At 35.2% G+C, this 274,370-nt stretch overlaps 38 protein-coding genes, 6 long non-coding RNA genes, 3 other non-coding genes and 10 pseudogenes across 139 annotated transcripts; 27 read left to right on the forward strand and 30 right to left on the reverse strand.

The window, feature by feature from the left end:
- Positions 1-422: 422 nt before the first annotated feature.
- On the reverse strand, positions 423-2,298 carry LOC104761215 (uncharacterized). Of its 4 annotated transcripts, none has more exons than XR_763109.3 (6): positions 1,778-2,298; positions 1,600-1,692; positions 1,345-1,496; positions 981-1,230; positions 749-849; positions 423-645 (listed from the first exon to the last, which is right to left on the reverse strand). It is a non-coding gene; the product is annotated as an uncharacterized LOC104761215 (long non-coding RNA). The 4 variants fall into 4 exon arrangements; XR_015588239.1 differs by having other exon boundaries at positions 423-635; positions 1,321-1,496; positions 1,778-2,268; XR_002036457.2 differs by having other exon boundaries at positions 423-635; positions 1,778-2,262.
- A 7,053-nt stretch (positions 2,299-9,351) lies between these two features.
- On the forward strand, positions 9,352-11,494 carry LOC109130486 (uncharacterized). Its single transcript, XM_019240073.2, has 7 exons — positions 9,352-9,446; positions 9,938-10,007; positions 10,101-10,339; positions 10,509-10,619; positions 10,769-10,811; positions 10,924-11,188; positions 11,271-11,494. Exons 3-6 carry the CDS (start codon positions 10,157-10,159, stop codon positions 11,172-11,174), a joined length of 588 nt encoding a protein of 195 aa, XP_019095618.2. The 5' UTR covers positions 9,352-9,446; positions 9,938-10,007; positions 10,101-10,156; the 3' UTR covers positions 11,175-11,188; positions 11,271-11,494.
- An 11,028-nt stretch (positions 11,495-22,522) lies between these two features.
- LOC104763392 (uncharacterized) lies at positions 22,523-24,545 on the reverse strand (annotated as a pseudogene).
- A 1,326-nt stretch (positions 24,546-25,871) lies between these two features.
- Positions 25,872-26,609, forward strand: LOC109130572 (uncharacterized). The gene is made up of 3 exons (XR_015588463.1): positions 25,872-26,043; positions 26,143-26,255; positions 26,585-26,609. It is a non-coding gene; the product is annotated as an uncharacterized LOC109130572 (long non-coding RNA).
- Positions 26,610-29,920: 3,311 nt separating this feature from the next.
- LOC104761216 (protein COFACTOR ASSEMBLY OF COMPLEX C SUBUNIT B CCB2, chloroplastic-like) lies at positions 29,921-33,995 on the reverse strand. Of its 14 annotated transcripts, none has more exons than XR_015588810.1 (10): positions 33,745-33,995; positions 33,538-33,650; positions 33,375-33,446; positions 33,145-33,285; positions 32,887-33,040; positions 32,580-32,762; positions 31,934-32,085; positions 31,400-31,471; positions 30,808-31,076; positions 29,921-30,158 (listed from the first exon to the last, which is right to left on the reverse strand). XR_015588810.1 is itself a non-coding variant. In XM_010484256.3 (6 exons), the coding sequence occupies exons 1-6, from the start codon at positions 33,896-33,898 to the stop codon at positions 32,575-32,577; spliced, it is 822 nt and encodes a 273-aa protein (XP_010482558.1). In that variant the 5' UTR covers positions 33,899-33,995; the 3' UTR covers positions 32,332-32,574. The 14 variants fall into 14 exon arrangements, 1 of the variants encoding a protein (XP_010482558.1); XR_015588808.1 differs by having other exon boundaries at positions 30,808-31,108; XR_015588809.1 differs by having other exon boundaries at positions 30,808-31,108; positions 31,589-32,085.
- LOC104761217 (dihydrodipicolinate reductase-like protein CRR1, chloroplastic) lies at positions 29,937-32,309 on the forward strand. 4 transcript variants are annotated; one of them, XM_010484257.3, is made up of 10 exons: positions 29,937-30,178; positions 30,250-30,372; positions 30,455-30,529; positions 30,617-30,682; positions 30,771-30,866; positions 31,003-31,119; positions 31,413-31,505; positions 31,622-31,723; positions 31,802-31,888; positions 31,975-32,309. In XM_010484257.3, the coding sequence occupies exons 1-10, from the start codon at positions 30,074-30,076 to the stop codon at positions 32,005-32,007; spliced, it is 897 nt and encodes a 298-aa protein (XP_010482559.2). In that variant the 5' UTR covers positions 29,937-30,073; the 3' UTR covers positions 32,008-32,309. The 4 variants fall into 4 exon arrangements, 1 of the variants encoding a protein (XP_010482559.2); XR_015588804.1 differs by having other exon boundaries at positions 30,047-30,178; positions 30,771-30,877; positions 31,361-31,505; XR_015588803.1 differs by having other exon boundaries at positions 30,047-30,178; positions 30,771-30,877.
- A 3,945-nt stretch (positions 33,996-37,940) lies between the features above and the next one.
- Positions 37,941-38,444, reverse strand: LOC104761218 (uncharacterized). Its single transcript, XR_763111.3, has 2 exons — positions 38,312-38,444; positions 37,941-38,206 (listed from the first exon to the last, which is right to left on the reverse strand). It is a non-coding gene; the product is annotated as an uncharacterized LOC104761218 (long non-coding RNA).
- A 179-nt stretch (positions 38,445-38,623) lies between these two features.
- LOC104761219 (F-box protein PP2-A14) lies at positions 38,624-41,992 on the reverse strand. Its single transcript, XM_010484258.3, has 3 exons — positions 41,328-41,992; positions 40,407-40,525; positions 38,624-39,224 (listed from the first exon to the last, which is right to left on the reverse strand). Exons 1-3 carry the CDS (start codon positions 41,658-41,660, stop codon positions 38,801-38,803), a joined length of 876 nt encoding a protein of 291 aa, XP_010482560.2. The 5' UTR covers positions 41,661-41,992; the 3' UTR covers positions 38,624-38,800.
- Positions 41,993-43,317: 1,325 nt separating this feature from the next.
- On the reverse strand, positions 43,318-45,241 carry LOC104761220 (uncharacterized). Its single transcript, XM_019240304.2, has 8 exons — positions 45,116-45,241; positions 44,841-44,873; positions 44,691-44,753; positions 44,454-44,522; positions 44,254-44,375; positions 44,051-44,178; positions 43,772-43,880; positions 43,318-43,631 (listed from the first exon to the last, which is right to left on the reverse strand). The coding sequence occupies exons 1-8, from the start codon at positions 45,183-45,185 to the stop codon at positions 43,599-43,601; spliced, it is 627 nt and encodes a 208-aa protein (XP_019095849.2). The 5' UTR covers positions 45,186-45,241; the 3' UTR covers positions 43,318-43,598.
- Positions 45,242-48,020: 2,779 nt separating this feature from the next.
- Positions 48,021-50,835, reverse strand: LOC104763393 (uncharacterized). The gene is made up of 9 exons (XM_087500189.1): positions 50,496-50,835; positions 50,153-50,218; positions 49,671-49,736; positions 49,509-49,565; positions 49,222-49,259; positions 48,869-49,003; positions 48,606-48,754; positions 48,384-48,492; positions 48,021-48,235 (listed from the first exon to the last, which is right to left on the reverse strand). Exons 1-9 carry the CDS (start codon positions 50,671-50,673, stop codon positions 48,200-48,202), a joined length of 834 nt encoding a protein of 277 aa, XP_087356315.1. The 5' UTR covers positions 50,674-50,835; the 3' UTR covers positions 48,021-48,199.
- A 16,125-nt stretch (positions 50,836-66,960) lies between these two features.
- LOC104761221 (uncharacterized) lies at positions 66,961-68,643 on the reverse strand. Of its 2 annotated transcripts, XM_010484260.3 has the most exons (6): positions 68,347-68,643; positions 68,096-68,188; positions 67,884-67,921; positions 67,582-67,775; positions 67,266-67,374; positions 66,961-67,172 (listed from the first exon to the last, which is right to left on the reverse strand). In XM_010484260.3, exons 1-6 carry the CDS (start codon positions 68,462-68,464, stop codon positions 67,137-67,139), a joined length of 588 nt encoding a protein of 195 aa, XP_010482562.2. In that variant the 5' UTR covers positions 68,465-68,643; the 3' UTR covers positions 66,961-67,136. The 2 variants fall into 2 exon arrangements, with proteins under 2 accessions (XP_010482562.2, XP_087356151.1); XM_087500025.1 differs by lacking the exon at positions 66,961-67,172 and having other exon boundaries at positions 67,260-67,374; positions 68,347-68,583.
- A 283-nt stretch (positions 68,644-68,926) lies between these two features.
- Positions 68,927-71,262, forward strand: LOC147922935 (uncharacterized). The gene is made up of 2 exons (XR_015589478.1): positions 68,927-70,047; positions 70,772-71,262. It is a non-coding gene; the product is annotated as an uncharacterized LOC147922935 (long non-coding RNA).
- A 14,499-nt stretch (positions 71,263-85,761) lies between these two features.
- On the forward strand, positions 85,762-86,449 carry LOC104761222 (stamen-specific protein FIL1 pseudogene; annotated as a pseudogene). The gene is made up of 2 exons (XR_015589526.1): positions 85,762-86,154; positions 86,282-86,449. The product of XR_015589526.1 is annotated as a stamen-specific protein FIL1 pseudogene (transcript).
- Positions 86,450-86,765: 316 nt separating this feature from the next.
- LOC147922936 (uncharacterized) lies at positions 86,766-89,669 on the forward strand. Its single transcript, XM_087497847.1, has 5 exons — positions 86,766-87,921; positions 87,999-88,267; positions 88,369-88,763; positions 88,872-89,586; positions 89,652-89,669. Exons 1-5 carry the CDS (start codon positions 86,766-86,768, stop codon positions 89,667-89,669), a joined length of 2,553 nt encoding a protein of 850 aa, XP_087353973.1.
- A 4,339-nt stretch (positions 89,670-94,008) lies between these two features.
- Positions 94,009-95,575, forward strand: LOC104718112 (uncharacterized). Of its 2 annotated transcripts, none has more exons than XR_015588471.1 (7): positions 94,009-94,102; positions 94,183-94,271; positions 94,354-94,452; positions 94,545-94,687; positions 94,925-94,993; positions 95,080-95,170; positions 95,379-95,575. It is a non-coding gene; the product is annotated as an uncharacterized LOC104718112 (long non-coding RNA). The 2 variants fall into 2 exon arrangements; XR_015588472.1 differs by having other exon boundaries at positions 94,646-94,687.
- Positions 95,576-96,532: 957 nt separating this feature from the next.
- Positions 96,533-99,626, forward strand: LOC104761224 (homeobox-leucine zipper protein HDG7). Its single transcript, XM_019239842.2, has 8 exons — positions 96,533-96,762; positions 96,850-96,967; positions 97,061-97,555; positions 97,652-97,753; positions 97,832-98,044; positions 98,462-98,624; positions 98,708-99,063; positions 99,168-99,626. Exons 1-8 carry the CDS (start codon positions 96,533-96,535, stop codon positions 99,546-99,548), a joined length of 2,058 nt encoding a protein of 685 aa, XP_019095387.2. The 3' UTR covers positions 99,549-99,626.
- A 37-nt stretch (positions 99,627-99,663) lies between these two features.
- LOC104761223 (uncharacterized) lies at positions 99,664-101,219 on the reverse strand. The gene has a single exon (XM_010484261.3). It carries the CDS (start codon positions 101,116-101,118, stop codon positions 99,766-99,768), a length of 1,353 nt encoding a protein of 450 aa, XP_010482563.2. The 5' UTR covers positions 101,119-101,219; the 3' UTR covers positions 99,664-99,765.
- A 1,636-nt stretch (positions 101,220-102,855) lies between these two features.
- On the reverse strand, positions 102,856-103,573 carry LOC104761225 (uncharacterized). Its single transcript, XM_010484264.2, has one exon. It carries the CDS (start codon positions 103,571-103,573, stop codon positions 102,950-102,952), a length of 624 nt encoding a protein of 207 aa, XP_010482566.1. The 3' UTR covers positions 102,856-102,949.
- Positions 103,574-103,745: 172 nt separating this feature from the next.
- On the reverse strand, positions 103,746-105,893 carry LOC104761227 (protein phosphatase inhibitor 2). The gene is made up of 4 exons (XM_010484265.2): positions 105,774-105,893; positions 104,876-104,988; positions 104,300-104,488; positions 103,746-104,201 (listed from the first exon to the last, which is right to left on the reverse strand). Exons 1-4 carry the CDS (start codon positions 105,788-105,790, stop codon positions 103,951-103,953), a joined length of 570 nt encoding a protein of 189 aa, XP_010482567.2. The 5' UTR covers positions 105,791-105,893; the 3' UTR covers positions 103,746-103,950.
- A 48-nt stretch (positions 105,894-105,941) lies between these two features.
- On the forward strand, positions 105,942-108,320 carry LOC104761228 (uncharacterized). Of its 2 annotated transcripts, none has more exons than XM_010484266.3 (7): positions 105,942-106,135; positions 106,610-106,753; positions 106,846-106,986; positions 107,399-107,507; positions 107,583-107,644; positions 107,733-107,836; positions 107,935-108,320. In XM_010484266.3, the coding sequence occupies exons 2-7, from the start codon at positions 106,661-106,663 to the stop codon at positions 108,041-108,043; spliced, it is 618 nt and encodes a 205-aa protein (XP_010482568.2). In that variant the 5' UTR covers positions 105,942-106,135; positions 106,610-106,660; the 3' UTR covers positions 108,044-108,320. The 2 variants fall into 2 exon arrangements, with proteins under 2 accessions (XP_010482568.2, XP_010482569.2); XM_010484267.3 differs by having other exon boundaries at positions 106,060-106,180.
- Positions 108,288-108,978, reverse strand: LOC104761229 (uncharacterized). Its single transcript, XM_010484269.2, has 3 exons — positions 108,801-108,978; positions 108,511-108,700; positions 108,288-108,416 (listed from the first exon to the last, which is right to left on the reverse strand). The coding sequence occupies exons 1-3, from the start codon at positions 108,951-108,953 to the stop codon at positions 108,406-108,408; spliced, it is 354 nt and encodes a 117-aa protein (XP_010482571.1). The 5' UTR covers positions 108,954-108,978; the 3' UTR covers positions 108,288-108,405.
- Positions 108,979-109,174: 196 nt separating this feature from the next.
- LOC104725733 (methyl-CpG-binding domain-containing protein 13-like) lies at positions 109,175-113,729 on the reverse strand. Of its 7 annotated transcripts, none has more exons than XM_087498158.1 (6): positions 112,622-113,729; positions 111,765-111,863; positions 111,476-111,622; positions 111,238-111,364; positions 110,945-111,145; positions 109,175-110,843 (listed from the first exon to the last, which is right to left on the reverse strand). In XM_087498158.1, exons 1-6 carry the CDS (start codon positions 112,691-112,693, stop codon positions 109,402-109,404), a joined length of 2,088 nt encoding a protein of 695 aa, XP_087354284.1. In that variant the 5' UTR covers positions 112,694-113,729; the 3' UTR covers positions 109,175-109,401. The 7 variants fall into 7 exon arrangements, with proteins under 7 accessions (XP_087354284.1, XP_087354285.1, XP_087354287.1 ...); XM_087498159.1 differs by having other exon boundaries at positions 111,238-111,352; positions 112,622-113,147; XM_087498161.1 differs by having other exon boundaries at positions 111,238-111,352; positions 111,765-111,871; positions 112,622-113,127.
- LOC104761231 (membrane steroid-binding protein 1) lies at positions 113,322-115,644 on the forward strand. Its single transcript, XM_010484273.3, has 2 exons — positions 113,322-114,200; positions 115,132-115,644. Exons 1-2 carry the CDS (start codon positions 113,878-113,880, stop codon positions 115,469-115,471), a joined length of 663 nt encoding a protein of 220 aa, XP_010482575.1. The 5' UTR covers positions 113,322-113,877; the 3' UTR covers positions 115,472-115,644.
- A 1,300-nt stretch (positions 115,645-116,944) lies between these two features.
- Positions 116,945-118,407, forward strand: LOC104761232 (WD repeat-containing protein RUP1). The gene has a single exon (XM_010484274.3). It carries the CDS (start codon positions 117,081-117,083, stop codon positions 118,227-118,229), a length of 1,149 nt encoding a protein of 382 aa, XP_010482576.2. The 5' UTR covers positions 116,945-117,080; the 3' UTR covers positions 118,230-118,407.
- Positions 118,408-128,131: 9,724 nt separating this feature from the next.
- Positions 128,132-129,721, forward strand: LOC104761233 (transcription factor LAF1-like). The gene is made up of 3 exons (XM_010484275.2): positions 128,132-128,461; positions 128,567-128,696; positions 128,876-129,721. Exons 1-3 carry the CDS (start codon positions 128,326-128,328, stop codon positions 129,426-129,428), a joined length of 819 nt encoding a protein of 272 aa, XP_010482577.1. The 5' UTR covers positions 128,132-128,325; the 3' UTR covers positions 129,429-129,721.
- Positions 129,722-129,740: 19 nt separating this feature from the next.
- On the reverse strand, positions 129,741-130,907 carry LOC104763396 (25.3 kDa vesicle transport protein SEC22-1-like; annotated as a pseudogene). Its single transcript, XR_015588490.1, has 4 exons — positions 130,707-130,907; positions 130,254-130,543; positions 130,093-130,163; positions 129,741-129,965 (listed from the first exon to the last, which is right to left on the reverse strand). The product of XR_015588490.1 is annotated as a 25.3 kDa vesicle transport protein SEC22-1-like (transcript).
- Positions 130,908-131,270: 363 nt separating this feature from the next.
- On the reverse strand, positions 131,271-132,413 carry LOC104761234 (transmembrane ascorbate ferrireductase 1-like; annotated as a pseudogene).
- Positions 132,414-132,686: 273 nt separating this feature from the next.
- LOC104763397 (protein SHORTAGE IN CHIASMATA 1) lies at positions 132,687-146,948 on the reverse strand. Of its 3 annotated transcripts, XR_015589287.1 has the most exons (11): positions 146,133-146,948; positions 145,854-145,937; positions 145,686-145,760; positions 143,558-145,479; positions 143,048-143,252; positions 142,249-142,728; positions 140,303-141,988; positions 140,106-140,233; positions 137,194-137,441; positions 136,991-137,111; positions 132,687-133,239 (listed from the first exon to the last, which is right to left on the reverse strand). XR_015589287.1 is itself a non-coding variant. In XM_087499996.1 (8 exons), the coding sequence occupies exons 1-8, from the start codon at positions 146,430-146,432 to the stop codon at positions 140,177-140,179; spliced, it is 4,809 nt and encodes a 1,602-aa protein (XP_087356122.1). In that variant the 5' UTR covers positions 146,433-146,948; the 3' UTR covers positions 139,956-140,176. The 3 variants fall into 3 exon arrangements, 1 of the variants encoding a protein (XP_087356122.1); XR_015589286.1 differs by having other exon boundaries at positions 132,837-133,239; positions 136,991-137,441; XM_087499996.1 differs by lacking the exons at positions 132,687-133,239; positions 136,991-137,111; positions 137,194-137,441 and having other exon boundaries at positions 139,956-140,233.
- LOC104761236 (uncharacterized) lies at positions 136,177-140,085 on the forward strand. The gene is made up of 7 exons (XM_087499997.1): positions 136,177-136,807; positions 137,011-137,211; positions 137,292-137,414; positions 137,500-137,537; positions 137,624-137,717; positions 137,811-139,624; positions 139,708-140,085. Exons 1-7 carry the CDS (start codon positions 136,736-136,738, stop codon positions 139,928-139,930), a joined length of 2,565 nt encoding a protein of 854 aa, XP_087356123.1. The 5' UTR covers positions 136,177-136,735; the 3' UTR covers positions 139,931-140,085.
- On the forward strand, positions 146,924-149,326 carry LOC104761238 (low-temperature-induced 65 kDa protein-like). The gene is made up of 4 exons (XM_010484278.3): positions 146,924-147,135; positions 147,219-147,920; positions 148,014-149,003; positions 149,103-149,326. The coding sequence occupies exons 1-4, from the start codon at positions 147,066-147,068 to the stop codon at positions 149,186-149,188; spliced, it is 1,848 nt and encodes a 615-aa protein (XP_010482580.1). The 5' UTR covers positions 146,924-147,065; the 3' UTR covers positions 149,189-149,326.
- A 5,755-nt stretch (positions 149,327-155,081) lies between these two features.
- Positions 155,082-158,005, forward strand: LOC104761239 (low-temperature-induced 78 kDa protein). Its single transcript, XM_010484279.3, has 5 exons — positions 155,082-155,283; positions 155,399-155,581; positions 155,674-156,246; positions 156,336-157,667; positions 157,767-158,005. The coding sequence occupies exons 1-5, from the start codon at positions 155,238-155,240 to the stop codon at positions 157,853-157,855; spliced, it is 2,223 nt and encodes a 740-aa protein (XP_010482581.1). The 5' UTR covers positions 155,082-155,237; the 3' UTR covers positions 157,856-158,005.
- Positions 158,006-159,903: 1,898 nt separating this feature from the next.
- On the reverse strand, positions 159,904-163,951 carry LOC104761240 (transportin MOS14). 27 transcript variants are annotated; one of them, XR_015589304.1, is made up of 13 exons: positions 163,813-163,951; positions 163,285-163,495; positions 162,962-163,015; positions 162,704-162,851; positions 162,569-162,624; positions 162,135-162,218; positions 161,675-161,715; positions 161,289-161,381; positions 161,051-161,178; positions 160,868-160,908; positions 160,701-160,776; positions 160,438-160,565; positions 159,904-160,294 (listed from the first exon to the last, which is right to left on the reverse strand). XR_015589304.1 is itself a non-coding variant. In XM_087500006.1 (12 exons), the coding sequence occupies exons 7-12, from the start codon at positions 161,676-161,678 to the stop codon at positions 160,142-160,144; spliced, it is 582 nt and encodes a 193-aa protein (XP_087356132.1). In that variant the 5' UTR covers positions 161,679-161,715; positions 162,063-162,218; positions 162,569-162,624; positions 162,704-162,851; positions 162,962-163,015; positions 163,285-163,495; positions 163,813-163,951; the 3' UTR covers positions 159,904-160,141. The 27 variants fall into 27 exon arrangements, 10 of the variants coding, with proteins under 10 accessions (XP_087356132.1, XP_087356127.1, XP_087356131.1 ...); XR_015589299.1 differs by lacking the exon at positions 162,569-162,624; XR_015589302.1 differs by having other exon boundaries at positions 160,868-161,178.
- Positions 163,841-165,513, forward strand: LOC147922937 (uncharacterized). Its single transcript, XR_015589305.1, has 4 exons — positions 163,841-164,215; positions 164,552-164,617; positions 164,974-165,092; positions 165,184-165,513. It is a non-coding gene; the product is annotated as an uncharacterized LOC147922937 (long non-coding RNA).
- A 2,525-nt stretch (positions 165,514-168,038) lies between these two features.
- Positions 168,039-169,845, reverse strand: LOC104761242 (alkane hydroxylase MAH1 pseudogene; annotated as a pseudogene). The gene has a single exon (XR_015588083.1). The product of XR_015588083.1 is annotated as an alkane hydroxylase MAH1 pseudogene (transcript).
- A 3,656-nt stretch (positions 169,846-173,501) lies between these two features.
- On the forward strand, positions 173,502-176,497 carry LOC104763398 (uncharacterized). The gene is made up of 6 exons (XM_010486775.2): positions 173,502-173,670; positions 174,164-174,325; positions 174,467-175,043; positions 175,133-175,560; positions 175,992-176,141; positions 176,245-176,497. Exons 1-6 carry the CDS (start codon positions 173,605-173,607, stop codon positions 176,395-176,397), a joined length of 1,536 nt encoding a protein of 511 aa, XP_010485077.2. The 5' UTR covers positions 173,502-173,604; the 3' UTR covers positions 176,398-176,497.
- Positions 176,498-176,529: 32 nt separating this feature from the next.
- Positions 176,530-180,193, reverse strand: LOC104761243 (TNF receptor-associated factor homolog 1b-like). 6 transcript variants are annotated; one of them, XM_010484290.3, is made up of 10 exons: positions 179,972-180,193; positions 178,856-178,910; positions 178,640-178,751; positions 178,440-178,528; positions 178,278-178,346; positions 178,067-178,199; positions 177,774-177,932; positions 177,230-177,575; positions 176,989-177,104; positions 176,530-176,885 (listed from the first exon to the last, which is right to left on the reverse strand). In XM_010484290.3, the coding sequence occupies exons 2-10, from the start codon at positions 178,887-178,889 to the stop codon at positions 176,738-176,740; spliced, it is 1,206 nt and encodes a 401-aa protein (XP_010482592.2). In that variant the 5' UTR covers positions 178,890-178,910; positions 179,972-180,193; the 3' UTR covers positions 176,530-176,737. The 6 variants fall into 6 exon arrangements, with proteins under 6 accessions (XP_010482592.2, XP_010482594.2, XP_010482593.2 ...); XM_010484292.3 differs by lacking the exon at positions 179,972-180,193 and adding an exon at positions 179,381-179,485; XM_010484291.3 differs by lacking the exon at positions 179,972-180,193 and adding an exon at positions 179,294-179,449.
- A 2,017-nt stretch (positions 180,194-182,210) lies between these two features.
- On the forward strand, positions 182,211-186,105 carry LOC104725746 (exocyst complex component EXO70A1-like). Its single transcript, XM_010444459.3, has 11 exons — positions 182,211-182,629; positions 182,788-182,883; positions 183,542-183,747; positions 183,864-184,097; positions 184,196-184,334; positions 184,423-184,635; positions 184,703-184,908; positions 184,986-185,183; positions 185,263-185,362; positions 185,442-185,671; positions 185,767-186,105. Exons 1-11 carry the CDS (start codon positions 182,471-182,473, stop codon positions 185,882-185,884), a joined length of 1,899 nt encoding a protein of 632 aa, XP_010442761.2. The 5' UTR covers positions 182,211-182,470; the 3' UTR covers positions 185,885-186,105.
- A 729-nt stretch (positions 186,106-186,834) lies between these two features.
- On the forward strand, positions 186,835-190,836 carry LOC104761245 (exocyst complex component EXO70A3-like). The gene is made up of 9 exons (XM_010484294.2): positions 186,835-187,062; positions 187,202-187,402; positions 188,976-189,114; positions 189,220-189,429; positions 189,510-189,715; positions 189,796-189,996; positions 190,099-190,201; positions 190,296-190,525; positions 190,631-190,836. Exons 1-9 carry the CDS (start codon positions 186,851-186,853, stop codon positions 190,734-190,736), a joined length of 1,608 nt encoding a protein of 535 aa, XP_010482596.1. The 5' UTR covers positions 186,835-186,850; the 3' UTR covers positions 190,737-190,836.
- A 1,209-nt stretch (positions 190,837-192,045) lies between these two features.
- Positions 192,046-192,127, reverse strand: TRNAS-UGA (transfer RNA serine (anticodon UGA)). Its single transcript has one exon. It is a non-coding gene; the product is annotated as a tRNA-Ser (tRNA).
- Positions 192,128-192,133: 6 nt separating this feature from the next.
- Positions 192,134-193,592, reverse strand: LOC104725749 (actin-depolymerizing factor 12). The gene is made up of 3 exons (XM_087500012.1): positions 193,320-193,592; positions 192,665-192,924; positions 192,134-192,580 (listed from the first exon to the last, which is right to left on the reverse strand). The coding sequence occupies exons 1-3, from the start codon at positions 193,320-193,322 to the stop codon at positions 192,430-192,432; spliced, it is 414 nt and encodes a 137-aa protein (XP_087356138.1). The 5' UTR covers positions 193,323-193,592; the 3' UTR covers positions 192,134-192,429.
- Positions 193,593-193,743: 151 nt separating this feature from the next.
- Positions 193,744-195,632, reverse strand: LOC104761247 (uncharacterized). Its single transcript, XM_010484296.2, has 5 exons — positions 195,089-195,632; positions 194,704-194,845; positions 194,424-194,515; positions 194,252-194,348; positions 193,744-194,075 (listed from the first exon to the last, which is right to left on the reverse strand). Exons 1-5 carry the CDS (start codon positions 195,383-195,385, stop codon positions 193,915-193,917), a joined length of 789 nt encoding a protein of 262 aa, XP_010482598.1. The 5' UTR covers positions 195,386-195,632; the 3' UTR covers positions 193,744-193,914.
- A 491-nt stretch (positions 195,633-196,123) lies between these two features.
- LOC104761248 (uncharacterized) lies at positions 196,124-197,353 on the reverse strand. Its single transcript, XM_010484297.3, has 3 exons — positions 197,146-197,353; positions 196,630-196,959; positions 196,124-196,542 (listed from the first exon to the last, which is right to left on the reverse strand). Exons 1-3 carry the CDS (start codon positions 197,210-197,212, stop codon positions 196,352-196,354), a joined length of 588 nt encoding a protein of 195 aa, XP_010482599.1. The 5' UTR covers positions 197,213-197,353; the 3' UTR covers positions 196,124-196,351.
- Positions 197,354-214,061: 16,708 nt separating this feature from the next.
- Positions 214,062-217,060, forward strand: LOC104763399 (cytokinin hydroxylase-like). The gene is made up of 4 exons (XM_010486776.2): positions 214,062-214,610; positions 214,743-214,972; positions 215,265-215,864; positions 216,440-217,060. The coding sequence occupies exons 1-4, from the start codon at positions 214,307-214,309 to the stop codon at positions 216,863-216,865; spliced, it is 1,560 nt and encodes a 519-aa protein (XP_010485078.2). The 5' UTR covers positions 214,062-214,306; the 3' UTR covers positions 216,866-217,060.
- A 610-nt stretch (positions 217,061-217,670) lies between these two features.
- Positions 217,671-221,279, forward strand: LOC104761250 (uncharacterized). 3 transcript variants are annotated; one of them, XM_087500013.1, is made up of 11 exons: positions 217,671-218,014; positions 218,100-218,183; positions 218,278-218,394; positions 218,513-218,814; positions 218,901-218,989; positions 219,056-219,159; positions 219,257-219,347; positions 219,432-219,507; positions 219,595-219,709; positions 219,798-220,329; positions 220,579-221,279. In XM_087500013.1, the coding sequence occupies exons 1-11, from the start codon at positions 217,777-217,779 to the stop codon at positions 221,072-221,074; spliced, it is 2,244 nt and encodes a 747-aa protein (XP_087356139.1). In that variant the 5' UTR covers positions 217,671-217,776; the 3' UTR covers positions 221,075-221,279. The 3 variants fall into 3 exon arrangements, 2 of the variants coding, with proteins under 2 accessions (XP_087356139.1, XP_087356140.1); XR_015589306.1 differs by having other exon boundaries at positions 217,681-218,014; positions 219,808-220,329; XM_087500014.1 differs by lacking the exons at positions 217,671-218,014; positions 218,100-218,183; positions 218,278-218,394; positions 218,513-218,814; positions 218,901-218,989 and having other exon boundaries at positions 219,252-219,347.
- Positions 221,280-221,695: 416 nt separating this feature from the next.
- Positions 221,696-223,969, reverse strand: LOC104761251 (binding partner of ACD11 1). 24 transcript variants are annotated; one of them, XR_763123.3, is made up of 9 exons: positions 223,691-223,921; positions 223,431-223,562; positions 223,265-223,340; positions 223,055-223,168; positions 222,680-222,924; positions 222,284-222,497; positions 222,172-222,219; positions 222,025-222,038; positions 221,696-221,933 (listed from the first exon to the last, which is right to left on the reverse strand). XR_763123.3 is itself a non-coding variant. In XM_010484301.3 (6 exons), exons 2-6 carry the CDS (start codon positions 223,547-223,549, stop codon positions 222,404-222,406), a joined length of 648 nt encoding a protein of 215 aa, XP_010482603.1. In that variant the 5' UTR covers positions 223,550-223,562; positions 223,702-223,969; the 3' UTR covers positions 221,696-222,403. The 24 variants fall into 24 exon arrangements, 2 of the variants coding, with proteins under 2 accessions (XP_010482603.1, XP_010482602.1); XR_015589317.1 differs by lacking the exon at positions 222,025-222,038 and having other exon boundaries at positions 223,702-223,969; XR_015589316.1 differs by having other exon boundaries at positions 221,696-222,038; positions 223,702-223,969.
- Positions 223,970-224,435: 466 nt separating this feature from the next.
- On the forward strand, positions 224,436-226,578 carry LOC147922939 (uncharacterized; annotated as a pseudogene).
- Positions 226,579-231,315: 4,737 nt separating this feature from the next.
- Positions 231,316-232,274, forward strand: LOC104761252 (uncharacterized). The gene has a single exon (XM_010484302.3). The coding sequence runs from the start codon at positions 231,316-231,318 to the stop codon at positions 232,033-232,035; it is 720 nt and encodes a 239-aa protein (XP_010482604.2). The 3' UTR covers positions 232,036-232,274.
- Positions 232,275-232,371: 97 nt separating this feature from the next.
- Positions 232,372-234,925, reverse strand: LOC104761253 (uncharacterized). Its single transcript, XM_010484303.3, has 2 exons — positions 234,570-234,925; positions 232,372-233,870 (listed from the first exon to the last, which is right to left on the reverse strand). Exons 1-2 carry the CDS (start codon positions 234,663-234,665, stop codon positions 232,638-232,640), a joined length of 1,329 nt encoding a protein of 442 aa, XP_010482605.1. The 5' UTR covers positions 234,666-234,925; the 3' UTR covers positions 232,372-232,637.
- Positions 234,926-238,514: 3,589 nt separating this feature from the next.
- On the forward strand, positions 238,515-240,883 carry LOC104761254 (sec-independent protein translocase protein TATB, chloroplastic). Its single transcript, XM_010484304.2, has 6 exons — positions 238,515-239,261; positions 239,346-239,470; positions 239,825-239,884; positions 239,970-240,138; positions 240,343-240,516; positions 240,620-240,883. The coding sequence occupies exons 1-6, from the start codon at positions 239,024-239,026 to the stop codon at positions 240,664-240,666; spliced, it is 813 nt and encodes a 270-aa protein (XP_010482606.1). The 5' UTR covers positions 238,515-239,023; the 3' UTR covers positions 240,667-240,883.
- Positions 240,884-240,935: 52 nt separating this feature from the next.
- Positions 240,936-243,895, reverse strand: LOC104761255 (protein DETOXIFICATION 16). 2 transcript variants are annotated; one of them, XR_015589327.1, is made up of 8 exons: positions 243,512-243,887; positions 242,295-242,834; positions 242,113-242,218; positions 241,972-242,028; positions 241,654-241,892; positions 241,424-241,542; positions 241,234-241,320; positions 240,936-241,136 (listed from the first exon to the last, which is right to left on the reverse strand). XR_015589327.1 is itself a non-coding variant. In XM_087500015.1 (8 exons), exons 1-8 carry the CDS (start codon positions 243,752-243,754, stop codon positions 241,053-241,055), a joined length of 1,461 nt encoding a protein of 486 aa, XP_087356141.1. In that variant the 5' UTR covers positions 243,755-243,895; the 3' UTR covers positions 240,936-241,052. The 2 variants fall into 2 exon arrangements, 1 of the variants encoding a protein (XP_087356141.1); XM_087500015.1 differs by having other exon boundaries at positions 242,113-242,199; positions 242,290-242,834; positions 243,512-243,895.
- A 336-nt stretch (positions 243,896-244,231) lies between these two features.
- LOC104763401 (putative F-box/FBD/LRR-repeat protein At5g52460) lies at positions 244,232-246,600 on the reverse strand (annotated as a pseudogene).
- Positions 246,601-246,863: 263 nt separating this feature from the next.
- LOC104761256 (rRNA 2'-O-methyltransferase fibrillarin 1) lies at positions 246,864-249,386 on the forward strand. 2 transcript variants are annotated; one of them, XM_010484306.3, is made up of 7 exons: positions 246,864-247,033; positions 247,267-247,586; positions 247,700-247,795; positions 247,883-247,960; positions 248,067-248,243; positions 248,840-248,908; positions 249,005-249,386. In XM_010484306.3, the coding sequence occupies exons 1-7, from the start codon at positions 247,015-247,017 to the stop codon at positions 249,182-249,184; spliced, it is 939 nt and encodes a 312-aa protein (XP_010482608.2). In that variant the 5' UTR covers positions 246,864-247,014; the 3' UTR covers positions 249,185-249,386. The 2 variants fall into 2 exon arrangements, with proteins under 2 accessions (XP_010482608.2, XP_010482609.1); XM_010484307.3 differs by having other exon boundaries at positions 246,880-247,033; positions 248,845-248,908.
- Positions 248,356-248,427, forward strand: LOC147922940 (small nucleolar RNA snoR60). The gene has a single exon (XR_015589950.1). It is a non-coding gene; the product is annotated as a small nucleolar RNA snoR60 (small nucleolar RNA).
- A 1,641-nt stretch (positions 249,387-251,027) lies between the features above and the next one.
- LOC104763403 (F-box/FBD/LRR-repeat protein At1g51370-like) lies at positions 251,028-252,707 on the forward strand (annotated as a pseudogene).
- A 7,936-nt stretch (positions 252,708-260,643) lies between these two features.
- LOC104763404 (putative F-box/LRR-repeat protein 9 pseudogene) lies at positions 260,644-261,866 on the reverse strand (annotated as a pseudogene).
- Positions 261,867-263,592: 1,726 nt separating this feature from the next.
- LOC147922941 (uncharacterized) lies at positions 263,593-268,763 on the reverse strand (annotated as a pseudogene). The gene is made up of 6 exons (XR_015589122.1): positions 268,344-268,763; positions 267,295-268,247; positions 266,605-267,208; positions 265,842-266,551; positions 264,759-265,732; positions 263,593-264,654 (listed from the first exon to the last, which is right to left on the reverse strand). The product of XR_015589122.1 is annotated as an uncharacterized LOC147922941 (transcript).
- A 2,376-nt stretch (positions 268,764-271,139) lies between these two features.
- LOC104761257 (replication protein A 70 kDa DNA-binding subunit B) lies at positions 271,140-273,611 on the reverse strand. The gene is made up of 9 exons (XR_015588276.1): positions 273,486-273,611; positions 273,152-273,329; positions 272,954-273,050; positions 272,744-272,868; positions 272,565-272,649; positions 272,348-272,477; positions 272,066-272,259; positions 271,875-271,998; positions 271,140-271,797 (listed from the first exon to the last, which is right to left on the reverse strand). It is a non-coding gene; the product is annotated as a replication protein A 70 kDa DNA-binding subunit B (transcript).
- Between the last annotated feature and the right edge of the window lie 759 nt (positions 273,612-274,370).

Consider the following 274,370-nt stretch of genomic DNA (forward strand, 5'->3'; position numbering starts at 1 on the left):
ATTAGAACTATTTCTTTTGATCAAAGACAACTTATGTATTTTACTCTTCTTACACAACTCATTATTTATAGTGTACTACAAAAGACATGGGTCACACACTTATTCACTTGGTAATGACAAGTGGTAAGTTATGTAATACTACACATGTTGACACATGTTTTCTGATCGATTAATCACAATTATATTTTATAATAAATTTTTAGTTTTTGGTGTTTTGTTGTATACGTTGCAATTTTGGTCCATGGAGCAATCTGATCAATTGACCTTATCCAAAAAGTTATAAAGTTTTATTCGATGCAATCAGTCACTTATATTCTACACTTCATTCGAAATGTTATAGTTGGTATGTTAACAATGTTGTATAGTGTGGTTAACTTTCCTCTATAATAACGTCACAGGTGATAAGTGTAAAGGTGAGAGAATCAAAAGCAACACATGCGATAAATTTCTAGCTCAAGTCCAATGTTATTATTGTCATAGAAGTCCCCTGTTTTATAAATCTCACTAACGCTCATTTTGAAAAACTAAAAACAAACATTGCGACAAACCAAAAGAGAAGAAAATGAAGATGCAGAGTGCTTGGAACGTTTTCAAGGGCTCAGGTGCTCATTGCCTCCATCTTTTGATGATTCCTTCTGCAAATTCCTACCAATATAAGATTTGGTTATCATCATAACAATCCCACAATCTACTTTCATCTTCTTATAATCATATGATCAAACCATTTGGATTAATAAGAGATATTTACAGTTAATTGTGCAAACATGTTTCCATAAAACTTGGCTTCTTTTTTGTTGAACTCTTTCATATCTCCTTCAACCTTCTCTATTCCGGCTTCACTTAGCTTCCCTGTCATGTGAAAATAAATTAGCAAATACAATGTTGACTTTAGTGTATGAGAAGACATTGCAAAAAACTATCCACCTACTCAAAGCTAAATTGGATATAGATAAGAGGGGTATAAGACGAAGAGACAGAACCTGTTGTTGGGATCGATTTCAAGGGCCTTCTTGACATCAAACTCAGCCAAGTCTAAATCAGCCAACTCCATGTACGCTTGCGCTCTCCTGTAAACCTCACATATCAACGGCAGTTCATATTATTATATACCTTCTCGTATCTCTTGGACGCCATGGCATATTTGCCTGCTTTAAACTTGGAGTTTCCTTCTTCCTTCTTAGAATCAGCTTCTATTTTTTCTTCAGTGTTCATGTCCCACGATTCCCTTGCCTACAAACCCAATAACAACCAAGTGTTGGACTCTTATACTTCCTTACTAGCTGAATTGTGAACAACATAAGCATCTAAAACTACACTAACATTGTCATAAGTCACAAGATCAACCTCAAAGTACACAGTTGAGATTGGCAGCACCACAAACAATTCCTGTTTTGACTCATTAGAACCAAAGGCATACTCAAGTTCTACTGTCACCAATGCCACTTCACCCTTTTTCATCTTCATTACAGCTCTATCAAGTCCATCGACCACTTGCTCTGTTTAGGCACCCAGCAAATAAGTTACAATGACTAAGTAAACCAGGGAATTCTAGCGCATCCAAGTGGACATTTTTAAGAAAGTTTGGAAGAGTGTAGTTACCTTCATCTGTTTTGAACTCAAACAGTTCATCATTCTCACCATGACCTTTCTTCAGGAATACTGTTTCATCTTGAAGTTTCCCAATCAATTTAACTACAAGAAAGAAACAAATAAAAACCTTTTAAGAAACCATTATGCCAGGTTAAAACATCAGTGTGATAAAATCTGAAATGCAAACCTTTCACAACTGGCCCATCGTTAGGACGCTCATATCATTCCCATTCCTTTAAGATTGTCTTCAAATCAACCCACCACCCGTTGGTGAAGGCGGCCAGGTTTCAGCTCTGCAAAAGAAACGTAAGGAGTTCCCATGGTCCTCGCAATGTTTTTTTGGTCAGATTTGGAATTAGAGAATTGCGTTAGTGATATGGTAAATTATATAGGGATGTCAGAATTTATACAATAAGAATATTGTAGTAGTGGGGAAATAGTTTAATAAGAGGGAATCGAAACGAAATCATACCGTTCAGAATCCACGCCGTTACAATTACGTTGGAATCGTTGAGAACTCTTACAAAGCTGAAGATGGAGAAGTGTAGCGATTGGAATAGCACTTAATGCATCAAAAGGTGAGATGAAAAAACACAATGAAAATGAAGATTAAAAGCTAGAGAAGAGAAGAGGGAATCGAGCCATCATGTGATACGACGGAGAAGTCTAGACTTCGTCAATGATTTTTTATTTACATTAATATTTGTTAAATTAATAATTTTTATAAATTAATAAATTTATTCGGTTCCAAATTAGGACTAGTGTAATTTTGGACATAATTCAATAATATAATAAACTAATATTTTTTTTTTAAAATCCTTTATAAATAATTTATAGAAAATCTTCTATAAATTAATACTTGTTAAATTAATAATGAAAAAATTACTTAAATATTATCCAAAAGTTGGTTTATTCCTCGTATGTAACAATTTTCTAAAAATTGCTTAAATATTTATTGCCTTGGGTGTAATTACAATTTATCTCTTGGGTTTAGTTTTTTTATTTTGGTCAAAAAAAAAATACACATCAGATATGATTTAACATGTCATTAAACCGTTTTTTTTCAGATCAACAGTTATTTTTTGGGAAATTGGGCTGTATAACACAAAAAATTCTATAATTTAAAGACTAACTATAGTAACCATATATCTGTTATATACTCCATATAATATGTATTAATGACACCTTCTACCCCTCCACCTAACCTCCATCGACCACTAACACCACCTCCGACCACCTCCAACTTCAGCCACCTCCTCTGCCGCCAACCTCCGGCCACCTACTCCGGCCGCTGACCTTCGGCCAACTCCTCCGCGACCTTCGGCCAACTCCTCCGCGACCTTCGGCCAACTCCTCCGTCGACCTTCGGCCAACTCCTCCGTCGACCTTCGGCCAACTCCTCCGCCGATCTCCGACCACCGACCTCCGCCGCCGACCTCCGCCGCCGACCTCCAGCCACCGACCTCTTCCGCCGACCTCCGGCCACCGACCTCTAGCCACCGTCCTCCGCCGTCGATTTCCGGCCACCAACCTCCGCCACCGACCTCCGCCGTCGACCTCCGGCCACTGACCTCCGTCCACCGACCTCCGTCGCAGACCTCCGGCCGCCGGCCACCGCTTCCGACCAACAGCCACCACTCCCTCTACCACAAAAAATCCTAAAATGGTAATTTTGCTCTATCCCTATCTTGATTCCCTAATTTTTTTGAATATAGTGTTATTTTCTTCTATATTTCCAGAGAAAAAAGATGATGATATGGAATGCTGGAATGGATGATGCGTCCGACATGGCAAGTCAGCCATTAAAGAAATAATAACTCAACCTTAATATAACCCAGCCATGAAATAAATTATAACTCAGTCACAACATGAATAATGTAACATTACAGTAATTAAAAAACAGAAAAATGGCTGCTAAATTCAGCCGTTGCGTCATCTGAATAAAAATGTAACTCAGCCGTATCGTTTCATAAGTCAGCCGTAACTGAATAACATTCTAGTAATTAATCTTTTGCTTCTAAGTCACCCGTCAAATGGCCGAGTTGTACGATAAGTCAGCCTTTCACGGATGAGTTATAGTTTTTAACTATAACTCAGCCATAACTACATCTCATAAGTCAGCCGTTTTTCATAACTCAGATAGCCGAAAATACGATAACTCAGCCGTGTCTTATTGATAACTCAACCAAAATTTTGACAACTCAACCATGAGATAATAACTCAGCCATAAAGATGACTGAGTTATGCTCTAACTCAGCCAAACTTTTGACAACTCAACCATCCGGTGAAAACTCAGTCGTAACGTGCGACTGAGTTATGCTCTAAGTCAGCCGTCCGATCTTACTCAAATGTTTTTTCCTTAAATCAGCCGCAACATACCTATAACTCAGCCGCCATTACCTCTATTACGCTTTATGGCTGAGTTATTTAATACACGTCAGCAATTTCTGCCGTGGCAATGACATTTTTGTAATAACGTTTTTTTTCCGGTAACATAAAACAAGGATATGCTGGGTATTTTGAAAATACCCGAAATATTCTAGTAATAAAATCTTTTTTTGTAGATTCTGGTGATATTACCTAAAATGTATATCATTTGAGTAAATGTCCTTTTAATAATTATATAAAATTGTCTAGATATATGTATATATATATACATTAATTTTTATTAGAGTTTATTTTTAATATTTTTACTTTATAAAAATATCTGAGTACTATCTTCAAAACATGATAATTGCTATTTTCATTTTAATTGGATTTATAAAAATATTAATTATAAGATTAAATTTTATTTTTAAACTTTTTTACCAAGTTAGGAAAATCTCTTTATAAATTAATAATTATTAATTTATCGAGAAATTAAAATCTCTATAAATTAATAGAATTTCATGGTCCCAACATTATTAATTTATATAGGTTTTACTGTACATATCAAAATATAAGGGTTTATGTACTCTCAAATTTTTGAAGCCCATTTGTATATCTGTATATGATTAATTAGAAACTGCTTAGTGGGTAAGTGTTTAAGAATAGACCTGTAAATTAAATAAGGAGCTGCTGACGTGGCAGCACCATGAGTGAGTAAATATAACTTTTTTTTTTGCTATGGAGTAAAGGTAACTTTATATATATGTAGATGAATATTTAAAATATTTTAATTGTGTTTGGTGATAAGGATAATAGAAAAGTTAACTAAAGTTGTTGTTTGGATATAAATTTAAATAATTAATGGTATCCAATGCTAATAGTTTCCAAAATAAATTTAATTTTCAAATAGACTCTACAGAAAAACTAGTTTATATATATATATATATATATATATATATATATATATATTAATTAAGGGTGTAAAACTTAGTCCTAAACAAAACCATATCTAATATTGAAGCTGCAAGATATACAATCGTTGATCTTGACTCCAAAAACCATATCTAATATTGAAGCTACATACATATACAAATATAACCATGTCACGTACTTATCTCCCGACAATCTCATGTGACAATCATCGGATCTTCCAAAACATTCTCACCCAAATGACCAAATCCATCTGTTGTATTTCGTCTTCTATACAAACTTGTACAAAGAGTTCATTAAACCATATAGTTGTGTCTTCTCAAGTTCCACAAAAAAAAATTGTTTATCAAACAAAGTCCCACAAGAACTCAAAGATAGATGACACAATATACCCTAACACAAACCCATTATGTCAACTGTCCAAAGACATTGTTAATGGTCGAGGCCCGAGGGGTAGCATTGATGTGTCTTTTGTCTATCGAAGAATCTCTTTCTAACATCAATATATACCCCTTACAATTGACAAGCTAAACACAGGCTAAAGCTGATGACTTTAGCTTGAATAAGCTTAAACCAAGGATTTAAAGAACTTAACTAAGGTTGTTTCTGAATCAAACACTCAACGAACTCAAAACACAACATAACCAAAATGAAACAGAACAAACCAGAGCACACCGAACAAATGCTTCCGTTAACGAGAAGCTACGTCGAGGCCGGGACTGTCTCCCAGAATCCACTAATCACAAATTTTACTACAAAGAGATCTCTCACCCACTAAGCCCCTTACAAGCTCACTCCTCAATCTCTCTTGTCTCTCTTTGTTTCCTCAAGAACACAAAACACAAGTTGACTCTTTATTTTTGTTCTCTTTTCTTAACCTACTACTCTCTCTCATACATACACTTTCTTTAAATAGATGCTTGCTCAGTAACCCTAGTTCCCTTCTAGCAGCTTCTACCAAGTTACCTTCTTCTTGGCGTTATAGTAGTGGCATGGGTTTCCTTTGCAGGAAGCAAATAAGACGAATTTCCCTTTTGGTTTTGCTTTTACAGGTTCAACGGCAAAAACTGGTAGCTGCATTTTGTGGTCCTGAACATGAGTCATCACCTGAACTGGCACTACTTTTCCTTCACGCTTCTTTGAATTTTGTCTTGTTCTTTGTTCACTAATGCCTAACAGCAACAAATCTTGGTTTGTGCCACAACTTTGAAATGAAAATTGATAGAAGTTTACGTAAAATATCCATTCAAAAATAGGTCCAACCATTCCAAGCCATCCAACAGGTATCGTCGTATATAACTTACACAGGTGCTTCACACGATAATCTTACGAGAAAGTTCAAATGAGTAATTGCTAGTAATGTGTTGACATCTTTCCTTGTCCTATATTTAGAACCGTCCTATATGGCGACTTAAGAAAGGCAAAATTGTAGTTTTCGTGGATAATCACGGTACATTTCGCCATGCATATTTGACGAATACTTTGCTTTCAATATAATTGCTAGGTTTTCTACAAAATCTCTGACTGAAGGAGAGAGAATGAAAGTAGTAGGCAAAGATTCGGATTTCTCCATGGCATCACTCAAACCATATATCAATTGTGGTTTCCGGAAACCGGCATATTTGCCGATGGGCGAAGCAGGGCAATTTGGGGTAACCACGACCCATCAAAAATTGCCCACCACCGATCGGTATCCTCCTCGAACACCTTAACCATCTTTGATGACTGGGCCAAGTCGTTGTATTATTTTAATACATCACTTCTGTGTCGAAGAAAAACTAGTAGAAAGAACACTTTACTAGATCTCGTCTTATCCTACATTCATGTTCTTGCTTGGATACGTCTAATGAACAGACAAACCATCTAATCCTTAGGTCACTGCCATCGACCAGATACGTTTCACGGTTTCTCAAAATTTTGATCCGAATCGTCTTTTCGCTATTAGGTCTTCTTTTCGGCAAATCATGCCCAACAATAATTATGTTTGATCTGCTTTCACAATCTTAACAAAATAATTATGTTGATAATTTGATAATGAATGGGTAGATTTTGCGTTAGTTTTCTTTTGGGGCCGTAGGGATATTGGATCCAGCCCAATATATGATAGAATTAATACTATAACGTGGCAGTTTCAATGCACACGTGTCGAAATTAGGTAACATAGTTTTTTTTTTTTGTTTTGGCTGAAAAATGGTTTAAAAAAAAATTCTTTTCTCCTCAAATTTTCCACTGTTTTTTCAATGGGATGGGTTTTGAACCCGTAAATTATCTTTAAACTCAGATTCAAAGATAAATTATTAGTATAAAACTTTGTTTTAATATATATTGATCAATAATTAATAATATATTAGATCAAAGTTTTATACTAGCAATTTTATCTTAGATGATGAAGCTTATTTTAAAATTTAAAAAAAATAAGCTTGTTTAAATTTTTTTTGGACACAATTTGATTAACATCAAATTATTTTTTCTCGGTCTGCTTGTAGATCTATTTGGTAGATCTGTTTGTAATTACAAGTTTTGGTTACAATATTAAATCATTGTAATGGGGTGAGATGGTTAACATATTAAGTCATTGTAGTGAGGTGAGATGATTAACATATTACCTCATTGTAGTGGAGGTGAGGTTGTCTAGTTTGCAAGACTAATCATCCTTAAAATAGAACAGACTTAATTTACAAACAGATGAATTTGCAGCCATGATGACCACCTTTGCCTTACTACTATTGACATTTTCTAGATAGTAATTTCCACAATCTTTTATATTATTCATTCTACTTCTGCAAAATAAATTTGTTTTGAACAAATTTAAATGGTATGAGAGATTCTTATTCTATCCAACTTAATTCATAGTACAATTTCAACTATGTGCAGCTCTTATACTGGTAAAAATGACTCAAGTCAATTTACCATTCCAAGTTGATCAAATTGTTGAAGTGAAATCCTTTATCGAGGAATACCGCGGGGCTTGGTTTCGCTGTAAGGTAATGGGGCTATCAAAAGTTAAATGTAACTCTAGTTTAGCATAAGGGCAGGTTCAAGAATTATTTGAAGTTCACATTGTGAACTAACAAGATTTTCACTAGTCTACTTCTTACTTCAGGTGTCGGCTTAAACATATATTACAGGTTTTGAGCAACAAAAAAAAAGACTTTTAATCTATTAAAAAACTTATTGATTTTTTTGGGTCTCTTTGGTTTATATAATTTTTTTTGTGCCCCTTTAACTTTTACAATTTTTGTTTTGTGCTCCTTTAACTTACAATTTTTTTTTGTGCTCTTTTTCTTATACGTATATACCTCTTTAATCTATATACCCGGGGCGGTCGCACAGCCTGCTCCCTTTGTTAAGCCGGCTTACTTCTTCATAAAAATCCTCATCTTTATTTTGCTACTTTTGATTCTATATGGATGTCTTAAAAAGATCTATTTAACATCTTTAGGATATGTTTTTTTTTATTGTGATGTGAACATGCATCAATTTGAGTCATGTCAACATTGCTATCCAACAAAATCTAAATCCAAACCAAATCTTCTAAGATGTGCTAGATCATGTTTGGATAAATCCAAACATGATCTTTAGCCGAGAATCCTTACCAGGAATAACGTGGTATATACATCTTATGTCTATAACCAATGGTTTATCTTTCTATATCTTGAAGACTAATTATAAGAACTACATCCTAGTCACTGTTAATGCAATGTTTGTTGATTCCACATAGTTCTTATGAAAGTCTTTTTTCATCTTCTACTACATCCAATTTCTAGTGGCATTTGTATCCACTTGTATTTGAATTGTTTTTTCCTTCAGCTAGTTTATCTTTGTTTTTTTCTTTTTCTTCTAGCTACCTTTGTGGTTTTCTCTTTGTCTTTTGTTGACATCATGTTCCTTCCAAAACATTTAAATTCAAAAGAACCAATCTTTTCACCTTTTTGGGGTAGTCTTACACGCCACTGGGCTGTCGTATTGTCACAATTAAAACGTAGGGGTGTTATTAGATTCTAATTTATAAAGAATTTTGAAGATTTTAATAAATCATCAAAAATGAATAAGTGAAAGATTTTTAAGGATTGCTTGCGAGTATTCTATAGTTTTGTTGATTAGTTTTCTTAAATCTTGTAAAATGTTCCAAACAATCTTTGTATTTTTGTGATATTTTCCTTGAATTTATTTTGTGAATAAAATTTATAAAATCATGAACTAATAACATAATAATTGAATTTATCAACAATCTTAAATTATTTTGTTTTAATTGAATAACGACTTTATAAAAGTCTGAATCAAATAAACCAAATTTGTTAAAATTTTAAATAACCTTTTACAAATCACAAATTAATATCACTGAACTTTAGCAGAGTTTAACAAAATCTTGATCATTTAAGTCTTTGAAACTCTATTCAAATCTCAAACCAATAATCCCGGCTTAGTGATATTATTAGCAACCCAGAGGTCTTTTATGTTTTAGGAGAACTTAGGTGTCTTTTGGGGTTTTGGATAGAAAGATGTTTTGGCATGCCATGTCCATCTACCTAGAAGAACAGTCTTGATGAACATTTGATGTAAATACAACTATCATATTTGCTTCTTTGAAATCGCTTGATAAAACATAACCAAATATTTTTTCCATGTTTTGGCATGCCATGCCCATGTGGTAAACTAGATTGTTGGATCCTCGATGGTAGTTCTGTAAATTAAATTGTTTTAGCTATTATTCATCTTTTGATGTTAGCCATTGCATCAATTACAAAATTACATCTCTTGTGAGCTTTAACATAGCTCTTTAGACATGGTTCTTCTAGTTGCAATTCAGATCCTGAACTCTTTATCTAAATCTGTATCAGCACCTACATCTGTATTTCCAGTGTCTAGTCATCTCTGTTTTGTTTTCCAGATCTTTGTAGCTTTTATTCTCTTGAATGCATACACTCACAAGTTTATATTAACGTTTGAGATGCTTTTTCTGTTATTACTAATGTAATATTTCAACATCTTTCTTTATAAAAAAAAAAAAAAAAAATTCAACATCTTTTGTTTTTTAATGGTCTAATAGATAACGGATATAACCAATGAAAGTGGAGAACTTAGATATAAGCTAAAGTATCTTGACTATCCAGACGAAGGTGAGTTTAAATCCTCCATTGTATATTTTTAATTAACTCTTATCAATATTTATTTAGCTTAACAATTTCTTGTACATTATATATATGTTTCAGCGATAGATAATGCGCTAGTGTTTGAAACGCCTGAAGGTGGGACGGAAAGTCAACTAATGGTTCGTCCCACGTATCCACCACATTATCATGAAAGTGAATACCTTAATCTCAAGGGTGAGACAGAACCTCTTGTCGTCGTTCATGATACTTGGAAAGTTGGAGATTTAGTTGATTGGTATAGAGATAAATGTTACTGGTCTGGCGAAATTGTGGGTATCCAGGGTAAGCAATTATGTCAGGTATGTATGAAACAGCTTGCTACTGTTCTTCAATCTACGCTTTTACTATTTCTCTCTAGGGTTTTTTAATTTTATTTTGTGTAAAAGAATTCTAAAATATATAAAGAAAGGAGTGTGATGTAACGTACAAAGACTATATGAAACTGCGAATAATTTTTTTTTTTTGCAGATTGAGTTGCTTCCTAAACCAGAGGGTGAAGGAAAGATTTATCGAGGCAAGAGTTTGCGTCCACGGTTGGATTGGTCTGTTGAAGATGGTTGGAAAGTGCCTAGTACTGTGGTTAGTTTTCATTTCTTATATGTGATCTTGTATTTGTTTTCGAGATTTATCTATGGAGCAACACCTCACTTCATGTTCTTGAATATGAATAATTTTAAAAGTACTGTTTCTGACTTTGGTATCCTCATTATAACATGTTAATTTTGTAGGATGGGGTAAAGTGTGCTAAGTTTGTGAAACCTAAGAATCAAGGTTAGATTTTCTATCTAAACGAACGATTTGTCTCGAATGGTTACTTGTTTACTGAATTTATTTGGTTTTCTTGAACATATGGAAGCATTTGTTTGACTTGTTTTTATATTAGATGAAGAAATGGAAGATGTTCCCGAAACCGGAGAAGAGCAAACAAAGGAAGACACACAGCAAGTGCAAGGCGTTGAAGGTCTTAGACTAAACATCATGGAATCAGATTCCATTGAAGCTGCTGTTTTGAACATAGAAGAGCTTATTGCTCGACTTGGGTGGCTAAAAGCCAAACTGGATCCTGATCTTCGAGAAGGTGCAAAATCTTATTGGAAGTATGAAGATCACCGCCCATCTTCCTCGGGAAAGTGAATTCACAATCGTCGGTATGTATTATTTAATCCGAGTTTGTTATATATGAACACTTGCGAAGTATGTTGTAATCTCACCTTTGTTTTATTTATTCAGAAGAAACTGAAGTTGTTTATGAAGAATGGAGTAAAATGGGAGAAGAGACGTACGTGAGTAAGAGAAAGCCAAGTATATGAGTAGGTTGTTTCTATCTTTTCCAAAAACCTAGAATGTTTAAAAACTAGTTTCAAGTTTTGTACATATGTTTTAGATTTTGTTGGAATCGAATGTGTGCTTGGTAGACATTTGTAGCTGCTTGAGGCAATATGTCTTTTTAGAGTGAATTCTTCTTTTCCATAGATAATCTCAGCAACCTGCTTGGTTCTCTCTTTAATGGTAGTTGCGCCTAACCTAGATAGTTTATTGGTTCTCCAACCCATTCTATATTTGTCTCTATATATAGAGACAAATATAGAAATCTCTATTTTAAATGCAAATTTGCTCCAACCCATTTCTATTATTATCTCTAAAATAGAGATTGCTATATTTTCCTCTATTTATAGAGAAAAAAAATAGAGTTTTGCAAACTCTATTTTAGATGTGAGAATAAAGTTGGGTTGAGTTAAAACTTACCTCTATTATAGAGTTTTTCTGTTATAGAGAAAAAATAGGAAAAACCATTATAGATAGTCTAAGGCCCTATTCGTTTTTAAGTCGTTGGATTAGTGACAGGGACAAAAAAATAAACTAAAATAGAATGTAAAAGTCGCTGTTGTAGTGAATAAGAATCGTTGAGAGTTGATGTATTGCTGAAATAAGTTGTGGCAGCAGTCCTTAGAAATTTGGGCGACTCTTCTCTCTTCCCAACTGATAGACTCTTGGATGAGGATCTCAAACAAGTAAAAAGAAAGTTTTTAATTAAAATGTTTGATGGTTTGCAAAAGAAAAATACATGGAGATTATATAGAAGAGGAGGACGAAATGAGAAGAGGGGAGAGAGGAGAGATATGCAAGAGCATGCACAAGGTCAAACTCATGAAAGAATATGCACAAGTCTCACACTTATGCAAGCTCATGCAAAAATGTCTAGGAAATTACAAAAGCATTAAATGTAAAGTTTGAACAAGAGAGAAAGAAAATCGGCCAAGGCAAAGAGATGGGCCTTGGACCACGAAATGAGGTGACAAAGGGGCCTAGAAAGAGTCACTTAAGCCTCATTAAAAACCTTGTCAAGAAAACCCAATGGGACAAAACTTGACAAGGGGAAAAGAGTGCATAAGCAACATTTAACCCTTCATCGAACACCCTGAGCTATGAGGATTGTTCAAATGGTTTGAACCACGTCTTCTTGCTTCTTGTCCAGCTTTTTGATTAGTCCATTGATAACTTGGTTGAACCTCCTAGATTTTGATCTTGTAAGAGGACCCGCCGGAACGATCTCCAATGCTTCCGCTGGTACAAGCTGCTCCTCCAATGCTTCATATGGTTTAAGCTGCTCCTCATGTATATGTTCTTTGGTTGAGCTGTCCATGGTCTCATCACCAACAACACTTTTTCATACTCAACAGAAACATACGCATTGTTGTCTTTCCTTTGCCGTTGTCATTTTGATTTGTAATTGCTGTCGTCAATGTCGTTTTAGTTGGTTGCAATCGCTTGATGAGTGACTTTAAAAAGAACAGGGCCTAAGTTCAGGGTCAAGCTTTCTCATAAGATGTTAAGAGCTTATCAACTATCGTTTTCCGGTTTAAACCTCTACTTGACTACTTGGGAGGCCATTTTTCGGCCAAAAAAATTAAGATTGGGCCTTTATCCATGTCCTATAATTGAGTTGGGGTTAAAATTTGGCTTTCTCATAAGATGTTAAGATCTTATCAACTATTGTTGTCCGGTTTGAACTTCTACTTGAATACTTGGGAGGCCATTTTTCGGCCAAAAAAATTAAGATTGGGTCTTTCTCCATGTCCTATAATTGAGTTGGGGTTCAGATGGACGGTTCACTCTATCGTCCTCAACTGTAACAAGGTATTATGCTCGGATGGTTAACTTTCAGCCAACATAATAAAACTAAGTAAGAGAGATTAGAAAACTTCGTCAAAATCAGTCCAGCTGGTTCTCCCTTGGAACAGCTTGTTTTCGCATGAACAAGAATAAGTTGTTGAAAAAGTTGCCATAAGAGAAAAACGTCACTCACCTCGCGTTGATACCAAAAATATCAAACACGGTTGCAACCACCTCTACAAACTCCTCTCCAAGATTATTACACATCAATTAATTGTTTTTACCAAAAATCCAACTGTTTTTGTCAAAAGGAGATTGTAACACCCTAGTTTCAGGATATACGGTGGTGCATGCGAGAAAGTTTAAAAGAGTTGATTTAGCCACATATATCACTAGATTGCACTAATCTTTTGGGTCAACTATCTTGAGAGAACTCCATAGTTAAGCGTTCTTCAGCTAGAGGAATATAAGGATGAGTGATCTATGTGGAAGTAATTGTTGAAACCGTTCGAGTGAGGACAAAACACGGAAAAGATCACGTGGTGATTTGTAAAGTTGGTAAAACATGTATTTAAAGTCTGCCAAACGTAACGTACGTCGGATAGGAATAAACTCAAGGAACTAAAGAGGACGTGGGGCCCACTAAGATGTCACATTTGTGGCATTACATTTGTCATCATAACCGAACCTAAACGAGTGTACAGTCAAGACGAACACTGTCGCGGTGACAACCTTGGTATGCAACAAATATGTTGTAATCTGTTAGTGGGGTGAATTGTAACAACTCGATTTTAAGATATATGGTGGTGCATGCAGAAAGGTTTAAAAGAATTGATTTGACAACTTATGTTACTAAAGTGAACTTATATTTTCGGTCAACCATCCTAAGACAATTTCACAGTTAGGCGTGTTTATGCTAGAACAATTTTAGGAAAGGTGACTTTTAGGGAAGTGATTGTCGGAATCGTATGAGTGAGGAGAAAACATGGGGAAAGATCACGTGGTGATTTTTAAGATCTGTAAAACAACTCTTTAAAATCTTTCGTACGTAACATACGAAACATGGGATGAGGATTTGCTTACGGTCCTAGAGATGACGTGGGGCCACTAAGAGATAGCGCTCATGGTGTTATTGAGAATACTTCTAAAAAAGCTCAATATCACCACAAAGACTACATAACATCTCGCTTCACCACAAAGTTCGATGTCCCAAAGGCATTTGACAACACTCAATGGTCATTTACTCGAGAGCTTATCACTCTGCTCCACAACTAAGTGAAATAAGCTACAAGCTTATTACAAAAGTATAAGCGAAAAGTAGAAAAGTATAAGCGAAAAGACAGAAATAATTTTGTATAATCAGTCTTGAAATTTACAAGGACATCAAAATATGTAGAGAATGAAGATAAACTAGCTATTACAAAAAAGGTTGCGTGAAGGAGAGAGAATGAGTCCATCGAGTAGAGAGAATTAGTCCATCCTGCATCGAGTAGAAAGAAACCACATTTATGATTGCGAGTAGATAGCTATATTTTAACATTCCCTCTCAAGGTTGGCGGGGTAATTTCAATCAAGCTACAGTTTACGTGAATGAAGTTACACACCTTTGAATTTCCAGCTTGTGAAGATGTGAACATGCTAATCGACTTATTGTGTAAGTAGGAATTGTGATGTTAAGCTTGAATTTCTAATGGATATGATGATAATCTACTTTAATATGCTTGGTAAGTTCACTAAAGACCAAATTGAAAGCAATGTGTATGTGAATTGCAGCCACGTTGTCACAATTCACAATGATCATTTTACGACAACAAAAAAGTGCATTCATAGCACTATACCATAGCGCAGATTTCACAATTGCTATTAAAGATGGTACCCATGATTTTGTAACTATATCATAGCATTTGATAAACACTAAGACAAATGATAGCAAAATGGGAAGCTAAAATCACTCTGTACCGTCAACACTTAGTGAAATTTTATAAGACCGCGAACACAAAAAACAAAAAAATTTGGTTTCCTCTTTTGCCTCAAACGACAACACTCTCCTTCTTGGCGAATCCCGACACCACTAGTGAGAATCTCGACAACCATCGACATTGATTTCATTCTGGGCTGGGTGTCTCGACTTAGATCTCATCCGGAGCTGGGTTTTTTTTGTCTGTTTTCTCGAGTTCTTGTTTTGGATCTCATTATGTTCTATTTCATAAAAAACATGGTTACCCACTTCGATTGATTTCTCATTCAAGCTGCTCTCATTTCAGTCACCGTAACCCTAATTTAATTCTCTTATTGTGAGGTTTCAAGCTCTCTTGATAACGAAGAGGATCTATAAGCAAGAGAAGCAAGGTAAACATCATCAATGAATCTGTAAGTAATCTCTGTTAGTTTTTTCCTTAATGTTTAGCTTGAAATCTTAAATTTCAAGTTTCCATTCTGCTTATTGCTGGTTTCTCTTATCTGTGATAGATTTTTTGTTAATGTTTAGCTTAGAATCTCATTTCAGTTTTCTAAAATCAAGAATGTTTGTGTTTTGTGGTAAAATTTCATTTTGTTTTCTAAAATCACATTTTAGTTTTATAAATTCATTTCAAATCAACTGTCTTTTGATATGCATGTCTTTCCTTATGTGTTTGAATTGTATTGCTTATGGTTGAATAAAGGTTAGAACATATACAGATGGACAAGGCATGGTCATCTTTGCAGGTATGGAAATAAATTATATATACAGTTTTGTTTAAGTAGGGGAGTAGAGATTTTATGATTTGTTTGTTTCTATTTTCTCTTCATTCAAATGCATTGAAGAGTTGCTGCTTACGAGAGGGGTGCGTAGAAGATTCGAGTAGTGACAGATGCTTTAGGAGACAATGACATGATAATATGTCCTTGTATTGACTGTCAAAATGTAGATCGACATACGAGTAGTGTTGTTGTTGATCACCTAGTAACAAGAGGAATGGATGAGGCTTACAAACTCTGTAAGGATTGGTATCATCATGGAGAAGTGAACTTGGGGACTGATTTTGAGAAAGTAAACCAGTGGAACGAGGAGATGTGTTGGTTATATCAAACTGCTGAGTATTTAGATGAAGAGTTGGTAAAGAAATGTGAAATTGCTGAGGGTGAAGACAAGCTAGACGATGAGTTCCTTGCAAAGTTAGTTGATTCAGAAACACCATTATATCCAAGTTGTGTTTCTCATAGCAAGCTATCAACCACTGAATCATTGTTTATGATTAAGAAACAGAATGGTTAGTCAGAAAAAAGCTTCAATTATCTCCTCGAGACGTTGCCTGCGATGTTACCGGTAGATAATGTACTTCACACGTCATTATATGATGTGAAGAAATTTCTAAAGTTTTTTGATATGGGTTATCAAAAGATTCATGTTTGCATAAATGACTACCGTCTTTTGAGAAAGAAGTGCAATAAGCTTGACAACTGTTCGAAATGCAAGGTTTCAATATGGAAGAGTAACATGCGAACACAGGAAGTAAAGAAGGGTGTTCCACAGAAAGTACTACAATAATTTCCGAGAATCCCACGTCTGAAGAGGATGTATACGTCTGAGGAAATGTCTAAGGACTTAAGGTGACATTTCAGCGAAAAGAGCACTGATGGAAAAATTCGTCACCCTGTAGATTCTGCCACATGGGATCAAATGAATGACCAATATCCGTCATTTGCAGCTGAACAAAGAAACATCCGGCTTGGACTTTCCATTAATGGATTCAATCTATTTAACATGAATAATACAATATATAATATGCCTCCTGACCTATGTATGAAGAAGGAGAACATCATGCTCAATAATTGGAGATTTATTTCCACCATATTCCAATGATGAACAGTTGGAGATTGCATGTGTTGATTGACCTGATGAACAGTTGGAGATTTCATTGATTGAGAATGAGAAATTTTGCCTGAAACGACGTCGTTTTGCATTTGTCCCAAAACTCTCTCTTTCTCAATTCGTGTCTCTTTCTCGCTAAAGAAGAAACCCTAGAATTTGGGGTTTTGCTGATTTCCGGTTAATCGGAAAAGCTTATTGTGTCTGAAGTTAATAGCGATGAACCTCAATGTTGACGTTGAGATGGGAGTCGAAGAGCCAATTCCTAGAAGTTAAATATTAGATTAACCTTTCTATTTTTTTTTTTCATTTTTCATCTGTTCTTGCGTTTTTATGGTAAATGTTGATAGATAGTTTGAGCATTTAGTATTTGTGGCAGAATATTTGCATAGCATGATAGATAATTAGTGGGTCTCTTTATGTAATTTCAGTTTGTGTTGGGGAGTAAAAAAATCCTTGTTCTATTGTCAAATTCTGAAATTCACACAATTTTCTTTTGTTTTTCAGCTCTAATGATGCTACTCTCCAGATCTACCATGGTAGAAAGTTTTTTATTGGAGAAGGTAATGTGATTACATATCAAGGAGGTGAGACTCACACTTTTGAATACAAGCCGAAAGCAGTTTTTTCAAACATGGTGGAGTTTGTTGGGTATCTTTGTTTGGGCATAGGATCTGATACAAACTTCCATATGAGATGTTTACAGAGTTGAAGCTGCTGTATAATGGATCAGAAAATTCCAAAAGAATGTGTCTAAGCTGCGATATTGAATAAATCAGTTGAGCGCTATGTGGAAAAGGATGAGATTTCTGAAGCAGGTAATGATGATAGAGCTCTTGAAGCAGATAATGAGCATATATCTGCTGAAGCAAGCAATGATTGTAATGGTTAAGAAGAAAACAATGATGATAGAGCAGGTTATGTTAGAGGCGATGATGATGATGTCAGAGGTGGTGATGATGAAGATGCTGTTTGTGATTCAGAGCCATCTCCTCAAAATTCAGATGATGGCCAAAAATATATTAGGTAAAAAAAGGCAGTGGTGAGATGAGATTGGGGCAAGTATTTGACAGCATACCTCTATTCAAGGAAGTTGTGGTTGATTATGCTCTTAAGTCATAATCTAATGTGAAATACACAAGATGGGATTCCGAGAAAATCTGAAGTGAGATGCGCTCTTGGTGGTGGTTGCAACTTCTATATCTACTGTTCTTTTCAAAAAGTAAACAACATGTATCCCAAATAATTTCATGTCATAGGATGATGAGTTCATGTTTCCAAATAAGTTTAGCAAAGTAATTATTGAAGGATGAAGGATGAAGTCATTGCTAAATTATTATTGAAGGATGAAGTCATTGCTAAGTTATTATTGAAGGACATTAAGAGAAATCATAATGACAAGTCGAAGGCACTGCAAGATAGGACTGTTACAACTTGGTCAACCATACAAGTTGAACTTGATGAAAAATTTGCTAGACTAATGGACTACCGTCTAGAACTCATTAAGTAAGTTCATCTCCTATTTATAACTTTTCTTCTTGTTACATTTTGATTGTTTACTATTAACTTTGATTCTTGTTTTTGATAGTTCTAATCCCAGATCAATTGTGGAGGTGGGGACAATGAGAACTGATGATGGTATTGAAAAGTTTGACAGATTCTACGTCTGCTTGGCATGACTCCGGAAGACATTTAATGCTTATTGTTGACCAATAATTGGGATAGATGGTTGCTTCTTGAAGAACAATGTCAAAGATCAATTATTGGCAGCTATAGGAAGAGATGGAAATAACTAGTTCTATCTTGTTGCATGGGGTATTGTGCCAATTGAAAATACGGATAGTTGGATTTGATTTATAAAACTTCTAAAAACATACTTGAATCTTGAAGATGGAGAGGGGTTTAGTATCATCTTAGACAAGCAGAAGGTAAGTTAACTTCATCTAATTGTAATGATAATATATAATATGAGTTTAAGATCAAATTCTAATGCTAATATGTAACTTTGTTATGATAGAGTTTGCTTATTGTTGTGGAACAAGAGTTGCCCAAAGTATAACATCGAATGTGTGCTCGCCACATATATGGGAATCTTTGGAGAACGCCTATTTTGGAATCTTTCAAAAAGTTTCAATGATGCAGACTATAACAAAGCCATTGTAGAACTGAACAAGTTTGATCAAGGTGTTTATGAGGTAGTGATGATGATGAATCCTCACAATTGTAGTCGTGTTTTCGTCAACTGCACATCACTGTGTGAAGATTTGTCGAACAACTTCTCAGAGTTGTACAACAGTACTATCAATAAAGCAAGAGAGATGCAATTGGTAGCAATGTTAGAGACCATAAGAAGACAATGCTTGATCCGGAATTATATGAGAAGAAAGAAAACTGAAAAGCATAAGGGAAAATTCACTTTGAAAGTGACCAAAAAAATAAAAAAAGAGCAGAAACACATGAAGTATTGTCAGGTAATCCCATTTGGCAATGGTCATTATGAAGTGGGTGAACATGTTCATCATGGTTTCAAGGCTGATATGAATGCAAAAACATGTGCATGTAGAAGGTGGAATATGACAGAGATTCATTGTCATCATGTTTTGAGAATAATTGGAATGAAGAAAAATCAGAAGCTTGAAGATTTTGTTAACTCTGACTGGTTATTGACATTAAGATGGGTTACTCAATACAATGAGCCACATATGGGAGTTAATGATATGTACTTTTAGAATAAATCTGGTGAAACAAGACCTTCAACCACCACCTATAGAGAAAACTAAAGGTTAAAGAAGCAAAAACGAATCAAAAACGAATCAAAGGCAAGAATGAGTCTCCAAAAAAAAAAAGCAAGGAAATGAAGTATAAGAGGGTGAAACTACTAGTGAAGAAATCATTTGATGGTTTGGATTTCATTTCTGTAGCTCTTGGATACTACCTTACATGTGTGTGTCTCCATTGCTAGACTCTCCATCTCAAGTTCCACATCATGTAAGTATTTATCTAAGCTTCCCACATCTACTTTTATCTTCCCAACAACACTCTCAACCCCTTTCTTTTCTTCCACCATAGATATATCGGTCCATTTAAACAAATGTCCATTATTCTCCTTTGAGTCATAAGGACAACAATGATTCTTCAATGTTTTTGAAGTCTTGATTACAACTGCTTCACCACATCTACATTTTTTAGGTATTCCTATTTCTGGTCCACGACGTGTGAAACTCGATCCTAAGACTCTCTGATACAGCACAAGCTCTATGCCTTGATGACTCGCTCAAAATGAGATATGAACAAACGTTTACTAAGTACGGAAATCCACCTAACTTAGATAAACAAAAACAAATCCTAAGCTTCAAAGTGAGAAAACTCTCTCTTTTATTTTCCAAAAAACCTTCTATATCTTTACAACGAAACACATGAGCTTTTTTATAGCTCTTAAATGGTATAATTAACATTAATTACAATTATGTGTTAAATTAATTACAAATCAATCACCATTATGGAGAAATCAAAATCAATGGTGATGATGATGAATAAATTGTGGATCTTGGATTTTTAGCAAGATATCTGTTTTGGCAATCAATATTTCCTTGTTTCTCTCATTAGAGAGTAGTTCAAGAAGTCCATCAGGAAATCCGTCTTAAAGTAGTTCAGCTACTTGTTCAACACATGTGATGACTGCATCTAAGAAAGAGTCCCTATATATATATATATAAAAGGACAATTCTTGGGTTCAACCTAGGGGTGAACCTTTCTTATTCACCCCCTCTTAGTTAAGGAAACAAATTATTGATTAAGGAAATGAATTCTGTATATTATAGTTTTAAATTATAACATCTAAACTCAAATCACTCTTTTTATAAACCCAAATTAAAATACAATTTTCTAATTGTAAAATCTAAACCCTAACCACTATTTTATAAACCCAATTCGACATATAATTTTGTTTAATTGTAAAATCTAAACCCTAAGCACTCTTTTGTAAACCCAAACCGACATATAATTTTGTTTAATTGTAAAATCTAAACTCTAAACTCTAGCCACTCTTTTGTAATCCCAAACTGACATATAACTTCATTTAATTGTAAAATCTAAACCCTAAACTCTAACCACTCTTTTGTAAACCCAAACCGACATATGATTTCATTTAATTGTAAAATCTAAACTCTAATCTTTATTTTATAAACCTAAACCAACATAATTTTCTTATAAAAAATCTACAGAATTGGTTTCCTTAACTTGTTTTGTCTTTTTTATTTTAGTTTTGATTTATTTTATAAATATGACATAACATGACAGTTTGTTGTGTTTTGATTGGTTAATAATGAGGGGGTGAATGAGAGTGGTTCACCCCTAGGGATGAACATAAGAATTTTTCTATATAAAAATTGAGTTCGAATTAATTGGTTGAAAAAAAAATCACATATAAGGATAAGATTTTCTCACCAAAAGTCAAAATTCACGGATTACATTATTTAAGCATAATGTGACAATTAATTATTAAAGAAAAAAGTGACAAACACACATTATTAAAGCATAATGAGACAGTACAAATTATTAAAGAAGAAAATGACAAACAAAAATTATTGAAGGAGTAAGTGACAAGCACACATTACTAAAGGAGAAAATGACAACACACATATTATTGAAATATGAAGTGACAAAACACATATAAGTACTTGACAATAATTTGTTTCAAAATAAATAGTGGTTCAACTTCTGCAACAGCTCTTTGCCCTTGTCGTCGAGATGCTCATTTTTAGTTAGCTTGAGATACATCTTCATCTTCTTAGCCAGCGTCTGTTCCTTAATCAATTGGTTTGTCTCCTTTTGCAACATGGTTATCCAGTTCTTGCGTCTTTAATTTTTTAATTCCTTCCATTCTTCGTTGACCACTTCCAAGACTGCACCTTTACCTTTTCTTATTAGCCTTTTCCTTAGCAGTATCCCTCCCAATTGGACGAACACTAGATCCTACAGAATTGGAGTCGCTAGCATCACTCTCTTGAGATCCATTCCTTCCAGAGCCAGTATTTACTCATACTTGACTATCATAATGTGGTTGATCACGGATTGCGAGCCACTTTTTTATATATTTGAAATTTCCATTACTTGAATTTGAATAAAATTCATGCGCTTTTGCCAATACATAAAATTCATGCGCTGTTGCATATGTTTAGCGTTATTGTAAGCGCCAACCCATTTTCCAAAGCTTTTGTTAATGTAGTTGCAGTGATTTCTACATGAAACTCCATCACACGGAGTATCAAATGAGTCCTGCTCATTACGGTACTCAGCAATTTTAACCCAATATGAATCACCTTTTTGGTTTCTGCCAATTAATGATGCTATTTGTTCCATATTTAATCCACCCACTTAGTAACACCAAATTTTGCCCAACGATCTATTTGGAGTTTCTCTGACGAACAGGAGTTGAATCATCTTCATTTGGATTGGCTTCATGAACAATGCTCATACCACCAAGAGCCATTTGTGGAACATTTGGAGGTGTGATCCATTATGGATGAGCATTTGGTGGTGTGCCCCATTGTAGATAACCATGACCCCAACAACTAAGTGGATTTTTCCCTTCTAATTATTACCCACAGATGATGGACTACCAGATGATAGACCTCCTAAATGCGGACTCCCAAATGAATGACCTAAGCTTAACTGTTTGGACACATCTTGGTTGTTCCATGAAACACCAGTCATATCTTCTAACAATTGTAGTTACCCAATAAACTTTTGTGTACTTGGGTAGATCTAGCGCAACAAATATTGCTTATGCTTTTTAAAATTCGTCATAATTATCTTGGTCAAAACAATCGGGACAAAGTTGTTGAAAACTTTGTCGTTGAAATTCTCTGAGCAATGGTGTCTTGTATAGTTGTTTCAAATGATTGTCGCATATGATTTCCTTGTGAACCACTTCCAATAGAAACTCAGGAGCTTCGCCCAGATATTTGTAAGCTACTCCCACATCTAGCAGTTGACTGCATATTTAGTCTACTTCATTGTTCGCTTCTAGAAGCACAATACACTTCTTCTTTTTCTTCTTCTTGCGTCTCAGACACTTGTGTTTCTCTTTCGTCATCACTATCAGCTTCTGAGTCATAATGATCATCATCACCATCTCCATGCTCGTTAAGCAATTCTTCTCTTATTTTACGAGTCGGGTGTTGAGATTGTGATTGAACATCATGTAATGCGAGACATCGTTTCATCACATCCCAAAACTCAGTCGGTTTTCGGTTTAAGCTTTTTGTTAATTTGCAGCCCTAAAATTAAAGTGGATTAGGTTTATAACTAAATTTTGATACATAAATTGATATGTACGAAGATAATGTGTACTTACAAACTCTTGGTCCGTCCACCATGATTCAGATGCATATATCATAGATGTATCATAATCAACCGTTATCCCACTTTTTGATTTTTTTTTGAATTCATCAAGCTTGTTTTTGAAGAAATCATAAGTTATATCCATGTTGAACACTCGATTGAACTTTCTAACCATATACTCTCTACTGATCGCAGCAGGATTGTTAAGAGTGTAATTAGATATGGTAATTGCTTCGTCAAATAATTGAATTAATGTTTTTTCTTGAATGTGTGACCATTTGTACTTGTCTTTGTTTTACATATATCGTTTACACAATCTTAATTATTATATAAAATTATATAATATTTTTGAAAAAGGCAAAACATATATTTACCTGAACTATTGTCTATGTTGGAGGAGTTAAAATGTTTTTGGATTATTAGAAGTTCCTCGACTTGAAGGGTTTGTGTTTCGTCAACGATTAGATGAAATAACTATGTTAAATATAATAAAACAATTACGATATATCCAATATAATTTAAAAAATTACTATGAAAATAATAACAGTAGTAAACATTACTATGAGAGCAAATATAAATATATATAATAATTAACAAGAGTACAATTTGCATGAGCAAATTTGTAATTATTTTTGTTAATATTACTAAACTAATTTTTTGAACATTTTTAAACTTAAATTTTACAAATAGAATTAAAATAAAATTCTCAAAATAACTAAGTTGAATTTGTACATAGAACTACTATATTTGAAATTAAATATTTAATAAACACTATTTGTAGTAAATATATGTATCTATTTAAAAATTAATGAAATATATAACCTACTACTACTATAACAAAATTTTAAATTACAAAAAATAAATTAATAAACAGTGAATCATATGTTTAATTGTTATGAGTTTAAACTAAAAATATATATATATTTAATAGATTTAATAAGAGTGTTAATGTAACGTCCCGACCACCACCTTTTAGTGGGACCCATGTCCACTCTCAGTCTATGGGCACACTTTCCTTAATGGGCCTTACGTCCTCTCACTATGTCTGTGAGCCTATCTATATCCGACAGTCAGTTTGCTACTTCGGGAGGCTTTAAAGACTTGTTTATCGTCTCTACAAATCACCACATGATCTTTCCATTTGTTTTGTCCTCACTCGCACACTTCCGACAATCAGTTCCCGCAATGTCACCCATTCTGAGACTACTCCAACTCAAGCACGATTAACTCTAGAGTTCTCTTAGGATCCTTTACCGAAATGATAAGTGAATATTGGTGACATAGGTGGCCAAATCAATTCTTTTAAACCTCTCCGCAAACCGGAGTATCACAGTTAATAGATTATCTATAAGCTTATTCTAATTAAGATATTAATACAAAAAAAATTAATTAAACTATTATTATTTGAACAAAAGATTATTTGAACAAGACAGATAATAATAAAGAGAAATAAAAAACATTAACCTCACCTTAAAAAATGCTAGAAGCCTAGAAAGAAATGAGACAAATTTTTTTTTGGTTCAATGTGGGTTTTTTTGGAGAAAGAGTAAAAATAGAGTTGTTGTGATTCTTGAGATACGCTCCATAGCTACATCTGTATATATATAGAGCTTACTTTTTTCTTATGTTATTGATTAAACTTGGAAGGATACATTATGAAATACATCTGAAGCCAGCGGAAAACAGAAATATCTCTGGATTTTAAAGCCCATAAAAGGGAGCCTAAACCGACTGACAGAAACAACTTGAAATACTTAATAGAGAAGTTGAAAGCCTAAAACAAAATAGAACGAACCCAACAACTAAGAACAGAGGCAAACTAACAATAATATCGAAGAAAAATACGAGGTCTAAACAAACAAATCGATCTCATCTTCTGAAGTTTCAGCGAATGAGTTGTACCAATGTTTCCCACGGCCAAAACATCAACAACTGCCTCCTCCTATCTCAATGAGAGATGATCTCTCCAAACCAAGAACCAGACTTCATAACCTGACAAGCAAATGTCCAATTCAGAACCTCAATACACTTTCAGATGCAGCGATTGAAGCGTCAATGAGCACCTAGATAGAAACCATAATAAAGTAATTTGACATCCTCCATGTTCGTACACGTAGAGACAATGAGCAAAACAAAACCACTTCGATGAGCTTCAAATTAAGGAACCGAAACGGCACTCATCTACAGAGCTTACCATCACCAGCAACTTCCACCTAAAAGCAAATGGATATGAAGCAGAGAGCCAAGCATAAACTTCACAATAAAAAAACCTCTTCTTAGAAAAGAGACGAACTAAAAGGGAACCTATTAAGTAACACGAGGTAGAAGAATGAGCGAGAAAAAACATGGTCCGACTGTGTTGATGATCCTAGCCATGGCTCTCTCTACCAATCTGAGCAGATCCGACGATGATGTTAGCCCCGTCGATGGTCGATCGCTTGTGGTGGATTTCTTCTTCTTCGATCCACCAGAATATGTTCATCAGATCCGACGATGATGGGTTTCTTCTTCTACTACTTTTCGTTCCCAGGTAACATAATTTTATTCTTTATGTCTCTTAATTTTGGGGAGTAAGGAAGATTTGTAGGCTGTGAATTTTAGATTGTATTGATGTGTTTGAATCTAGAAATTGGAGGAGATCCGAAGGAGAAAAAGATGAGTGCTCCGGTGAAAGAGGAGAGTTATTTTTGTGTGGTAAAAAGCTGTGTAACATTTGTAATTTTAGAGATGATAAGGTAATATGTAGAGAACATAATTTGTATTTGATTTTGTGTGTCACATTTTGTTTTCAAGGAACTGAGTGTATTTTAACCGAGTTGTATCGGCTAAGATGACATCACATTAGACCAGTGGCCGAGTTTCAAGTCCTACATCTTAGGAGACGCAACACAGAATGTGTTCCTTATGTAATTTTTCTTCTCGCAGTGGTTCCATCTCTAGGTTTATTATGATTATCAAATTAGTATTAGTTGGTGAAGTTACTTTCGTGTTGTGGACAAGTCAGGCCTTTAGATAGATTTCGCCAGAGTTTTGTATTAGACGTTATGTTGATGCAGTTAGTATCTTATAATGTATATTATGCTCCTAAATATTTTTGTAATCATGAACTGGCTAGGAGAAGTTGTTTTCTCCAGTAATTAAGTATTGCATATGAACTTGCAAACCGATTATGTTACATGTCTAAAGCAAGCTACGGCTGCGAGTCTCTCAGATTCTACATTCTGTTTCGTATCAGAACCTCTCTTTGAACCTGTAAAGAGTCTCAATTGATCTGACGGTGTGAGCTTGCAACTGATGTCAACTTAAATTATATCTTCTACTTGGTTGAGTTTTATATACATATGATATTTGTTTATAGTTTGAATTCAAGTTTGGATCGCTTAGCAAAGGAACCGATTATGCTTCATACAAACTTTGTATCTTATTTCTATGTCCTGCTTTCAATGTAAACATTCTCCATACATTGATCACTTAGCTTATCCCATTAATCATTGTAAGCAATTAAAAAATAAAGAGGTGCAAGATAACTTTCATTTTGTAAGCTAAGAAATAGAGTTTTATTGTAGAATTAAAAATGCAATTTTAATTTCATTACTTTCAAATATATATCTAATTTTGGTTTAATGAAAACCGAAAATTTTGGATTAACTATATTAACATCCAAAATATTCAGTATTATTTTAGTAAGAGAAGAATATAATTTTCAAGTCAAAGAAACAAAAATTTATTTTTTAACATAAAAAAAAAATTAAAATATATGTAAACTAAATTTATGAAATAAAAAACTCAAGTATCATATGAAAATAAAAATAATACTAAAATACTAAATAATCATTGAATTATCAAAAATTTATGAAATTTGATATCAAAGAACATATATATTACATCATGAAATCAGAAAAAAAAAATAAAAAAAAAAATAAATCAATCTCGCGGCGTAGCGCGGGTTTAACCTAGTGATTATTAATGGTTTCATGGCCTAAGGATTCGACTTTTATATTGGTGGTATAATGAAACATATCTTTTTGTGTGTTGAGATGAATGAATGAATGATGGTAGAGATGATGAATGAATGAACAGGTGGATGCAAGGTGTTTCAATTACCCTTATGTTTTTGTAGCATAAAGGATGTCAATCCATAATGGGTGTGATGCAAGCAATCAGGATATGAATACTTATCTAAGTCAAACCAAATATGATGAATGTGTTTATCTAACAACCTAATGATGATAATAGTATGCAGAATGTAAAGCTACTAAGACAAGAAACTAAATGCAAGATAAACAGTGAAACAAACAGTAATGATGATAAACAAGAACATAATCTAGACTAATGCAAGACAAGTAATGAAACAGGATTAAACATGAACTTAATGAATGCAACAGGAATGGAACAGGAAATGAAACAAGTAAATGCAGAACATAAACAAGAACACTGGATAGTGCTCAATCAACAATGAGTTATCTCTAGACAATGATCTTCTAATACATGTTAATCCATTCTCATGACAATAGCAATCAAGCTTAAATACTTCTTAGACCTAGTTCTCACTAGCTATTACATATAAAAGCATGCATTAAACTACCAGATCATCAATGTCAAAAACCATTTAAAACATCTAATCTCTTAGCATGCTTCATGATAATTTCTATTATTAGCCTTATCTAGCAACTTAGACATTGGTGTGATGCTAAGAAGCTTAAGATCTATTCTTACCTTCTCATTATAAGAACAACATAGAGCATATCTAATCTAGAAGAGATGTATAACAATAAAGCTTGATCAATCTAAAAACCCATAACCTTTACCCAGCCTAATCCTTAAGATCCTAAGCCACTACTCACAAGCACTAAACATGATGAACAAAGTTATAAACCCGGAAATCAATGAAACTTGCATGATTAGATAGATGAGATAAAGATCTACAATATTGAAGAAGAAATCAAACCAAAATTCTTAATACTTAGAAAGTTGTGGAACCAACAAGTATTAAAGATCTTTTGGTTTATGAAACAAAAGTGGCTAATGATCTAAGAAAAAGATAGGAAAAACTAGATAATGTCCAAAAGGGTAAAAACTAGGTTTAGATATTATTTTCCTAAAAAGTGTTCTCTCTTGCGGCCATGAGGTACAAGGTCTTTATATAGAGAGAGGGGAAGCCCTAAAATGGCTAGAAGACAAAATAGGCAGGCGGCTCGGTCAACTCGATCAGGTGCTCGGTCGAGTGCTTGGTCGAGTGACCTCTTCTTCTACTTCTTCCAACCGATCGAGTCCCTCTCCGCACACGGTCGAGTGTCTGGTCTAGTGTGGTGGTCGAGTGGACTCGCGGACTTGGTTCCTTCTGCTCTAACTCCTTGATTTTCTTCACTTGATAGCTCAAATCCTTCTCAGCATCCTTCCATGCTCCTTAGGATCCAAAATCACCTGTTTATGCAAGGAACTATGTAAATGCAATGCAAATCTACTCTAATGCATAAACAGTCCTAAAGCTATTCAATAATGGCCAAACTAGATAGTAAAACATGCAAAAGATGTGAATATACCAAGGTGAAATAGGGTAAAATATATGAACATCATGTAATCAAACCAAAAACATCATATCGTAAGCATATCAGAGTTCGTAAACTCAAGTCCATTATCCAACTACAAGACTATAAACCTAATCACCAAGTACAAGACTATAATGCAAACACTTATTTAAGAACATGTAAACTCTGAGAATGTAAGATCATATCAATAATACCTGGTAGGAGTAGAATGAAGCCAAAAGATGAGACTTTTTGGTCGAGCAGAGCAAGAAAAGGAGCAGAAATCTACAATGTATTCCGTTTCAGTATTATATTTGTTGGTCTGTTCCAACAAGTTGTTCTGGGGTTTAAAATCTTTTCCTCCCATGAAATCACTTCTCCTTTCCTAATTCGTATAAACCACCCAATGTGAGTTAAGGCATCAAGTAAACAAGGTAGAGACTAGATAGCTTTATGTAATAACCATAAAACGATGGAGGACTCACCGGAACTCCGTATATTTCATTACGATTTTCGGGAAAGTTAGAGATGGGATTTTAGGAACTGGTTCGGGATGTTCACCTCCTGTCGCTTCATCCGATCGTTAGAGATCGAGAACTCTGACCTCCTAAAACGGAGAATCTGATTCTAGACTTAGGAAAGTTTCGAGATTCGGCCCTAAAATTGAAACCCTAGTTTTTTTTGTTTATGTTTTCGCAAGAGTAAACCCTAAAACCCCCAAACTCTGTTTCGTATCTGTCTTTAAACCCTAAAACCCCCAAACTCTGTTTCGTATCTGTCTTTCTTGGAAAACAATTCTTTTATGTACCATCTTACCTTTTTTTCTGTGGTCAACATTGATCCTCGTATTTTTTTCATAAAAAAATTGATCTCTTTTGTTTATTTTTTCAACGGTTTAGGATAAATCATATGAAACTAACAAACATTTTGGTTTTTCAAAAGAAAAATTTACTGGAAATGATATTGTAAATCTTTTTGTTGAAGGAAAAAAATAAAAAATCGTTGGCAATTTTTAGAAATTATCTTGAAGAAGAAAAAACAAAGAGCCAAAGTAACCTTATCCATTCATACGCCTCAAACAAAACTGACATCGTTTCAAGTAGAGGACACGACAGTGCAGAATCTCTTATCAACATGAGGAAACTATAAGCAACAAAAGTAAACAAAAGGCAAAAGCTATCTCCGAGGTTAGAGCAATGGCAGCTGTGAACTGCCACTTCTTCAAGCTATCACGACATCTCAAGCCCTCAAGGCCTTCCTTTACCTGCTCCACTTCTCAACCTTCACAAAACAACATAAAGGTAACCACATCAAAATCAACATCCTAGAGTTGCCATACAATGCAGCTTTGATATGATAATGCTACTATCAGGTTATCATAAATGGAGCTGCAAAGGAAATAGGAAGAGCGGCTGTGGTTGCTGTGACTAAGGCCAGGGGAATGGAGTTAGCTGGTGCTGTCGATAACCATTTTCTTGGCGAGGATATTGGCTTGGTGGCTTAACTTATATAACCCATCTGTACATATTATTTCAACTTGTTGATTTTGACTCCCTAACTCTAATGTTCTTGACTAGCTGTGTGACATGGAGGAGCCTTTAGAGATACCCGTAGTTAGTGATCTAACAATGGTTTTAGGCTCAATATCTCAGGTTCCCATTCTTTCCAAACCCCCCCTCTCTCTGTTTCCACCAGATTTAATTTCTACAGGACAACCTAAACAAAAATATCGTTGGTAGGGAAAAGAAGTCGGAGTTGTGATCGACTTTACAGACCCATCAACAGTGTATGAGAATGTAAAACAGGTAAGAAATTTATCAAACTCCATATATCCACTACTATGGAAAAATCAGAAAACTATCAACAGTGCTAATGATTTGTGAATATATCAAGGCAACTGCATTTGGGATGAAGAGTGTGGTGTATGTACCTCGGATTAAGCCAGAGACAGTATCTGCGTTATCTGCACTATGTGACAAGGCCACCATGGTGAGCACAGGGTGAGATACTCGCAGATAATTCATTAAGTTTCCTTTCTTTGTGAGGTTGAGTGTGTCCTGAAGCAGCAATTGTTAGACGAGAGATGGCCCAGTTTCATCTAATTTCATCCCTGCTTGCGTTATAGGGATGCCTTGTAGCACCAACTCTATCCATAGGATCTATACTACTTCAACAGGCTGTGATCATGGCCTCCTTCCACTACAACAATGTAGAACTCGTGGAGTCAAGGCCTAATGCAGCGGTATGACAAAAAAACCAATTTAGATTTCCTTGAATTTGAAACTTTTGGAATGTTAATCAAGACTAGTTAGGCATATAAGACTTCAAATAGGCTAGTTATGAACGACCCATATAGAGCTTTTGCATATAGAGCATTTGTCAAGGTATATATATACATAGACCTTTCGCATATCATACATATCATTTGCATGAACCAAGGTATATATAATGCTATAATCATCTATACAAAAACTTAAATGCAGCTTTTGACATTGATTCACAAGAAGTGACTCAAAGGATACCTATGAAATGCAGGATCTTCCTTCTCCAGAAGCTATCCAAATTGCAAACAACATATCAAATCTTGGTCAGATCTACAACAGAGAGGATAGTTCAACAGATGTTAAGGTAAAGCATGAACAACATTGCAGAAAACAAATCTCAGAAAGGCTAGCAAAGATAGACCAGTAAGGATTCTGTACATATTATACATAATAGAGCTGAGTTTTCCCTCATATTTCCAGGCAAGAGGTCAAGTAATTGGAGAAGACGGGGTTCGTGTTCACAGTATGGTCCTACCGGGACTACCATCTAGTACACAAGTCTACTTCTCAAGTCCAGGAGATGTAATTATCAATACTGCAATCTATTTCAAAAATTTAAACCGAATATTGGATTCTCAATCCACAAACTACTATACACAGGTTTACACGGTTAAACACGACATAATTGACGTAAGGTCCCTAATGCCTGGCCTACTCCTAGCTATCAGAAAGGTGGTACGCCTCAAGGTAACAAGGAAACAGGCAAGAATTCTCCATCCAATGACGTCTTACTGTTATCTAATTACTTGCGGTATTCTCTTCTGGTTTTACAGAATCTGGTTTATGGCCTTGAGAAATTCCTATAGGGAACTAAAGTGTCTCTCGCCAGTCATCAATCAAGACATGAGTCAAAGACTAAATTACCATGAATACCTTATGTCATCCTGCAAGTCATATGAAGGAAAAAACATTACACATAAGTTTAGAAATAGACTGATATTTTCTTTCATGATGACAAGAGATTTCACATTTTAAGGTGAGAACACTAACTACGTCAGACTGAGAAAAGCATTATTTGCTACATTTCTAGCTTCACTCACAGCCTGGAAAATAAGATTTCAATGCTTTTGTTTATGTAATCAATATATTTTTTAAGTTTCAGTTCAAACGTAGTCTACCCACAAGGATCATGATATTATAAAGTTTTATAAATAAATTAGTAAGAGGAACTAGATTCCTGGCTCTCGTCCAGTTAACGTTCTATCAAAACATGCAAAGTCCTCCCATTTCCAGATAGAACAGCAAAGAAGCATATATACAGTGATGAAAGTCTGTCATATATATGACTGCACAATGACAACTTTACCAAAACCCACAGCAAAAGAAAAACTGGAAGCAAGGAGTCCTATTTCGTTTTGATCCACGGGAACAATCTAACCTCTGAATTTTTCAGCCATAGCTCCAATCCAGGCTCTATCTTTATCGCTATATGCATATCCAGCAGTAGAAGCTACCAGCAAAAACCCATTCATTTTCTGCTGTTCATTAATATCTTGTACGAAAGGTTGTACAAAAAGAGAACGCGTCCCATTGGGAAGAATATCCCAAGATGCTGAAGAACCTAAAATAAAACTGAAAGTTATGATATTTCATCACCAAAAGACAGTTGTCTTTCTGCAGACCAAATGAGTAGATCAACACTTCTGAACGAATTTAAGATTGTGCGACTAAAGAAAACGCAATACCTTCATATTGAGGGAAATAGAGGGTCTCCTTCACATCAGCCAAGCCAATTTCATCCACTTTTTTCTTGAACCAGTCATGTAACTGAGCTTTTGACATCTGATCAGGACAATTCCAGTACCCACGAACACAAAGCTCACCTTGAATTGATACCAACTGAACAAAAAAAAGCAGGCATTTTTAAGTAGAACAGAGAAGTAAGAACACAACAAAGCACCAAACAAGATCAAAAACCTCATCCAAAACGAAAAACACCATACCACAGCTATAGTACTTGTATTCCTCAACAAAACATACGTCGCCCATGCTAAATCCTCCTTCAAAGAATCTCCAATATTTGATGATATAACAAAAACTTGCTCTCCCTCTTCAGGTAGAGTTCTCTGCTCTACTACAGAACCCTAAGAACCACGACCCATCAACAACAGTGCTATAAAACAAACATCAACGTTCCACTTCACTTACAAGCAGACAATATAAATCAGATTACCTTGAGAAATTTTCCAATATAAGGTAAAGCTATTGAGAATGCAGCAAGTGATAATCCCAAAGCTTCTGATCTCTACAACCAAGAATTCACAAAAATGCTAAATTTCACAGCTTTATAGCAAAAAAAAAACACTATTAAGCCATTACCATTTACTGCTAATTACCAGCTGAGGTTCATTGATTGGAACAGAAGCTGAGAAGTGGTTAAGAAGAAGAAGTGATCCAAACCCGTACCCGAGCCATCTCGGTAGATAAGATTCATCTAGTCCAGGAATCCCTAACAAGTGCAGACACAATCCGATTCTGAACTTATCTCACAAATGCTTGTAATAAAAATCTGAGCTTTCAAGTGGAGAAAGAAGAGATTTTACCGAACGTGAAGCGAAGAACAGAGAGATTGAGTTGTTGTTGAGTATCGTTCTCCGTACGAGCGAAGACTCGTGTAGACCTTCTTGAGGAGATACGAGCACGAGGTTGCGGCGCGAAGCTTGAATTGAACGGGAGATTACAAATTCGAATACTCATCTCTCTCTCTCGTCTCAGGTGTCTTCGAGTATCATAGCTTCTGTATCCGCCATTGATGACTTCTCCAAGAACCTCTGCGTAGTGGGATAGGCCCACTACGATAAGGCCCAATAGGTAATAGGATAGGGCCACTAATACCAGGCCCAATCATTGAAGGTTGGAATGAGAGTATGGGAGCTTAAGAGAGTGAAATTAATTTACTAATCAACTCCTAAAAATGCCAAAACTCATCACATATATTATTACACTAGAATCGGATTCGCGCTACAGCACGGGAGAATATTCATTTATGTAAATATGATTAGTAGTGAAACTTGAAATATACATAAAATTTTATAGAAGATTGCATTTGTAAAAATACACACTCATAACGTAAGCTTTGACGGACCAATCCGTAAAAGATTGTATTCGTATAAAATATATATATATATATACTACGCATTGAAATTTTATATTTGACAAACCAATACATAAAAAATTACATTTGTAAAAATTACACAATCATAATGTACTTTTTTATGGATCAACCCGTAAAATATTGCATTTGTAAAAATATATTTGTAAGAAATACACACTCACAATGTATATTTTAATGGACCAACCCACTAAAAGATTGTATTCATAAAAATATTCATTTGCAAAAAATACACAGCCACAATATATTTTGACGGACTAATCCATAAAAGATTGTATTCATAAAACTATCAATCCTAACTCGCTCTACCATATGATTGTGAGTTTTGCAAACCAACGCATGCACTTTTATAAAAGAGAATCCTAAATCCTATATGTATATATTTGATTGTTAAATTTGATTAACTTTCAAAAAATATGTTGTTAAGAAGTAAATTTTTAGGATATTATAGATTTTATAAATCCTTATAATATAGGATTATAATACAGCAGAATTTTCAATTCAAAAAATATATCAACTTATATTTTTGGATCATTTTTAATAATGTAGTGTTATTACATATATTTGGTCATTGTTTGTTCATAAAGTAATATTACAAAGCCTATATATTATGTAATCCAAACGAGGTAACTTTTTACTTTTAATGGTAACTTTTTACTTTTAATGATTCCATAAACCGTATAGTTTTCAAATTTTAATACAAATAATAAAATATGTTATGATTAATAAGTGATTGTCATTGGAATACTGATTTTTTTACAAATTTAAAAATATCTTAGTGAGCAGGTCATATTTATTATATTTATTATCATTGGCTATATTTAAGAAACAAATTAAATTAGAATATATGTGTAATATTATGTATTAATTGTTTAAATTAAGTGTTTTCCCATATGTAGTAATTCGAATTTATAAGCATAATTTGTTTTAAGAAAATTTTAAAAATCTGAAATAAATGATGATTTGGTAATAGAAAATTTGATTATCGTTTCCATAAATATCTCAAATAATATAACCAAATTAAATATGTTTATATTATATACTACAATTTCAAATTTAATAGCTTGATTTTTATGGTAATAACTTTAAACGGTTTCCATTAATATTAGCTAATTATTATTTTCAAAAACTTAATTCATTTTTTTAAAATTAATTACTGTTTTTGATTTTTGGGTTTTTATTCATTGCCAATAAATTATCCGTTTGTTTTTGTTTAGAATTAATTATTGTTTTGTTCTCCTTTAACTGTTGCCAAATATGTTTATTAGTTCAGAAATATATGGAATATGTTAGTTTAGGATAATAATTAATTAGTTTCTTTGTTTGGGAATAAATTATGGTCGCCAAATTCAGTTCCTCAAATTTAGGATCAGTTTGGTAAGGAAAATATTTTGAAATATATTTGATATTTACGATTGTAACAATCCGTCCTGTGGACCCCACTAGCCCCCCGCTAGCTGCCCCAACAGACCGTCCGTGGACCCTGCTAACCCCCCGCTAGCCGTCCAAACGGACCCCAAGCTGGCCCTGCAGGGCATCGATCCTAACCCATCATTGTGGATTTGGATGAGTAGTTCTATTTGTCACGGTGAGGGGTTATGATCGATACCCTGCGGAGCCAGCTTTGGGCTTGTGGGGGCAAGCTAGCAATGAGGTTAGTGGGGTCTACGGGGCGGGTTGTTACAACGATCATAATTGATTTACCTAAATATTTTCAGTGGATCACGCGGAAGATTAGTTTGATATGATAAAGGAAATATTCGAGATCATCACCGTTTATACTTTATAGGATATCAATCACGCGGGAGGTTGTTTATATTGAAAAGTTTACCTTTATTTGTTTTTTCGTAATTAAAACCGGATGATTACTTTGTTTTGGGTTTATGTCTTAATTTCGAGTTTTTTTTTGCAACTAACCCGACCCAAAATCGATTTTGTACTCTTATACTTATATAGGAATAAACGAGGTTGCATAAGTTTTATTATAGTTAGATATATATATATATATATATTATACATATTTATGATGTATATATGTCGTAGATACAATAAATTGAGCTGGTATAAATGTTGGCATACAAATGACATAAGTAATCGTTCATACACAAAAGTCGAAACCAAGTAGCAAGGTTTATAGTAAAGCTTATGAGTTACACAAAAATCAAAAACAAAGCTTATAGTTACGCCATGTATCATGTAACTCTTAGGACTGAGGAGTCACCAAGATAGATTAAGTTCACTATTTATACAATTTTTCTCTAAACCATTTTCCTGCAATGTAAATCATAATAAAAACGGTACTCCACTTGTGTTGGAAAGATCTAGTGATTCACCATGTAACGTCCGTGCCCCGAAAAATATGAAATATGAAAGTTTATATCGAGAATTGGAGTGAAGTCGGTTTAATTTTGTGGTTGGTTTACTAAGCTGGTCGATTTATTAATTAAATCAAAGGATGGTTTAATTAATTCTGGTTTAAATAAATCTTGGTTTAATCTAATTAAATCATGGTTTATTATAATTAAACCAGAAACCCTTTTTGTTAATAAGAGGGCGCCTCCTTCCTGTTATGACTGAAAGAAACCAAAGAGCAGAAGTGCTCATTCATGTGTGAGAAGAGGAGAAGGGAAAGTAAACTAGATTTTTGGTGTTCAAAGCAAAAGGAACAGAATCGTCAGGGTTTGGAAGAAGGAGGATCCGACTACACAAATCGTTTCGAAATGTATTGATTTTTGGTAGGGATTTTCGTACACTCTCCTTTTTACAGAAGTGAATTTGAGTTATTATTCTAGGAGATATCAGCAGTTTCGTGGGGTGTTTCTTCTCAGTCGCGGATTGAGACCAGCGGATATTTCGGGATCGATTGCGGTTTCATCTGAGATCTTATCGTGCTGAAATTTTGTGGGAATCTTTGTGACGTCTAGGGCTAGCTTTTCACCGGAGGGATTTGATAGTTAACGGTTGGTTTTTATTTTAGGGTTTCGTCTTCATCTTTGAGAATGTTCATTTCTGATGTTTCTGTCCAGTTTTGCTATAAGTCGTTTTTGGTTGTGTGGCTTGTTGCAGGGCGTTGCTGGGTTGTTTCAGACGTTAGGAGAGTCTCAACTGGTTGTATTCGTTGTTATAATCAGTTTGATAAGGTGAGTACGTAACCATGAGCTTATCTGAGCGATTGGATTGTATGACTTGTTTTGTGTGATGATATGTAGGTGTGGTGAATGTGATATTGGGTGACATGTTCAATAACTGGTTTGTTATGTTTTATTTGTGACTGTAATCTTGATTTGCTTGTGTGTATAGCTTGTAGATGGGAGGATCGCCTCACTGGATATTTCTGGTAATACTCACGCATCTCATTATGGCGATGAAGAGGAGAATGATCCAGGGTCTCAGTTTTGTGATGTTTGTTTTTAGTGTTTGTGTTGTTGGAACCTGATTTAGAAACATATTAGGTTGCTGGTTTATATAAGTTATGATTGGTATTGTATTTAAATTGAATTGGAGTTGGTTTAGTTTGTCTTCTCTTGTCCATGTTGATTTTGTTATTGGTTGATTGTTGTAATTAAATATTATGGAATATTTAATTATTATTATTATTATTAAAAAAAACTGGATCCGGAAGAAGACTTGGCGACAACCAATACTAAATTCGAATCAAGCGATATACATGGAAGTGTTACCGAGAACTACAAATGAATAATATCGCAGCTAGATCTGAAGAAGAAACATAAGGGAGAAACGGAACAAAAAAGACACGATCGACCTCTTCCCCATTCTTAGATTGTAGCGTCTCCAATCTCTAAAAAAAACACATGTAAGATCGCTAGCAAAAACCTAAAAATTGAATAATGGTAAAACTCAGGACACTTCTGGTCTGAAAAATCTTCGACATCCTAAAAGACAAAAACAGATTAATTAGATCCGGTAATTCATCAGGACAGATAGACCAGATGAAATCTAAAGAAATTAAAGAGAGAACTTAGTTGAGAAATCACTACTCCTAATTTCGACGGCGGCCTGTACAAAAGAGAGGCTGCAAATTTTTCGCAACCAAAGAGGAGAGAAGATAGAGATGAAACCCTAAATAAACTGGTGATTTAAATAAGATCTGAGAAAAGGGAGACCCATCTTAAAAACTGACCCGACCTTTAGTTTTATTTCTAATATTTTCGGACTATCCAAAACGCTAAACGGATAAACACGTAGATCTAAAATTAAACCGACCCGATTTCGATTTTAGCCGATCCAATTGCTTTTAAATGTCACATTTAACCTTTACGCAGTTGTTCTGATAGTTGGCGTCAGGGGCATTTTCGTCTAAAAAAAAGTTGTACTTCTCTTTTATTAATATATAAGAAGACATGCATATCTTTACATTCGCAATTTTGAATTATACGTCTGCTTAATACAAAAATTTGCACAAGTATATTACTTTACATATACTGACAAAAAATATCCTAAAAACTGATACAACAAATCAAAGATTTTTAATCGAAAAATGTATATATCCCTCTATACTCAAATGGACATATGATCACACAATCTAAACATAACCCACCTTTGGTATGTGTACAATCTATCTGTAGCATAGAGAATTTGACCCAAACTGGTGCGTTCTCATTCTCTACGACGAAGTCACCCACGTGGTGATAAACCCACCTCCCTGATTCCTCCAAATGTCGTTCGGACATAGCGCACTGGCCGTCGGACGTGGACAGTTGAAACCTGACCGGTTTGATTCCCCAACCATGAACTTGGTCCAAATTACATGTTTTCCTCCCACATTTTCTAATAGGTTTGCCTAGTTGTATCTTGAAAAGTATGCTATATTTTCCAGGTGCAAATTCGAATTTGATATTTCCAACTGCTTCTAACCACCATATTTGCCGGAGATAAGATATCGAACCAAATCTGTTGGAACAAAATGAGATTCATCGTAAGAACTTAATGATATATAAATCATAATGTGAGAGAGTTGGTCCAAGTAGATACATTGTTGATGAGCTCTACAACTTTTTGGAATAGGTCCCTTGATATATCACAAGTGGATCATGAAATATTCGATCTCATCTAATAGACTTATAAATAAGTACGTATTTTCTTTATTTAGTCTTACCTTTAAGCAACACTAATGAAATAAATTATTAGTTTCATAATTTGGTTGATAAATACCTATATTAAAGTGGTGTAGTGGAGTTAATGGTTATGTATATATTATATACTTGTTCCTATTTTTGGTGAAAATATATGAATTATGTGGATAGAACCTGGATAAAGTTTCCAATTGTATTTCTTTAAAAAATGATATGATATGAGAAATAATAAATAATAAGTGTGGGGGAAAAATAATTTTTATTTTAAAAACGATTGTTGAAAGAAAGCCATCCAATTATTGATATGATCGAGCAAATTTGGGATAAGAGAAAAGGACATATTCGTCGACGACCTAAAACTTTCCCTATTCACTAAACAAACCAGCTTTGTTGAGCTTATCTAAAGATTCTATATGTACATTTTACCTGTCAATTTACGAATATATATGATGTATACGTCATTATACATTTCGTATACGTGTTGATTAATATCTTCTAAGATTTTTAGTAACAAAAGCCAAAATATATCTAACATCACTTGAACATTATTTTAATTTTAATTTGTAGTTCTCTTATTTATGTTAGCAAATTAGTTATTTATTGTCAAACAGAAACTTCATATATACATTATGAATTTATGATGTATATTCTTAAAAACTCGTTTTAAACTAAACGCAAGTACAGAAATAGACTTTAGAGTTTTGAGTTTTCGACGTACATAGAAGAGTGTGTGAATACAAAATGTGTAATCATCAACTTTGACCGAGGTCATGGCACGTTTCTATGATTTATAACCAATAATAAAACATTGTCATTTTTGTTTATATTATCAAATGATTAGCTTCGAAAGAGAAACAAATATATGTTGACAAAGTCACAATTGTATAATCAAATCAGCGAGAGTTTATAATCAATTATTTTTAATGAAGTTATGAATTATCAACCAAAAATACGAAAATTTAAAAAGATAATGAAAGAGAAAGATTCAAAGAAAGAGAACCTGGATTCGCCGGAAGAAAGATGTTCCCAATATCGGCGATCATCGATGCCGGTTATGTTCATTGCCTTTGGTGATATCGCCAAACACACTTTCCCACTTCTCTTGTCCAACCATGCTTCCTTTTCAATATTACAATCCAAATATTTACTTTTCTATTAATATTAAGTTATGTGAATAATTAAATCGCAACCAACTTTACAAGATTTTCATTTTCTTAACAAGATAGGAATGATCTTTTTCTTTTGTTTCTTATTTCGTACACATATGCATGACACACCCCGAGTTTTAAAATTAGCCTTTTTTATTTGATTTTTCTTTTGGCAGCATTAAGCCTTTTTATTTGATTTGCAAGTCAAATCCAAACATACCGGAACCACCTATATAAACTGAACCATAATTTTTATTCATGCTTTCCGGTTTTAATTTTCTCCGCATACAAATAATATGTAACGAACCCAAATTAGACCACAGAGAAAAAATATCGAGTCACAAGAAATGTCTTTCAAATTATTGATGCATTTTAGCCAATAGTTCCTTTTTCTATTCAACTTAGATATCAATCGACCAATAAAAATAAGAAAAGGTTAGGGGTATATATATAGATTTTTTTTTTCTAACTCTAGTTAATCTATAAGGTTACCTAAGACGTAAGAAAAGTGTGTTTAATTTTTGTTTTGTAAGAAAAAGGAAAAGTGTGTAAAATAATAATATAGCTTTTTTAAGAAAAGTTTGTTTAATTCTACTGTTTCTAGAATCTTTTTCAAACTTATTATTTTGGTCATAAAGTGGGATCGGAATAATAGGCTAAATTAAACATATTGAAAAAAATCCTCCAGAGAATATATATTTTTACATCAAATAAATCATAAGATTCATAAAAAAAAAAAGAAAAACATAAATATTGATAAAAGAAGATAGAACCTTTGTGCCGGCGTCGAAGAGGTTTGGTCGACAAAGCCTTGCATAGATCTCTTTCTTGCGTCTAATAAGTTTGTCTTTTTCTCCTACTTGTTGTTGATCTTCAAGAATTCTTCTGACCAGAAACTTGTAGTTACAAGGAAGCTTGTGTTCCCACACCGCATCTGATCTTGACGCCCTATGAAAAGACTTGTTTACACTAGCCAGTAGGCAGATCTCTGGTGGCTCCATGTACATGAACATTGCCGTTATACAGTTCTCAGGCACGTCTTCGAGACCGCATAACTTTCTGCCAAAAGGTTCGGATCCAGAGATGCTTGATGAAGCCGCCCCCATAGATGGAAAGATCAGATGATGTATATAGTATATGATTCCTCTTTGGTCTTTCCTTTTCTTGGATCTGGTGTATGTATTCAAGATATGGGTTTGATGTGGTGGAGAAGTAGAAAATATATGGATGAAAGAGATGGGTTTGACATATTTACGATTCTTTTGTTCTTTGTCTAATGGGAGAAGTTAGTGGCTTTCTTGGTTTTAAAGGAGAGAGAAAGGGTTGTACATGGGATTGGGGAAATGAAATTAATGTGAACAGAAACTATTTAATAATTTCATTTGTTTTCTTAGTAAGAATATTAGTGATTTGGTGCAGTTATAGATGTCGCCAATCTATACAAGAAGAACAAGTTCCATTTCTCTTAGACTATTTGATGTAAATTAGATGGTTTTTTTTTTCTTTTTTAACTCGATAATTTATTATTCTGTCTGAATTTTAACTTTTAAGTTGTGTTGTTTGTAGGATTTGAAATTTTGTTTTAAAATAAAAATTGTTTTAGGTTTCCAATGTAAATGTTTGATAAAAATTTCAGTTTTATTCCTACAGTTTTAATGTCTGACCAATGAATTATTATATAATATCATATATAGTTGTAACGTTTTTGATAAAAGAAAAACTTTACTCTCAGTTTTTAGTTTTTTGCATAATTTTCATAGACTATTTTCTTATATAGTTTTGCCTTATTTTATAAAAGTTTACTATTCCAACTTACTGCTAAAACTTGTACAACTTTGTAATCAATTAGAATAATTAGTAAAGGAACCGTTACTAAATGGAAGGGGAAAAAGTGGAACTTACAAAGCATATTAAAAGAAAAAGAGAAAAGCATGTTGCAAGGATTTTATTTGGAATATATTCAATTTCATGTGACAAGCTAATCCCATGGAAGATGCTTATCATATCACAATCCTTGTTACCACAGTAGAGGAAATTAAATATAATAAAATTTTATATATCTATTAAGCTACACATGGTTAGTAATTTTCTATAATATATAAAAAAGTGTCCATGATGTTAAATAAAAAATAAAAGGATTATTATTTGATTTTAGTATGACAGAGGGGAGTGATTTGATCTTCGTTCTGAAAATATTTGGACCTCATAAAATAAGTTTTAGTTCAAATTAAAAAATTTCGACTATGAGTTATTTTTGGCCATTAAACCATACAATGTCTTTCTATCGAGATCTAGTGGGTGCAAGAAATTTAGAAATAGTCTATGGGCGCTTGTGGCCATCGCATTCTGACCAATAGGATGGCGAATTCGACTTTAAATTTGTAATCATTTGTAAAAAAATAATAAATCAGGCTAAAATGTTTGAAACTTCATTCACGTACAAAGCGTGAAGCTCCCTCGTCAAGTGGGTTATATCTCTTATTCACGGATGTTAAATAAATGTAACCACTCACAAAAATATGTATATAGTGGACCATTAATTTCATTTCAATATCCAATGTAACTTATACGAGTAGCTATAGGTTTCTTTTGCATAAAAGATTGATACGCGTCCTCGGTCCTTCACAATTCTTTAGGCTAAATAGACTAATAGTAATGCTAGTATAATATAGATTATTTAATACTACTATATAACCTTACAACGATGATTGGAGCGGACACCTTACATGTCAAAGTAGTTAAAAGTTAATTTAGTAACGTGTATCACGTGAATCACGTCTAAGCTAGTATGATGATAATAATTATAGAAAGAAAGTAAAATGTCAAATCTTAGTAAGCTGGCTTTCAAACCACTGGCCTACATATACCAATAGAAGAAACATAGAAACGAGGATTTATAATAATAGAGATTGTGACTCGCCCAAGAATATTGTCCGAGGAATTTAGAAATTTTATTTCTTGAAATCATATAACTTATGTTTTATTAGAGAGTTACATATCAAATTCGAAAAACTTTTATTTAATCAACGCATTAGCATTATCGTCTAGTTAAACTCCCTTGTGCAAACACAGCAAGTCTGCATATATAAAACAATAACATCTAAATATTATATTTTTATTTATGTTATAACATTGTTAATTTAAGTATGCATTTTTCAGCACATAACATAAAAAAAAAAATATAGTTGACTTTGATTAAATTTAATTATGTTCATACCTTGTTATCCTGTAACCAAAGTGTAATGCATTCCTTATGATAAATATGATCACATGGCAAAGTCGATAGCGTATCTTTTTCCTTGAATCCGATAAAACATATTGGACACCTTCAATATTCCACAAACCGATTAAAATTACCAACTTAAACCAGAACTTTTTATATATGACATCGAACAAAAATAGAAAAAAGCAATACTGTAGAGAGTGACAATATTGATTGTAAACTATTCATACAATATAGCAACAATAAAAAGAATTAGATCAAAATAAATCTTACTCAGTTTTTTCGGATACAAGAGTTTTCATTCTGGATTTGCTGATTTTAGGTGCTAATAATTGGCCAATCCTCCTCTCCGATAATCCTTTGTTGACCGATCCAATCGACTCTCCTAATTGGTTCAGTTCCTGTATCATTCAAACAAAGGTTAATTAAGTCTATCATAAAAATCGATAAATGTCGAAATCTATCTGCATATACACCTCATAGCTCATGGAATCAGTATCGATGTCACCATCAGAAGGAAGAGCATGAATACTGTGAGATGAAGCATTTGAGGAACTGCCAGCATGATCTTGCTGATGTTGGGATGTCGAACCGTTCACTACATGATTAAAACTTAAAAGTGAAATATCTATATAAAACAAGATTTATATATGATGTTGAGAATTTTATTTCATACCTCCTATGTCTTGGAACTGATAGGTAAGTTGGTCAATATCGTCCGTTAACGCAACATCATTCGCATTATCTAGATATGTGGATCAATTTCGACATGCAGTATTATACATTTAACCAAAACGCATGTTACATACCGCATTTACAACTGAGATATGAAATTAGGATACCTCAAACAAAAAATATATATATATATATATATATATATATATATATATATTGCACAAAAAAATATACTTACATTCTTGTTCTTGTAACGCTTTAGCCATCTGTTCGTCATCGCTTAGAGAGAATTTAGAATATTCTACATGTAGCAAAATTTTGTGATGAGTTATCTGAGTAATTTTTTAGGTGTACAATACACTTAATTTCGTAAGCGTAACAAAATTACCTTCCATATTTTGCCACTCTCTTGCCATCGCTTCTATATAAGAGAACAAAAAAAGGATTATAAGTAATCATCAACAATTTGGAGGATATAGATAAAAAGTTCAACATAACTTAGTAAGCAATGATTTGTTATATAAGGCTAAAAAAATATGTGTTTATGTTATCGTAGATTGGTCGGAGGATTAAATATAAGGCAAAACGAAAACGGGACTAGACCGAACTGGTTCAGATAATGGTCTACATTATGACAAACCCTATATATGAACAATAATTTACCTTCTTCTTCTTGTTGCAAAAACGCCGCCAAGGCTTCATCATTTTGCACCTGGCTCGATCGCATCCTCATTTGTATTTGATGAAGAGGAAAAAAGACTTGACTTATTAATGTTTTGGCAAAAGGATTCACGTAGTTATCCTTCTCATCACTCAAACCATTTTATAACAAAAAAAAATTATTAGTGACTTTAAGAGTTAGATTTGGTAGTTGTTGACATTGATGATAAGATTACAACTCACATTGATTAGATCAATTAAAAGGTTATAAGCACGCCAAATAAATGTGTTTCCTATGTGTGTGATTAAGGCATCTTTTGATCATGCATGTATAATCTCAGTTAATGTCCACTCATATTTCTGGTTTCATATACTGTATTAATTATATATATATATATATATATATATTTTTTTTTTTTTTTTGGTGGGAATATACTGTATTAATTATATTGTGGCAATACATATTGGATGTAAATTTAGAAGTAGAACTATACTAAATAAGTTAAACTTCGATATATTTAATCAGTGGTGAATTATCTAAACAAATGAGAATGTTGTTGTCTCTAAATTTTATTTTGAATGTTTAATATATTTAAATTTTTTGAAAATGCTATATACAAATATCGACCTTGTTTTGTCACTTTTATGACTCAGTAATTATGATCAAACATAACTATTATATATCACTAGGTAATATCCCGCGCATATGCGCGGGTTTTTGTATTAGTTATGTAAATTCATTTTAGGTTATAATAGTTATAAAATTATGAGAATTTTCTGAGAATATTATTTTAATAAAAAAATTTCAAATGCTATTTCTGAAAAGTGGTATTCAAAAAGATGTATTTTTGAAATATTTCCTAAAAATACATATATAACAAACAAATTTCATAAATGTCAATAATACACTTTATTTATTCAAATCATACAATATCAATATATACCAGCTATTTAAAAAATACTGTTCATGATAAAAATAGAAATTTTCTATGATATTCAAAATTTACCTAAAAAAATTTAATAATTAAATTGCATAATTATTTTTTAAAGTATCAATTAAATATATTTCCTATAAAATTATATGAAATGCAATAAAAATCCCAAAGATTAATTTAACTTTTAATATCTTTTTAATTTAAGCTATATTGCTAGGTTAAATTCTAATAATTTTCTCTTTGTAGTAAAATTTTGAAAATAGAATATCAAATTTTTTTATATATAGAAAATCATTAAATTACAAAATTATGAATTAAATAAACATTATAATGATCTTTACATAAGTATATTTTGGGTCACAAAAATTAAATATAATGATGAGTATACAAAAAAAATGTACTACAAATTTTTTTAGAGGTAAAAGAGAGTTAAAAAATTTGATTTAATAATTCTATTATAATAGTTTATTATAACAATTTTTTTTTTTGAGATATAGTGGAAGAGGATGAGAGAATGAAAGAATGAGAGAATAAGAGAATGAGTATTTATATGAAGAGAAATGATGAAAAATTATATTTAGAAAAATGAGAGTTACAATTCTAATTTATTATTTGTTTTAATACAATTGAGTGGAGAAATATATAGTTAATGCATAATTTATATGATTTCAATGTTATATTAATATGTGAGTTAAATGTCAAGATTAAATGTTTTTAAATTTGTGATTTAATATAAATAAATATTTTAATTTGTTTTGACTTAAGGAAAAGGAATACCAAGGGGCTTAAAATTTTAACTTACACATGATTTGGTTGTTTTGTTGATATAAACTCAACAATCACACATAATTTTTCAAATTGAAAATATTACTTTTGAAGTGACAAACTAAATTAGTTTTCCTTATAAAATTGTATGAACTTCAATCCAAAGATTTTTTAAAACCCCAAGGAGAACTTCTATCTTTTTGGTTATGTTTTTTGTTTTTCACTCATTAATTTAATTTATAGTGCTAGATTTCATATTATTGGTTTCATCTTTGGAGGATTTAGTTAAATGGTATTAAATTATATTATTTTTCTATATTTCATTTCCAGTTAAATATGATTTCTTTTTCAGATCTTTTTTTCATTTTTCTTAAATCACAAAGACCAAATTTTTTTTTAATTGAAGTTCTTTTTGTTTTCAAAAACCTCAAATTTTAAATAAAATAAATATCATATTGATCTTTACATATTTATCTATTGGATCACAAAACAAAATAGACTTTATAAATAGAGTTTATAGACTTTATAAATAGATAATTGTATTGATCTTTAAATATTATTATATTGATTTTCATAACTTATTAAAAATGATACATGAATATGTGAGATAATCATTAGAGTACAGAATAGAGAATTAGAGATGAATCTTTTCAACTTCATGACTTATTGTGTGGTGAATATTGTAGAAGAGTATGAAAAATAATAACTTATTAGATGTTAATCTAATATAGGCAATGGAGATAAACCTTTTAAAACATTAAAGAAAACAATGTAAGATATACATATCATACAAACTCAATGATATTTGAATTGATTTTTTTTAACTCATACAACAACAATAACAAAAAACACACAAAAAAAAAGATATATAGTGGAAAAGGATGAGAGAATAAAAGAATGATAAACTAAGAGAATAAGAAAATAAGTATTTATAGGCAGAGAAGTGATAGAAAATTACATTTAGAACAATAGGAGTTACAATTCTCATTTATTATTTGTTTAAATACAATTGAGTGGAGAAATAAAGTTAATGCATAATTTATGTGACTTCAGTTTTGTATAAAAATGTGAGTAAAATGTGAAGATTAAATGTTTTTTAATTTGTGATTTAATATATTTTTTTTTGTTAAAGTTGAATTGTCAAGTGGACCAATAATGAAAGAGTGAAACTTTACTTTTATGTATATGATAATTTCATACCAACTATATAAAATGAAAAAGAAGTTTTGAAATTAATAAAATCCCAACACATGTTTGAAATATATAAATTTAGGAGAATAACTTTTGTTTTTGTTTTGCTGAATATGTAAATAGGAATAACTTTTAAAGTCTAAACCGAACATTGCAGATTGTTAAACATTATTGTCCGACGAAAATTAGTATTATATTATGGAGAAACCTCGGCTTTGCAAACACAGCATACCTGCATATATTAAAGAAAATATATACATTAGATTGATTAGAATACTAAAATGAGAATGTGTTTTGTACATATTATTAAATGCATGATAAAATATATGCAGTTTTTTTTCAAAACAAACATTTACACTGAATTTTATGTTCGTATCTACCTTGTTTTTTTTCAGCCACTGTGAAATGCAGTCCTTATGGTAGATATGATTACATGGCAAAGTTGTAATCTTATCTCCGTTCTCATAGTCCACCAGGCATATCGAACACCTACGATGTTATCCAAACCAAAAATTAGATTCATTATCTATTTGAAAGCAATTGTACATTCATTAATTTGGTTCAGAGTAACGAAGATGAAAGATATAGTGATATTATCTTACTGAGAATCATCGGCAACAAACTTCTTTTTCCTAAACCAACACCCAGTTTTGGTTTTAGTACCATACTTATGAGTCCGCAGTCGGGAGATCTTCTCTTGGGACAATCCTCTATTGAAATCTCCAATAGCTTCTTGTAATTCATTTATTTCCTGTTCACCCAAATCAAAGAAAACAACATTGATATATATATATATATATATATTTTATTTTCTTGATCAAAGACCATATATATATATAAATTGTTGAGTTGGCACGGTACGTACCTCATACGTCATATTTGCGGTATCAATGTCCTCATTAGCGGGAGTATTGTGGGAGATATTTGAAGGACTAAGAGTATGCGTATGATGATCCAAGAAGTTCTCATCATTTTCATAGTGAGAAAGTGCTATACTAGTCTAAAAATTTATGCAAAGCAAAGATTTGTGTCAATTCGTAGGGTTTCCGGGGGTAATCATAGATATATAAAGTTTATGAAAATAAAAACATGCGAGTTAATTTATCTATATATATATATATATATTTATCTATAAGCCTATAACCTATTTTAAAAACTATACAAGCTTTTCTAAGTAATTAAAATTTCAAGTATTGAGAAAAGAATAGCCACGCGTACCGAGGGAGCATCACGTTGAGGTATGTATGAACGATTCACTGCAGATTGAATGAAACATGAAAAGCTTCGATCAGCGTAATAAAACGAAGTATGACGAACTATATATACGTGTCAATCTTTTCTTTTTTTTTTGGGCAAACGATACGAGTCAACCATGCATCTATTTCACTTTATTTTTATTAAAAATAGTAAATTGAATATTACGTACTTTTGAAGAAGAATAAAAGTTGAAGCTTATAATCCCATCTAGCTTACTTGGAGTTTTTATGTAAGTTATATGAATGTACCTCGCATGGGTTGGTATTGATGGGTTTCTTGGATACATACGTCCGTATTATCTGCCGCTATATGTATGCAATTTCAATCGGTAAGTGGCGAAATTATTCATCAAGTAAATGAAATATATATGTTTAATTATGCTTAAGATTAAAAAAATATTATAAACTTACATTCATCTTGTTCTTGCAAATATCTAGCAAGTTTCTCATCATCACTTAGAGAGCTCTGCAGATTACCTGTAAAAACAAATAAAATTGGAAGTACCATAAAACGATTCATAAGTCTCTTTTTCCTGGTTTTGGAATATGTTTGTTTTTTTAGTTTTTACAAAAACATAAAATATATAATAATAATAATTAATATAAGCATTATGGTTATGAATCAATTATTTTTTGCCTAACTATGCTAATCAAAGGTATATTAGTTTTTTTTCATCATCCGGAGAACAATAGAATTTAAACATCTAGACCTTGTCCTGAAACGAAAAAATTTGCACCCAAAAAAAAAAGTACTAAAACAAAAAATAAACCTCAAGGTTATTACGTTATACTAAAGATGACATACTCTTTGATGTGACTAATAAGACTACTAATAAGACTTCCAATTTTATATAATCATATAAACAAAGTATACGGAAGCATAATAAGACTACCTTCCAATTCTTGCAACGTTCTTGCCAATCCTTCATCATCATGTACACAAGACTGCACACAAGCTTCTGTAAAATTTCAATGCACAAAAATCTCTTTAACCATAAAAGAAATTATATGATTATATGATTATATAGGATCATTGTATATAGGATCATTTCTTTGTAAGTCAAATCATTATATGATTTCAGACAAAATATGGTTTAAGTACGTAGGATCATTGCTTTGTAAGTCAAAAGAGATATATTGATGTTTATATATAAGAGAATTTGAAACTAGTTACAAACGAAATCATAAAAGTATTTTGCTATTGAAAACTGAAATATACGTATAAGATTAATATACCTTCTTCTTGCAGAATCTCCAAAGCAATAGCTGCATCGTTACACATCAATTCATTTTGATATTGTTGTTCAACTACCCGAGCAATAACATCATCACTAAGCGTCTGTTCTGATAACCCATATTGTAAACATCTTGCAATATTTTCGTCAACAGACGACTGGTTTACAAATCGAGACATGGCAAATTTGTTGAGTTTCTTAACAAAGGAGGTGATGCGTTCGACGATGATTGATCTCTATGTTTTCTCTTAATCATCAAGAAAAGAGATTTGTACCATAATTTATGTCATCTCTCAAACCCTTTAATACGCACTTGAAGAAAGTTTTATCTTTGGAGATATGAGGCTAATTAGTGACGGCAATAGAATATTATATTGACTAAAATTTAAAAGCTTCTTTCCCCATTATTTGACATTTGTGTGATTTAAATATATTTGAATTTTATTTTTGGCTCCACAGATTCACTCTTTTCTTTTAAGTGTTTAAATGGTAAACTGTTACGGCCCCTTTTCACCACGTTGACTTTTATTTATTGCTACAAATATACTATACATACGAAATTGGGTTACTTTTTCCATAATGTGATATGCATCTTTTAGAGTTGTTAACATGTCATTTTGAATAAAAAACCATTGACCACTGAATAATTTATAAATAGTAAAAAATCTTCTTGAATTGATTATGCTTTTACAAGCAAACATTTTTAAATTCATTGACTTTAAATATATATATATATATCTTATTATATAAAATTGGGTTTTGAAAGTTAGTCATTAACGAGATTCTGACATGTGTAAATGTTTATATTTAATAGGAAGAATTTGATTACAACAAAAATAAAATATTTTGTTTTAAAATATTAATAATGTAAAAAATAATTATCAAAAATTACAGAATTTATAAAAAAGTACAAAGTTTATTTAAATAATTATAAGGAGATTTTATATATATATTTCATAAAATTCGAAATTATAATATTATTTACTTATTTTTAATTTTGAGTTATTAATTATACAAAATAATATTAAAAAGGGATTAAGAAAAATATACAGTTAATTATTAATTCTAAATTTATAAATACTCACTTCTATATAAATATAGATCGTCTCATATTTAAATAATTTATTCAAAAACACTGGTTTCAACTTTGTTTAATTGAATTTTTTTTTTAATAAGAAGTTACTTTCTCCTTTTTCAGTTGGAAATATGTAAGATTAATATGTTGACCTAAAAAAAGATTAATATTGCGTCTTCTTTTCCTAATACTGTATTTTAAAATTTATTGTAGTATTTTTAGATTGTGTTATTTGATTTATATTTTCATCTTTGAATTATTTGGGATTCATATATTACCAGGCTTATAATTTTCTTTAGTTTCTTTAATTATGCCAACTTAATTTTCTTCTAATTTTTTAATCTTGATTGGTTGGTCATAAACCTTTTTTTTTTTTTGCAAACATAATTGTTACCATTATTCATTCAATCCCAAAGGACGATAACGAGTAGAAGCTCATCAACCTAATGAATGGATAAAATAGGCTAATCAAACACAAGCGTACAACAAACATAGATATATAGATTGGAATAAAATAAATCGTTGTTGATAGATCCATAGGAGCTCAAAGACTCTGACACCCTGGTTTGTGGAAAAGTTTAAAAGAATTGATTTGACCACATACGTCACCAAAATGAACTTATTTTTTCAGTCAAGGGTCCTGAGAGAACTTCATGATGGGTGAACTTCCTGGAAGTGATTGTCGAAACTGTGCGAGTGAGGACAAAACACAAGAAAAAATCATTTGTTGATTTGTAAGGTCGGTAAACAAGTTTTCAAAGCCTCCCAAATGTAACAAACCGGCCATCGAATATGGGTGGGTCCACGAGCCGGAAATAGATGTAGGGCTCATTTAGGAAGGTGTGCCCATGGACTGAGAGTGGACATGGGCTCACTAAGCAAGGTGTCTGTTGAGGCGTTACAGAGACAGAGGCTATATCATGGTGTGACAAAGACACTTCCACGAATACATTGAGAAATTTAACATTAGTCACTATCAAAAGATTTTGTGACGTTAGAAAAAAGTTTTTAGTTTAATTGGCTGTCGGAGCAAGCCATTTTGAGATAGCAAAAAGACGTGAACATTTTCTCTCCACACCGGAGGAGGGCAGAGCCGAGGTTCTCTCTATGGTGAACACTACAAGAAAACAGGTGAACGAATACTGTAGAATTAGTCGTAACATAGTCGTTAAATAGTTTTCTACGACAATTTAGCGAGTAAACTATGTAGTAGCTTAAACTTTGTTGCCAAACCAAATAGTTGGTAAATATTCGTTATTTAGCGACTATATTGTGATTAATTGTCATTGTCGTGCCATTGTCGGGGTGTAGTCGTTAAATAGTTACTAAAGTTGGTGACTCATTAACGACTATTTTATGATTATTTAAGCAATAGTCGTTTAATCATCGTAAAATGTAATGACTAATAACCTACTATTTTACGACTGATTAGTCATTTATTATCTGTGACTATCTTCCGTCACTATCATCGTAATATATTGTTTTTTTTTTCCTATCCTCATTTTAATTGTTTTATGAAATGGAGAACAAAGTACAAACCGATATATACACAATTAGAAAATAAAATGAAACTGACATTATAAACAAGTCCACCATCGAATTGAAACAAGATTTTAAACAAATCCACCATCGAACTAAAATCACAATATACAGAATTCCAAAATAGAATTCAAACCAAAAGCAAAGAAAGAAAGAGTTGATCTTGGAGCTGTTGATGGAAGATTGTTTGAGAGAGGATCCTCCTCAGATATTTCAGCTGTTTCAGAGGCCATCAAATCCATGAAGGCTGGATTAGTCTTGCGCAAAAACTTAGCCATCAAGGACAAGTGTTTGATCTCGTTCTTTTTCTCAGCCACAAGGAGAGCAATCTCTTTTTCTCGAGAAGCACCTTCAGCATTGAGAGTAGCATGAACTTCGATTTGACGTTGGGCTTCCTGCAGTTGCTCTTGCAATGTAAAAAACGCCTCAATTTGGGATGGTTGCTTGCCCTTGCGAAGAGTATCTTTGAGGCTTCCAAGTTGATACAAGACTCGGTGGTGAGTCTTATACCGGGATAGAGATGATGGCTTCACAAGCTGGCGGTCGCTTCTCTCTTTTGAAGGAAAGATGGTCGATGATGTAGATCTGACATGATGGCGGTCGCTTCTCTCGTGTGGGATCGGTAAAGGGGGAAGTGCTGGCGGATTGAAGTACACCACAGAGATGTGATTGGTCTCTGATACAATACACGAACTTAGCCTTGTGGAATCTCACACACAAGACAAAGAACAAACTTATTCTCTCAAGAACACTTAAAGAGAAAAAGTAAGAAAATTCAGTATTTCATTGATAATCAAAGGTGGAAAATCGTACAAATGCTGCAGGGGGACTTTATAAGAGTACTTCAGCTAGCCCTAAGGCCGAAAATAAATGCAAAATAATGCAACAAAGGAAAGCAAATAAAATCAAACACAAAACCATTGTTTTTGGAAAGTAAATAAACTAATAAAAGAAAATGCTAAAGTAGACTTGATCTCTCTTGATGAGCAAGTCTTCTAGCCGTTGTTGGGGTTGGTGGGACTTGGAAGGATCGAAAATATTGAATAAGACTTACCTGGATGCGATCTAGGTCCAATAGACGTTCCTTGAACCACTTCTTGTACTACTCAATGAACTACTTCAAGGTTCTTGTCTTGTATTGGCTTGTTGGTTTGTTTAATGAAGTAGGGGTCTTCCTGGAGTTCCTCTAGAGTATCTTGATCAGCCTCTTGATGCTCGTTCATGTCCTCTATGTTTTGGTCTTGATCTTCACTATATTGATCGGAGGTGTAGCTTGTATCACACGTCTCTTGCAGATCCAATGTCTTCTCTTGGATTCTTGAGGTTCCTTGACCTGCCAAAAGAGGTTTCATACTTGGGGAACTGGTCTGATCAAGGCTCATTTGGGTGAAGGCTTCAGCAAGCTCTTCCTCGGTAATGTGATCATGTCCATTATGGTGGCATGATGGTGGTACAGACCAGTTGACGTCCTTTAGATCTAGGGAGCTTACAATGTCTTGAACGGCTAGGTTAAACCTTGTCCTTAGCTGTTTAGCCTTTGATCTTGTCTTAGGGCCTTTTCGTACTTCTGGTACAGGATGTGGTACAGGATCTGGTTCAACGGTTTGGTTTGTAGGATCGATGTCCGCATCATTCCCTCCCTCTTCAGAAGGTTTTGTCCTCAAAACTGAATCTCCTGAATCATAAGCAGACAAGTCAGCTACATTAAAAGTGTGAGAAATTTTTACCTCATTTGGTAGCTCCAAATGGTAGGCATTGTCATTGATCTTCTCAAGAACTTGAAATAGACCGTCACCTCTTGGTGATAACTTAGAAGCTCGTTGTGTTGGAAATCTCTCGGGCCTCATATGCAACCAGACCCAATCTCCCAGTTTAAACATCTCCTTTCTTCCCCGATCAGCCTTGCGTTTGTTGTCGGCATTCTTCTTTTCCAAATTTGCTTTGGCTTTGTCATGCAACTTCTTGATGATTTCTCCTATTCTTAGCCCATCTTGGCAAACCTGTTCTATCTGAGGCAATGGTGCTAAATCTAATGGAGACAAAGGGTTAATTCCATAGACTATCTCAAAAGGAGATAGTTTTGTAGCCGAATGGACAGCAAGATTATAAGCAAAGTAGAGAGAGTTCGGTTTACCACTTCAGTTTGTCCATCCATTTGGGGATGACAAGTTGTAGAGAATAGAAGCTTGGTACCTAACTTTCTCCAAAGTGTCTTCCAAAAGTGACTCAAGAACTTGGTGTCACGACCAGAGACTATTGTCCTTGGAATTCCATGGAGGCGCACCACTTCCTTGAAGAACAAATTTGTGGTTTGAGTCGCATCATTGGTCTTGTCACACGGGATGAAGTGTGCCATCTTGGAGAACCAGTCCACAACAACAAAGATTGAATCCTTGTGTTTAATCTTTGGCAATCCTAAGACAAAGTCCATAGAAATATCTACCCAAGGGGCGTTAGGAATAGGTAATGGTAAGTAAAGACCAAGAGGATGTAACCTGGATTTTTCTTTGTGACAAACAATGCATCGAGCACAAAATCTCTCAATGTCTTTCTTGAGATGGGGCCAAAAGAAGTGTTCCATTACCACGGCCAAGGTTTTGTCGACACCAAAGTGACCCATCAAACCTCCACCATGTGCTTCAGTGAGGATCAAGTCTCGCATGGAACCTTGAGGAATACACAACCGCTTGTCTCTAAATAGAAACCCATCCTGCAAGTAGAATACTTTGTATGCTCCTTTGCCACACTCCTTGTAGCACTCTCCAAATTCTGGGTCATCTTTGTACAACTCTTTGATATGCTCAAATCCCATTACTTTAGCCTCCATAGTAGCTATGAGAGCATATCTTCTTGACAAAGCATCAGCAACCACATTCTCTTTGCCCTTCTTATACTTTATCACATATGGGAACGTCTCAATGAACTCCAACCACTTTGCATGTCTCCTCTTAAGTGAAGTCTGACCCTTGAAATGCTTGAGGGTTTCATGATCGGTGTGAATGATGAATTTCTTGGATAACAAGTAATGTTGCCACGTTTCTAGTGCTCGAACTAAGGCATAAAGCTCCTTGTCGTAGGTCGGATAGTTCAACGTAGCTCCACTCAACTTCTCACTGAAGAAAGCCACGGGTCTTTTTCTCTGATGTAGTACAGCTCCAATTCCCAAGCATGATGCATCACACTCTACTTCAAACATAACTTCAAAATCTGGGAGGGCTAAGACCGGTGCTTCTGTGAGCCTCTCTTTTAATGTGTTGAAGGACTTTTCTTGAGCTTCTCCCCATGACAAAGGCACATTTTTCTTGATCACTGGTCATTGGTGCAGCCACTGTACTAAAATCCCTGACAAACCTCCTGTAGAAGCTTGCGAGACCATGAAAGCTGTGAACGTGTCTAATCGAAGTTGGAGTAGGCCATTCTCTTATTGCCTTAATCATCTCCTCATCCACCTGTAGGCCGTGTTTACTCACTACAAAACCTAAGAACACACACTTATCAGTACAAAAGGAGCACTTCTTTAGGTTAGCATAAAGGCCTTCCTTCCGAAGTGTTTTCAAAATTAACCCTAGATGTTTAATGTGATCAGAATGGCACTTACTGTAAATAAGTATGTCATCAAAATAAACAACAACAAATTTACCAATAAATGGCCTTAGAACCTGGTTCATTAGTCGAATGAAGGTGCTTGGGGCGTTGGTTAACCCAAATGGCATGACAAGCCACTCATAGAGACCTTGCTTGGTTTTAAACGTGGTTTTCCACTCGTCTCCTTCCCTTATTCGGACCATGTGATAGCCGCTCCTCAAGTCAATTTTGGAGAAGACGGTTGCACCACTTAACTCGTCCAACATGTCGTCTAGTCTTGGAATGGGGTGTCAATACTTGATGGTGGTATTGTTGATTGCTCGACAGTCTACACACATCCTCCATGTACCATCCTTCTTTGGAACTAAGAGAACTAGTACCGCACACGGGCTGAGGCTCTCTCTGATGTACCCTTTATCCATTAGGTCACGCACTTGCTTCTCTAACTCCTTAGACTCCTCCGGATTCATTCGGTAAGCTGGTTTGTTTGGGAGCAGAACCGGGTACAAGATCAGTATGATGTTCAATGCCACATATAGGGGGTAATCCTGGTGGTATCTCCTCCGGAAACACGTCTTTGTATTGATCTAGTACAGCTTGTATTTCAGCGGGTAGTTCAAGCTCACTTTTACCTGTACTTAAACATTCTTTGAACAACATTAGTAGCACGGTGCCCTTGGCACTCATGGTTTTACAAACCTCATTGGATCTCAAATAAAGGTTAGAAGTCCTTACCTCAACCTCTTTGTTCATGTGTTTTTGCAACTCATGAACTTTAGAAGGACTTAAAGGGGCAAGGTTGAACTTACGGTCATTGTGCGTGAAAGTGTAATGGTTTGTTCGACCGTCGTGAGTTGTAGCTCGGTCAAACTGCCATGGTCTTCCAAGAAGAAGATGTCCGGCTCTCATTGGAACTACATCGCAAATGACTTGATCTTGGTATTTCCCAACGATGAATGATACAGTAACTTGTTCAGCAATTTTCAGCTCGGTGTCATCGTTCAGCCACCTAAGTTTGTATGGCCTCGGGTGCTAACCTGTCAACCATATACTTGCTAGCAATATTAGTACAAGAACCTCCATCAATAATCAAGTTACATACCTTGTTCTTGATTGTGCATCGAGTGTGGAAAATATTTTCCCTTTGAACTTTCTCCTCGGGGTTGACAAGTACACTCAACATACGTCGGATCACAAGAAGTTCTCCTGTGTCGGGATACTCCACGTCATTCTCCGGATCAGTACGGTACTCATCTTGCTCGTCTTGAGACTCATAGTCTCCACTAGGTGTGACAATCATCACCCTTTGGTTCGGACATTCTCTCGCCATGTGTCCCCTGCCTTGACATTTAAAACAAGTAATGTCACGGGTACGAGACTGACTAGTGTTAGGGAACTTACCTGGTTCGGGTTTAGAGGTTTTAGGTGCCTCATTAGTCTTGTTCTTAAACCTAGAGTCATTTTCCACGGTTTTGCTTTTGTCCATGCTCCGGCTGTTGCTTGCATTCCAAGGCGTGTTGTTTCTAGTATGGTTCATTAAAGACATCTTACGCTGGATTTGCTTCTCTACTTGTACAGCCTTGTGAAGTAGTTCATGTAGGGTGCTGTAGTTCGATGTACCCACCTTTCGGGCTATACGCTCTTGCAAGCTGTCAATGAATTGAGCCATTAGGGACTCACTCGATTCTTCCAGCTCCAATGAGTTCATGAGCTTCTCAAACTCCTCAAAATACTCATCCACAATCCTTGTTCCCTGAGATAATTTTCTAAAACGTTTTTGTAAGTCTCGTTGATAATGATCAGGTACATACCTCAACCTCAAGAGGTACTTCATGTCGCCCCAACTGCTGATGGTAGCAAACCGCTGCCTCCTTCTATCGGTTACCGTCCTATCCCACCATGACAAGGCATTGTTAGTGAGCTGCGCCGATGCAAGGGCTACCTTTCGGGCTTCTCCATAGCCATAACATTGAAATATGTATTCCTTACGTCTCTCCCAGTCCATGTAAACCTCCGGATTAGACTTTCCTGCAAAAGTAGGAGGTATTAGTTTAACATCTCGATTTTTTTCTCGTGGTTCTACCTCTCTAGCACGGTTCCGCATCAAAGGATCTTCTCTCCGCTGATGTTGACGCCTTAATGGATCTGGTGGTGGATCATCATCATCATCCATGTCAATGGATTCGTCTTCCTCGTCGCGGACATTCCTTTGTTCTGGATCTGGTCCAACGTCAACCCTCGCTTGAGGTTGCTCCAAACGGCCTATCCTATCGCCGAGTCCTCTCAACTGCTCTGTGAGGGTTCTCATCATTTGCATCATGGCGTCTTGGGGTATATCTATGTTTTCTCCCATAGTGAGTGTCTAGAACGGATTTTTGCTTAGACAAAAACAACAAAGGATCAACGTACCACAGAAGTTGAAAAGGGAAATGTCAAAGAAAATAAAGGAAACTTTTTTTTTTTTTTTGAAATTTTAAGAATGACAAGCAATATTAGACAATAAAAGCAATGAAACAAAAGCTGAAAATATATATATATATATATATTTTTAAATGCGAGATGAACTAGTACGACAACTAATACAGAGAGTGAAACAGACGACTTGAGGAAACAAATTGAAAATATATATATATTTTTTTAAAGTTTGTAAATTAAAGCTTAAACAAACTAGAGATAAGGCTGTGAAATAAAAGAAACTAGGATTTTTTTTTTAATAAAATAAAACAAAAGCTATAAATCAAATGAAAGTAAATGGAAAAGATAATCCTGGCAAGGAAACAGCGTGAACTGTGCTCTGATACCAGATGATACAAGACTCGGTGGTGAGTCTTATACCGGGATAGAGATGTTGGCTTCACAAGCTGGCGGTCGCTTCTCTCTTGTGAAGGAAAGATGGTCGATGATGTAGATCTGACACGATGGCGGTCGCTTCTCTCGTGTGGGATCGGTAAAAGGGGAAGTGCTGGCGGATTGAAGTACACTACAGAGATGTGATTGGTCTCTGATACAGTACACAAACTTAGCCTTGTGGAATCTCACACACAAGACAAAGAACAAGCTTATTCTCTCAAGAACACTTAAAGAGAAAAAGTAAGAAAATTCAGTATTTTATTGATAATCAAAGTTGAAAAATCGTACAAATGCTGCAGGGGGACTTTATAAGTCCTTCAGCTAGCCCTAAGGCCGAAAATAAATGCAAAATAATGCAACAAAGGAAAGCAAATAAAATCAAACACAAAACCATTGTTTTTGGAAAGTAAATAAACTAATAAAAGAAACTGCTAAAGTAGACTTGATCTCTCTTGATGAGCAAGTCTTCTAGCCGTTGTTGGGGTTGGTGGGACTTGGAAGGATCGAAATTATTGAATAAGACTTACCTGGATGCGATCTAGGTCCAATAGACGTTCCTTGAACCACTTCTTGTACTACTCGATGAACTACTTCAGGGTTCTTGTCTTGTATTGGCTTGTTGGTTTGTTTACTGAAGTAGGGGTCTTCCTGGAGTTCCTCTAGAGTATCTTGATCAGCCTCTTGATGCTCGTTCATGTCCTCTATGTCTTGGTCTTGATCTTCACTATATTGATCGGAGGTGTAGCTTTTATCACACGTCTCATGCAGATCCAATGTCTTCTCTTGGATTCTTGAGGTTCCTTGACCTGCCAAAAGAGGTTTCATACTTGGGGAACTGGTCTGATCAAGGCTCATTTGGGTGAAGGCTTCAGCAAGCTCTTCCTCGGTAATGTGATCATGTCCATTATGGTGGCATGATGGTGGTACAGACCAGTTGACGTCCTTCAGCTCTAGGGAGCTTACAATGTCTTGAACGGCTAGGTTAAACCTTGTCCTTAGCTGTTTAGCCTTTGATCGTGTCATAGGGCCTTTTCGTACTTCTGGTACAGGATGTGGTACATGATCTGGTTCAACGGTTTGGTTTGTAGGATCGATGTCCGCATCACAAGTCCATAAGGAGTTCCTCGTGAATCCCTCTCAGTGCACTGTGAAAAGAAAGAAAAAAATAGTAAATAAAGAGCATAACAAATGCATGATTGACTATTAATCTGTATATTTTCGAAATGTTACTTTACCTCAAGAAAGATGGCAGTATATACATCACTGGTGAGCTCCCGAGGGTGTGAAGTACCATCTGAAAGATATGAATCTTTCTCGAGCTCAGGCAACTTCTTTTCCACCTTCTTCTGATACGCTTTGTGGATTTTCTCTGCCTTCCCATCAACATAAGAACAATCCGGCTTTGTATGTGTTTTGTAAAAAGCTTCACCCATACTGACCTCCCTTCCCAATTCCTCTTCCTGCAGTGTTACAAATTAAAGAATGGTTATGATAGTGTTTTAAGTTAGAAATGAGATAAATGTATTACAAAAATTAGAAATGACTTAGTACCAGATCGTCTTGGATTTCTCTATATGACTTAGGGCCTGCTAAGTGGATGTGAGGACCGAGACCATTATGGTCAGACTTATGACAATTGGAGTAGGTGACACTCCTTTGCTGTTGTTCTTTAGTATCCCAGTTATCAACCATATCTTGCCAGAGAGTATCGCTAATCCATGTAGGTTTAACTCGACTAGTCCTTGCATAGCTAACCATGCCCTTCATCCGCCGTTTACAGATGGTTTTGAAATGTTCTTGAACAGTTCCTGTTATCAAAGGATCCTAGGTGTGAGTTTTCTACAAAACAAAGAGAGAAGGAATTATGTTAGTGAAAACTCCATGAAGGAAAGAAAACATGTAGAAAACAAGTTTATTACACCATTCTTACCGCAAACTCCATGAAGTACCTATCTTTTCTATCGGGAGGCACACAAGTCCAAGTATAATATGGACCATCGAATTTATTTATAAAAATCTTGGTAATCTTCCGAACAAGTGAGGCTTTTTTGTCCCGATCAAACCTCCACACAATTGGTAAACAATGATAGTAAGCATAGAGGCAACAAATCAGACAATTAAATTTATTAACTGAGACAATCAACAAATCAGACAATCAATGAAGAAGACTTAGACAATCATATAGTCATACAATAACTCAGACAATCAAATACTAATTGTTTGTCAGATCAGTTAGAAAGCAAACTAAAAAATCAATCAATCCGAGTATGCGAAAGAGATTATGTGGCATCTTTCATGATCAAACAAAGTCTTAGTACCAATTGCAATAAGAACCAAATCTAAGTTTTAATTAACCGAATCAAACAATCTAATTCCACACTATTCAAAGGAAATTATCTAAGAAATCCTTAGATAAAAAATTGACTTAATTAACCGAAGTCTAATTGATAAAAAATCCTTTGTACCAATTACAATATCAATCGAAGTCTAAAAAGAAGGAATACATATTAAGAACAAGATTGCATCGTGCTAGACTAAAATAATTACACATCAATCAAAAAATTATACAAAGACATGAAACTTACCAAGTCGTGTTGGGCAACCGTTTGGGAGAGAGAACGGTCGTAAACTTCTCACGGCCACAAATAGTAAGCAGGGCAGTTAGAGACTGTATTGTGTCATCCTGGAGTTGAGGTTGAGGCTCTTAGTTGTTACCTTGAGAAGACAGTTGATTATGACCATGAGAGTGAGGTGGAGCCAGCGGATGATCCTCCAGTTGATCCGGTGGATTGTTCTGAACTTCAGGTGTCGAAAAATGCGGTTGGGGAAGTCGATTGACGGAGTTCTGGAAAAGCATCTGTGGCAGTGGGAAGTTTCGGAAATGGGGGGCTGTCTGTTGAGGGTTAACACGTTGTTGCTCTTGGGGCGTGTGCGTCGGAGGAATTGGAGCCGCCGGCGTGAAATTGTACTGAGGAGGAAGAGGGTTGGTTCTTCTTACGGTTGTGGATGAGTTAGAGGGTCCAACTCTCTGAGAAAGGTTGGGTGCAACCTTTCTCTTTTTCAACTTCTTAGCCGCAGTATTCGAAGACATCGAATGATTATGAGAAAGAAGATGAATCAAATTTTAGGTTAGGAAGATTGAAGAAGGAGATGGGTTAGAGGGCGTTTAGGTTTAGGTTTAGATCGAGATCGAAGAATGAAGATGGGTGAGAAATAAGATTTAGGGTTAGAAGGAGGAAGAAATCGGAGATGTGTGAAGGAGGAAGAAATCAGAGATGGGTGAGTGTGAGTGGCGTTTAGGTTTAGAAGTAGGTTTAGGATGAAAGAAGAAAGAATATGGGTAAGAAAGAAGATGATTCGATGAAGAAGGTTTTGGGCCGTAATGGTTTTAGGCCAAAATTTCTTTTGGCCTAATAATATTTTCGGTTTTACACCATATAATTTAAACGTTTTGGTACTAATCTCAAAAGAGAAAGTGGCTGAGATGGTTAATGTAGTCAGATTAGAGTCTTGAGACTTGGGTTTGAGTAACCTCAGTGTTAAATGTTTTTTTTTTCTTTCTTCAACAAAAAAAAAGGTTTTGTAAACAGGTGTGAAACCAAATATATTGAAAAACAGCTAATAATTTAATATAGTTTGTGATTTCACATTACATATAAATGAAAGTACATAATTTCTATTACATATATAGCTTAAAGCACCAATATGAAAATTAGATACCTTTAAATGTGTAATAATATCCAAAACCTTATATAAAAATTTACCCTTTATATTTATATTGCACTAAATAATATAACTGAGTTTTAGTGATCATATTGGAAGAAAAAACTTATGTTTTATTGGGCATTATAAAAATACAATATGTTATGGGTTTTTCCAAAAACTCATATGATCTTGACATGTCTCAAATCTTTCTAAAACAAAATTAGAAATATACAACAAATTTAAAATTCTAAGTTAGTAACTCATATAATCAACTATATTTGCTAAATTCTAAATTAGTAACTAAAGTATTTACTACTATATTCAGCGACTATTTGGGGACAATATTTTCATCTTCTTAGTTTCATCGCTATTTAGTCGCCATTTACCGACAAATTTAGGGACTATGTTATTTTGTCGCAATTTAACGACTAATAACCGACTACTTTCTTTTTGTCACTAAACAGTCGCCACGCAGTAGCTCCATAGTCGCTAAATTTAGTGACCACTGGTTTAGTCGTCAAATGTAGTTGGAAATACCCTGTTTTCTTGTAGTGGAAGAAGGTTGGACACAAGGTTATCTATCCAAGGGAGGAAGGCAGAGGAGGTTGGACGCAAGGTTACTCCAAGGGAGGAAGGCGGAGCTAAGGTTCTCTCCATCGTGGAGGAGGTTAGACGCAAGGTTCTCTCTATAAGGGATGAGGGCGGAGCTGAGTTTTTTTCCATGGTGGTCATACATTATTGTGATGATACATCATCGATTAGTATATTATGTAATATATTTTTTATTCAAAATGGTTTTTTGAGCCAACAATTTTAGTAATTAAAGAACTATGCAGAAGTGAAAGTAAAATAGTTGGCTTAATGTGTTTATATAGACATTTTCTTGGTGGTGATAAAAAATATATTTGTAACATAGAGTATATTTATAGGTAAAAAATACACTTTTAATAGTAACATACATAAAATATTTGTAAATGGATATAAATCAGTGTATTATAACAAAAATAAAATTTATAAATAACATACAACAAATTTTAATATATTTTTGTTAAATTTAATTTAATTTATAAAACTTTTAACCCATACATCGGACGTGTCCTCATCTAGTAATATATACTTATGAGTTTGAAGAAAAGAAGACACATGTCAAGTAGATAGAGTGTCACTTATCAACTCCTCAAAGCATGAATTTGAGATAACCTTACTTTATTATATTGAATTTAATATGTAATGATATAATCAAATTTAATGAAAAAGGTGTATTTGGTTTTGATATTTTTTTAATATAAGATAATATAACTAAATTAGAAGAAAATATAATATACACTTATGATTTTGAAAAAAGAAGACACATGCCAAATAGACAGAGGGCCACTTGTCAACTCCTCAAAGCATAAATTTGAGAGAACCTTACTTTATTATATACTAGAAGTTATCCCGTGCGTAGCACGGATTTAACTTACATTGTTGTTCAATTTTAGTAATTTGAAGTTTATTAGTTTTTATTTGTTTACTCAGTAATGATTATTTTTGTGATTTTAAAATATACTGATCATATTAATTTTTCTGGGTTCATTTGTTTGATGTTATTTGAGTTTTCATTTTATATATAGTATTAGAGTATTTCAACACATGGAGATACTTTTGATTACATATTAGAGTGTTTATGGTTTTTTTCACTTTAGTTTTTTCATACATATTAGAGCATGTGTATTGCATATAATATTATTTTTTTATGTTGAGAAATTTTGGAACATCTTTCTAATATGTAAATTTGTTAGAAATATCATTTTTGAGATACATTTTTTCAAAAATAACTTTCTTCGAACATTTTCATTTTTGCCCTCTTTTACACAAATTACAGTACGTTAAATTAATTTGAAGAATTTTTTTTTAAGGTCTGGGTTCTCTATTTTACATTTAGGATATATTTTTGATGGGTAGTGTTTAGTATTTGGAGTCTACAATTTAGAATTTAGTCTTTTTATACATAGAAAATGAGTATTTTTGAAAATGAACAACATCAAAAGGTATTATTGAAAAGTGACATAGGAAAATTGGTATTTTTGAAAATGCGGTATTTGATACTAAGATTCCTAAAAATATATGATACCAATATACAATTAGCATATACTACTCACTATAGATGTCAAATTAATCAGATATAGTATAGAAATTTGCAACTCATATCGTACCATGAGATAAAAAGACATTACAAGCTTAACAACATAGTTTTTAAAGCATATGATAGTAACATACAATTTTCCTTTTTTATAATAGTTTAAAATACATTTTTTTTTTCTTAAATATGAAGAATAATGAGAAACTAAATTTACAATGGAAAGACTCATATGCATCGTCCAATAATAAGAAGTTGCTTTACCACATGAATGCCCAAAAGGAAAAAAAAAATAGAGATTCTAAAATATAAGAAATGAACAAAACCTAACATGTTGAACTTATTAAATCATGATAGTTCATTTTTTTCATGATATAGTAATATTAACACAACCAACAACCACGACAACCTGAAGTAAAAATAAAACATGGTTCAAAGCCCGACCCAAAGGCCAAGCAAGTGAAGCCAAGGATTAAGAAGTCAATTTTTCTGGGGCATATTTTAGACCAAAAGTTTTAGGTCTTATGTAGGAAAAAAATTTATAAGTTCAGTTATTATTAGATTTTTTTATAAGTTCGCAAAAATTTAGAAGTTCAAGTTTTATATAAGAAAACAAAATATTATTCATGTAGATATATCCAATTTACAGATGAAATTTTATTAGGTTTATGTAAAAACCTATTTCATCTTTTGAATTGTTGGTGAATGAACATTAGATTAATGTTAATTAAACTTGTTGTTACTGATACATAAAGTAAACTTCAATTTCGGAAAAAAATTATGTAAGTCTAATAAAAAAAATTCCATATTCGAAAAGTTCTAAAACAATAATGAGTTATTAGGTAATATGATATTTATTTTCGTAGAAAGGTTTAAACGAACATAATAACATAGAAAAAACAAAGAAAAATGTGAGTAAACAAAGCGAACTAAAATATTGAAATAATTTTTTATATTACTATTTTTATAATTTTATTTACAAAGGGTTTTTAGAAAAACATTCCGTATGACATCTAAAATTGCGGGACCGGTCTATGGAGAGTAGGAAAAACATACATAAACACTCTAGTGAATAAATTAATTTGTCAAAAATTTTCAGATAATTTTTTTCCGTAGTACTAATGCGAACAACAAACATGATAACATGGAAAAAAACAAATGTTGAAATTTTTTTTATGGGCCAGTAGTTACTTAGATCTAAATTACAAATGAATTTAGTTAATTAAGTCCAAATAACAAAATAAGATAGGTGTTAGATAAATAACATGCCATGTGTCAACTTCTTACCAAAAGTTGAGAAAAATCTTCTCATATTATATAAGATAAGATACTTTTAATGCAGTGGCAGAAGTTAAATCTATTTGTAGAAGGCACTACGACAAGATATAATGTTCTAGCATAGGAAAGTTATGTTTGTGTTTATCTTAAAATCAACTCTCCAAAATAAGAATGTGTATATAGGTATGATATATATAAATAATCAGATTGACTTTGTAAAGTTCTCCATTTTCAGATTGTTGTTAATCTCGATTATTCTGAAAATATTGTATTTTCACAAATGTCCCTTTATTATTTGATCCGGCTATTATGATATTTTGAGAACATTTTTAAATTTAATATTATTTAGATAAAATAATATATATATATATTTTAGTTACTCTTGATAAATTATCTTAAAATACTCAAAAAAATGCCAGAACATTCGTCAACCTAGCTTATACAAGATATTAATCGTTATCATCCCATGAGAGTTGGCATAACTGTCCCAATTACGGATTAACTTCGGCTTGGCATTCACAGCATACCTGCGTGAACCAAACAATATCATATAGGTGAGAACACGTCTTATATGCAACGTTCATTAACATTTTTACTTATATAAATATTAACCTTCATACCTTGTTTTCTTTTAACCAATTTGAAACGCAATCCTTATGGAAGGCATGCTTGCATGGTAACATAGTTATCTTATCTCCCTTCTCATAGCCGACTGCACATAGGGAACACCTACAAGGATCACACAAACAAAATAATTAAAATCATAGTCGTAACCGGATCTTACTTTTAGAATCACCACAGACTAACCATAAAATACCTAGATTAATCAAAGACTGACACAGACTAACCATAGTAAATACTGACGATATAGAACTAAAGTCACATTTGGTATTAAAAAAAATTGAAACAAACAAATATGAAATGATATGATCTTACTCGTTTGTATCGGGAACAAATGATCTCCTTCTCCACCAGGTTTTGCGACGGTACTTTTGAGTTGGTAATCCAGAGATAACATCTTCTGGTAATCCTTCTTTACTAACTTCCTCGGTTAATTCTTCTATTTCATTTTCTGGATTGTTGTTCTCAGTAGTAGCAGTTTGATTAGGTAAACTACTTCCTCCACTAGTCTGAAATTTAATCAAACGCAATTGGTTTGTGACAATCTTTTACAAGAACAAGATTTGTAACAATTGTTAAAAGATATGTAATATATATAAAAAAGGATTTGGGATTACCGAAGGAACATCATGTTGAGAATTGTTCGGAGGATTTTCTAAGGATTGAAGAAAACAGAGAAAAAAACGTTAGCATTTATAATACAAAGTTTACTGCGAAGCCACAAGTAAATCTTCTGTATAACAAAATTCGATCATTTTTTTTTTAATCACGTTATTAATTTAAATAAAGATTAATCTGCCAAGAATTTGCATGAGACATACAAAATCACCTTCCATGGCATGCAAACTTTTTACAAATTCTTCATGTTCCTGTAATTGCAACATATTTGCATATTCTTCATCAGCTTGTATGGAAAGCGCTTCTGTAAATATATTTCAATACAATTAGTAGTTATAATAAACAAAGAACCGCACAATATGTAATTATAATATAAGAAATGAATAATCATTTAATAACACATAATTTATATAATGAAAATTAAATCATGAAATCATTTGCATATATATATAATTTATTTACCTTCTCTTTGTTTAATTATCAACGCAATTTCATCAGGGTTGTATAAATCATCAAACTGCAAATCTATCCCTAATGCTATTGCTTCATCAATGGCTGCCTGACTTAGGGGTTGAGACATTGGTGTTTTGTTGAGCTTTGGAATGACATAAGATAGCCGAGAGATTGCCCCCAAATATAATTGAACTCTGATCTCTATGCTATTAACCAATATATATTACACGAACTAATTCACACCACAATATTTCTCAATTGTTCTAATAAATATACATAGATTTTTAGGTTGTTTTTTTGGTAAAAGGGTTTTAACTTCTTTTGACTATTCTATAAAGATGATCAAGGTTAATAAATAAAATGACAGATAGTGTATTTATTAGAATTAATTAGATTACAACACATGTAAAATAATATTAAATAAAAATTATAAATATCAATAGAAATACATTATATATGCAAGAAACAAAAAGGTTTAAAAATAAATGATACGTAAATTTGAAAAGGGATCTACTATCTAAAGTTGATATAAATTAGATTGTGATATGTCTATATAATCCCATTACATTTTGGATGTCCAATTTTAGTTGAAACATTGTGTAACATTCTCAAACCAACTTATAGAATTTTGTTACTTGCTGGTTCGACCGGTTTGTTTTAAATCGTCGAATTGGAACTATTTGGTTTAGGAAAAACCCTTAAAACTGTGATATTTAAGTGGAAAGTCGATGTGAGGGTCCAGATTCCGCTTATTTGTCGTTTTGCAGAGAAATATAAGAGAGAAAGTTGTTCTTGTGAGTTTTTGGTGTTCTTTGTGCCTGTTTCTTAGGAGAACTCTCTTGTGGAGTGGGATCTGAGGCTAGGATCGTGCGAGAGGCTTGCTGGAGTGTTGGATTCATCATTGGTTGGTCAAATTTCTCATGTTAAAGAGGTGAGTGCATGACCATGGTCTAAGCTTGAGAATTCTATGTTTTGAGTGTTCTTTGAGTTGTGTAATAGATTCCTTGCTTGCTTGTGGTTTTTTTGTGTTCCCAATGGTATTACATGGATTCTGGGTGAGCCTCAGCCACATTAGAGATGTTTGGAGTCGGAGATCTGCGTTAGAGATCGTAAGAGAACGATGCTCGACATCTGTGTCTATCGATACAAGGAGTGTGTCAGTCGACACAAGTGCGAGGACAGATCGAGGGCTCTAATGAGTATTGGACGACACCATGGGGATGATATGATTCTCCCAAGGAATCGGCACATTCGAGTTGGTAGATAGAGACACCTTGATTCTAAAGACGATGAAGCCTCAAGAATAAGGATTGTGGAACGAATGGTCGCACAAGAGTTGCAGAAAGACTCTTGATATACCGGTTTGATATTTCAGCCTCGCACCAAAAAGATCGGATCTCTCAGCCTCGCACCAAGGAGATCGGGGTTTGACTATTGGAATCACACCAAGTAGTCGGTTTTGATTGTCAGAATCACACCAAGCAATCAGTTTTGTTCACAAAGAACAGAAGAGAATCACTCTCAAAGAAAAGAAAAGGTTTTATAAAAAAGTTGGATTTATTATTTCATTGCTCTTACATGAGTTTATATAGGATAAGAAAACTTGGTAACAAAGCCAAATATTATTCTTGAAACTAAAAACAATAAAGATAGATAGTTGAATGAAGATTCAACTCTTGAAGTTTACTTTCCCAAGGTGTCCTTCCCAAGGTTAGTTGAACTCCATTTTCATCATTTTCTTTGACCACAAAATAAAGTGATTATTTTGGGCTTTCTTGGACTTCAATTAGCCTCAAAGTGGGCTGGACTTGATAGACATCATCCCCAATAGAATTTTCCATGCTCTCTTTGGCCATAAGCTCTTGAATTAGCCCATTAAGTGCATTCCTTAGCTTCTTAGCTCTTTTACTTCTTGATCCAATTTGCTGATTTTTAAAATGAATAACTCTTTTATCTGAACTCTGATTGGACTGATTCCACCTCGTGATATGCTCTAGATGAGGTAAGAATGTATCCCAAGTGGTTGTTTGGCTAGAGGAATTGATCTTCAATTTCTTTCGTGTTGAACAAGACTCAAGGGTCGTCTTGGATGATCTCATGATCATATCAGTGGAGGTGTCAGTCAACACAGTTAGGGTTTTCAAGAAATATTGAACATGTGTCGATCGACACAAGGAGTGTTTTGGTTGAAACTGGGTCGCTTGCGTCGGTCGAGACCAACCTTGTCAGTGTTGATTGACACCAAGAGGGTGTCGGTCGACACTTACTTTCAGCAGGCGGTTGATATTTGCTTTTTCTGGTTTGATTGTGTTACTTGTTGGTTGTTGAACATTGGATTTTCAATTGATTGTGTGTATATCCTAGTAGATGGGAGGATTGCCTCACTGAGTGTTTATGACAATGCTCGTGATCTAAATTGTTGTTTGTGGTGCAGGTAAAGTGATACAAGACTCGGTGGTAAGTCTTATACCGGGATAGAGATGATGGCTTCACAAGCTGGCGGTCGCTTCTCTCTTGTGAAGGAAAGGTGGTCGATGATGTAGATCTGACACGATGGCGGTCGCTTCTCTCGTGTGGGATCGGTAAAGGGGGAAGTGCTGGCGGATTGAAGTACACCACAGAGATGTGATTGGTCTCTGATACAGTACACGAACTTAGCCTTGTGGAATCTCACACACAAGACAAAGAACAAGCTTATTCTCTTAAGAACACTTAAAGAGAAGAAGAAGAAAATTCAGAGTTTTATTAATATCAAAGGTGAAAAATCGTACAACTGCTGCATGGGGACTTTATAAGAGTCCTTCAGCTAGCCCTAAGGCCGAAAAATAAATGCAAAATAATGCAACAAATGAAAGCATATAAAATCAAACACAAACCATTGTTTTTGGAAAGTAAATAAACTAATTAAAGAAAATACTAAGCAAACTTGATCTCTCTTGATGAGCACGCCTTCTAGCCGTTGTTGGGGTTGGTGTAACCTGCAATGATCGAAAATATTGAATAGGACTTACCTGGATGCGATCGAGGCCCAATAGACGTTCTCTGAACCACTTCTTGTACTAGTCGATGAACTACATCAAGGTTCTTGTCTTGTACTGGCTTGTTGGCTTGTTTACTGAAGTAGGGGTCTTCCTAGAGTTCCTCTAGAGTATCTTGATCAGCCTCTTGATGCTCGTTCATGTCCTTTATGTCTTGATCTGGATCTTCACTATCTTGATCGGAGGTGTAGCTTTTATCACACGTCTCATGCAGATCCAATGTCTTCTCGTGGATTCTTGAGGTTCCTTGACCTGCCAAAAGAGGTTTCATACCTGGGGAACTGGTTTGATCAAGGCTCATTTGGGTGAAGGCTTCAGCAAGCTCTTCCTCAGCAATGTGGTCATCTCGGTTGTGGTGGCATGATGGTGGTACAGACCAGTTGACGTCCTTCAGCTCTAGGGAGCTTACAATGTCTTGAACAGCTAGGTTAAACCTCTTCCTTAGCTGTTTAGCCTTTGATCGTGTCACAGGGCCTTCTCGTACTTCTGGTACAGGATCTGGTTCAACGGTTTGGGCGGTAGGGTTGATGTCTGCATCATTCCCTCCCTCTTCAGAAGGTTTTGTCCTCAAAACTGAATCTCCTGAATCATAAGCAGACAAGTCAGCTACATTAAAAGTGTGAGAAATTTTTACCTCATTTGGTAGCTCCAAACGGTAGGCATTGTCATTGATCTTCTCAAGAACTTTAAATGGACCGTCGCCTCTTGGTGATAACTTAGAAGGTCGTTGTGTTGGAAATCTCTCAGGCCTCATATGCAACCTAACCTAATCTCCCGGTTTGAACAACATCTCATTTCTTCCCCAATCAGCCTTGCGTTTGTTGCCGGCATTCTTCTTTTCCAAATTTGCTTTGGCCTTGTCATGTAACTTCTTGATGATTTCTCCTCTTCTTAGCCCATCTTGGCAAACCTGTTCTATCTGAGGCAATGGTGCTAAATCTAATGGAGACAAAGGGTTAATTCCATAGACTATCTTGAAAGGAGATAGTTCTGTAGCCGAGTGGACAGCACGATTATAAGCAAACTCGATAAAAGGAATACAATCAACCCATGTTGCCATATTTTTACCAAGAGTGGCTCTAAGTAAAGTAGAGAGAGTTCGGTTTACCACTTCATTTTGCCCATCCGTTTGGGGATGACAAGTTGTAGAGAATAGAAGCTTGGTACCTAACTTTCTCCAAAGTGTCTTCCAAAAGTGACTCAAGAACTTGGTGTCACGATCAGAGACTATTGTCTTTGGGATTCCATGGAGACGCACCACTTCCTTGAAGAACAAATTTGCGGTTTTAGTCGCATAATTGGTCTTCTCACATGGGATGAAGTGTGCCATCTTGGAGAACCGGTCCACAACAACAAAGATTGAATCCTTGTGTTTAATCTTTGGCAATCCTAAGACAAAGTCCATAGAAATATCTATCCAAGGGGAGTTAGGAATAGGTAATGGTAAGTAAAGACCATGAGGATGTAACCTGGATTTTGCTTTGTGACAAACAATGCATCGAGCACAAAATCTCTCAACGTCTTTCTTCAAATGAGGCCAAAAGAAGTGTTCCATTACAACGGCCAAGGTCTTGTCGACACCAAAGTGACCCATCAAACCTCCACCATGTGCTTCAGTAAGTATCAAGTCTCACATGGAGCCTTGAGGAATACACAACCGCTTATCTCTAAATAGAAACCCATCTTGCAAGTAGAATGCTTGATATGCTCCTTTGCCATACTCCTTGTAGCACTCTCCTAATTCTGGATCATCTTTGTACAACTCTTTCATATGCTCAAAACCCATTAATTTAGCCTCCATAGTAGCTATAAGAGCATGCCTCCTTGACAAAGCATCAGCAACCACGTTCTCTTTGCCCTTCTTATACTTTATCACATATGGGAACGTCTCAATGAACTCCAACCACTTCGCATGTCTCCTCTTAAGTGAAATCTGGCCCTTGAGATGCTTGAGGGTTTCATGATCGGTGTGAATGATAAATTCCTTGGATAACAAGTAATGTTGCCATGTTTCCAGTGCTCGAACTAAGGCATAAAGCTCCTTGTCATAGGTCGGATAGTTCAATGTAGCTCCACTCAACTTCTCACTGAAGAAAGCCACGGGTCTTTTCCTCTGATGTAGTACAACTCCAATTCCCAAACCTGATGCATCACACTCTACTTCAAACATAACTTCAAAATCTGGGAGGGCTAAGACCGGTGCTTCTGTGAGCCTCTCTTTTAATGTGTTGAAGGACTTTTCTTGAGCTTCTCCCCATGACAAAGGCACATTTTTCTTGATCACTGGTCATTGGTGCAGCCACTGTACTAAAATCCCTGACAAACCTCCTGTAGAAGCTTGCGAGACCATGAAAGCTGTGAACGTGTCTAATCGAAGTTGGAGTAGGCCATTCTCTTATTGCCTTAATCTTTTCCTCATCCACCTGTAGGCCGTGTTTACTCACTACAAAACCTAAGACCACACACTTATAAGTACAAAAGGAGCACTTCTTTAGGTTAGCATAAAGGCCTTCCTTCCGAAGTGTTTTCAAAATTAACCCTAGATGTTTAATGTGATCAGAATGGCACTTACTGTAAATAAGTATGTCATCAAAATAAACAACAACAAATTTACCAATAAATGACCTTAGAACCTGGTTCATTAGTCGCATGAAGGTGCTTGGGGCGTTGGTTAACCCAAATGGCATGACAAGCCACTCATAGAGACCTTGCTTGGTTTTAAATGCTGTTTTCCACTCGTCTCCTTCCCTCATTCGGACCTGGTGATAGCCGCTCCTCAAGTCAATTTTGGATAAGACGATTGCACCACTTAACTCGTCCAACATGTCGTCTAGTCTTGGAATGGGGTGTCGATACTTGATGGTGATATTTTTGATTGCTCGACAGTCTACACAATTCCTTCATGTACCATCCTTCTTTGGAACTAAGAGAACTGGTACCGCACATGGGCTTAGGCTCTCTCTGATGTACCCTTTATCCATTAGGTCACGCACTTGCTTCTCTAACTCCTTAGACTCCTCCGGATTCATTCGGTAAGCTGGTTTGTTTGGTAGAGCAGAACCGGGTACAAGATCGATCTAATGTTCAATGCCACGAATAGGGGATAATCCTGGTGGTATCTCCTCCGGAAACATGTCTTTGTATTGATCTAGTACAGCTTGTATTTCAGCGGGTAGTTCAAGCTCACTTTTACCTGTACTTAAACATTCTTTGAACAACATTAGTAGCACGGTGCCCTTGGCACTCATGGTTTTACAAACCTCATTAGATCTCAAATATAGGTTAGAAGTCCTTACCTCGACCTCTTTGTTCATGTGTTTTTGCAACTCATGAACTTCAGAAGGACTTAAAGGGGCAAGGTTGAACTTACGGTCATTGTGCGTGAAAGTGTAATGGTTTGTTCGACCGACGTGAGTTGTAGCTCGGTCAAACTGCCATGGTCTTCCCAGAAGAAGATGTCCGGCTCTCATTGGAACTACATCGCAAATAACTTAATCTTGGTATTTCCCAACGCTGAATGATACAGTAACTTGTTCAGCAATTTTCAGCTTGGTGTCATCGTTCAGCCAATTAAGTTTGTATGGCCTCGGGTGCTTTGTTTTCTGAAGACCTAACCTGTCCAACATATACTTGCTAGCAACATTAGTACAAGAACCACCATCAATAATCAAGTTACATACCTTGTTCTTGATTGTGCATCGAGTGTGGAAAATATTTTCCCTTTGAACTTTCTCCTCGGGGTTGACAAGTACACTCAGCATACGTCGGATCACAAAAAATTCTCCTGTGTCGGGATACTCCACGTCATTCTCCGGATCAGTATGGTACTCATATTGCTCGTCTTGAGACTCATAGTCTCTACTAGCTGTGACAATCATCACCCTTCGGTTCAGACGTTCTCTCGCCATGTGTCCCCTGCCTTGACATTTAAAACAAGTAATGTCACGGGCACGAGATTGACTAGTGTTAGGGAACTTACCTGGTTCGGGTTTAGAGGTTTTAGGTGCCTCATTAGACTTGTTCTTGAACCTAGAGTCATTTTCCACGGCCTTGCCTTTGTCCATGCTCCGGTTGTTGCTTGCATTCCAAGGCGTGTTGTTTCTAGTACGGTTCCTTAAAGACATCTTACGCTGGATTTGCTGCTCCACTTGTACAGCCTTGTGAAGTAGTTCATGTAGGCTGCTGTAGTTCGATGTCTCCACCTTTCGGGCTATACGCTCTTGTAAGCCATCAATGAATTGAGCCATAAGGGACTCACTCGATTCTTCCAGCTCCAAGGAGTTCATGAGCTTCTCAAACTCCTCAAAATACTCATCCACAGTCCTTGTTCCCTGAGACAATTTTCTAAAACGTTTTTGTAAGTCTCGTTGATAATGATCAGGAACATACCTCAACCTTAAAAGGTACTTCATATCTCCCTAACTGCTGATGGTAGCAAACCGCTGCCTCCTTCTATCGGTTATCGTCCTATCCCACCATGACAAGGCATTGTTAGTGAGATGTGCCGATGCAAGGGCTACCTTTCGGGCTTCTCCATAGCCATAACATTGGAATATGTATTCCTTACGTCTCTCCCAGTCCATGTAAACCTCCGGATTAAACTTTCCTGCAAAAGTAGGAGGTATTAGTTTAACATCTCGATTTTGTTCTCTTGGTTCTACCTCTCTAGCACGGTTCCGCATCAAAGGATCTTCTCTCCGCTGATGTTGACGCCTTAATGGATCTGGTGGTGGATCATCATCATCATCCATGTCAATGGATTCGTCTTCCTTGTCGCGTACATTCCTTTGTTCTGGATCTGGTCCAACGTCAACCCTCGCTTGAGGTTGCTCCAAACGGCCTATCCTATCGCCGAGTCCTCTCAACTACTCTGTGAGGTTTCTCATCATTTGCATCATGGCGTCTTGGGGTATATCTATGTTTTCTCCCATAGTGAGTGTCTAGAACGGATCTGTGCTTAGACAAAAACAACAAAGGATCAACGTACCACAGAAGTTGAAAAGGGAAATGTCAAAGAAAATAAAGGAAACTTTTTTTTTTTTTTGAAATTTTAAGAATGACAAGCAATATTAGACAATAAAAGCAATGAAACAAAAGCTGAAAATATATATATATATATATATATATTTTTTTTTTTTTAAATGCGAGATGAACTAGTACGACAACTAATACAGAGAGTGAAACAGACGACTTGAGGAAACAAATTGAAAATATATATATATTTTTTTAAAGTTTGTAAATAAAAGCTTAAACAAACTAGAGATAAGGCAGTGAAATAAAAGAAACTAGGATTTTTTTTTTTAATAAAATAAAACAAAAGCTATAAATCAAATGAAAGTAAATGGAAAAGATAAACATGGCAAGGGAACAGCGTGAACTGTGCTCTGATACCGGATGATACAAGACTCGGTGGTGAGTCTTATACCGGGATAGTGATGATGGCTTCACAAGCTGGCGGTCGCTTCTCTCTTGTGAAGGAAAGATGGTCGATGTTGTAGATCTGACACGATGGCGGTCGCTTCTCTCGTGTGGGATCGGTAAAGGGGGAAGTGCTGGCGGATTGAAGTACACCACAGAGATGTGATTGGTCTCTGATACAGTACACGAACTTAGCCTTGTGGAATCTCACACACAAGACAAAGAACAAGCTTATTCTCTTAAGAACACTTAAAGAGAAGAAGAAGAAAATTCAGAGTTTTATTAATATCAAAGGTGAAAAATCGTACAACTGCTGCAGGGGGACTTTATAAGAGTCCATCAGCTAGCCCTAAGGCCGAAAAATAAATGCAAAATAATGCAACAAATGAAAGCAAATAAAATCAAACACAAACCATTGTTTTTGGAAAGTAAATAAACTAATTAAAGAAAATACTAAGCAAACTTGATCTCTCTTGATGAGCACGCCTTCTAGCCGTTGTTGGGGTTGGTGTAACCTGCAAGGATCGAAAATATTGAATAGGACTTACTTGGATGCGATCTAGCCCAATAGACGTTCTCTGAACCACTTCTTGTACTAGTCGATGAACTACATCAAGGTTCTTGTCTTGTACTGGCTTGTTGGCTTGTTTACTGAAGTAGGGGTCTTCTTGGAGTTCCTCTAGAGTATCTTGATCAGTCTCTTGATGCTCGTTCATATCCTTTATGTCTTGATCTGGATCTTCACTATCTTGATCGGAGGTGTAGCTTGTATCACACGTCTCTTGCAGATCCAATGTCTTCTCGTGGATTCTTGAGGTTCCTTGACCTGCCAAAAGAGGTTTCATACCTGGGGAACTGGTTTGATCCAGGCTCATTTGGGTGAAGGCTTCAGCAAGCTCTTCCTCAGCAATGTGGTCATCTCGGTTGTGGTGGCATGATGGTGGTACAGACCAGTTGACGTCCTTCAGCTCTAAGGAGCTTACAATGTCTTGAACAGCTAGGTTAAACCTCTTCCTTAGCTGTTTAGCCTTTGATCGTGTCATAGGGCCTTCTCGTACTTCTGGTACAGGATGTGGTAAGGATCTGGTTCAACGGTTTGGGCAGTAGGGTTGATGTCCGCATCATAAAGGCAAAGTGTGATCGTGAAATTAAGACAATGAAGAAGAGGATGTTCTAGAGGCTCGGTTGTTTGTTCTATGCTGCTGTTAGATTGCTAGAATGGAATGTAGTGGTCTAGATCCGTTGTTTAGGTTGTTGTTTCATTGTTCTTTGACTTGATTATGTTATTGGCTTTGTTTGATAGATGTTATTGGTTAATTGATTATTGTTTCTATTGGAGTTTCTGGTTTAACATTGGAGTTAGAATGTTAGTGAATATGGTATCACTAGTTTAATATTATATTAAAAACAAAAAAATGAATTGAATCGTTTCACATTTAAATATTTTTGAAAAAATTCAACATAATAATTTAGATTAGCATGCGTCATCGTCATCGAAAAGAGAAGACAACATTATATAGAAACCCACATTCTTATAACTTTTGCATGAACTCTAACAAACACATTAGCGAGAATCATGAGACCAACTCTATTTGGCCAACGGAAGGATTTCTTACGAACAATTAATATTGTGAGGAGTGTGGTTAGGAAAAAAACTTGTTATCTCGCCAACAATAAACTTTCGTTTTTGGTCTAAAAAAAAGTAAATATAAATTTTATGTAGATACAAATCTAGAACACAGATAAAAAAAAATTCTAACAAATTAAGTTACGTTAATATTTGATATTCTCATAAATTATTGTCTTTTGATAAAATTTAATATCAGCGGGCAAATAATACTGAATATAATAAGTATTTACAATATTACAATAAATGAAAATTCGTCTAGTTAATAACTATATTTTTTTAGTGATAAACTAAAATTTACCATGCGAATAAAATACATTGTTAATCATTATTATCCGACGAGAATTAGCACTAATATATTAGAAAACCTCTCGTTTGTACACGCAGCATACCTGCATAAACGAAAAAATATCATTTCCCTTAGAATATTTTAGATGAGAATGTATTTTATGCATGTCAGAAACAAATATTGCCATATGTTATTGTGTATATATGTCATACGTACGTACCCTGTTTTCTTTCAACCACCGTGATAGGCAATCCTTGTGGTAGATATGCTTACATGGCAAAGTGATCATCTTATCTCCCTTCTCGTAGTCGACTAGACATATCGAACACCTACAAAGTTATCACCCAAACCAAATCAAACGAAAATTCTAATATTGGTCTAATCCCAAAGCTTATATTTTTCATACTAGGCCAAGATTAATAGACACATTTGAATTTGAAATCAATTTGCGCAAGGATATATATAAACTAGCTAGCTAGTTGAACGATGTATATTGATCCATGGTCGTACTGAGTATCATTGGCGACAAACTTCTTTTTCTTTTGCCACCACCACTTGAATTTGGGTTTTTTCCCATATTTATGAGTTGGTAAGTTGGATATTTTCCACTCCGGCAAGCCGTTACTGCTGCTTCCCACTGATTCTCCTAACTCATTCGAACCCTGCTCATCCATAACAGTGGGGTTATGAGTATGATACTCAGAGTTGTGTCTTAATATTCTATCATGAAATAGCAGTATGAATCAGGTTGGACAGAAGAGTACATACCTCATAAGCAATATTGTCGAGATCGAAATTGTCAGGACTATGTAGTGAGATATCTGAAAAACTACGTCTAAGTGTATACGGATCCGGGGAGCTATTATTACTATAGTTATTATAATAAAACCTTTCACTCGTCTAATATTTCATAAGAAAACAAAGCAAAATTATTGATAAATTAGTTGTCAAATTCTAGAGTTGCTGACCAAAAAACAAAAAGTATGTGCGTTTCATTTTAGAACTTATAAATGAATATAACAAAAAAAAAAAAAAAAAAAAAAAAAGCCAAAGTAAATATAATTACCAATGGAACATCATCATGTAAGTGATAGTACGGACAAGGACAGTACGGACAGAGAAATCGCGAAGCATTTACTATAGGTTAAACGGAAAAAAAAATATACATTAGCGCTAGTGATACAAAATTTTGTGTTTTACTATGAATTATCAAGGAAAAAAATGTACATGCACTAAAATTAATAAAAAAAATTCAGTCAATTTTATGTGGTTTATGTTATATTTGGACTTTTTTGCTTAAACCGAACCCTGTCAAGTGTCAAAGCTAAAGTTGAAAAAAGATAAACCTCAAGTCTACAAGTTTAATTTCTTACATGATCAAAGCAGCCTATGTTTCAGGCTATGGTCTTAACTAACAGATCTAGTTCGATCGATGCACATCATAGTTAATTCAGATTAAAAAAAAATTGTATATGGAAATGGAGTATAGGTATATATATTATACGCATGTAATTTATCTATACAAGTACACGCATAACATTCGGCAGGACCGCGAAACATTGATTTTGCTTCGAAGATGGTGAAGAGATTGTCGTCGTTTAACGATGATTTGGTTTCTAAGTTTCTTTCAATCAAATATAAAATAACTACTCACAGTCTCACACCGTGTTCTTTGTGATCATCTCCCAACAATTTATTTATAATGAACATGTTTAAGCTTTTTCTTACTAGCTATTTTAGGTAATCATGATATCTCTAACCTATTAAATATTATATATATATATATATATATATATATATCAATTTAAAAGTTTCATATAGTAGAAAACGTGTTGAATTTGTGTAAAGGCCATAGTAATTGTGATGATACTATGATATCACGTCATATCAAAATCTTATGTATTATATTATATTTATGCTTTAAATTCCAGAGCTAATTAATTTTCTTAATTGAATGTTTATATATAGTAGAATTTAATAATTGCATTTAATTTAGATTATTGTTTACCTAGAAAGATATGTATATTGATACAATTAAAAACTTATCTCTTTCACCAAAAACAAAAATTAAAAACTTATCTCGTCCCACAAAAAAAGAAAATAAAAACTTATCTCAAACAATTTAAAATATATATATATATATATATTATATATGATTTCAGTGGATAAGTTTTATCTTTAATTCCACCACTTTATGTTTACTAAAAATATATAGTAGAACAATACTCCAATGACTCACAAACCTTTTGGAGAGAATAGTTTTTTTTTTTTTTGGCAAACAAAAAACTTATCGTTCAAACTTAAACCCCAGTAATAAGTGAGTTCTTACAATATTATTCAAGATAAATATAGAAAGATAAAGATAGGGGTTCAATGAGCTTAACAAAGGGATTTTCAAACTGAGCAAGTTTTACAATATTTGAGAAATATATTGGAACTAAGGTGGATTCGTACTCGAAGACAGGCTTTACGAAATCTTCGACCAGCAGATGGTCAAAAGTGGCTCTAGCGGATGACACGTCTGAGCTTGTAAAAAGATGTTCCACGGAGGAAACGTTTATGGGGTTTTTGGCCAGCATGGGAGGGTTCTAAAGCATGGGAACAAAATTTTCTAAGCTTTTAGGACCAAACCACATGAATTTAGATGAAGCTATAACCGGGGAACGCCGGGAAAGGGAGTCAAAACGTAACAAAGCAGGTGGGTCATCCCTCACATGGCAATGGAGGTAAATGAATTTCGCACAAAGCTTGTAATCGGTTTGAACTTGGAAAAATTCATTAAAACAAGGCTTTCGATCTAGTGGCGGTAGGGGATAAAGGGGGTTGAAGGGTGTAAGAGAGGGGATCAAGAAATCTGTCGGATCAGAGTCATAAATATGTTTACCCAAGGCAAGCATCCAGACAGAGCTAATAGGCTGAATTCGACAACCAAGACTATCAAGCAGATCTAGAGACACCAATGTTCTGTTACCGAGGCAAACTCGACTTGACCAAACAGATACAAACAGTACTAAAGAAGATGGACTTGACTGGAGGTTCTCAGTAACAGATCTAGGTAGAGAAGGTCTAGGACTAGTCATACATTGTCGAAAGCGGATCAGCGAATTCATACACTCATAAGGCAAAGGCCAAGCAGAGATCGAGAGAGATTCAGGGTAAATAAGCGAGTGTATCCAAAGAAAAGATGGCCTAACTGTCAGGTATTTGGGTAAAGAGTGAAAATCAAACCTGGGCCATATCAGAATCAATGGTGTGCTAGTGAACGCCGAGGATGTAGGTTTCACCGTCAAAGTCTTTATCGGCTCCAGTGTCAAAACAGAGCTCCCGTCCAGTTGCAGCCAAGCAAAGCACTTGGTGAGGGGAAAAACTTCCGAGGAGCGGAGAGTTGTTGAGGTTGACAGTGATAAGATGCGGTAAGACCGGCGGGGACCAAGTCAATTGGGGCGTCCAAGGGACTCGGAGAAAATATCTTGCGGTTGGGACCACACATGAGCCAGCTTATCGAGAAAGTTCACCGGATGCGGAGGTAGGGGAAAGGGAGAAAGAAGATGAAGCATGGTCGGAGTTGAGATCCAAAACCTTGAGAGGACTCCGGGAGAATCAAGGAAACAAGAACCAAAAGAACCAAAGACGCAGCAAAAGAGCGTAGGGACTGAGAGATCCCGACGCCGGCGAGCTGGAACTCTACCGACGTCGAGGGAAGAGATGTTAACGTCGCCTCGGTAATAGTGTCTGGGAGAAAAGATATTAGGGCGAACTACAAGCCGCCTTTATGTGATTTTTTGGAGAGAATAGTTAATTAATTAATTTTCCATTAGTTAAATTAAGTTTCTCTTACTCACTTTAAGGGATTCTTTAGTTCTTGTTTCAGTCCATCTTTTTCCAAGAGCATTTGTTTGCTTAAGGATTGAATTGAAGGAGTGTGTTGTGTGTATACGCCTTTTTTTATTTTAGTTCTTGTTTCAGTCCATCTCCACCTTTCATTTGTTTTTGCTAATTGTTTTTTTATTCCATTTTTAGTAAATGGTTAATTTGTGTTTGATGCTTCAAATCTCAATAAGCTCGCATCAGGGTGGGTGAGGATGATGATGTTGAAAGGCCAATACTTGAATACTGGTTGGGTAAAATCAAGAACATGAAATTTTATATACGTAATACGTTTCGTGTTTTTTTGGTAATAATTTTAAAATTAATTGATATACAAAATGGTTATTTTAGTTCTTGTTTCAGTCCATCTCCACCTTTTTTTATTTTACGCCTTTTTGGCATGGGACCATAAAAAGGATTATGTTTCATGTGTAACTGTAACTTAAACTTTCACTGTGAAAATGAATACTACATTCTTATCAAAATCTAGTTGTAACCTGTGCAACGCACGGGGGAGAGAGCACCTCCAATGTGTTGATTTTATAGAGATGCCATGAAGATCATGGTAATTGGTAAATATTATCGAAGGGCATATATGGTATATGGAGAATTAAGAAATTAGAGCACAAAATTTATAAATTGATGAAACCCTGAAAATCACATGTAAGGAATTTAAATTTTTTAATTCGATAAACGATAAAAAGAAAAGTCGAAGCTTTTTTTGTATGAAACTGTCGATGTTCCATTGCTGAAGAATAGAGGAGAACTGGACATTTTGAGATCGTGGGAGAAGAGTGGCAGACCAAAGAAAAGTATTATTTACTATTTACTAGTTGTAAAAAATATTTTTCTTTTATGTTGTAATTTGTTTTTCCTTTAGTAGTTGTATCCACACATCGACAATCACGGAGCCAAGATGGACGATCTTTGAGGATTTCCGCGACCTATAGTCATTTTAAAAAAATCAAGATTATATATTTATTCTGATCACAAACACAAGCCATAGAAGAATGAAACAATCCACACATGGTTTCTAAACTCGCGAGACCGCAGGTGAAACTTAATCGAACATGTAGAACAAAACTGTCGCGAATTCTTACTATCAAAAAACTTACCATGAGAAATAGGTTCAAACTTCTCCGATTCTATCTCCTCTGATTTCAATCGATTCAATCTCCCCGATTGATTCGACTACGAATTCAATCTCCTCATATACAATATCGTCCAAGTTTAATCGGGCCAACAAAATAATTGAGAGATTGACGATAGAGAGCGAGAGCGAGAGAGAGAGAGGAAGGGAAAGAACACCGAAAAAAAAATTTGCTCTCAATATAACTCTTCACCAACCTTGCGCTGACACGTCACGGTCTCTTATCTAAAATCGAGTATACTATATAAGAGGAGCTCTTCTTTTTTTTTTCTTTTTAATTTATTTTTTTCCAATTTTTCCACTAAAACTCCTTCCTAACCCCTGTTGGGGTTAACCTTATGCCCTTAACATATTGGGGTTCTTAGATTTAACTCTTTCTATCTAAAGCTGGATAAGCGTAAAATGTTTTTCTGGTTTCAATAAAAATAAAACAAAAAAAAAAATCCTTCTACGTCAAACTTCAACGGAGTATTTAAGCATTAGGGATTAATTGACACACCTTCGTTAATACAATCACATTTTCTTAAAATATTTAAATTAATTCACTCGTTTCTTATAGTGAATACCAGTATATATATATATGTATATATATATATATATATTCATATTGTACATGTATAAAAATTAATATATCAATGGTTCACAAAAGTATTCATAAAAATTAATATATCAAAAATTAAAAGTATTCACAAAATTAATATATCAATGATTCACAAAACCTTATTTTTATTCATATTGTACATGTTATTGCACCTACACCCACTTTGGGTTGAAGTTGTTTCACAAAAACCTATTTTGCAAACTCACTATACTTTCTTAAGTTTGATGTTTAGGTGTCTTTGTTTTTTGGACAATTTTGCCCCTCTCCTCTTTCTCTCCTTATTTTCTCTATTTTTCTCTTTTTTTTGCTATTAACACTTTAAATGGTTATCATAAAACAAATTATCTATTTATTTATATACAATATGTTATGATTATATATTTTCTACATTTTAAGATACATATTACTATATTTTTAATGAATTTTTAGATTATAAAGTATCCATTTGTCGTTGAACATTTGTTCAATGATAAGTGGATAGTCAATTGCAGTATTGTTAATAGATAGTTACTTGTGTTTATTCATACAACATAGAAGTAATACACATCAATTTAGGTGACTATGACAACGTGTCCATATGGAAACATATGGGGTTATAGTGCAATTTGTGGATACATTATTTGTGGATACATTATTTGTCAAACTTATCCAAATGGATAACTATTTGTGGATACAATATAAGTAATGGATAACACTCACACAACAAAATTCAAACTTTTTCACAGATCGAACTAAAACAAATTCAATATTAAAAAGCTCACAAAACCACAATTAATCAGTAGAATCACAAAATCACAATAAAACCAAGTAAACCCAGATCGAATTTCATATAATCTAAAGTGATAAAAAAAAAGATCTAAAGATTTCACCTTCTCTAGATTTCCACCAGTGTTGGAATGGTTTTTGAAAACTTTAGAAAATGAATGTGAGAGAGAGAAAAACATAAATAAGCTTTCATCTTTCAATGGATGAGCAAAAGCAAAACAAGGAAGAAGATGTATTGTTTGATTGAATAATTGTGTGTGAGAGAGAGAGAAAAAAAATAGAATAGATTAGAAGGAGTGAGGGGTAATATGTAATTAAACTTGAGAAAAAGTATATGAGTAGTAGAAAGTGGGTGTGAGTGTTAATACTTTTGGAGAAAGTGGGTGTGGGTGCAAAATTCATAAAAACCTTATTTTTATATTGTACATGCATATGTATTCATTAACTAAGGAATCACAGATTCACAAAAGCATGCATATTCTCTCACTCCCACACACTGACATGTACACACACAAAAAAAAGGTGCATCTTAGCGTGATCTATCTCGTTAGGTAGCTCACAGATGACGAACATAGACCCGCGCGCTCTTCACCAAATGACGATGCAATCCTCTTCCACTCTATATAAACATCAATAGAACCCTTAACACTTATATAGATCAAACAAACACCGGCCCCCGCATTCTCAAAATCATATTTTCAGATAATACATAAAAGATAAAGAAGAAGAAAAAGATGGCAGTCTCATCCAGCTCGTCCAAGTCGATCATGAAGGTGGCAGTGATGGTAATGCTCGTTGTGATGGCAGCGACGGTGGTCGATGGACAGAGCTGCAATGCACAGCTTAGTGGACTGAACGTGTGTGGTGAGTTTGTGGTTCCTGGAGCTGACAGGACCAACCCGAGTGCAGAGTGTTGCAATGCTCTTGAGGCAGTGCCTAACGAATGCCTTTGTAACACGTTCCGCATTGCTTCTAGGCTTCCCTCTCGCTGCAACATCCCTACACTTTCCTGCAGTTGATATGAATCTTCCCATTATCCCATATCAATTCAAAACGTTATATGTAAGTGGCTAAAAGCATACCAATCCAATATAATTAACATTTAATACGTTGATTGGTATATATAAGTATACTATATATGTATAATTATGCATCTAAGGTCTCTCTTATTCTTGTTGTAATTCTATAGGAGAAGCATGGAAAGAGATCACGGAGATACATCTAAGAATAAAGAACTCGGAGTTTTTGAGTTGTTGTTATTCTTTTTTTTTTCTTTTTTTTTGGCTTTTGTTGGTCGCTGTAAAACCAATGGGTTTGGAATAAAAAATGAATAATATTGAAGTGAAATTATAATTTTTTTGAATGGTTTATTAACTAGAAAAGAAAAGAAAAAACTAGAATGGTTGAACCTCACGTTGATAAATGAATCCTACAGGCAGATCAGCCGTTCAGTGACTTCAGTCTAGGATTGATGATAGTGATCTCGTACATTAATTAAACTATGATAAAATAAAGAAGGGAATCTTAATTTTCGGGCTTTAAACTTTATACATTGGGGGAAAAATATTTAACAGGCTTCTAGAATTAAAATCTACTGCTGGGATAATTAGTTACAAAAGAATAAGAAAATGGGAAAGTCTGGGGTTCCACCGCTGAATGACCATGACGTGACTATGATGGATAGTGGTGAGAAAGGCAGGCCACCGGGGGATCCGCCGGATGCTCCGATAGGGACATGGGCACAGAGGGTTGTGGGGAGTGGTGCAGATGGTATGTCGGTGCCGGAAAGTTTGCTGGATGATGATTTTGTCACAGAGAGAGTAAAGTTGGAGTTCCCCAATGGTGAGGACGGTGAGCCGGTTGTAACTATTGAATCGGAAGTTTTGGAAGTGGTGTATGGCATGTGGAAGCAGTGTATGATTGTAAAGGTTGTGGGAAGGCAGATCCCTTTGCCTGTGTTGAATAGAAAGTTGAGGGATCTATGGAAACCACAGAAGGCTATGTATGTTATGGATCTCCCTAGCCAATTCTTTATGGTTCGTTTTGAAGCAGAGGAGGAATTTTTAGCAGCGTTGACCGGGGGGCCATGGAAAGCTTTTGGGAGTTATCTTATGGTGAAAGCATGGTCACCAGAGTTTGATCCATTGAGAGATGATATCGTTACAACCCCGGTGTGGATTCGTTTGTCGAACATCCCGGTGAGTTTTTATCACAAGTCAATCCTGATGAATTTCGCTAAAGGGTTGGGGAGACCGATAAAAGTTGACTTAACCACGTTGAGTTTTGAGCGGGCCAGGTTCGCTAGAATTTGTGTGGAGGTGAATTTAAAACGACCACTTAAGGGTACCATTCTGATCAATGGCGAGCGGTATTATGTTGTGTATGAAGGTCTTACGAATATCTGTTCGGCATGTGGTTTGTACGGACATTTGGTCCACTCTTGCCCATGGGGACTGCAGGAAAACGCGGGGACGTCTCTGGTGATGGCGAAGACGGTTTCCCCCGCTGTTGTTGATTCTGGAGGAAGTAAGGAGGGTGCAGATGGTTTTACGGCGGTCAGACGACCGGGACGGCGACCAGAGAGGTTGGAGAATAGGGTTGTGGCTGTGGCGGGTGAATCGGTCCCAACAAAGGAAAGGAATCTTCAGGAAATTCCAGTTACTAAAAAATTAAAGAATATCGTGATGGCTAACAGATTTGATAGGTTGGATGATGATATGATCTCAGAGGAGATAAGGGAAGTTGTGATTTCGGAGGAGGGAAATAAAGAAAATGTCGATTTAGGTAATAACTCGAGTATGAGTCAGAGTTTTCCCCAAGCTAAGGCAGGTAGTTTTATGGGCTTTACAGGGAAAAGTAGTGGAGGCCCACGAAATAGTCCTTTGGAGAAACGGGGTGGTAATAAGTTAGTGAGCGTAGTGGGCCACGTAGAAAATCAACTAAGGTGAATAGGCCCATGAGAGGCCTTGTCTTTGGTCCTACACGCGGAGAAGTGGAACTCTCTGCATCTGGAAAAAGTTTACGAGTCGAGAAAGCTAGTTCTGGGAGAACTAGGGATCTCGCTTTGCGGGATGAAGATGAATCACTGGCGGAGACAAATTCTACGCCTTCCGAGTCAAGGGATATGGATGCGACTCATAATGGAGTAGGTGAGGATTTGGCGAGGAGGGGTTTGGTTGTGTATCAGGATCCACCGGATGGAGTGGTGGACTCTGGGATCGCATAATGTTGGTCCCCGGTAATTCTGCTTTGCTGCTGTGAATCGATGATGAATAGTATCTTATGGAATTTTTGGGGGCTAATAAACCTAATTTCCGGAGATCAATTAGATATATGCTGAAGAAAAACCCGATTGATATGTTGGCTTTGTTCGAAACACATGCTGGAGGTGATCGGGCAGTTCGTATTTGCCAGAATTTAGGTTTTGAACACTCTTATCGAGTGGATGCAGAGGGGCAAAGTGGTGGCTTATGGGTGTTGTGGAGGGGGAGTATTGGGGATGTTGACATTGTGGAGTCCTCAAATCAGTTTGTCCATGCGAGGGTTAAGAATGGGACAGAGGTGGTTCATGTGATTGCTGTCTATGCGGCTCCTACAGTTGGTAGAAAAAGTGGATTGTGGGAGGCGCTTAGTCAGTCAATACATGGTGTGGAAGAGCCTGTTATTATGGGAGGAGATTTTAATACCATTGTTAGATTGGACGAGAGGACTGGTGGTAATGGGAGACTGTCTCCTGATTCGCATGCCTTTGGAGAGTGGATTAATGCAAATTCGTTAATTGATATGGGGTTTAAAGGGAACAGATATACTTGGCGGCGTGGAAGGGTGGCTGAGACTTTTATCGCGAAATGTTTGGACAGAATTTTGTGTTGTCCTCAAGCCCGTCTCAAGTGGCAGGAAGCGGTGGTCTCACACTTGCCTTTTATGGCATCTGATCATACCCCTCTCTACTTGCAACTGTGTCCAGAGGTGAAAGGTAACCCGCAGAGGCGTCCGTTTCGTTTTGAGGCTGCATGGTTGAGTCATAGCGGTTTCAAAGAGTTGGTGTCTACATCTTGGAATGGGGAGCTGACGACACCAGAGGCTCTACAGAGGTTGACAACCATTTTGCAGAAGTGGAACAGGGAAGTGTTTGGTGATATCAAAAGACGTAAGGATACTCTGATTCATGACATAAAAGTTCTTCAAGATCAACTGGACCTGAACCAAACTGATGCCTTGTTATTCGAGGAGGATAGATTTAAGAAGGAACTTGATGTGGTTTTAGAACAAGAGGAAGTTCTTTGGTACCAGAAGTCGAGAGAAAAATGGATAGTTTTGGGAGACAGGAACTCAACGTTCTTTCACACGTCTACCATAATTAGAAGACGACGAAATCTGATTGAGTCACTAAAGGATGCTGCAGGACATTGGGTCTCGGATACAGAGGACTTAGAACGTATGGCCGTTGAGTTTTACAAGCGATTATACTCACTGGAGGATGTGGATGCGGTGGTTCATAGTTTACCGCAAACTGGTTTTGCGCGCCTGTCTCAGTCGGAGTTACCTGCTCTTAATAGACCTTTCTCGGCTGCTGAAGTGGAGTTTGCTATCAGGTGTATGGGGAAGTATAAGGCTCATGGGCTTGATAGCTTCCAGCCTATTTTTCATCAACATTGCTGGGATATGGTCGGTACCTCGGTGACTCGCTTTGTCTTAGATTTCTTTGAGACATGGGTGCTCCCACGAGAGTTAAATGATGCTTTAGTGGTACTCATTGCTAAGGTGGTAAAACCAGAGAATATGGCGCAGTTCAGACCAATCAGCTTGTGTAATGTTCTGTTCAAGATAATTACGAAGATGATGGTGTTGAGACTTAAGACAGTTATGCCAAAGCTCATTGGACCAGCTCAAGCAAGTTTTATCCCTGGTCGCTTAAGTACCGATAATATCGTGATAGTTCAAGAAGCGGTTCACTCAATGCAGCGTAATAAGGGTAGGAAGGGGTGGATGTTGCTGAAATTAGACCTCGAGAAAGCTTATGATCGAGTTCGGTGGGATTTTTTGGAGGATACACTAAAAGTGGCGGGTTTGTCTACGGAGTGGAGAAATTGGATACTACAGTGTGTTGTTGGACCCTCAATGACGGTCTTGTGGAATGGCGAGAAGACAATACCCTTTACCCATCATGAGGGCTTAGGCAGGGTGACGCTTTTTCCCCATATCTCTTTGTGATGTGTCTGGAGAGACTATGTCACTTGATTGAAATATCTGTTGACTCCAAGGAATGGAAACCAATCAGTTTATCTCGTGGTGGTCCCAAGTTATCACACATTTGCTTCGCGGATGATCTCATTCTCTTTGCAGAAGCATCTGTGGCTCAGATTCGGATTATTCGGAAAGTGATGGAGAGTTTCTGTGTAGCATCTGGCCAAAAGGTGAGCTTGGATAAGTCTAAAATCTTTTTTTCGAAGAATGTAAGCAGAGACTTGGCTAAGTTAATCAGTGATGAGAGAGTGGTATGCAATCCACTCAGGACCTTGGTAAGTACCTTGGGATGCCAGTATTACATAAACGTATAAACAAGGAGACCTTCGGACAGGTCTTTGAGAGGGTGAATTCACGGTTGTCGGGTTGGGAGGGTCATTTCCTAAGTTTCGCAGGGAGGTTAACACTGACTAAGGCGGTCTTGTCATCAATCCCGGTACACAATGTGAGCACAATCTCCTTGCCAAAGCATACGCTTAATAAGCTTGATCAGATTTCAAAGTCTTTTTTATGGGGAAGTACTCCGGCTAAGAGGAAACAACACCTTGTTGCGTGGAGTAGAGTTTGTACACCAAGAAATGAAGGGGGTTGGGGATCCGTTCTGTAATGAATATGAATAAGGCCTTGTTAGCTAAGGTTGGTTGGCGTTTACTTCATGATCAGAGTATTTTGTGGGCTAGGGTGTTTCGATCAAAGTATAGAGTTGGTGATCCACATGACAAGTCATGGCTAGTTGTTAAGAGCCACTGGTCATCAACATGGCGTAGTGTGAGTATAGGACTACGAGAAGTGGTGATGCCGGGATTAAGTTGGATCATAGGAGATGGGAGGGAGATACGCTTTTGGCTGGATAAATGGTTAGCTAATAAGCCTCTTATAGACTTGCTGGTTTGTGAGCCCCCAGTGGGTTATGAGAATGTAAGAGCCTGTGAAGCTTGGCGTAATGGTATGGGGTGGAGTGACTTGCTAATATTGAGATACTTAACAGATTGTGCTAAGTTGCAACTACGAGCAGTGGTCATTGATAACGTGACTGGAGCATCAGATCGGTTATCATGGGGAGGTAGTCTTGATGGCAGATTCTCGGTTCAATCTGCTTATGCTGTCATGACCAGGAATGATAAACCTCGCCAGGATATGACGCTGTTTTTCACGCGGTTATGGAAGGTCAAAGCTCTAGAACGTGTGCGTACGTTTTTATGGTTGGTTGGGAATCAGGCTTTGATGACGAACACAGAAAGATATCGACGACATCTCTGTGATACGGCAGTATGTCAGGTATGTAAAGGTGGTTTTGAGAGTATAATACATGTCCTTAGGGATTGTCCAGCAATAGCAGGGGTTTAGAGGCGCCTTCTCTCTCCGTGCCAACTGCCTTCTTATTTTGGTTCCTTAATTATGGAGTGGATGTTTACTCAGTTGGGAGATAATGTGGAACAGGAGGGTTACTCCTGGGCTATGCAGTTTGTGGTGGTGATATGGTGGGCTTGGAAGTGGCGGTGTGGGAACATTTTCGAGAGTACAGCACGGTGTCGGGATAGAGTCTGTTTCCTTAAGGATTGGGCCAAGGAGGTGTATGATTCTTTCTTGGCTGAGGTAGGTGGAAGAGTGTGACCGAATAGAGGGATGAGGATGATCGCATGGTCTCCTCCGAGCGTAGGATGGATTAAGCTGTACGGATGGCGCATCGCATGGGAATCCGGGTTTGGCTACAGCTGGTGGTGTGTTGCGAGATAGTGATGGCGCCTGGATTGGAGGTTTTGCTTTTAATATTGGTATATGCACTGCTCCATTGGCGGAACTCTAGGGAGTTTATTATGGGTTGTATACTGCTTGGGAGAAGGGTATAACGTGTGTGGAGTTGGAAGTAGATTCAGAACTGGTGGTGGGTTTCTTAACGACAGGGATTGAGGACTCTCATCTGTTGTCTTTTCTAGTACGTTTGTGCTATGGCTTTATCTCAAGGGGCTGGATAGTCTGTATTGGTCATGTGTATAGGGAGGCTAACCGTCTTGCAGATGACTTAGCTAACTATGCGTTTTCGCTTCCGTTAGGTTTTCATTCATTTGTTTTATGTCCGGAACCAGTCCGTTCTATTGTTTTGCAGGACTCGGTTGGGTTTTCCCTTACACGGTCTGTTTGTCTGTAATTTTCTTTTCTTATGAATAAATTGGGAGACATTGTCTCCCCTTGATTACCAATAAAAAAAGAATTAAAATCTACTACTTTCTAAAAAATTTGTGGTAGATGATATCTATATGAAGTAATCACGTTTATTTAGTAGGACTGAAGAGAGATGGATAATAGAGATCTTGGTAATTCGAAACTGTGTAGTTGTATGGACAACTGCTTTATCATGGAAAGTATATGTATAAATTTAGCCAAGTAACTGTTTCATGACTACTTTTAGCTTAGCAATATATATAGCATGCTACCAGAAAACGCGTATGACTTAACAATACAATTAGCGCGTCCAAGTTGAACTGCTCGGCGGATATCACGAGCTCGGGCCACACGCTCATCTCCCTCTGTCTCTTTATATATTGTCAACTTAAAAAATAAATAGTATATGTTAGTTTTCTTAGACTGTCAATTCAAGAAACACTCTTTTACAATTTTAACAAAAGTTTTCGTTTTAAGAAAAAAAAATATATTTTTATATCTTATGTTGCAGTTACCCATAGTTAAAAGTCAAACTAGATGTTTTAGGCTTTTTAGCTCAAGGCTTGTTTCTTCTCTCGCTAATTTGTCAAAATCTTGAGGGAAAATGACAAAAGAAGAAACCCATTTGGTCAAATTCGAAGCTTTGGTTCACTACAAGAAAAGTTCACATTGATAGCAGTAGATTATAGCTCATTTTCTCTAACTGCTATGAAAAATAAACTTTTTTTTAATTACTATACAATAGCACTAGAAAGACGCTAAGATAAAAATTCATTAAGTGAGAACCTAAAATCGTTTGTTCCGCCACTACTTTGATGAAAATTTTCGTTTAAGCGCATTTCAGATCCAATTTTTTTTTGTGTCAATAGAACCAAAAAAGATTGTTTTTGTTTTTTATATCAAAGTGCCACGTTTACAGCAAAAATAAAACCTTATCTCTTCTCTGTACGACGAGACGAACAAAACATCAAAAAAAATTTCTTCCCCCAAATTGAAATCTAGGTCTTTTTGAGTCCACCATAGACTCCACCGTGAAGCTCGTCGGCGGCCTCATTTCGCATCCATTCCGATTTCATATCTCGGCGAAAAAGTGATTAACACGAATCGTTATGTCTCCCTCTACCTCAATTTTTATTTGCTTCCTTCTCTTATTATCTTTCTCTATCTAGATCCGAGTTTGCGATATTTCAAGCTACCTAACAACAAATTCCTCCATTTTTTCAAATTTCTTTCAACTATTTAAGCTCCAGGTTCTTATTTATATGATTTTTCTTGTTTCTTCTTCTCTGTGATTTGTTCCTTTTTGTGTTTAGATGAACGATTAGATCTCGAGTCTGATTTAGTCTCTTTGCGATGGATATGGTTCGGATTCGGTTTCAAAGTTTTAGTATTTTGATTGCTTGTAAATCAATAGGTGGGTTAAGCTTTTGATTGTTCAACATTTCTCTTTATTATATGTTTTTCTGGAGAGGTCGATATATTGAATTGTATCATGACATCGAATTAAATTCATAAGCTTGTTATTTTTTTCTTGTTTTAGTGCACAACGCTTGCATGATTTGGGTGATAAGTCGATTCAGCAATAGTTTTGTGTACAGAGGTATTGTAGATTGTTTCTCGAGGACATACAGAGAATGTGGATTATATAACTATGGTTTTTGTTTACTTGTTCTTATTTAGGTCAATGGAGATGGAAAGTATGAGCGGATAAGTGGAACAAGCCTTTGGTGGAGGCACAGTTTTAGGTCCTCAAAAGCTTTTAAGAAAACGTAAGAGATGAATTTTCCGTTAACTCTATTCATGTTTGTAGTTTCCTCCTTGCCTGAGTAACTATTAATCTCTTAATTTCAGTTTTGATGAATTGCTTTGAGTTAAGTCAACATGGAAATAAGACAGAGTTTTTGACATGCTTGTGGTGGGGATATCTACGGTGGAAAAAATTCTTTAAAGGTAATTGATTAATTTTGGTTTGCTAAAGTTATAGATTTGATTCATATATGTAAATTTCAAACCTTCTATTTTCATTATCTTTTTTTTGGTAGATTGGTCTCTCCTCTACAAGTATCACTTCGAGCTTTGGGAAAGCAATTTTCTGAATCATTTGTTTGGATTGCTAAGTGTAATGAGTTGTTTCATTCGTTAGGATCAAGATGGAGCACAGTTCAGAGGATACCTCAAGGAGAAGGTCTTACCTCCTGTTGAGCAAATACTACCTTTTCCATTCTCACAATTGGTTTGATGCAGTTTTTGATAACAACAATCAGGGAGATAAAAATTCTAAAGCTGCATCATGAGAATGTTATTCAGCTGAAAGACATTTGGTTCCTTTTTAGCTTGTTTCAAAACTTTGATGTTTTTACATGTTTTTTTTCTCCGTTATGGATCTATCTGCATTTTCTTACTGTGTATTGACAACAATCAGATATATCTAGACTTGAAGCCAAAGCACAACTCCAGCATAAGGATAGGGAAATTGCAGCTCAAATTTTAGGTAAGATGTTTTTTGCTTAGGCTTTTGATTGACATTAGATTGTTTTCTCTTCCTACGAGAAGCCAAACGAAGCCTTATGGTCTTAGCAAAGCAACGATGCGCACAGCTGGAAGAAGAAAATAAGGTTTGAGGGAGAACCGTAGTGGTGGGAACAGCCAAATGGATGATGATGATTTGGTATTAATTCCTTATACTCTTTATTGTTCCTTAAAGGTTAACAATTTTCATGTTTATTTCTGATATTGAATTGTGTCTCGTATATTTTCGCTCATGTATAGGTAAGACTTACAATTTATGGTTTATTTATCTCTATGTGATTGCTATGTGCTTATAGGGTTAATGGCATATTGTGGCTTCTCACGATTCTTTTGTTTCATATGAGCAGATACATATGGAGAGGATAACTAACATGTCTTTTTCATATATTCAAAGTGAACTAGTAGCTGTTCATTGGACTGTTTCAAGAAACGCTGAGTGAGCAGCTAAAAGAGAGTCTTTGCTACAAGTAAGAAAGGCTTGGATGGGTTACATGTACATGTCAAATAGTGTTTTTTTTATTTTTAATGTTAGTTTTATTTTGTTTAAGACTTGGTGACACTTTGTTATGTAAGACTTATTTTGGTTAATGTAATTTATGTTATGTATGTTGATTATTTTATGAAATGTAAAAATATAAATATATTTAAACAAATTTTGAAAAAAAAATTATAATAATAAATAAAACAGCATGAATTTTGTGATCCAATAAAATATATTATAGCATTTGATTAGTGCTATGATATAATTACGGTAAAAACTCCTAACATAGCGTGTAAAATGACTTATAACATTATTTTTAAAAATTTGAAAAGCGGGATAACATAGCATTTCTGTACTGCTATGGTATAATACTATATCATAGCATACGAATTCTGCGCTATCATATGTGAGGTACCTACAATAACAGTGACCTAATATAGCGTTTGTAAAAGAGCTATGAATTACATATTATAGCGTTTCTCTCGTGCTAACAATGTACATATTTGTTGTAGTGGTTTCTTCTTGGTCTCAGTAAAATTAGGGTTTCGTTTTTGTTTTGTTTTCACCTTTCTAAGATATTCTTTGGAGAATTGGGATTAAAAGGTCAAAGGTATAAAATGAGGTTTTGGGACCCTTTAAACTAAAAATTGTCAGGAGAGAGAGACAAAAAAAAAACAGAGTTTTGAATAAAAAGGGGACAAGTCATATGATATATATATTAACAAAAGGAGCTAGACACTTTTCTCTTTCATTTTGCTGATCTCACTCTCACGATATACTAATTGAGACTCTTGTTTAGTCGTCAGAAGATTTTCAGTGTATTGATTGAAAGGTATGAAACTTGATGAACAAGCAAAGTTAAACACTGAGAAGAGTAGAAACAGTGACAATACATATACTCAAATATGTTTGGCTGTTGCATTATAGTAGAAGTTCACTATTGGCTTTATCTGTTTTGTTCTTTATCACTCTATAACTTAAGATTATTGTTCTGTTCTTTTTTGGTTGCAGAAACGGATAATGAACGGTGATCTTGATGTTGATATGTCTAGAGGAGATCATTTTAATCCAAGTTTTTATCTTGGAAGGCTTAAAGATGATGAGTTTGAGAGTAGATCGTTGAGTGATGATGATAGCTTTGATGCAATGTCTGGTGATGAGAATAAACAAGAACAGCGTCCTAAGAGAAAGAAGAAGAAGAGGACAAGGTACCATAGGCACACTTCTTACCAGATTCAAGAACTCGAATCGTAAGTAATTTCTCTTTTCAAAAGCATCTAACTTTTTTTTTGCATTTTCATCAAAAGTTTTTGAAATATTTGTTGTTTCGAGTGTAGCTTCTTCAAAGTGTGTCCTCATCCTAATGAAAAGCAAAGGTTGGAACTTGGGAAAAAACTTACTTTGGAGGGTAAGCAAATCAAGTTTTGGTTTCAGAACAGAAGAACTCAAATGAAGGTACTTTACTTTTAGTACTAAAAATGAAAAGTTGTAATTTTGATGGTAAAGTTATGTTTTTTATGTGTATGTTGTTGTTTATATATTGACCAGACACAACTAGAGAGACATGAGAATGTGATTCTAAGACAAGAGAATGAAAAACTGCGTCTTGAAAACAGTTTCCTTAAAGAGTCAATGAGAGGTTCTCTATGTATTGATTGTGGTGGAGCAGTTATACCTGGTGAGGTTTCATTTGAGCAGCACCAACTTAGGATTGAGAATACTAAGCTTAAGGACGAGCTGGATAGGATTTGTGCTTTAGCAAACAGATTCATTGGTGGGTCTATTTCACTTGAGCAGCCTTTAAATGGTGGGATTGGTTCAGAGCATTTGCCTATAGGGAATGGCTTCAGTGGTGGAACTTCTCTGATGTTTATGGATCTTGCCATGGAGGCTATGAATGAGTTGTTGAAGTTAGCTGAATTGGAAAATCCTTTATGGAGATCAAAGAGTGAAAAAGAATCAATAGTCAGACCTGCGTGTACAAGAGAAACTGGTTTAGTTCTCATCAATAGTGTGGCTCTTGTCGATGCTCTTATGGACACGGTATGAGAAACTTGTATACTCTCTAATAACCAGTATTTTTATTTATGCACACACTCACTGATAAACATCTCATCTTTGCTTTTGGGGTTGTGACAGAACAAATGGGCGGAGATGTTTGAGTGTTTTGTCGCGGTTGCATCAACCGTAGAAGTGATATCCAACGGTAGTGATGGATCAAGAAACGGCTCACTTCAATTGGTATGTTTCTCAAGAACCATAAATATTATATATTTTGGCTACATTGCTAATTCAATGATCCTTTTTTGTTTTGGACAGATGCAAGCAGAGTTTCAAGTGATGTCTCCATTAGTTCCAATCAGACAGAAGAAGTTTCTTAGATACTGCAAGCAACATGGAGATGGTTTATGGGCGGTCGTTGATGTTTCTTATGATATAAACAGAGAAAATGAGAACTTGAAGTCTTATGGTGGCTCTAAGAGGTTTCCTTCAGGCTGCATCATACAAAACATAGGCAATGGTTGCTCCAAGGTAGTTTTCAATTCTCAATTTGATGTCATGGATCTGCGTGAGATTTTCATGAATTTTTCATCGTTAAGAAGTTTGGTTAGTCTTCTAAACTAATAACTAAATGAGTCGACAAATTAGCCTGAGAACCTGAAGCCTTTCTGTATATCTTATCATTAAACTTTAAAAGATTCCTTTAAGAAATATTTAACTCATCAAAGGCTTCATTTTTCAAGGCAAATCTTGCTTCTTGTCTGGGCTAAATCTAGGCTATATATATCATTTAAAACAAAAATATCTTGTTTAGTTTACTTTTATCGATGAAATCTTTTGGTATGTTGTTCATCTACTATGTAACATTTTTTAGTAAAATGGGTTATTGCTACCGGTCACAAACTCAATGTCCCACATTTGGTTTAACACATATAGACTTTTTAACAGGTGACATGGATAGAACATTCAGAGTATGGAGAGAGTCACATCCACTCGCTTTACCAACCGTTGCTTGGTTCTTCGGTTGGGTTGGGCGCAACCAAATGGCTCGCGACTCTACAGAGACAATGCGAAAGCTTCACGAACCTTTTGTCTTCTCAAGATCATACAGGTTTTCTCTCTTTTTATTTCTTTTTCTTTCTGCATTTGTTTAGATTTGAAAGAGAGAAGTCATTCAAGAGTGTTTTCTGATAGGTTTGTCACTTACTGGAACTAAGAGTATACTAAAGCTCGCACAGCGTATGAAGGTCAACTTTTACTCGGGCATAACTGCTTCGTCCGTTCACAAATGGGAGAAGCTTAATGCTGAGAACGTGGGACAGGACACGAGAATACTGACTAGGAAGAGTCTTGAGCCGTCAGGTATTGTCCTGAGCGCCGCAACGTCTCTGTGGTTACCGGTGACTCAGCAGAGACTCTTTGAGTTTCTGTGTGATGGTAAATGCAGAAACCAGTGGGATATTTTGTCTAATGGTGCTTCAATGGAAACCACGCTTCTCGTCCCAAAAGGGCAACACGAAGGAAGCTGCGTCTCTCTTCTGCGTGCTGCTGTGAGTTTATAATCTCTTCTGAATCTCTGTTCTTGGTTACAATCGATCCATTAATTCCTAATATATCTCTGTTCTTGGTTACTCATCATTAGACCAATATGCAGGGGAAGGATCAAAACGAGAGTAGTATGCTCATCTTGCAAGAGACATGGAATGACGCTTCTGGTGCAATGGTGGTTTACGCGCCTGTTGATATTCCATCTATGAACGTTGTAATGAGCGGTGGAGATTCAGTTTATGTAGCACTTCTTCCATCGGGGTTCTCGATATTCCCTGACGGATCATCATCATTGTCTGATCAGATCGATACCAATGGCGGTTTGGTGAATCAAGAAAGCAAAGGATGTCTCCTGACTGTAGGATTTCAGATCTTAGTGAATAGCCTACCGACTGCAAAACTCAACGTGGAGTCTGTTGAAACTGTTAACAACCTCATCGCATGCACCATTCACAAGATCAGAGCCGCTCTTCGTATACCTGCTTAGCTAACTTTCTAATCTTGTTTCTCTGTCTGAAACATTTTGTCAAAGTGTAGGAGAGACAACAGGATAATTTACATTTTGTGAGAGTGTAGCAAGTAGAGTAGAACAAAGAAACGAATGGACCAAAGTTTTATATTATGCAAAACTGATTTGTTGTTGTTGTTTCTGCCATTTTTCCCTAATACATAAAAAAAACGTTGAGAAAAAAGCTACAGACTTCTCAAGAAACATACAAGACACCTCGACGATAAAAGACAAGACTTGCCGAAGTAAAACACGACCAAACAAACAGTACCCACCAAGACATCAGCAAACCGACTTGTTTAACGAAATCACCGCAAGGCAAAGAACCACATACCAGTTGAGACACAGCAAAAGAGCTCAGGTCAATCTGAGACAAGCCGAGGAAAAGAATCACAAGAACCGATGGCGCCAAAAACTGCAGAGCAACAAGGCATAAGTAATGGTTATGAAGAAACATCTTCGCCCGGCTAAAATCCAAATCAGGAGTTTTGCTTCCATGTAATCTCTGATACCAAGAGAGAACCGCTTCGTTCAAAAACATCTGAAGGTTAGGACGAACAGCCATAGCTTGAAGCAAACCCGACAGTAACAAACACAACACCCGAAACTCAACAAAATCATCACTCGACAAGCCTACATTACCAACCAACCCAGTCTGACTACTTCCAGTTCTCTTCACTAAAATCTCAGCCAAGGGATGAATCCAAAGCAAAGAAGTGAACACAGATACGATATAATTCGCGTACAGAACCATCCTCCCGAACCATCCACAAGAAACAATCGACAAATTACTCCTAATCTGATCAGTTCCAACCCAAAACGACCTTGCACTTCTCCCAGCAGGCATATAAAGAAACCCACAGATACAAGCCATCGAAAACGAGATCACAATACAGGAGAAGGCATCAACAGAACCCAATTGAAAATCAAATCCTTTAGGGAACACACCAGCACTGATGATAATCCCAAACACAAACCCTAAAACCCCAAAAATCAAACTAAGCTTCTTCTCAGATTTCTTCGAAGCAGATCTCTCAATCGAGATCTTCCCCAAAGCAACCAACACCTTACACAAAGCTACAAACCCAAGAACAAGCGGAAAAATCAAACCGTTCCCTAACACTCCATGAGTCTCCTCCTCTACACCGAAGTAACGGTTAAGAAGAAAGCACGAAACAGTTAAAAAGGATAAAACGAAAAGCGAATTGTACTCTGTGAAATACATTCGAGATCTGAGGTGATCTTCATCGAGCTTAATTCGAAAGATCTGGGCATTGCTTTCGTCGAATTCGGATTTATCTTTGGATCTGTTTCTTCTCCTGACTTCGACATTGGACTTCGGATCTTCGTTGTTAGATGGTCTTCGAATCGCGGGTCGGAGTCCGTTTCCGGCGTTGTTGTTTTGGTTGAGATTTTCAGGTTGGATGTAGGTACAGAGACCGTGGAGGAAGATGATTGAGATTTTGATGAATGAGAGGATTAGGGATAAGAAGACAGATAGTATGATTTGAAGTGTGAGATTCCTGTAAGTTCCAAGAATCTCAAGCATTGTTCTTCGACTCTTCTTCTCTCTCTCTCTCTCTCTCTCTCTCTCTCTCTCTCTCTCTCTCTCTTGTGGTGGAAGAACAAAGTCAGATTTTGGTTTCGAGATTCAATAATTTTTTTTTAAAACAGTTAAATATTTAAAATAGGGAAAAAAAAAATAAACGGTGTAGAATAGGAGTATCGAACTTGGATTTGGGGCAATCAACACACTGCAGGAAACCAAATGTGCTACTCAAACTTCTTGGGTCCGCCATTGCCGCGTACATATTTTTGCTCACCACTTAATGAAGTAAAATTGTAGATTCAACAGTGAGATTTAACAAATTAAGAAATTATAATATAAAATTATGTGTAGTAAAAAACATAAATTTTTTTTTTTTAAATACAAAAATCATGTTTAGTTTTGGTTTACATTATGTATTATCGAATGAGGTTAAATTTCAAATAGGTAAAACTATGTACAACGCTTTAATTCAAGTGATATTATTCTATTTTTACTAAATAACTTCTGAATTTCTCAAAATCAAGCAACTTCTTTTAAGTGGTATAATATATCTTGTTCATTGTCATGATTGCAAAATAGATAACATAGATTTTCTTATCAATCATTTGATTCAATCCAGGAATATAGATGTTCTTATGGATAACTTGGATTGTATATTGGGGGATGAAGTATTCTCTTGGTGTGAGAAAATTCCGGCTCTTATTTGTGCGGTCATAAATCAATGGTTTGATAGCTTTAATTGCTAGGCAATTCAGCTTGTTCGACAGATGACAAGTTTTTTACTTTGATGAGATGGAACTAAGATTTAATAAATTAGGAGTGCTAGATTTATACAATGTTACTATTTTTGGCACATATCTATATCAAATTACACAAAAAAATAAAAAATTGGGATTATAATATAAACTAATAGCTATATTCTCTAGCCCCAACCGATGTTGAGATAATTATGATTTAATGCTAGAACACTTTGAAAATGAAAGTGAAAAGTAAAGTTGATTTAATGGAATCGAGAATTGATTATTTGGAAACAAGTGTGAAACAATTAAAAAGTATTTCTTAGTACTTGCATGAAAGTCAAAAGTATGGACTGTGTTTTTATATTTTGCTGTTTTTTTTTAATAGAATTTTTTGTTTATAAATTGAACAGAATGTTGCTAAAGCTTCACCTTTTGTATAATAGTCAAAAACTAGTGATGTGAAAATATTGAATTTATTTTATACTGCATAATAGTTAACTAGAGATGCTTTAAAGTGCATTATAAAAGTTGATCAATGTTTTATGCTTTTAAACCATTAATTTGATCATCCACAAACTACTAAAACCGGATGAAAGCATTAAAATATAAAGTGGATTGCATACAGAGATGGTACACGAAAGTAAAGATAGACGCCAAATTTTATAAATTAATCATTTGACAAAATGTTTGAGTCACACGTCCCATGGCGTAAAACAAGTGTAAAATTTGATTTATGTTTCGAACATATTCTATTTTCATTTCAAGAAAGTAAACAATAGGGGGGTGTATTCATAGTAAGAATTTCGATTAAATATAATTTTGCATTTCAGTTAAAAATTAAAACAATGGATTCCATCAATATTTTATCATAGGCAATGAACTTGTTAATAGATTGATTGTTTTTTAAATTCATAAATCCAAAAGGTCATATATGCTGCTTTCGTGGAAATGACAAATAACAATCAAAATACTTAGCCAAGAAATAACCATCACACAATAGAGGATAAAATATTTTAGATCATTAAAAATTTAGGTAAAATCAAGATCCTAAACATACCAAAACAACACAGCGTGCTAATAAAATTCATACGTCACTCAAGATTAGTGTGACGAGCACGTACCGACTCAGGAGTCTCACCCAAAACATCAACTAACTTGTAAACGACCATCTCAAACAACACAAACAACGCTCCTTCATATACACTCCCCATCGGCAACAAACGTTTCTCACCTAACTCCCCCGCATCACCACCACCGTTGTCACTCGCCATAGTCTGAGCAGGTACGTAACACACATCCGTGGCATGTTTCACACAAGAACCTGTCACCGGCTGAGCAGTGAGGAGTAGAACCTTAGCACCGTTCGATTTAGCTATAGAACAAATGGCATCGACGGTTGAAAATCCTCCAGGACCAGCTGACGCGATGAGGAGATCGGATGATGAGATTGGTGGTGTGGTCATGTCAAAGACTAAGTGAACGGAGAGACCGAGGTGAGAAAGACGCATCGCGAAGGCTTTTAGCATGAGACCTTCTCGTCCTACTCCGTAGAGGAAGACACGAGAGTTGCGGTTGCGGGAGGTTGCGGCGAGCTCTGTTACGAGGAGGTCGAGTGGTGGTGGATATGGAGAGGTTGGAGTGGTGAAGACGGAGGAGATCTGATTGCAGATCTGAGAAGCTAGATCCGCCATTTCTTGAGCTTTCTTGTTCGCCATTGATGTGTTTAATAATAATCTTCAATCGTGCAATTTGGACCACGTTTACAAATATTTATACCGTTCGGTTTGGATAATTGTTAACCGGTTTGGTTCGGTTTTGTATGCCTACCAAAGAACACAATACAGAGATACAAAGAAGATCAAACAAAACACAACGTAAGAACATAAGTGATTGTAATTTGTAAGCAATTGCATTAAAAATGGTATAAAGACAATAACATAATTTCAGAATTTTGATGGGTTTTTTTCTTCTTTCTTTCTTTTTTCAGAAGGATTCAAGTAGATAAAACTCAGATTAGTAGAGATAGAGAGCTCTGTAAAGCCTGAACCAGAGTAATACAAATTTGATTCAACAGAGAGAGGTTTTTATATTATTAACTCGGGGGTGAAGATGACTTCTCTGATACAGTTGTTGTGCCTGCATCTATCTCTTTGTTGCCGCTTTTAGTGTGTCGTGAGGTTGTTGTTGCCGACTCTGATTTACTGCCTTTTGCACCATCATGATCTTCTTCTTCTTCTGCTTCGTAGAAGGACCCTGAGGATCTCAGTTCCTTCACCTTCCGAAACTCGTCGTAGTGTGCTTTCCGGTGTGCGTTGAAACGTGCATTTTTCCCATTTTCCGGAACTGTGAGTTGCACCCAAAAAAATAGATACATATGGAGATGGTTTAATAAAAGCACCTACAACATGACAGTATATTTTGTTTGGTTTTTGAGGGAGGACCTTCTTCATCTTGATCCATTGGATCTGCTTCTTCTTCGTCAGACGAGCTCCAGCCACCACCACCAGAACCCTGGCTAGAGTTTCTACTGGACGAAGCTGCTGCATCCTTCAGACTGTTCCTCAGTTCTTCCGCACGTTGCATATCATCAACACATTCATCAAAGGATCTTCCTCTAGGAGACAGAGAACCTGGTACAATCAATCAGGAAACACCAATTAGAAAGTGTATATATGCATTACTTGACACAGATTAGAAGAAAAAAACAGAACTAATTCAAGTTAATCAATAGCAGGTACAAGGTTTCCCCATATAAGAGTAGTAACTAGCAACTGTTCAAATTCCTAGATTGAGCCATTACCAAGGATCTAATTCGTTCAGAACTATACAAACCTTGAAAGCAAATCATTTTCACTTACACTTACCTTATGTTTTAGATACATTTTATTTATATACATATGATGACAAGTATGTATATGAAAAAATTGTCATAAGCTTATACACAAGATTGCTCAAATGTGTATCACAAGTTCTGTGCATACAGAAACACAAACCAAATAAAAGAGAAATAGACAAACCATCATCATCAATCATCGGGTGGTAGGGTGTCTTTGGTTCAGTAATCTTCTGCCTCACAGGTTTGTTAGATTCAATTTCCACTATATTAGCTTCATCCCATTGTACACGACCCCTGCCATAAACAAAAAACATCCTGAATGTTGCAAGAGAAAGACTAATCCCACAAGAAACTATACTACATTATACAAAGGTCATCTCTCTTTCCAATACCTGAGCCCTAAACTAAAGAAAATAAAGTTCCCAGAATCTTACAGTTCACAGTTCTGCTGGAACATGAAAAATCCATGAACATTAACACAATAAGACCTCCCTTTTCCATTTATTTTTCAATGGGGGGTAGTAGAGAAAAATCTGTTTTCACACTTCCTTCATAAAAAGACCACCATAGAAGGCTTAGAACTTCATATCTATGAATGTTTCATCCCTCACACAAAATTAACATAGCCAGTGGCTTTAAATTGATCTTACTATAAACACATGAAAGGCACACTTCTGATGCAGTAAGCTATGGACACAAACGAAGGCAAATTCTTAAAAAGAAAAAAAAAAGAACCATACTTAAGGCTAATCCAGCTAAATCGATACTAACTTTTTTCAAAGAAATGTACACAATGGTATAAAGTGACCACTCAAAAACACAAACCTTAAAGACAATGAAGCAGTAATCAGGATCATTGAGCTCAAGCAAACAACTCCTAACTTATCAAAATTCGCTGAGTAATGGTTTCAATCAAAAAGGGTTCAACTCAAAAGAACCAATTGATATCAAAAGCTAATCACTTTCCTCAATCCTTCACCCAGATTAAGAAAACCCTAGCCTACGTTTGGTTCTACAGAGACCAAAATTAAAATCAAAGGTAGATCTTTTGTGACCATCGAAACAAGAAATTACGTTACCTCTTTGGTTCGGCCATCTTCAAAATCTCCGGCAACTTTTTTTTTCTGTCTCGATCGCAAGTTTTTAAGACCTGTTTGTGTGTTCTTTGATTAGATGATACGGCAGTTCAACGAAGAGATGTAACCAAAGCCGTCCGTTTATTTGACTTTGACTAATGTTTCATCCAGATTTTGCCACGTGGGATACTTCAAACCCGTTGGATTTGATCAAGCGCGTGAAGAATGAGGTAAGGGTAGTTTTGGAATTTACCTTTCGAAGTTTCTTTGAGGTGAGGACGATCGAATCGAAGACGGAGGAGGAGTGCAAAAAAAAAACAAGTTTCGATCTTTCTTTAGTTCTTCTCTCGAGATCTTCAGGAACTGTAAGGGTTTTTTTCGAATCTTCGTTTCTTCTTTCTCAATCGAAGGTTAAAAGAATCTTTTTTTTGGTGATTTTATCATACTTAAGGAGCTTGTATTGATCTAGCTCTTGATCTTTCTGATGTGCAATGGCGAATGAGGTCTTAGGTCTTAATGATACACTAATTTTTTTTTATTTGATCCATTAGCTATCCCAAGATCTACCCTTTTAGTTGCTACGGTGTTGGAAATTGAAACCTTTTGTGATTCAAAGTGGTTTTGGTAGTTTGATGTCTCTTAGGTAGATTTGATTATTGCATTGTGGGGTTTTTTATTTTTTATTTTTGTTATTGTGAGTGAATGTGTGTCAGATCATGGAGTCTTGTGATATCTAATTTACTTCTTGATGATTCTTCTGTTATGCTTTAGTGAAATTATGATAAGGAAGCAAAGTTATCTTGATACTGATGATAAGCTTCACCCTTGTTTTGGTTCAGCCAAGGGAGAATCAAATTATTTAAATAAGTTTGAAGTAGGAGGAGGAAGTCATGTTTTCTCTTATGGCTGGGCTATGGAGTTACATGTTCAGCAAGACTGAGTTCCATGTGCTCATTCTTGGTATCGAGAAAGCTGGGAAGACGGTAATTTTTTTTCCTCTTTTTAATCTCTTTTCCATGTGTTACTTTAGCCTGGATTTACCTCTGATATACTTGCCTATGCTGCATTGTCTTAGACGTTTTTGGAGAAATTGAAGACTATATACTCAATCTCTGAAGGTCTTCCTCATGATCGAATTGTACCTACTGTTGGACTAAATATTGGTCGTATTGAAGTCTCCAATGCTAAAATTGTGTTTTGGGACCTGGGTGGTCAGGTGAGTTGGAAATGCCTTAAATCATGTAATTGATCTCTCGTCTTTGTGCCTATTTATGTGTTCATATCATAGTTATTCATGTTCCGTTGGGCTATACTAGTCACCTATACCACTCTAGAGCATTTTTGTTGAGATGATATGAGAGATTTATGTTACATAGACAATCCTTTTGAACTCTTCCCCTCCTCAAGTTAAGAGTCTTCGTTTTGGAAGCATGTTTGAGCCTTTCTTGCAATAGAGATTCTTTCTAATCCTATTGGAAACTATCGATTGTTCTGAAATAAACCCTGATAGTGAAAAAGGATCAATCTTCCTAATCCTATTGAAAACTATAGTTTGTTTTGATTTCCCAATTGTGAAAAAGGATCAGTCTTTTTAACCAAATATCTGAGCCTTTTCCTCATTATGGCAGCCTGGTTTACGGTCAATTTGGGAGAAGTATTATGAAGAAGCACATGCATTGATATATTTGATCGATGCCGCTTGCCCAACACGCTTTGAAGATTCAAAATCTGCTCTAGGTAAGTCTGTGTACACAAGTTGACATCAAACATAGCATTATGAAGCCAAATATAATCTTAAATTGTCTTCACCAGAAAAAGCCCTGCGGCATGAGGATTTGCAAGGAGCCCCTCTCTTGATATTGGCAAACAAGCAAGTAGGAAGTTGCATTGCCTCATTTGTTAGCTTAACTTCTCTTTTGATATGTTGTTGCTGATAGTATTGAATCTGTAATTGATGAGCAGGATCTTCCAAGTGCTGTGTCAGCTGAGGAACTGGACCGATATCTGGATCTAAAGAAATTGGACGAAAGGGTTTACATGTTTGAAGCAGTTTCTGGATATGATGGGTAAGTAAAAATCTATCTTTAGCTACACACATGAATCTTATAGCCCAATAGAAACACTTGAAAGCAGGAAAAATTTAAACGTATGTTTTGATGAGCAGGCGAGGAATCAAAGAAAGTATAGAATGGCTGGTTGGAGTGATGGAGAGAAGCAAAAGAACCGAAACATTAAGAGCCCGTGCAGGGTACGCTCCCGTGCCAAATGCATAGACACACGAAAAAGGACTCGCAAACTCAACTCTCCAACCAACTGGTTTCCTTTGGAAAATATATGTAGATAAGAAACAGACCAGAATCTTTGCATTGTTTTGGGTTAGCATCAAATTCACATGATGAGTATTGAGTAGGACTAGTAAACTCTTTATCTACGGCCTTTTACTAATATTATGAAGTCAATTGAGATTTTGAGATCATGATTGCATTTTAGTTACTCCCTTTGTACTACAAACACAAATAATGTAATCAAGTTTCTTGATTTGCAAACTCATTGAAAAGAACGAACAGAGAGACTACATAGTTATAGTTTTTAAGACAGGAAACAAGCAGAAACAATGAAAAGCAATAGAGAGGTTTCAGTTTGTTCCTGAAACAAAGAAGAAGAAGTGACTTAGTATTCAGAACTATCAGACCAAATTTTAAGGCTAAAAGTTTCAGAAAGCAAATCAAGAGGTTGTTACCGGAAATGAGAGGCTTAGGTCTGGTCTTAAACAAGATCTTTGTTCGTATAATCCCAACAACTTCAAGTTCCGTTGTTTTCCCTGAAACTTCATCATCCAACTGAAGCTTCTTCAAAACCAGTAATGGCTTCTTTAGAGTCACTTTAGAGCCTATGAGTTCATGGTAACCCACCGTGAACGTGTACGTTTCCTGAACCGATTGAACAACAAACATATATAAAGATCATCAATCTCTGGTTATTACAGTTCCGATTAGAGAATTGAATTAGGAAACACACAAAAAACGAAACCTGCGACGATTCGGTATGACAGAGCCGACCGATTTCCAGATTCTGAATAGAACCTTCGAACGAAGCTTGAGTCTCAACGACTCCTTGGAGTTCAACGATCGCCCACTCGCTACACTCTTCTTCTCCGCATCTACACTTTACTCGAATCTCCATCTCCTTCTTCTTTCGTCTCCGGTACATTTACTTTATATGTGTATATTTATGTATGTATAGGTTTATTTTGGCGGAAAGCTAGAATTTTTCGCGGGTTTTTTTTTCGTTTGAGATGACGTCACCATCATCTTCTCAAATCTGATCATAGTTAATGAACTGAAAGCTTCAAAATTGAGTTTTAAAAAGGTAACTTTTAAGAAGAGACAATTAAACAACCATTGTTACAGAGGAGAAACAATATCCATTGAGGTGGTTAAGAGTTTTTTTTCCAGGTTCTGTCGATACACAAAACTAATACAGGTTATGTATTTACAGAACATGGCTAAAAAGGTAAAAAGACCAAGGCATTGCACATGGATCTTATACTATCACCCATGGCGTTATCAAAACGCCCCCTACCATACGGAATACACCCCCTAAAACACTAAGCTTTTATTTCTTCTTGTTGTTAGACCTTAGATAAAGATTGTGCACACAAGTCTCCTTTATCCACAGACTTGTTCTTCATGTTACATTGTTGAACCAAATGATCACAGTTGCTTGACCTACCTTCCCGTTCTTGCATTGTGGTAATCTTCATTCCCTCAGACTTTGATTTCACTTGTGGTTCATCTAACCCTATAGGGATGGCGCCTGTCAGAGTTTTTATAGCAAAGTCGATACACGGGTCTTTCCAGATATCCGGAACTGGGGGTTCACTTGGTTTTTCAGAGCATATGTTAACATTACCAGTAGTCTCTGGGATAAAGGAGACTCCTTTCTGCTCGGTGTGATTGTTGGTGGGATCAGAAGAGATTGCTGGGGTGTTAGGAAGATGCAGCGACTCTCCTCCGGTCAGAGTTTTGATAGCAAAGGCGATGCAAGGATCTTTCCAAAGATCTGCAAGAGTCGAGTTATATGCTGAAGAGAAGCTGTTGGTATTCTTCTCCATCACTTTTGAGCATGCGCCTCTTACTACAGATGAGTTAGATAACTCGTTGCCTAATTTATTTCTCCTTTGAATGGTATCACAAGGACGTGGATGCGTTCCTTTATTTGGTAATCCCAAATCCGAGATCTCAGTTGCTTTGACACTGGTAGTAAGTTTATCCTTTGGACTAGAACCTCCCAGCCTTATGCCTGCTCCTGTCTTCTCCCACTTTGTTGCAGAAGTTTCGCAAGACAACGGTGACACAGGCGACATTTCTTCCTTTTGCATGTAACCGTCAAGATGAAAAACTGGATTCAGTTCATATATAATCGGTGGTGTTTTCACTGTCTTCTTGTCTACAGAAGGCTTTCTGCCTACTGATTTACGGATCTTTTTAACTCCCACTGCCATTTCTGCACTCACACGATTATTGCTTGTCGCAGCAGCAGCATATGGTTTCTGAGAACGATGTTCAATATAGCTTTTAGCTGCTTCCTTGTTGAGGGGTATCTCCGTCTCTTTCAATCCACTGGTAGCAACAGGATTCACAGGATGCTTGCACTTTCCGGCTTTGCCATCATCAGGAGGTAGTATTCGTTGAGCTTTGGTTCCTATCTTATTACATTCAGGCGTCTGTTCATCATCAGTGCACTTTCCGGCTGTGCCATCATCAGGAGGTATTATTCGTTGAGCTTTGGTTCCTGTCTTATTACATTCAGGCGTCTGCTGTTCATCAGGAGGTACTATTCGTTGAACTTTGGTTCTTGTCTTCAGTTCAGGCGTTGGTTCAAGCTCAATACCAGCTAATCGTTTTGATGTTCGCCGGGCTACACTATTACTTAGCTCCTTCGTCTTCACTTTAGCTTTACTCCTTGTAATCCGTTTTTCAGTAGAACCTTTTTCATCTTCTTCCTTCATAGCAGATTCCTTCTTTGGTTCTTGTGACCTTGCACTGCTCCTCATTCTGGATTTTACAGACTCTACAAATACAGACACCATAGATAACATTGGCGTAGTCAGACTTTTTGTTATCTCAGCCACTACTACTCGGGTGGAAATTTTAAGTCAGGAATCTACACACCTTTTGCTGATTTTGCATTTGATGAAGACAGGTTCTTTCTTTTTAAATCCACGACTTCCTCATTCTTACTAGCTTTAGCTTGGCTCCTAGTAACCCGTTTCACTATGGGTTGCGTTTCGATAGGATCTTTCGCCTCTTCCTTCTCCCCCAAATCCTCAAGAACTTGTGAGGCTACGATGCTCAAGTCAGAATTCATATTACCTGAAATTATAATCGAATATTGACATTTAAGTTACTCACTGCATAAGTATGATGATTATACCCTAGCAAGTGGCGAAAGAATTTGTACTTACACTTCCTGGAATGTTCATCAGAAGTAGATAAGTTTCTCGGTTTACTTTCTCTGACATGAGTATCTATCTTTTTCTCCTTTTCCAATAAATCATCAGCAGATCTCTTTTCCACATACTGCAGACAAAGCTAATATCAGACAGTAAAAAGTCAAGAGTTAAATGATCAGAAGACCAACTACTCAGCTATAGATAGAGCTTTCCATTTAACTAACAATCACGAAAGGTAAAAGGATCTCACGACGGTCTTTCCATTTCCGGAATCATCATCTTCGGTATAGCTTTCCTTCACCTTACGTGCATAATGTCCAATATCGCCAGTCTCAACATACCGTGATGCATCTTTGAAGGATTGAAAGATGTATCCACTTTTAGGGTCAATAAAGAACTGCAACAATAAAATCATGCATTTCCAAGAATCACATAAGAGAATTGAGCATGTACAATGTAGATGAAATTTGTCAAAAGACACAAAATGTTCTTCAGTGATCAAAGGTGAGAAAAGCTGAACAATGGTAGCCGGTACAAACCGGATCTCTTCTGATTTTACGGCTTGATCTGTTTGTTATTTCAAGCTTCTTGATCCATCCTTCAGGTAAACCTTTAGCTGCAGATTTCTCAACTATAACCTGTATCACTTAAACAAAAAAGAGTTTTTCTTTTTTAAGTGATGTAGAAGTGTCAAATCTAAGGGATGACAAAATACAAAATAACATTGTTTCCAAACATATAAACAACACAAAACTCTCTATGTGCTTATAAACTTTCTTAAACAATCTGATACACGACCTCTCTCAGTATGAATGTTAATATTCCCATTGCATAAGCCGAGTGGTAAAAAAGGTTTTACGGTTGATAGTCTTCCCACGAAGGTGGTGTGCTAATAGCCATTTCCAGCCAATAACCAAAGAACAGGACAGATCAACAATCAAACAGGTTATTTTACAAAACGAAACTCATTTTCACGAAATCAATTACTCTTAACTATCTCAGCAGAGTAAGCAGATACGTCTTTTTCACAAGAGGCCAACTAGAAAATAACATCTCCAATTAATTCAAAAGTTAAAAAAAATGTAGCTTTCATAACAAAGCTTTGTTCAAACCACATCTCAAGACTATGAAGTTTATCCATTTTCAGACACTAGAAACAAAAAAACTAGTTCATTAAACATCTTCTCTATTGATCTAGTCCCTATCTATTTTCCTAAAAGCTATGCATTGCATGCAAGACAAAATCACTAAAACGGGCAAAAAAGATTTCACCTTTTGTCCATTAATTATTACAAAATCATACATATCATTCAGTAACAAGAACCAAACATGCATAAGACAAACAATGACACACAATAAATCAAATCACGAATTGGGTTAAAAACTCAATAATCACCTTATCCTTTCTCCCATTCTTCCTTACTCTAATCTCCACTCTCCGCTCAGCTGAGATCCCTTCACCCTCCATTGCTTCCTCCAGTCACAGTATAAACCACACTTTCCTCTAACACTCGAATCCCTGATTCGTAACCCAGAATGGTTTTCTCAACTGAAAACACCAAAACCCATCAAAGAATTCACCAGAAAGCAAACACCAAGGAGTCCTCGGAGTTATAAAGAAGGAACCTTTCTGATTTGGGTATCTCTCCACTAAGGTAATAAGAAAAGATAGGTTTTTTTTTTAATTGGGAAGAAGAAGAAGAAAAGGGTTTACATAACACGTGTAGTAGTGAAAGGAGGTTTCAATTTCAATGGTGATTCCCCGATTTGAGAGGCTAATGAGAAAACTCAGTCCAACACACCACAACAACTCAGCACGCGAGTCTTCTGCCCCAACGCCTCTCTTCTCTCTTCTCTATCTGTTTGCTCTCAGTTGCTCCCATATTATTATTCTCATGTTATGTAACTTTTTTCTTCTCATTACCTTTCTTTTTCTTTTTTTCAGAATCTATTATCTAAACTTTACACTGTAGATCATAACTTTGCTTGGTTTGGTAAATGAAATCTAAATATGGTGATGTTTTTTTGTTCTGAAAATAAATTAAGACTATGTTGTGTGTCATTAGGAACTAAATAATTATAAATGTTAGTCTTTTTTTTTTATAACAATTTGCTGGTATAGTTTATTTATTTCTTTTTTAATTTGCTGGTAGAAGTCATGTTATTAAATTTTCTATTTTTCTATAATGTTTAATAGATTTTCAATTATGATTTTATTCTATTTTAAGATTTTAAAGTATTCTATTGAAATTTGGATTTTTAAAAAGTATGTTTTTATTGTACACCTACAAATCCAACTATTGCTTCATATATTATAAATTTTAACTTAAAACAAAGCATTATTCTTGTAATTAATATGGTAAAGATAAAGATTTTTCCCTAAGTATAGAAAAATATTTTTTTTTGGTGATTTTATTTGGTGGTTTTAAGTTTTAACTAAATCTTACCTGTATTTTGATTATAAACCCAAGAAAGAAAATTAAAAAAAAAAAAAAAAAAAAAAAAATCAAGGTAGGACTTAGGGGAGGAAGTAACAAAAAGAGTCAAAGACTCCAACCACTCTTCTATTTAGCACAAAAAAAAAAATTATCTTTTTCACAACAAAGACAAACCATTTGAACACAGTGAGTGATCTGTCTTCTTCTCTCAGCCATGGCACTACACCTATGGCAAACTCTCAAAGAAGCAATCCATGCTTACACAGGTCTCTCTCCTGTTGTCTTCTTCACCGCCCTTGCTCTCGCCTTCGCCATTTACCAAGTTGTCTCAGGCTGGTTCGCCTCACCTTTCGTTGATGTTCGCCGAAATCAGAGAGCTAGATCGTTGGCTCAGGAGGAGGAGGAGCCACCGATTCCTCAGCCTGTTCAAGTTGGTGAGATCACTGAGGATGAGCTTAAACAGTACGATGGCTCTGATCCTCAAAAGCCCCTTCTTATGGCTATCAAACATCAGATCTATGATGTGACACAGAGCAGGTGAGTTTTTTTTTTTTAATCTGAGTTAGGTTTGGTTTAGGGGTTCGTCTAATCTAGTTTAATCATATAATAACTTTGACTTTTCATACTTTTTGATTATCTATGAAGCTGTGAGAAATCGTAAAGTTGTTCACTTTGAGAATCACTAAAGCTGTGCTTTTTAGGGTGATTGATGTTTTTTATGTTTGCCATATTGTAAAGATCCAACCTTTTGCATTTATCTATGGAGCTGTGATATTGTAAAGTTGTTCACTTTGAGAATCAATTTCACAAAAGTAGTCTAATTTGAGAATCAATTTAATCGAGCTTTTTGGTGGCATATTTTAAGAATGTATCATGTTGCTACTTCATACAAGAGAATGATTCGAAGGAAGTTGTTAGTGTGATCTTGTTGTTGATGTCTTCTAATTTTGTGACAACTCTTAGCTCATATTAGAATATAGTCAATTGATCATCTTCGTATGATCACGCTAGACTGGTTTTAGTGTACAAAATGTTGTGTTTTCTAGCTTTGGCTTCCTTGTTTGAGACTATAACTACTTAGACATTTGCATACTTTTCACATATGAAGCTATGATTACCGTAAAAGGTGTTCACTTTGAGGATAAATTGCACAAAATTAGTGTAATTTGTGTTAATTTTCCTAAGCTGTGCTTTTCTGGGAATTCGAGCTTTTTGGCTTGCATATTATAAAAAATGATCATTTGCTACTCTCATACAAGAGAAATATTCAAAGGAAGTTGTAATATGTTCTTGGTATTAATCTCTGCTAGTGGTTTAGATCTTTTGTGAATACTCTTAGATCATATTTGAGTATAATCAGTTGATCATCTTCCTTATGATTACTCTAGAGTCTAGACTGGTTTTAGTGTATTTGAGTGTTGTGTTTGTAGTGAAAGGTTGAATATTTATTGCTTTATTGGTTCTGTAGGATGTTCTACGGACCAGGAGGACCATATGCTTTGTTTGCAGGGAGAGATGCTAGCCGAGCTCTTGCAAAGATGTCATTCGAGGAGAAAGACTTGACTTGGGATATCTCTGGTCTTGGTCCTTTTGAGCTAGAAGCTCTTCAAGATTGGGAGTACAAGTTCATGAGCAAGTATGCCAAGGTTGGTACTGTGAAAGTGACCGGTTCAGAACCTGAAATCGCCTCTGTGTCTGAACCCGTAGAAACCGGTGATCGTGATGCTCATGAGACCACAACGCCTGAGAAGACTGTTGTGGAGAAGAGTGACGAGGCTCCTGCTGAGAGTGATTTGAAGAAAGAATAGAGTCCATTTCTGATGTATGCTCTCACTTGTCATAGAGACCAGTTTTATCAAAAGGATTGTAGAATCTCTAATGTTAAAGTGTCAATGTAATCTTTGATGATTAATGATTAGACAAAAAACATTATAAAGTTATAAACTGTTCAAAGATTACTAAGTGTTTGAGTTTATGCTTATTTTATGACTCTGCTTGATGTATCTGGACAAAAAAACCATTAATCCTGAACCTAATCTTCCCCGTTTTTTTGTAAATTCTCTTCTATTTTGGTTAAGTTAACATCTTTTTCAGAACTTTTGGATACAAAACAAATTATAACAAAATATTCATACACAATTATGCTCTTCTTTACCTAGGCATTTCTTGTTAGATGGTGATCGCTTGTAGTTTTGATCAGGATCGAGTTAGTCTCTGGTAGCATAGCAATCATGCTTTGATCGGCACCATTCTTTGGTTCTAATCCACAAGAACATTATCTCTTATGATTGCCTTGCAGGTTCTAATCTTTCTTTCGAGGTTTCAACTTTTTGACTCCATAAATCTCATGGCTGATCCTAGATATGAGAAGCTATATGCCAAACAAACAAAAAAAAAATGAAACACTTGGTGGTTCAGGAAAAAAAACAAATGCACTTTTAAGTTTGAAGATTAGAGCGGTTCTCAGCGATTCATATGGGTTAAGTAAGACCTACTTGATGTGGGCTTAAAGAGACCTTTTTCCAAGCTGTCAAGATAATTGATGAATATATTTATTAAAACAGTCACAACTCTCTCAAGTCGTGAGAGATATAATTGAAATCGTCAAAGATCAGAAAAAAGCCAAACATGCACCAAGATATTAATGCACATGTAGTTGTTATTATAGCAAATAGCATTCCCAAACGTAATGGACCGTCGATCGACGTGTACTTTTTGCGTTCACTTTATTTTGTCTTCAAGAATAATTTAAAACTAAGAAATAAAGAGGCTCAATGTAACCCACGTAGCTAGGGAGTTTGAGATCTACGCTACGACGACCAAACTAGTCGTTAGAAAATATTTCACAATTTTGAGGTTGTGAAGCTAATCTCGTGTTTCCATTCGTTCCTCCTTCAATGCGATTTATGTATATCTCTGCACCTAAAAATTAAAGTAAATGTTACCTTACATTCTTTCTTTCTATATATACATAATAATATATAAAAAAATTGCAAGTTGATAGTCTACCCAAAATCCTTAGTAGTTTAGTACCCTCATCGCCTTGTTTCTAACTTAAGGACTAAAGTTACACTCTAAATCATACACTAATTATCATAAATTAAGATTTTGGATTATTTGACGAAAAAAATGCAGCTAAGTTTCATATATCCACATGTAATTTTCCTAAATTACTATTCTAGTTGGAACCATTCGGAGAACAAACAAGTAAATCCATGAATGCATTTTCATGTAATATCACACAAAAGGAAAGTTCCATGTATCATGGATTTAGCATTTTATTTTTTTACTATAGGTTAAATAAAAATATATACCCCACTTTATAGCTTATATATACATCAAAAACACATGAAATGTAATGTAAAAATAGTTTTCGTGTGGACCTAACTAACTAAAACTAGTCGTCGTAACTCATTCATGGAGGCTTTGTTCTGCTCTGAGATACCAAACAACAACATCAGATCCTCCATTAACGATCTCTCTTACTCTTCTTCTTCTTCTTCATATACATGGCCAACAATCATGACCTCCTCTTCCACAGTCATGAACACAGAGAACATTCCTAGATGCGACTGGGATCTTTCTCTCTCCGCCGTTGTTTCCTCCGCATCCACCGGATCAGACGCTATAGGAGCAATCGAGTTCGACCCGAGCGGAGAGACCATAGCTACGGGAGGTATCGCGAGAAAGATCAGAACGTACCATTTGAGTTCTTTGTTAGGGTCACGTGACGATCACGTTACGGCTTCAGAGAGCTGTATATGCACGCCAGCGAAGCTAAGCAGTCTTAGATGGAGACCCGATTTATCTGGTCGGGCTATCGGGTCTGGAGACTACGACGGGGTTGTCACGGAGTACGACGTTGAGAAACAAGTTCCTGTTTTCGAGAGAGACGAGCATGGAGGTAGAAGGATTTGGAGCGTGGACTACACGCTACACAATGGCTCTCTTATAGGCGCGTCGGGCTCCGACGACGGAACGGTTCAAATGTGGGATCCACGTAACGGACGGACGTTGGAAGAAACGGTTAGGCCCGGAGGCGGCGCGGCGGTCTGTTCGGTAGAGTTTGATCCGTTCGGTGGATCTTCGTTAGCCGTCGGATGCGCTGACCGGAATGCTTACGTGTACGACATCAGAAGACTCGTTGATCCTTTGATCGTATTAGACGGTCATACCAAAACGGTGACGTATGCTCGGTTCATGGATCCTCATACGATCGTCACTGGTTCGACCGACGGTAGCTTGAAACAATGGGATATAGATAACGGACGGCGCGTGGTTCGAACGTACCGAGGGCATGTTAATAGCCGGAACTTTGTCGGGTTGTCGGTTTGGAGACATGGTGGTTTGGTCGTGTCCGGGTCGGAGAATAACCAAGTGTTTGTGTATGATAAGAGGTGGGAGGAACCGGTTTGGGTGTGTGAGTTGGGTCAAACAGATCGGTTTGGGTCTGACCGACGGTTCGTGAGCAGTGTGCGTTTGAGACAAGTGGATGAAGATTGGTGCACACTTGTTGCCGGAGGATCCGATGGGGTTTTAGAGATTTTCTCGGGCAAACGGAGCTAAGTCAGTATTTATATATTCTGCTCATGATTATTACAAAGTTGAACTATAAACTGTCTATAATTATTCATTTGAATATGATTTAATTTCAATGTTACCACTTTTTTTTTTTGTAACTGATATTCAGAACTTTTCCAATCATTGCAATTCTAAAACACATCTATATATACATTTTCAGAAACATTTATGAAAAAATTTCTGAAGTTCTAACTTATTTACAACACTGTCATTGTATTAATTATTAATTAATAGGTTTAAGAAACTAATATTAATCGGTTTAGGAATAATAGATTCGGATCAAGAATAGAGTGACGCGGATCCTACTTTCCTTATTTTTAGTATCCGATTACCAAGCTTTAAATTACGATATTTAATTATTTATCATTCGAATCAATCTTTATTACTAATTTCGCTCCTATTATTTAATAACTTTACTTACCAAAATTATCTATATTTAATCATTATCGTATAATATCTAATTTATTAGCAAATGGGTTTAAGATATTCGATTTTAGATTATTTTAAATTTATAAATACTGTTTCACAATATTAGTTTCTTTTGTTAATATTGTGATCTAAAAAAATTTAGCAATAAATTAAAAGTTTAAGTCAAAAATCAAATTATTCACTCCGAAACTGGAGGAGACTTCACAGCCGGGAACAGAACAGGCGGCGAGTCGATCTACGGGGCCAAGTTCGATGACCAGAATTTTGAGAGGAAGCACACGGGACCAGGAATCCTGTCGATGGCGAACGCCAGAGCCAACACCAAAGGATCTCAGTTCTTCATTTGCACCGTGAAGACCGATTGGCTCGATGGTAAGCATGTGGTGTTTCGGCAGGTTGTGGAAGGGTTAGACGTCGTCAAGGTCATCGAGAAGGTCGCCATCAAAGTAGGTGTTGTCGCCGATTGTGGTCAGCTCTCTTTAGGATCCATCATCTTAGATCTCTCTCCCCCTCTACATATATCATATGTCTTGGTGTCTTTGCGTTTGGCGTTGTCTTATTGCTCCGTAGTAGTCATAAGTTTGGTGTCATTCTCTTCTTCGTGGGAACGGAGAGATATTCATCTTTCCCCCCTACAGTTTGTTTGCTTGGTCACCTTACCATAATCCATAAATAATGAATGACCAACTACTACTCTTTTATCATATTCTCTCTAATGAGTAATGACTGCCTGCTTTTAATTTGCGTTATCTTGGCTTAACTGCTTATCCGTGGCCATGTTTTTTCTTATGTTCGTTTACTTATTGTTTTCTGCATTGTGTTTTTGTGTAGGATAAAATAAAGCATGAATCGAATACTGAAATTAAAAGCACCAAATGAGTTTTCATCTTAATCAATTCTTCTAATATTTTTATTTTATTTTATTTACTACATATATTTCTGAAATTCTAGATTTTTGATTAAATAATTATTCTTGTGAAATGTTACTGTATTTTTGTTTGGCAGCTTAATTATAAAAGATCATTCATATTAATTAGTTCATACCAAGTGAGTTTGTACATTTTAAAAAATACAAATTAAACATTAGTTATATAAGAAGTTAATCTATAAAACAATTTATATATATATATATATATATAAATTAGCCCCAGGGTGTACTGCGGATTAATCTATATATACATTTTTGGATACATTTAGCAAATAAATCATGGAGTTACAACATATTTACAAGCATGCCATTAGTATTAATTATTAATTTGTTTTTATTTAATTAATTAATATTAAGTTTTGATTTTTGGAAACAAGATTTCCTACCCTCATAAAATTTCCAAAACAATCGGAATCACTCCCTTTAACATTAAGTATTAAGTTTATAATTACTTTAATAAATATTAAGTTTCCAATTTTACAAAACAACATTTTCTCAATACATACATTTCCTAAACAATCGGCCTAATCAATAAACGACAATGTTTTTAAAACCGGACCGGAAGGTAAACCGGAAGTCTTTCGGGTTGCTGGGTCAATTAGTCGGACTGGTTGAACCACGAGTCAATTAGTCGGACCGGTTGAACCACAGGTCAATTAGTCGGACCGGTTGAACCACATGTCAATTAGTTTATTGGTTTTTTATATTTTATGACTATAACATCTATTTTTCTATAAATATATGAACAAAATCTACATAGTTAATTATTAGCGGTCGATATAACATTCCTACTTTTAGTACACGTAGAATTCTATACTACTAACAAAATACTTTATAAAAAAATAGTCTCGCGGTGTACCGCGGGTGAATATCTAGTTCTATAGGGAATTTAAAATCAATTCAAAATGGTTAACATTGTTTTTCTTCTCATGAAAGGGTATCCGTATTTGGAAGTACATTTGGTAAAGTAACATTTATTTGTAAAATTTACATAATTGAACTCTTTTCATTTAAATAAATATCAAAACTTAAAGTTATTATTTGTAATATCCAAAAACATACTTAAAAACAATTCTAAGTGAAATTAGTGTCCATAGTTTAAATATTCTAGATATTGTTAAATTGCTATAAAAAAAAAGTTTTTGCGAATCATACTATGGAGCAGGTTAGATTTTACATAAATATGAGTTATATAATTTTTTACGCATTAATCTGGTAAAATACACAAAATATTTTGGTTTAATATCACATGAGTTACCCCAATCTTAACCGGTACCAAAGACAAGAAATACAATCTATCTAAAATTATATATAGAATAAAAGTATTATATCAAAACATATTAAAATAAACACAAAAATATAACATATATTTTTCTTAATAATTATTACAAAATTTGTTAACATAGTTCACTTTTATATCTAGTTTTAGTTTTATATCTTAATTATTTTCATTTTTTCTTTCGAAGTTAAAAACTGCTCTCAATTTTTAAGATTCATTTTCCCGAATATGAGAATTTATTGAGCCAAAATTTAGTGGTGAAGATTTTGCCAATTAATCAAAATCACGAAGCCAAGTTACTACCAACCTCTAAACTATATATAAAAAAAAATTAAATCTAATCTATTCACCATTACAAGTTTACATATAATAATATATGCACTACAAATGACAATGACAAAAGAGATAGTCGAGCCTGTCCCTACGCTCTAGTTGGAGTTCGCCCTAGTTTAAACTCTCTCCCTGGCACAAAAGTCGAGATAGCCGTTCATCCCCAAGATGAGTCTTTTTCGGCGACAATTCTCAGACTCTACCTACTATTAAACGGCGTTCTTCATATATCTTTTTGGACCCACTCGTCCGAAGATCTTGCCTCGCATTCCGTCGGCCTCTAGTCGCCGGCGAGATCTTTCTTCTTTACTTCCACCATGGTTTATGGTGAGATCTTCCCCATTCCTTCTCTCTCTTTCTGCCACCACTCGCAGCGCTGGCGAGCAAATCAGCCAAATCTTCTTATTCAACTTTGTCACTATCAAGTGAAGAACATTTTGCGGAGTTCTCTCCACACACTGGTTCCACCAGAGTCACCGGAGCCGCCGCACATACCTTACTCATCTCCTTCTCTCGTGTTGCTCATCACTCTCTCCTCATGTCCATAAAGCAGTTTCTGCTTTTTTGACCACGGGTTATGCTTGGAGTTGACGGATGTTGTAGCCAAAATTCCCTCACTTGAGTTCTCGCAGCATGGTAAATCTAGATCTGCTCCCGTTGAACGCCGTCAACGGCTACTCCTTCGTAGTAGAGGAGATCCGCCTCCCTTCACTGGTCTCTGCTCAGCGGGTTTCTCCCGTTATCTCAGTTTCGGCGAGATCCTCTTGACACTTCCCCTAAACCTAGCCGTCTGTTCTTTTCTCACTCACACCACTTACGGCTTTGCTTTATGGTGGACCTTGACCTGGGCCAGATTGTCATGTGGTCTAGTCCGTTATTCAATCACTTCCTCCCATGTGGAGAGATTGCTCCTTTCATGTAAAAGGGAAAGAGCACGAATCATCTTAGTGGTTAAGATGTATTGTTTTAACTTGCTAGATTTGATGCTTTTATCAAAAGTTAAGCATAAAAAGTTATATCTGCAAATTGTGCAAGTGTATCGTTGCAGCTACAATGTACAACTCTTATTCCGTAAGGGTCTTTTTGTAGCTTTATTCCTATATATCTCATTTTCCTCCTCATGTGTTAGATCACTTACACTTAGTCCTTCTTTTTTGGAGATATTGTTCTCATCAAAATCCTCCATTATGGAGAGAATCATGGTATCTTTATTCTTACTTATTATTGCTGTTAAAAACTTCACCACAACCATACATGCGAGAACGCATATTGGCGGTACGAACACACTTAGAAAGATGGTATTTGTAGTGTCGTACTCTGAGCCCCTTGTATCCTCCTGTGAGGAAAGAGTTTCTTTTAAATTCCTCTTTGTTGAGCAAAGAGAGACCCTTTTGATGTATATCCCTCAACTGCGAGGTGTGTGTCTTCTCATATCAATTTCAATGGGAGAAAACATGTTTTTCCGTCATTGATGTCTATCTCAATGGGAATGGATACGCTTGTGTATCATTGTACACCAGCCATACGCAAGGGCTTTATCTCTCTACGAAGCTTATTGCCTTGCTCGGGACCGTGGTTGGCAATCGTATGGCTTTGGGTTTCTCTTCTATTTGCAGACTATGGTTCTGGGACTGCGAGATGTATTTCTCGTCCTTCTTGCGACCTCCCTTTTCAGGGAATGGGTGTTTCGACACTTCAGGCGCAATATTAGAAGCGTAAACCTGCTAGGAATCTTATGAATCCTATGCGGCAATGTTTATCGTCGGAGTTATCAGTCTGGCAACAGATCACACTCCCCATCTTTGGATGGCCTACTAGCATAGTAGAGCTCTTTATCTTTTGGGTCTTTAATCCCTTTGTTTTAGCTTTTAAGCCTAGTTATGTTTCTTTCTGTTTTATTTCATGGTTTGTTGTATCATGTGTTGTAAACAACATACCATGGTCAAGTCTCCTCTTGTGTAAGTTTACTGGTATGCGTTCGACTCCCCTTAGAGGAGAGTTTGTAAACCTGTAACTTATCTAAAGGAGTGTTTGTCGACAACAAAAAAAAAAAAAAATGACAATGACAATGACAACTCTTTTCCATTAGCTAGAGTTTTTGAGATACAACTTGGGTTGTCAAGGGATATGAGAAGGGTTATAATAAAAGATGATATCATTATTTTATATTTTATATTAGATATATATATAATCAGTAAAAGAATATGCACATGAAGTGTACAAATAGATGGTATATAGGAGACTTTTAATTGCTTTAGAAAATAAAAAGATATATAAGCGAGTTCATATATTGAATTGGAAAATGATTTTCGGAATCTAAAAAATATTATTCGTTTTGGTGAAAACATTTCCGAGTTCCAAGTTGATGATTAGTTCTAACATTGTGAATATTGACTATACAATCTGTAGGATTTAGAGCATAGGGAATGCTCTTATTTTCAAGTAATATTTCTCATTCGTTTTCCAAGATTTATTTTATATAAATAGGACAAAGCTTTTGCACTCTCAGTATATCTTTTTTCATTTACTAGAAATGTTGCTAACAAGGATGAAGAAAAACAATAGATGTATTTTATACATGTTAGTTCTCAGATGTTTAATCTTAATAATTGTTTTATCTTAATGTCTAGAACATCCCTCAAGACTTGGCTGAATCAATTCATCTAATTACTAAAAGCCTGATGGAAGAAAGAACTTATTTTTTTTTATTGATCTAGCAATTTGTTCTTGTTTTTCTTAGTTATTTGTTGTTTTCAGACTATGCCATAGAAAGGACAAAACGCAATAGTCCAATAGACAAAAAAAAACATAGTAAAAAATCTAAAGTTATAGAAAATCTGGAGTTCACATTCCTTCTATTTATTTATAAAATTGTTGTTTGCACTCTAAGAATATATTTTTTTTAAAAAATTGAGAGAGTTGTTGGTCGATCTCAATTTCTGAAAATATCGGCGAAGCATGTTTCCTCCACAGAATCAATATAAAATTTACCCTCTAGATTATAAAGAAGTATTTGATTTCGTAAGTTCAGACAACAAGAAAACTTGAATGATTGTGTGGAAGTAATTTACCCTCTATAATCAACAAATTTTATAGTGCATAAAAAAAGTTGAATGATTGTGTGGAAGTAAAAACTTGTTCCCATAGCATTTTAAGTGATATAAGACCTCTGCTTGTATTGAATGATGTGAATTTTTTATATGTATAACAATTTTCTAACTACAATGTAACATGTTTATGGAGTTTGCAATTCCCTATAACCAATCAGCCAATCTCTTTCCTTTGTGGGGTGAAGAAATCATTTTTGAACAATGCAATGTGCCAATATTATATATATGTAAAATAAGATATTTTTCCTTTAGAATTATGTAATAATGTTGTTGTCAAAAAAAAAAAATTATGTACTATATTAATGTTTTGATGCAAAATAAAACTTTTTTTGTTTTAAATTATGTAAATATATTTTGATGCAAAATAAAACCGGCCTAAAGGTTTATTGGGAAAAGTGGCCATACAAAACTTTGCCACATGCCCATGAAAGTGGACCAGTCCATATAAGAGTGTGACAGTCAGTAAAACATAATATAAGACCATCATATCTTTTTTTTTTCAAACCCTTTGCTTCATTCATTCAAGATATAAAAACGCTACAAGTACAGAGAAGGAGCAAGAGCCAAAGTTTGAAACAATATAGAAACAATACAAAAGGCATTCTCCAATGCCAAAAGGTGATAAAAGAGATCATCGATTGTAGAATCCAAGAGAGCTATGAACCAAAAGCTTGGAAGTCTAATGGCACATGTGAGATCATGGTACAACGGCAGGACATCTTCGAGAGCTTCAAAGGACAGTTGAGTGGTCACGGTCATCTGACATTGTGACGTTGAAAAAAGAGTCAATGCATCGATATCCACCAGGCCGATAGGAACCCACAGTAATAAGACAACAAAGATTCTGAGGACTATGTTGATGTAGTCGGTTAAGGGTTGCTTTGATACCCAAAGCAAAATGGTTGAATCACTTCGGGAAGACGCAATAGACATTGTTTGGTATGGGATTGTGATGGGGATGGTTGGGAGACGATGCTTGAAATCATCAGGTGACTAGCTTAACTGGTATTCGTCATTGAACGGAAGGCGTTCAAGATCAAGAGTACCACGTTTGCTAGAGCAGTTCAAGGAACAAAGACCATATATAAGTATATTTTGTAAACCAAACCTCAAAATCCTAAAAGTAGCTAAAGCCAGGTTCCGAGTAAGATATATGACTAACCAAGGCAGCACTATTATTACCTTACTCCAATGGAGTCTTCAACCATTGAGTAGAGAAAGGCGATACAGAAATTGGTGATGGTTAGGCATGGATGATGAAGAACTGGACTTGGGCTTGCTAATTACACCAACCTAAAAAGAATAAATGGATTTGGATCGTTTTTGCGCTAATGGGCCTAATTTGAGACCTAGGTCCACTAGAGAAAACCCTAGGTTTCCAAGAAGAAGCCGCAATGGATGGTGAGACTATCGGCCGCCCGAGACTTGTGGAGAGATCTGCGATGCAGGGGGTTTCTCCAATGAGTGAGAGATCAGTGGGAACCTGTAATGGTCGTGGCAAGAGTCGTCATTGGTGACTAGGTCCACTGGGGAAAATCCTACCTTCAGGACCGATTGTCGAGATGGGGAGAAGCTGTGACGACTGTCCAAGGATGGCACAGAGTTTTGCAATGCAAGGAGCATCTCCGGTGAGTGAAAGATCGGTAAGAGCAGCCGCTGGTCTTTGATTTGACGATGAAATCTAGGTCCACTGGGGAAAATCCTAGTTTCACAAAAGATTGCCAAAGTGAGAGTTGGGCAATAAGGTTTCCCGAGATTTGTGAAGAGAGTCTCTTCGGTAAATGATAGATCGGCGGGATGGTCTTGGTTTAGATCGGAGATAAACTTTATTGGGGTTTGAAAAGGGTTAAAAAGGGGGAAAATGGGGAAATTACTTGAAAAAGATCAAACTAAAAAAATCAAAGTTTGTTGAGCAAAAACCTTACCGGCGCCGGAAAGCTTGATTGGGAATAGATCCCGACGTTGGCGAGCATAAACCTTACCGGCACCGAAAAACTTGGTTGGAAAGGTTTCCTCGATAGTCGTGTCTAAAAGAAAAAAATATTTTCTTAAATAAAAACATTCATCATCATATCACTTGTGGCTTCAAAAACTAAATTAATAAAACAGAAACGTATTTTTTTTTGTAAACGCTGATTATATTAGAAAAAAAATGGAAAGAATTTAAAATGTAGAGCCAAACCAAGCTAATATCCAAAACCGACCACCACTCACTCACACAATGAGAACCAGAGCAACTAAACCAAAGACTTTATCTTCGTCCAATGTACTTTAAAATTCAAAATATTACTAAATAAAGTTTATTTTTAACAATACCAATACTATTCTTTTTCAAAAATACTAACACTAATAATTTAGTCTAAAAATATCACAAACACTAAAAATAAAATTAATGATTTATAATTTAGTATTTTGGACTTAGAGTTTATTTTTAGGGTTTATGATTTAGTTTTGAAGGTTTAAAGTTTAGTTTGATGATTTAGTTTTAGAGTTTATGATTTATATTTTAGGCTTTATGATATAGTTTTAAAGGTTTAAATTTTAGTTTTTGTTTTGTGTTATTTTAGGAAAAAAAATATCTTGTAGCGGTATTTTTGAGAAAGAGAAAAACTTGTGATGACATTTTTAAAACAAAACTTGTGATAACATTTTTGAAATAAAACTTGTTCTAATGGTATTTTTGAGAATGTCTTTAATATATACTTAAGAATCAGAACATATATATTGGAGGCATTTCAAAATGAAAAGCCAGCATACCCATTTGGTGGCTACATATTGGAAATGCAAAATATTCCCTTTCTTAAATGTACACTTCTATTATCAATAAAATCCAAAAAAAAAAACAATGTTACAAAAATGTGTAGCAAATAGGAGGAAAGTGTTGACTCACCTACCAATATTAATTACATAAATATCCTAACAAATAAAACTTTTATATTGATAGTAGTTTATTATATGGTTTTGATTAAATACATACATATTGCCAAGTTTGGTTTATGGAAAATCCAATTTGTCCGCTCGCTTCTGATTAGCTTAGCAAAGATACACCTTTGCAAAGATTGGATGATTCTTTAAATTCTTTAATTTTTATAATCATTGATTCGTACCAGACTACCAGACAAAGATTGTTTTGTCAACGTTAAGTTTTGCCCTCAAGAGAACATTTTACTCATTTATATGATTTGCTCAAGTTACATCATTTGCGCTTTTACTTGAAAAACCAAAGTCTTGATCTTTTTACTTTAATACGCATCCGGAACCAAAGTACTTAAGTCAATTTTTGACACAAACTTGTTTGACATTGATAGTGATATTTTGAGTTTACTTTTGTGTAAAGAGATGGAGACAAGTGATATATATCCACTTGAGTTAAATCATAGATAACATTGTGATTAATACTAACATCGATCTTATCATCGTAACAAAAGTTTCCTTGTGAGTTGTGATTCACAGTTTCGTCAAAATCTCTATATTTTATTAGGCGTTATAGACTTTTTTCATAGAGAGTTAAGAAGAAAAGAACAAAAGATATCTGAAAGCAAAAAACAATTAAAGGTTCCTTCTTCTCTCTAATTTGTCATCAATTAATGTATAGTTTAGTTTAAACCAAGTGACTTGGGTTTACAACTAATCTTTGCTTACATATTCCACCAGACTTTTATCCTGGCTCCATCCTAGCTACCTCCTAATACTTAATTACACATATGCACTAATCACAAATACACAGATAAAACACGTGTATACATGCAATTTCTTTTGAGTCATATGTGCTTTATTATATACTACGCAGCCCCATTTGTGGCTAATTCCTAAAAGTCTCTAGATTATGGCTTTTATGCGTTTGCGTTTATAATAAATGGTCTCTCTATCTATGCATAATTGTCTATGCTAATATATACTTCTCTCTGTCTGTCTCTGTCTCTTTCTCTCTCTCATTCATCATTTACACAAATTATCTCTTAATTAAGAAGACTTGAGGGAGAAAGAAAGAAGGATACGTGGAAGATGATGACCAAATCTGGAGAGAGACCAAAACAAAGACAGAGGAAAGGGTTATGGTCACCTGAAGAAGACCAGAAGCTCAAGAACTTCATCATCTCTCATGGTCATGCTTGCTGGACCACTGTTCCCATCCTAGCTGGTTTTTTTTCTTTTACTTTATTCTCTCTCAAATCCGTTATTAGACTCTCAATTCGCATCATTATTGTTAGTCTCATTCTTCAACTAACTGTCATTATTCTGCCAGGATTGCAAAGGAATGGGAAAAGCTGCCGATTAAGGTGGATTAATTACCTAAGACCAGGGCTAAAGAGAGGAACGTTTAGTGCAGAAGAAGAAGAGATCATATTGACTTTACATTCTTCCTTGGGTAACAAGTAAGTAAACCCTTTTTTGTCGTCTATAACTCACCCACATACTTCCCGGATTATAAGCCGGGTTGTAATGTAACACAAAGGTGCTCAACTTCAAGTGTCGGTCCTAACTCCTAAGTGAAAAACTTTTCCTTTTAGTAGATTCTTCCTTAAGTTGATATTATGATTTTGGATTTGGTTAGGTGGTCAAGGATTGCTAAATACTTACCGGGAAGAACAGACAACGAGATAAAGAACTATTGGCACTCTTATCTGAAGAAGAGATGGCTCAAATCTCAACCACAACTCAAAACTCAAAGATCAAACCTCACAGAGTCTGCTTCTTCACTTGTTTCTTGCGGGAAAATAAACCTGCAGGAAACTGAAACCCTAGATCACGTGATCTCCTTCGAGAAATTAGCAGAGAAACCATCTTCATCACCACCACAACCACAATTAAGCAACACAAACATGATGAACAACGGTAAATACTTGCCCAAGCTGTTCTTCTCCGAGTGGATCAGTTCTTCAAATCCGCACATCGACTACTCCTCTGCTCTTACAAATTCTAAGCACAGTAGTCAAACTCAAGATCAAATCGATGACGAAGAAGTAATGATGATCAACAACAACAACAACTACTCTTCACTTGAGGATGTCATGCTCCGTACAGAGTTCTTACAGCCTGATCATGAGTATGCAAATTATTATTCTTCTGGAGATTTCTTCATCACCAACGACCCAAATTACGTTTAAATGAAGACTTAATCAAGAAAAGTGAATCGCAAGAGAAACATAAACAACTTACTTGCGTTACAAGTTACGAAAAATGTTCTGATTTTTTTAGATCAAACATGAACAAAGTATACTTTTTCAATGGAAAGCTTGGATCTTTTATTTCAAATTGGTTTTAGTTATTTATTAAATTTTCAAGAAAATCTGTATATACAAATAGAAAAATTATTTGTACGTGAAGTGTATTTTATATTTGGTTCATGTCTCTGTCATTGTCTGTCTTCTTGTTCCTCCATACAGTTTACTATTGTCGTAGACTACTCTTAAACAACATTTCAAAGTCAAATTATTTTAACAAGTAACCATTTGAATTTTATAACAAATTATGTGAGGATGTTTCGTATATACACTCTTCTTCTTCTTTTGAATTTTAAAAATATTACTTGATTATATCATTGTTGAAATTAAATAATCATCTGTCATAATCAATCTTGCTTTGAAAAGAACAAGAATAACGAAAATAATGATCGTCACTGGTGTCCATTTTAACGCAATATCCTGCAAAATTTGTAATAACATAAAGTACAAACATTAACTATAACCAAGACCAAAAATTCAATTGAAAAGTGTGAAACATTATTAGTCATAATTTGATGAACCATGTCTAGCTTTTTATTTCAAATACCTGAAGACATTGTGAGTGCCAAATGGTTGAAACAGACGTTCGTGCATCCAAAGACGTTATTTCAGATGTTTCTTGCAATACAATACAAAAAACAAAAAAGAGGATTAACAAAAATTACGTTAGTTTAAGGTAAAAAAAAAAGACGATCAAGAACAAAGTACCTAAAAGTTGTCGTATTTGTATTATATCATTCATATGCTCAGTGACTACATGGAGTTCTTGTTCCCGCAAAGCATTCAGCTTCGATAGATTAGCCTGTGTTCTCGTGTCCATATATTGCTTCCTTATTCTCCCTATGATCTTACCGAAGCTATAGGGTTTTGAGAATGTCTTGATCAGTTCTGTCTCGTCGAGCTTATCAAGTTCTTTTTGCAGATAATGAAACAATAGCTTTCTTGGGTACGATGAATCCGAGAGCACGATGTAACATATCTTCTTCTCCACCAAGAAGCTTCACCGTTTCAAAACTTGAGAGATTAATAATGAGTAAATAAATAGAAAGACAAAAAAAAAACAGAGGATATGCCAAAAATTTAGTATTCCAATAAAGACCTAAAATTCCTAATAATAAACCAAAATCTCCATTTGTTTTGGCAGATATGCTCTTCAAACACTTGAAAGAATGATGATCGAGCAATATGGTCATCTTTGGATGTAACAATGAGCCTTTGGAGATTTGTGTAAGATGGAATTCGGCTTGTTGCTTGTACATCAAGAAACTAAAATGTTGTCTTGTTGGTTTACATAGGGTTGATCTTGTGCAAGAGGTAGTCCATCTTCAACCCTACCAACTATTGTTAGCTTCACCATTATTGTTTCTTGATTTATTCAGAAAATAGATCAATCTTATGTTAATAAGGCATATATAAACAACGATAGGGGGAAGAAAGATTGAAGATGAAGATATTTCATTTGGGTATGCAAAGAAACATAGCGTGGTGGTGGGAAGTTAATGAACGAAGACTTTGGAGGCGATTGGAAATAAAGAAGTAAAGATTTGGGATATCTTGTTCATAAAGACAACTTTAGGGAAGGGAAAAGCATATTAGTTTTCCTTGTGTAATTGCAAAGTGCAAATCTTTAATACAAATTTTGGTTCAAACCTTTCACGTATGAAACGACAACATTATGTGATAAACAATTTATGGAAGTAGAGACTTGTAAGGGAAAAAGAGAGGTCAGATAGCTGAGTAGGTATTGTTATATTCATCAGAGGAAGGAGCAGGCTTGGCAGAAACAGTGAGTATCACAAAAGTACCAAAGAGAATTGTGACAATAGCCATGAAATTGACTAGAAACGCTTCTGATCCAAATTTGTCAAGCCCTGAATTTTCCATGAAAGTGAGTTTCTCAAGAAACCCTAAAGCCGAGTTTCCAACGGCAAGAACATAAACAAAAGAGGCCGAGAAACGCGTGCCATGGAAGCAAGTTGCTTCTAAGAGTTGATGATCCTCTTGGGAAGAAGAAGACTATAAAGCTATAATGCCACTGCAAGGTAAACAAAAAGAAGCCTTTTCTATCAACAACTTCGATTGTAAAGATATATTTTCATGAATTAATGAATTATTTTACCTGGAAGGCATAAAGAACAATGACTCCAATACCAATCCAAGAATGGAGGCTGTAGAGATTTGGGATGTGTGACTTGTTATGGTTCTTGAAAGCAGCACATATCCCCCAAATTCCGAGACTCAGAGCAATAGCGTGGAGAACAAGGTGGATCTTTTTCTTCTTTTGTTTCTCAATTCGAAGCCATTTGTAACTTATAATTGCTTAGTAAATTTGAAAGAAAAAAAAAACGTTCACAATTTAGACTGCATAAAGTAAAAATATCATCTTTTTTTGGTATATCAGTTTTATTATTGTCTTGTTACTTTCGCCTCCCAGAATTATTAAGCCGATGAGCATCAAAACAGGATGAAGCTATATAAAAAGATAAATAAACATAAATTCAGAAAAAAATAACTTGCAAATGAAGAAACTGACTTAGGCCTACTGATTAAGCTTAAGCTCAAGCATCACAACAAAAAAAAACACAGATCTTAAACAATAATGAGAAATAAAAGAGATTACTATCTAATTAATTGGCTAAGAATATACAAAATCCAAAACTGGTCAACGTAGATGTGAGACACATAACGAATAAACAGAGAGATGTAAAGAGAAGAGTTGACATTAAAGATGAGGTTCTTGTTCGTAGACTCCCATGCAAATCCACCTCTATAACTTATTGACCAATAAAGAACCATCAACGATGCGACTAAGGCGAGTGTGTGTGCCACAAACGCCACCATCCTTGCGTTTATTTTGACCGCCATGTGTTTGTCTTCTTCTTCGATTGTTCAATAAATTTGGAACCAAAAGCATGAAGAAGAACCTGAGTCTTAATGAAAGTCAACTACTAACCCCTGCAATAGCACGGACGTCGTGCCAACGAGTCAACGAATGGAAAATTTACGAAACATGTCAGTGGATCTATTACAGGCTCAAAAAACATGTGAGTTTATTTATTTTTATTTTATGTAAGTCAGCCTTTGTTGAATCAGCCCTGAGGATTAAAAATGACATTCAAATCATGTTAAAGGAAAGACAAGTTGGAGCTCAAATTAGATTTTTCGATTTTTTTAAAAATTCTGGATTTGAACACACCTTCATGTCTTTGTTTGGAGTTATATTATCTCACAAACAAAAAAAAAAAAAAAAAAAAAAAACTATATAAATTACATCAATCCGGCAACAAAAAAAAGAAAAGATTGAAGACCATTATTAATTAGCTAATTAATCACTGCGGCGTTAAGTTTAAATAAACAAATTGTCGAAACAATGAATATCACAAAAGTAGCAAAGAGAATTGTGATCATAGCCATCAAATTGACTAGAAACGCTTCTGATCCATACTTGTCAACCTCTGAATTTTCCATGGAAGTAAGCTATAACACAAATATAGAGGCCCGTAGACACGTCCCATAGACGCAAACCGCGTTTTGGGATGTTTAACTCGTTGTGGTTCTTGATGGCAACAATGAAGCACCATCGTCGTTGCGACTATAGCGAATGCATATGGCACAAATGCCACTTTCCTCGCGTTTATTTCGATAGCCATGTTTTGGGATCTTCTTCAATATATCTGTCCGAGAGATATGGAACCTAAAAAAGTATTAAGAATCTGAATCTTCTTGAGAGTAGATCTAATGAAAAAATCTATTAGACTTTTGTTTTATCCATTTGTTTGGGGGCCTTGGGACACGTTTCGGAAGACACATGCATGATCAGTTTTTGTTTGGTATTTTTGTATTCATATGGGTGTTATCGTGACCGTTGGTGAACATCTAATAAACGACTAGGTTGTTGTCATGTGGCAACCCGAGAAGTAGCCAAAGCAGGGCTCTATTTAACTCACGCCGCACGTCGTAGTTGGCAACTAGTCTTACATGCTCACATTTAAATCTCTGTGAGCCCAAGCCCACATATTACTAAGGCTAAGATTCACTCAAACAACACAAACGAATATTGTGTAAACCCACCTAATCTCTATAACATTTTCCAAAGTAATTATTGCAAGTCTGTCTAATCTTAGAATTAACATTGCATACGTGATACGTCTGTCATAAATATGGTTAGACCGCAATGATAGCGGTGTAAAATTTATAGCATACACACATTTATGATTGTTTGGAATGAAGACAAAATGTTTTAAAAAATCTTTATACTGTTTTGGGTATCTTGAGCAATTTTCTCTAAGAAAAAAAAAATCATATAAATCTTGCATTTATAAAGTTGTTTGACAATTGTCACAAAAGCTTAACAACTAATAAGTGGTCCATGCAAGATGATATGTCTTCTAGTGAACCAGATTTCTCTACAGACAAAGTCATGAGTCTTAATTTCCTAACCTTTTTTGTTGACGTCATTCCCGATTTTGTTTTAATCACTAAATGCTAATTATTGAATATGTTCTGCACCTAATCTAAGGAAAATTATGGGGGATATACAAAACTTGTTAACGACAAAATATTAAGAGATGAGATGTCTAAACATAACAGTATTATAAAAGCAAAAAAAAATATATAGGAGACAAAGAAAATGAGAGCATTGAAGAGAGCGACAGTGTTTGTTGCACATGTTTTCATGTGCTTCCAATACTTGCTCCCATATTTTATATACGTTTTGTGGATCCAGCTTCTAATCATTTTTTAGTCAGCAACCTTTTTTTTTAATATTCACCTTCATTATTAGAAAACCAAAATCATAAAATTCTGATGAGTTGGTTTCGATTTGAAGAATTTCAGGTCTCCCTTAGTCTACAACTTTAATCAAGATTTTAAACTCATTACAAAATGCGTTTTAAGATTGCGAATTACAGTAAAACTTCTATAAATTAATAATGTTGGGATTAAGATATTTTATTAATTTATAGTGATATTAATTTATCTATAAATTAATAATTATTATTTTATAGTGTAAATTAATAATTATTAATTTATAAATATATTTTTAATTGTTTATTTTTTAAAAAATTATGAATTGGAACAACTAAAGCAAAATAAGATTAAACTTTCGGATGTTATAAATTTTAATAAGATTAAACTTTCGAATGTTATAAATTTTATGGTTTAGGAATTGAACTTGTAATATTTAGAAAGCACTATTTACAATAAATTACAAATATTATAGACAAATTGACTTATACACATAAGACACATAAATTCAAATCTATGAATAATAATATCAATTCTCCTATTTTAATAATCTGTCAAATTATCAAATTGTAAATGATGCATATCTAAAAATTAAAACTTTAAATTTAATTATTTGTATGACATGTTATAAAATATTTTAGAGATATCATTATAGGTTGAAAATACAACATTACAATTGTTCTATAGAATTGAGCTTTAGGAGAAACATACACTATTATATCAGTATATATATATATATATATATTTACATAATTATTAATTTATGATATTATTGGGACCATATTTTATAAGGAAATTTCGAAAAAATTATTATCTTATTATCTTATCGAATATTGTTAATTTTTACACTGGCCCGACTTGGGACCATCAAAATTTATTAATTTATAGTGTTTATTAATTTATAGAGTATTAATTTATAGAGGTTTTACTGTAGTACCAAAGAATGGAGAATAGAGTGAGTGTTGCAATTATCAAACCAACTAGGATTTAACCCGTGGTATACCACGGGACAATTTTTATTTAAACTAAAACTTTTAAATTTAAGTTATAAATGTTTGTTGATTTTATTTAGTGTTTGCGATCGTATAATTGTATTTAGATTGTTAATTTTAGGTTTAATTCGTGGTACATTGCATGATATTTGTTTTTTACATAATCGTAATTTAGTGAAAATTTTAAATCTTCTAATATTGATGGTGTTAATAAAATAATAACATGATGAACACATAATTAATAATATTTTAATTTATATTTATATCAACTCAAATTCGTCTTGCTATATAACCTGTCACATGATATATTACAGTTTCTGTTTCCATAAAATATTATAGTTTTCATATAATAGAAGCAAAAAATTTAAAAAACAATAGAAAGTGTCATTAATATATTATAGTTTCTGTTTCTATAAAATATTTGCAGTATTGTGTTAGAAATGGAATGTAAAATATTAAGAAAACCAAATTTGGAGCAATGTAAGTTTTGAAAATTTGTTAGAGGTTAATGTTGTAAATAACTTTTTAAATAAATAAAACTAAAAGTGCATAACACAATATGTATTTCAAAAATGTTAATATATATATATATATATATATATACAAGAAAAATATATCGAGTGCAGATTCATTAAAATTCTGAAATAATAAATGTTTTATCATTAAATATAAACACACCACACGCAACATACATATATTCTATAGTGTGTAGTACAGCTGTATGTACATAAACATAATGCGTGATGGATCATGACCAGAATGTGGCATGCAGATAAAGGTGTTTCTGGTTTTTCTTGGGGCCACCAATATGGTAGTCTCAACTCAATAATGGTGTAATGTGCAAATGCCTTTCATATACTACTGTATATGATTTACTTTTAAAACTTTTTTTTATACATTTCAATACTAGAAGCCACTAAACCTCTTTTACCCATTCACTCATGTAAATGTAAAGATACTTTTAACATGATTCAAGTTTGTAGTTAACAATTCTTATATAGACTTTATTGTAAGTCACACACAAGCAATTAAAAAGGGGGAGGTTGGGGTGTCTATTAAATTTACAAGGACCCAAAAAATCACACCAACATTTATATGCCTTACTGCATTAAAAAGAAAAGCACTTTTCAGTTCAATCAATTAATAAACTATTAAAAGTTAATTTCGTACTCAATCAAAACCCCATTTAAAGCAGTAAGAAAACAATTAGGCTTTAGATGGAATCTACTTATAACTCACTGATTAAGTTTTATATATTAAAATGAAGTGGTACGATTACGAATCAACCTTTATATTCTAACAAGGAAAGTGATCACACACAGTCTGTAAATCAGGTTTTTGTGTTTTGTTTTTGTTTCCTCCTATCCTAAGTACATTCTTTGGAAACTGATACATATCAGAGAATCCAAATTTTGAACAAGGTTTTGGGTTCTTTCGAGAAAAAAAAAAACAATGTTTAAGTCATGGAGGAACGACAAGAACAAAATCAAGGCTGTGTTCAAGCTTCAGTTTCAGGCAACTCAGGTTTGTGTGTGTTTTGTCTCTTTAAATCTTTTTTAAATCTTGAAACCCAGTAATCCCGTTTTCATATTTCTTTGTAAAAATCAGACAATGTGTTCACTATAGTTCTAGATCTGTGACATTCAAAGTTTCAAGATTTGTTTGAAGTGTGAATGTGATTTTTATGAGGAATAAAAAAAATGTTACCTTTTTTATTGAATGTGAAGGTGCCGAAGCTAAAGAAGACTGCTTTGATGATCTCATTGGTTCCTGATGATGTTGGGAAGCCAACGTTTAAGCTGGAGAAATCTGAGGTTAAAGAAGGGATCTGTTCATGGGAGAATCCAATATATGTGTCAGTGAAGCTAATCAAAGAACCTAAATCTGGGATTGTTCGTGAGAAGATTTACCATTTTGTTGTTGCAACTGTGAGTGGAACACAACATATTATGTGTTTTGAGTTATTCTGGGAAAGAAAAGGTTCAAAATTTACCAAATTCCGTTTCAGGGTTCTTCGAAATCGGGTTTTCTAGGAGAAGCTTCCATTGATTTTGCAGATTTTCTGACAGAAACAGAGCCAGTAACTGTTTCTTTACCTCTCAAATTTGCCAACTCTGGTGCTGTCTTAAATGTACTCCTCTTCTTCTCCTTCTGAAACCTGAGTTAGTAAATATGTATTAGAAAATATATAAATGGTTTGGTTGTTGTTGGTGTAGGTGACAATTCATAAGATACAAGGAGCCAGTGATTTAAAGTAAATAGTTTCTTCTTTCTTCTACATGTTGTTGTTTACTGTTTTGTTTTCTTTGTTAGAGATTTATTGACTTCTAATTTTTGCAGATTTATTGAGGAAAATAAAGATCAAACACTTAGCAAAGAAGACAGCTTCAAAAGTCTACAAAGCAATGATGAGTTAGATGGATGTAACCAAGATGTAAGGTTCTTTGGGGTTCAGATAAGTTAATTAAACTGTCTTTGTTTATTAAGAAAGTTGTGATAGTTATCGTGTTTTGAATTTGTTTCGCAGGAAAGGAGCTTGGATGCAAACACGGCTAAAAATGCTGGTCTAGGAGGTTCCTTTGATTCAATTGGTGAATCAGGGTGGATAGATGAAGGGAATGCACGCTTACCTCAACGACATAACTCAGTTCCTGCAACAAAAAACGGGCATCGAAGATCAAACACAGACTGGTCAGCTAGTTCAACATCAGACGAAAGTTACATCGAGTCAAGAACCAGCCCTGAGAACAATTTCCAAAGAGGATTCCCTGGTGTTGTTACTGAATCGAGTGACCCTATTGAAAGGCTCAAGATGGAATTGGAAGCTTTGAGGAGGCAGTCAGAGTTATCCGAGCTGGAGAAGCAGTCTTTAAGGAAACAGGCGACAAAGGAGAGCAAACGGATACAGGAACTGTCGAGGGAAGTTAGTTGTCTCAAGGGTGAAAGAGATGGAGCTCTGGAAGAGTGTGAAAAGCTCAGGGTGCAGAACAGTAGAGATGAGGCTGATGCTGAAAGCAGGTTGAGATGCGTAAGCGAAGATTCGAGTAATATGATTGAGGAGATTAGAGATGAGCTGAGTTGTGAGAAGGATTTGACGAGTAACCTTAAGTTGCAGTTGCAGAGGACACAAGAGTCAAACTCTAATTTGATTCTTGCTGTGAGGGATCTCAATGAGATGTTGGAGCAGAAGAATAATGAGATATCTTCTCTGAATAGCTTATTAGAGGAGGCTAAGAAGCTTGAAGAAGATAAGGGAATGGATTCTGGAAATAATGAGATAGATACGCTAAAGCAACAGATCGAAGATTTAGATTGGGAGTTGGACTCTTACAGGAAAAAGAACGAAGAACAAGAGATTCTATTGGATGAGCTTACTCGGGAATATGAGTCCTTCAAGGAGGAGAATTACAAAAACGTATCCTTAACATTAGAGCGACAAGAATGCTCAAATGCGGAAGATGAATTCTCTGATTCCAAGGATATGATAGACGAATTGAAATCTCAGATAGAGATATTGGAATGCAAACTGAAGCAGCAATCTCTGGAGTATTCAGAATGTTTGATCACAGTTAATGAACTTGAGGGTCAAGTGAAAGAGTTAAAGAAAGAACTGGAGGATCAAGCACGGGCTTTTGATGAAGATATTGACACAATGATGCGTGAAAAAACTGAACAAGAGCAGAGAGCCATCCAAGCAGAGGAGAATCTGAGGAAAACAAGATGGAAAAACGCTATAACAGCAGAGCGGCTTCAAGAGAAATGCAAGAGGCTTACTCTAGAAATGGAATCGAAGCTGAGCGAGCATGAGAATCTGACAACGAAAACATTGGCTGAAGCAAACGACCTTCGTCTGCAAAAGAAAAATCTTGAGGAAATGCAAGAGAAAGCACATAACGAGATTACACAACAGATGGAAATAAAGAAGCATGTGGAAGAGAAGAACGAAGCTTTGTCCATGAAAGTCCAGATGCTTGGAAGTGAGGTACTGAAGCTCACGAAGCTGAGAGATGAATCGAGTGCAGCAGCTACTGAAACAGAGAAGATCATACAAGAGTGGAGGAAAGAAAGAGATGAATTCGAGAGAAAAATTACTTTGGCTAAAGACGAAGCCAAGACAGTGCAGAAAGAGTTAACTCTCACTAAGTCGTCAAATGATGAAAAAGAGACCAGGCTCAGGAATTTGAAGACAGAAGTAGAAGGTCTAAGCTTACAGTACAGTGAATTACAAAACAGCTTTGTTCAAGAAAAAATGGAGAATGATGAATTGAGAAAACAAGTATCAAACTTGAAAGTCGATATCCGCAGAAAAGAAGAAGAGATGACTAAAATCCTAGATGCAAGGTATGTGGACAATAAACGAACTAAATTGACATGTTATATTTTTCAGTTGTGAATATTTGACTTATAACGATCAACAATTACAGGATGGAAGCAAGGTCAAAAGAAAACGGACACAAAGAAGAGACTCTAACAAAGATATCAGATGAATTGGCTTATTGTAAGAACAAAAACAGTTCAATGGAAAGAGAGTTAAAAGAAATGGAAGAGAGATATTCAGAGATAAGCCTGAGATTTGCAGAGGTAGAAGGAGAAAGACAACAACTTGTGATGGCTGTCAGAAACCTCAAGAATGGTAAGAAGTTTTAGTATTTGTATGTTGCTGCGAGTACAATTGCTGTAACATCATAGTAGAATTTACTATATAACTCGTGTTGTTAATAGAATTCGTTTCTCTCATAAAACATTATTTAATAAACTTGTCAAGAAATTAACATTTTTCTCTGAAATAAGTAAAGCTTACATAAGATTTTGAGATGCTCACCTTCAACTCTGATCATCCACATTGAATCTCCACTAATGTTAGTTTCCAATTGCTACGCCGTGTTTGCTTCTTTACTTCCATACCAGTTTTGTTTGGCCTTCAGTTCCATTCCCTGAGAAAGATAGAGACTGGAAAGAAAACACAGTGTTAAATCATGAACAAATCTCACTTATATAGGGATCATATATAATGAATACCTGTTTTGCTCGCTTATCAATTGGTGTCCATGACCTGAGAGGAGAGTAAGATCTGTCGTTTATTGGCGAGGCTGAAGAATTCTTTGACCGCTTCTGCTTTTTCTCTTCTTGAAGTTTGTTGCCTCCTTTATACTTGAAAAACTCGAGCATGGAAGGACTCTTTCTCTTGGTACTTGCTTTCTTTATGTTTCCTGGAGTCTCCAAACTAGAGGGAGGAACATAATAAGGAAGAGATTGTTGTTGTCTCCTTGCTCTGCTTCTTTCTCGAGCTCTGTTAATAAACTCAATCGTCCAAGGAGAACCTTGTACTGGATTTGATGAACGGATTGCGTTTGATAGTGGAGATCCACCGAAATGTGATATCTCTTCTCTAAATGGAAGCTCTGTCGAGGGAATTGCAGATCTTCGTGTTAAGACCTCCTCCAAAAGGGTCCTTTGGCGTTTTGCTGGATAGCTGTCAACAAAGCCACGCGCAGAATCACTGTTATCATATTTTGAATCTTTCTCGGTGGTGAATCTTTCAGAACTCGAATCAATGTCAGCCGCTTTTGGGAAGTTAGGCTGGAGATATTCAAAGAAAGATAACTTCCTTCCAGATTTTGATTTTCTTGGAAGTTCGTCTTCGTCAACATCAGAAACTATTGGAGCAAACCTATTATAACCAGGAGAAGGCGGGAAGTCTTCCTCGAGATACTTATCAGCTCTGTCGATCACTTCACCTTTGTAGTCTGCAATGAAACTCTCTGAGTTCCTATGGTCATGCAAGTTGAAATTTCCCATCACTGGAAGTTTATATCCTCTGTTCGGGCTTATGGATTCATCTTTACTCGGGAAACTCCAATCTTCTAATTCAGGTATCCCAGGAAGACAGTCCTCCACTGAAAAGTCTGGTAGATCTTTCCCCCAAAACGGGTCCTTTAATGATGAACTAGGTCCTGACTTCTTGTCAAATGTCTCAGGATCTTTAACTGGCCAAGAGTCATTGTGATGAATCATCCCAAAAGGTTTAAAAGGTGCATCGGAGAATTCAGTGATAGGATCAAAATCAAATATCTCGTGATCTCTAGATGACCAAGAATCGTCAAGTTGGAAATTCCCAGAAGGCTTGAGCTGCGCATCAGCGAATTCTGTCGAGGGAGCAAAATGGACCAAGTCTTCCATATCTATCCTGTTTTTCTCTGCACTGTGGTGATTCTTTTTCGAACCAGAATGAACACTGACATGGTGTGTGTCTGAGTCAGGTCCAGAAGATACTGACGAAGAGCTGTCTGTCATTACAGATTTGGAGTCCTCCCTCGCGCCGTATCTGCCTAGTGAACTAAAAAGATCAACACTCTCTTCAGGTACATGATACTTTTGCATCCTTTCAACCTTGCTACTATATGGGAGCTTCATGAATTCGAGAAGTGATCCAGAAGATGACAGAATTACTTGAGCTGTAAGTGGATTCACGGACGGAAATTTGGTGAGAAATGATTCGGCAAGAGATTCTGACTCGGGCATTTTGACAGGGAGTTTGGACAACTTAACGAAAGATTTGATACACCTCAATATAATTTCATCAGTTAAATCAGCTGATGATGAGCAAAACAACTGTAAACTGATTCCCAGACTACCAGCTGCTGCATACAGTTCATCAGACGAATCCATTATTGTAACTAGGAAGGCGGGTTCCCCCTCAAAAACCTGTCGGAAAAATAAAATCATTCTTTAAGTTCCCTGGCTCACTCTCCAGTTTAGACGTAAATGTTGCGACTTGGTACAAGAGTATGAAAAATAATGCAATACATATGGAACATTGCACTATACATCTAGTGAGTTTGTAATCATAGATTTAGCGAAATATTAGACGATGATTCATAAAGTTAAAGATAATTCCATATGTATAGTGCAATGTTCCCACAAAAAAATGGCAAAAAGCAAAGTTCAGTGGAATTTAGATTTACCATGATGCAGCTGTTAAAACTGAAACTCAATGACGTCAAAACATTGGTTGCGATATCTCCAATCCATGAAAGTGAGCTTGAGGAAGTACCAATAGTTGCAGCTGACTTCTTACTAAAATCTTCACAATCATACCAGAGTAGGCAAACTGCAGGACTTAGCATCAGGTCCACAGGTAGATCTGAATCACGCTCCACAACTTGCACTCCTTCTTTTTCCATTGCTAAAACCTTCTGGTATGTACTTCTTCTGGATATGATCATCTCCTTATCAACATTTTTTGTGTTCACAACAATCACGGATCTTTGGTCAGAGAGAATTCCCTCTTCAATTATCCCACCTTTTCTTTCAGATTCTTGGGGCATGGAGATAAATTCAGATTCATTTGTGGTTTCTGAAGATCCTGCAAAACACACATTTTCAATTGAAACAAAGTTCAACACTTCTTCCAACCACCCAGTTTTCGTCTCAACTTCGTCTCCCTACAAAAGAGACATTTAAGTTCAGTCATAAGTTCTTGTACAGATGCATATTCTGGAACATTTTCAAACAAAGCGTTCAATATATATGCAGTTATACCAGTGATGTGAAAACACAATTATAGGTTCAAGTACATACTAGTGTTAAAGTTGTATGATTTTCAGAGTTGCAAAACCAATCAAGATCATGTGCTCATGAAAACATTATTTTTGATATAGATTGCTCCTCTGCTCTGAATTTGAAAGCCTTCACACACAGACTCTTCCATCATATTATACAATCTACAGATATACGTTGTTTAAAAAGTTGAATACTTCTCACCTTTATCATTTTCAGACTATAAGGTACTGTAACACCTGCGCACAGTTGCCCACATGCACTGGACATATCCAACTCCACTTTAATGAAATGGAAGGAAGGAAAGGGATCCAACTTCGAAGGAACAGAAAATCTGGGCGAGCCATTTGCACCTCCATATTCTACAATGATGCTGAAATTCTCCACAGGAAAAGATGGAGAAATTTGCCTTGGATGAAAAAGAAAGGACTAGTTAGCTTAACTACTCCCCAATAGTCAAATTAACTAAAAGATATTGAAAAAGTAATTGATAAAGGTATGTTTTTAGCATGCAAAGACTTAAAGACAAAATATAATGCAGCAATATCACGAGCAGATTTCAGAAGTAACAACATTTTGTGGTGTCTGTTGCAGTCACCATGCTAAAAGACTGTAAATGTTTTCCAGGCCCTTTCCAGTTCCCATAAAATTTAACTGTGAAAAGCTATTATCATTGATAATGAGGATATGGCTATAGGAAGAAATAATACTCACACATAAGAGATAATTAGGCAGTCTGAAATCGGCAGGAAACCAAGTTCTGTGGTTTTAAACCCCATGGCTTCATGAACATTCGGTCGATTTCCACTAGGGGAGGGACTGTTGAGCTCATTGTAAGATAACCCCATGGACATCAGTAGCCTCTTCAGCGAGGACCAAAAAACTTTCTCAGCCAAAAGTAATGCTTTGGAGTTCCCCCGGGTGAATTCTGACTGTAAAATCCCCTGGATAACAGCTAGTGATGGATGTGATCTTGTGACGTCTGTCTCATCTGATTTGTGTTCTGTTTCAACTGCTGAGTAGAGGGTGTGCAATCCTAGCTTCATGGGATTTGAGCTTCGACACAACTTCTTAAGATAGAGATATGCCACACGGATACCGAAGAAACACATATACCATGTTATCTGTTTAATTGCTAGTAGTAATGCAAACGTGAAAGAGTTATCATCCGCCAACTGTGTTTTGTGGACATTTGCCTTTCTTATGCAGTCAATAAGCTTTCCTTTGGATATGCTGAGTAACTTAAGTTTATCTTCTGATAAATTCTCTGATTCATCCTTCACAAGAGTTAAATAGCTCCTCACAAAGTCCCTGACAAGGGCCAGAATATTTTCTGACGGGCACACACTGTGAAGTATCATTTCCCCTGTCTTTGGGTTTGGGTGCATGCCACCAACTAAACATGACGCCTTCGAGTCGGTAGGCATAACTTTGTGGTTGGAAGTCTTAGCAGCTTCGACTCTAGACTCGAGATTATCTTCAATCATAGCCTTCTGAGGATCCATGAAAAAGGTCAAGTCATCAAAAGCAGACATTGATTTGAAGAACAGTGTAGCCTTCTTAGCATTATCATCCCCTCCACAATCCCTGGCTCCTGTTTCTTGGAAAGGGGTTTCCAATGACCCATGGGAGGTATTAACAGGAGCATGCTCATCAAGGGTAGATATACCATAGAAAGGCTCAGTGCACTTCTCAGCAAGTGGCTCGCAGAGAGCATCCTCAGAGAAAACGAAATCATAAACCCATTTGTCTCCTTCTGAAGATTCCCACTTAAAATCAATTTTGCATGTAACTATTTCTTCAAACAGATACTCACAATGATTGTGGTTTCTTTCCTCAAGAAGGTTCCAGGGCAAGTATATGTCATTTGAGGCAGACAAGGATTGAGGCTTGATCTTTGACAAAACATCCTCATAAATGACATCCAGAGATCTTATAACCTCATCATCATGTAAAATAGGAGTAGGCAGAGACTTGAAGGCATCATCCGTGAAAGCAAGTTCGGAACTGACAACTAATTCATCGAAATTCTTGAAGCTCATCTCTTTACTGAACATCCCGTAACACATTTCTGGTTCAATGGCTTTTTGAAGACAAAGGAAGATATCAAAAACATCAGATATCTCCACATCCAGGATCTGAAATTCTTCAAAAGTTACTGGGACAGCCACCTTTCCCTGTTGTTCAAACTGAAAATTTTCCTCAGCATCTGATATATCCAGGATAGTCACTATATCCATTTCAGACGATTCATCCTCTGGTGCCACATCAGATTGGCTACTCTTGTTCAAACAGCAATCCGTAGAGAGGATCTCCAACAGATCATAATCCTTAGACCCTATAAGCTCCTTAGAATTGATAATGAGAGAACTCCCTGCATCAGTGTCTAAGGGTTCGATTCTTTCAAGAACAGTAAATACTTTATCAAGCACAGATAAGCTTGATAGATCACTCAAGTTAACTTCATCCACTTCTAGAAGGGGAAACCTGGCATCTTTGAACCATAGTCGATTCTTGCGGAAACATTCATTTTCTGTTTCAGAAGTGTTGTTCTCTGTAAAGTAATCAACAGAATAAATCTGTTCTTGAATGTCCTTTGAGTTCTGCAGGATAACATCTGACCCTTCATATTTAACCTACAATAAGAAGACTAGCTAAATTTCAGATGATGGCAATTAAGTGTTTCCATACATACTGCTAATATACATTTCCATGAAACTGCTTAGTGAAGATCTCTGTCAGAATCAGAACCAGAGAATAACATGATAACCAGCTCAACCAGTCTACAGCAAAAGCAAAACTACTGTGGTGTGTGTCAACTAAAATCAACTCAGGGATTTACCGGCTCATTTTCGATCTCGAGAACTTCAGAGAAGCATTGGAGATGATCCTCACTAGTGGATAAGAGCTTGTTCTCCTGTAAATCAAAAGATTGAGCATTACCATTTCGAAATAAATGGTTGTTTGAACTTAGCATAATTGGTACATGTTTACATCGCTTGAGCATTACCATTTCGCAATCCAACTCCGGAGTCTCAAACTCAATAATGTTAAATGTAGCTTTCTCCTCAATGGCATCTCCGTCATGCTTCTTCTACAATAGATAAGGAACTTATGTTATTCAAACTCCAGATTCACTACCAAAATTGAAACTACTCTACTTATGGAAACTAAGCAAATACACCACAAATTTCGAAAACCCCAATCTCACTATATACACTGCGAGACTTAACAAATTCGAAATTTTACCTTCCAAAAATGAAAAATCTCAACACCCAAAGAACCTTACCTCGTCTGATAAATAATCTCCGAGCGAAGAGCCATCGATTTCAAAAACTTCATAGTCCACACTGACGCGATCGGGAACCACATCGGAGAGGAACTTCGACAAAGCAGATTCAATAGGCAAATTCACGATCGGGAGACTGACATTTTCGATAGATCCAAACTGAAGATACTCTTCGACCCCGTCGCAGACGAGTGGTGCCGGGAAATTAGTAGGAACCGGAAGATTGAGGAAACCTAGGGTTTTGAATACCTCCGAAGGTGGAGTAGAGAAGTAATCGATGTTGAGAAATCGAGTTCGCATCTTTAATTCCCCAGATTCCTTCTTGGGATGTGAGACTGTGACAGTGATGATGATGATGAAGAAGAAGATGAAGAGAACCAATTTTGAAATTGGCGGTTTTAATGTTTTCGCCGATTGATTTTTTAAGAAATTAAAAAATATCTTCCTCGATTTCAAACGAGAGAGAAGACCGAAGCAACGCTCGCCACATGAGAACGATCTGCCGTTTTTTATTTTCCAAACAGCACGCAGTTGGTATCTGAATTGTTCTTTTTTCCACGCCGTTTTTAACTTTAGAATGTGAACGCTGTGCCGTTTTTTTATATACGTGGACCGACTAATAATAGAAGTTAAATCGACAGGGCTTCTTTAAAGATTGGTTTCGGATATAAAAATGATCTATGTTACATAGCCACGTAGAGAGCAAATGACTGAGACGTGGCATGACTAAACCGACGCATGGTACGTGTCAGAATCCTACAGAAGTAAAGCGGTACAAGCCAGAGCGAGGTGGTTCGGCCATATGTCATATTTCTCCCTCTATAAACTTTATGAAACCTTGCTCTGTTTTTCATCAGAGACACGAAAAGAAGAAAACAACACTAGAACAAAGAGAGAGTTTGATAAAAGAAAAAGAAAAAACAGCTTTGGAAAATGGAGTCGCAGATGACACGTCCTTATGTTCATGATCAGGCAGAGGATCCAATCAGAATCCACCATCCAGGTAATTTATATATGAGATTTATGCAAGTAGCTAGATTGAAACTTCCTATTAGTTAGCCTTATCTATTTGTGAATCTGAAACAGAGGAAGAAGAGCATCATGAGAAAGGAGCATCTAAAGTGTTGAAGAAAGTAAAAGAAAAAGCTAAGAAGATCAAGAACAGTCTCACTAAACATGGTAATGGTCATGATCACGATGTGGACGAAGCAGAATATGATGAGTATGAGGAGCAAGATCCAGAAGTTCACGGCGCACCAGTGTATGAATCATCTGCCGTGAGAGGTGGTGTAACGGGCAAACCTGAGGCTTTAAGTCATACCGGAGAAACTAATGTTCCGGCAGCGGGGGAGATCGTTCCTCCGGGGACAAAGGCTTTTCCTGTCGTGTCTTCGGAGCACACCAAACCCATTGAACCTGTATCATTCCATGATACCGCTTACGGACATGAGGCACTGTCTGATCCTGTTAGACCGATGGATACGTCGGAATGGGAAGAGAGAAGAGAGGCACCGACTCATTACCCTCTAGGAGTGTCCGACATAGAAGAGAGGAGAGAAGCTCATTACGAGTCATTGAACACTCCTGTTTCTCCGCTTTCTGCGACAGAGGATGTGACGAGGACGTTTTATCCTGGTGGTGAAGATGATTATCTCGGTGGTCAACGTAAAGTAAACATCGAGACTCCGAAACGATTGGAGGAAGATCCGGCTGGTCCAGGAGGAGGGTTGGATTATCTCAGTGGTGTATCTAATTATCAGTCCAAAGTCACTGATCCGACGAAAGAAGGTCAGAACTTTGAATGAGTTATATTAGGTTTTTAGGGTTGTGTTGTTAGGTTTTATGAATCTTGAACTCATGTTTGTTGTGTTTTAAATCTAGGTGGAGTAGCTGGAATACCAGAGATTGCTGAGTCTCTTGGTAGGATGAAAGTGACGGATGAGTCTTCAGGTCAGAAAACAGGACAGGGGTTCGAAAGAGACTTGAGAAGCCAAGAATTTGGTCTGAAGAATGAATCTGGAATCGGCAAGGAATCGCCGGCGAGATATGGAGGAGAATCAGGAGGTGGACTGGAGGGAAGAGACTTGCCGACGGGAACTCATGATCAGTTCTCACCGGAACTTTCTCGCCCTAAAGAGAGAGGTGACACTGAGGAGACGAGAGATGAGGCTACACATGAGACAAAACCAAGCACTTATACAGAGCAGTTTGCTTCAGCTACTTCAGCCATAACAAACAAAGCTATAGCGGCGAAGAACGCCGTGGCCTCAAAGCTAGGTTACTACGGAGAAAGCGGCGGCGGGGGACAATACGAGAGCCCTGTAAAAGACGAAACTCCGAGGTCCGCTACGGGTTACGGGCAGACAGTGGCGGAAACTGTTGCTGAGAAGTTGACTCCGGTTTACGAAAAGGTCAAAGAAACAGGATCAACAGTGATGACCAAGCTGCCCCTCTCCGGAGGTGGAAGTGGGGTGAAGGAGACGCAACAAGGAGAAGAGAAAGGTGTGTCGTCGCCGTCGGCTAGAGATTATCTCTCAGAGAAGCTGAGACCTGGAGAAGAAGACAAAGTCTTATCGGAAGTGATAGCTGAGAAACTTCATTTTGGGGGAGGAGGAGAGAAGAAGAAGACAACGGCGACAAAGGAGGTGGAAGTAACGGTGGAGAAGATCCCAATCCCTGCGGAGAAGATAGTGGAGGATAAAGAACACCGTGAGGCGGTTGCAGAGGAAGGGAAAGGAGGAGGAGGTGTAGGAATGGTGGGGAAAGTTAAAGGAGCGGTCACTTCTTGGCTCGGTGGTACAAAGGAGGAGGTGAATCCGAAATCGCCTCGTTCGGCTGAAAAGTCTCCACAATCACTTGGAACCACCGTTGGTAAGAACTCACTCGTCCTTGTTATCGTTTACTAAGATTTAAAATGTGTTTTCACTTGTTTTGTGATTTACTCAAAATGTTTTTTTTTTCTAATGGTAGGGACTATGGGGTTCTCGGATACCAGTGGAAGTGACTTAGGCGGTGTTGGTGGAGCTAGGGGAGTTCAACCTAGTTCTGGCAACTGAAGATTTGGGGTTTTGCTTTTGAATGTTTTGTTTATGTGTGTGTATGTTTGTTCCCTCGTTGTCTTTTGACTTTGGTGTATTTTGATCTTTGTATGAAAAAAAGGATTGGATTAATAAAAAAAAATTTCTTTGGATTAAGAAGCTCTACTTTAGCACAAGTTAGCACCAGACATTTAATTATTCAATGGTGATTGGGATAGCACCAGAAAATTTTTTACACTCTTAAAAAATCCTACTCAGAAGAGTTAATTATTTCTTGTAATCTTAAAGATGTTTTTGATTAATAAAAGAATATGTTTTCTTCATCGAATTAATTTATCTTCTAATTTCCGGTCAAATTTATATGTGTGAGTTCTACTCGCACAACAACTATGAATTGATCTTTCATATTTTAAAAAAATAATAAATATGAAAGATAAATTTAGTATGGCTCAATATCTAATATATTTTATAATGAAATCATATACTATAGAACTTAAAAAAATACAGATCAAACCAACTAAAAAAATATAAATAAATTAACCAAATAAAAATAAATAATTTTCTATTTTTAAAGTAAAAACTGAAACTAAATTAATTTATGATAGATTAAATTAAAAATATAGAAATTTTTTAAATATATATATAAAATCATATTATATTCAATAATTATATATAATATATTAAAGATACAACTCAAATTTGTATTTAATAGTATTCTATAAATTACAGTTTAATTGTCACCTTAAAACATGTGCACTAAAAATTTTGGTATCATAACATAATTGTTTTATATCCTCCAAAAAATAATAGAAAACAATAATTTCAAAATTAATTCGTTGTTAATTATATTATATATTTTAAAATAATTAGAAATAGAGACAATTTATACAAACAATATGTATATTAAATTTGATACACTTTTATTTTTATGAATTATTATTAAAAATTTAGTTACACTTAGAATATAAGATAAATGTTTTGTGATATCTTGTTAATAAATTATTTTAAAATTGACTTATCATGTTATAAAATTATTTGTTGTTATTTTAGATATGAAAATAAATTAATATATAGGACAACATAATTTATCTATCAAAGTAAAGTATTACACTTTTTTTTTCTTAGAATACTTATCAGTTTTTTCTTTCCAAAAAAACCAAACTATAAATAAATTAGTTAATCATAATTATTTAATGAACATAAAAGAATTAATTAACTTTGATATAACTAATTTTCCTATTACTATAAAATGGTTTCATATATTTCAAAGTAAAAACTGAAACCAAATTAATTTATGATAGACTAATTCAATATAAAAGATTTTATAATATATAAAAACTCACATTATATTCAATAATCATATATATTGTATTAAATACACAACTCAAATTTGTATTTAATAGTAATTTATAAGTTACATTTTGATTGTGTTTAAATTATATGTACTGAAAAAACATAATTGTATCATAACATAATTGTTTTATCACCCTATGATATAATAGAAAATAATAATTTCAAAATTTAATTTATTGTTGATCATACTATTTATCTTAAAATGATTAGAAATAGAGACAATATATAGAAAATAAAAAAATATATTAAATTTCACACACTTTTATTTTCATGAATTTTTATAAAAACTGGTTAAACTTATAGTATAAGATATTTTTTTTTGTGATATCGTTTTAATAAATTATTTTAAAATTGACTTATTATATATAAAACTATTTTTTCTTAACTATTACTTTTAGATGATGACAATAAAATTAAAATACAGGATGTCATAAAATTATTTATCGAAAAAATTAAGTAAGATCTTACAATTTTCTTTCTAGACTACTTACCAGTTTTTTATTTTTCGAAAAAAACAACAAATTATAAAAAATATAAAAATATAATTTATCTTAACTAGTTAACGAAAATACCATATATAGTTGACTTTGATATAAGTAATGGTCGTATTACTATAGTAACATACAGTTTAAATAATTTCAACAATACATTGTAATAAAAAATATTTAGTAATATTTTAAAAAAAATTATAAAAAATTATTTAACATATTTGTATTGTGCAAAAGAGGGCAAAAATGAAAATGTTCAAAAAAAATTGTGTTTTTGAAAAATGGTATCTCAAAAAGGATATTTCTAACAAATTCTCTATTTACTTTAATATTTCTTTAAGATATATATATTAACAATTACATTTGTACATTTCAAATATAATTGAATAAAAAAATTATTTTATATTTCAAGTTAATAATGCATACATAAACCACGTATCACGTGAACTACTTTCTAGTATATTATATGAGCGTTTTTGAATCTTGTCTCTCGCCTCCGATTGTAGATTCTAGTTGGGGTTTTTTTTGTTCAAATTCAATTTTATTTCCATATGTGAAAATATGATGGAGACCTACATCGCTCTTTTTGTTGAATTAGAGAGTTACCTCATCGATGTAAAGCGTTCCACCATACTATTCATGAGGCCATGACCACGTTGCCACATGAAAAGACAAAAACAATCCGTGACCTAGTTTTATATAAACATATGTTGTTTATCATATTTAACTTGTGTGAGCATTTTGTGCAGACTATTTTCTACCAAATAGTTTTTTTTATTGAAAAAGTAAATCTTAAACAAACACATGGGTTTCAATATTACAACCTCACAAATGAAAATAAGAAAATAAATATCTTTAAAAGCAAAATTTAATAGAACACTAGGTTAGATCCGCGCTATGCCGCAAGATACTTTTGTAACTATTTTTAGACATATCAAATTATTGAATTTTTTTCTTTCGAAATTGGGTTAATTGTAAAAAACAATGGTTTATCCAATAATAACATATAACAATGCACTAATAAAATTACAAAAAGAGAAATCTCAAATAGCCTAACTAAACCTAATGTATGTTCTTATTTTTTATTTACCTTTTGTGAGAGATATATAATTGTAGTTTGAATTTGTTGTATTTTTTTGTAGTTTATACAAATTTAACCACATAATTGTTATATAGTATTTTTTGTTGTTATAAAAGTTATTATTTGTTAAAGTACATAGACATATTTTTACTTTAGTCTTGTTTTGTGTATTATTTAATACTTTCTCTTATTGTCCATTTTTAATAATACAATATACAAAATGACTAAATTATAAACTCTAGACTCCAAATACTAAATCATACTCCTTAAAACTATGCTCTAAGGTAAAATAGAGAATCCAAACCTAAAAAAAAATTTACAAATCAATTTAACACATTGTAATTATGCACAAGAGGACAAAAATGAAAATAACCAAACAATGATATTTTTGAGAAGGACTATCTGTAAAAGGGTATTATTAACAATTTCTCATACTATTATACTTACGTTGAATACCATAGCAAGTAGGTTGATTGTCAAAGTAATTTTTTAGTCAATGATTTTAAACTAAAATATAAAACCTTCAATTCTGGAACTTAAAAATTGTTCAATTTTCCATTAGTTGGTGTTCTTATATATGAAATCACTATCAACACTAATCTCAAATTTTATTTTATTTACTTCTTCTGGGAGATATATTAGTGTAGCTTGATTTTATGGTGTATTATTTTTGTAGTTTATATAAATTTAATCACATAATTTTTATATAGTTTTTTTTGTTCTGCGAGAAGTTTTTTTTTTCTTCTAAAAATCTAATTGGTTTGTTTTGTTTGATAATAATTCCATGTAAGTCAATATACACATACATAGTTTTACTTTAGTTTGGTTTGTGTTATTAGTGGTTAATCTTAATTTATATTCTATTTGTATTATATTGTTATTTTATTTGTATTATATATATATATTTGACTAATATTATACTTTACTAATATGATACTTATGTTGAACTGATTTTATTATTATACTTGGTTAACATTAGTATATTTTAAAAAATTATAAATTATTTATTAATTTATTTTAAATTTAAGCTATATATTTAAACCTTTGTTTTCTGAAAATATTATTATTATACTTGGTTAACATTAGTATATTATTATTATACTTGGTTAACATTAGTATATTTGGAAGATATTGATACGATATACAATGATTAATATAATTAGTTGATATTGTTATATTTTTGAAAATTGTAAGTGATTTATTAATGAGAATTTGTTATAAATGCCCTTTTTAAGATACCTTTTTCAAAAATACCTTTTTTGAACATTTTCATTTTGGCTTCTTTTATACAATTAAAGTATGTTAAATTAATTTTTAAATTTTTTTTTAGGTTTGGGTTCTCTATTTTTACATTTAGGATATAATTTTTAGGGGGTAGGTTTTAGTATTTGGGTTTAAAGTATATAATTTTTTCATTTTATATATTAAAAGGGGTATTTTTGAAAATAGACACCATGAAAAGGTATTTTTGAAAAATGACATAAAAAAATGGTATTTTTGAAAATCTTCCTTTATTAATGTAGTTTAAATTTAGACTATAAATTTAAAAATTTGTTTTCTAAAATTATTGATGATTTTTATTATTTCTTATAATTTAATTGGTTACATAATTTAAATGATGTGTTAGTTCCTAAAAATCTAGAGATACTGATTATTATTAGCTGAGAGATATGAGCTGTATTAATGAAATGTTTTCATTGGTAAGCAAATAAGCTGATGTGTCAGCTTCTTCTTCAACTAAAAAGCTGATGTGTCAACACTCTGAAGAGCAATCCTTCTATTTTTATTGTATTGACAGATAAGCTTCAAATCCCGGATTTGGATTAGTTGGACGAACTGAGCCAATTAATTCGTCGGTAACATGGGAAAGTAAATTATGTAAATCAGCATATGCACCTGTATCTCAGAGATAGTGTAGCATTTTCTAAAACAGTTTTTTAAGTTAAAAAATACACAGGTCGGAAATCTTCAAATCTCTTTGCCGTAGTCTTTTATTGATTCATCAATTTTATTCACACAAGATTGAATGAAGATATCAGCTGCCAATTTATCATTCATCTGTACAATAGACAAATGTGGCCTAACAGATCATAAATTTTTGGTGGTTTAGGGCAAATGCCCCTTCCTCTTCATGTTAAACAGACACGCATGACGAAATTAAAAGGCCTAATCTAAACCATATTACAAAAGATAATAATAAAACATTTATGGTTTAGCATTAGACACATAGATGAAGTATATTATATTGTGTAGATTATTTTCTTATTGGTTGAATTGTGTCTAAATAGATATTAAATGATGTTTTAGTTTAAAAATAAACAAAATTAAAATGATATCTTATTTTGTGTTTACACTCCTAAAAAATCATATATAAAAATAGAGAAAGTATATTCAATAATAAATTTTAAAATTACATTCAACTTTATAGCAATTTGAAAACTACAATATTCAATGAAATTTATGATAATACCATTTTTAGTATAGTATTTACTTTTTTTTTTCAATATGTATCTAATAAAAATGCTTTCTCCATCTCATACATGAGAGAGAAAGATCGAAACAACCATGTCGTCTTTCGAAATCAAATGAGAACGATCTGCCATTTTCTTTTATGAAAACAGCATGCAGTTGGTATCTCAAATACGTTTTCCTAATTATGAGAATGATGTGCCATTTGTTAACAGCCCCAATTCCCAAAGTTTGTAAACGTAAAAATAACCACATGATGGGCCAGCCAATACACATCGACCAACTACTATTAATAGAAACGTACGTAAGGCTTAGGATATAGTAATAAATAAAGATCATACCGACATCAGTTTTTCTAATTTAAAAAACAAAAAACAAAGGAAAAAGAGAAAAAGATCATACCGACATCAGTTTTTCTAATTTAAAAAAACAAAAAACAAAGGAAAAAGAGAAAAAGATCAAGCCGACATAGACACGTGTTAGAGAGCCAAAGACTTTGACGTGACACCAAGAAACAGATGCCTTGTACGTGTCCACTGTTCCCTCTCAGTATCTCTATAAACTTTAGTGAAACGCTCTTCTGTTTCACTCAAAATATGCAAACTCGAAAACAATCATCAGGAGGAGGAATAAAGAGTCTGATTACATCTCTCGGAAAGAAAAAAATATTTGGAAGATGGATCAGACAGAGGAACCACTCAAAACACAACAGCAGCACCCAGGTATATATTTTTATTTTATTTATTTTATACACTCCAATCTCAGAAGTTTTTTATTTATTTATTTATGTGACATTCGTTTTAATTTACTTGATTTGTCGTGTTTTGTGTAATACAGAAGAAGTTGAACATCATGAGAATGGTGCGACTAAGATGTTTAGGAAAGTGAAGGCAAGAGCTAAGAAGTTCAAGAACAGTCTTACTAAAACTGGTCAAGGCCATGAACATGATCACGATGTCGTTGATGATGATGACGACGACGAAGATGATGAGCTAGAATCAGAAGGGAACAGTGCACATGGTAACTTTTTTTTTATATAATCTTCCTTCTATTATTTATAATCTAAATCTTATGTTTTTGTAACATTAACGGTTTTGTAATTGTGTATGCAGGTGTAACAGGTAAACCTGCGACTCTGAGTCATCCCAGAGAAACTAGTGTTCCAGCACCGGAGGAGATTGTTCCACCAGGGACAAAGGTGTTTCCTACTGTGTCTTCTGATTACTCCAAACCAGTTGAACCTGTATCTTCTGATCACTTCAAACCAGTTGAACCTGTATCTTCTGATTACTCCAAACCAGTTGAACCTGTACCAATACATGATTCTTCTTACGGACACGAGTCTTTGTTTAATCATCCAAAAACGACGGATACATCGGACAAGGAAGAGATCAGAGATGTGCTAATTCGTCATCCTGTGTCCGAACCATCAGATAGAGAAGAGAGCAGAGAGACTCATCATGAGTCATTGAACACTCCTGTGTCTCTGCTTTCTGGAACAGAGGATGTTTCGAGGACGTTTCCTCCAAGTAGTGAAGATGATCATCTCGGTGGTCAACAAAAGGTCAACTTCGAGACTCCTATAAAGATCGAGGATGATCCAGCTGTTCCAGTAGGAGGATCAACAGATTATCTCAGTGGTGTATCTAATTACGAATCCAAAGTTACTGATCCCACCAAAACAGGTTAGATCTTTGACAGTGAGATTTAGGATTGTGTGTTCTTAGGGTTTATGAATGTGTAATAACTGTGTTCTGTTTTGTGTTTGATATAGGAAGTGGAGAAGCTGGAGTACCAGAGATTGCTGAGTCTTTTGGTCAGATTAAAGTAACAGATGAGTCTGCTGATCAGAAACCAGGACAAGGATTCGAAAAAAACTTGTCGAGGAGAAGCAAAGAATTCAGAGAGTTCGATCAAGACTTCAACTCTGTACGCGGTAAGGACTCGCCATCGAAATTTTCAGGTGAATCAGAAGCTGAGCTTGAAAAAGATTCTTCGACAAGAAGCCATGAATTTGATATGAAGACTGAATCTGGATTGGACAAGAACTCTCCATCAAGAAGCCATGAGTTTGATCTCAAGACTGAGTCTGGACTCGACAAGAACTATCCAATGGGTTTTGGAAGTGAATCAGGAGCTGAGGTTGGAAGAGATGAGTTTGATCAGAAGATCGGATCAGGAAGAAACGAGTATTCGCCGGAATCTGACGGCGCATTAGGAGCTCCGTTGGGTGGAAACTTTCCGGTGAGAAGCCATGAGTTAGATGTGAAGGAAGAGTCTGGAGTAGTAGATAAGGATACGCCGACGGGATTTGACGGGGAACCAGATTTTCTAGCTAAGGGAAGACCTGGATACGGCGACGCATCAGAAGAGAGAAACTCACCGACGGCGAGAAGTGATGATGTAAAAGTAGAGACTGAGTTGGGAAGAGAGTTATCGACGGAGACTCATGATGGATTACTCGCACCGGAGCAATCTCGTCCTAAAGAGAGAGATGAGTTTGAGGAGTCGAGAGATGATTTTGAGGAGACTAAAGATGAGACAAAACCTAAGACTTACGCACAACAGTTTGCTTCAATGCTAGGTTACTCCGGAGAAATCCCAGAGGGACAAAAAACTCAAGCGGCGAGAACTGTTGATGATGAGGATGAGAAATTGACTCCGGTTAACGTAAAGGATGAAGAAACAGAGTCTACCGTGACGGGGAAGTTACCTTTCTCTGGAGGTGAAAGTGGAGTAGAGGAGACGGAACAAGTGGAAAAGAAAGATGTGTCCGGTAGGGATTATCTCGCGGAGAAACTGACACCTGGAGAAGAAGACAAGGCTTTGTCTGAGGTGATTGCTGAGAAACTTAAGATTGGAGAAGAAGAAGAGAAGAAGGAAACCACGAATAAGGAGATGGATGTGAAGGTGGAGAAGACCCCTAGCGAGAAGTTATCGGTAGAGGGAGAACACGGTGAGGCGGGTGAAGAGAAAGTGGAAGGAGGAGGAATGGTCGGGATGATTAAAGGATGGTTCGGTGGTGCTGCGATGGAGGAGGTGAAGCCAAAATCGCCACATTCTGTTGAAGACTCTGAGTCTCCACAATCACTTGGCACAACCGTTGGTAAGAACTCTCTCTTCCTTGATATGTGTTTAATCTAAGATTTTGGTGTTATTTCTTCTTTTGTGTGTGATTTATTGAAATGTCTTGTTGCAATGATAGGAACCAAGGGGTTTCCGGAGTCCAGTGGAAGTGAGCTAGGAGAGACTGGCGTTGGTGGCGGAGTTGTGCCTGTGCAGAGGGAAGTTTGAGAATATGAGAACTAAGATTTGGGTTTACTTTGAATGTTTCTATATTATGTTTGATGTTTTTTGTTTCGACTTCGATGAATTATGATGTATTATGATGTAATCCTTGTTTGTGTGAAAGAGAAATTTGGTTAATAAATTTGGTTAACTCTAGATGCCTATAACTTCAAAGTGGGCTGAATCATAGTTTCCTTTCAAACTTTAAAAATATTCTTTGGAGTTCACAGTATAAGATTTTGTGGTAATTTGAATCTCTTCCATGAAAGAGTATAAACAACAACCCAAAGATGACAAACATTTGGAATTTTGATATATTTCCGTACTTGTGATTTTGTTTTCTATCTAAAGCCTTTCAACAAAAGAGATATCAAAATATATATCTTACTGAGTAAAATCCACTAGATGACATTTATATACGTTTACTAGAGATGATAAATGAAATGTCTTACTGAATAAAATATGTTTGTCGCCGGTTCGAGGGACGACGCTTGGGAAACACCATATAAAATGCTCTGGTCCTTAGTCTAAGAGATAGAACGGGTTTAGGCCCGGAACCTCTTACTAATTCAAAAAAAAATGTTTGTTTAGCTAGAGGGGTCATGAAAATGGCTATAAGAAAAGCGTTTGATGATTCAAGATAGCAAAGGAATAAAACCAGCATAATCAACCAACTTGCATCACTGGTAGTCTTTTTAAAAAGGTAATTTTGTGTGAACTATTTTGTCAATGCATGCATAACCATTAGGTCTGATAAGCTTTTTTTTTGTCACTTTGACAAGACAATATTCCTGAGATTAGCTGAGCTTTATCCTGATAATTTTAGTTTAGTGGAACGTAGTATCTTGATCATCAAATAAAAATGAAGTATATTAGAAATTTAAAATTTACAAAAAAGTTGGCAATTTTTATGATATTTTATAGAATATTTTATATCACTTCAATTTGAAAAAACAACATAACATTTTTTTTATAGATATAAGTTTAGGAAAAAATTCAAAATTTTAAAATATATATTATTAATTACTATCAGCATATATATATATATAAGTAAATTTACATAATTATTAATTTTGTTTTTTTGTAATGATTATTAATTTTGTTTTTATTAGAACTATATTTTATATAAAAAATTTTAAAAAAATATTATTTTATTATTTTATCGAATTCTTTTTTTACAGTGATCCGACTCGAAACCAAAAATATTTATTAATTTATAGATATTTTACTATTAAATGGTTTATATATACGCATAAAAGGTATAATTGAAGAACGTTTGACCAAAAAAAGTTATAATGAAAGAACTAGAAAAATCTTGAACATTCAGTGTCGTATATTTAAAAATGATATCCAGCTGAATATTTTCAACATTTTCAGATGTTAATGAAATGCTAATTAACTCGTCTATAACCACCATGATAAGAGTGTTACAAGTTATAACTATAAATCTAAAACATAATGTTACATCTATCCAATGCCCTTTTAGTTTTGGAAAGTGTCATAACTTTTACGAGTATACGTGAATTGCGATGAGATATGCTAATAGATAGCATCATGCAATAATTTGTTTCCTTTTCTTTATTTTCTTTATTTTTTTGTATGTGTAACTTAATTTAGATAACCAAAACGAAGCCTCGACTCGAATACCTAAAAGTTTGGTTTTTGATGGTTTTTTTCTGGTCAAATTGGAGTATATTAACTGATATGTTTGTCAGCGAAATGAAATGTTGATGGTTTTTTTCTGGTCAAATTGGAGTATATTAACTGATATGTTTGTCAGCAAAATGAAATGATATTAACTTCTGAACTTTATTTCATACATTAATTGATACACTTTACAGCAAAATATATAATAAAAAGGAAAAAAAACGGAGTTACACGATACTGCCAAGTGACTGCAGAGAATCTTAAGAGTAGTATCCCCTCCCAGAGGATTAACGCTGTGTCTATTGATACGTCTCCAACGGCTGGAAAATGTCACAAAATTTATCAGTCAAATTGGAATGACAGAGCATGAGGCAATTTGGTCTCATCGGAGATGATTGAGAGCACAATTAGTAGTAACATCTCAACATGTGTTAAGAGGAATAAGTCCATCAAAAGAGACATTACGAGATACAGCACCCTACCAAAGCTAGGTGACTCAAACAACCAAATAACCTGAGAAGAACATTACTTTATCTGCTTCAAGAAACAAGTCTAAAGGATGGCAACAAAGGGAGAACAATAGTGCTAAGCAGTTCAATTAAGAAAATCCAAGGTCAGGCTGATCTATTTAGAAAGCTCTGAGGGCTACACTTCTGATCTCGAGAGGTCTTGATCTTCTGTAATGTTGAGAACAAGCCATAAACAGCTTTGATTACCATATCTAGTCTGCTTGATTTCCTTAAGGTCCTCATATGACAGGCCTTGAGAATCTTCAGGATACTGAACTCTGAAGCCAACCTGTGAAGGGGAACCAATGGATAGGTGGTGACATAGTATGCAGAGCATACAATAACCCATATAATATAGTTTCCACCAAACGATGATCAATCAAATAAAAATTTAGCCATCCATCATTTTCCAAAAGAGCAATATCATTTTACCTCTTTGTCAACATAAGTTGAAGAATGAAGACTGTGCCAAAAGTTGAAGGTCGTCGAGGCTATATCAAATTCTGGGTGTGAAGTAACTTCCAGAAGGGCATGCACAATAACCATTGATTCATCTGAACCTAGAGGCCAGAAATAGTACCTTCGAATATATTAGATTACCAACTAAAGCATTTAGCGCACCCAACTCAGTCAAGGGACGTGAAACACAACACTTAAAACAACAAGGCAGAGTATCAGAAATTGAGGCTGTATACCAGTAGCTATCAGTTCAACATATGAATCGCTTACGTCAGCGAATGATCGACCAATGGCTTTGACATCTTCGTCATCCTGTAAGTAAATAAATTCTAAGAGTCAAAAGAAAAAGTTATAATCACATGCCAAAATTATGAGGGACATTGTAATATATACAGAAAATCACCCTTAGCTTCCTACTATTTGATGCATCTCATAACCTTTTTTCTTAGTAGAGTCCAGGCGCAACAGGATCAGAATCATAGCCGTTCAAGCGGCAGACCAGTGAAACAGAAAATTTGTGAACTAATGAAGCACATTAAGCAGATTCAGCCACCAACTTGTATCAATAAAAAAAGGTAAACAGTACCTTTGAAGAACCCCTTAGATGGATCTTAAGACGTAAAATCTGAGGCACAATAACTTGAATCAAGGGTGTTTGTGCAGAAATACCACCAGAACTTGGTGATGTTGTGTGATGTATCAATTCAGAGATAACTGCGAATTTGATAATGAAGTCTATCTATTAAAACTCTAATATTGAATTCTATAATGAACACGCATCAAACACTAATTTCCACAATTCAATAAGAAAATCTTAAGCATACAGTTCAAACGAGTATATATTAGTCTTTCCAACAGGTAGAACTTGAGAGAGCTGAATGCACCAATGGATGACAGGCAAGCACTGCTCCAGGAATCTTGAAAAAGACCACCACAAAGTTAATAAGCTAAGTTGAATTGGTGAAAATAGTGAAGGCTAGCTAGTAGAAACCAAATTTTGTCCAACAAAAAAAAAAAAAAAAAGAAGCTAGTAGAGCAATGAATCAGATAACCTTAGCTATGTGTCAAGAAAATTCAATATAGGAAATTATCTGTGACCCATATTAAAACAATTTACAATCTGATGAACTCGCAATGAATATTTCTAATCTAGACGAGCTTTTGTTCTAAATAAAAACTGGAAATAGAAAAGGAAAAGAAAAGTGCATACCCATGCCTAAGACGGAGCCAAGAAGCAAATGCCTCGAGAACCTGAAAAATCAAGTTACAAGGCAAAATTTACAATAAGTGACTTCTTGCAACACCAAAGACACTAGCTGATCCAGCACACAGGAACACCGGACATTATTCAGAAGCTAACCATAATGCAAGACGAAATATAAAAATTCTGGCAGGTGAGTGAAAACCTAAGATGCAATCAAGCTTTTACATGAAAGTTGCAAAAATACTTTTACAGGGCAAACATAGCAAGCAAAAATCAGTGTAAACTAAGAAACGCACATAAATGCATTAGAAACATAAAAAAGGTTATTTCAAAGTGATATACAGAGGGAGCATGGAAAGTGAATCACAAACTGTTTATTGAACTATGTCATAACTCTATATTGAAGATAAGCTCTGACCGGTTCCTTAAGTTCAATTATATTTAAACATGCTGTTAAGATACTAACTGCAGCTTCAATTTGAGAAGTAAGCTCTTTTTCGAACTGGCGTCGCCGATCCAGATGAGTAGCTATTTTGTAGTTAAACGTTTCCTGGCCGTAGCAAGAAGGACAATAAAAAAATGAAGAATCAGATAACCATCTAGAGTGAAGTCAAACATCCCTAACGGGAATCAGGTCAATAAAAGGGAAAGATGAAAAGATGCAGCAGAGTTTTAGGAAAAAAATAATAGAATCTTCATTTGATTACAAATAAACTAGATACAATTTTTGCAAAGGGGACCATGCAAAATAGCAAGTTCTTGTCCAGCCAATACTTGAGGGATTGAAATAACACTTACAGAGTAACATTAGAATGCTACTCAAACATAAATACACTAACAGTAAAAAGATACATATATATTTTTACCAAATAGGTCTGCCCAATTTGAGGTCAGCAATACCAGAATAACTAAGAAGTAAGCAGATCCAAGCCAGACAAATATAAGGCCTTTCATACCTATATAGCCGGAGACATGGATTCACTTTAATTTCTGAGTGAGATAAACACTAAAACAAAGGGTTGAAAAATACTCTACCTCGGGCAAAACTGTCAGGAGTTCCAAGAAGCCAGGCACATATTCAGGATGCATATTCATCTCATCCCTAAGCCAGCTAACTATACCACCAATCTCCCCAATCTGCCGCAGGAACATGCACCGCCAAGGCAGCAACAGCAATACTAATCTACAATACAAAATACTTAAATAAGATAACTCGACACAAAGTAGATGACTTTATACGCACATCAGAAAATTCCCACATATGCATAATGGAGAATGAATTATGAAGCTTACCTGGGTTCTAACTTGTGGGGGGCCTTCGTGGAACTTTTTTTTTTTTAACAATGTCTGCATTTCAGAAAACAATGAAAGTCAAGTTTTGCCGGGAACAGTAAGGAAGGACTTATCCAATACCAACCATACATATTGCACCTAATAATAGGCCAGAAAAATGAAATCATGGTAAAACCTAGATGCCAGAATACAGTAGGAAAATAACTAGTTCAACTGAGTTTTCCTATTACATTATTGTTCAAAGGAACATACATACATACATAAAAAAAAAATTCAGAAACCCTAAAACTCATGCAAAATTAGTTAATGGAACAAAGACTTACCGTTAATGATTCGCGTAGCTTTCTGAAAAGCCCCAGGTGGCAGTTCCTTCATCAACCTTCGAGTAAGACAGACTAGATGTGAACAGAGCGCAGTCTCCAAGATTGTGAAAAATAAATAAACGATTTACAGAAAATTTTCAAGTGCTGAGAACAGAAAACTGAAGTTTCCAAATATGCTAGAAGAATCATGAAGGAAATTATTATCCGCAACCTAGAGAATACAATACAACAGTACAGAGTAAGAAACATTGTGAAACTGCTCCACCAAACCTTAAACCAAGCAAATCGTTTTTAACTAACAAGGTGGATCTATTCATACGCCCTACACATACTACTTCAACCAGCTACAGAAGAATGCAAAATTTGAAAGACCTTAGATGTACTGAAAATTCCAAGCGTACATGACCTTAAAATGAGTGAATCGAAAAAGTAGCTGGGAATCGAATATTAAAACTCTAGCAAAACCCAGACAAATCCAATCCAGATTAAAAACCGAGTGTGATAAAATTAAAAATTTGAAAAACTCGCCTGCCAAGCAATCGAATCGAGAGGGTCTGGAGCCAGCGACCAGCTTGCACACGCACGGGCATGATGCTCGTGCATCTGTGCAGATAGAGATATCCAGATCCGAATGACGAATTCTAAAATATTGCTGGTTCGGTCGGAGCCTTCGATTAGGCGAGTCGATATTGATGACGTGGCTTAAATCTAGGCTGTTTATTTATTTTTCAAAATAAAAAATCACAGTGCCTGCCTCCTCCTCTCCTCCTCTTGTTAAGTAATCAAATTTTCAAAACATTTCACTCTAACGGAATTTGCCATTCCCATTCCCGCTCCCTGAACATCTTCCTCCTCCCTCTCTCTCTCTCTCTCTCTCTCCCCCCAATCCAATCTCCATCGAAGAACCCTAGCTTTCTCCAGCTCGTTACAAGTAAATTTCTATTCATCTCTAGCTTCGATTTCTTCTGTAGATTCTAGTTTTGTTCATCTGACTCTGATAGCTTCGTTTTAGATTCCGATTTTGTTCATCTGACTCTGATAGCATCGTTTTAGATTCCGATTTTGTTCATCGGATTCTGATAACTTCGTTTTAGATTCCAATTTTGTTCATCGGACTCTGATAACTTCGTTTTCGAGTAGATTCTGGTTCCTATTTTTTTTTTTTTTTTAGATATCATCGTCGAGTCTGTTTAGATTTCAGAGTCTGATATCTTCGTTTCGTGAGTTGAAGACTCTGATTTTTTTTTTCTCTTCTCGCTTTGTGTAGTGGATCGTGTAGGAGGAGAGGAGGACGAACTGCGATCGTCGATTCCTTCGTTTCCTGGAGATTCTGGTTAGTCCTTTTTGTTCATCGTCTCTGATTTTTAATTTTGCTTTTTTTTTTATTTATTTATTGAGCTTTATAATTGGGGCTTCGATTTATTATGTGTTTCCGGTATATTCTGGTTTTTTTTTTCGTTTTTGTTCATCGACTCTGATTACTTCGTTCCTTTCTGAAATCTTCCTTTCGTAATTCGTCTCTCGCTTAGTCGCTTGTTTTTTTTTTTTTTGGTTTGGAGCCTCCGATTTCTTCGTTTGGTGTGGTAGTTTTGCTCATCGACTCTGATTACTTTGTTTACGAGTTGATTGTGGTTCGATTCTGATATCTTCATTTCGTGATTTTGAAAACTCTGATTTTTTTTTTTGTAGCTCTTCTTGCTCAGGCAAAGTTTGTCATCTCTGAATTAGAGAGTGACATCATCCATCTAAAGAGCTCCATTTCAGACTTGAAACTTCTCTTGACTGATCAAATGGACATGTTGGAGAAGGTCCTTCCATCAGAAATGTTTTATCTCTTCATGAAATATTTCTTAATTTTTGTTAATGTTTTCTCACTTCATGAAATATTTCTCCACGCAGATTCAAACAACTCTAAGCGAAATATTTTCCCGGCTCGACTTTGTCCACCATACTATTCACCAGCCAATGACGACGTAGCCATCTGAGAAGACTAAAGCAATCCGAGACTTAGTTACAGCTAGAGTGGCGAGTGTCCACGCCCGGCCCACAGGGGAAGCCATTGAAGCCAATGATGCGGACCTTTAATTTTAAAGGCCTTTTTACATAGAAATCTTTTAAACAATATATATGTAAAATGCATTTTTTTGTGGGTAGGATATGTGTAAAAGCTTTTTTACTTATATGTAAAAGACCTTTTGTTTTTGTTGAATATATCAAAAGTCTTTAAAATTGTGGCCTTCTATAGAAAACCTAAAATTTTAAAACACTAGCAAAAAAAGGCACATTTTAAAATTTTTGCATAGGGTACTCGTGAATGTCGGGCTGGCACTACGACTCAGACGAAGTGCTGAACATTCTGACGGAAATGAGTCCAGGTCGTTCCCTTGAAATGGCTACGAAATGTGTCTTTGAAGAGGGTATCAAGTGGGTTAAAGAATCTGCTCGGGGAAAGCTGTTCAGAAACTAGACTATCCTTCTCTTCTTACAAAAACAGATGCATTTACCCACCTTGCTTACATAGAAGATTGAACTCCACTATCTGTACATATCTTACCCAAATAATCATACTAATGGAGTATTAAAACAAAAAAGATAGAAATTAAATAAATGACAAGGTTCTCATAAAACCATATAAATACATAAAATATATGAGACATATTTATCGGAATATCATACTATATATTTCTTATATGTTCGATTATATTTGGATATCTATTGGATATCGGTTCGGATCGGATAATATCTGATATCCAAAATAATGAAAGCCAAGAACCGATCGATTATTTCCTTAATATCGGTTAGGTTTTAATTCGCTTACTTCGGTTCAAATATGGTTCGGATTTTCGGATTTAGATTTTATGCCGAGACCTAATATTAAGTTACGTCATATTTATGCATGGTAGCATGCATTGCTATGTGTAAGAACATATTACCATTGGTGTTATTAAAAGTCAGGAAAGATAGGCGTCTACTATGTCAATTATTGTGGACAAATTTAATTGGTGTGGAATTCACATATATATATGTATATAATAATTATAATAATAATAACAATAATATGTATACATATATATATATATAATTTTAATATTTAGAAAAACTTTTTTGACAACAAATTAGACAATAAATTCAAGGATTATAGAAGAATTACTTATACAATGATATACATAAATTCAAATTAATTATTAATGATATTGCTTCTTTTTTTCTTTTCTTCAAAATATATTATATTAAGAGATAAATTATATTTGCTATCGTATTTTAACGGTCCATAAAACTATCGAAATGAAATTGATATATTTGGAAATTAAAATTTTACAAAAAACTTATTTATTATGTTAGACAGTTATATACATAGTATAATATACCACTACAGTTTTTTAATTTATTTATGAAAAAACTAAAAGCATACATCAGTACATCAAGATATATATATATATATATATATATATATATAATTATTAATTTATTATATTAACAGGACCATATAATACATAGAGATTTTAAAATTATTACTATATTATATTTTGTTAATTTTTACACTTGTTTGATTTGGAGCCGAAATTTTTTATTAATTTATCACATATTAATTTTTAAAAATTCTACCGTGTGTAAAATTACATGTAGACAAGTCGTGTTTAACATATTTCTATTTTGGAAAATTGTTATATTTTGTCGGTTTATTTGAGAATATGAATATTTTGAATTAATAGATCTGATCATATCATATCTATCAAATCCAAATGGTAAAGGCGTGCAATGTCAATACACCATCATAATATGTTGGGGTCGGTACCAATTACTAACCAGCAAATAGATGAGACGAAATTGTGAACGATTTCTAAATGGTCCATCATTTCATTAAGTCCAAATAAAAACTAAATAATGTCTTAAGAACCTAACATTTACATTCAGAAATCGGTGTCTACGTATATGTTTTCTACTTTCGTTATCATATATCTTTAACTATCTAAACAAGATCCCTGTCATTGAACTCGTGTTTTTTGTGGCGTTTCCAAATATAGAAAGATCATTTTTAATGTACAATATCGATAGTTATTGTCATTGATGTTGGATTGAGCTAATCCATTCATGTCTAGACTAGTCTAATCTAATCCTAATAGCCATTAATAGCCAATATTATGGCCAAAGCCGACCAAGAGGCCAACCAAGCCAAGCATGAGCTTGCGTTAATAATTAAATTAAATTTTGACCGTTCTTTTGTAAACGTTTTCTTGGTCTAGTTGAACTGATTTTGACACAACGGCAGGTTCGAAATTCATAGCGTGCCGGCTCAGTCTATCAGGTTCGAAATTCATAGCGTGCCGGCTCAGTCTATGGCATGTTAAATGGATTATGGATCAGACCCGCTTGGCTAGGATTGTTCATCGTTTTGGCCGGCAAAGACCCACCCCACAAGTCCTGAGGGACTTTATTACCAAACCCGTAGCTGTCCTGCATAATTAATTTGGTGACTCCGACTTGCTGCCCAACTTAAAATGGATGGATATATAAGCACCTCTATGAGTTGAATAGAATTCACAGTTTGTCCCGTGGGATGACCTAACTCCTCCTTATCGTCGAGTTAAGACTTTGTTGAGTAAACTGCGCGTTGAATAATCAATAATTAATGTAGTAAACTAGTAAGCATGCATTAAACCAGTTATATACATTCTTTGAGTATGTTTCCTCATTATGTGTGCTTATGCTCCGGTAATACGAAACAGCATATACAATAGAAACACATAGGAATCTAGAAATAAATGTAGATCACACTTTAATTTCTGTCATTTTTATTACCTACTAAGGCTATGGTTTCAAAAAAATAGAACTTATAACAAACATACTTATTTCAATAATTTAAAGATGAATATCTTCTTAATTAGCATCTCTTGTTAATTGTAACCTTAAGTCCCTGCTTCATTCTAAGAATCATATGATTCTCTGGTTGAATCTTCTGCCCTTTGGCAACATTGATGTCATAGTTTTGTAATATCTCCACCACCACAATCTTCATTTGAATCATAGCTATATGTTTACCTAGACAACTTCTCGGGCCGCCATTAAATGCTAAGAACTTGAAGGAAGGTACATGTCTCAACGCTCCGGTCTTTGAAATCCATCTCTCTGGCTTGAATTCTAATGCATCTTCTCCCCATATGGCTCTCATCTTACCCAACGCATAAATGAAGATCAAAATCTTCGAGTTTGCTTCGACTTTATGGCCACTTGGAAGCACATCTGATTTAACGGGAGACATACGCTCGATCGGAACTGGTGGGTTAAGCCTCATAGTCTCACACAATGCAGCATGTAAATACACAAACTTGTCCAAGTACTCCATTGGATCATAAGACGGCCTTTCTTGGCCACTACTACCTCTTGGTAGAATTGTGTCATCAATCTCTTGGCGAATCTTAGTCACCACTCTAGGGTTTTCGGACAAAATCCAGAAGAACCAAGTGAGAGCAGAGGCAATGGTATCTCTCCCAGCAAGTAAAAAACCTACGATAGTGTCTCTAAGGAATTTATCATTGATAGGATTCAAGAGTTGGTACTTGGTTGGATCAAGCTTCATGTGAGATGTCAAAAGATCTTCACTCTCTCCATCAAGATGGTCATGACTAATCCCTTGTGATCTTTTTATCTCTTCTCTATTGGTTGATATGTATTCCGCACACACTCGATCGAAAACGACACCAGCTTCTGTCATCTTCTTCTCTATCCCAACTCCGAACCAGTTTTGTAGCTTCCACAAGAATCTAGGTTTAGCATGCCTATATATAATTCCTTCTCCTATATCATTGAGAGCTGTAGCGGACTCAATCTCTGGCATTTCAATGGAGAGAGATCTAGGATCATCACACCCAGTTACCGTAACTATAGTTGTATCGTACGCAAACCTCCAGAACACATCTTGCAAGTCTACAGTCGTGCCCTCCTCTGCGATATGGTTAAAAAATGGAACAAGGCCGTCCTTGAGTTTACTTCTCGTGGTACTTATAGACAATCTTTGATATCCTTGATGGTTGATCATGACCTGAGAAGCTTTCCTCAGATTCTTCCATGCGTTCGAGTCCTTTGTGAGTAACGAATCTTCGAAGGCGTCAAAGACTTCTTTGAAGTCAGAACCTCTAGTGAAATTTGAGAAGTTTGAATTTAATAGGTAGTGAATGTTAGCCGGATCAACTGTGACCAGCATATCCATTCCCGCGAACCACGGTCCCTTGAATGGAAATGTTAACCCACTGTTTTCAAGAACCTCCACAACGAAGTCAAAGACACGGTGGAGCACAAACAAAAGACCTGGTATCATCCCCAACACTGGCCAGCTAATTATGATGAACCTGTAAAGAGATTTCTTGAAGAGGAAGCGATGGAGGATGAGAAAGTAAATGATGGCTATGGACACTCCAATCACGCTAATTGAAGGCATAATAGAAGGAGGTCGATTCAGAAAGACAAGCAGTGTTATTTTGAGTACAGAAGATGTTTATATACAAAGCAAGATGGTTCAATAAATAGTTAAATACAATACCATTGGCATTTATTATCACCTGACAGTTCGGTCAGAGATTTATGGCTCTAACTAGTAACTACGCTAATTTCTGCATTTCTTTTGGGTTTACTTGTGAACTAAAAAAGAAACCATATATGTCAACGCAATTTTTGTTATCTATAACTAAGATTTACTAGGTGGTACAACACGGGTCTATTTATTTGTAGAAATTAATGAAATAAATTAATATATTAAAATTATTAAGTTTTTTGGTTAAATAATATAAATGTTACAATATTAGATATGTTGTTGTATTTGCAAAATTTACCCCGTAGTAAATTTCTTTGTTTTGTAATATAAATAAAACAATGTTATATATATTTTGGTGTGTTTAAAAAACTACAATGAACTATATATGATTAAACTCAAATTTGCTAAAATAATTATATGAATATATTACATCTGTATTTGTAAATATATTTAGATTTATAATAATTATAAGTTTTTGTATTGTTAATATATCTATAAGAATGTAACATTATTAAACTATAATAGATTATATTTTATTTTATAATGAAACACAACTTTATAAAATTTTACAAACACAAAATATAACAATTTTGGTTACAATATAATTGAAATATATATTACCCTATATATAATTGAAATATATAGTAACCTATATATATTAATTAATGTCGTAAAATATTTTGGCAACATGAAACATAATTTTTATCAATTGACAGACCATATATCTATATTAACATTTTTGAAGTACATTTTGTGTTATGCCCTTTTAGTTTTCTTTATTTAAAAAGTTATTTACAACATTAACCCCTAAAAGATTTCCAAAACTAACATTACTCCAGAATTTGTTTCCTAAATATTTTACATTTTATTTCAATTAAAAAAATAACAGCAATCAATATGGAAATAGAAACTATAATATATTTAACCATACATTATGCTATGTTTTGAAGATATTCTATATCTGAATCTTTCGTAAACAAAGAAAAAACAATTTGATTCCCATTTTGTTTTCCAAAGTCTGTGAGTTTTGATTCTTAACGTAAGAAAACTTCGATTGACAATTATTTAAATATTATAATTAACATATATAAACTTAATAAAAAAATTTCATTATTACGAATATGTAAAATTAAAAAATTAAAAAATACTATATAATGTGGTTAGATAGTAGATGTGTTATAAAGAGAACATGTTGAAATTAATAAAATATTATTAAATTTGTGTTAACACGGGTTAAATCCTCATTTAATTATTTATCAACACTATTAATATTAGAATATTTAACATAAAATCAAGTTAATTTAACTAAGATTGTATAAAATAATTAAATCATTAGAAAAAATTTGACTTAATCACAGCGTATAATTACTGATTATGTATTTAGATCCCTTATTTTTTGTTATAATAATTAAAAATCAAAATAGAATCTTAAACACTAAACAAAACAAACTAAATATAACAAACAAATGATCATGAAATGTATTGCGGGTTAAAAAATAAATAAATATTTAGCCGCACAACAACTTGAAAATTTAGTTATTCCTATATTTACAAAACATTCAATATTTAACAAATAGATACAACATAAAATATAAATTATATGTCTGCGGTGTACCGCGGGTAAAATTTAGTGTAATTCAATTGACAAACCATATATGTCAACGTAATTTTTTTTATCTATAATTGCAAGACCATGAAACATAATTCAATTGACAGACCATATATGTCAACGTAATTTTTTTTATCTATAATTAATTTTTATATTCAAATGAATACAGGGTTAATCAATTAATTATATTCATTTGTATTATATTATATTTGCATTTAATATATTCATTTGTATTTTATTGGCTTTGTGAAACTCTTTTTCAATCATTTTGAAATATGCACGGTTTTGAATTATTAGATCTTATAGCTATCAAAATCCATTTGGTAAAGGCGTATAGTACACCATCATAATATGTTGGTGTCGGTACCACCTACTATCCACAAATTGATGAGACGAACTTGTGGACGATTTCTAAAGGGACATCATTTCAGTAGACCCATATTGAATTTTAACCAGTATCTTAGATCTCATAATGATTCGAGAAATACATCAAAGATCACATGCCCCAATCAGTTTATGCAATGAAGGAGAAAACTAAAGGTGTTCAGAGTTCAGTCACATATTGTAATTGAAAAAGAAAAAGAAAAGACGTACATAGACATAGATTTATTGAATATAACTGTGTAACTTTCTAATCGATGTCTTATCATATATCTTTAACCATCTAAACAAGATCCTTGTCCCTGAGCTTGTGTGTGTGTGTTTTTTTTGTCGGTGGCGTTTCCAAATGTAGAAAGATCATTTTTAAGTACATGGATGGTTATAGTCACTGATGTTGCATTAAACTACTCCGGTATAGTGTAGTCTAGTCTAATCCTATGGCTGGGCAAAATAACCGGTAACCAAATAACCGACCGAACCGAACCAAAAAAATCAAACCAAAACTAAACCGAAGTTCTTCAAATAACCAAATGGTTAGTAAAATCATATATTCAAACTAACCAAAACTAAACCGAAGTTCTTCAAATAACCGAATGGTTAGTAAAATCATATATTCAAACTAACCAAAACCGAACCGAACCAAACTTACGATTAAAGGTTAACCGAAATATCTGAAAACCTAAAATATACCAAAAATAATATACTTAATATTATGCAAAACTATAAAATAAACTTAAAATATTTATTATTCCTACCTTCAAAACAATTAAATACTTTAAATAATCAATATATTTAAATGTTATTATTTTGAAATTACAAAATTAAAAATATTTTCTCAAATCGGATCAGTATTTTTCTCTTTTTTTATATATTTTTGGTTAATTTCGGTTATTTTTGGTTATATTAGGTTTATTTGGTTAATTTCAATATAATTTATGTTAGTTATAGTTATCTCTTCAACTAACCAAACTGAAACCGAACCGAAAGAAATGGAAGCGAACCGAACCAAAATTTCTAAAATGTCTAAATGATTATTATATTACTATATCCAAACTAACTGAAACCGAACACAACCAAACCGAAACCGAATGGTTAACTGAATGCCCATGTCTATCTAATTTTAACTTTTAAAGTCAGAGTCGGCCAAGAGGTCAAGTAGCCAAGCCCATGCTTGCGGCCATTAAGAATAAAATTAAATTTCGATCGTTTTTTGGTAAAAGTTTTCTATAGTTCAAGGGTCTAGTTGAACTGATTTTGACACCACAACTAATGTTCGAAACCCATAGCTGCAAATATATTTGGCTTATAGCCCTAGAAAGTTCAGTGCCGGCTCTGCTTATAGCCATTAGCCAATACTATGGCATGTCAAACGGATCAGAGCCACCAAGTTTTTAGAGTGAACTGGAGGGAACCAAGATGAGGATGAGCCTGATGGATGCAAAGTTGTGTGTAACTCTCTTAGAGAGTCACTTAATATAGGACCCGTACAAGAACAAAAATATCAACAAGGGAACGGTATAATGGGCTTTAAATAGATACTTAGGCCGGGTAATAGACAAACGATCATGGCTTTAAATTGGTACTTAGGCCCAATAACAGAGCGAAGACGTTTGTTGTCAGTTACGAGAATTTTGTAATTGTTTGTTGATGAGGAAGAAGAGATTATAAAAGCATATGTGATCGAGCGGGCGCCATTTTTTTTTTCTTTTCGCAGTTTCTTCACTCGGATGTTCTCTTTACCGGCGGCGATTGATCGGAGAAATAGGTTGATGCGTAATCTATTTTCTTCATTTGATAGAGGATGAAGATAGTTGTCGAAACTTTGGAGGGGACTCGCTTCGAGATCGAAGTTGAACTCAAGGATTCGGTATGTACAAATCTTCGTATATCTGTTTCTAAGAACACACTACTCGAATTTCATAATTCTGGGAAAATAGTTTCGATTGGTTCCTTGTTCCTTACGGTGCAAGTTTGGTTTCATTGATATAGCAGTGATTAGGGTCTTCTCTGTTCAATCATTTTTCTAGTCGCTTGACCGATACAAGCAATCTAATAAATCTAACTAAGGCACTCTTCATTTTTAAAAAGTTTGGTTTTATTGGCAACATTTTTGGTTTGTCGCAGGGCGTTATACTCAATCTTGCCTTCCAAGGAACTTATTTATAAAAGCAATTTCTGGTTGCTATATGTTGTCGCTACGGACAAAGTTCAGAACAGGGTCTTAGTCATCACTGTGTGTTATTTATTTAAATGGTTTTACTGTTTTATGTAAATTCATAATAAATCTTGAAATTGACGATTTATTGAAGGGTTTCGTTTCTTAATGCTTGGAATCACGAGTCTGTTTTGTTTTGTCTCAGGTTGCTAAAGTGAAGAAGAACATAGAGGACGTGGTCGGAGATAGTACATATCCTGCTGCACAACAAATACTTACTCACAAAGGGAAAGTGCTTAGAGATGAAACAACAATGGAGGCGAACAAAGTTATAGAGAAAAGTGTTATTGCCATTATGATGACCAAGGTGCGTTTAGGGTTTAGCAGAATGGGTTATGGTTTTTTAAACTTCAAATAATAGAATCCAAAATAAATATAATAATATAAACGTCGAATAAAAAAGAGTAGTTTTGGTGAAAGTCTAACTGTTTGGTGTTCTGTCAATTAGTACCAATCTTTGCAACCTTTGGTGCAATCATCCGCTCTTGAAGTCGACGAGGGTAAAGATCCATACAATGATCTATTTGGTGGGTTCGAGCAGTGTACGGAAGAAGACTTCTCAAATGTCATGGCAGACCCTAATCCCAATTTGATGGACATGTCATTTCTCGAGAACTCGCCGCCTCCTCTGGACTTTTCTACATTATCCATAGATGTTGACGAAACTAAGTTGTTGTACAAATTTGATCTTTCAATCGCTGATTACGACATCAACAACGATGAATTGTCTTTTGTGGACGATGGGTTTACCATATCTTGGGACATGTTCGAACCTTCGAATGATGATGATCTTAACGAAAACATCAACAATGATGTCCTAGGAGAGATTGGTAATGATAATGGTAATAACAATGTTGGTGAAATTACAACATTTGGAGTGAGCACTCGAGTTTTCGGTGATCCTAATGGTCCAGACTTTGAAAGTGGTGGTACATCAACAATGGATGTTCTGGTACCGACATCCTCTGATGAAATGCTCGTATGCTCTTGTTGCAAAATGCTCCGAGAATTAGTTCATATCAAGGGTATAAATATCTCTCATTAATATTTTGAAATTACTGGCTTATATTTTGGTTGCAATATTAATTGGTTTATATTATATGATTTTATATAGATGGTGAAATGAGTACACTGGAAATCTTTGGAGGGATTGGTTTCTTTTGCCATGCGATATTGCTGACTCAATGGTTTGCTTCTGATTCAACGGAACGTCAATCTCAAACATTTCATCTGAAAGATTTAACGATGGAAGAAGTAAAGAGATTTATAGAAGACTACTGTTCCGAGAGAGTAGCAAGTGGGTTATCACTTGTGCAAGACACTAATGCTACTTTCTATCAAGCAATAAGTGCTAACTTCATCTTTAACCAGTTGCCGCCTATGTTGACAATACCATCACCCACCGATGTTCCAATGTTTTTGGTTTCGCCTGATGAAGCTCTAGATGTTCCACTTGTGCCGCTACATGTTGGACCAAGAGAGGAACCCACCACTGGCGTGCCAAAAGAAAGGAAAAAACGAAAAACGCCTCTCGCAACACAGGTTTTGTCTCTGATTTCTCAGTTTACAACCAGTTATAACATTATATGATTTGTTAGGTGGATACATGTTACTTGCAATAAAAGGAAAACTATTAAAAATAGAGTGACTAATTATGTTTAGATGTTAGGTTAAGAACATGTTCATTGTGTTAGAATAAGGCCTTCGGCTTTTGGTAATCTGATTACATAGAGATTAATGGCTGAACTTATACCGTACACAAGATGATACCAAATATCTTATTATAGAATTGTAACTACTACTCTTTCTAAAACCAAGGTGATATAGAATTTATCAGGTTAACATTTGTATTATGTTTATTGTGCAACAAGATTTTTTTTTTTTTAGTTTTATACTTTTATTAAAGAGAGAGATCACTAATCTTCGGTTAATTTTGTGGTGTTATATCTTCTATGTACCGAGGACAAGAACAGAGAGAAAGGACAAAAAGATTGACACTGAAGGATATCAATATGCTTTTTCATCTCCCAATCGAAACAGCGGCGAAGCAGATGAATCTTTGTCCGACAGTTCTAAAAAAGATATGTCGGAAAGGAAGTCTAATGCGATGGCCTCACCGTAAGGTAATTGACTCAAATCACTATAAACAACTTTCAATTTTTTTATAAAACCTGTTTTAGCTTTTTTTATATCGTTTAACAATGTATCTGTTAAATTGACTTGTAGATAAAAAGTCTCCATACAAAAATAACGTCATTGAAGAGTTTGGTACACACAGCAAAAAATGATAAAGTGAAGGCTCGCACCGAAGCGGAGATTGAGCGACTTCAGAGACGGATCGATAAGATTTGTAGCGACGCACTCAAAAATATGAAATAACTTATTTTTCGTTCAGAATTTGGGATTTCTATCTTTGTAGATATTATAGAGCTTTTGGTATTTCACAGAAACAAAAAAAAAAGATAGACTTTTTGGTTATATTTAGCTGCCTAGAATTGGTAAGCTGGTTGGTTGTTGTAATGTGACAATGGCCACTAATAGTTATTAATTGATTAAAAAAACTCAATAAGAGATATCAAGGATAAATCCAATTTATCCAAAAGAATCTCATAAAAACAATTCAGTTTTCTGGTTTTAAACCAAATCAAACTTTAACCAAAATCTTGAAAAGAATACAATAAGCAAATGGGTTTCTAGGTCAAACCATAAACAAAACATATCACTTATTTCGCTTTGGCTTGGTTCGGTTTTTTTGGTTAAGTTTTTTTTGCCCACCCTTACTGCCAACTCCAGCTTCCTCTTCCTCACGAATAAGTTCCTCCTGCATCTTTAGCACAATAGCTTCTTGATGCGCAACCTCAATTTTGCTACACACAGTTGTCAGAGATATCAAATTTCAATACATAAACACAACAAGGACGAGCACAATGGCAAACCATATATATATTAAAACATATTCTGCAATGTTACCTAAAGATATGGAAAAGAGCACATATCTCCACAACTCGTCTACCCAACTCAGTTAAATGCATCTCATCATGCTCATAGGATTCCTCCTTGTCAAACTCTTCTCCATTATTGCCAGCCTAGATTTCCATCAAAGAAAAAAAAAACCAAATTTCTCAAAACATGGAACTTTCTAGAGTGGATAATAAATAGTGCAACAAATCCTCCCAAACGGAAAAATATATATATGATCTATGAAGCCGACCTTTATACGGTTCTGAGGACCTCTCTCATCTTTTGGAGGCATTGGCTCTAGAACAGCTCTCTCTAAGAGTAACAGCACATAATCATCTAATACGAACATATCTTTGTCCACACTAACAACCGGAGCTGGCAGTTCTTTGGCTTCTAACATTCTTGGAGCTTTCTTGTTCTGAGGTTGGCCTTCAAGATTTTTCAACGCACTATACAAGGAATCCATCACCAGAGTGGATGTAACTTCCTTTTTTATGAAAAAGCATTTCACAACCCCTGTCAGGATTACGTTCATTTTCTCTCTAGACATCCCACGCCTAGAGTCTTGGTCCATCCCTGACCAGAAAGCACCTAGGCTGCAACCAAGAATGATATAACAAGAAATAAGAAAAGTAAGTAAACAGTACACCAAACGCTTGATAGAACCCTCCATTCTATCATAACACCAGCTACATATCCTGCTTAGTACTTATTATCATCACAAATAGCATCCAATATGATATCTATTTCGGGAAGCTGGAGGAGTTAAGGGTACAAGTTGCAATGTGATATACCTTGTCCATCTTGCCTTGTCCTCCATCAACTTCTCAAGCTTGCTTATTTTCTCTTGCACAAAACGTCGGAAAATAAGCTCTACATTTGGCAAATACACCCTAACAAGTTCTCTCCTGTAATCATTATCAAGGCAGCGAAAAGGTCGGTCCACCCTCTCTCTGCAAGGACCAATTATAGGGAGATTTTATAATCCACAATGCATAAATCAGTGACACCGGATGAAAGAAAGAATAGAAACTTATCAGATATGTTTAAAATTAATTGGGAGTACATAGAGTCAACCTTGCATTACCTGATCACCTGAACTTGAGCAGTAATTGTAAGAGAGTTAAATTCATCTATGAACCCATCCTGTAACCTCGGTAACTCCATAAACTTTTTCCATCCCCAGTCATGCTCTTTCTTGCAAAACTGGTGTAGCGTATCTGCTTACAAGAGGTGAACTCAGTTGTCTGCCATATTTGAAATGGAATAAAGCAAACGTAAACTAAAAAAAAAATCACCTGAAAACTTAGACCTCTTTGGATTTTTATTCACCACAGACATAGTAAACTGAGCAAGATGACTCCAGCCTATAGTGTCCAAGATGGCAAAAGAACATACATAACCAAGTATCCAGAGAGAGAGAGAGAGAGAGAGAGAGGAAAGGGACAAAAAATACAAACCTGGAAGAAGTTGATCATAGTTTCCAACACAGAGAAATAAGGAGAGAAAACCGGAAACATCACATCCCTCGGGATAAACTAAAATATACCTGACATATCACATATATAAAAGTAGCAAAACAAAATCCTAAAAACCATAACACCAAGTGTTTGTTGCGACAAGGTATTAAGATGAGAAAGATCAAAAGAAACCATGTTACCATTGGCAGCCGCCGACTTCAAAAAGACGGCTACGGATCGGCTTTTTGTCGATTACTGAATATTTCTCAATCTTACATGTATGTTTTCCAAATAATTCAGCGAGTTTAAGGCCTGAGGAAAAAAGCTATACATTTAAACTGCTGAACACACACAAAAGTATAATAACAAAGCACAAAACCAAATAAAAGATACGGAGAGTAACGCAAAACACCTACCATAGCCATCATCCACCTGATCAGTCTCTGCCATTCGTAATCAAAGCTCTCTTTTCTTCAAACATTAAAACAAAAAAAAACAAAAAAAGAGATCAACGATTAGAGAAAATAAAATTCTGTGAAAACGTAAAAAAAAAGAATGGTGATATTACATGATTTGACAAGTTCCTAGTCTAAAATATCGGGTTCGCTGAAAATTTTCAACTGGTTTCATCACTAAATGAACAAAAGAACAAACGATTTTGGCTATCTCAAACTCGTTTCTAATGTATTTCCGTGAGCCAAATGAATCTGTTGCTTTAAATCGAAAGCCTAAACCCTACATCAGTCCATGTGTGTGTGAAAAACCCTAAATTCCAACCTTAGAATAATTTAGAGGAGAAATATTTTATTTTCTAATCAACTACAAAAACTTAACAAAACCCAGATGAAACCAACCAACGCTCGGAAATATCAAAATCGATCTCGATCGGATTGACAAGGAATTTAGAAAATAGTGAGAAGAAGACGAAGAAAGAGATGAACCATAGAAACTGTGATGATTCTGAGAGCGTAAACACTCAAAAAAAAAAACAAAAAGCACTTCTCAATTATGACATATGATGATAATAATGTTATAATAACAAGGATAGAAGAAATAAACCACATATTAAATTTTAGATAGAATATATTTAATTTGCCTAAAATAAATTATATTCAACCTAAATAGATGTTTTATTTTTGGTATGACTGTAAATTTAATTCTCCACTATCCTAAAGAGTTTGCCGTTTTTATGTAAACAATCCCATCTATCTTGGGGGATCTTCCTCAATTAATATTTGGAATTCCCTACATACAGTAATTAATTTGTTGGTCAACATATCTAAACTATAGAATTTCCCCTCAATCCAATGGCCGGAGCACGCAGATGCCAAGACACGTCGTTAAAACCATGCTGAGCAAACCGCAATCATGACAATGATCGAGATATATCAGGGTAGTATCAACTATTTTCGTGGACAATACATGTAGCTACTTTAAATTGCGCAAGTAGAAATTAGTGACGTAAACTCAAAATCTTTAAACATCTTAGTCAACTAAATACAGATAGACATAAAAGTTGTTTAGCAAAATACCTTTGTTTAGTGTAAGGGAAGTATATCTGAAAAAGAATGTTGGATGAAAAATGAATGCTTGATCTTTATATACGAATTAGATCTCTCTCCTCGTACATTATAAATTTATTCTCTCAAGTATTTGTGATTTTTGTTTTATTTTCAAGATTGACTAAATTCAAACATTTATAGGTCGAAAGATGTCTTATTTCTTTGAATGTACTTATAACTGTTTGTTAAAGTAGAAAGGAAAGCATGAATGGCAAGTGGAAAGCAATAACTTTTATATAGTACGGACGACAAATTTCTACAGTATCCTTATGATATTTGTCAAACATGGTCGTGACACTTGTCACACATGCTCAATTTTCCGTCATTTATCTTCTTGCCATAGAACGACGTCCTATTTCCCCCTCGTAACTATCATATCGTATCAAATTCACCCAGATCTTTGACCTTGTTTTATATCTCCCACAAACTTAATTGCTCCATCCATTTCTACTCGAATCAATAGTTCTATTGTTATTTCTCCTTCGGAATATCAGATATCATCTATTGTCTCATGAATCTCGGTTTATACGGTTTACTATTTGATTAACAAACTAATAAACTTATTTAACCGGGTTAAACCAAAATTTAATCCAATTACAAAACTAAACCTAGAAAACTTTAAAATAAAAAATTCCTAAATCAATTATCTTCTTCTTCTCGTTTTTTCTTTTCATTTTGGAGAAGTGGATTCAAAAGCCTGTCAATTACACATAAGCTTTATCTCACGTGTTATCTGCTTTGTTTTCAAATCGATCACGAAATCAACGAAAGAGAGAAAGTGAAATCTACCTTCCGTAGACGGTTGCATCAAACATGAAGGAGGAGCCGACATATGGTTTCGCCACCGACGGCGTCCTCCGCTGCTACTGTTGTTTCCCATATGAAATGATGAGTCTTAGTGTTAAACCCAGATCAAAAAGACTGGATTTTTAGGTGAGTCAAATGATCAATTCTCAGAAACTTGTTAAATTTGCGGATAGATCGAGAGATCCAAGGGATTGTTGTTGTTCCTGAGTGAATAATGAGGAAAGTGGGTAATGAGGAGATGATGATGATGATGATGGGGTCGGGGTTGGCCAAGAAGCTCCACTCATGAACATAATCTATGTGATTGTCTTTGATTCGTTTGTAGAGAGATAAATATGCACTCGATCCAGAAAAAGAAAATCCAGAAATCGTTTATGTGTTTGCAGATTCAAGTGCTTTTTCATGGAGAATATAATGCAGTTTACTCTCCGAAACAATTTAGTGTTCTTAGCTCAAAACTGTTCATGATTTGTTCTTCTGGTTTAGCCATTAAGGGTTTTTACAAAACAAATTTGGGAAATTTCGATTTGAAAGTGAAGAACATGATGGGTTGGGTTATATCTCTTAGTCAGGTTATAAATCGGTTTCATACTGGTTTTCTGTGGGTTTATATCGGGTTTAGGTTTAAAACCGTCTAAACCCAGATTGATGGGGAAATAGTAATAAAACTATGGATTTGTGTAGAACTGGATGAAGCAATTAAGTTTTTGGGAGATATAGAATGAGGTCATAGATCTGGGTAGATTTGATACGAGATGATAGTTCCGAAGGGGAAATAGGACGTCGTTCCTCTTGCCACTATCACTTATCCACAAGTGAAATGTTTATATTTTTATCATAAAATAATAAATAGTAAAAAAAAAATGTGACAACTATAAAAGCACATAATAGAAAGAAAAAAATATTCCTCATGAATTATTCTAAACCAATTTGTCTAGACTGGTTTGAATCATCAAATGTTGGTTAATTCAAAAATTTGATGTTTACAAAAGATATGTATTCTATGAAATTAATAAACCAAATCGTCAATAACAAATGTGACGCGTTTCTATGAAAGCCTTTTTTAAATAGTGAATGTGGAATCAACACATGAATTATTTTAAAGATGTAACCAAGACTTTGGAGCATCTTGAACGAAGCCGAGTCTTTTTCTTAAGCAAAACCATAACTTCTTTTTGCCTTTGAGTCTTTAAATTCATAGACTCACTCGAACAACTCGCAAAATCATAGTTATCAATTATCACACCACCAAGAAAACCCTTCTAATAATTTTATTCTAAAAAAAATTGGTTCCAAAATTTATGGAAACCCAAAACCACCGTCAACTAAACGTGGCTAAATTTATTAATTGTTACCTAATTAAATAAATAAATAAAAACAAGTATATACGATGATGTCCCACAAAATCAACCTAAAAAGGTGAAAACGAAAGCAAAAAAAGTACGCAAAAACTATAGCTTAAGCAAAATCGTATGAAAACATTTTAGTTCTATCAATCCTCTCACAACAAATCGTAGAGGAGCGTCTCCAACTACACACCACCAATCCCCCAAAAAAATTTCTGAGTTCTCCCACACAACCTCTCTTCAATTTCATCATATTCTTTCTTCTTCGATCCAAAATCAGGAACTAAAAAAAAAACAAGATAGAGAGAAGAGAAAAATGGGGGTGGCTCAAGCGATGGAGGCTCTAACCGAACGAGCAGGTTTGATGAAGGAGTCTCTACAAAAGAGCCAGACCATTACCGACAACATGGTCGGAATCCTAGGTTCCTTTGACCACCGTCTCTCGGCTCTTGAAACAGCCATGCGTCCCACCCAGGTTCCATTTCGTCATCTCTCTGTTTTTGGATTTAAGGCATTTTTTTTTTAGGTTTGTTGGAATCTGAGATCAGATTTTGGATTCTTTGATTTGGAATTTTGGCTTTTTTTTTTTTTTTTTTGTTTTGTTTTGTGTGTGTGATTGTTGTGTTTGTGTAGATAAGAACACATTCTATAAGGAGAGCTCACGAGAATATTGACAAGACATTAAAAGCAGCTGAGGTTATATTGGATCAATTTGATCTCAGTAAAAAGGTTTGGTCTTTTCTCTTACACTCTCTCCTTGTACACGCTTATCCTTTTATTTGCTTGTCTTTCAAGTAATCATTCCTTTCCCCTGACTCTGTTAAGACGTGTATGATGTTTTACATTTCTCTTTAATGTTAATTTTCCTTTCTCTGTCCAAACGAAACATTTGTGGAGAATGCAACATGTAAACTGATTAGGAGTCTAACAACATGTAAAAATAGCAAATGTCTCTTTCTTATGCAGTGAACACTTACTTCCTCTGTTAGGAGTCTAACTGATTAGGCCACTTATCTCTATGTATGATTATCCAACTTGCTTGACCCTAACAAGTGTCAATATGGAGAATTCTAGGTTCATCTTGTAGTCTTCTCCGGGTAAGAGGCTTTGAGGTGGTTGTATGAATAAGATAAATAGTAATTTGTTAAGGTCCATAATATTTGGTAAGCTTTTGCCTCTAAGTATGGTTAACCTAGTTTGTTGTCAAGCTCTTCTTTGGCTAGGAGGTCACACTGTGACATATTCTGTTACTAATATAAACTCTGTTCTTGGTAAGAAGGAGAGTTTTATCTCAGATAAATCTGAGATCACTTTCTTTTTTGTGTGTGTGTTTGAAGCAGAATTAATGACTAAGCTGAATAAAGATTGATCCATTTATGTTTGTCAGGCGGAAGCTAAAATACTGAGAGGACCACATGAGGATCTTGAAAGTTACCTAGAAGCAATTGATCAACTGAGAGGAACTATCAAATTTTTCAGCAACAACAAGATGTTCAAGAGTGCCAGTGGAGTTATTAGTCATGCTACTGGTTTACTCTCTAAAGCTCTATCAAAGCTAGAGGATGAGTTCAGGCAGATACTGCAAAACTACAGGTTCTTACTTTAGATTATACAGATATTTACACTTGTGCCTAATCAATTAGGCTAATTTGCTTGCTTGTGTTTAAGGATTGTTACTAACACTTGATCTTTTCTTTCAACAATGTTAGCAAGCCAATGGAACCTGATCGCCTTTTCGAATGTCTTCCAAGCAATCTTAGACCATCATCAGAAGGTGAAGGTGGTGGTGGCGGGAAGAGCCATGATCCGCATCACAAGAGCTTAGAAAACGCTATTTTTACAGTCCCAACAGTCATTCCCCCGCGGGTCTTGCCTCTGCTTCATGATTTGGCTCAACAAATGGTTCAAGCTGGTCATCAGCAACAACTTTTCAAAACTTACAGGTACAACCTTTCCTTATTTTGCTTCATTCTCCTCTTAGTCTCTCTCAGTAACGTCATCAGATGTATAATGATCCATGTTACTATATGTAATATACTAGGGATACTCGAGCTGCGGTGTTGGAACAGAGTTTGCGAAAACTAGGTGTAGAGAGGCTTAGCAAAGATGATGTTCAAAGAATGCAGTGGGAGGTCTTAGAGGCCAAGATTGGGAATTGGATTCATTACATGCGAATATCAGTATACAACACTCTTCCAAAAAATACAATAACACCTTCATATATTAGTTACGGTTTCCTTCATTGACACGACACTTGCTTTGGGACAGGTGAAACTGTTGTTTGCTGCGGAAAAGAAAATCTGTGACCAAATACTCGATGGTGTTGAGTCTCTAAGAGATCAGTGTTTTGGTGAAGTCACTGTAAATAGTGTAGCTGTGCTGCTTAGTTTCGGGGAAGCTATTGCAAAAAGCAAGAGATCACCTGAGAAACTCTTTGTTCTGTTAGATATGTATGAAATAATGAGAGAGCTTCAGCCCGAGGTAACAGTTTAATGTCTCACACAAAAATTATATGTGATTACCGCAACTAATTGTTTTTCATTTATAGATTGAGTTGCTCTTTGGAAGCCAACCTTGTACCGAGATGAAAGACTCAGCGCTGAATCTGACAAAGCGATTAGCTCAAACAGCTCAAGAAACATTTGCTGATTTTGAAGAAGCCGTTGAAAAGGATGCTACTAAAACCGCGGTTATGGATGGAACCGTACATCCTCTTACGAGCTATGTCATAAACTATGTCAAGTTCTTGTTCGAGTAAGTAAACTTTACGTATGCAACAGAAATTGACTGTGTTTTTTGTTGGACTAATTTTTTGGAATTTTGGGAAACAGTTATCAATCGACGTTGAGGCTACTTTTTCAAGAGTTTGACTGTAAAGATCCTGATACTGAGCTGGGAGCTGTAACAACGAGGATCATGCACGCTTTGCAGAACAATCTGAATGGTAAATCGAAACAGTACAAAGATGCAGCATTAACTCAACTTTTCCTAATGAACAACGTTCACTACATTGTGAGATCTGTCAGGAGGTTAGGTTTTGTGCTCTGATCTTAACAGAACCAAAGCCTAAAACATAATCCTGAATTAGAACTTTTACATTTTTGACAGGTCAGAAGCAAAGGATTTATTGGGTGATGATTGGGTTCAAATACATCGAAGAATTGTACAACAACATGCAAATCAGTACAAGAGAGTTTCTTGGGCTAAGGTTTACTGAAGCGTTTCAGGTTTATGCTCTAAAACTGACTTAATAGTAATTTTTTTCTGAATAGCCATTTCTTCTGCAGATTTTGCAGTGTCTCACGGTTCAGTCGAGTGGGAGCGGACCGGTCGACAACTCTAATATATCAAGAGCATCAGTAAAAGACAGATTTAAGACTTTCAATTCTCAGTTTGAAGAGCTTCACCAAAGACAATGCCAATGGACTGTTCCGGACAGCGAGTTGCGTGAATCTCTCAGACTTGCTGTTGCAGAGGTCCTTTTACCTGCCTTCAGATCGTTTCTCAAACGTTTCGGGTATGATCAGAAAACACTTTTCAACAGATTTTGTCTCGTGCTCCTCAAGAAAGTGATATAAAATGCTGTTGCTTTGGTTTTGTTATATGTCTCAGACCGATGATAGAGAGTGGTAAGAACCCACAGAAGTACATAAGGTTCAGTCCTGAGGATCTTGAGCGGATGCTTAACGAGTTCTTCGAAGGCAAGACTTGGAGTGAACCCAAGAGATAAATATGTATGAATGTTTGTTTCCATTTTGTTGTACATTCTCTTCTTTTTGTTTTGCTTTTTATAAGTTAAGGTCTCAACTTTTCTGAAAGGTTTTTTTTCTCCTTTTAGATTTCTTTTTCTTCGAACTGTAACATTGAATCATTGATGAAGTCATGTTTTTTGAGCTGTAAAAGTGAATTGGCTATATCCGTATAATGTTTAAATAATAACTATTTCAATGATTCAGTCTTTTGCATTTCTCGTAGTATCAATACTAAATTTATCAAAGTTTTAAACCTACGCATCCGCCTGAGTTTATACAATGCTGCAGAAAATGTTAAACTTCTTTAGTATACTCTTCAAGTTGCATGAATAAATACTAACTTGCTAAGTCAGATTTCTTTTAATATAGTGTTTAATTTTTATAAATAGTAGAAGTCGCAACTAGAAAAATTACAGTTTGAAAGAAGAATTCAAACAAGAAAAAGGTCATGATCATGGACATTAGACATGATTTTATATAATTAATGCCAATTGATTAGGTTTGTATATGGACTATGGTGTAGTAGAGTTTATATATATGATCTATGCTATGTATCTTGATTTATGCAAATCTTAACTAGATTTATATGTATTGTAAAATTGACATTCTGTATGTAAACAAATTGTAAACATGTCGTAGTTGTGCTAATAAATTATCATAAATGAGTCCTTTTGTACATATTGTAACTAAGTTCATACATATTATAATGTACATACGGTAGTTAGGTTCCTAAATGAGCTTCTATATATTCGTTGTAGAAAATGTGGGAATTCTTTAGATTATAGTTTTTTTCAAATGGCATTAAGGAAATACTAACATGCTAAGTCAATGTCGTGTAAATATAGCTAGTGTCAAATGAGGAAAAAGTCGTCATGACTATGATGAACATTATATTTAACCAAAGTAGTTAGTCATTATGAATAGACCATACACATATATCACAAATGTCTCATGTATTGCACAAGTCTGATCTTCATGAGTTGATAGTACTTGAAGACAAACACAACGATGAATCTATCAAGGTAGACGACGGAGGAAAAGGCAACGCTCATTTTATAGATGAACATCATCTTGTGTTACATAAAGATGGTAAGGTTGATGATAGAACCACAATATATGATCCATTCAAATTCAAAGAGATTCTGGAAAATTACAGGTTCGTCTTTAAATATACAATTTGATTGTCCTTCAAATTTGCTTTTTGCAACACTATTATATATGTTTTTACTTATCATTTTTTATATTAAAAATAAATGGTCTTAGCATTTTTTTATTATCTCCTTCAAAATGTGTAGCAAGCCAATAGAACCTGATCACCTTTTCGAGTGTCTCCCAAGCAATCTTCGGCCATCACCAGACGGTGAAGGTAGTGGCTTAGAGAAAGCCAATTATTCGGTCCCAACAAGCATCCCACCAATGGTTTTGCCTCTCCTTCATGGTTTAGCCCAACAGATGGTTAAAGCTGGTCATCAGCAACAACTTATCAAAACTTACAGGTCCAATTTCTATTTAACTTATTAACTTCTATCATCTTCTATAATATGAGAAGGTTTTTCTCAATTTTTGGTAAAGAGGTGACACTTGGCATGTTATTTATCTAACACCTGTCTTATTTTGTTATTTGGACTTAATTAACTAAATTCATTTGTACTCTGGAACTAAGTAACTACTGGCCAAATTTTTGCGAACTTATAAAAAAATCTAATAATAACTCAACTTATAATTTTTTTTCCTACATAAAAGACCTAAAACTTTTGGTCTAAAATATGCCCCAGAAAAATTGATGCCCTAATCCTTGGCTTCACTTGCTTGGCCTTTGGGTCGGGCTTTGAACCATGTTTTATTTTTACTTCAGGTTGTCGTGTTTGTTGGTTGTGTTAATATTACTACATCATGAAAAAAATGAACTATCATGATTTAATAAGTTGAAAAGGTTAGGTTTTATTCATTTCTTATATTTTAAAATCTCTATTTTTTTCCTTTTTGGACATTCATGTGGTAAAGCAACTTCTTCTTATTGGACGATGCATATGAGTCTTTCCATTGTAAATTTATTTTCTTATTATTCTTCATCTTTAAGGAAAAAAAACGTATTTTAAACTATTATAAAAAAGGAAAATTGTATGTTACTATCATATGCTTTAAAAACTATGTTGTTAAGCTTGTAATGTCTTTTTATCTCATGGTACGATATGAGTTGCAAATTTCTATACTATATCTGATTAATTTGACTTCTATAGTGAGTAGTATATGCTAATTGTATATTGGTATCATATATTTTTAGGAATCTTAGTATCAAATACCGCATTTTCAAAAATACCCATTTTTCTATGTCATTTTTAAATAATACCTTTTGATGTTGTTCATTTTCAAAAATACTCATTTTCTATGTATAAAATAACTACATTCTAAATTTTAGACTTCAAATACTAAACCCTACCCATCAAAACTATATCCTAAATGTAAAATAGAGAACCTAGACCTTAAAAAAAAAATCTTCAAATTAATTTAACATACTGTAATTTGTGTAAAAGAGGGCAAAAATGAAAATGTTTGAAAAAAGTTATTTTTGAAAAAATGTATCTCAAAAATGATATTTCTAACAAATTTTCATATTAGAAAGATGTTCCAAAATTTCTCTAAATAAAAAATAATATTATATGATGAGAAACTCATTGAGTTTCTCACCAATATACATGCTCTAATATGTATGAAAAATCTAAAAGGAAAAAAAACCATAAACACTCTACTATGTAATCAAAAGTATGTCCATGTGTTGAAATACTCTAATACTATATATAAAATGAAAACTCAAATAACATCAAACAAATGAACCCAGAAAAATTAATATGATCAGTATATTTTTAAAATTACAAAAATAACCGTTACTGAGTAAACAAATAAAAACTAATAGTCTCCAAATTACTAAAATTGAACAACAATGTAAGTTAAATCCGTGCGTAGCACGGGATGACTTCTAGTTTATATATATATAGTAGAAGAACTCATTTAAATGATTATATACAGTAGTGATTAATATATAATATATTACTTTTCGTCATTTTGAAGGGATACTCGTAGGGCAGTGTTGGAGCAGAGCCTTCAAAAATTAGGTGTCGAGAGATTTAGCAAAGATGAAGTTCACAAAATGAAGTGGGATATCTTAGGCGCCAAGATAAAGAACTGGATCCATTACATGCGAATATCAGTACGAATTAAACCCACTAATAAAACCATAATATATGTGTGTATAGAATCTATACCTTATAGATTGTAAATGAGATCCCTCTTGATTTGTTGACGTTGAGAACAGGTGAAACTTTTATTTGCTATGGAAAAGAAAAACTGCAACCAAATAATGGATGGTGTGGAGCCGCTCAGGGATCAATCTTTTGCCGAAATCACAACAGTTAGTTTTGATATGCTTCTTAGTTTCGGATATGCTATTGCCATTAGCCGATCACCGGATAAACAGTTTGTTATGATAGATATGTATGAGATAATGAGAGAGTTTCAATCAGAGGTAACATTTATTTACACCTTTTCCAAGTGCTTGTTGTGCTAGCGCATCTGATCTTTCTTTTCCTTTGATTTGGAACATAGTTTGAGTTGCTCTTTGCAAGCAAACCTTGTACCGAAATGAAAGAAGATGCACTGAATCTGACAAAGCTATTAGCTCAGACAGTGCAAGAAACTATTGCTGATTTCGAAGACGCTGTTGAAATGGATACGACTGAAACTGCTGTTATAGATGGATCCGTACATCCGCTAACTAGTTACGTTGTAACATACGTCAAGTACTTGTTCGAGTGAGTTTTTTTTTTCTCTCAAAAACAACTTATCAGTGATTTTTGCATGACTTAACCTTTGTTTCCCGAACTTGAAACAGTTACAAATCGACCTTGAGGCTAATTTTTCAAGAGTTTGATAGTGCTAACGATCCTGATACCGAGCTGAGATCCGCGATTAGGGGGATCATGAGGGCTTTACGGAACAATTTGGATGGTAAATCAAGACAGTACGAAGAGGCAGCATTAACTCAACTTTTCTTAATGAACAATATGTATTACATAGTGAGAAATTTCAAAAGGTTTGGTTCTGCTTCTTTGGCTTCAATTTCTCTTAAACATATATAACCAAAAAGCCTTTTAACTTGTTATCTCAAAGAGACTAACTACTATTTTGTTCACAGGACTGAAGAAGCAAGGAATTGGTTGGGTGATGATTGGGTTCAAACATATGGAAGAATCGTACAACAACACGCACAGCGGTACCAGACAATTTCTTGTAATAAGGTTTGCATCACTTTATAGCTAGGTTATTTGTTGTCACATATGGTAAAGAGTGTTTTCCATCACTTTATTTAAGAGTGTTTTGTCATATATGCAGCTTTTGCAGTGTATCACGGTTCAATCGAGTGATAGCAGTTCGATAGAGGATGAAAATATAACAAAAACATTAGTAGAAGACAAATTTAATACTTTCAACTCTCAATTCGAAGAGCTTCACCAGAGACAATGCCAATGGATAGTTCCGGACATTGAGTTACGCGAATCTCTCAGGCTTGCTATTGCAGAGATTCTTTTACCTCCCTACAAATCTTTTCTCAAACTTAACGGGTACATAAACTTTTAACCAATTTTGGAAATTAGTAATTTGTATGGTTTCTTGTCCTTGAAGAAAGTACAAAAAAAAGTATAATGTTGTTGCTTTGTTTGTCTCAGGCCGATTATAGAAGATGGTAAGAACCCACAGAAGTATATAAGGTTCACTCCTGAGGATCTTGAGCAAAAGCTTAACGATTTTTTCGAAGGACAAAACTTGGATTAAACCCAAAATACACAAATGTAATGATGTTTGTTTTATTTATTTTTTTTTTTTTTGTATAACTGTGAATTTCCATTAATAAAAATAATTGTAACGATTACGATAGCTTAGATTACAAAAGATATTTCTTGCACACAAAAAAATAAAAACAAGAGTGTATCTATTAGCGATTGGGCTCTAGATAAATCTGAGCCAGCTTTCCATGAGTTTCTTAAACTTCTTCCGGTGATTCTTTGCCAGAATGGCATTACGTACTTGTCTATCCAACATTTTGAATAAGACATGAGCAGGTGTGGCGACTCTGTTGTGGTACCTGTTATTCCTCTCAATCCAAATTGTATATATGGTGGCATGTGATACTAATCTCCGGAGCGTTTAAGTTGAGATCGAGTCTTTGATGTCTTGCCAAGCTGAAAAAGCATCCCAAGTGTGGAATACAAACGGGCTATAGCCTAATCTCCGAGTCACTTCTAACCAGATATCCTCACTGAAATCACAACGCAAGAAAAGGTGATCTCTTGTTTCAGGGTGGATATCACAGATGCAGCAGGATGTTGTGTCAACTTGCATTCCGCAGCTTGCTAAACGAGTTCTAGTAGGAAGCCGATCAAAATGAGTGATCCACATCATGAAAGCATGCCTCGGGACCGCTCCTCTGTACCATATATGTGATGTCCAGGGAAGTGGAGGTTGCCTATGCCTTGTAGCTTCCCATGTCTTTTTTGTATTGAGGTGGTCATGATCTGTATCCTCTAAACTCCACACAAACGAGTCTTCTTCTGAGGTTGATGTAGGCTCTGTAATTGTGGACAGGTGAATCTGAAGGAGTTCTGCCTGAGGAGATCTCGCGGGTCGTAGGCACCAACCTGTTGAAGAGGAAACTTGAGCTATGGATCCAGTTAGAGGGATACCTGTTTGGGAAGGACCCGACTGTCCAAACAGTCGAATCAACGAGCGCAGTGGAGTTCACCAGTCGTACCAGAAACTAGGCATGATCCCAGTTTGCATCTGATAAATTGGATGGCCAATGGTGGAGTCCACCAGTAATAATGTTTGTTTCCGTTACATTCTCTCTATTGGCTTTTTTTGAAGCTTATGTGGACTTGTTTTGATTTATCGTTGTAGTGGTTTCCATAATTGTAATATTGATGATGTCAGATAACAAACCTTGTGCAAGATGATTGAGTTTAAAGAGTTTTAATTGGTTCTCCCGCAACCACTTGTTTCTGTAAACAAATGCTAACTGTATGTCATTTTTATTGATGTGGGCTTAATGAGATATATATTAAAGAAAAAAGTAGAAAAATAAAATCGTCGACAGCAGGGTTCGAACCTGCGCGGGCGAAGCCCAACAGATTTCAAGTCTGTCTCCTTAACCACTCGGACATATCGACATTTCGTTGAAGCAAATGTACTGAACGCTTTTATAAATTATTTATTTTTCAACGAATGTATACAACATATTACACGAGACACTACATGGTTTCAACTTGTCCCAAGCGAGAAAAAGTTTAACAAACCCATGTCAGTTTTAAAATGTAACTTAAAAAAAAAAATTAAAAAAAAAATAGTCAAGAGGAGAAAGAATGAATGAAACCAAGACTCAAAGTTACATATAACATGAAGAAATTGTTTGATTGACCATGATTAATTTATGAATATATATAGAAAAGCAGGGAGAAGATATATATGATATCTAGAGAGCTCGACTTATGATGATGTCAAGACTCATCTCGCTCGGATCAGTAGCTTGTAACTCCACCTGAATCCCATCCAATTCTCTCTTGAACCTGTCCTTTGAGCTAGCATACACCATCTTCATCCTTACCCTCGACGAATCCGGTGACCTACCATGCATTAATTCATCATCCATAATATAACATGTTTTAATAATGATTAACATGAAAATGAATGTTCAAAGTTGTATGTACCATGCTATGAAGAAGATCTTGCTCTTCTGGATATTCTCAGTAGTGGTGAAATCAAAGTCATAAACAGCATAGCGGCACTCATTGGGCGGTAGGGCATTGGTGAAATCGTCGTAATTCTCCGCGGGGCTTCCCAGCTTTTCCACCACCACTTGTTGTCCATCTATCCTGAATATTATGAACCTATAGTTTCTCTTCGCTTTTAGCTCCAAAAACTTGAGCTTACACTCGTCCTCTACCGCCATCCCAGATGCCGCATTCGCCTTTTTATATCAGTCAAACACAAAATATTAATCAAAAACACCGTTAAGTCTCTATATAACATTTTTTGCGTTTACAGAACATTTTCAGTTCTTCATAAGTCTTTATAGGAATAAAATTGGGATGAATATAACATTCATCCTAATTCCAAAACTATATACATCCCATTCCTACGTTTCTCTAACTTCCATTTTCAATTCATCTCTAATCACATTCATGTTTCTTCCATTTATTCTTCTTGCAAATACCATTTAAAATAGTAAAAGATACGGTTTTACGTGGAAAACAATAAAACACTATTAAAATATGTAAACGCAAACATAAACAACATTGGAAACATCTAACTGCAATATTCTCATTACATAAAGGTAGAAAAAGGGGAATAGAGAGAACACACCATGGCGTTTGCTTGATGAAGAAGGTAAAAAACCTAAGATAACAAATCAATTGGAGAAAGAAAAATAGGACTTTGTAGTTTTTTTTGTTTTGTCCTCTTTTGTGGGAGGAGAGATGAATAATAGATTGAAGGAAAAGGAAACTGAAAATTTTTTGTGAAAGAAAAAAATTCTTAATTTGATTTGAAGAGGCCAACGGAGACGAACTCGGACAAACCATTAATGCTTTCTCCCTCTTTTAACAACAAAACCATACCTTTTTTTCCTCTCTGTCCTTCAAATTCTCGCCTAACCAATCCTTTCTTTCCGCACAGTTTGCTTCTTACTCTATATTTAGCATATTAACATCCTTATCCGAGACTATGTTAGTCTTAGGATTTGGTTGACAAATCAGTTTACGGTTTGTTTTTTTCGGTTTAGAAGATATTTCAGAAACAGAATTGACTCTGAGGTTTGGTGGTTCAATTACATAGCATTGTTCAAAATCTTAAATAGCAGCCGTCCTTACACAAACTCTATAAAGCAAACCAGTGAACAAAAATTTGATACTTCCTACAAAATTGATGACCTTTCAGATCTTCTTGTTTCATTGTGTGTTCATCCAACGAAATTGACAATCTTTGGACCTTGTTTCTTTTTAGGGTTCTTCTCATCTGAATCATCAGAGATCTTGATGCTTTTGGGCTCTTCAGTGAAATCGTCCTCAAGATCGTCCCCACTAAGCTTAGTGAGCTTTCCTCTTGGTGTAGCATCAAATCCTGTCGTTTTAAGCGGGAATCAAGTTATGATCTTTATAAATAAAAAAAAAGAGATTAGCAATTTACTACTATCCAAAATCACTTGAACGGTAGTTCAAATGAAAGAGAAACTACTTGACTAGGATAACAAGTTAGAAGCTCAACAATTGAAAGAGTGTAACAAAGGAAAACGTTACTTGAACTCCTCTTTGGTTGGGCTGACTCTTGGGTGGCTTTATCGGGACAGTCTTTGACGAGATGCGCCACACTCCCGCATACTTTACAACACCCACCCTGCAAAAGAAAGCCCATCAACATATCAAAATCGTCTTCTCTGAGGAAGATCAAAACAAGATTTGAGCATTGTACCATTGGGTAGATTCCATGCTTGTTTTGAGGACAGTTCTTGCTTATGTGCCCTTGTCCCTTGCATATGAAACAACTTGCAAATTTGGTCCCTCCTACAAAAGCATCAAAACGGCAACCAAATTTAATCTTCTTAACTTTTAAAGCACAACGATGAATAGAATAGAGCCACAAGTACAATTTTATGGGTAAATACTATCAACACTCCAAATAACATGAACTACACTTCAGTCAACAACTCTTAAAAACAGCTGATAAGAGAAACGAACAGGGACAGACTTACCATCTTCCAAAGGGTAAGGACAATGAGAAAGTGAATGGCCAGTATCTCCACAATTGTAACAGAGCTTCTTCTCAAAGCTGTCATCTTTCTTGTCTGGGCAGTTTTTTAGGCTATGCCCTCTTCTCCTACATTGCAAGCATATCTACAAGCAATATAACAAAAGTTACAAAACCTTAACTACCAAAACGAAACATTCCCTTTCTACTAACCAACAAGTGACTATGTTATCAACAGTCGGAATTAACTTCAACCATCAAAAGATTCATCTTTTAACTAAACCCTAAATTGGATTCTCTCACAAGAGCTACCAAAACCTACTCAATCCTAAAACCAAATTGAACCAAAACCCTAATCACAAAACCAATGGCTAAAGAAAAGAACAAACCTTGTTTCTCTCCCACTCAGCTTTTTCAGGGCAGAGCTTAGCAATATGGGTTTTGGAGTGACAGATAAAACAGCCTTCTCCAGGTTTCATACCAGGAACTCGGAGAGGATGCCTCGTCGAAGAACCTTTTCTCTGAGGTCTATCAGTGGAGGATCCAGGTTTCTTTTTCTTAAACAAGCTCTTCTTCTTCTTCTTCTTGTCAGGGTCCTTTGGTGGCGTTGGTTCTGCTTTTGGAAACAGCTCTGGATGAGCTTCTTTGTATCGCTTCTGAGCAAGTCTACGCCTTTGGTTCACCATTCTCGACTAACTGTATACAGGGATTGAGAAGGATTGATTTTTCCGCCGGCGGCGATAGAGGCAGTGAAGACCAGAGGGAGACCACAAAGTTGTTAGCTTCTTGGTTCGTTGAGAGAGACGCAGGCACGGATGTTGTGTTTTTTTTAACGGGCTTGGCTTCATCAGGCCCAAATCTTCTTAAACCTAATAACTTTCTTTGGGCTTTAAAACGCGATTTGTTCACGATTACAGAGCGTCTAAAATCAACATTTTAATGTTTTAGTATCTTTTTGTGATTTTCTTAAATATTGATTTTTTGGTATTTTGTTTGATATTATTGGTAAATATTTGATGTTGTAAAAATGTGTAGTTCAGTAAATAATTAAAGCTTAAACAAGTTTGTGGGTTTGGTTTTTGGACTTTTCAATTTTAACAGACAGATGACGTTTTAATTTTTTTTTTTCCCTTAAAACAAGAAAACATGGTGAAATCTTATCAATTTTCTTACCATAATGATGGTATGACAAATTTATTATCACATACATGATTTTTGTTTGCAATTTTTGTATCCTAAAACTGATGGGGTTACTTCAAATTTTAGAACAGAGACCGAGTCAAAGTATTGTTTGAGAGTCTGTCCTGCCTAACTTTACTACATAAGCATGGAAAAACTTATCCCACTGTATGAGAATGTTTCCATTACTACGGTATCAACTAGGAATGGACAAAGTGCACGGTTAAAACGTTTACTTGTTCTCATGAGAAAAACTCAAATTATTTGATTTTAATATAAGACGTTACTCGTACATATAAGTTATACAAGAACGGGCACCTAATCTTACCTCGTGGCTCGTGGTGTGTTTTATGAAATACTACATATATATAAGCAAAAACATTACATCGGACTAAACATAAATCTCTTGATTATTCTCTTCGGGAACTCATGACATGGTACGTGTTGATCTCCCCCCTTATTATTTGTCTTAATTAATACGGTGAAGGTGCCGGCACATTAGGCATGATGTCGACTGAAGTAGCCGGCTCCGGTGCCATCTCACCCAACCTGACTGGTCCAACTGGTCCAAGAGTGTCCATTGCAATTCCCGAGCTCCTAATTTCTGACATTGCTCTTCTTGTCTTCCCTCTTTGTGATTCACATAGCTTTGGCAAAAACACTCCTATTGTAAACCAAACAAACAAATTAAAACAGACTTCTATTAGAGAAAATAGTAATTGAAACCTGAACCGGTCTCTTAACACCGTACCTTCGCCAGCAGCAAGGTTGAAGAAGAGATCAACGACGTTAGGGCACTGGTTGAAGCATTTAGCCGAGCAGAGCTTCTGTGTAAACCGAGATTCCAACAATGCGTCCGAAGATATACCCAAAGATTTACGGTCTAGACCACACGCTTCAATGCACTCGTTTGATTCAATTATGTTTGTGACCTTGTCCGATTCTATCCCGGATGATCGACACGAGTACACCTCGATCCCACTCCTCCTCAGGCTCTTCTCCAAAACGCAGCGTTTTCCTGTCGACGAGACCGCGAAGGCGCACGTGTCTTCATCAAGATTCTCGCACTTCACTTCGTGCCCTACGAAGTTGATTCAAATGCTACTTTAACATTTGTACATCATGCAATAACAATAGTGTATACCTTTGAATTTTTCTTTAGTTAAGCTGAACATATAGTCGAGAAAGTTACATAATGTTTTATAATAGAATTATGTAACTTGTATACATGCAAGATAATTTCGATATAGAAAGCGAAGAAACTTACCTAGCGTCGTTTGCGAATAGATGGCAAGGAGAAGCATAGAAGTAACAAATACCGTCTTCATAGCCATGTTGTGAAGTGGAGACACTCAAAGAGAATAATAAAGAAAATGTTGAGAGCAAATTTGCCTAACGAAGAGGAAATGTTTCTTTTGGGTTCGGTTTATAGGTGTTGGAACGATAGCCTATTTATAGAAGAATAACAAATGAATAATTTAAATTTAAAAATATTAAAAGATTTATAAATTTTTATATTCTTTCACTAATTTCAATGAGTAACGACAGTACTGTTTGACAAATGAAACACCAAGGAGATCGTTTTACATGGATGGATGGAGTCGTGGTTAGATTAGTTAGGCAAAAAAACTTTGATTAATCAACAATGTTTCCATCTCAATAGAAAAGTATGTGAAATGGAAAATTCTGCTTGACGTATATAATAATTCCGTTGTAAATGCCGAAGATTATGCAGTCAAAGTCGTGATGTGAAAACTTGACTCACTTTTTCCCAAAATCTGGCATAAAACCATATTCCCCATAGGTAATAATTTTGGTGGACTAATTGAGTCTTTTTTACTTAATTTTATATATGTATAGACCAAGTAAACAATATATAGATCTATAAATTCGTACGTACGTAAGCTTTATAGTGGATTCTTTTTTTTTTTTTGGGGGGGGGGGGGGGGGGGGGGGGGGGGGGTAAGAATTGATAGGGTATTTTGATTAATACTGTAATGCATAGTTATTTAATAAGGTGAGAAAAGTAGTTCGGATGGGGAAAAAAACAAACAAAAGAGATGTTGTTTCTCCGTAAATGACGGCATATAGTCGAGACGTGGAGATTACTGCCAAAGTTTTGTACCATGCTTTATCGACAGTGAAACTTAATGGGACAGTCACGAGTCGTCCTTATTAGTTAGATATTTATTTTACTCTAATAGATCCAAAATTCTGTTGTCCAGAATTACGCTAGACGTTAAATATACGTGAGATCAGTATATGGTTCCATAAACCTAACCAAAACCGACTTTGTCTGTTTTAAGGTTCAATGACTGATTTAGTAGTTACGATTTAATCCGATCAGTTTTAAGAAGGCCGACATAAAATGGCCATGATGCGATGATCATAGCGACCTAGTCCGCTGGAAAATGGTGAGGAGACTGCAGTACCGGGACGCCTCCTTTGAGAAGAACTGAAGAACATGTAATCCAAATCTAATGCATTTATTCAATCAAATCAATTATGCCTCCCACTATATATGTAGATTCAAAAACGTGGTTTACCTTCTTGTACGTACTTAATATGATACAATTATAGTTCACATTTAATATGCTTTTAAATATCTATCTTCATTTAGCAGCCCAACTTTTTAAAAGTGAATTTCTTATAATAATATATTACTAACTAGGTTTTACCCGTGTTGTACTACTGGTCTATTATTTTGTTGATATAATACTGTAATGGTTTAGAGGTGCTTGTAGTCAATGGTGAATTGCATATATATATACTGTTAACGGTTGTAGGTAAGGATTTTGTAGAAACTCTTGATTCGTAAGTTGAGCATATAAATTTTACGATTTGGTTAGTTATAATTTATGAATGAATGATATGACATATTCTTATTATGATTCTCAATTGATAATTGATATTATTGGATTAATAGTTTACATTTAAAGCTAATAAGATCTTACCAAATCTGTAATCGTTTATTAAATGCAAATTAGATATTTCCTAAGATATATTCATCTTGAATTAGTTGTTATATTATAGGGATGTGATTAAGAAGATGTGATTACATAATTTGTGTTATCATTTCTTTTTGTCAAACTCGGCCCTAGAAATTCGGCATGCATATTAGATCTTTCCTAAGATACAATTGGCAATAATTAACATTAATTGGATGTAAATAAGTACGCTATGGATTAAAAACGGACCCAAAATATTTGGCAATCTTAAGGAGGATCCGGATAATTGAATCGGTTATAATTTTAGTTAAAAACCCGACCCGAAGTTGGCAATAAGTGATGGCACCCTATTGTACTCCAAAATTGTATTCTGAGCTCTATATGTGGATATACCTGTTTGGTTACAAATATAGTAAGACAATTTTTAAAATATATATCCGTTTATAAAAATTCAAATCACATCATATGCTGGAAAAAAATCTAAAATTTTATTAACTTTATGTATTAAATAGTAATTAAAATAATGAAATATAAGATTAAATAAAAAGGAAAGGAGAATTATATTTTAATCTAACATATTGATTTAAATTAGGTAGATAGATTTTAGGAAATTAATATTATCATAATTAAATAATTGTATTTGGTTGTAAGAATTTCAGAGAATTTAGTTGAGACTTGTTTGTATACAAAAATAAGAAAGGTTGACACAAATACGTACTTCACAAATGTTAAGATAGATATATAATCATCAAATTTAGACAAAACCTATTTTATTTCTGGATCTTGCATGTGGAATAACAAGTAATTTATCATTTAAGATATTTCTAATAATTAGTTAACTATAATTGATTTCACAGTATAAAGATTTGATGTCAATTTTCTGTTACGTGTCAACTATAGAATTAGGAGATTTAATATGTTTCGGTACCGTTAGGAAACTTCCATAGTTTCCTCGACAAAGAAGAAAACTTGCCATGTTCTCAACCTCTTTGTCTTTATTAGACAAACAGTCCTATATATGTATCATGTGGTTAGCGGTTTACTAAAGTCTCACCATAATTAATTTAGCGATTTATCGTGTCATTTCACCAATGGGCAATGGTAGTACTGTGTATATGGGACACAGCTCTGTTTTTCGTTTTTATCTTGGACTAAACAATGAAAACGTGATAGCGACAGGAATATCATGTTACTATTATACATATGACCTATATTTATATGTTGAAACATTCAATCCATACAGAATATACAATCAAATCATTCACGCAAGTATTGTTAAAACATTTAAACCATGGGCCGGCAAACGAAATAGCCCATTCAATCCAATAGATCAGTTTTCCATACGTACGGAGAATTATTATCCTTCGAGACAAGACTATCACTCTATCAGGTACTACTAAGAAAATGTGGTGGTCCTAAGGAGAATTAGTTTTCACTGATTATGTATCAAGGCTACTTTGTGCAAAACTTGCATTGAGTTTTAGAGGCTTTCAACGCTGTAGAAGCATTTTTAAAAAATAATAAAAAATTGGACCTTTTACGGGTTGTGACAATTGAAAATGAGTACAGAATAACGAAATCTCAATATGTATAACAAGATCACTTCTACTGTATACATGTATATATATGGAATTGAAGAAGCGTTTGTAAAATATGTTATGGTGTTAGAGAACCGACCCTTTTGACCCGAACCAACCTTTTTGGCCCTCAAGTTGAAGTATTCCTTCTTTGATCTCTACTAACATATTCATAGACGAAATATATATATATATATATATATATATATATATATATCAGCAGTCATTGATCCCGTCATCCCGATATATATAGACTTTTATTCTTCTTTTTACTTCTAATTTGTTTGGATTGTTATGTACCTTAGATATGACAGGTTCAGCCTCTTGTGAGTTGTTTCTCCTACTGTTGGAGAACAAATAGTGTAGACGAAAACAATCTCAGAAAAACCAGTTGGTGAATATATATCTAAGAAAACATATACATTGTTCTTTTATTTATTCTCAAACCGCACTGAAACACACGTTGACTGGATGAGTAGTACTAGACTAATGTGTCTAAACATATAAGGGAATCACAAAATGAAACCTTTCCCCTTAGCTTGGTATTCTAAATACCATATTTGATCTCATACAAAAATAAAAGTTTCTCATAAAATAAATAGAAGAATGGTTACTTAAAGAGTAGCGCAATTCTGCTGATTCAAAAAAAAAAATGAAAACAGAATTATATTTATAAATTATTTTTTGATTTTAAATTACTTCTCAAATTTTATTTATCAAAAAGAAACGATAAATAATAAATGAAACTAGTTATCAAATTAATGCATGTAACATTACTTTGTTGAATGAAGAAAATCTTATGTACTTTTCAATACCGTTTGTTTTGGTTACAAAACAAATAACTTAGTTTGTGCGTCAGCACTGATGATTCAATTTTGTCAAGACAAATAACTTATTGCGTGCACTGATTCAATTATGTCAATCAACCCAACGAGTTACATGTTGGTTAAATCATGAAAGCGATCGCTAGACCTAGACAGATGAATCAACTTGTGTGGATGGAAGGAAACTTTATAGAAGCAAAGATTCTAAGATATTCTAAGTTCTTTTTTTAGATTTGGAAATAAATTCAACAGACTCAGAAAAAAGCTATCCAGATTTAGATTTTTTGACATTTTTGGATATCCAGTTTCGTCAAATATAAATTAAAATGTTCAAATACTAATACATATCAATAAAATATAAATTAAATTTATCAAACAGGTAAAAAATGTCAATTATTCTTTTCGGACTATTTTTATACGAAATTTTAAAAATATTTGTTAGGGACATTCTTAAAAAAAATGTTATACTTTCGTAATCAACATGGTCTTGAAATTTATGGTTTAGGCGATCATGAGACATAGATATTAATTTATTAGAAAGATATTGATTAAATGGGTAAGTATAAGTCTAACGTTTACACCATCTAATCTCATTTTATTTGATGTTTAAAGTTTTAACAGATAGATTAAAGAATCGTTTAGTATTACTATTATATTTAATCACTATTTAACCAAGAAAAAACAAACTAAAATATCCAAAATCTAACTATAAAACATGAATTAATTAATTGATTTTAAGTACATTAAAAATAAAACATCACTTCAAGTGAAACATTTTTTTGGGTTGAAACATCAGTTATTACAATATGCAAGGAATAGTTGAATGCAACAAACTGCCGCTTGTGATTTTCTAAGTCGTCGATGAGTAAAGGTCATAAATATTATATAGAACTTTTTTGCCCTAGTTTCAAATATGTTAGCAACTGTTTTGACGAAGCTAAAGATTCAATTTCATCATATCATGGATGTTCACAATATCCTTTCATATGGTCCACTTTTTTTTTGGGGGGCGGGGGGGGGGGGGGGGGGGGGGGGGGGGGGTGCAAAGTCATAAGATCACTTAACACTTAACATTGAAGTGCATATGCGTTTTATATAATTGACGAACTCAAGACGAAGACGTGTATATGCATTATCGGCAAGTGATAAATGTCTTACCCCAAAATGTTTTATCTCATGTAATCCATGTTTTTATTTTCTTTTTTGAAAAATGGGACTTTTAACATAATCCATGCTGTTACCCAAAATGTTCTATAAGTGAGCCATGTAATGTAACCCAACCAAAAATGGGGCAAATTGGCTTCAAACGTACGATATAAATTTTTAATATAGTATTTTCAATAAAACAAAAGGTATATATACTCATTTTCAATTATTACTTGAAGCTCCTTTAGACTTTAGTAACGTGAAGCACGTGAAAACGAAGTAGGAGACAACATGTACGTATTACGTATATATAGACGTAATATAGATCGATATAATCCCAAACCAATTAGATAATGTTCTAACTTTGGCATGGAGGAGATAATTATATTGCTTTGGGAAAACTGTGGTGAACATATAATATAAACTTATCTTGTCTAGCTTATCTAGAGTTTGACTTTGCTATGTTTACTAATTAATGTCTATATAGATATGCTTATAGAGTTTGACTTGCACCCTTATAAGTTATAAATTCGCCGACCACTCTTCATTCTGAAAGTGGTAAAACTTTTATAAGTTTTTTTTTATTTGTTAAAGGATTTTCATAAATATATATAAAAGATCAAGTTTACATAATATAACTAATACAAGCAAAGAAAAAAGAACTAGGACTGAATGATTGAAAACAAATAAATACCAAAAAAAGCAGACCGAAGAAAGGAAAGAAAAAGCAGAGTCGAAAGCTTGTCAAGAAACTTAATACAATCAACATTGAAGAAGAGAGATCCCTCTCTTCAAACCCAATCGCAACATAGAACTACATTTGTTATTTATAGTGGAGATGATGCTTGTTGCTACTGAACTGGGGAGACCGAAAGACTTTCATGGAATCGCCGATTTCTCTCTCTCCACAGTTCATAGATTGTACCCTGCCAACCTTGAAGGAGAGCAAGTTTTGTATGCTTTGATGCTGAAACTGTTGGCATCCAAAGGAGGATCTAGTCCCAAAGAAGAGGAGGATATGATATCTTAAGTCTTTGTGTTATCAAACTCCACACTTCAGCCGAAAAGGCACATTCGAAAAAAGGTGATTTCGAGATTCAGGTGCCAAACCACAAAGAAGACAATCTAACTCAATATCTACTCCCCAAGTAGACAAACGATCAAGAGTTGGGTTGCGATTCAGTATAAATAGCCATGAGTTTATAGCATGCTTTGGAATGACAGCTTTGTGCCACACAAGAGGGGCCCAAAATGTTACTTGATTCGAAAGCCTAACAACATTCCACACAGCTTTAGAAGAGAAAGATTGTTTTATACCGTTTATTGCCCAGACTGGAATATCACTTGCTGATGACATAGTAATGGTAGAGATAAAAGCGTGGAGAAGAACTTGTCTCTCTAATCTGGCACTAGGAAGAGACCATCCATTCTCATTTCTCAATTCAGCGACAGTTGAAAACAAAGGGATCCCTAAGTGACTAGGCCCATCTGAACCAAGGAAATGGTAGAGAGATCCAAAAGGAGTCCATGGATCCCACCAAAAGAAAGTAGAATCACCATTTCCAATATGGATGCTAAGAAATTTAAGAGCTTTGGAACGAAGCTTAAGTAATTTTTTGAAGTTCCAAGAGTAAGAAGCATTCTTTTCATTGAGTGCCCATAAAGGAGATGTAGAAAGATACCTACTTTTTATCCAGGCCACCCAAAAAGAACCAGCTCTAGAAAACAACATCCAAAGAAGTTTCAAAGCACATGTTTCGTTCCAACTACTAATGTGCCTCAAACCAAGTCCACCTTCTAACTTAGGGAAGCAAATGTTAAACCAAGACACTCTAGCACCTGAGGGAGTGTCTACCTTTCCATGCCAAAGGAAAGAGCTGCAAAGACTGTTAATTTTTCTAATAACCTTCTTAGGGAGGAAGAACGCACTAGTCCAAAAACCTATAATTCTGAGGATAACTGAAGATAAGAGAGTTAACCTACCAGCCAAACTCAGAAACTTATGAGTCCAACCATTCAGTTTCTTCCGAATTTGAGATAGCAAAGGATCACAATCTTTCACTGAAAGCTTTTTGGAACATAGGGGAAGACCTAAGTACCATACTGGAAGAGTGGAAGAAGTCAAATTAAAAACAGTCTTTAACCAGTTCAAGTTATCCTCACTTACACCGGAACAAAACAAGGAGGTTTTCTCAATATTCATTGTCAAACCAGAGATTTCCTCAAATTTTGCAAGAATAGACATAACTCCGCTCAAAGAATGCTCTGATCCCTCTAAGAAGATTAATAAATCATCAGCAAACCATAGATGAGTAAGCTGAAGGTCCTCACACCCAGGGTGGTACTTGAAAAATCCTTCTAGAGCAGCTTTATTCAACATTAAGGATAACGAACAGAATTGGGGATAAAGGATCCCCTTGACGCAGACCCGTCCTTCCTTTAAAGAAGCCTGAAGTAACCCCATTGATATTAATACTGAAAGACGGAGAACACACACAAGCTCTGATCCAGTTAATGAAAATAAGAGGAACCTTATAAGCCTGAAGAGAATCAAGAAGAAAGTCCCATCTAACTGAATCAAAAGCTTTTGAGATGTCAACTTTGAGTGTGATTCTTTCTCCACCAGAATTAAGATGATAACCTTGCATAACTTCTGAAGCAAGAAGCACATTCTCTATTATAAGCTTGTCCTTTACAAATGCGGTTTGGTTTGGAAGTATAAGGTCAGGAAGCAGACTATTTAATTTATCTAACAAGAGACGAGATATGAGCTTGTAAACCGTATTAAGACAAGAGATGGGTCTGAAGTCCTTCAATTCAACAGCCCCTGGCCTCTTTGGAACTAGGATAAGAGATGTGGAATTTAAGGTAGTTGGGATAAAGGAATCATGAAAGAACTGGAGCACACTCAATGTTAATTCTTGCCCAATAATAGACCATGTAGCCTTGAAGAACTCTACAGGAAATCCATCTGGTCCTGGTGTTTTATTGAGAGGCAACTTGAGAAGACAAGCTCTTATAGCTTCAGCAGAGAAAGGAGAGGAGAGAGAAGATTGCTGCTCAATCGAACAAGTTGTATGGATTAAAGAACTAAGGAGCTCAGGTAAATCAGGACAAAATCTGCCTCTAACTGAACGTAGGATCCCAGCAAAATAGACGATAGCTAGATCATGAGTTTCTTAGAGAGATGAAGTGAAAGTTCCATCCGGTTTCAACAGAAATTTGATGGCATTTTCTAGCATTCCTAGCCGTAGTAACCTTATGGAAAAAAGAATTATTAAAGTCACCTTCACCCAACCATCTTAGACGAGACTTTTGTCTGTAAAAACTCTCCTCCGCAAGACTAAGATGCAACCACCCCTCCAAAGCTAATTTTTCATTCTGAATATTGATCTGAGAAGGGACATTCAAAGCTAACAGCTGAAGATCATCAAGCTTGGAGTGAGCCTCAACAACTCTCTTTTCTAAGCCACTAAAATTTTTCTTCATCAAATCTTTTATAGGCTTTTTCATCATTCTCAGCTTGAAACATAAGTCTTTAAGAGTAAGAACTGATATACCAACATGTATCCAAGCTTCCGTAACAGAATCCAGAAAACTTCGATGCTTTGTTAAAAGCGAAAAAAAATTAAATGGCCTAGTACCATAAAACGGAGGAGGCGAGACGATCTTTATATGACCATGTGTATGATCAGAGAACTCAGGGGCTTGAAAGGTACAAAAACTAAAAGGGAATCATAGCAGCCAACAACCATTCACCAAGCATCTATCTAGTTTTTTCCCAATCGGATCTCCTGATCTTTTGTTCGTCCAAGAAAATTTAGGTCCACAAAAGGGAAGATCAAAGAGACCTAAGTCAGCTAAACAGTCTCCAAACATACGCATACCTCTTGTAGAGCTGACCGTATTATTATTTTAGGTTTCTGCTGGACTAAGAATCTCATTGAAATCCCCATTAATCATCCACGGCTTGTTTGCTAAACAGAGAGATGTGTATCTATCATGAAGTGAACTCAAAAGCTTTTTCCTTTCCTCTTCCTCGGTAGATGCATAAATCGCTGTGTAAATAAGAACTGACCCATCCTCCAAAGAAACCTCACAAGTAATTGACTGAAGGTCAACAAAAAGAACTGTTGCTTTAGTCGAAGCTTTGAAAATGATCCAAATCTTTCCTAACTCCGAGAACCAGTAATTAGACAAAAGAGACCACTCTGAACCAAGAACTGACATAATAAAATCCTTACTAGCTTCTTTAACATTTGTCTCCAACAAAGCTCCAAAAGTGACAGGACGACTACGAAGCCAGTTATAAAGAGGTCGATGCTTTGAAAAATCATTAAGACCTCGCACATTCCAAAAAAAGTTGTCTGACATATAAACAGATTATGGAGTGTGACGCTTCCCTCTTTGCAGGGAGAGAACGCAACCTTGAGCAGGTGAGATTTGGCCATACCTTTTTCTCTTTGATTTCTTATCTTTGGAGGAGGCTGAAGAGGGAGAAGAACCATAGAGAACCAGCGAAGAAGACATCTCACCCAAGACCAAAGCATTTTCCTCTACTGATAACAGTTCAAAAGAGTTTGAGATGGAAGTAGAAGGTTGAACCACTGAGAGTAAAGGCGAGGAGAGAATACTAGGGGTGGCCAATTCAGGCAACTGAACAGAATTGGTCGAAGCTACATCCAAGTCCACAGAAGAACATTCATGAGCAAGGGGTAACCCAGATGGAGCGGAAACAGAGGGAGCTCTGATAACCTGAGAGGAAGTAGGTAAATCCTCTTTTCCATGAACCATAGAATCTGAAGTAGGGGTCGAAACTTGTTTAACATGGCCTTCAGACACGGGTTTCCAAACCTGTTGCTTTTCCACATGAGTTGATGAAGAAGCATTATTTCCAGGTCCTTTAGGGGTTTGCTTCTCTTTTCCAGCCAAAGAAGATTGCATATGTGAATTAATAACAGTAGGACAAAGTGAAGCTTTATGTCCAATTTCATTGCAAAGAGGACAAAGAGGAGGTAACCAAGGGTAAGAGACATTAAGAAGCAAGACATTTCCATCATCTCGTTCTATTTCCAGCACCGATGGAAGAGGTTTCATAAGATCTACAATTACTTTTACCTCGGCAGAGTTGACACTAGTGAAAGGTTTATGATCCACTGCTCGCCCCAACGGCCTACAAATGATACTTAAACCCTCTGGAGTGATTAAATCAAAAGGGATATCCTTAATAGATGTCCAAACTGGCGCTTTCTCTAATGAAGGAGGAGTAAAACTGAATTGTGACTTCCAAGCCGTGACAAAGAACGGAGAGTCACCTACATACCATAATTCATGTTGCAGCACCCTATTCCTTAACGATGGAGAGGGGATATGGAATAGAAAAGCATTGGAGGTCAGTTTATGAACTGTGACTCTTTTATCTTTACCCCACAGAAAGTTTAAAACACCCCAAATCTTCCCATAAGATGGAGTCGTACTATAGAAGATGCCCACAATGAAATTTTCATGAAGCTTTGCACCTTTTTCAAACACAGAATTTGAAACTTTAACCGCAGGGCGACCTTCTGTAGACATAGAAATCGAAGCTGATGAAACAGGAATCTTACCTGAAGAAGTAAGATTATTTGCCCAATTAAACCCTGAGTCGGTAACACCAGGCGAAGAAGCTTGTCCGGGATAGGGAGGAAGAGACGAATTGTCTCCAACCAGAGAAGAAGGAGCCGCTCCGAGAACTCCTTTCTCAGAGGGAATAGTATTAATTAGCTGCGGAAGAGAGGAAGAAGAAGGCAGATCTGACATCTCTGCATCGACAAGATGAGGAAACTGAACCGGCAAAAAAGAACCAGAGAGAGGAGAAGAAGAATCCGGAGAAGCCGGCGGAGGGGGAGAAGGCAGAGCTTCTGCCATCGAAAAAACAAAGCTTAACGGTGCTGAAATCGGACCTGAAAGAAAAATCGCTTCTGTTTTCACCAGCTGACATCATTTTTTTGTGTCCTAATTAGATATTTTTTACTAGCCACAACTTTTATAAGTTTTACATAAATTGTTCTGCGATCCACGATTCCATGATATATATAATCACACGAGATAAATATTTCTTTTTTCTTTATTTTGCGAATAAAACCTTTTCGTGGTTGGAAAATTCATAAAGATTCGCCGACCCTTTATATATATCATGGATTGGACGGCGATTATATAAACTCATGTCGGTTAATTTTTACCACTTTCAGTGATTTTTACCAATTTTTACACACAAAAAAAAAAGAAATCCAAAACTATTTTTGCCCTTTTGGTATTTGAGGGCATATTACGTAACGCGTGTGATGCACAGTTCTAAACATTTATCGTTTTTGGTTTTGTATGAATTGTATGATTATTGCGGAGTTTTATGATATGGATTATGAAACATCTTTCTTCTTTTTTTTTTTTCTTTTTTTTTGTCGCCCAAACTTAAATTAGAAATTAAACAAGATTATACCCAAAGACAGTGAGACAATGTTTAGCTAGAGAATCGGCTACAATATTCGCAGACCGAGGGATAAAGCGACAGGAAAAAGATAAGAAACTCGAAATTCCTACAAAGATATCAGAAATGACTCCGTGAATTTTCAGTAGAGTTGATCGAGCTTTGAAGGCTCTAACCAATTGTTGACAGTCAGATTCAAGAAGGAAGTGAGATACTCCTGCACTGACCGCATCAATAATAGCAGCTCTACAGGCCAAATATTTCGCCATGAGAGGTGAAGATACAAATTCACAAACTGTAGAGTGGAGAGAAGTGATTCCCTCTGCATTTGTTAAAGTCCAACCGAGCCCCGCAGTCTTCAAGTCACTTCTCCAAGCTCCATCTGTTCTACAAACCACACCAAACCTAGGCATTGAGTTAATATAAGAAAGATTAGCCCTTTGTCCTCCTACCAATGTTGTGATGGGCTTTTGTTTCTGCAGTTGGGCTAAGGACCACTCTTTTGCATCAAGAATAGCTTCTTGAAGTGTTTCCTCTGAACTAAAGGTTCTAACATTAAAAACCTGTTGGTTACTGGCTTTCCATAAATTCCAACAGATCCAGGGTGCTAAAGGACTCGAAACAAGGCCTGTGGGGGGAAGACAGATCAACTGATTGGCAACCCTCAGTCCATAACTAACCTCTTGAACCAAGGAGGCATTAAAATCCCCTGCAAACGGTGCTTCCTTCCACACTTTGACAACAAAAGGGCAATGGAAGAGCATATGTGAAATGGTCTCCGGGTCTCCACACTTATCACAACACTCATTAACCGGAATGTGTCTCAAAGTGAGTTGTTGACCTGTGGGTAGCGCTTCGTGTATAGCTTTCCAGAGAAACATTTTGACCTTGGGAGTCGTATGTAAGTACCATACCTCCTTTCTCCAGTTCACTACTCTTTCAAAGGAGCCCGTAGAAGTATTACGGCTTTCCTCGGAGGCACTAAAGTATCCGGACTTTGTAGAATATACTCCTGAAGGATTACCCAGCCAGACTAACTTATCCACCACCCCTAGCCGGCTCGGTTTGATCATCATGATTTCTGAGAACAAATTTGGACAAACCGCCATAAATTTTTTCTTATCCCAGTCGAGACAACCTGGAAGGAATAGATCCTTGACCACAAAGTCTTTACTCCAAAGTGGGGGTGGTCCCATAAGTCTCCTCGCTTTATCTGAAATGATCCAAGCATCATTCCACACCTTAATGATTCTACCATCCCCCACTACCCAACCATGATTCTTCAACAAAAGGTCTCTTCCTATCAGAATACTCCTCCAGCCATGTGAGGCAGAACTTGGACAGACATTATCCAGAAAAAAAGAGGAGAAGTTGCAATATTTACCCAACATCACAAGAGCCAACAAGCAGGTCGGATTAGTGAGAATTCTCCATGCCAACTTTCCCAGCAACGCTGCGTTGAACTCTTGGAGATCTCTCAAACCCAAACCACCGACCATTTTTGGCTGTGTAAGCTTATTCCAAGCTATCCAACACATGCCTTGCTTCTCAGCTTTTGTGTCCCACCAAAATCTAGTCATTACCGACTGGATTCTCTTGCATAAGGACACTGGTAACTGGAAGCAAGACAAGGCATATGAAGGCATTGCCATCAACACACTCTTCATCAACGTCAATTTTCCTGCTCCAGAAAGAAACCGATTAGACCAGGACAGAGCCTTCTGACGAATCCTAATCCACAATCAATAAGAATAGATCCTTCTTTTTTCTGCCAAAATGCTCAGGCAAACCTAAATATTTTCCAACACCACCCTCCCTAGAAATACCCAGGATTTGTTTCACTCTTTGCCGCCTGTATTGGGGAGTTTTCCTAGAGAAAGAAATGGATGACTTGATCGAAATGGATGACTTGATCACATTTATCTTCTGTCCCGAAACTCTTTCGTACTTATTCAGAACACTCTTGAGAGCCTTAAAGGTTTTGTCACTACTTTTGCTGAAAAACATGGTATCATCTGCAAATAGATCAAGATGATTAATCCATGGACAACCCCGAGCCACTCTGATGCCTGGTAAACTTCCTGTTTCTTGAGCTTTCTTGCATAAACCTGACGACACCTCGCTGTACAGTATGAAGATGTAATGGGATAGAGGGTCCCCTTGCCTAAGATGAGATGTAATCTTAATTTGTAGTTTTGGGGCAAAACAGAGATAGTTGGGTGCTTATACTAATACTAACTACCTCACTCCGACCAATCTACGCGGTGTAAGTGTGTAACCATATACGTATATATTTCTAATAACCATATACGTATAATTTATATATACATATATATATATAGATATATTTCTCCAATAGAAATATATATATTAAAAAAAAATCTTAAATGAGGAAGCTGGTGGACCTATATTACCTATAAACATAAACTGGCCTCGATCAAGAACACTAACAAACAACTACTTTTGGTTTCATTCACATGAGTTTTAGTGGTTAAATCCAAATATACGACAATTTATGTCACATGATTGTCGCATCGCTATTCCGTTAATAAGAAAATGACAAGTGTTAGTCTTTCAACAAAATAAAAAAAAAGAAAGAAGATAAAGTGTTTGTGTGACAGTGCTGTAACATTTAGTAATATGAAATGGAGAAAGTAATATGAAATGGAGAAAGTAAAAAAAATATAATTTTCAATTGATTGTTTGCATTTACTTTTTCTATTTACATTTCATTAGTTTCTCCTTTCCAAATGAACTCACAATATTAAGCATTTTAAACAAAAATTGATTTTGTTAATAGTAAATGCTAAAAGTCCAACGGAAAAAATTGTTTGTATATGGTATTTTTTTTTAACATCTAATGTTTTGCATTTGCATTTAGGATTAATAAAAACAAAATTCTGTAAGACTTGAATTATTATTATATATTTTTTGGAAAAAAGTTATTTTAAATTTCGAGTTTAATCGTAAAAGCATAACTTTTTTCTTTTTTTTTTTGGTGGGTGTTGGTATCTTATGTTTTAAAAGAGTTTTCAAATGATTGGTGCTACTTATGTGTCACACCATTTAGTGTAGTACTATTGGTGTTAGATGGTATTGTTGGTACAAAGATTAGACTCTAAAACAGAATTTTCCATCTACAAACCAAAAAAATTTAAAAAGTTGTTTGTCAAGGAAAAAAAACGGCTGTTTAAAGAGGACCTGATTATCGTATATGTCAGGTCTTGTGTTCTTATTTCGTATATGTCAGGTCTTGTGTTCTTAGTACAAGTCGTAGCAGCTTACGCGTGTGATTAAAAAAATATGGTTCATACGCGAAACCTTTGACTATTACGTCTCTAAACTCGATACTTAAAACTTATATTATAATAAGTTTTGTAACAATAAGTAACTAATAATCCATATTTATTATATAACGCACATGTGTCTTCTTCTTCTTTTTTGTCAACTCCATAGAAAATGGAAAAAGGACAAAAGAAATAATATATGTCCTACTGAGGAAGAGATCCAGTGGTCCATGCCAGATATAACAATGTTATGTGGTTTATAATAGATTGTAGGTTGATGTGTGGCTCGATCTAATTTGGGCTAACAGATTGAAACCTAAGGGTTTCACATTGAACTGTTAGAGCATTTAAGATTTATTTCTCACAATTATAGTTAGGTAGCGTGACTCTCATCGATTTCACATATTGGGTCCAAAAACTATAGCATTTCACATGTACAAATTCACTTGATTTTGTTGACAAACAAAAATCACTTGATTACGGTTGAAAAGTATATTTTATATTGTGTTTAGAACTAGAAAACTATAATATTCTACTTTTCACTAACCAACTTTTTAAATCATCATACTCGTCACTTTGTTCCTAATTCATCTAATTTTCATGTTTTCACACGTAATAAGAAAACATATTAAAAGTGATTATAGAATTACGTTATTTTTTAATTTATAATTGTCTATAACTCTAATATATAGTATTTAATTATTGTTCTTGAAAAATTTAGAACTCATCAATAATGACCAATAATTATTGTATATAATTTTTTTATAAAAAAAAAATCCTTTTTAAAACAAACAATTTCCTAAAAATTGGATTAATAAGGAACAAAGGAAGTAAAAAAAAAAAGAACAAAGGAAGTAAAAAAAAAATATTTTATTTAAAATAAAATTTATTTTATTTTAGTTCACATATATACTTAAAAAGGAATCTAGGATTATTAATGAGTTCATATTTTGTGTAATTCAATTAAAACAAAAGAATATAGGATTATTAATGAGTTCAATTATTACATAATTGGTTCATGATTTTAGACACTTTCTTTAACAATTTTTCACTTATTCACTTTTAATGATTTTGTGGACCTCTCAAATATCTTCATAAATTAGAATCTTCATATTTTTAATGATTTTTGTCATTTCTCTAAAAGTGAATAAGTGAAAGATTGTTAAAGATTGCTAGAGAGTTTTGTTGAGTAGTTTTCTAAAATCTTGTAAAGTGCTCCAAACAATTCCTGTATTTTTGTGATACTTTCCATGATTTTATTTTGTAAAGAAAGTGTATAAAATCATGAACCAATAACATATCAATTGAATTCATTAACAATCCTAGATTCTTTTATTTTAATTAAATAACACAAAACTTTTAATGGCTTTATAAAAGTCTGAATCCATTAACCCAAATTTGTTAAGATTTTAAATGACTTTTTACAAATCACAAACTAATAAGACTAAACTTTTACAGAGTTTAACAAAATCTTGATCTAATAACAACATATTCTATATAACATTTAAAATCTTTAAAACTCTATTCAAATCTCAAACCAATAACCCCGTTAATTAGTGTTTTAGTTTTAAACGTAGTTACTAGTTATAACCTAAGTAATACAGAACAAGTTGTAATGTAAGTAATCTATTTATCGGTTAAGAAAGAAAATAATTGTTTTTTTCAGTTGACAAAAAAATAGTGATAATTAAAAAAGAGGAAAGTTATTGTATATAACCTTTTTGCCAAAAAGGATTAAAAGACAACAGACACACATTCACATAACTTTCATTTATTCAAAAAGCAGCCGGGAGATACAAATTAACTGTGCAAGGATACTATTAGAGAAATGGCAAAAAAGACAAAGAAGCAAAATGCCGATAATGTTTGACCAAAAAATGGTAAAGAAACGTTATGCTATATATATGAAACATAAACTAAAAGAAAAATACAATTAAATAAATAGAGGAAGAGAGAGTCTATTGGTCAAAGTCTGACATTCTTCAAGACCCGAACCTAGTTAACATCTATAAATACCTCATTTGGTTCATTCCCATATTTCACCAGCAAACATTCTTAATACAACAACCCACATATTGCACCTACATCACTCCCTCGTATACAATTCGTCACAAGAATTTTTTAAAAATACAAGCATATTTTTTTTTTGTTCTTATACATAAATAGTTTGGGAGATCGGGATGGAGTTTCTTGAGGTGCCTCGAGTTTGGTACATGTTCTTCAACGTTTCCGTTGTAGTTCTTTGCCTTGTGTTCTTCAAGCTCTTTTTGCGTTGCTGGATATTGCCAGTTCGAACTCAAAAGAAGCTTAGAGATAACGGATTTTTAGGTCCACAACCTAGTTTTCCATTAGGAAACCTTAATGACATGAAGAAGCTGAAGATGGCTTCGCTAATGGTGGATAATAGCAAATCTTCCACTATTATCAACCATGACATACACTCCATTGCACTTCCACATTTCGCTCGGTGGCAACAAGACTACGGTAACTAATTATCCACTCTCATATATATATTTAAGCTCCGGACGACATTCATACCATATGATCGGTTAGGCTACCAACATTACTATATGTAATTATTAACATTTATCATTGGTTACGTCTTATGTAACGCAGGGAAAGTGTTTGTTTACTGGCTAGGGATAGAGCCGTTCGTGTACGTTGCGGATCCTGAATTCTTGAGTGTTATGTCGAAAGGTGTATTGGGGAAGAGTTGGGGGAAACCAAATGTTTTCAAGAAAGACAGAGAGCCAATGTTTGGTACCGGTTTGGTTATGGTCGAAGGTGATGATTGGACAAGACATCGCCACATCATAACTCCTGCATTTGTCCCTCTTAATCTTAAGGTATAATTATAATAATTAAATTCTTTTTTACCGTTTACATTGGCATGAGTCCAAAATTGTAGAAAAGTAATAGGGTGACTAATCTAGTTCAACAATTTAGACTTTATAGTTCTTTCTTTCCCAAAAGCATGAGCCACCATTTTTCACGACGGATAAATTTCAAGGTCTTAATTATGGTGTGGAACAGACTATGGATAAAGTTAAATATTAGACTCATTCAATTCAAAACGTCTTAATTACTAGAATATTTCTCATTTTCTCATTACTTTTCATTGATCGTCTTAATTAATAGGCAATGACAAACATGATGGTGGAATCAATCTCCAACATGTTGGATCGATGGGCGATACAAATAAACTCGGGCAATCCCGAATTTGACATGGAAAGCGAGATCATAGGAACAGCTGGTGAAATAATCGCCAAGACAAGCTTCGGAGTCACGGGAGAAAATGGAGTTCAAGTCCTCAAAAACCTAAGAGCTGTGCAATTCGCTCTCTTCAACTCAAACCGCTACGTAGGCGTACCGTTCAGCAACATTTTGAATTTCAAGCAAAACGTTAAAGCAAAGGAGCTAGGCCGAGAGATCGATGGTCGCCTTTTGTCGTTCATAAACGAACGGAAGAGGGCTGTAGTCAAAGGTGACGACCAAGGCCACGATCTTCTCGGAATGTTGCTAAAGGCGGATCATACAGGGAATTTTACGGCAAAGGAGCTTGTGGACGAATGCAAGACGTTCTTCTTTGCTGGCCACGAGACGACGGCTTTAGCACTCACGTGGACGTTCATGCTTCTTGCGATCCATCCCGAGTGGCAAGACACGATTAGGGAAGAGATTAGACAAGTCATCGGAGATTCCAAGATTGAATATAACAAACTTGCCGGACTAAAAAAGGTACGTTACCAAACACAGTACACAACAATCCACGTGCTTAATCATATGCATGCATAAATTATATTTGGACGCGTTCACAAAATACAATTTGGCATGTTCACATTTTCGTAGAAAACAAAAAAAAAGTTAATGCACATAGATTTGGAAATAAATGTAGCCTGATACAACATAATTAATATACACCTTAAGTATAATTTAAACCTAATTAATATATACATCTGACAACTGTGGTCAAAGTCTAATGGTCACAAAGAAGTCAAAATCCCCGAAACGAACTACAAATGATCAAAGCATAGAGGCGCGTCGTCGCCTCTCTAAATCAGAACTAGTCAACGACTGCGCTGACCAATAAGTGAAGCACCACGTAATCTAATAAGTATATCTCTCTAGCTACTCATATAATGCATATTCAATCTGTTTATATCCATGACAAAAACGTGTGACACAAGTGTCATTAGTGATACTTTAATTAAATATTAACACTTCATGATTAAAAATTAATTAAACCACTTACCTCTTGATTTTTTTTTTTGTATGTATATTAACGTATCAAACTTGTGATCATTATAATGCAGGTGAGTTGGGTGATGAACGAGGTTCTTCGGCTATATCCGCCTGCGCCTAACGCACAGCGACAAGCTAGGACAGACATTGACGTGAACGGTCGAGTGATTCCAAACGGAACAAACATTTGGATCGATGTGGTGGCGATGCACCACGACGTAGAGCTGTGGGGAGACGACGTTAACGAGTTTAAGCCGGAGAGATTCGACGGCGATTTGTACGGTGGTTGTAAGAACAAGATGGGTTTTATGCCGTTTGGTTTCGGAGGGAGGATGTGTATCGGTCGGAATTTGACGACCATGGAGTACAAGATTGTCTTGTCATTGGTTTTGTCCCGGTTCGAAATCTCGGTTTCGCCCGGTTATCGTCATTCGCCGACGTATATGCTCTCTCTTAGACCAGGATACGGTTTGCCTCTAATTGTGCGACCACTTTAGTTTGCATTAACGCACAAATTACTAAAAAATGTTTTTAATCTCGAGTTTGATTAGGATCGTTTTTCTTTTTTTTGGTCGGCAGATCAAATTAAATTTACGGTCTCGACACATGTGTCTTGTTTTTCCGGATACGGGAATTACCTCTTCTTGTATTTCTTTGTAATTTCATTAATTAATGCAATATATGTTTTTTAAGATGTTTCTTGTGCTCTTTTCTTGGGTTAATGCAATATACTAATCTAATTTTTGTTTCAAATTAGTCGTTTTTCAATTCACAATATTTTATATAGATTTTGCAATTTTATCTGTATCTTCTAAGTATCGAATAAACAATATGTTAATTAAGAGTCAAAAACTAATGTTTTATTAAATATACGTAGAAAAACTTTAAACAACAACTAATTTTAAATAGATAGAATATTAATCAGCAATGATTGGGGATAGTGGTGAGTTAGAAAAAAAAATACTAATATGTTTGGAGTTTTAGTTTTGTTTGAGAGAGAGTGTCTTTTTATATATTTAATGTGATTTTTAAAACTGATTTTTTTTTAATTTACTCTTCACCTAACATTCTAATATGATTTTTTGAACTAATTTTTTAAAGTTACTCTTCACCCTTAAATTATTCAATAAATTTATGTAATATATCATTCATTAAATATGAGTATATTTAAATCATATTTGTCGTAATTTAGGTGAAATGTGTCAAAATAAATGATGTGTTGGGTGAAAAACTAATAAATAAATTATGGTGGGTGGAAATTGGAAACAGTATATATCAAAGGGGCCTTTCTCGTAATTATACGAAAAGGTTCGTATCACGTTTCTTGTCTCGTCTGTCTAATGAAGCAACGAACGAACCAAAAAAATGTAATCGTCTGTGGAAAAAATCTTACTGAACAACAACAACTATGGCGTCTACAATGGCGACATGGACGACACCAAGCTCTCTCCAGCTCAGAGTTGCTCTAAATTACGGTTCCTTCAAGGCTCCGGCGAGAGCGAAGATGACGAAGCTAAGTCGCCGTCTCCAGATATCATCAAGCGTTGCGCAAAACGCTGAACCGGGTCGGGATTTGGGTGGGTCGGATCGATTTCGTGGGTGGGCTGATTCAGATGACGAGGATAACACTACAGATTGGTTCAAAGGTACGATTTTTTTGATTAGATGTGATGATGGGTTACTTACTCTGGTAGATTCATAATAAAGTTTTGATTTTTTTTTTGTTTTCAGGAACCTTGTTATCTGGAGTGGCTGGGATGGTTCTCTTTGTTGGGTTAACTTACGCGGCTTTATCTTACAAGCGCAATGGTTTAAGTATGTGTTTCAATCTTTATTTAGTGTGGGAATTGTGTGATACAATGTAGTTGATTCCAACTAGTAAAGTTCGAATTTTTTGGTGAATGTTTAGGACCAAAAGTAGAAGTTTTAGTGACTACTGTTGGTGAAAGTTCAAGTGATCAAATCAGCACTGTTGGGGATGAGGGATCTAATGTAACTGAACAAGATAACCAGGAAAGCTCTAGAGGTATGGACACCAATGTACCAAGCTTGATAAGTCTTGCAACCAATATTTCATTATCTTACCTCTCAATGTTACTTGCCTGTTTATTCATAAGTGTTCCTTTTGATGGATGTTAGTTTAGATTCTTCTGTTTTATCTCGGGATGGCATAGATGTGGTGTTGAAATCCGCGTCTCCTAGCAAAGAAAATGACGAGGGTGAGAAAGCATTAGAAAGCTTAGCTGAGAGATACACCTCATCGACAGAGTTGGATGGAGTAGTTACGCATACCTCTGAAACCCCAAACGAAAAGCAGAAGACCCGCCGTTATACAGGGATACCTGCTCCTTCTACAGTTCCACAAGTAGATCCTATAAAACCTATCTTTCCAACGGTTGTGGATCCAGTTCAAAGTCAAGTGTTTTCAGCTTTACAAGCTTTAAAGGTACTGCTTTCTAACTTTCAGATTATTATGAACTATCTAGCAGTGCAACAGTTTAATGAGTTGTTAAGAACTGATTGCTATTCCAGGTTATTGAATCCGATGCTCTGCCTTATGATTTATGTACACGCCGTGAATTCGCTCGTTGGGTGGTTTCTGCAAGCAATGCGCTGTCAAGGTAATTCTCAAAAGTTTCACCATATTTCAATGCCTCACATTGTGAAACTACCTTCATCCATTACAGGAACTCGGCATCAAAAGTATATCCTGCCATGTACATAGAGAACGTTACTGAACTTGCATTTGATGATATCAAACCTGAAGATCCTGATTTTCCATTCATTCAAGGTGATCATTAGATTATCTTTTACCTTCATGCTGAGTCAATGAAGTTATATTTAGCTATATTTAATCTGATTTCTTCATTTTGTATTGGATAGTATAGGTTTGGCAGAGGCAGGACTTATCTCAAGCAACCTCTCTAACCTAAACATGCCTTCTACTGAGAGCAGTCGGTTTACGTTCTCCCCAGAAAGGTATTTATTTTCATCCAACCAAGTTATAAAAGCCTAGCTACTGCTATGTGATTTCCACTCTTCTTATCTATTCTTTCTCTGCAGCCATCTAACACGTCAGGATCTTCTAAGCTGGAAGATGGCTTTGGAATACCGACAACTCCCAGAAGCTGATAGCAAGGTTCTTTTTCTATTCCTTTCTTTCGTCTTTTCCACATTTAGTCATAAGAGTGTCGTTAACCTTACACAACTACTTTTCCTTTTTCAGAAGCTATATCAACTTTCTGGTTTTCTTGACATTGATAAAATAAACCCAGAAGCGTGGCCTGCCCTTTTAGCTGACTTATCCGCTGGAGAACATGGAATAACAGCACTTGCTTTTGGTGAGTGAGATTCTTGCTTCTCTTAAGTAATAATATCATCAGAGTTTCACAGCCGCGTTTTGTTTTTAAAAGTCTTGTGTCCCTCTAGGGCGTACCAGATTGTTTCAGCCATCTAAAGCGGTTACAAAAGCCCAAACAGCTGTGTCTCTTGCAATCGGTGACGCTTTTGAAGTAGTTGGTGAGGAGCTAGCTCGTATCGAAGCAGAGGCTATGGCTGAAAACGTGGTTTCTGCACATAACGAGCTGGTTGCTCAGGTCGAGAAGGATATAAATGCTAGCTTCGAGAAAGAGCTTTTAAAAGAAAAGGAACTAGTAGATGCAGTGGAGAAAATGGCTGAAGAAGCAAAGTCGGAGCTGGCGAGAATTAGAGTTGAGAAAGAAGAGGAGACTCTTGCATTGGAGAGGGAACGCACATCGATTGAAACAGAAATGGAGGCTCTTGCGAGGATACGAAATGAGCTTGAGGAACAACTTCAAAGCCTTGCGAGTAACAAGGCAGAGATGTCGTACGAGAAAGAGAGGTTTGATAGACTTCAAAAGCAAGTGGAGGATGAGAACCAAGAGATACTCCGGTTGCAAAATGAGCTTGAAGTTGAAAGGAACGCTTTATCCATAGCCAGGTATAGAATTCATTATCTTGAAATTTCTTGTTTCTTTTCCAAGCAAAATCAAATGAGCATGAATAGATCTTAGACAGTGAGACAAAAAGTTCTAGGTAGAGACAAAAATATTTGTAATTGTTAAATGACAGCCTCTTTCTATTGATTAGTTTGACTCGGAAGCGGTTTATATTGAGAAATGTGACAAGTCAAACATAAGAGAGTTTAGCTCTTTCAGGTCATTTACGGTTATGAGTTTTGGTTTTAAAGGGATTGGGCTGAGGATGAAGCGAGAAGAGCAAGAGAACAAGCAAAAGTGCTAAAAGAAGCTAGAGGACGTTGGGAGAAGTATGGGCTAAAAGTGATTGTTGACAGTGACCTCCACGAACAGACAACAACGGAATCTACTTGGCTGAACGCAGGAAAGCAAAATCCTGTTGAAGGAACCATGAAAAGAGCTGGAAGTCTGATTGCTAAGCTCAAAAAGATGGCGAAAGATGTAGGAGAGAAATCCAGAGAAGTAATCTACTTGATCATAGAGAAGATAAGCCTTCTGATATCAGCCTTGAAACAACAAGTCCATGGACTGGAGAACAAAACCAAAGACCTGAAAATGAAAACCAAGTCTAAAGCAGAGGAAGTGTGGAGAGAAACGAGCTTGAGGATTGATGAGATCAGTAGTGTCTCTATAGTGAAGGCTAAGGAGACTGTAGAAGAGTTTAAGAACAGAGTTGGGAAACTCGGCGAGAAATTCAAGCCGAAGTAGGTTTGCGGTTTGGTTGAGATTAAGATTTGTCAAACTAAAAAAGCAAAACAATGAATTGTCTTAATTTTCAAAACAGGAAATATAGGAAGAGCCCCAACTTAGATAGATAACTACACTGATTTGATTATATGTTTGTGGTCTTCGCCAGTTAATGCCGTTTGGGGTTCTATGAATACAATCACGCTCCAAGCAGTTGAGGATTGAAGATGAAAGATCACATAAATACAATAATAAACTAGTATGGTACTGGATGATACACTTCAAATTTTAAGCCAAGATATGAAATTAAGTTGACTCTCACTCAAATTTTTATAAATACTAGGTTAGTACCGCAGCGTAGCGCTGGTTGTTTTTAAATATTTTTTTTAATAAGATTTTTATTTTGTATTTTTTGAAATCAAAATTTAATATAAATTGTTTGGAATTAGAATTTACTATTGAGTTATTTGGAATTTTATATAATCATGTATCCAATGCCTACTCAAAGTTCAATTCCAGAATATAAATATTAATATAAAACCAATGTACCTCAAATACTTTATGAGCCGTCTTGCAAATAATTAATATCTGTTAGTGCATCTTGTTGTTTTTTGGATCCAAGAGTTAAGAGTACGCATAATATAGTAAGTAAAAAGAAGTAACCACACTTGTCATATCTGAAGAAAATGTCGCAGTACTTGTACACATAAGTGCTACAAACACATGTCTATATAAAACAATGTGTGAGCATGAGGTTCTCAATTAAAAAGTATGAATCGTAAGTATTAAGAACCAAAGAAAAAAGAGGTTTGAAAGCATATACTTTCCATCTCCTTGGCGGCACTAACATTGGAACATAAGGAATTAACCTATGCTTACCCTGCATGAGACAAGAACAATAAAAGATCACCTATAAAAGCTCATGCATGGAATAGTTTTAAATCAGAAAAAAACGTTTTAAGTTAACTCACAGACTTATCCAGTCCTGCAAAGGAAAGCAAACTAATCATATCAAAGTAGGTTTTAAATAGTATTTCTTAACATATATTAAATCATAAATTCCTTGAAGATAACATACAAAGATACAAAATACGGAAGCAGGCGATTGAAGGACGAACCTGAGGTAACGTGACACGAGGTTGATGAATCCACTTTTCTCATTCGCACTGAAACAAAAAGGAAACAAATCACAGTCTAAACAATGAAGATCCAGAATCGACAACACAAAACCTCATCTCAGTAAGTCCATCAACGGCGGATTTGAGCTGCGGGAGCTACTCGGTTGCGTCGGCCATGGATAAATTTTCCGATGAGGTATATGCGACAAAAAGAACAAAGATTTGGTGACCCTCAGGAACTCCGATCCAACTTCAGAACAGACTTGGAGAAATAAAAGGATAAACCGAGTAACGAAGATGTGGTCCTAACCGCCTCCCAAAACAATCTGGAGCAAAAAAAGACATAAAACTTAAAAACATATGAGTTAAATTTCTATGGAAACACACTTGCGTTACTATCCAACTCTTTTGTCAATGAAAGGTGACCACTAAATAGATAACACTCAGTTCCTTGAAAACAGAATGTGACACACCAAATCGAATACAAATTATGTTCTCTACACATTACCTTTGGTCGGTCATTCTTACAGCTTCAAGTCCGGTAAAGATTTTGTCAGTGAGACCAATCCTCTGCTCTAATTGGGAAACTCTAGCCATCGCCGCAGCTGATACACCTTGGGATTCGTCAAAGGTTTTAGCTTTGCTTAAATCGTCTTTGCCTAGCACGAATCTTGTGGCAAGCATTGTTTTCACCACTTCTTGAGCTTTAGTCACTGCTTCTCCAACGTTGAACTCGCCTCGTTGAGCATGAGGCTACATGATTGAAGAACGACCGAGCTTTAGAAATGAGACCAAACATTAAACCATTGAGTGTAAGATTCTACTATTTAATAAAAACACAGAAAGATCAAAACTGAGAAATGTGTAAAAGAAAGATTCATACATTTGAGTATGATTCATCTTCAAAACCCTGTGGAGTCGCATTCCAGAAATCGAACTCTTTGTGATGTTGTCCCCAACGAGTAATGCAAACACGCTGATCTAATATCGTTGTGCCCTGAAGAAAGCGAGAATTCCAACGAACCGAGTTATTCATACTCAAGAGACACACAAAAAGAAAGAAAAAAGTGAATAAAATCGAAACAAGACTTACACTGAGTAAAACAGCAGGTTCTTGGGAATAAGAATCCCTGAACATCACATAAGCAGTGCAAGCTTGCTCACCCGACCTAGTCTCGTTAACAACATAGCAGATTTAATCTTGTGAATCCAGAATATGCACAAAATACCAATTTTGTCTAGAAGTAAGGTTTGTTTACCTGACAATATCAATATATTCGATTGTACCAGAGAAAGAGAAGAAATCAATAAAATCTTTCTCAGTAACAAAGGGAGATAACCCAGTCACTTCAACACCATATCCAATTTGATGATCCATCTTCACCCAACAGCTGAAAAAAAGAAAAACAAAATAAAGAAACCCTAAAATATCTCAATTTAACCTAATTCGACAGATTCATCACTTCCAGACGAAATCGAAAATCATAAATATAAGGAATATACTATTCCTAATCTCTACCTCATACTTACATAGCTTCACATGGTTCTGAAATTTCAAGCGAAACTTGAGCAAGAACAGATTGCAAATTGTATCAAGAACACCAATTGATTCACACATCGTATTACTGCAGAGTGGTGGCGAGTTCTTGAGAGACGGTGAAGCGAGAATTGAGAAATCAGATTTCGAGTTGTTGAGATTTTGGGGACTTTTTCGATAAATTCCAGATTATTAGAATGTTATTTGATAGGTAAGCAAAATTATAAATGATCTTTATAAATAATTATAATTTGATTGGTTACAGATTTGATTGATTTGATTAGTTATATAAGATGAGTTATATTATTGTTATAATTTAATTGGTTACAGATTTTTTCTAATGTGTCAGTTTTTGTTTAGTTTCTGTTTTAATACAAAAACTGAGCTGTCAACACATTTTCAGAAACCAAAAAATTTTATTGTATTGATTTGACTATATATATTATTAAATTACTTACAAAAATCTTGGCAATAATTTTTTTAGTTAGATAATGATATCACAAGATTGTATTGTTTTTTATATTAAGAAAAAGGTAGAGAAATAATTCTATGTTGAAATATACATAAGTTAAATAACATAGTGATTACGATGAATCTTTGATTAAATCACATTAAAAAGTTGAAAAAAAATATATTATTATAAGATTGTCGATAAAAATATATATATATATATATATATTATAAGAGATTGTGTTTTTATATCTCTGTCTATCAAAACATTCTTCATGGTTTCTAAGGTTCATCAAAGAATGGGCAACTCAATTTCGTATGCAACATCGTACTCATTCGGCGAAACAACATGGTCAAATCCAACTTCTACGATTGTGAACAGCTTAACGGAACATCCTCCTTCTTCCTACTCCGTCAAGATTGAGAATCTCACACAACTTAACAATGAAAAATACCAATCTCGTCGTTTCAGGGTAGGCGGGTGTGACTGGTATGTATCTAGAATCTAGCTTTTACATTAGCTGGCGGCCTACGTACTTAGTATTCGGTAATATTTATGTTTTATGACTTTATGAAACATGCATGCATGAAACACATATCGACGATGATTTTACTCTATTCACATTAGCTCCAAAATTGTTCAATATTCAATCTTCATCATAGGAAAAGAACACTAATTAATCTTTCTTACTTATGCAATAATATATATAAAAAAAATCAGGAGATTGATTATATATCCGGAAGGGAACAACGAGGACGACGGAAGCGGTTTTGTTTCAATGTACGTGAAAATAGAAAACACCACATCCGAAGTTTTTGATATGTCAAGTTCTTCGTCTTCAATACGAAAAAACAAAAGTACTTTACAATTCAAGGTATGTTCATTTGTCATATATATATATGGTCACATTGAATTAATTACTCAAATTTTTTTGTTCTTTCTAATAGATACTGAGGTAAAGCGTTTCAACGCTTTAAGAATGGTAAGTGGATTCTCTCAAGTGCTTCCTTTCTATTTGTTCAAGGATCCGAAAAATGGATATGTCTCGGAAGGGAATAAATGCGAGTTTGGTGTTGAAGTCATGGTTGTTCCACCCCGTACCAATTGGGAAGTCGTCTCTCTTAACGGGAGACTTTTTTATCCAGAACTCTCCTTATTGTCGAGGATTACTCCAAATTGGTAAACAAGCTTCATGTATCAGACAATTTTTCAGTTGGTGGAAGAGAATGGTAAGTAAAAGTAAGGCTACAAAATCATTGGTATATTATATACACATAGATGTATGCTTACATAATAATGTGATTTCTATGATTTCTAGGGTTTTGAAGATGTATCTAATAGATAGAAGAACTAAAGAAAATGCCAAATCGAAATCGTTGTCTTTTTTTCTGCAATTAGCTGATAGTGAAACCCTCTCAGAGGATGAGAAGGTTTACGTGGATGCAGATCTCCGAATATCAGACACATACTACGATGAAAATCACATCACAGGCGAACGTACGTATATCTTGAAACTACAGTTTTCTTTTAATTTTTCTTGCATGCAGTTAAGTGCTGGTACAAGACACCAGGCCAAGAATGGGGTTGGGAGTTTGACAAGTTTGTGGCTTCAGCTAAACTTTGGGAAAGTATTCAGTTGGACAATTAATAAGACTTGTGCCAAAAGATTCTGCCTTTCATTTGATAATGACAAACGTATATATACAATCTTAAGAGACCGACTATACAAGCAATATATAGAAAGACAATATCACCTAAAGAGATATAGAAACTTGACAATATTCTGAGAAACATCTAGAAGATTAACATAGCCTTCACCAATACTCCCCCTCAAGTTGGAGCATGTAAATCACAAATGCCCAACTTGCGACATAAATACTCAAACTGCTGAATGCCGAGTCCTTTGGTAAAGATGTCAGCTACTTGCTCAGTGGTGTGTATCTTCGAAGTCCGCAATAGTCCAGCAGTAATCTCATCACGAACAAAGTGGCAATCAGACTCCACATGTTTTGTGCGTTCGTGAAAAACCGGATTAGCTGCAATGTGTAAGGCTGCTTGATTGTCACAATACAACGTTACAGGCTTGTCATGAGATATTTCAAAACATGAAAGCAATTCTCGATCCCATTTAAGTTCAGACACTGTGTCAGCCATTGAACGATATTCCGCTTCAGCTGAAGAACGAGACACCACTCTCTGTTTTTGAGTTCTCCACTTAACCGGCGAGTCACCAAGCATCACCACAAAACCATTTAAGGACCGTCGCGTCAGTCGACATGATCCATGATCAGCATCACAATAGGCTGAAATACTAAGATCACTCTTAGCGGAAAGCATAATCCCTTTTCCTGGACAACCTTTAAGATATCTTACAACCCGCAAAGCTCCAAACCAATGTTTTTTTTGAGGTTGATGCATAAATTGAGCTAAAACATTCACAATATAAGACAATTCAGGTCTAGTAATTGTCAAATATACTAGACGCCCAACCAACCTGCGATAGCCATCGGGATCATCATAAAAATCTTTTCCATCCGCCGTGAGATCATGATTTTCCTCAACCGGAGTTGCTACTGGACGACCACCTAATAACCCACACTCTGAAATAATATCACATGCATATTTACATTGAGATAAGTAAATGCCGTGTGAAGATCGAGCTACTTCAATACCAAGAAAATATTTGAGAGGCCCTAAATCTTTCATCCGGAAACATTGTCCCAAGTAGCCTTTAAAACGTTGAATCGCAGCACTATCATTCCCTCCAATGAGGAGATCATCAACATAAACAATCATGTATAACCGAAGCTCACCACGTTTGAGAACAAATAGAGAATAATCTGTCTTCGACTGGACGAAACCATAGCCTTTAAGAGCTGTTGTGAGTTTAGCAAACCAACACCTTGGAGCTTGTTTTAAACCATAAAGAGACTTCTTAAGTTTACATACCTTGTTTCCATTAGAACCTTTGAATCCCGGTGGAAGTGTCATATAAATTTTTTCAGTCAAATCACCGTGAAGAAATGCATTATGAACATCCATCTGATGAACTTCCCAATTCTTTGCCGCTGCGATTTTCAGAAATATACGCACTGTAGTCATCTTGACAACCGGAGCAAATGTCTCATCATAATCTACTCCTTCTGTTTGTCGATTTCCCAATATCACCAATCTGGCTTTATAACGCTCAATAGTTCCATCCGAGTTATATTTAATCGTATAAACCCAACGACATCCGATAGCTACCTTCCCTGGGGGCAGATCCGTGATATCCCATGTGTCATTTATTTCGTGTGCCTCAATCTCAGTACCCATGGCATTTCTCCACCTTTCGTCTTTAACTGCTTCTGCATAATGTCGTGGTGCCGTATTCACCGTAATTGCAGCCAGAAAATTTTTATGGCTAGCTGAGAATCTATCACAAGTAACATAGTTCGCAATAGGATAGGAGACCATACCTGAATTAGACGAGAAAGATGTTGGTGAGAGATGTGGGGGGTCATCCGAGATCGTAGTGTAAAGATAGTAATCTTTTAGACGTGCAGACGGAGTTTTTTTTCTTTGACCAACACCCATTTGTTCAATAACATGGTCTTGTGTTTCTGCCTGCGGTTCTAGCGAAGTATGAGACTGCAGTGATGCTTTTACTTCTTGCATCTGCATGTTTGGTCCAACAACTGCTTCTTGTCGTACTACAGTAACTGGAGGTTGTATTATTGGTGATGGATCTTCGTGTGGCTGCCCTGTTGGAACTAGAGCAGTAGAATTTTCTGGAAAAACTTCAACATCATCCAATAATTGTGATATCACCAAATTAGTTTCCGGAGATTTTAAAGTCTCATCCGCCGACAACACCGACGAAAACGGAAAAACAGTCTCATGGAAGACAACGTCACGAGAGACAAAGAAATCCTCCGTTTCCAAATCATAAAGCAACCATCCTTTTTTCCATAAGGATACCCAGCAAAAACACACTTACGACTTCGCTCAGCAAATTTATCCTTGTCTCGATTAGTCTTGTGAGCATAACACAAACAACCAAGCACACGCAAACTTTCTAGGCATGGTGGTGTACCAAATAAGATCTCATACGGTGTCTTGCCCTTCAAAATGGGTGTTGGTGTGCGATTAATAAGATGAGTCGCTGCTAAAACACACTCCCCCCAAAATTTGATCGGAAATTTTGCTTGAAACATTACAGCATGGGCCACATTTAAAATGTGTCTGTGTTTCCGCTCCACTCGTCCATTTTGTTGTGGAGTTGCTACACACGAATTTTGGTGTAAGATCCCCTCATTTGTGAAATAGTATTTCATACACAGGAACTCCGAACCATTGTCGCTACGCACAATTTTTACTTGTCTCCCAAACTGCCGAGCTACCATCGTCATAAAATTCTGTAAAATGCCTGACACCTCACGTTTTTCAGCCATCAAAAACACCCATAAAGCACGAGAGCAATCATCAACAATAGTTAAGAAATATCTAGCTCCCGAAGAAGAAGGAGTTCGATAAGGACCCCAGACATCACAATGTATCAAATCAAAAATTGCAGCAGCTTGATTATTACTCTCATAAAAAATATCTCGGGTTTGCTTAGCCGGGAAACAAGTATCACAGACCGCGTCATTCTCGGCTGGTTTAAGTGTAGCAATAGAAGATGATAAATAAGATAAAACCCGACTTGAGGGATGTCCAAGTCTTTGATGCCACAAGTCTTGGTTACAGTTCCTAGCTGCTGTTGTATTTGCTACTCCTCCTACAGATCCTCAGAAAATATAGACCCCACCGCATTCTTCACCCGCACCAATCATAGTCTTGGTATGGTCCTGCAAAACACACAAGTCAGCGGTGAAATTAACGGAAGAGCCTCGTATTGCCTTAAGTAATTTGGCCACTGAAATCAAAGAGCATTTCAAATTTGGCGCATAAAGCATTTCTTTCAACCATAAATCACCTCCGAGACATAAATCTCCTTGTTTAATTGCCAAAGTATAATCTCCATCAGGTAAACCAATGGAGCAAGGCATGATATCAACGACATTAGTTAAATAATCAAGATTCCAAGTCATATGATGAGAAGCTCCCGTGTCGATTATAAAGTCGACCGGTGTGACCTTACCATTTAGCTTTTCAGCTTTGTCTTCTGGTTGATTCAGTCGACGTGTGTTGAGAAAAGCAAGAAGAGATGACCACTGCTCATCGTTGAGTTGTGGGAGAGCACTCCGGTCGTACTCTGTTTCACTTCTTGTTGCATGTGCAGCAACTGCTCCTTGTGGTGGAATTACTTGTGCAGCATTGGCTGTAAAGTTTGATGTGTTGCTTCTTTGAGTCTGAGGAAAACTTCCGCGTCCCCTACCATAGCTTCCAACCATGCCACCACCACGCCCTCTGCCTCGTGAACCACCACGAGTTCCACCAGTACATCCTCCTCTCTCTCCCCACCATTCGGGATAACCTTTCAATTGATAGCAATTTGACACCTCATGTCCACTCTTTCCACAATGAGCACATCGCAATGTATCGGACTCACGAGAATACCCACTGTTGTTCTTGTGATACGAACCAGCTTGAACCGCAAAACCCACGGCCTCTGGACGATCCTCTGTTTTGTGAGTAATTGTCTGCTGTCTCTCCTCTCTAACAATTCTTTGGTAGACTTGTGACAACTTTGGCAGGGGTTCGATACTCGTGATAGTGGAGCGAACCGTGGCAAATTTTACGCTGTCCAGTCCCATCAAAAATTCATGGGTTTGATCCTTTTCTTGGTCTTGCCGTAGGAGCGCTGAAATTTCTCCACATTGACAAGATCGAATTGGCTTATACACAGCCAATTCGTCTCACATCTTCTTCAATTTTCCATAATAAACCATTACTGATTCACCTTGATGTCTACAACACGCAATCTCAGATTTCAGTTCATGAATACGAACTCCATTACCTGCAGAAAACTGCAACTTCAAATCGTCCCATAGAGTTTTAGCTTCTTCAACCATGGAGATAGTTGTACGAAGCGTGGGTTCGATCGTGTTCATTATCCACGCTACCAACATCGAATTCACCACCTCCCACTGTTCGAGTTCTGCAACCACAATTGGTTTCTTCTGGGTTCCATCAATGAATCCAAGCTTCCGCTTGGTTCGCAAGGCATTCCGCACATGCTTAGACCATTCTTCATAATTCTCCCCCTTAAGCTGCACCGTTGTAATCAAGTTTCCCGGACTGTCTGCAGTACTCAAATAATATGGTGAAGACATCGTTTCCGCGACCTTTGTCTCACTCGCTTCAAAGTTTTCCTTCTTCTCGCCTTCTCCCATGTCAACTACGAACTTTGAACTTTTAGGGTTTTGTTGTTGCTTTTGGCTCTGATACCATAATAAGACTTGTGCCAAAAGATTCTGCCTTTCAGATAACGACAAACATATATATACAATCTTAAGAGACCGACTATACAAGCAATATATAGAAAGACAATATCACCTAAAGAGATATAGAAACTTGACAATATTTTGAGAAACATCTAGAAGATTAACATAGCCTTCACCAATAACAATGACTCTTTGACATTGGAGGTTGAATTTAAAGTTGTTTCTACAACTAGGTATTCTAACCCATGATCTTAATTAATAGCCTTTTCTTTTAGACTATCAATTACAATATATATCTCTACAACAATTCCATATTCTACTACATGTAGCGTGTGATACAATAACGATTTCTGGTTTAATTCGTTTTTTAGTTAAGCCATTTCAATAGTTTGGTTCCTGTTCATTCATTTGGTTTTTTATGTAATACGCGTAACCGGACCGAATTCTAATTTTCAATTCAGTTTTTGGAATCGTTCGGTTCTTGCGTACGTAGTATCCAAAACCAAACCGAACTGAAAATTTCGGTTTAAATTCGGTTTGGTTCTTCGGTTAATATGTACTGGCCTAATTAAAATCTAAACTAATAATTTGTGAGCACAAACGATAAGACAAACCAAAATAAAAAATTCCAGTTCTGTAAACACTCCACGTCTTCTAAAACCTCTTACATAATCCGCCACGTGTTCACTTCTTCAAACTCTTTTTATCTCCTCTCTCCCAACTCAAAATTTTCTCACCACATTTTCCGAAGAAAACAAGAAAAAAAAAACCAAACCAAAATAACAACAATGTCTGGAGGTGTCGGTCCAACGTACAACGACATAACCTTACCAAAAGAAGAAGAAGAACATCAACAAACCCAAACACCATCCACCGGAAAAACCACCGGATTCTTCTCATTCCGGCAACTAAACATCCTCGCAATAATCATCGTTCTCTCCGCAAGTGGTCTCGTAACGATCCAAGACTTCATATTTACGATCCTCACTCTCATCTACTTCTTCTTCCTCTCCAAACTCATCTTCCCACCACACAACAACCCGAGCCGCGACGCTCCCCTCACGAGCTCCGCAAACAAGATCTTCCGTGTCTACGTAACGTCGGCGGGGATCGTCGGGCTTTTGATCCCGATCTGTTACATCTTCGAAGGAATGTTCGAGGATGATAAGAGCGGTGTGAGCGCAGCTGCACCGCACGTGTTTCTTTTGGCGAGTCAGGTTTTTATGGAAGGGTTGGCTGCGTCGTTTGGGTTCTCTGCTCCGGCGAGGATCCTTGTTCCGATTGTATATAACGCCAGGAGGGTTTTGACTCTTGTTGAGTGGATTTTTAGTGAGTTTTCCAGGGAGTATGTGAACGGGACGACGGTGTCTCCTCGGCGGATGTATGCCGGGAAAGTTTTGGCTGCGGTCAATTTGGGGATTTGGTCGTTTAATCTCTTTGGTGTTTTGATTCCGGTTTACCTACCCAAAGCTTTTAAGAGGTACTACGGTTCTGAGAAGGAGAACTGAAAAAACCCGGTTTAGTTTCGGTTCTAATCAGAAGAATTGAAACCCGGTTTAGTTCCTTCTTTTAGTTCCCAGCTCTTGTTCTCTTTTTGTTTAATCGGTCCGGTTTGGTTTTAGGATTAATCGGGATCTGGATGTGTTTTTCTTTCTTTGGTCTGTATACTATTTTGATGTTTTTTCTTTGAACAAGGTTTATGCAGCTCTTAGTTTCATTAGATAATAACCAAATCTATGTTTCATGATTGATCAGCTTAAAGAACGAAAATGAAATAGCCAAATGATTTAGGCTAAGATCGTTATCTGAGTTGAAACGTGATGTTTGTGTGAAAGAGTAACAACAGAAGAATTAAAAATTTATTTCAGAAGGCATGAGTGCTTATATAAATGTAACGACATTGTAAGCTGACACAAGAATATTCCAAAGTTCCTAACTACATCAGTAGTACAGAAGTTAACTGCAAACCAAAGCTTAGCTTATTTATTCAGTGTGTATAAGTTGTTAGAACCCAATCTCTTACCTTTTTTTCACCATCCATGTTCAAGGGTTGTTATAGTTTGTTTTTGGTAATGAAGAAGAAGAATGAGACATGTTATTATTATATTGGTTAGCTGACTCCAGAACGTAACCCAGGGAAGAAGCTCCAGCTGTTTCCTGCGACCTTCTCAATATTCTCTTCTTTAGTGTTGTCGAATTTGAATTCTTTGCTAGATCCAACCGATGAGGAACTCAGTTTCTGAATTCTCTGCTGTTCGGTTTCTCTATTCTCTATACTTTCAATCTTTTGGAAGCTGTTTCTTCTTCCTCTGTCTGTTAATGAACTCTCCTCTGTCGCAATCCGGTCATTGTTGTTCATTCTGTCGTGCGATCGATTTAGCTTGCTTGCAAGACAACGTGCAACGTCTTCGCCTGTCAACTCAAAAGACACTCTGTGATCTGCAACAATGACTTCAGAGCCATGATCCGAATTGGCCAGTGAGGCAACCTCAGAGATCTGATTCTGAAGTGGCCATGTGGTGTTGTTGGGTGTTAGGTTCCCAGACACTATCTCTGGACCATTTGGTGTCAGAGCGCCTGAAGCCAAACCTGAACCGTGCCCAACAGGTGTGATCGAGCCAGAGCCAAACCTCGATCCCCATTTACGAGCTGTGAAATGCTCAAAACCAAGGAACTTTGGAGGCTCACCTATTCGAAACTCGACCATGGGTGATTTACCCGGGTAAGGAGATGATGTACCAGAGTTTGAAATCACTGACCCGGGGGATATAAGATTACCACCACCAGGACTCCCCGGACACACCTGGTTAGACCGAAACTCATAGTGTGAAGATGAGAACTTTTGATTCATCCCGCTGCTGCTATCCCTTCGAGTTAGCTCCAACGAAGATGTAAGCAACTGAGCAAAGGGCACTTCAGGGGACGAAGGTGTAGTTATATGGACTGAAGATTCCGGAGGTGGAGTGTACGGTGCAGTAGATGGCTCGGTTATAAACGCAGAGAAAACAGGAGGAGTGACAGGTTGAGTTTCATTAGCATATGGTCCAACGGTAAAGACAGACCGAGGTTCCTTAGGAGAGAATGCATTGCTGGTAAGAGAAAGTGGACCAACAGGCGAATGAGAAACCGATGAAGGATCAGATTGAAGAAACGAAGCTGGAGATGAAGGAGGAGCTATAAAAGGAAGAACAACTGTAGTTGAAGTTGATGAGTTTTGAACTGTAACAACCGGAACTCCAGATGCAACAGGTTCAGGTGCAAGCACAGCGTTACCAATCCGTTTGTTGTTCTTTTGTAATCCAAAACATGAATATAAGCTCCAACATTTTGCCCATCTTCTCTTCTATATAAAACCAAACACATCAAAATTTAGATTCATGAGCTACAGAAACTTAATCTTGATCCCCTTTCCAGAGACATAGAGAACTGTTTCAACCAAAGTAAAACAGCTATTTGAAATAAAGTAAGTAAATAAAGAAGATAATTTACCTAAACGTCTTGTTAGTTCTCACTTTTGGAGAAAGTTATACTAATCTGAGGAAAATTACTGAACATGAAGTGAAAAGAAAAAAGAATAACGCTTTAAACCTTTTTTTAATGATGAATGCTATAATGACTTGTAAAGCAGAAATCCACAATAAGATTGGAAAAAAAAGTTAACATATTCTTCTTTCATCAAACAAACCTTTTTTGGTAAAATCCAAACACACACAAAAAAGTAAAACCAGTGAAATCAAGAACTAAGCTTTACCAATTGCATAAATCTTAGCTCTCTGATCTAAGAATCTATTAGAAGAACGTTGGATCTAAACTTGGAATCTAAACTTCTATTTCTTAATTTCTTTACCTCTAATCCAAAATCAAAACACAAAAATTTAGACTAAGCACAGATCATATATCTCACAGAAATCAAACAATAAGCAACAAATTGAATCATGATTCTATATTATACAGTCAGATTCAGGAAAAAAGAAAGCGACAATACTGATCTGAAGCAGAAGACATTTTTATAATATCGGAAAACTAGAAGAAGGAAGTAAACCTGAACGGAAGAAGGCTGAACACGAGACTCGGCGGTGACGATAGCAGTAGCGGCGGCGTTAACAGTCTCAACACTATTATTAACAACGTTGCTCATCTTTTTATTTTTTGCAACTTCAGATTCGCCACAACACCGACGACAATAACATCCGGATTCGCTACTACTACTATACTACTCTTCTCTTACACTTGGATCTCTCTAAGGAAGAGAAAGAGATTTTTCCCGAGAAAAATTTAAAAAAAATGGTTTATTGTATAGTGTTGATGGGATTGAATTCTCTCTCTCTCCTCTCTCTTCTCTCTCAGGGAGGGAGGGGTCGTTATCTAATCCAGCTTTTCATTCAATTTTAGTTACTACTAGTAGTTTATAGCATCATTTACAACTTGATTAGTCATATGTAATTTTGGGAGGGTAAATTACGGTTTTTTTTTTTTTTTTTTAAAGGTAATTTTAATTTTATCAAAGTGAAAAAGTCTAAGCTGAATTTTCTTCTCCTGAACTATAAAGTAAAATTAAACGCGTACTTCACTCAACCAATATCCAATTGTTCGAATTATCTAGCACAACATTAATTAAAACAGTGTAATTGTAAAAAAACTCTCAGTCCAAACGACTTTTCTAGCAAAATACAAAAATGAAACAAATAACTATTTTCTTAATTTTAATAATATATTTTTTCTTGGTGTTTTTTATAAGCGTTCGGATATCAGATCGGATTCGATTCAGATTTTTTCGGATTTCGGATTTTTTGGATATTGACTCTGACATCCATTCGGGTATTTATAAAATTCGGTTTAGTTTCGGTTCGAATAATTTGGATTTCGGATCGATTCGGATATGATTGTCGATAACCAAAATTAAACCAAAAGTTATTGGACAATGTTTTATTCGAATACTTTTTAATCTTATTGTACCCAAATAACCATACTAATGGAGTATTAAAACAAAAAAAAAATAGAAATTAAGTAAATGACAAGGTTCTCATATAACCATATAAATACATAAAAGATATAAGGCATATTTATTGGAATATCATAATATTTCTTATATGTTCGGTTACGTTTGGATATGTATTGGATATCGGTTCGGATCGGATAATATCCGATATCCAAAATAATGAAAGCCAAGAACCGATCGTTATTTTCTTAATATTAGTTCGGTTTTAATCCGCTTACTTCGGTTCGGATACAATTCGGATTTTCGGATTCAGATTTTATGCCTAGGCCTAGTTTTTTTACTAGTAAACTCATTTGTTTATAATCGATGATTGCAAAAAAAAAAAAACTTAAAGAGTGTGAGCTGAAATACTTAGTTAATTACAATTCAAATTGCGCTGTATTTGTTTTGCACATCACTATCCGAAATTAAAATTGTAGAATCATTCTTTTGTCTTTCAAATCATAAAGAAAGGCCCTTAATTTTTTTTTTTAATTCATGAAAACATCGACTTTTTTTTTTTAAAGAACATTTACCTTTCAAATTATCCATACAGTCTAAATAATAGTTCTTTATCACTTTATTTTTCACCTTTTTATAGAGTTTAAAATTTAATTTGCCTGATATAATAAATTGAACTAGACATATACAAAAACTAAGGAGATTTTGTATTCCATTAACATATCGTATCTAAGTAAATAAGGCGAAAATAAATACAACTTGTTTAGTGTTGTGGCAAAAAAAAACATAAATTTGATTTCACCCGCTTTAGATTGACATAACAAATTTCCCCATAACCAAGGACTTGATGGAGAGCCCCTTCTTCATACTAATCATGTAAAGACTTCAATGCATCCATTGTTCTTGGATGGTCCTTTATCCAAGATTTGAGGCCATTTTTGACATCCAAGAAAGTGGTTTTTAATTCATTTAATGGTGTGAAAACTGTTGAGTGATTTAGGGATCACATAGGAAGCCAATAACACAGCACCAATGATGTGTTTGTAATTCCAAACACATTCAACACCTTGAGAAATGAAGTGTTTCTTTGTTTTCTGTTTGAAGTATTCAATCATAAGATTAGGCCACTCAGTACGCACAATTAGAGAGAGTGTTTCCCAAAGAAACTTAGGAGCTAGGTAGTACTTCACACAAATGGGGCAAAGGGCAAGCACATACCCTTCTTTAAACACATTAAATACATGGGTGCTTATGCAATCGTTACACAGGAAGCAACCACAATCAGTAATAGGCATTTTGGTCTTTTGAAGCTGACAGTTACCACAAAATGAAACATTCTCCTCATCATAACGCATGGAAGATTGGGTTTCATGATCCTGATCCTTGAGAAGTTGAGGTAACAATAGCGTATCTCCGAATCGTCGATGATAATTTCCGCTATTTCAGATTCGCGTATGATTTTTTTGATAAGATTCAGATTCGCGTTGAAAGACTAATGAGATATGCAATTTAACTTCTCTACGTTCAAAAGTAGAGACCATAATTTTTTTACTAAAAAAAAAAGTTTAAATTTTTATAAAAAATTCAGTTTTGAGTTTTGCAACTTTTGCTGGAATATAATTTTGTTACTTCGATTTTTCATATTTGTTTTTTTCACTAGCTTTTTCCAACAAATAAATTTTATTAAGAATAAAACCGGTCTAACATACAATAATTCAATCATCCAAACGGAAGCATCCATAAAACCAGAGTAGAAATTAGAAATATTACAAGCCAATTTCCCATTTTTTTCACTAGTATTATTATCTATCCGTGGACGTGATTTTGATGTCATAAACTGGTCTTTCTAATATCATAGATTGATGATGATATTATGAATTGACGAATAACAAGTCAAATTGTTTTAAATATATATCAAATAAAAATTACTAAGAAACTTCTAGAAAATTATTAGAAATAAGAAGGCTTGTAAAATAATATATTGTTCTCAGCGTTGTTAGTTTTCTCAATTCCAAACTTCCAACCCACAAAAAAAAAGAAAAAAAGAAACAGCATTTGTAGATCTTAAAATATTTTATGTAACGTAAAACAATAACGTTGGCTAATGTCAATTTGTAGGTAATCTATAAAACGAATGATTCTTGTCAAAGGAAAGAAGAAAATACTATTAAGACTACCATCCGAAGAGTTGACCCTTACTGAGCCGTGTATGCACATATGCATATTAGTATATGATATGATATGGGGACCAAACCAATAAGTGAGGGTAATAATATAATAGCCGGCTTCATCATTGGAACTCCCATGTGACTCTCCTCATCTCATGTTTTAAGCTTTACTTTATTATAATCTCTTTGATAACGAGAGTTGCTTTATTTCATGCCAAGAAAATGTAATCTTAATTCGTTAATTTGATTTTTCTTCTCTACTGCTCCTAAACTATTCACTTATTATTACTATTACTGTTTTTACCGTTGGATAAATTGTTTTCTTTGGTATAAAGTATAAACTAAAAATAAAGATTAAGAAAAAGGAGAAAGCTTGGGAACAATTAAAAAAAGGCACATGCACGTGCACACCATAGTCAGTGGTGAGTTGTGTGTGTGAATCTGTGATGGCTTTTTGAGCAACCCTCGTGCGTGCGTACGACTGCCACTCCTTACCTTTCTTTTCTTACCTTTTCCACTTTTGTTTCTTAATTTCTTCCTTTTTCAACTCTACTTGGAAAACTAATTTACTACTACTTCTTCCTTTTTCAACTCTACTTGGATATGAATGATATGATTATGAACCTTTATTGAAGAAAGAAACAATCAAAACTTTAAAACTCAACTTTTATCTTTCTCATCTTGCTAAATCAAAACACCAAATCAAGACATGAATCATATTTTGGTTGTGTTATCTTTTAGTATAAGATTCTACTTGTTTAGTTGTGCATCTTTTTTTTTTTTTTTTTTTTTTTTTCTCCAGACCAATTTGTGTTATGCATCTTTATAAAATATTCAGCCTTCTTGGTTGTTTATCATTATCTAATTATAATTTCTGTAAAAATAGTTTTGTTAAGATAGAATACCCCCATGATTCGACATTTCACAAATAACTATATCCACAACGCTCACTTGTCATTCGATTCCCTTGAGAATATAAAGAAAAGCGAAAACAGAATCGAAAGAAAACAAGAAAACGTGACAAAAGTTCACACTCAATCTCAACTCTCTAAAATCTAAGCTAATCTCAAGAGAAGATGATACTTGCGATCTAGTTTCCAACCCTAAAGAAAAAAAAAGAAGCATCCTATGGCCCAAACAACTTAAACCCAAATTAAACCTTCTTAACGGCCCATTTCCACTTTCTAAGCCTAAAAAAAAAAACATTATCTTCAGATTTTCCAAAGGATAAATTTTAGATTTTTCTTTTCTTCTGAGCGTTATTTCATTTTCAAGGCTAATGGACATTTTGATTGGTGATGAAGGTGCGAGGAAGTAAGTTTCTATGGCTTAGGTTCCTCTTCGAAGCTTAAAAAACTATAATACAAACCCTTCGAAGCTGCTGCCTCTATGGCTATGGCCTTTCAGATAATAGCTTCTTCTTCTTCTTCTTCGTCTTTATCACCAACGATTACAAAATCTCACCTTTTCTCTTATCATTCTCTGCAATCTTGTTATAAAGCTTCTTCGAAACCTAATCATCTCTCCTCATGGTGTTCTCTACTGGGTTCTTCTCGTTTCTCTACACCTTACATTGGTTTAAAGCATCTGGGTATCTCACTCTCGACTACTAAATCTTCAAACCCAGGTCTATTTCTACTTCAAATTCTTCTGGGTTTTGTAAAAGTTGTTCAATTTTCTGAATTTTTGTTGTGTGTGTGTGTGTGTGTAGAGATGAAGAGAAGATGTAATAAGAGTATGGTGATTCGTGCGTCCCTGTTTGGTGTTGGAGCACCTGAGGCTTTGGTTATTGGTGTTGTCGCTTTGTTAGTCTTTGGTCCTAAAGGCCTTGCTGAGGTTAGTGTCTTCTTGTTTTTTTCTTGATGATTGATTCTGGAATCATAGCTTTTTTAGGGTTTAGGCAGCTTATGAATTGGTACTGTTTAGTTTATCTGATGAGAATTGGGGTATTATAGATAAGGCTGTTGCTTAATTCTGTTAGGATCTCTGTGGATTGAAGTCTGAATCTCTTTATCAATGTTCTTAATTGGGAGCAAGTTCAATCCCACTCCTTTACTGAGCATTTTGAGAGTCTGAGTTTTAGAAATGTTAAGAGAAAAGAGCGCTAGATGTTAATGTTTCTTCTCCAATAGTCTTTTAACAGTTGCTTAGAGTCTTTGAACAAGTGATTACTTGCTATGATCCGTGCAGGTAGCTCGGAATCTTGGTAAAACCCTGCGTACATTTCAGCCAACGATTAGAGAGTTACAGGTTTGTTTTCTTATCTCAAGACTTTGAGGAAAACATGAGGTTGGTTTTGTATATGTGCCAACTATTTTTTATTGCTTTATCTTAGGACGTTTCAAGAGATTTCAAAAGTACCCTTGAGCGTGAAATTGGTCTCGATGACATTTCATCGCCAAACGTGTACAACCAAAACAGAACGAATACTGTTCAACCTCCTCCTCCTCCTCCTCCACCAGCAGCTCCCCAAATTGAAGATCCTGTGACTGCAAGTGACTCCAGTGAGTGCCCTTTTAAGTTTACTATGCATACGCTAACAGAATAGGCATTTGATTGAGACATAATCAAAGTAGTTTGAGTCCCATCTAGACCACGAGCTTAGCAGGCATTGGCTAATCTAATAACAACACTGTTACTGTTTTCCATATACATAAATGTTCTGAAGTAGTGAAGCTAAGCTAAGATGTTTGCCTTGAAATAAGCAGATGATGTTCAATCACCAAAAGCTTACACAACCGAGGGCTACCTCAAGATCACTGAAGAGCAACTAAAAGCTGCGTCAACCGGTGAAAGCCAAGCAGAGGATCAATCTCAGACTCAAGAATCGCTACAACCACCCGTAACTGTACAAATACCCACTGGTGAAAGCCAGCCCAATGGTTAGCATTTCCTCCGTCGGACTTGATTCATGAGTAACGAATGATCAGCAAATTAACAACTCTCTCATAATCTTCCAAATTGTCTAAAACCGGGTTGGTGCAGGTACAGCGAGAGAAACAACAGCTGCATCTCCTCCAAGGGAAGATTGAAAGCACCAAAATTTGACTTGTAGTGTTAAAAGCATAAGCCTGGGAATTTTTTTTGATCTGCCAAAAGAGAAGAGGCTATATTAGCTCTCTTGACATTCTCACAAAGCTTTGTATTTACGCATCTTGATGGATTGAAAATTATCAGAATCTGTATCAGTTGTGTATTTATGTACCCATTAGTTTTTCTTCATAATGATAATCGAGTTTATTAGGTGAACCGTAATGAATTTGATTAAATTATTGGCTCTTTGTAAAGTTCACACAGAAAATGAAAATGAAGTTCAATGATGTATTGGCTCTTCCATATTTGATTAATTGACTATCAATGAAAATGAAGTTCAATGATTTATTGGCTCTCAAGAACAAAAAAGCATACACAATGGCTCTCAAAATACAACAGTTGATCTGTCATGGACTGCAAAATCTTTCACACTTGAACAAGACTCAACTCTGTGTGTAGCTTTCTTGGCCTATCCATTATAAAATAAACGAAGAAAACATTAATTATCATAATAATCACAGCCACATGTATAATAACTTTTGAATTTTATAACAAAGCTCATTTACCTCTTCATCCCAATTGGTAAAAATGGTGACGAGGGCAAGACCAAAAACTTGCACAACGAGGGCACATATGATTCCAAGCCAAAGCCCCTTCACAAATTGATATGTTTAAATTTAACGTTAACGTAATAATCAGTTAAATTGAAAAAAAAAAAAAGAATCTGATTTATTAAGGTTAGTTTCAGTTACGTACCCGACCACCAACATGAAAGTGAAAAGCAAGTAACAAGCCTGAAGGAACTCCAACAAGATAATATGATCCAAGATTGATAAATGCTCCTATCTTCTGCCATCCACATCCTCTAGCAACCCCTGTTTAATTAACCGGAAAATCAAACAAAAAATAACCAGACTTAACCAAGTTCCTCATGATTAGGGTGTTTCTAAAAGCCTTTACTTGTGAGAAAAGAAAGAAATAAAAACCTGAGAGAACGCATTGAAGACTGTCTAGAAAGTTGCCTAATGCGAGAATTGGCATCATCGAGGCTACGTAGGTGACTACTTCTGTTTCACTACTATAAGCCAATCCCCAGATATTCCTTATGAGTATCAAAATTGATCCGATCACTATACTTTCTGCGATTGCAATCCATATGACCACACGCACCGCAAGTTTAGCCACTCTCGGATTACCGGCTCCTAACTCATTCGAGACCCTCGTGCTGCACCAAATTTAATTAAGGGATATTCAATGGTCTATATTATGAGTTTGATGTAAGGCTATATGATTTGGTTTGTTACCTTGCAGCACCACTGAGACCAAATGGGATCATCCACATTGTTCCTGATGTATTAAGGCTGCAAATATTTTATGACCATAAGTCATTTTTGAAAATCAAGAACTAGGAATTATACACAATAATTCATATGAATCATTCTTACCAGATTGAGAGAACAGAAGTTTCTAGAACTGGGTTTGGAAGTAGTCCTGATAAGAGAACTAAAAGTTCAAAGGACCACATCTCTAAGCTGGATACAAACAACAATACTTCAAAATATCAAGATAGCTTAGTTAAGTGTGATGCAAGTAACTGATTCATTAATTCATATGTGTACTACCAGACCATAAGTGCAGAAGGAACAGCTAGTCTCAGAAAAGGGATGATATCGCGTAGAGCCTCCTTAGAGAAACCGGTCCAAGTCAGTGAGCAAGAAGGCGAAAACTTGACGTAACAGAACAAGAGAATGACATTAAGCCAATACGAAATGGAGTTAGCTAGAGCAGCTCCTTGAAACCCTAAACCAGATTTAAAAACCAAGACCCAACAAAGAAGGACATGAAGAGAAGTGGTGACTCCGGAGCAGAAAACCACAGGAAACACATTGTTTTGTGCCTGCAAGAACCTGTTAAAGCATTGAAGGAGACCGTAGGCGAAGATGCTCGGGATCATGAATTTCGCGTAGGAGCCAGCGAGTGTAGCGATGGCTTTGTTTTGTCCAAAGAAGACAAGAAAGTGCTCTGTGTTTGCCCAGATGATGGAGAGAGGAATAGAAGCTAGTGTAAGAACAAACATTGCTCTTTGCATTTGTATCCCTAACATTCCGTACTTCTTTGCTCCGAACGATTGGCCACAAAGTGTATCTAACGCACTAGCTGTTCCCATCTGGTCATGAGGAATATGGAAAAGGAAAAAAGTGAATCAGTGTAGATTTCTTGCTTCACACGTAAACGTCCAACGCAATTTGTAAACAATATTAAATCTGGATTCGTTGACATCATTAGTAACTGTTTCAATGTTTGACAAAGTTATTGGTTTCAAGTTCAAGTAGGAAAATATAAGCAATAATTCACTTCTTTATTTTTTTATTTTGGCGTTTTTCACTTTGGTCCATCCATATAATGACAAAGTTTGTTTGAATATATTTCTTGTCGTTAAATCTGTATGAGTGGCAGAGAAGTTGCTTACGCAACTTCAACTAGGATATTCAAACAAGGTGGCCTGTGATAAGTCCATCATACGATGAATAAAATAATATCCTTACTATAAAATTACTATTTTTTTCTCTTTTTGGAGATATATGTTTAAGTTTTCTTCTTCTTCTTCTTGGGGTTAGATATTATATGTTTAAAGGTTTCGAACTATATAGAAGAAAAATATCTCTGGGTGCATATATAGAATAAAAACAAAAAGGAAATTACAATATCACTCATAAACCAATTTAAGTTTCAAATTCAGACCTTTTTAATGTAAATTTATATAGAAGAAAATTATTATGTGTGAATTTATAAGATATGCATTAAAAACCAAAAAAAAAAAAAAAAAGAGTGAGGAAAACTGACGAGGAAGCTGAAACCGGTGACGGAGGCGAAAGAGGTGGCGATGGAGGCGGCGGAGAGAGGAAGAGAGCCAAGATGGCCGACGAACATGACGGAGATAACTTGGAGACAAAACTGAAGAAGACTCACGGCGATGAGTGGACCCGAAAGCCATAGTTGTTTCTTCACTTCTTCCTTTACACTACTCTTCTCTCCGATTAAAGGCCATGACAATTCATCTTCTCCTCTTTCTCTATCTTCCCTCATATTTTTTTTTTGTTGAGAAAGAGCAAAGATATGGACAAATAACGATTTTCCTGTCTTTAAGGGCTTTGTGTTAGGTCCTGTCTCTTTCCTTTCTCTCTCTCTGTCCTTATTGATGTATGATGTGTGGTGTGTGGCGATCGAGTAGTATTTTTTTTCATTTGTCAACTTTATAAATAGAATTATACAGGAGTGACTTATGTAGGTATCTACGTGGCTGATAACGAAAATCAAATGGAGTTTTTATTCCTTTAAAATATGGAATGGTAGTCGCATAGACGCATACCAGAGCACGTACAAGAACAGTTGTGACTTGCAAATAATTAATAAATAAAAAATCATAATAGAATAGCTTGACTAACTGTGTGTATTAATCCTCTTGATATAGATTTTGTAGCGAATGGGAGGAGAATATATTCTTCATTCAAACAGAAGCTCAGACGTTGAAGCTCTAGGCATAGATTTTAAATCCTCCTTCGTCTATTCAAGATTGGAGGTTGATACCAAGGCGACTGCCACTTTCTTTAAACACTTTGAGTTAGCAAGTATGTATCTCATGAGCTGTTTCTCTTCTTTGCTTGCTCTATATCCCTCCCACGCAAACTCCTCTAAATGAGACGACAAGCATCTGGGGGCTAAACTTGGTTGGTTCCATGAGAATGCTAGATTCCCGGGTTGATATCCATTATTATCCTGGATGCAAGTAAGTACATAAAATTTTAAAGAGTATGAATCAAAGAATCAATCTACAACAACAACAAGTATAGTGTGTTGTTACCTACCAAGATATATAGACATCGTAGTTGAGGAGAGTTGTTGAGGATTATTGAAAGTTGATCCAACCAAAGATGGCCAAATGTATATAGATTGAAGTGCTGAAGTCGAGAGAAGGTAATGCCACTAGACTTAAGAGGCTGCAATGACTTTAAACAACAGACAATATTAAGCAACATGATTTATAAACTAACAAGGACGAATAGAGGGAGAAACAGTGATAAAAGCTACATGGAATCCATACCATTGGATGTTCCAAAGATAAAATAAGAGACGTGACAATTGAGATAGCTCTAAGAAACTTGTCATCATATTTACAGAAAACGGAGATACGTGGCACATCAAAGCGAAGCTTATTCACAATGGGGAAAGGGTATCTCCAGAAATCATTGATGCCGAGGTACACTCTCGATCCAGCAAGAACTAAGCAACTTGATAGAAGCCTCTCGAGAGAATATTCGTCTTTGAATATCACAAAGAATAGGCGCAATATTTTTAGTGACGGGAGGCAAACCGAAGTAGGCACATCCACAAGAATCTTGTCCGAAAGAGTCATTTCCACTAGCGTTTTGCATGTGTAAAAGCTCTTACGCAAGCTAGTAGGCTTCGCGGTCCAGAGTAGCTCCAACTCTACCTTGCGCACAGAGCGATCAACTGCATTTTGCAACCAATTTCCCAACATCTACATCAGTAGGACGTTTTCTACCGAGTTGGATACACAAAGTTTCTAATGAAGGTGCCTTGTGAAGTTCCGATTAAAATAATGAGATGTGTGCTAGATCTACAGACTTGTATGACATATCTGTATGTGCGATGCTTAACAGAGAGATGAAAGGATAGTGAAGAGACGACACAAGAGATTTGTTAACGGGGTTCGGATAACCTACATCCCCGGGACCAAGTCCAGAATCATTCACTAGAATTAGAACGCAAAAGTCACATTTGCCAATGGTATCTAGCACACACTTGTGCCTACCACTCTAATCTACATGAACTAAAGGAACCACCACTCTTTTCCTTTTCCGACGAGTGTGAACCTCTACAAAAACCACCAGCATATTCTCTATCTTACTGGTGGGACAACACCACACACAACATGTGTGCTTCTCTCAATTTTAGGTCTAGGGTGCGTAAGCTTCTTCTAACACCACCTCTTCCTTTTATACCTCTTAGAGTTCTCCACAAACCTTAGGTTCCACAAGCTTCTTCCTCTTGAATTTTGGGTAAAAGCTTGTTCTCTTTTTGTCAACTTGACCCATGCTTTGTTTCTGACACACCTAACACAAGTATGCTTTTCTGACACAGCCACTCCACTGTTTGCTGCAATTTGAAGCTTTTCCGCTCTGTTGCACTACACAACCTCTTCACGAGGTTTACCCTGTTTCCAGCTCTGTTGCACTACACATCCACCAAACATGTCTGCTCTGGTTCCACCTCTGTTGTACTTCAGGTTTACTCAACTGCTATATATCTTTGCTCTGTTATAGTTGCTCATTTCTTTCTGCTCTGATGTGCTTTCAGGTTCCTCAGCTGATTAAGAATATCTTGGCTGAGTTCTCACTTCTTGGATCTTCACAATAAGACTCCAAGGTTCAGCATGTCACTTAATTCCATGTGACTTCACATTGAGCTGTCTTGGCTGTGGTAGATTCTCTGATTCTCTATCTGAGGAGTCATTGCGTCTGTGTCTGTAGTTGGTTACATATATTCCATTTTGTTCATTGCTTCTATGTCTGAACATGTGTTTATATCAGGTTTGCTCATTGTTTCTTGATCATCTCTCTTGAGTCTTATAACCAGTAACAACACCAATATATCTTTACCGATAACTTTTCAAGAAACTTCCAAACGCTTTCGCACTCATCACTAGTGTCTGTGTACTCGATTTTAGGCACCAACGTCCAGAGATAACGCCATCGTTTTGACAAAACCATTGTGGCCATTGCATCTTTCGTTGGGACAAGCAACAAAATCTGGATGAACAAATCGTTGGGCAACGAACTGATACTGTCTCTAGAAACAGTGACCTCTTCATTTCTTTGATTACAACGTTCGACCTCTAGTGATGATGACATAGCTCCAGGTCAAACCCTGAAAACTTTCGAGAACCCTAGATTAGTCACTTCTATGAGAACCCTAGATTCATATAACTCGATTATCTCAAAACAAGGTGAAATATCCAACAACACATTAACAAAAAAATGGCAAATGTAAATAACCAACTTTAGGCCAGAGAAACCGGCCCAATATATATCTGGATCCAATACATATCAAACCCAAGACAAAATGTTGAAGATCTAAATAATCAAAGGGCCAAATTATAAATATAAGAAAATTTATCCAAGCATTAGCATAAACCCTAAAAGCCCTAAAATCTTTTATATAAAAGCAACACACAGAGGCTTCATAAATCCGCCACCACCGCATACCTCTTTTTTCATTTTTGCCTTCTTTCTCGTCTCTCATTCTTCACTTTTAGTCTAGCAGATATGAGACCCCCACTTACAGGTAAGAACCCTAGTTAAAGTTTATATCTTTATTGTTCTGTCTTCCTCCATAGTATATAACCCTGTTCGAACTCAAAAATATGATTTTTGTCAAGTCTGAATTCGTTTTGTTACGGTTTATGTAGTTTAAATTGAGTTTTAGGGTTTGTAGTCTTGACCCTTTTGTGTCTTTACTGTTTCAATCTAGTTCAAAGATTAAAGTAGAGATTCTTAATTACGCTCTGTTATGATCAGGAGGACGTGGTGGTGGAGGATTCAGGGGGGGACGAGATGGAGGTGGTCGAGGTTTTGGAGGTGGCAGAGGCTTTGGAGGAGGAGGCCGTGGTGGTGACAGAGGAGGCCGTGGTGGGCCTCGCGGGAGAGGACGTGGTGGTGACCGTGGCCGTGGAAGAGGAGGGCCAGGACGTGGAGGAATGAAAGGAGGAAGCAAAGTGATTGTGGAGCCTCACAGACACGCAGGAGTGTTTATTGCCAAGGGTAAAGAAGATGCTCTTGTCACTAAGAACTTGGTTCCTGGTGAAGCTGTTTACAATGAAAAGAGAATCTCTGTTCCGGTACGGTTTGGCTTTGATAACTGATGATTTCAGTTCTTTCTAAATAGAAATTTGAATAGGATTGTTTTTGTTGTTGGTTTTGTTCTTATAGTATGTCTACTTGAATTTTGCAGAATGAAGATGGAACTAAGGTTGAATACAGAGTTTGGAATCCTTTTAGATCTAAGTTAGCTGCTGCAATTCTTGGTGGTGTTGATAACATTTGGATCGTAAGTCACATCTATACACATAACTTATTGACTCTCTTGTTTTGGGTGACTTGTTTTTGAATTTGTTCATTGCTAAAATCTTTGTAGAAACCTGGTGCTAAAGTACTTTACCTCGGTGCTGCTTCTGGAACCACTGTCTCTCATGTTTCTGATCTTGTTGGCCCTGTAAGTGTAACCTATTACCACTCCATGACTCTTGTCATCAAATAATTAGTTCTCAGGTTGTTTTCTTTCTCTTGTTTGTGGCTTATATGTGCTTTATGAATTGTAGGAGGGATGTGTTTACGCTGTTGAGTTTTCTCATAGAAGTGGTAGAGATTTGGTGAACATGGCAAAGAAGAGAACTAATATTATTCCAATCATTGAAGATGCTAGACACCCTTCTAAGTACAGAATGCTTGTTGGCATGGTTGATGTTATATTCTCTGATGTTGCTCAACCAGATCAGGTTTGGTTCTTTATTTCATTCGAAGTTGCCTTTTTATCTTTATATCCACAAAGTTTACTTTATACTGCATTGCATCTTTTTGTTTTTAAAAAAAAAAATCAGTACATGAAATCGGCAGATGATGATTTTACTTGGATTCCCCTTCAGAACATTATGAATGTTGCAAACTCCAAGTTCTGATGCTACTTTGAATCTTTTTACCGTATTTTGTTTGTTTTCGGCCACCAAGTTGGCTGCTCCGAACTTGCAAATTCGTTTTTAAGTCCCAAAGTCTTTTTCACTCGTTTTCTTTTTTTCCCTTAAAAGGAAGATCTTCAGTTTTACACTATACAAATTCTAGGACTCCCTATACTTTATAATTCCATTTCTATACTACACATTTTATCATTAAATTTATTACATGAAGTTTTCAACATTGCTTTTTTTTTTAAAGAGAATATGTGTTTTGATTGTTTCTAGAGAAACTCAATTGTAGTAGCTTTAATGATTGAGCTTGCAGGGATTTCTCCATTAATGTCGCTCTTTGGCTCTTTTTGGTTGTCTGTTTTATGATTCTTTTTTTAATTAAAACCCATCTATTTGCCTAACTCTTGAAGGCTAGAATCGTGGCCCTGAATGCCTCATTTTTCCTCAAAACTGGAGGACACTTTGTTATCTCAATCAAGGTTGGTACTCTTATCCTTACTCTAATTCTCATTACATTCCCTCCATTAATCACTTGTACGTCCGACACTAAATAAACATGTTTGCTCTCTATTCAGGCCAACTGTATCGACTCTACAGTCGCAGCAGAAGTAGTCTTCCAGAGCGAGGTGAAGAAGCTGCAGCAGGAGCAGTTTAGGCCAGCGGAACAGGTGACTCTGGAGCCTTTTGAGCGTGACCATGCCTGTGTTGTTGGTGGTTACCGCATGCCCAAGAAACAAAAAACTGCAGCTACATAGAGCAGTTCTAGGTGTTTTGTGTGGTCCAAGTCAAAAGCTTGATAGAATTGTTGAACTAGTGTGTGATTCAAGCCCCTTCCAGTGTCTTTTGGTTTGGTTTCTTGTTGTATTAAGTTATTTGATGGATAATGCTTTTATGCGTCTTTTGGATATTTCGTCTTTTGATTAAGCTACTGATAATTATATAACATTTTTCATATAATCTTAGGAATTTTATAATAACCAGTAATGATTCCAAAGTCACGTTCCTAGCATTAAAGCCAGTTTATATAGGATTCTGAACAGAATAGTGCATTTCCGGACATGTCCAAATGGATGTTTGGTTCTTTCTTGGTTGAATGGTTTATATAATCCGATATGTTTTTGCATTGGACCAAATTTATCTTCGGGATATATCAGTCTAGACCGGAGAAAACAAGTTGGTCCAATTTAATTAGAAGCCAATTAAATCAATGAGGAACACAACACACCGTTTCATCAACACACCAACGAAAGAGATAAAACGTCAAAGGGAAAGGAGTCGAAAAGGCGAATTCAAAGGCGCCATTAAATCTCAGAGTGTTATTAGGGTTCTATAAGCTTAGCTAGATGAGTGTGGAGGGTTTGATACTTTGATCTGCCGTTCTAATTAAACTCCATTCCGGTACGTTCTTCTTCCTCTTCTCGTTGCTTGATTTTGAAAGTGTATGATTTTAGTCAATCTTCAGAAATCCTTGAAAAACCCTAACTTAACCTAAGCTAGGGTTTTTTGTGAATTCTATCTATGTGGGAACTTTTTATAAAAGCATCCAGCTTTACTTTTGATATGCAAGAAGCCTAGTGTTTCGTATGACTCAGTAACTGATTCGAATCTGTAATGCAGATTAGTTGCGTGAAGAGATAAAATGGTGATGGGTAGACAAAATAAGAGGGAAAACGGCTAATTCCCCCCTGAACGTTGCTTTAAAATTTGAATTTTCTATATGAACTATCGAAATCAAACCAAAACCATTAAATCAACGTCATTTTAAGAATAGACAGTTGAACCCCCGACCTCTAATACTTACGACTAACCAGAAAACCAGCTGAACTACCATAACTTTTTATTAAATATGAAATGGATAAAAAAATATATCTAAGACAACGCAGAAATTATAAAAGAAAAGAAAACCCTTTTCTCTGCTTTTGTTTTCTCTTCTCCGATAACATTGCGACTGTGACTGTTGATTTTTCATGGATTGGATCAAGAATTGGGATTTTTTGTTAGTTTAGATCAAAATTGATTAAAATCCTGTATAAAATCCGATCCTTAATAGCTGAACTTAATTTTATATAAAAAAAAATTGTAACTGAAATTGAATTGGGTGATAAATATCTCAGCTCTTGACATCCTAATTTGAAATTAACCTCTGCAGTTGATATATGACATCCTAATTTGAAATTAAGAAAACTTAATCTTCATAAATATCCCAATTGTTGAAGACGCGGCGAAAGAAGTGCGTAGAAACAAGAAAACGAAGATCGGGGGGGGGGGGGGAGAAGAAAAGATAAGCTTTTATTTTTCTTAGTTTTTTAACTTGCATCGTGTAAGTATATACACATTTGTAAATGTACTATTTGTTACTATAGTTCAGCTGCTAAATCGCCTGCTCACGTGCGTTAGAGTTCTATGGTTCGATCCTTGAGTTTTTGAAATTTATTTTACTTCAGTTTTTTTCTTAAAACAATAAAACAACGTCGTTTAAGGGTCCAAAGTGGCATCCAGTCATCATATATTAACGGAACAATAACACTGTTACTCGATTTGATGATTTTGGCTTGATTTCGATAGTTCATGTGGAAAATTCAAATTTTAGCTAAGTTAATGTAGTTTTAGGCACACTCCAAAGATTTGTGTATGAATACGATAAAGCAACTAAGTTCAGGGGGGAATTAGCCGTTTGCCAGAACCTTTGATATCTGAAATACTTTGTTGTCTTTCTACCAAAGATGCTGTCAGAACAAGCCTTTTGTCCACAAGATGGAGAAATCTGTGGCGATGGGTTCCTGATTTGGACTTAAGAGTCAGATTCATTTTCCAAGTCCAATTTTGATGCCTTTGTGAGTTTCGTTGAAAGGTTTCTTGTTTCCCACAGGGACAGGGAATTATGGATACGCAAACTCCGGCTATGTTTTGGTTTCCGTCATCATCGTCCTATCTATGTTCTCACGTCATGGATTGATGTTTTGACTACGTGTAGGATTCAGCATCTTGATGTTTGTTTTTGTAGCGATCATGACATACAGGTGCCCCTGAATTTATATACCTGTGAGACACTGGTACACTTACTACTCTGCGATGTCTCCTTAAGTAATGCTGAGTTTGTTTCCTTACCTTGTATGAAGATGATGCATCTAGTAGATAATACCTATCCTAACAAGACCACGTTGCAGAAACTTATCTCAGGCTCTCCAATTCTGAAAGATTTAACCATCACTAGATCTTGGAATGATGATGATAACACAACTGTTTTACAACTGCGCTCTCATACACTAAAGAGAGTCGATATTGATGAGCTCACTCAAGTTGTGATTGATGCACCTCTACTCCAGTCTTTGAAAGCTATGGTCTCCTCAACAAAGAACTTTCTCGTTAATTTGGGATCCTCTGCCAAACTAGATATTGATTACTTAGGCTGTGGGACATGCAGTAGCAGCATGATTCATGACATCATCACCGACATGTCGAGGGTCAGGGAGCTAGTAATTGGCAATGCTATTTGGAAGGTATACATCTCAACTTTTGAGCCTCTCTCTCTCTCTCTATATATATATATATGAATATTCTTCCACGAAAGTTTCTCACCATAACGTTCGTTTTTACTTGTTAACTTCTGTTACCAGGAAATCTTTCAATACTCGAAATCAGAACCAGCATTGCTTCAGTTCCGTGACCTATCCCGTCTGAATGTTCAATTTTCTAAATCTGATATTGAATTATTGCCACTCTTTCTTGAAAGCTGCCCAAAACTAGAAACTTTAGTAATGGTGATAAATAATTGTAACCCTCTGATTTATGCCATATTGTTTGTGAAAATCTTTTGTGTATATTTCTTCTTTAGTCAACTTGTTTTCTTCTCTTTTTGCAGAAATTGGTTAAGGACGGATCCATGCGTGGTAAGAAGGAGAAAGAACCAAAGGTGATGTTTTCATCAGTGCCCTGGTGTTTGGTATCATCGCTTAAGTTTGTGGAATGGAAACGTTCGATCTCAGGGTATGAAGGAGAAACAGAGCTAGTAAGATACTTCTTGAAGAATTCAAAAGTCCTGGAGAAATTAAGGCTCGATATATATTATACCGAAAAGGCTAAGTGTGCCTTCCTTCAAGAACTCCTTACAATGCCAAGATGCTCTAGTGTTTGTGAAATTCATTGCTCTCTAATTCCTAAAGATAACTATCGTTGAACATTTCGTTAAAGAAGGTTGATCTTTTGGTCGTTAAATTAGTTGATATTAGGTATTAGGCTCTAAGCCACAAGCAAATAAGATATTAGTCTTATTTATGTTAATTGGTGGTTGCTACGCATGTAACAATCATTACCAGCTTTATTTCATATTTGATGGATATCTGTTGTGTATATGTTATTTTTGCTTAGCTGTTGGGTTGTTAAAGAATTTGATAAGGTTGCAAGCTATGTGTTCTTTTTAGTACCTTTGCATTGCATCTAAGAATCATCTTTTTCAAACTTTCGTTTTCAATTTGCTTATCTATGGTTGCTAAAGGGAAATCGAAACTGGCTTGTTCCAGAGGGTACTTGAGTCGGAGATTTAAGGAAGATAGGATAAGCCAATTACCAGATCCTCTCATTTGTCAGGCTCTTTCTCATCTTTCCATAGAGGACAGTGTTAACACAAGCGTTTTGTCAACCAGATGTATACGGCTCTGGCTTTGGGTTCCTTGTTTGGAACTAACTCCTGGAGAATTCACATCAGTATAGTCTTGATAATGACAAAGCCATAGTCCTCATCTTTGAATTTATATTTGGCCAATTGACATGACAAACCAAAACTGACTGTTGGATCATCAAATGGGTAACCATCAGCAGTTGAATCCTTGGGGCGTCTCAAATATTTGATCGTCTCAAGACAAAGCTTCTCTAGATTCCCGACAGGGTCAAGGTTTCGAGACGTTCAAGGTGAGGACAACCATCATGAATGGCTTTTATTTCCAAACAAATATTATGAGTTTATTTCCCAAGTCTTGGAAACTCAAATTCTAATATGTGAATGAGGGCATAAAAATGAATGTGTACTATATAACTCCTACATGGAAGAAGGTCAAGACGCGCACTAATATTGCAGCCTTCATTAATGCCAATCAGGATTACAATAATGTACCACTTGAAGATTTCAGTTTCAGTGCTATATTTGTTAGGACCCCTAACCCATTAAGAAAAGCTACCGAGTATGTAAGCTTTTTACGATGTTGAAGTTGTTCTCAGTGTGATCAGGGATGTCTAAGTACTAGCTGGTTCAGTCTTTTGAATGGGGTTAGCTTGGACTTTGATACGTTTAAGTTGTGAGTTTAGAATAAAGCCAAAGAAAGAGACAAATGTTCTTTATTAGTAGCGACAAAGAGTAACAAGTTGAGAGAATGCTCGGAGTCTCTCCCCTCCCTTTACAAAAGTATTCTGATTCTTTTATGCCTACTCTCTTACCCCCCCTGTCGCTTAAGTACTACTACCCAACCCTACTGATCCTTTGTCTCTACACCAAAGAGCAGTTGAGACCACAATGCCGTAGGACAGTGACATTATTATTATTATTAAACTAGAGTAATCTCTCCAAAAGGCCTACTACTTCCTCTTGGACCTACTGGATCCTGTTATTGGGCTATTAGCCACTTGTTGGGCTTCTCTTCTTCCTCTCGTACTGATATAGAATAGGAGGATGTTGCTCCTCATATTTATCATTACCCCTCCCTTTGAAATTCACCTTGTCTTCAAGGTTGAAGAGTGGAAATTGCCCCTTGATTGTGTTGACCCATTCCCAAGAACACTCGTAGTCAGGGAGTCCTTTCCACTTGATCAAAACTTCAGCTTGGCCCGAACGAGGGTTCGTCCGTGTTCCCAACACAGCTTCTGGTTCTGCTTCAAGGACCGCATCTGATATTGTATTATTGTCACTCTTTCTTGAGAGCTGCCCAAAACTAGAATCTTTAGTAATGGTAATGAACAACTGTAACCCTTTGATATTTGCATATTGTTTGTGAAAATATTTTGTCTATATTTCTCTAGTCAATTTGTTTTCTTCTGTTTTTGCAGGAATTGGTTACGGGCCGATCCATGCGTGGTAAGAAGGTGAAAGAACCAAAGGTGATGTTTTCAACAGTGCCCCAGTGTTTGGTATCATCGCTCAAGTTTGTGGAATGGAAATGTTCAATCGCAGGGTATGAAGGAGAAGCAGAGCTAGTAAGATACTTCTTGAAGAATTCAAAAATCCTGGAGAAATTAAGGCTCGATATATACTATACCGAAAAGGCCAAGATGCCTTCCTGAAAGAACTCCTTACAATGCCAAGATGCTCTAGTGTTTGTAAAGTTCATTGCTCTGTGATTCCTAGAGATAAATTTCGTTGAACATTTCGTTTGAAAGGTTGATCTTTTGGTCGTTAAATTAGTTGATTTAGATATTAGGGTCTGACCCACAAGCAAATATTGCAGTTTTAGTCTTTCTTATGTTACTTGGTGGTTGCTACTCATCTTACAATCATTACCAGCTTTATCTCATATTTGATGGATATCTCCACAAATTGTTCAAGCACTAATTAGGCCTTTGTGTATATGTTTTTTTGCTAGCTGTTGGCTTGTTAAAGAATTTGATTAGGTTGCAAGCTATGTGTCCCTTTTTGTACCTTTGCATTGCATCTAAAATCGTCTCTTTTCAAACTTTCGTTTTCAATTTTGCTTATCTTTGGTTAAGTTTTCTACATAAGAAAAGACAATGGTTGCTAAAGGGAAATCGTAACAGGCTTGTTCCAGAGGGTACTTGAGTCGGAGATTTAAGTAAGATAGGATCAGCCAAATTCTTTGATTTGATTCTTTGATTTGCCAAATTCTTTCTCATCTTCCATCTTCCACATAGGACATTGTTAAGACAAGCGTTTTTTCAACCAGATGGACAAGTCTCTGGCTTTGGATTCTTGTTTGGAACTGACTCCGGAAGTATTCACATCAGTAAATATAAATAAAAACTACCTAACTTATGAACATATATAAGTGTTAGTTAAAAAAACACAACCACCAAAGTAAAAACTTACTCTAAGTTCAAAATATTTATAGGATAAAAAGTTATGATAAAGAGACACAGCCCTAAATAACATATTTAAAATTAATTGAATATTTTATGTTACTTTAATCATTTCAAAAACCTATATTAATGCAGCAAAATCCATACTGACATAAGAACATCACCATCAGTATCCTCTCAAAATGGGGTTTCAAATAATATTTTAATATATATATTTTATATAATTTAAATTTTATTTGTTTTCAAAAAATCAACCAATAAAATTATGTACAAGTTAAAAAAGGTTTGAAGTGTTTTTAAAGATCTGGACAAAGACCTTGTGTCTCATTCTCCTCACATTTTTTAACCTTTTAGTTTTTTATTAGCTTGACATCGATTGGCGGTTATCTTGTTTGTTCTGTTCTGCAGATAACAGTCTACACGATTTGGCAGGAACGTAATGGTCGGAAACATGGAGAGCTACCGAAGACTGCCCCACACCTCATTCACCATATCGACAAACATATGAGAAATCAACTCTTGGCAATGGTTTACTCACCTGGCTAGGCACTAGATATTGATTCTATAGTCCGTTGAACTCTGTTTAAAGACTTTAAAAAAATGGATGTACAAGTTGTACCAATGTATTTTTGTTTTGAATATAAATAATTTAACATTACATTCAAAAACAAAAGAAAAAAGACATGGATTGGCGTATGACTTATATGTTGTCAATACAACTTGTCATCATTACATTCTTGACACTGATCCAATCCCCTACTTAAAAATGGATGTGTACTACATAACTCCTACTAGGAAGAAGTTCAAGACGTACAGCCTTTATGAGCAATCATGATTATAATAATGCACTGTTTGGAGATTTCAATTTTACAGTCTCAAAGGTGATTGAACGCATGTCCCTAATGGTATACATGTCAGGACCCCCGAGCCATCCAAGGAAAAATTATGAGACTAAACTACTTATGTTGTTAAAGTTATTCTCGAAGTGATCAAGGATCTCTAGATTATAACTGCTCTAGTCTTTTAGAGGAGGTTAGGTACGTTGGACATATGACTTTAGAATGTTTTTTAAACCCATTGCTTTGACTCTGATTGAGTTGGGTTATATAATGAAGGATGACATTTTCTTTTCTTTTCTTTTCATTTTGTTCACAACTACATGAGTCGCTTGTTTAATTTTATAAACTAGAAGATAAAAACAAAAAAAATGGAACCTCAATATGTAAACTCGACAAAGTGTTTCTATAGTCTGGCTTTGCATTCTCAAGCGGTCACGCAAAGCTCACTCTCTGCTCTCCCCGCGTATGAAAGTCAACATAAATATTGAAACTAGTTTATATGCTTACACGCGCTGATATATACAGATGCGTAAAGTGCAAAATAAACTTTACATGGAAGAATAGTACGCACATAGTTCACTAAAGTAATATCTCTATAAACTTATTTAAACAATATTGTTAGAAATTTAATCATATCATGTGGCAGATTGTAAAAAATGTCATTACATTTTAATTAATTTAATAAGTATTGATTTACAAAATAATAAAATAATAATTTAAAAATTATTCAACAGATTCCATTTATTGTTTCATAAACTTTAGGAAAGGGTAACAAACTATTTAGAATAATTATAAAACTTAATTTTATTTATAAAACTTAATTTTATTTATAAAACTAAAATTAAATATATGCATCCCTATATCATTTAATAATTACTTATTTTAAAACTAAGATACAACATTGCTTATATTTTAAAAATATAAAATATTAGATCAAATTTATTAAACATTTTTTTTGCACTGCACATAAACGCAGTGACATTTTATTAAAGTTTAATAAATCAAAAATATTATATTTTATTCAATATAGTATATACAACTAAAAAATAATCAAAAAGTTAAATCGAGATTTTAAAACACGACCGCGCTTCAATACAGGTTTGTTTTATTTGTGGAAAAAAAAACGGGTTTTTGTTTTATTTTTTTGGAATTTACAAAATTTATATGATTCACGGATTTGAACATTGTATCATACACCGAAGACGAGTTGAAATCAGAGTATGAAACTAAGTAAATGAAATGTAAAATTTTATAAAATGTATAGAGTAAATTAAATAAAACTTCTATTATTATTTTATAACTAACAAATTACATTAAAGTTTACGCAAACATTTTCCCATCATGTAAAGCACGGATAACTATCTATTTATGAGTTTATTTCCCAATTCTTGGAAACTAAAATTCAAATATGTGAATGAGGTCATAAAAATGGATGCCTACTACGTAACTCCTACATGGAAGAACCTCAAGTCGCGCAATAAGATTGTAGCCTTCATTGATGCCAATCGGGATTAATTACAATAATGCACCACATGGAGATTTCAGTTTTACAGTCCCAAAGGTGGTGGAAGACATTGTCTCTAGTGGTATTTTTTTCAGGACCCCTAACAATCCAAGGAAAGCTTCTGAGTATGCAAGCTTCTTATGATGTTGAAGTTGTTCTTAGTGTGATCAGGAATGTCTAAGTACTAGCTGGTTCAGTCTTTTGAATAGGGTTAGCTTGGACTTCTCACTTTATAATGCTTTTAAAACCCATCGCTTTGACTATGATTGAGTTGTTATTATATAATGAAGAATGACATTTTTCTTCTATTTTCATTATGTTCACAATCCAATCACAGTCAACCCAATGGGTATAAAAAACATTCTCAAATCATAATTCCAATCTAGCCCCTTTCAAAAAAGTAAACCAGCTAGAACATAGAAATTCATGATTATTCTGATTTCCGAGAACAACATCAGAAGCTTAAACACAATAGATTTCTTTGGATGCGCTTGGGGGTCTCGACAAGTATATCACTAGGGATAATGTCTTCTATACTCTTTGGGACAGTAAAACTGAATTCTCCAAGCTGCGCATTATTGTAATTCTGATAGGCTGCAATCTTAGTGTGTGCGTGTCTATAACTTATTTCCAATACGAGTTTTGTAGTTTACATCTATTTTTATGCCCTCGTTCACATATTTGAATATGAATTTCCAAGACTGCAAAACTGACTATTGCGTCATCATTATTATTATAATTAACGGAAGGGAGGCTTTTTAACATCAATGTATTCAGATTTGAACAAGACATGCATGCAAGTTTTAGAGACTCTTAATAATTAAATTTCTGAAACCTTAGGTCTTTAAACAGTAGAAGTTGTACAACTGCTTGAGAAAATCCCTGAATGTTAAATATCAGAGTACATTACAACTGTAAGGTCATTGTGCATTGGTAGGTTCTCACCGAGTTTCTCGGAATAAAAATAAATAAAAAAGAAAAAATAATAATATTTCAATAAAAATTAAGGAAAATCGATTCTCAAGGTTTCTCATGAGAAGAATGGATCTCGAGTTTCTCATATGATTAGAATTCTTTTAAATTCAAATCATGGTGATCGAGTTTGATTACTATTATAATAAATCGTACTTACGAGGAATCAAACAACTACGTTATGTTTTAGTTTTGGATTTTTCATTATTATCATTTTTTTTTATGGTTTTTCTTTTAAAAACTTTTCTTCTATCATCATTTGACTTAGAATTTAATTTTTCTTTAAATGTTTTTAGTTTTTACGTATATGTGCAATATTGTTATATTATTTTATATTTGTAAAAATATATTCACGACTAGCGCTTAAGTAATTTAGAACACTGGTAACAATTTGAAAACATATAATCTAACAATCTCACCCGACACACATATCTTATCAGTTAAACCAACGACAGTACTCGATTTGCTTGCGAGTGTTAAGGATAGAATTAAAAGAGAACCTGTCGGCGATGTAGGTTAGGAGAGAATCGCTCCAAGTCCCCAATAGTGATCTGACATGGCCTCAAGATCGACCACCTTTGGTTCGAGGTGATGTCGCCACATCGATGGGTCTTTAGAGACATGTCGCCACGGTCTGCACACCTTCAGAGCGTTGTCTAGTATCTAAGTCACGCTGAGACGTTGCGGAATCGAAGACGTGAAATCCGTCAGACCCGCCTAGTTTCGGCTATCCGCCTTTCATCAACGGTGGCATGGAAGTAGAAGACGGCGAAGTCATTTCTGAGGATCAAATGTCAAATCTGTGAAATAAGAAATTCAAGTGGGTTTAGACTTTAGACCTTAGATTGTTCGTAGATTTTAAGTGGTTTTTTGGATTTCGACTTTCCAAAGAAAAAAAAGATTTATTACCCAGTCAAGATTTCATATAATTTATTACCCATTCAAGATTTCATATAATTTATTACCCATTCAAGATTTCATATAATTTATTACCTATTCAAGATTTTGCATTTGTAGATTCCTCCCTATAAAGGTTATGAAATCTGACTTTTAGACTTTTTACTATTTATTGGAAAAAAAAAAACATAACCCCAGTTTTATAAGTTTGTTTTATCAACTTGCCACTTGTTTTTCTCCTTTATTTTTTATTTACTTACAAACTGATAAAAACTAACATATGTATATGAAAAACAACAATCGAATACCAAATAGCAAAAGTCAAAAAATATTCATGACCTTCCTTGAAACTTTTGGCTTAGAGTTGACATTCGTTATTCAGTTTGCTAGGATTCAAGTTATTCTGATTTTGGATTATTTCAGATTTCCGAAAATAGCTTTATTAATTAGGGACTGAATTTTGTTTTGGTACGATTTGTTTTGGACCAAAAGCTTATAAGAAATTAAACATAAGTAATTAATATTATAGATTTATTAGTATATTTAAATTTTCTTATATGTATATCTAACAAAATTATTGATCTTTAATGAATTTCAGTCAAATGGTTCATGTTTATACATATAAGTCGGATTTGTCTTAAACCATTTGATTTATGAATTTTTGATGCGGAGTTAATTTCGTTTGGTAGTTTTGATCAACCCCTATTTCGGCTTTGGTTTTGGGTTTGGTTTCCAATTTGGTCCTCGTAGTATCACATACGTACAGTATTTTTAATGTTGGGTCAATCAAGCTTACTCTAACAAGGAATTTACACGATAAAAATCTACTCTGAAGTTTAAAAGACCAAAGAAACAACACATGTCTATCGAAACTACGTACTGAAAAGAGGGCACGAACGAACGAGTTAATTCATTAATTACAAGCCTAGAGACACTTGTCATCATTGCATTTTTCACAATGACCTAATCCGCTTATCCTTATCTAGTCACAAGACGAGTCGTGCGTACGTTGTAGACGACGTACATACTCACCCCTGCGATATAAGGATCTCACAACTTTGATCTTCTCGGAATAACGCTTCTCCAAATCAGCAACAAGTATAACATTGAAGTACACGCTTCCCCCGCGTAACTCAAGATGTTCCAAGTTCGGACAGTTGTCAAATATGGCTTTTAAGCCGGTTTTGGAAAATCCGTTCCCAAAAAGCTGGAGGTGGCAAAGACCGGGCATTGTTTTAGCGATCGCTAGAGCAACCTCATCACCACTTTTTACGTAACTATTGCCGTATACCTTCAACGTTCTCAGATTAGGACAAGACTGACCTACACCTTTCAAAAGCTCTTCTTCGATAAGCCGGAATGAAAACTCAACTTCTTCAAGCAATGGGAGTTTTACGACTGCTTCCAAAATCCCTCTTGTCGTTATTCCAAGGAAGTCGACAACTCTAAGGCGTCTCAGATTACTTGATCTACAAATACTTACAATACAGAGTTATAACATGATTTGATCATGAGAGCAACAGATTAAAATGCAAAAATTTCATTCATAGAATCTTTCCAATTATATTTATCAAACTAGACTAGAAGTAAAAATTATTCATGAGTTACTCGCAGAACATATACCACCAAGTAAACCTTATTGAACACTGCGAAATAGAATGCACTTAAAATGCTGAACCGTTCAACAAATTTTTGACCTCTTAAACTTGCAAAGCAAGTAATAGTAATTAAATGTTTCAAGTGATGGGAAGAAACAGTTATAAATTATAATCTTGATAATCCTCACAATTTAGGGGCAAATCATATCACTTAAACTATTAATGAAAAACTAGAAGATATATTTAATCAAGTCAAGGTCAATTAATCAAAATATTTCAAGAAGAAATTTGCATAAAACCCTAGAAACCTGTTGGCGGTGTAAGTGAGGAGAGAATCGCTCCCTATGTCCACAAAGTTGATCTCCAGCAAGCCGCCAGAGCTGAGATCGATGGCTTGACGGTACATGGCCTGGAGATCGTAGAACCGGGTTCTTGGGAGCAGCAAGTCGATTTTACGCCACATCCAGGGGTCTCTAGAGACTCGTCGCCACGATCTACACACTTTCTGAGCGATGCCGAGTATCTCTTCCACACTAAGACGGAGCAGAATCGAAGACATTAACTCCGGTGGAAGCTCCGCCCAGTTTATGTATTTTCCGTTCTTCATCGGCATGCCCTGATGCACACAAAGCTATCCAAACAATGGTTTAGAGTATCCAATTTTTAGAAGCATATTATTTTAGACAAATAATTTTTGGCTTTTTATAAAAAAAAGTTATATATATTATAAAATACTATGATTTAACCCGTGGTATACGGCGAGCCAATTTTTTTTTAAAAAAAATTAAATTAACAGAAAGTTATATTGTATGTTGTAGTGTTTTTGACCATGTCTATAATGTTTTTAATTCTCATTTTGTGTTTTCGGGATATCGTTGGTATAAATCTATTGACTATCTAAAAGTACATAATAATTTGAAAGTATGTTCTTAATAAATAGATGGTATTCTTAATAAATAGATGGTCTCCTAAGTATATTAAAGTATAATATAATAGTGTGGATTGTAATCTAAGTTAGATTGTCATATATTTTATATTTAGAAAATAGTTTTAGACTACTTAAAATTTGAAATTGTTACATTAAACTATATAGTTCATATGTTATGATATGAACATGTTGATACTGTTTAGGAAATCTATTACTTGGTTTATAATTAAAATTTTCACTTAATTTGGTTGTAACGAGAAAGTATATATAATATCATAACACATAAACATCTAATAATATATATACTATAATTTATTTTGAATTTGTTTTTGGATTCTTACCCAATAACATTTTTGGATATGGGAATTAGATATGTTGAGGCCCATTTTGGATTGTGAAGCCCATAATTATCTGATATTATGAGAAGTCAAGTAGAAAAAAAAAAAAAAAAAAAAAAAATCGGTGTCTTCTCTAGTTCTAGATCTATGTGATACTCTTCATGGGCGATTCACAAGAACTTACATAATGACGATCTACGATTTACAATCAGATGTAACGATGAAAACGAGAAGGTATTCTTTATTCAAATTTGCCATTTACATATATTTTGATATTCTACCTCAATGGGATTTTCGATTTTGATTGCCATATTTTTCATCTGCAATTTCGTGTTTATAAACTCGCGTCTGTGTCACAATCAATCCTGCAATTTTGTGTTTCTAAACACGTCTAGTTATAATTTCAATGATGACTGTTACTTCTTTAAGGAGTAAGTCTCAGTTTTACTTAATCGATTAATCTTCTCGTCTGTAACAGTATTTCTCGCTATGAGTCTGTTCAAGTCCGTCAAATATAATTTAGAGAGTCAATCAAGGTTGAAGATTGTGGTGAGAAGATTAGATATTTATCCTAATCTTAGAGTCAGATATTCCATTATTTTGTTTTGTTTTCATCTTGCATTTTGCTAACCGAATATACATTTAACCCATAGTTATTTTACTTGGTGAACCTGATAAACAAAAATTGCTAAATTTGGGGCAAATACAGTAAGCGAGAGTCATAATTTAGGCAATAAAAAAAGTTCTTAGAGACTCTTATCGTTTGATGTTCTCTTTCTTTTGTCATTTATAGAAATGATAACATCTGACTGTATGTTTATAACAGGTTTAAAACTACTAATAAATGGTGGAGTCCGGTTGAAAATTCCTAAAAAAGTTAAGAGTCTTTCAAACCCTATCTTTTTGATAACAATTTTTACTTCTTTATATATTTCAGAAAACATAAAATGCTCTATTTGTTGTGCAGGTAAATCCGGAACTGAACTTGCTTTCCAGCAATAAGGAATTTGTAGCATTGTACGCATACAATGAATAAGGTAAGTACGGCAAGGCAAGGTAAGTTTTTATTATCTTCTCGATTATTGTAGTTAAAGTTAGTATGAATTTAGAAAAAATGTATATTACGTAATTTCTTTTGAATTATTCTTTGCAAATAACAAAACAACCAAATTAACTAATAACCAAAAAACCAAATTTAAACAATAAAGATATATTTCTGTTTTTTTCGTTCACGATTAAGAGAAGATCACAAAAAAATGACAAAAGCAACTAACAATTCAATTTGAGTATTTCTGCTAAACTCCGTCCATGTAGAAGAACACCGTTTTGTTCACGAATAAGAGAAGAACACCTAAAATTTTGAAAGATTGTACCAATTGTAACATACTAAAATATTCAATTTCCTTCTTTCTGCTAAACTCCTTCCATGTTAGATATCTACAGTGGAAACATTAATCATGTTAACATACCTCCGCTTCCCAATCACCAATTTTGTGAAGGTATTAAATAAAAGAAAACATAGCATACCTCTTAAACTTAGGAGTCGATAGGTGGAGACAACATCTTTATTACTCCAAATTCTGAAATACCTCTTTCATGACTTTCTATATTTTCTTCTCTGTTGACAATTAAAATCTTCAATCTTTTCTTTGAAGTAACCCTAGATAAAGCCACATATAGCTGACCATGCAAAAATACTGGTTTTGGCAAATACAGTCCCACCTTCTCTAGTGATTGGTCTTGACTTTTGTTTATAGTCATGGCAAATGCAACAGTTAGTGGAAACTGTCTGCGACGCATTTTGAAAGGCAGCTTCGTATCTGATGGAGTCAAATCAATCTTAGGAATCAATACAATTTTACCTGCTCTATCTCTTGTAATTACTCTTGCTTCGAGAACATGATTAGCTATCTGTGTTATTTGAAGTCTTGTTCCATTACAAAGCCCACCCTTTGTATCTATGTTACGAAGCAACATAACCGGAGCCCCAACTTTCAATCGTAAACTATGATGTGGCAAACCAGACATCTTGATACTGTTTAGGAAATCAATGGTAATCACAAGATTAGATAGAGAATCCGAATCGGTAGGGTCAATGCTATCAGCGCTTAAATATATTCTCTCTTCACCTGCGGTTAATTAGAACAGAAAATTGATGGTAAACCTTTTCCATTTGACAACATTATATATTATATTACTAAAGATATTTAACACCAATGATAAGAACACTTACTATTCAACTTCTCAAGCATATATTGATTGATTGTGTTGACATCATCGTAGGTTGGTGCTAAAATGGCTTTGGTTTGATAGACTTTGCATCATTGTTTGCTTCCAACAACGCTAGATTCCCATAAATCTCCATACTGATTGCATGTATTGGATTATGAGCTTCTTTAATCAGAAATTCCTCTGGAATATCAATGACAGCCTCACCATCGTTACGTTCAGAAATCCTACCATCTCCAACAGCTAATAGCCAATCTGAAAATTCTTTAATGTCCTTAGCTTGATCAACACTCAAATTGTTGGAAAACAAACACATGTTCTTAGTTAACTTCCGAACTTTACAATGGTCCCAAATATAAGAAGCATTTAGTGCTGACATTACTATCTCTGCCCGACCCGCACCATTGATCACAGGAAGCACTTGCCTGAAGTCACTTCCAAAGACAACAACCTTTCCTGCAAAAACTTTATTGTCTACGTTCCCCATAATATCAGTAAAGCTTCTATCTAAAGACTCAAAACTATACTTGCTCATCATTGGTGCTTCATCCCATAGCGCAGTCCGACCACTTTCCAATAACAACGAAGCAATGTCAATTGATGCCACATTAAGAAGAATCATTCCTCTAGACCTTAAAGCAGCTGAGAGTGTCTTCCACATAAAAGTTTTACCAGTTCCTCCGAAGCCATAAACAAAAAACACGCCTCCTAAATTCTTTAAAACAGCCTCAGTTATATCGTTGTATATACCTCTCTGTTCTGATGTCATCATCTCTATCCATTCATCATGATGTTCTTTCAAATAATCTTGGTTATACCTCATCTCATCAACAATCAAGCGGTTTGAATTATCTGTACCTTCTCTGGTTGGCTGTGGGAAATTATCGATTTCCATAAGGGATCCTCCATTAAACAACATAACTTTTTCTATCTCTTATAGAGTATAGTTCTTGATATCAGATTCTGATAAATTAAGATATGAATAGAAAGAAATTATAATATACTGAGAGTTATTGACTTATTTTAAGAACATAAACTGTATAATGTTAAATTCAAGAGTAGATATGGGGAAGTTTAGTAATCAAACCTGGATTGTTATATTCCTCTTGCTTCTTTTTCTCAATACCTTCTGCTAACAGCTCCCACGTTTCGTTCCAAACATGTTTTGGTCTAGACAGAGAATCAGAAAATAGCATCATTGAAAAAAAGTTTCTCAAATAGTCACTGAAACACCATTGACTTGCTTCGACCAGACTGTCAATAAAAATTTGATCATCATTTAGAATACCACGTGCAAAGCAGGCTTCTTTGTAAGAAGGATAGAGTACACCATTGAATGTTTTTATGTCTTCATAACATGTTGGTCCCTTCACAATGTTAAGTAGAACTCTTAAATAGTATTCAGCTTCTAGTCTCCGTGGAACATAGTTGATTCGGCCCAAAGAAAATCCTCTTGCCCTCTTTTTCCACCGCTTATTATTTCCATCCCATGTAAAATAAGTAGGTATTTGCGCATAGGTAAGCTCTCTAGCATATTTTCCATCTTTGCCAACAGCATTTATTCGATTCAAAGTCAGATAAGCCAAAAACATAGAATCTTGATTCGCTACTCGTTCCAACACCTCATCTATATCATCGTCTTCATCAAAATAAGCAGGTTGCTTTCCTTCATCATGAAAAGATAGCCTTTGTACTGATGTTGTTCTATATTGGATTGGGAACATAAAGATCCTCCAAATAGCCTCTGAAGCTGAGACGTACCTAAAATTTATTTCAAACAAATACCGTCGTTACAAACTTAGGATATAAAAAGATAATTGCATTAATGTGTAAAATATTATAATACTGACCTGCAATCAAACCAATCTTTGATTTCATTTTTATTTTTCTCACTTTGAGTAGAATCTTCTCCTGCCATTGTATTATTCGTAGTATCTGTTTGAGTCGGAGTAACCGGGTCAACAACAAAAACAACACGATCTGGACCTTTGTTCATATATTTGAACAAAGATTTGATAGAACCCATTTGATTGCACCACTCCACGTTGATATGAGCTCTATAGCGAACTGATAACTTGGCATTGTAAGGGACAACATACCTACTATCACACTTGATACCATTCTTTTCAATAAATAGTTTAGATTGACGCCTCCGGTAAACAGGATATCCATCAGTACCAACCCTTGTGATGTCTTCATGTTTCTTAGGGTATAGCTTAGAACACTTCCCATCCACCATACATGGAGAGCTCGTATTAGCTGCACCACATGGACCATGAATCATACAATCTTTAATCACTTCATAAAGCTCAGGGTCTTTTCCACTATCTGGAATCTCAGCACAAATCATTTCGTCTATATCATCAGCTGTTGGCAGTTTACTTTTCTGGTCCATGAATAAGAGTATATGTGCATGTGGAAGACCTATTTTCTGAAATTCAATAGTGTACATAGCTGCAAATATACAATATTCTACTAAGTAACATACAAATCTATAATTTAAAAATACTGGAAGAAAGCGAATCATGATATGAAATTACCTGCAACTGTCTTGCCAAGGATATTCCTTTCTGTTAAATCTTGCATTAGAGAATCCAACTTGATTTTGAAAATCCTAGCAACGATGTCAGGTCTATCTTCGGACGTCAACCCCCGCTCTGATACATATCTAGTTATCTCTGGCCATTTAGGATTGCACGTAAACGTAATAAATAAGTCAGGGAAACCATAGTGTTTACATATGGCCATAGCATCGTAGTAGCTTTGAACCATGTACCGAGGTCCACTAGTGAAGGAAGTGGGAATATTAATTTGAGTCCCTTGTTGGCTCATAGTTGTGTTTCCTGATTGAGCAGCTTCTTTTATGTTGTTGTAGTTCTCGCATCACTTCTTTGACTGATTGAACTTTATAAAATTCAACCTATTTGTTGCAATGGTTGTGTAAGCATCACACAAAAATTGTTGGAATAGCCTCTTTGACTGTAGAAGCGTATGACACTCATTATCCCTCTCTTGAATCCGAAATGCGAACCACTGTCTCATACTAATACACTCCTTTTTCTTCTTGGTGTTGTTTGCTCCTTTAAAACATTTTTCGATGCCAGGTCTGAAACCATCTTCACCATAACAAAGAATTAGGGGATATTGTAGTGCCAAATATGAGATATGAACTTCACTTATCCTCTTTAGGTGACCAGTAGACTTTTCCTCTATAACTACATCACGTGAAGACATTTCTCTGTGAAAATCACCGGGTATTAGTGCAGCAACCTCTGATGCTGTAGGTATACCATAAGTTCTCCCATCAACTCCAACACGGTCAGCAACAATTCTCATATGAAAAGGTTGTTCTTGGTCTGTTTGAAACCTATCTTTTGTTGTCCTGAAGTTCTTCACATACGGATTAACGTCATTCAACATTTTTATTAATGCTTCGATGATTTCCTTCTTTAGTTTTGGTTTTCCATATTCAGTTTCTGAGTTTTTACACTTACTGTGGACAATAAAACCCAAATAGTTAAACTTTACACGTAGTTGATAGAAGAATAATTAAACCAACTTATAATTTATGAAATATGAGTTAACTTACTTTATAACACTTGCGCGGTTATCCACTTCATTTTCTGTGTCAACTATATATAGTTGTGAGTACTTAGCAAAATCACCCTCATCTGGCTTCAAACTACCTATTCGATGATAGTTTCCTCCTTGCAAACGAAACATATTTGGTCCATGACCTTTTGGAATAGATCGATCAATCTTTCCACCAAGAGAAGTCATAGCAAATATCATATTATAAAGTCTGATATGTTGTCGGAAATTCCTGCTAAGAGCATCATTACCATTAAGTAGCCTTCGAAGAACATCACGTGATTCTTTTAAAAAGGGCAGTTTAACTGTCCCTTGACCACAACAAAGACTAAACACTGGATCTTTTTGTCTCCGTCTCTTGTTTAAACGTTCTTCATACCACATCAATGCATTACAATACTTACACTTGTAGGTTGGATCGCCATGATCAAGATAACCTAGGATTAAAATAGATGATGTTATTTTGTAATATAAAGCATACAGACAAAGATATAAAATTTGTTTGTATAATGTTAACCCGATTGGATTTCTTTTGACGTAGACTTGGTCTTTTTTTTAGTATAGCCACGTGATGATTTCTTTACTTCTGCGACTCCCATATTATCCTTTGTTTTCTCACACGACTGGTGTAGGCTTTCCAAACGCGTAGATAGGAAACTATTGTTTTGTTCTGCATTGGATCCTGATACATTTAAATCTACTCCCTCATGGCTTTCATTATCAGTTTATATGTCATCATCAGTATTATAGTAGTAAGTTTGATCTTCAACATCTTCTTCAGATAAACAGTCGTCGTCTTCTCCTCCCAATGGTTCCTCTTCATTACTACTTGTGTCATTGTTTTCTTCCATTATTTCATCATATGGACCTATTATAGAAATTTATTTTAATCAATATGAGAATGTGATGTAAAATGGCAGACAATTCGAAAGACTGGGATTTTAGCACGTACCCTTTAAATAATTGTGAGGAAGAAGCATTTGTGAATTCTTTTGCCAAATTTCTAGTTGGCAAGTCCTTGATATATGGAACATAATGTGATTGTTGATGTTTGCTTATAGACGGAGTAGTATATGTACTTTGATGATTAGCTGGAGAAAAAAACAACTTTCAACACTAAAAGCATATATGTTTTTTTCTGTTCATGGGTTGAAGTGCATAACATAGAACATAAAATGGTAACTCACTTTCTGATGCAGATTCTTGCAGTGGACACCTTCGTCCATAAGAGGTGGGCAAATTGGTGATGTTTCTAAGTACATCACTGGCGTCGTTATGAGATATTGACGTGACCGTTGACTATGGAGTTTCTCCTGAACAAAAACGTAGTACATTGTAAGTCATGTTTTTCAAATAAAAGTTTGTTAATTCGTAATACATATATAATTTAAATACATGAAAATATATAAACACATTACAAGATTTACCTGTAGGTGTTAGCCATGGCTTAAATGAATCTGAAGAGAGTTTACTTAAAGTCAAGTGAATGGATCCTGTTTCAAAATTTTCAGTGATGTAAGTGCGATGTTTTATTTCGGGTTTTAATAAGAACTGGTGTGTAGGATCAATTCAATATATCTATAATATAGTTTTAACTAACCATTATTGGCAACTGCATGATTATGTGATGGTGAAAGGTAATTTTCATCTTGGATCGTTTGATTATTGGTAAGATTTGTGAAGACTCTGTTGAAAGCTGACGTAAGAGGTACACTCACATTTCCCTCTGATTGTAGTATGGGTGAGATTTCTCATCCTTGTATGGTGGTTTCCTTGCGGGTTCTTTTGGTTGAATTTCCAGAATTGAGCAAATTTGCATCAGTGAAATCATGTTTTTTCTTCATGTTTATGTTCGTATAATTCTTTGAACCCTAAAATGGATTTGCTTCCTCTTACCTAGGTAATGTGTTTTATATATATTTAAAGTGATCTTATGGAAGGTATTATAGTAATTGATATTGTGATTTTGAAGAAGATAACACACCTATTTTAAATGGATATATTGGCACAAGATCTTTATGGAATATTCATGTTTTCCTTCTAGAAACAGAAAATAATTTCAGAGTGTAACTCTTTCATTGATTTAGGAAATTATTAACTGTAATTGGCTTATTTTAGGAGATTAATGCTAATGTATTAATAATGTGATATTTAGAATGTGAGGTATAATTTTATTACATTAATCGTGTTTGTTTTTTTATTATTTAGCACAGATTCATTGCGCATATTGATGTCACATTATGCCAAGGAGTTTGGCTTTTTGGTAATTATATGTAATCTAGATATACATTTTCTAAAATATCACATCTTTTTATTTAATTGAAATTTTCGTATTATGCTAATTGGTAGGTTATGTTGGAGGAGATATAGCTAATCTGTTGAAGTTCTGACTGGCTAAGATGTTGGAGTTCTGACTCGCTAATTTCCAAACTCAAGTAAGTACATGACCGTTTTCAGTAGTTAGCATATCTTATATATAAAATTCTAATCACTTAGCCAGGAATGAGAATTATTATAAGTAATTACCGATAATATTATAAAATACCTGTTAGTATATTAAAACTACATAAAAATAACCCAATTACAGTTAGAATCATATACAGAATTTGCAATCTAGTTATTTACGTTTATACAATAATTACTGAAATTTGAATATTTTTATTCATTTTATTTTCATTAAGGTAAATGACTGCATAAGATTAATTTCAGTAAAAATACTTCAAAAAGGTGGAATTTTATTGAATATATATTAAAATACATGGCTTACAAACCATTCTTATTGATAAATAGAAGGAGAAAGTCACTCCAAACGAAAACTGACAACAACTATTAGAAAACACAACTTCGGATCACTCCTACTTCTCAACCTTGATGTTAACTCCTTTCATTTTCTTCAAATCCACCTCCGTCTCATTGATCTTCTCACCAACACACTTCTTTCCCACATCATTCTCCACGTCCTCAGTAGTACCCTTTTTCACGTTGTTTTCTTGAAAGGTAAGGGTAGCAGTATCACGATTAACTATGTCTTCAGGATTCTCCATGGGTTTGACACAGACCTTTTTGGAAGAAGATCCTTGTTCACTTCCATCAACATTACATGCATAAACACGCTTTGATGAGGGTGTACTTGAATCAGTACTTCCACTATAAGTTAATGCAAGTGGAACCTGTAAAGACCAAAGATTCAGTAACGTAAACTCTATATTAACCTGCAGTTAGTACAACTATATGTTTACCTGATCACCAGATCCAATCGAAGCTGAGTTGACAATGTCAGCTGAATCTTCAGTGACTTGTTCGGCCAGTAGTCCATCTTTAGAGAGTAATTTGGTTACCCTGTAAGAATCCTTTCCATCCCAAATGTTTTCTCGCTCCACACATACCAGGAATGCAAATGTCTTGCCAACCAAGTTCTTGATTGGTTCTGGAATAGATTCAGGATCTGCAATATGTTGGTTGTATAAAATATAGTTAGTAAAAAAAGACATAAGATACATGAAAGAAGGTTTTATAGTAGCGACAATACCTCATCAAATGAGCCACCAAGAATACTCGGTGCAGACTCTCCAATGATTTCAGAAGCGATGCTATCAAACAAAAGGAATTTTGTTTCTCCAGTATTGTCCATGACTTTCACATAAATCATGTACCTGCAAAATATATTTAGTTCTTTCTGTCCTGAAAGTAAATTCATTTTAGAAATGTAAAATAACTAACCTAGCAATGACATTTGTGACAACGGTCTTGCATTTGTCACACCAAAATTTGGGTTTCTTGGTAACTCCATTGACAGCATTGACAGCTGCATGGATGTGGTTAACTTTCTTGTTGCAGTTACGGCAACTAAAGTAATATCATGCCCAGTCAGTGTCAATTGCATAGATAGTGCACATTATTCTTATTTTGCCAACCTTGAAACAGTAAAATATTTATTAAATAAAAACTATGGGTTAAATTTTGTTGGGAATGATAAACACATTTTGTAAAGTAGATACAAACCTCAACAGAATCCAACAACAACGCAATGGTTTTCCTTGGATATTGATTAAGGTCCTCCTCGTTTACAGCCATAATCTGGAACCTTGGGATTGCCTCACGAAATGCTAGTGACAGACCATCAGCAGGCAGCCTGTGTGTAAACACAATTCATATGCAATTTTTTTCAGCATTATATATAAGTCATATGTGGGAATATCTAATATTTGTAATGGCTTACGCTTTGATGAAAGCATCGACTTCAGGCCAGGCTGGATTGAGGTGAAGTTGTGAAGCGTCAAAAGAGTTAGCAACAGTCTTTATCCCTGTATGTGTGATTGTTTCTTGAATGAGTGATATTAATATAAACAATAGTATAAGTGATATATAGATAAATCCAAAGTGAAGATAGATTATTACCTTTGTAGGTTTTGATTTTGGCAAACCTGAGGACGCAAACAACAATGTCACCGTTAGCATCATTGATGGCTCTATAAACTTGCTCAGCGAATCCACCCCACAAGGTACATGCCATTCTCTCATCACTATTACATATCACTTGTTAAACAATTTACAATAATGATAGAAACAAAAATAACAAAATTACTGAAAATATTGATAAAATCTAACTTCTCATCTCGCAACTCAAATTCGAGTTTCTGATTTGGTTTGTTGTTAACTTCAAGGGGCTCTATCTCACCAATGTTTACAACTTGTCCAACCACATCTAAACGTGGATTTAAGAAAAGTAATTAGAATTTTTTTTGCAACTGTGTTGCTTGAAACACAATGTAATAAAAAGTGATAAGTCATGTATATAGTACTAACCAATCAACATGTTGGGATTCAGTTCACCACTGAGAATCTTCTGAAACTTGGCCAAGCTTAAGAAGTTGGAATCCGGTTTTGGATCACTTCTCGTAACCATAGTCCCGTTTACAAAATTCATCTTGTAAAGATGATTTATGGGACGAAATTGTCCATTCGCATGTGTTAAAGAAAAAGTCTATGAATTTCCACTCACCAACAGCTAGGTGGTTCACGTAACGTGTAACCAAGTCTTTTTTGACTGAGGCATGGATTTTCATTCCCTGAAATGATTAAAATAGAGAATCATAAGATGCATGCCATACATAAAATGTATACTACATAAATTACTTACAGTTTCATCAGCCATAATTAATTCTAGGGGTTCTCCAGTACGCCACTTATGCAGGACCTTAACTTGAACTCTCCATGCTGTCTTGTACGGACGGATATCTCGCATTAATGCAAATGATGCAGCCATTTCTCTCGATTAGTGGTTGGATATGCAGGATGTAGGTTTTAACTGTGAGTGTTGGTATGTTATTGTTCGTGAATATAGTATTTATAGATTCCAATATGCTTGATGACCAAGGCTATTGTAATCGTTGTATTAATTCAAAGCGAGATTACAATAATCTCTGTGTTATTAAGACAGTGATTTTGCCCTTCAACATTAGTTTCCAAATAATCTATATAGAGAATTAAAAGTTTGGCTTGGTTGTAAAGTTTTGTATTTGTTTGGGAATTTGAATTAAGTGGGATAACATTTATGCATTTGATTACACGTTTTAGGAATATAGGATGTTAAATGATTGTACTATTGAGATTTGTAGAGATTATAGGAATCAAATGTGAGAGATTATGGCATTAAAATATAAATGTATTGGTCGATTTCTCAAATTATAGTAATTTAGTGCATTGAATGTTTAGGGACGAAGGTCGATTTCTCAAATTTTAGTAATTTAATGCATTGAATGTTTAGGGACCAAGACAGTAAAATATAATTTATATGTGATGGTCGATTCTCCATTTTAAGTAAGTAAGTGCATTGAATGTTTAGAGACCAATATTGTAAATAAGCAACAATAAAAGGGTAGAAACAAAAATGTACTTCAAAAATGTATATATAGATTTTATTATGATTAAATTTTATTGGACAAATTGTTTTACATATGTTTGTGGCTTTAAGTTAATCAAATATTTCTTATGTTAAAAATATATATATTGCGTGTTGTTGATA

This window comes from Camelina sativa, chromosome 18 (genome assembly GCF_030686135.1).
Source record: "Camelina sativa cultivar CO46 ecotype springtype chromosome 18, ASM3068613v1".
Lineage (NCBI taxonomy): Eukaryota > Viridiplantae > Streptophyta > Magnoliopsida > Brassicales > Brassicaceae > Camelina > Camelina sativa.

Excerpts from the sequence above, each read along its gene's own strand:
- LOC104761236 (XM_087499997.1), top strand. The coding sequence starts at position 136,736 with ATGTTTAAGTCATGGAGGAACGACAAGAACAAAATCAAGGCTGTGTTC. Across the intron at positions 137,212-137,291 it reads ACCATTTTGTTGTTGCAACT|GGTTCTTCGAAATCGGGTTT; the intron begins GTGAGTGGAACA and ends ATTCCGTTTCAG. Across the intron at positions 137,538-137,623 it reads CAAGGAGCCAGTGATTTAAA|ATTTATTGAGGAAAATAAAG; the intron begins GTAAATAGTTTC and ends TAATTTTTGCAG.
- LOC104761216 (XM_010484256.3), bottom strand. The coding sequence starts at position 33,898 with ATGAGTATTCGAATTTGTAATCTCCCGTTCAATTCAAGCTTCGCGCCG. Across the intron at positions 33,447-33,537 it reads CAATCAATGAACCTCAGCTG|AGATCAGAAGCTTTGGGATT; the intron begins GTAATTAGCAGT and ends TCTTGGTTGTAG. Across the intron at positions 32,763-32,886 it reads CTATTTCCCTCAATATGAAG|GTTCTTCAGCATCTTGGGAT; the intron begins GTATTGCGTTTT and ends GTTTTATTTTAG.
- LOC104761252 (XM_010484302.3), top strand. The coding sequence starts at position 231,316 with ATGTCTGGAGGTGTCGGTCCAACGTACAACGACATAACCTTACCAAAA.
- LOC104761248 (XM_010484297.3), bottom strand. The coding sequence starts at position 197,212 with ATGGCTATGAAGACGGTATTTGTTACTTCTATGCTTCTCCTTGCCATC. Across the intron at positions 196,960-197,145 it reads CTATTCGCAAACGACGCTAG|GGCACGAAGTGAAGTGCGAG; the intron begins GTAAGTTTCTTC and ends TCAACTTCGTAG. Across the intron at positions 196,543-196,629 it reads CAACCTTGCTGCTGGCGAAG|GAGTGTTTTTGCCAAAGCTA; the intron begins GTACGGTGTTAA and ends GGTTTACAATAG.
- LOC104761243 (XM_087500010.1), bottom strand. The coding sequence starts at position 178,889 with ATGGCAGAGACTGATCAGGTGGATGATGGCTATG. Across the intron at positions 178,200-178,277 it reads AAAGAGGTCTAAGTTTTCAG|ATACGCTACACCAGTTTTGC; the intron begins GTGATTTTTTTT and ends TCTTGTAAGCAG. Across the intron at positions 176,886-176,988 it reads GCTCTTTTCCATATCTTTAG|CAAAATTGAGGTTGCGCATC; the intron begins GTAACATTGCAG and ends AACTGTGTGTAG.
- LOC104761251 (XM_010484300.3), bottom strand. Across the intron at positions 223,169-223,264 it reads AACCTGCTGTTTTACTCAGT|GGCACAACGATATTAGATCA; the intron begins GTAAGTCTTGTT and ends CGCTTTCTTCAG. Across the intron at positions 222,925-223,054 it reads AAGATGAATCATACTCAAAT|CCTCATGCTCAACGAGGCGA; the intron begins GTATGAATCTTT and ends TCAATCATGTAG.
- LOC147922936 (XM_087497847.1), top strand. The coding sequence starts at position 86,766 with ATGATGGATAGTGGTGAGAAAGGCAGGCCACCGGGGGATCCGCCGGAT. Across the intron at positions 88,268-88,368 it reads ATTTGGCGAGGAGGGGTTTG|TATCTTATGGAATTTTTGGG; the intron begins GTTGTGTATCAG and ends GATGATGAATAG. Across the intron at positions 88,764-88,871 it reads GAAGAGCCTGTTATTATGGG|TGATATGGGGTTTAAAGGGA; the intron begins AGGAGATTTTAA and ends AAATTCGTTAAT.
- LOC104761254 (XM_010484304.2), top strand. The coding sequence starts at position 239,024 with ATGGCTATGGCCTTTCAGATAATAGCTTCTTCTTCTTCTTCTTCGTCT. Across the intron at positions 239,885-239,969 it reads CAACGATTAGAGAGTTACAG|GACGTTTCAAGAGATTTCAA; the intron begins GTTTGTTTTCTT and ends GCTTTATCTTAG. Across the intron at positions 240,517-240,619 it reads TGGTGAAAGCCAGCCCAATG|GTACAGCGAGAGAAACAACA; the intron begins GTTAGCATTTCC and ends GGGTTGGTGCAG.
- LOC104761240 (XM_087499998.1), bottom strand. Across the intron at positions 161,179-161,288 it reads AATATATACTCGTTTGAACT|TTATCTCTGAATTGATACAT; the intron begins GTATGCTTAAGA and ends TCAAATTCGCAG. Across the intron at positions 160,777-161,050 it reads ATCTAAGGGGTTCTTCAAAG|GATGACGAAGATGTCAAAGC; the intron begins GTACTGTTTACC and ends ATTTACTTACAG.
- LOC104763398 (XM_010486775.2), top strand. The coding sequence starts at position 173,605 with ATGAAGATAGTTGTCGAAACTTTGGAGGGGACTCGCTTCGAGATCGAA. Across the intron at positions 174,326-174,466 it reads TTGCCATTATGATGACCAAG|TACCAATCTTTGCAACCTTT; the intron begins GTGCGTTTAGGG and ends TCTGTCAATTAG. Across the intron at positions 175,561-175,991 it reads AAACGCCTCTCGCAACACAG|AGAGAAAGGACAAAAAGATT; the intron begins GTTTTGTCTCTG and ends GGACAAGAACAG.
- LOC104761238 (XM_010484278.3), top strand. The coding sequence starts at position 147,066 with ATGGAGTCGCAGATGACACGTCCTTATGTTCATGATCAGGCAGAGGAT. Across the intron at positions 147,136-147,218 it reads AATCAGAATCCACCATCCAG|AGGAAGAAGAGCATCATGAG; the intron begins GTAATTTATATA and ends AATCTGAAACAG. Across the intron at positions 147,921-148,013 it reads CACTGATCCGACGAAAGAAG|GTGGAGTAGCTGGAATACCA; the intron begins GTCAGAACTTTG and ends TTTTAAATCTAG.
- LOC104761253 (XM_010484303.3), bottom strand. The coding sequence starts at position 234,665 with ATGAGCAACGTTGTTAATAATAGTGTTGAGACTGTTAACGCCGCCGCT. Across the intron at positions 233,871-234,569 it reads TTCAGCCTTCTTCCGTTCAG|AAGAGAAGATGGGCAAAATG; the intron begins GTTTACTTCCTT and ends GGTTTTATATAG.
- LOC104761220 (XM_019240304.2), bottom strand. The coding sequence starts at position 45,185 with ATGAGGATGCGATCGAGCCAGGTGCAAAATGATGAAGCCTTGGCGGCG. Across the intron at positions 44,376-44,453 it reads TCAGTTCCAAGACATAGGAG|TGAACGGTTCGACATCCCAA; the intron begins GTATGAAATAAA and ends TTAATCATGTAG. Across the intron at positions 43,881-44,050 it reads CTTGTATCCGAAAAAACTGA|GTGTCCAATATGTTTTATCG; the intron begins GTAAGATTTATT and ends GGAATATTGAAG.
- LOC104761233 (XM_010484275.2), top strand. The coding sequence starts at position 128,326 with ATGATGACCAAATCTGGAGAGAGACCAAAACAAAGACAGAGGAAAGGG. Across the intron at positions 128,462-128,566 it reads CACTGTTCCCATCCTAGCTG|GATTGCAAAGGAATGGGAAA; the intron begins GTTTTTTTTCTT and ends TTATTCTGCCAG. Across the intron at positions 128,697-128,875 it reads CATTCTTCCTTGGGTAACAA|GTGGTCAAGGATTGCTAAAT; the intron begins GTAAGTAAACCC and ends GGATTTGGTTAG.
- LOC104761239 (XM_010484279.3), top strand. The coding sequence starts at position 155,238 with ATGGATCAGACAGAGGAACCACTCAAAACACAACAGCAGCACCCAG. Across the intron at positions 155,284-155,398 it reads AACACAACAGCAGCACCCAG|AAGAAGTTGAACATCATGAG; the intron begins GTATATATTTTT and ends TGTGTAATACAG. Across the intron at positions 155,582-155,673 it reads AGAAGGGAACAGTGCACATG|GTGTAACAGGTAAACCTGCG; the intron begins GTAACTTTTTTT and ends TTGTGTATGCAG.
- LOC104725746 (XM_010444459.3), top strand. The coding sequence starts at position 182,471 with ATGGGGGTGGCTCAAGCGATGGAGGCTCTAACCGAACGAGCAGGTTTG. Across the intron at positions 184,335-184,422 it reads TTCATTACATGCGAATATCA|GTGAAACTGTTGTTTGCTGC; the intron begins GTATACAACACT and ends GCTTTGGGACAG. Across the intron at positions 185,672-185,766 it reads TCGTTTCTCAAACGTTTCGG|ACCGATGATAGAGAGTGGTA; the intron begins GTATGATCAGAA and ends TATATGTCTCAG.
- LOC104761217 (XM_010484257.3), top strand. The coding sequence starts at position 30,074 with ATGGCAGCTGTGAACTGCCACTTCTTCAAGCTATCACGACATCTCAAG. Across the intron at positions 31,724-31,801 it reads ACTTCTCAAGTCCAGGAGAT|GTTTACACGGTTAAACACGA; the intron begins GTAATTATCAAT and ends TACTATACACAG. Across the intron at positions 31,889-31,974 it reads GAAAGGTGGTACGCCTCAAG|AATCTGGTTTATGGCCTTGA; the intron begins GTAACAAGGAAA and ends CTGGTTTTACAG.
- LOC104761225 (XM_010484264.2), bottom strand. The coding sequence starts at position 103,573 with ATGGCGAACAAGAAAGCTCAAGAAATGGCGGATCTAGCTTCTCAGATC.
- LOC104761250 (XM_087500013.1), top strand. The coding sequence starts at position 217,777 with ATGGCGTCTACAATGGCGACATGGACGACACCAAGCTCTCTCCAGCTC. Across the intron at positions 218,015-218,099 it reads CACTACAGATTGGTTCAAAG|GAACCTTGTTATCTGGAGTG; the intron begins GTACGATTTTTT and ends TTTTGTTTTCAG. Across the intron at positions 219,160-219,256 it reads TGATTTTCCATTCATTCAAG|GTTTGGCAGAGGCAGGACTT; the intron begins GTGATCATTAGA and ends TGGATAGTATAG.
- LOC104761255 (XM_087500015.1), bottom strand. The coding sequence starts at position 243,754 with ATGAGGGAAGATAGAGAAAGAGGAGAAGATGAATTGTCATGGCCTTTA. Across the intron at positions 242,835-243,511 it reads TCACCGGTTTCAGCTTCCTC|ATGGGAACAGCTAGTGCGTT; the intron begins GTCAGTTTTCCT and ends CCTCATGACCAG. Across the intron at positions 241,137-241,233 it reads TTACCAATTGGGATGAAGAG|GCCAAGAAAGCTACACACAG; the intron begins GTAAATGAGCTT and ends TATAATGGATAG.
- LOC104761224 (XM_019239842.2), top strand. The coding sequence starts at position 96,533 with ATGAACGGTGATCTTGATGTTGATATGTCTAGAGGAGATCATTTTAAT. Across the intron at positions 96,968-97,060 it reads ACAGAAGAACTCAAATGAAG|ACACAACTAGAGAGACATGA; the intron begins GTACTTTACTTT and ends TATATTGACCAG. Across the intron at positions 97,754-97,831 it reads GAAACGGCTCACTTCAATTG|ATGCAAGCAGAGTTTCAAGT; the intron begins GTATGTTTCTCA and ends TGTTTTGGACAG.
- LOC109130486 (XM_019240073.2), top strand. The coding sequence starts at position 10,157 with ATGGTTCGTCCCACGTATCCACCACATTATCATGAAAGTGAATACCTT. Across the intron at positions 10,620-10,768 it reads GGAAAGTGCCTAGTACTGTG|GATGGGGTAAAGTGTGCTAA; the intron begins GTTAGTTTTCAT and ends TTAATTTTGTAG. Across the intron at positions 10,812-10,923 it reads TGTGAAACCTAAGAATCAAG|ATGAAGAAATGGAAGATGTT; the intron begins GTTAGATTTTCT and ends TTTTTATATTAG.
- LOC104763393 (XM_087500189.1), bottom strand. The coding sequence starts at position 50,673 with ATGTCTCGATTTGTAAACCAGTCGTCTGTTGACGAAAATATTGCAAGA. Across the intron at positions 49,737-50,152 it reads AACGTTGCAAGAATTGGAAG|GTAATCTGCAGAGCTCTCTA; the intron begins GTAGTCTTATTA and ends TTGTTTTTACAG. Across the intron at positions 48,493-48,605 it reads TTTGTTGCCGATGATTCTCA|GTGTTCGATATGCCTGGTGG; the intron begins GTAAGATAATAT and ends ATAACATCGTAG.
- LOC104725749 (XM_087500012.1), bottom strand. Across the intron at positions 192,581-192,664 it reads AAGATCTTCTTCATAGCATG|GTCACCGGATTCGTCGAGGG; the intron begins GTACATACAACT and ends AATGCATGGTAG.
- LOC104761256 (XM_010484306.3), top strand. Across the intron at positions 248,244-248,839 it reads ATGTTGCTCAACCAGATCAG|GCTAGAATCGTGGCCCTGAA; the intron begins GTTTGGTTCTTT and ends TAACTCTTGAAG. Across the intron at positions 248,909-249,004 it reads ACTTTGTTATCTCAATCAAG|GCCAACTGTATCGACTCTAC; the intron begins GTTGGTACTCTT and ends CTCTCTATTCAG.
- LOC104725733 (XM_087498158.1), bottom strand. The coding sequence starts at position 112,693 with ATGGAGGGTGAAGGGATCTCAGCTGAGCGGAGAGTGGAGATTAGAGTA. Across the intron at positions 111,146-111,237 it reads TGATGAACATTCCAGGAAGT|GTAATATGAATTCTGACTTG; the intron begins GTAAGTACAAAT and ends TTATAATTTCAG. Across the intron at positions 110,844-110,944 it reads AAATGCAAAATCAGCAAAAG|AGTCTGTAAAATCCAGAATG; the intron begins GTGTGTAGATTC and ends CTGTATTTGTAG.
- LOC104763399 (XM_010486776.2), top strand. The coding sequence starts at position 214,307 with ATGGAGTTTCTTGAGGTGCCTCGAGTTTGGTACATGTTCTTCAACGTT. Across the intron at positions 214,973-215,264 it reads TTGTCCCTCTTAATCTTAAG|GCAATGACAAACATGATGGT; the intron begins GTATAATTATAA and ends CTTAATTAATAG. Across the intron at positions 215,865-216,439 it reads AACTTGCCGGACTAAAAAAG|GTGAGTTGGGTGATGAACGA; the intron begins GTACGTTACCAA and ends ATTATAATGCAG.
- LOC104761229 (XM_010484269.2), bottom strand. The coding sequence starts at position 108,953 with ATGGAGATTCGAGTAAAGTGTAGATGCGGAGAAGAAGAGTGTAGCGAG. Across the intron at positions 108,701-108,800 it reads GTCATACCGAATCGTCGCAG|GAAACGTACACGTTCACGGT; the intron begins GTTTCGTTTTTT and ends CAATCGGTTCAG.
- LOC104761245 (XM_010484294.2), top strand. The coding sequence starts at position 186,851 with ATGTCTCATGTATTGCACAAGTCTGATCTTCATGAGTTGATAGTACTT. Across the intron at positions 187,063-187,201 it reads GAGATTCTGGAAAATTACAG|CAAGCCAATAGAACCTGATC; the intron begins GTTCGTCTTTAA and ends CAAAATGTGTAG. Across the intron at positions 189,997-190,098 it reads ATAGTGAGAAATTTCAAAAG|GACTGAAGAAGCAAGGAATT; the intron begins GTTTGGTTCTGC and ends TTTTGTTCACAG.
- LOC104761221 (XM_010484260.3), bottom strand. The coding sequence starts at position 68,464 with ATGTCTCAACCCCTAAGTCAGGCAGCCATTGATGAAGCAATAGCATTA. Across the intron at positions 68,189-68,346 it reads GATAATTAAACAAAGAGAAG|AAGCGCTTTCCATACAAGCT; the intron begins GTAAATAAATTA and ends ATATATTTACAG. Across the intron at positions 67,375-67,581 it reads TTTGTTCCCGATACAAACGA|GTGTTCCCTATGTGCAGTCG; the intron begins GTAAGATCATAT and ends TGATCCTTGTAG.
- LOC104761231 (XM_010484273.3), top strand. The coding sequence starts at position 113,878 with ATGGCACTACACCTATGGCAAACTCTCAAAGAAGCAATCCATGCTTAC. Across the intron at positions 114,201-115,131 it reads TATGATGTGACACAGAGCAG|GATGTTCTACGGACCAGGAG; the intron begins GTGAGTTTTTTT and ends TTGGTTCTGTAG.
- LOC104761223 (XM_010484261.3), bottom strand. The coding sequence starts at position 101,118 with ATGCTTGAGATTCTTGGAACTTACAGGAATCTCACACTTCAAATCATA.
- LOC104761247 (XM_010484296.2), bottom strand. The coding sequence starts at position 195,385 with ATGGTGAACCAAAGGCGTAGACTTGCTCAGAAGCGATACAAAGAAGCT. Across the intron at positions 194,846-195,088 it reads CTGAGTGGGAGAGAAACAAG|ATATGCTTGCAATGTAGGAG; the intron begins GTTTGTTCTTTT and ends TATTGCTTGTAG. Across the intron at positions 194,076-194,251 it reads CCAACCAAAGAGGAGTTCAA|GATTTGATGCTACACCAAGA; the intron begins GTAACGTTTTCC and ends TTAAAACGACAG.
- LOC104761228 (XM_010484266.3), top strand. The coding sequence starts at position 106,661 with ATGTTTTCTCTTATGGCTGGGCTATGGAGTTACATGTTCAGCAAGACT. Across the intron at positions 106,754-106,845 it reads TCGAGAAAGCTGGGAAGACG|ACGTTTTTGGAGAAATTGAA; the intron begins GTAATTTTTTTT and ends GCATTGTCTTAG. Across the intron at positions 107,508-107,582 it reads AGATTCAAAATCTGCTCTAG|AAAAAGCCCTGCGGCATGAG; the intron begins GTAAGTCTGTGT and ends TGTCTTCACCAG.
- LOC104761219 (XM_010484258.3), bottom strand. The coding sequence starts at position 41,660 with ATGGGGGCGGCTTCATCAAGCATCTCTGGATCCGAACCTTTTGGCAGA. Across the intron at positions 40,526-41,327 it reads TCTTCGACGCCGGCACAAAG|GAAGCATGGTTGGACAAGAG; the intron begins GTTCTATCTTCT and ends AATATTGAAAAG. Across the intron at positions 39,225-40,406 it reads CTTTCTTCCGGCGAATCCAG|ATTTGGTTCGATATCTTATC; the intron begins GTTCTCTTTCTT and ends TTGTTCCAACAG.
- LOC104761232 (XM_010484274.3), top strand. The coding sequence starts at position 117,081 with ATGGAGGCTTTGTTCTGCTCTGAGATACCAAACAACAACATCAGATCC.
- LOC104763397 (XM_087499996.1), bottom strand. The coding sequence starts at position 146,432 with ATGCGAACTCGATTTCTCAACATCGATTACTTCTCTACTCCACCTTCG. Across the intron at positions 145,480-145,685 it reads TCGAGATCGAAAATGAGCCG|GTTAAATATGAAGGGTCAGA; the intron begins GTAAATCCCTGA and ends TTCTTATTGTAG. Across the intron at positions 143,253-143,557 it reads TGCCTAATTATCTCTTATGT|GCAAATTTCTCCATCTTTTC; the intron begins GTGAGTATTATT and ends TTTTCATCCAAG.
- LOC104761227 (XM_010484265.2), bottom strand. Across the intron at positions 104,489-104,875 it reads CCCGATGATTGATGATGATG|GTTCTCTGTCTCCTAGAGGA; the intron begins GTTTGTCTATTT and ends TGATTGTACCAG. Across the intron at positions 104,202-104,299 it reads AATGGATCAAGATGAAGAAG|TTCCGGAAAATGGGAAAAAT; the intron begins GTCCTCCCTCAA and ends TGCAACTCACAG.